The sequence below is a fragment of the Lagenorhynchus albirostris genome, chromosome 20 (assembly GCF_949774975.1).
Source record: "Lagenorhynchus albirostris chromosome 20, mLagAlb1.1, whole genome shotgun sequence".
Lineage (NCBI taxonomy): Eukaryota > Metazoa > Chordata > Mammalia > Artiodactyla > Delphinidae > Lagenorhynchus > Lagenorhynchus albirostris.
In genome coordinates this window covers 50,747,315-51,002,632 of record NC_083114.1, presented here as the reverse complement: position 1 = coordinate 51,002,632, position 255,318 = coordinate 50,747,315, and the positions used below count along the sequence as shown (strand labels likewise).

At 55.4% G+C, this 255,318-nt stretch overlaps 5 protein-coding genes and 1 long non-coding RNA gene across 19 annotated transcripts; 3 read left to right on the top strand and 3 right to left on the bottom strand.

Annotated features, from left to right (window-relative positions):
* Positions 1-1,615: 1,615 nt before the first annotated feature.
* LOC132511939 (uncharacterized) lies at positions 1,616-7,229 on the bottom strand. The gene is given in 9 exon segments (XM_060135753.1): positions 1,616-1,731; positions 1,734-1,901; positions 2,412-2,604; positions 2,834-2,971; positions 3,655-3,665; positions 3,894-4,068; positions 4,510-4,598; positions 5,201-5,284; positions 6,903-7,229. Coding segments are annotated over 9 exon segments (1,176 nt in total). The 5' UTR covers positions 7,105-7,229.
* A 2,700-nt stretch (positions 7,230-9,929) lies between these two features.
* On the top strand, positions 9,930-10,307 carry LOC132511625 (transcription initiation factor TFIID subunit 13-like). The gene has a single exon (XM_060134936.1). It carries the CDS (start codon positions 9,930-9,932, stop codon positions 10,305-10,307), a length of 378 nt encoding a protein of 125 aa, XP_059990919.1.
* A 36,815-nt stretch (positions 10,308-47,122) lies between these two features.
* Positions 47,123-98,068, top strand: LOC132510857 (uncharacterized). 3 transcript variants are annotated; one of them, XR_009537449.1, is made up of 6 exons: positions 56,521-56,676; positions 78,131-78,368; positions 95,626-95,708; positions 96,000-96,124; positions 96,561-96,746; positions 97,138-98,068. It is a non-coding gene; the product is annotated as an uncharacterized LOC132510857 (long non-coding RNA). The 3 variants fall into 3 exon arrangements; XR_009537448.1 differs by lacking the exons at positions 56,521-56,676; positions 95,626-95,708; positions 96,000-96,124; positions 96,561-96,746; positions 97,138-98,068 and adding an exon at positions 47,123-47,212 and having other exon boundaries at positions 78,131-82,715; XR_009537447.1 differs by lacking the exons at positions 95,626-95,708; positions 96,000-96,124; positions 96,561-96,746; positions 97,138-98,068 and having other exon boundaries at positions 78,131-82,715.
* On the bottom strand, positions 86,091-89,367 carry SOCS3 (suppressor of cytokine signaling 3). Of its 2 annotated transcripts, XM_060133304.1 has the most exons (2): positions 89,115-89,367; positions 86,091-88,560 (listed from the first exon to the last, which is right to left on the bottom strand). In XM_060133304.1, exon 2 carries the CDS (start codon positions 88,470-88,472, stop codon positions 87,759-87,761), a length of 714 nt encoding a protein of 237 aa, XP_059989287.1. In that variant the 5' UTR covers positions 88,473-88,560; positions 89,115-89,367; the 3' UTR covers positions 86,091-87,758. The 2 variants fall into 2 exon arrangements, with proteins under 2 accessions (XP_059989287.1, XP_059989286.1); XM_060133303.1 differs by lacking the exon at positions 89,115-89,367 and having other exon boundaries at positions 86,091-89,097.
* Positions 98,069-101,608: 3,540 nt separating the features above from the next.
* On the top strand, positions 101,609-210,096 carry PGS1 (phosphatidylglycerophosphate synthase 1). Of its 11 annotated transcripts, none has more exons than XM_060134749.1 (10): positions 101,609-101,778; positions 110,653-110,842; positions 113,819-113,896; positions 115,980-116,079; positions 116,880-117,069; positions 118,111-118,289; positions 120,298-120,819; positions 130,960-131,108; positions 135,541-135,669; positions 209,682-210,096. In XM_060134749.1, the coding sequence occupies exons 1-9, from the start codon at positions 101,627-101,629 to the stop codon at positions 135,658-135,660; spliced, it is 1,680 nt and encodes a 559-aa protein (XP_059990732.1). In that variant the 5' UTR covers positions 101,609-101,626; the 3' UTR covers positions 135,661-135,669; positions 209,682-210,096. The 11 variants fall into 11 exon arrangements, 7 of the variants coding, with proteins under 7 accessions (XP_059990732.1, XP_059990730.1, XP_059990731.1 ...); XM_060134747.1 differs by lacking the exon at positions 209,682-210,096 and adding an exon at positions 145,942-146,569; XM_060134748.1 differs by lacking the exon at positions 209,682-210,096 and adding an exon at positions 140,398-141,029.
* On the bottom strand, positions 139,481-250,463 carry DNAH17 (dynein axonemal heavy chain 17). Its single transcript, XM_060134746.1, has 80 exons — positions 250,119-250,463; positions 248,731-248,924; positions 247,786-247,978; positions 247,506-247,605; positions 247,145-247,230; positions 246,816-246,941; positions 245,909-246,061; positions 245,696-245,785; positions 243,910-244,077; positions 243,389-243,505; positions 236,749-237,014; positions 235,809-236,004; positions 233,412-233,558; positions 228,537-228,645; positions 228,095-228,198; positions 226,099-226,239; positions 223,004-223,147; positions 220,978-221,160; positions 218,140-218,394; positions 216,438-216,607; positions 215,687-215,909; positions 213,970-214,086; positions 213,788-213,874; positions 212,264-212,416; positions 208,925-209,173; positions 207,130-207,252; positions 205,875-206,222; positions 205,683-205,774; positions 205,160-205,286; positions 204,264-204,416; positions 202,792-202,917; positions 202,541-202,648; positions 201,697-201,828; positions 201,199-201,359; positions 200,442-200,598; positions 199,251-199,355; positions 197,276-197,433; positions 196,673-196,811; positions 196,288-196,515; positions 195,762-195,899; positions 194,770-194,902; positions 193,116-193,243; positions 192,253-192,401; positions 188,031-188,313; positions 187,757-187,930; positions 187,321-187,528; positions 186,720-186,885; positions 184,208-184,310; positions 183,357-183,504; positions 182,893-182,984; positions 181,800-181,961; positions 181,184-181,348; positions 180,892-181,083; positions 175,627-175,893; positions 174,744-174,905; positions 172,398-172,631; positions 171,028-171,192; positions 169,329-169,424; positions 168,968-169,185; positions 166,387-166,594; positions 166,051-166,166; positions 165,082-165,274; positions 164,558-164,793; positions 163,814-163,936; positions 162,128-162,332; positions 161,372-161,536; positions 160,603-160,743; positions 160,258-160,428; positions 158,565-158,687; positions 157,797-157,990; positions 154,689-154,837; positions 153,784-153,911; positions 151,728-151,955; positions 148,527-148,718; positions 144,666-144,845; positions 144,117-144,302; positions 142,834-143,016; positions 142,297-142,440; positions 141,563-141,788; positions 139,481-140,490 (listed from the first exon to the last, which is right to left on the bottom strand). The coding sequence occupies exons 1-80, from the start codon at positions 250,461-250,463 to the stop codon at positions 140,243-140,245; spliced, it is 13,395 nt and encodes a 4,464-aa protein (XP_059990729.1). The 3' UTR covers positions 139,481-140,242.
* Positions 250,464-255,318: the final 4,855 nt, after the last annotated feature.

Below are 255,318 nucleotides of genomic sequence, written 5' to 3'. Positions count from 1 at the left end.
CGGTGGCTTCTTTTGTTGTGGAGCACGGGCTCTAGGCGTGCGGGCTTCAGTAGTTGTGCCTCGCTGGCTCTAGAGCGCAGGCTCAGTAGTTGTGGCACATGGGCTTAGTTGCTCCGCGGCATGTGGGATCTTCCAGGATGAGGGCTCGAACCCGTGTTCCCTGCATTGGCAGGAAGGGTCTTGACTGCAGCTTCCTGAGTAGCTCCAAGAACTCCCACAACTGCTTAGCTAAGCCTCTCCCTAATTCCTGGACCACAGAAACTATGAGAAGTAATGAAGGATTCTTGCTGTTTGGGGGTAGTCTGTTACCAAGCAATGGATAACGACTACGGTACGTATTTTGCAGGGCAGGGCGGGAGACACTGCAGAGGTTTAGAGTTGCTGGCTTTCTTCTGTCTCTGTATTATTGTCACCCCTCAAGCACAGGAGAGTGGTTCTGGGGCCTTGGGGAACCCCAGGAGCTGCATCTCCCAGAGTATACATAGATCTAGATTCTTCTAAGGGAAGGAGGCAGGGACTTCCCTGGCAGTCCAGTGGTTAAGACTCTGCACTTCCACTGCAGGGGGCCTGGGTTCGATCCCTGGTCAGGGAACTAAGATCCCACGTGCCATGCAGTGTGGCAAAACGATATAAATAAATAAATAAATAATTTTTTTAAAATGAGGGAGGCAAAGAAGGAGAGTCCTCAGCTTCAGCCTCTTTGGCCCGCCAGATGCCTTCTCTCCTCGTGTCACTCACATTCACCATCATGCCTCCAGCCCAGGCCCTCTCCTGAGCACCGTGCCTACGCTTCCGACCACTTCTAACTACTTGTGCACCAGGGCTAAAACGACACTCTCAAACTGAAGTCATCCTCTACCCTCACAAAGCTAGTCCTCCTCCTGTGATTCCTACTAAGGGCTTTCTACAGCACTGATGTGATGGCCTGTCTCCCCTATTTAAAAAAATCCGTACACACATTCACAGATTCATATATATACATATGTATGTATATACCCAGAAAGAAATACGCAAAAATGTTAACAGTGGTTATTCTTAGGTGGTTTTTAAATATATATTTTGTCCAGGTTTTCTTGTTAACTTCAGCAGGAGGGTGGTCTTAACCACTGAGTCTGCCTAAATTAAATTACCCCAGGAGTTGCTAGAAAGGAGATCCTGTCCCAAATTATGTGCAGCAATGACATATTATTTTATAAGCACAAAAATTTTATTGTTTAAAAAGGTAAATACAGATGAGATGACTGTGAGGTAAAGCCCCAGCTCCCTACTAGGCCACCCAATACCAGTGTCCATTTCTGTGTCCTCTCACACTTCCTCCTGCAAGTCCCCAAGATGCTCTCATGAGCCATGTGGCTGCCTCCTGGGCTGTGCTGGGAGAGCCAGCATGGGGTCCCACCTGTCCCTGCATGTTTGGGCCCCTGTCCCGGACACAGGGGCACGCGAGGTTTGCTGGATGAACAGGTGGAAGGCCTCACCCCATGTGTCATGGAGGTGAAGGGGTCCAAGGAGACCAGTGGATGACAGGGGTGTTGTTTTACTGCCTCTCCTCCCACCCACTCCCTGGAGACACCTCCACTCCCCGCCTCCCTCCATCCCACCCAGGGCACAGGGTCTGTCACCCCATCCTCAGGGCCCTCAGCACGAACGCCCACTTTCCCAGCGCCAGCTTGGTGTCCTCTGCAGAGACATCGTCGTGCCACACGGCTCGCACTGACCGCTCAGTCCAGGGGACAGCAGCACACGCACCGCGTGGCCAGTCTGGGCCACCTCGTCAGCGCTCATGGTCTGCAGGCGCTGGCGCAGCTCCTCGGGCAGCAGCCCATCCACCCTCACCATCACCATGTTCGTCTCTACGGTGGTGAGATCCATGGAGCAGACAGGGGATGCCAGTTCCTGAGCCCAGGTCCTGTGGTAAGTGGAGCCCAACCCCAGTACCCCACCACTTCCCTACCACTCCAGCCGTGTCACCCCAGGAAAGGCAGAGGACAGCCCAACTGTAGTGGGAGGAAAAGAGGGAGTCTTATTCCTAACATGGGCAGGCTTGGCTCTGCTACTTTTCAGCTCCGTGACCTTGGACAAATCCGTTAACCTCTTGGGGTCTAGGTTTCCTCATCTGTAAAGTGGGGACATCTTGGGGTTGTTGTGAGGACTCAACCCAAGTTAAAGGCTACATTCTGCTGGATCCTGTAGAAAATTACTAACACGCACTGGGTGCCTACTGGTCTAGGACCTGCGTGGGTTGTGGCCTGGTAAAGCATAGACCACCTGGATCCCACCCCTGCTGGTTCAGCGGCTAACCTTCACCTTCTAGAGTTGGAAGGATGCACACCTGCTGGGGGTTTGGGCCCGGCTACAGGGGACCCCCAAGGAACACCCCTGGGGCCAAAGGGAAGTGGGGGGTGTCCAGGCACCTCTGGCAAACCTCTGGGCGTTCTGGTGGTCCTTCAGCAGCACCTCCTCAGCATCAGTCAGTCCCACCAGGGCAGCTACGGCCAGCACCCCCGCCTGGCGCATCCCCCCACCCAGGGCTTTCCGGAGGCGCCAGGCTTCTTCAGTGAAGCCCTTGGGTCCCCCAACCAGGGCCCCCACTGTTGCACCGAGGCCCTGGGGGAAGAGAGGAGAGTCCTGCCTGCCTGCCCATGGGTGTGCATCTCTGTCCTCGGGAGGGGGCAAAAGGGACAGGGATGGGCGACACTGTGGCCTCATCAGGGGAGGGGGTTAGAGGGGCCCAGCGTGAGCGGCTGTCAACATAGGAGCTCGGGGACCCAACTCGGCCTCTTGCTGTGGGCATCTCTACCCTCCTGTGTCGGGGGCGGCCCAGCGGCTTCCCTACCTTGGAGAAACAGAGAGACACAGAATCACAGCGCTCCACGATGCGGGCAGGGGGCATGCACAGAGCCACCGCGGCGTTCATCAACCGGGCCCCATCCAGGTGAACCTGGACCCCATAGCTCCGGGCCAGCAGGTGCACCTGGGGGTGAGAGGCAGGAGGGTCAGAGGGCCAGGCTGGGGGGAGGGGCAGAGGGAGGGTGGGTCTCCAGAAGATCACTGGAGGGTCACTGGGCTTGTGTCCTTGAGGAAGCAGGAGGGCTTTGAGTCAGGAGAGCTGGCTGGTGACAAGCTTGGCCATCTGGCACCCGAGCAGTCGCTCTGGGCCTGGGCCGGAGGCTGTCCTCTTGTGAAAGGGGGTCAAGGATAAGGGTGTTTTTTTTCTGTTTTTGGTGGTACGCGGGCCTCTCACTGCGTGGCCCCTCCCGTTGTGGAGCACAGGCTCCGGACGCGCAGGCCCAGCGGCCATGGCTCACGGGCGCAGCCGATCCGCGGCATGTGGGATCCTCCCGGACCGGGGCACGAACCCGTGTCCCCTGCACCGGCAGGTGGACTCTCAACCACTGCGCCACCAGGGAAGCCCGAGGATAAGGGTTTTATCTCCTGTTTATGGCGGGCTCACTGTGGGCCAAGCGATGAATGCCTCATCTCACTGAAGCCTCGCCGCAGCCCTATTGGAAGGATGCCCTCAGTCCCCTTTCCCAGGTGAGGAATAGGTCTGGAGGGTTAGTTAGCGCTCAAGTTCTCGCAGGGGAGAGCGGCAGAGCCCAGCCCTCGCACGCTGGCCCTAAGACCAGACCAAGGTGGTGCCGCTTGGGGACTCGCCTCCCTGAGGACTGGGTCTCTGCTCTTTGGAGAAAAGCTTGGGCAGTGGGGCAATAATTCCCTTTGCATCTGCGCCTAGAACCGCACCCATGTCTCCCACAGCAGTTCTGGCCACTGATGGGCACCCAGGCATGTATCAGAGGGGACTAAACCCCAGGAGAGGGGCCTGAGGGACAGAAAGCCGGCAGCTGGCTAGTGGTGGGGGCACAGTGGCGGGGCCAGGCCTGGCTGGCATAGGCACTCGATGGGGAGCACCCGGCCCCCTGAGCTGCTGTGGGCGTCCTCCAGGCAAATGAGCTCACAGACCGGGTGGGAGCGGCTCCCAAGGCTCCGTGCAACCAGCCCCTCCAGCTCAGCCAGGTCCAGGGTGCCATGGGGCAGGTCTGGGAGGGGGTGGGAGTGCGCCCCAGCGATCTGCAGGTGTGGGCGTGCAAATGATGAGGTCCAGGGGTCCAGCAGCACCTCCTACCCCTGTCCTGTCTGCTCCTCCCCAGCTCTGGGCCGTGAAGCCTTCCCCCTGTGCTGTGGACGTGGGCAGACATCCCAGCTAAGGGTGGGGGAGGACTGAAGGCACCATGTTTGCTTGAGAGGCTGCGGTCCCTCCTCCCTAAGCGCCCAGTGCTCTGGGTTCCCACTAGGGGGCAGCAGGGTTACAAGCACAGCCAGCAAACCGACTGGCCTGAGCCGAGCCCGCCCCTGTGTGGTCAATCTGGGAATGGCTCTCCTTACTGCCTTCCCTGGAGAGGCCACCATTTCTCCCTCTGCAGGTCCCAACTTGGTGCCTGGGAGGCAGGTTCTCACCCCACGTGCTGAGCATCCTGTGCTGGCCCCAGGCGAGCGGTGCTGGGCCCTTACCTGAGCCACCCCGCCCTGCTCCTGGACGTGGAGGTGGCACTCCTGCCCAAGGAGGAGCGGGGAGCCCCGGCGCTGGCAGTGATACATCACTAAGGTAGATGGGGTGGGGGACAGCGTTGGCACCGAGTCCCATGGGGCCCATCTATCCCCAACCAGCTCAGCCGGACTGACCCCCAAGGCCACAGCTAGCTCCTAAGTGCCTTATGCCAATTAGGAAAGAGTGCCCCTTCAAGACACCTTCCTGCCATGTGCTGGAAAACCATCTCACTAAGTCCACAAGTCTAAGACGGTGACCCTGTGGATCATTGGGCGCTGCACACCCTACACCCCTGTGCCCTGCAGCCCACCTGCAGGGTATCTCCTGCGTGGGGAAGCCAGCCATGATGCTGCTGTTTGGGGAATAAGCGGCCCAGGGCACGGGCACCAGTCAGGCCCTAGCAGGAAACAGAGGGCACACGCACCCTGGGAATCCAGAGTATTTGATAAAGGGGCAATTTACAAAGGTGTGGCAGCATGCTGGGAAGTCACGAAGTTCAGTGCAGGACCCCCAGGCAGGAAGGGGTGAGAGGAGGGTGTGGTTACAGGTTCCAGATGGCTCGGAGCCCCACTGACGTTGTCACAGCCCCCAGCACAAAAGGGAGAAGCATGGAGGGAGGGCCTGGAGGGCAAATGGAAGTCACCCCGCGCTCACCAGAGATGAGGTTGGCCATGGTGTTTGTGGGCACGAACAGGGTCTGCTCCACGCCGAGCAGCTCCGCAGCCGTGGCCTGAAGCTCTGAGGTGGGAAGGGATGGGGGCGCGGCAGGGGGAGCCCATCAACAATGGCACTTTTCAAATTCTTCTCTTTGCCGACCCCATGAGCCCTTTGTCCAGATGAGGGCATCTTGCCCAAGGCTGTGGTGAGTAGCCAAGCAGGACGCCAGCCCTGGTCTGCCAGCTGCAGCCTGTGGTCTTGGTGGCTGCACATCTGGGTCCAGGGGCCCCTCAGTCGACCCTCTGTGCCCCGCCTCCTCCTGGGCCATGTTCTCCCCACACACACTGAAACTCTGTGGTTTGAACCCTCCTGTCCCACCCAGACCTCACACCTGTCTCACTTCCTTTCCCATCAGTCCCTTGCAGGTGGGGCCCTGCGGTTTCTCTGCTGACTTCCTCTCCCAGAACAGAAGGACTGGAGGAGACTGGGGGATGGAGGGGGCGGGGCTTCCGGCTCCGGCTTTAAAGCTCACTGTGGCTCCCCTCTGCCTGTGGCATACAGTATGAAGCCTTTGCCGTGACATTCAGGACCGGTGGGATCTGCCTTCTGCCTCCCCTCCAGGGACAGGAATGCTCTCCTGCACACCCACTCCAGCCCCATTCCCCATCCATATCCCAGACACCTTTTGCACCACTCTGCTTCTGCTTCTGCAGTTCCCCTGCCCGGTGAGCCAGCACTCACTTCCCTGCCCAGGGTTGGGGGTGGAGCACTTCACTCATCTTTTAAGAGGTTCCTCCACAAAGTCCCCATTTCCTGTGAGTCCCATGTCCCCACCTGCGAGTCCCCAAGGCACTCTCTGTGGATGCACGTTAACCCCAGCACCTCCCTCACCTCAGTGGGGGTGACTGTCTATGCATCAGGTGGCCTGCTGAGCAGTGGGTCAGCATCTTTGAAGTTTCAGGCAAAAGTGGGTGTCTGCTGGATGCATGATCAGCCCCATCACCACCTGACCCCACATCCAGGCCCTCAGGGCTCAAGTGGTAACCCTCAGGCTTGCCCCTAGCACAGCTGACGGTCCTACACACTCCAGCAATAGCAATGGTTCACTAAGGCAGCAACTCAACCCAGGGTGGTGGCACCAGTCACCATCTTGAAAACACTCCCTAGGTTTTTAGAACCCACTCCTCGGGGCGGGGGGGGGGAATGCAGCCTGTGGAGAATCCCCTTTTCTAGGTGGGTTTTTTCTTTGTCTTCATGTGGGAAGGTGGTGGGTGCAGGACAATAGCTAACGGTGCTAGAGTGAGAAGGCCTGGGTTCAAGTCCTGTTTTGCCATTTATTCGGTATGGGAACTTGAGTGCCTGGCTCAGCTGCTCGGAGCCCTCCTCTGCAAGATGAGATAACACCCATCTCATCGGGCAGTGGGGCCACACTCCAATGAGCACACAAGTCACCCGGCGATCCTGTTTTAACTTGAAGATTCTGGCTCAGGAGGTCCGGTGTGGGGCCCGAGAATCTGCATTTCTAACAGGCTTTCGAGTGATGCGTCAGACTGAGCCGCAAGGACGCCAAGCGCAATGCCTAGCCTGCAGCTGAGCCGCCACCCCGGGTCCCAGGCCACCTCTCCCCCCGCCAGCACCATGGACAGCGCACTGGGGTCGCCGCGAGGACCCCCGGCCCCGGCCTGCACGCCGGGCTCACCGCGGACGGTGGGGTCCTCGCCGTAGTCGTCGTCCCCCACAACCGCCTCGGCCATGGAGCGCCTCAGGGCCGGCCCGGGCTTGGTAACCGTGTCGCTGCGCAGGTCCACCACGTGCGTCGGGATCCCCGCCTGGCTCCCAGATCCCCGCGCCCAGAGGGCCCTCTGCTGCTGGGTCGCAGCCCGGGCCAGTCTGCGGAGCATGGCGGGGGCAGCGCTCGGCTCCCCCGCCCCGACCTCCCCGGCGAGGGCGACCGGGAGCGGCGGGACCCGAGCAGCAGGATTTTCCGAACTTCGGCCGCGGCCGACAGTGGCTGGCGGGACGGCTCCGCGGCACGCTGGGAGTTGTAGTTCGGCCTTCGTCACAGCCGGCACCGCGCAAGTCTGGGAGAGGGCCCCCGCGGCATGCTGGGAGTTGTAGTACGACCTTCGTCGCGGTGTGCGACGCGCGAACCAGGGATGAGGGAGAGGAAGGGTTCTGCTTACCCAAAAGAAACCGAAACCAGGCAAGTTTTTATAGAGCAGACGCTCATGTGCTTCTTACCGTTTGCCCCGCACTGTCCCAGGCACTTTACAAGTGTGAACGCAGTAAAGTTTCTAAACAGCTCTTAGGAGACAAGTACTCTTTTCATCCCGTTTTACAGATGGGGAAACTGAGACACACAGAGCTAATGAACTTGGCGAGGAGCGTCCAGCTCTGAACCACTGTGTTACGTTGCCCCTAAAAACTAGCTTCCCATTATCTACTTTTTTCAGTACAGATTTACTGAGCACCCACTGGTGTCAGGCATCGCCTAGGTGCCAGGCAGAGGGACCCAAAGTGGTGCAACCCATCTGAGCGTCCGACTTCAGATGGAGGTGGAATTAGAGGGGTGCATGGAGAGCTCCCTCCTCCATACCCCCGACCCTTGACGGGTGGGCTGCCTCCACCCAGGGCCATGCGAGGTAGTGGTAAAAGGACCCGACTGACTCAAGTCCCAATTTACCAGGTGTGCGGCTTTGGACAACTCGGTTAATCTCTCCGTGCCTCAGTCTCCTTAAATGCAAAATGCGCTGTTGAGGATTTGATGACTTAAGGCTTCTCCTGCTGACCCTGGCGCCTGGCTGGTAGTGAGTACTGTGTATGCGTGCTTGCTCTCCTACTGCTGCTGCTCTATCATGGTTACTGGTCACAGTCCAGGGCCCTGGGCCTTCGTGCTGCTGTGGGGTGCAGCCTGACAGCCTGGACTGGGCCTCCTGCAGGGTGACCTTCCCTCACTCAGGGAGGACAGGCCTCCCTCTGAGTGCCCAGCCCCACTCAGCAGCTCCCCTTCCCAGAGTGTGGGCCACAGATGTCTCTTCCTCACGGGAGGAAGTCGGTCCTGAGGGGCTGAAGGTCACCAGAAGAGGCACCCACACCTCTGATCAGGGCACCCCTCAGCAAAGAGGACTCTCAGACACTGACCTTCATCGGACTTCTGCCATGTGTCTGCTCCGGGTTGGGTCTGGGGATAAAGGAGAGCAAAGCAGCCTGCCCTTGGAGGTCAGGTCCTCGGGATGGGGACAGGATGCTGCCTGTTGGCGCTGGAAGAAGCTGCATTGGACCTGGCTGAGGCATCAGGGCAGGCTTCCTGGAGGAAGCAGTGATTGGGCTGAGCTTTGAAGACATTAAGGTGTTAATCAGACAAAGGCAGAGGGGAGAGTGTTCTGGGCAGAGAGAACAGCATGCGCAAAGGATTGGGGTAGGAGGAGCATTGGGGTAGGAGGCAGCCGGAACGTTTGAGGCCCTGAAGGAGAAGGGAGCAGGGGTGGAGATGGGGCCCAACAACTGGAGCTCTCCACCTCTCCCCCTGTGCCTGCAGAGCCATCCCGAAAGGGTGGAAACTGCAAGTCCCCATAGGGTCTGGGGCCCCAAGGAAAGGCTCACTATGCCCTAACCCCGCCCCCCTTCCTCCCGCCAGCGCCAGTGCCCTCCGGCCCTGACCCTCAATCTCCACCGAATTCCGGGCCCTTAGAAAACAAGCCCCTTATCTCAGTGTCTGGCTCCAACCCTTCTGCTGGGAAGTGGGGGGAGGGGAGCAGAGGCCTCTGTGGGAAGGAAGGGAGGGACTGGGGCAGTGATGGTGGCTCCCAGGGGAGCAGGGAGAAGGGGGCAAACAGCTGGATCCCCAGGCACCTCCCAGCCATGGCAGAACCACAGAGTGACCTTGTGTTTGCAGTCACTTCACAGTTTGCCAAGCCTTCCCACCTACAGCCTCCCAGCTAATCCTCACAGCAACCTCGGGGGAGGGGGGCTGGGCAGGGGGCTACCTGCCATTTTTGGGGGCTACCCAAGAATGCCACCAAGGTGACACAGCTGGTCACCAAACTGGACCTTCCTCCTCCCATAGCAGAGCTGTTTCCCCGGAGAGTGGGCTGTTCCTGGGGAAGGCTGGGCCCAGCGGAGATTGCTTCTGCCAGGTGGCTGCTTATCGCCTCCTATCTTGTCCCAGGGCACCTGGCCACCCCCACCTCGCCTAGTGGTGGCTTCCAGTGCGGGGGTGGGGGGGACCAGAAAGCTCAGGCTATCAGGGGAGAAGTGGGGGGGCTCTCCCTGGGCCAGTGAGGTCTGTTTCTGAGGTCTTATCAAGGGGGGAGACCCTCTGAACAAGGCTTGGTCTCGGGGTTGTGTAGGCACATGCACGTGTGTGAATGTATCTGTGTATATATGTGTACATGTATACGTGTATAAGTTTGTGTGCACGTGCATGTTGATATGTCCACGCATGTATGCATGTACAGGTATGCATTTACATGTGCACACACATGGGGGTATATGTAACTGTGTGTATAAGTATTTGTTATGTAAGTGTAAGGCACACCTCAGAGATGTTGCAGGTTGGGTTGCAGACCATTGCTATAAAGTGAGTATCACAATAAAGTGGGTCACACAAATTTTTTGGTTTCTCAGGGCATATAAAAGTTATGCTTACACTACACTGTAGTCTTTTAAGTGTGCAATAGCAGCTCCGTGGGAGGCGGGTGCACACTGGAGGTGGCTGGCTGCTGGGATGGCAGATGAAGAAGACCCCACCTTTGAGGAGGAAAATGAAGAAATTGGAGGAGGTGCAGAAGGTGGACAGGGTAAAAGAAAGAGACTTTTTTCTAAAGAATTATGGTGTATGGTGTATGGGTTTGGGGATGGTCAGAATCCTTATACTGAGTCAGTAGATATTCTTGAAGACCTTGTCATAGAGTTCATCACTGAAATGACTCACAAGGCAATGTCAATTGGAAGACAAGGTCAGGTACAAGTTGAAGATATCATCTTCTTGATTCGAAAGGACCCAGGAAAGTTTGCTAGGGTTAAAGACTTGTTTACTATGAATGAAGAACTGAAACGAGCTAGAAAAGCATTTGATGAAGCAAACTACGACTATGGCTCTTGACACCTTTTGTACTTTCTGCAGCTTCATTATTTTCTGGGGAAATCATATTTAATAACTATATTTTCCACAGTAAGGTTCTGATATCTAGCCATGTGAATGAAAGCTAGAGAACCACAAAGTTTTCAGTCTTTATTTTCATGTCTTCAATTTCAGAGTGATATTTGAGCCTTTAATTGCCTGCGATTATATTACCATACTTTGAATTACTTACTGGATTTTAGTGACCACATGTAAGTCAAAGTACCTTGCAAACCATTCAGTTCCTTCTGACTTCTGACCGTCTAAATGATGAATTAATATTTATGTTTTAAGTGTACTTGTGCCATTGTAGGCTGTACTGTAGCTGTTTAATATGTGAAATCTAAATGGTACCTTTGATAGCTAAGACGTGTTTCATGTATTCTAAAGTTTTTAGATTACAGTAGTCTTAAGTTATTAAAAGATAGTGAACTGGTTTGTGTTTCTTTTAAGGAGAAAATGATAGAAAATACAACCTTTTTTTAGGAGTGTTTATTTGTCTTAACATAATTTGTTTTAATACTCTTTTCTTTAGATAACAAGAGTGATTTTTTAATTTTAATTTTTTATCTTTTGAGAAACTAAAAGTTCCCTATGAATGCTTCTGTGTAGGAAGACTTATTTGATTTAAAATCTTTGGGGCTTATAGTATTTGTCAGGTTTTAAGAGAACTCATTTTCCCAGGTCAAATTAAAGCTTCTAAAAATAAGTGCTTTCAAAATTACAGACCAGTATCACTGATGAATATAGACGCAAAAATCCTCAACAAAATACTAGCAAACAGAATCCAACGACACATTAAAAGGATCATACACCATGATCAAGTGGGATTTATCCCAGGGATGCAAGGATTCTTCAATATATGCAAATCAATCAATGTGATACACCATATTAACAAATTGAAGAAGAAAAACCATATGATCATCTCAAAAGATGCAGAAAAAGCTTTTGACAAAATTCAACACCCATTTATGATAAAAACTCTCCAGAAAGTGGGCATAGAGGGAACCTACCTCAACATAATAAAGGCCATATAAGACAAACCCACAGCAAACATCATTCTCAATGGTGAAAAACTGAAAGCATTACCTCTAAGATCAGGAACACGACAAGGATGTCGACTCTCACTGCTATTATTCAACATAGTTTTGGAAGTCCTAGCCTCGGCAGTCAGAGAAGAAAAAGAAATAAAAGGATTACAAATTGGAAAAGAAGAAGTAAAACTGTCACTGTCTGCAGATGACATGATACTATACATAGAGAATCCTAAAGATGCCACCAGAAAACTACTAGAGCTAATCAATGAATTTGGTAAAGTTGCAGGATACAAAATGAATGCACAGAAATCTCTTGCATTCCTATACACTAAAGATGAAAACACTCCCATTTACCATGGCAACAAAAAGGATAAAATACCTAGGAATAAACCTACCTAGGGAGACAAAAGATCTGTATGCAGAAAACTGTAAGACACTGATGAAAGAAATTAAGGATACAAACAGATGGAGAGATATACCATGTTCTTGGATTGGAAGAATCAATATTGTGAAAATGACTATACTACCCAAAGCAATCTACAGATTCAATGCAATCCCTATCAAATTGCCAATGGCATTTTTTACGGAACTAGAACAAAAAATCTTAAAATTTTTATGGAGACACAAAAGACCCCAAATAGCCAAAGCAGTCTTGAGGGAAAAAAACGGAACTGGAGGAATCAGACTCCCTGACTTCAGAGTATACTACAAAGCTACAGTAATCAAGACAGTATGGTACTGGCACAAAAACAGAAACATAGATCAATGGAACAAGATAGAAAGCCCAGAGGTAAACCCACGCACCTATGGTCAACTAATCTATGACAAAGGAGGCAAGGATACACAATGGATAAAAGACAGTCTCTTCAGTAAGTGGTGCTGGGAAAACTGGGCAGCTACATGTAAAAGAATGAAATTAGAACACTCCCTAACACCATACACAAAAAAAAACTCAAAATGGATTAGAGACCTAAATGTAAGACTGGACACTATAAAACTCTTAGAGAAAAACATAGGCAGAACACTCCTTGACATAAATCACAGCAAGATCTTTTTTGATCCACCTCCTAGAGTAATGGAAATAAAAACAAAAATAAACAAATGGGACCTAATGAAACTTCAAAGCTTTTGCACAGCAAAGGAAACCACAAACAAGACAAAAAGACAACCCTCAGAATGCGAGAAAATATTTGCAAATGAATCAATGGACAAAGGATTAATCTCCAAAATATATAAACAGCTCATGCAGCTCAATATTAAAAAAGCAAACAACCCAATCCAAAAATGGGCAGAAGACCTAAATAGACATTTCTCCAAAGAAGATATACGGATGGCCAAGAAGCACATGAAAAGCTGCTCAACATCACTAATTATTAGAGAAATGCAAATCAAAACTACAGTGAGGTATCGCCTCACACCAGTTAGAATGGGCATCATCAGAAAATCTACAAACAACAAATGCTGGAGAGGGTGTGGAGAAAAGGGAACCCTCTTGCACTGTTGGTGGGAATGTAAACTGATGAAGCCACTATGGAGAACAGTATGGAGATTCCTTAAAAAACTAAAAATAGAATTACCATATGATCCAGCAATTCCACTACTGGGCATATACCCAGAGGAAACCACAATTCAAAAAGACACATGCACCCCAATGTTCATTGAAGCACTGTTTACAATAGCCAGGTCATGGAAGCAACCTAAATGCCCATCGACAGACGAATGGATAAAGAAGATGTGGTACATATATGCAATGGAATATTACGCAGCCATAAAAAGGAACGAAATTGGGTCATTTGTTGAGACGTGGATGGATCTAGAGACTGTCATACAGAGTGAAGTAAGTCAGAAAGAGAAAAACAAATATCGTATATTAATGCATGTATGTGGAACCTAGAAAAATGGTACAGATGGACCGGTTTGCAGGGCAGAAATTGAGACACAGATGTAGAGAACAAACGTATGGACACCAACAGGGGAAAGCCGCGGGGGTGTGGGGTGATGGTGTGATGAATTGGGCGATTGGGATTGACATGTATACACTGATGTGTATAAAATTGATGACTAATAAGAACCTGCTGTATAAAAAAATAAATTAAGTAAAATTCAAAATTATAAAAAAAAAAAATAAGTGCTTTCAGTAGCAGGAATGGCACTGCGGAAAAAGCCGATGCCAGGATAAGCATTTGGGGTAGTGTTTTTTTGTTTTGTTTTGTTTTTTGCGGTATGCGGGCCTCTCACTGTTGTGGCCTCTCCCGTTGCGGAGCACAGGCTCTGGACGCACAGGCTCAGCGGCCATGGCTCATGGACCCAGCCGCTCCGCGGCATGTGGGATCTTCCCGCACCGGGGCACGAACCCGTGTCCCCTGCATCGGCAGGTGGACTCTCAACCACTGCGCCACCAGGGAAGCCCTGGGGTAGTGTTTTATTAACATATTTGTTAGTACTTGTTCATTGTGGAAATGTGAAGACCATGTGTGGCTATGGAAACCACTTTTGTAGTTCAGCATATACAGGTTTTGTGTGTATTTCGCTTATTGTATTATTCTTGCACTTAGCTTAAAGTAAGGATTAAAATTGCATTTAAGGGGATCATTGGATATTACTGTTTGTGAAACTGAATGTTTTGTGTGCCACTTATAAGCATTATCTGTGAATCAGTACTTAAGAAGATTTTACTTTCTTAACCGATCAATATAAGGAATAAAATATGAAAAAAGTAAAAAGATTTTAAAAAGTGTGCAATAGCATTATGTCTAAAAACAATGTATATACCTTAATTTAAAATATTTTATTGGGCTTCCCTGGTGGCGCAGTGGTTGAGAGTCGGCCTGCCGATGCAGGAGACACGAGTTCGTGCCCTGGTCCGGGAAGATCCCACGTGCCGCGGAGCGGCTGGGCCCGTGAGCCGTGGTCGCTGAGCCTGTGCGTCTGGACCCTGTGCTCCGCAACAGGAGAGGCCACAACAGTGAGAGACCCGTGTACCGCAAAAAAAAAATATATATATATATATATATATTATTGCTAAAATTGCTAACCATCATCTGAGCCTTCAGTGAGTCATAATCTTTTTGCTGGTGGAGGGTTTGAAATATTGGGAGAATTACCAAAATGTGACACAGAGACACAAAGTGAGCAAATGCTCTTGGAAAAATGGCGCCGATAGACGTGCTTGATACAGAGTTGCTACAAGCCTTCAATATGTTAAAAAAAAAAAAAGCAGTGTCTGTGAAATGCAATAAAATGAGGTGTGCGGGCTTCCCTGGTGGCGCAGTGGTTGAGAGTCCGCCTGCCGATGCAGGGGACGCGGGTTCGTGCCCCGGTCCGGGAAGATCCCACATGCCGCGGAGCGGCTGGACCCGTGAGCCATGGCCGCTGAGCCTGCGCGTCCGGAGCCTGTGCTCCGCAACGGGAGAGGCCACAACAGTGAGAGGCCCGTGTACCGCAAAAAAAAAAAAAAATGAGTTGTGCCTGTACACATGTGTGTGGGGGGTGGGTACGTGTGTGTGCCCATGTGTGTGTACCCATGTATACATATGTATGCCTGTGTGTATGTGTGTGTGTGTGTGTGTGTCCCTAGAGTGTGTGTCTGAGATCTGAGTCACCCTGTTGGTAAGCTGGGGACAGTTCACAGGTCCCAGATGAGAAGCCAGAAGCCAGAAGCCAGAAGCAGCCAGCCTTGCTTGCCCCCCACCCCAGGTCACTGAGCTGATCCCCTTCCCTCCCCCTCTTCTCAGAGGGCAAGTCCAGCCCACTCCCCAGCTGCCACCCTGGAGGTCATGGGGTCCTCTCCTGCCTCCATGCAGACCCCCACCCCCACCCCGTAGCCACTGCCCCGGGGTCAAGCCAACTTGGGCTCCTGCCCCCAGATGCAGCCCCTCCCTGGTCGCATCCTCCGCGTAGCTACCTCCCTCACACTGCTGCAGCCTTTCTGCTTCCCCAAATGTGCTGGCCTCCTTCTCACCCCGACATCTTTGCACCTGCTGCTCCTTCAGCCCGGAAACCCCCCCAGTCAGCGGCACGTGTCCCTGGTTAGCACCTTCTCTGTCTTCTTGTCTCAGCTGAGACGCTCCTTCCGGGAAGCTCCCTGACCCTGGTCCAGCAGGGGAGGGAGGTGGCTGTCCTTCTGGGGTGCAGGTAGGGTCTCTTCTTGTCACTGACCGCAGGTTATAGGCAGGGCCGGGACACTCTTGGCCTTCGAGGTGTCCTGTGTGCCCAGCCCAGACCAGCCCACAGCACTCAGTAATTCCAGTTGAGTGGAAGATGAGGGAGACACATGGCCCAACTTCCCCTGACCCCAGGGACCCCCAGGCAGTGCGGACACTGTGGTGTGAGGTGGGGAGCCCCGTCGGGAGCTCTGACCGTGGCGGGCTGTGGGGCCCTGTGCAGGAGGGGGCAGGAGTGGATGAGGAACAGATGCTGGGGAAAGCTGGGGGTCCCCGAGGTAGCCCCTTCCCTGGCCTACTCAGAGCAGTGGGAGGACGGGGCAGGCTCTCGGGGGAGCGAGATATGAGTCCTGGGGTGGCTGCCTCTTGGCGGCACCCCCAGGCTCCCTGGCACCCCTCCAGGGGCAGGCTCTGGGGTGTGGGCGCACACTCACACACACACACACACGTACACATGCACGAGCCAAGTTCAGTGTGCGTATTCCTGTAACGCTGGGCCGCTGGCAGGAAGTGAGTGGCGGCGAGGCCGCTGCTGGGAACCCGGGGCTGGCCCCGCTGAGATAAAGGAAGGCAGCAGATTGGAGCTGGAGATAGCGGCCTGGGTCCTGTAAACAGGTTGGGGAGATGTCCTTCCCATCCCATCCTCTTGGCCCTGAGCCTGCAGGATCTATAGGGCACTGGCCTGGGTCCAGGCCCAACAGCCTGGGAGTTGAGGGAAAGCTCTTTGTACCATCATCTCTGAAGACTGGGGGATGACAAGGGACAGAGCTCTGGGCCTGGGGCCTCTGGCCGGGCACAGTATGTCAAGGTCATATGTGCTGGTGGGAGGGAGGGTAGGGCATGGGAGGAGCCTGTTCAAGCCCCTGTGCCTCCCCCACTGGGGAGGGAAACGTGACAGTGCATCAGAGGGGTTCCCTCCGGAGCCATCTCTGGAATTCCAAGCAGGGTGGGGGACCAGGAGAGAACGGGAGCAGTGGGGGGCTGCGCCTCACTGCTCAGCAGGCAGGCTCTGCAGTGAGCTTGAGGTTATGGTAGCCAGGAGACCCCATGCTGTGCTGGCCAAGGGGAAACCACATCCTCATTCCACGAGCTCCTGGGCCATCAGTGCCAGGAGCAGGGCTGGGTGCAAGTTTGTGCAGATTCCCAGTGCCTGGTACAGTGGGTGCTCAGATGCACTTGTGTTTTTGAAAGAGTAATGAGCTATCACACAGCATAATACAGAAAATCACATGAAGCATATTTGTACAGTTTTACAAATAAATATAAAACGAACTCCCATGTCGTTGCCACTCAGATCAAGAAATAGAACACGGCCAGGATTCCAGTAAGTTTCCTTGCTATGCACAGCCCCTTCCCTCTGCCAGAAGTTGTGCTGCAGCCTGACTTTTATGCTTATTACCTGCCTTGCTCTATGGTTTTGCCGCCATGGATGGGTCCTTAGTCATTGCCGAGTACTGCTAGGTTTTGGATTTGCTATGAATTGGGTCATGTGTGCCCTTGTGTGCCTGGCTCCTTTTTTGACGCTCCGCCTGCCAGATTCATCCGTGTTGCAGCTGTAGCTGGTTCTTGCCGTGGCTGTGCGGTTTTCCACTGTGTGCCATGGTATATTTCTCCATTCTACCATTTGGGGACCTTTGGCTGTTTTCAGACTTGGTTTCCAAACAGCCCCGCTGTGAGCAGGCACATTCACACTCGTGTTTCCTGAGGCACAAGTGCACACATTTCTGCAGGGCAAACGCCTGGGAAGGAACTGCTGAGGCAGCAATCCTTATCTCCTCCTTACTAGACACTCCCAAACCTTCCCCAAAGTGGCTGAAATGATTTAAACGCCGCCGTGGTACCCACTGCTTGTCGTTCTCACCATCACTCCGCATCATCGTCAGACTTCAAAACTTCAGTCATTCTTGTGGACGCGTGGCTGTTTCTTGTGATTTTAATCTGCTCTTTCTGGTAACTGACCGACGTGAGCACCTTTGCTTAGGTCTTAGCCTTCAGATTCCACTCCTTTGAGGAGCCTGATTAAGTCTCTTTGAATTGTTTTGTCGGTTATTTCCATATGTTGGATACTAACCCTTGTTAGTTACGTGTATGGCAAAAAAATTTCCCCCTTTTTATGGATTGTCTTTTCACTTTTGTAGAATTCTTTTTTTTTTTTTTTTTTTTTTTTTGCGGTACGCGGGCCTCTCACAGTTGTGGCCTCTCCCGTGGCGGAGCACAGGCTCCGGATGCGCAGGCTCAGCGGCCATGGCTCACGGGCCCAGCCGCTCCGCGGCATGTGGGATCTTCCCGGACCGGGGCACGAACCCGCGTCCCCTGCATCGGCAGGCGGACTCTCAACCACTGCGCCACCAGGGAAGCCCCTGTAGAATTCTTCATAGATTACAAGCTCTTTGTTTTCTGTAATTAAATCCCCCCTCCACCTTATGATTAATGTCTTGTTTAAGAACACCTTCCTTGCCTCAAGGTCATGATGACATTCTCCTAATCGTCTTCTGAAGTTTGGAAGTTCAGTTTTCCCATTAAATTGAGCCACTTGCTTGTCCTGTGGTGTGGAAACTGCAGCTTGGAGAGAAGGTTCCCGTGTGACATGGGGGCTGCATTCCCTCCACCCCAGGCGTGGCCCAGGCGTGCACTGGGGGACTGCCTGGGTCAGAGTGGGAATCGGAGTGTCCTGACTGGGGGAGGGAGCACTTGAGATGGGGCTGGGGAAGGTCTTGGTCGGAAGTGAAAGGGAAGATGGGAGGCACATGCCACCAAGGCTTTGGGGACAAAGGTGGCCTTGGACAGGCCTTACAGCTCCGTGACCCCTGTGCGGGTGGGAGGCCTCTGCTGCCTCTCAGGGCCCCTCCCAGAGTGTGCAAGGCTGGGGGCTCAGCCTCTCGGGATTAGAGTACTGGGTCAGGGTCCAACCCCTTCCACAGAAGCACCCACACCTTGGGCTCCAGGGCTTGGGCCACAGGGAGCTCTGGGTCTTAAGGGCTCCTCAGGGGCCTGGGGGGCCTCGGGAGACAGAACAGCCCAGGGTGAAGCCTGGCAGGAGGGTGGGCCGAGCGCCGGAATCCTGGGAAATCCGCTGGGACAGTACCCCCAGGGCACCCTCCATTCTGCTGCGAAGCAGCCAGCCTTCCAGGAATCACTTTGGGGTGGGGGCAGGGAGGATTGTGGGGGGAGCCAAGCAAGCCCAGGGCTGGGTCCCCACCTCAAGGGCCTCCCTGAGGAGGGGCTGGGTGTGCACAGGCAGTAGGGCCAGGAGAGAGCGGGGTGTAGAGCTTTGGAGACTCCCTGAGTTGCAGGACCCGCCATCTGGGCCCAGGGGACCCTCTGGACTCCTCGCCTTCCCAGGCCCCCCCGGCTCTGGCTGCCACCAGAGCAGACCCTTGCACCTTCTGCCCCCGCCGACCCCCAGGCCCCGGCTGGGCCCCGTCAGCGGGAGGCCAGTGTTGAGGGCCTGGCGTTATTTACTGCGGCAGCTTCCTCCTCCTTCCAGTAACTTGTCCTCCAACTCCAGGCAGCTTCTGATCAGGCAGCAGACCGCTAATCTCTCGAATCTGCTCTCTTACCGGCATCGGCCTCTCGCTTCCTGTCACTTGGCCGGGCCGAGGCGCAGGGTCAGCTCCGTGCCGACCGGGCCCTCGCCTGTTCCCGGGGCCTCTGCTCTGGCCCCTCAGCCCACCCGGCGGGGAACACAGAGGGGTCAGATGCCGGGCATGGGCTTGGCGGCCTGTCTGGGGTGGGACCTGCTCCGCGTATGCTGACCCTGTGCTGGGGGTGGATGACCCGAGGGCGAAGGGGCCACAGGCTCGGAGGCTGGGGGTCCAGGTGCTGGGTGGTGGGCGGCCGGGCTCCTCCGCTTGCCCCTCGGCTGGGCAGAGTACCCACGGAGAGCACCTCCCATCTGACCTCCCCTGCTTCCCCATTCCCTGCTCCTGCAGCCACTGGGGCCAGAGCCTGTGTGAGAAGGAAGCGCAAACAAGGTTCTGGCGAGCAGACCTGGACGGGACTCACATGGACAGAAAGAGTCGGGGCTTTGGGGTCCGCTACCCGAGAGCTTTCCTGGGCCTTATCCGCAGGGACAAGGATGGGAAAGGGCTTCTGCTGCAGAATTCCAGGGCTTCCCTGCCATGTGCACCCGGGGTGGGCCTCCCCAACTGCCCCAGAGGAGTTGCAAGGTCACGGGAGTGTGGGCGAGAATGGCAGCCCAGCGTCCACCGGGCTCTGAATCCAGGAACAGACATCCGGCGCCCTGGGTGTAGATCCTACCTTGTTTATGAATGGTATTTCTAGTGATGGCACACCTGCCTCTCGCCCTAGAGACAGCCCCAGCATCAGTCATTTACCCAGAGGTACAATTGAAACCCGGTTGTCTAGTAGTGAAGAGCACCCTCCCTCTGTGCCCTAACTGCAGGAAGTTTGTCTTATAAGGAGCCCTAATCCTTCTGTTATCTTGTCTCCGGTGGGCCTGTTTCTGTCCCCTGTGCCACAGACTAGTCTAATTTCTCTTCCCATGGCAGCCCTGCAGAGGATGGGAGATGGCCCTTTTTGGGGGGCCCCCTGCACATCCTGGGCTTGACTCCCCAGCTTCCGACAGGATGACTTGTATCAGGGAAAGCAGGTCTTCATGGTGGCAGAGTTCAGAGGGGGAGTCTTTGGGAAGGAGGAAGGTTGGGACGTGAGGCTGGGGAATGGGCCAAAGCGGGGGAGCTGCCAAGGACCCCGTCTTAGCTGGGGAGTCCAAGAGGCCTCTCCCTGACTTTGGTGTCCAGAGTGGGACACACAGGATAATCTACTGGGGTGGGGAGGAGAACTTTATGCTTAGGATTTACATTTCGTCCTTTTAAAAGGTCTATCTTCTGTGAATATTTTATAATGCAGGTAATAGATTCATACAGTCATGGAAACTTGAAACCTATAAATAACTGTACATATATAGTTATGAGCTCATATGGAGTTGTGAGTTCAAACATTTCTTATGAGAGGGTGCATGGTCCAAACAGTGAGAGGGTTTGAAGGTCACTGTCTCTTAGGGCTTCTGATCTTTTATCCTGGGCCACTTCCTACTGAGCTTGAAGTCCAGGATGGCAGGATGAAGGAAGGTCCTCCATTCAGGGACCTGGAGAGCTGGCATCAGTGGAAAGGCTCAGGCTGGCTTGATGGGGGAGGTCTGAGGACCAGCAGGTGTCATGGGCATAGATGGGGCTCAGGCCTCTCTCTGGTGGGCACTTCCTCCCATCTGGAACAGAGACAAGACTGAGCTCGCCCTGGCACGGGCTGTGGGAGAGGCAGCCATGGCTGGGCCCTCTGATCAGGAACCCAAGAACCCCTTGCTCAGGATGGAGGGCAGCACGCAGGAGTGGCACCTTCTGAGCCCACCCACCTGTCTCTCCAGCCCTGGGCCCCTGGGAGGAGCTTTGCTACTAGAGTGCTTAACCCCATAAACAAATATTTGTCACGCTCCTGTGGGGCCCAGAGCAGGGGCAGGGCACAGCTTGTGCCATCACATGTTCCTGGTCAGGTGGGTGGGTGACAGTACAAGATGCCAGTGATCTGGAGTGTTATTGCGTTTCCCCAAGTTCCGGGTGAGCAGAGGCTAGTGCTCCCTGCCGGGATTTGTTGGTGCCGAGGAAGCAAGATCAGCAAGAAAATGCTGAGGTCCTCAATCCATCTACCAGTCAATATCTACTGGGCACCTGTTAGTTTTACCAGCGGTGCTGGGTGCTGGGGTAGGGTGCTTTGTCTCCTGCCGATGACAGAGGGCCAAGGATAGATCACAAGGAGCTCTGCATGGCCGGGACCATGATCCCCATTTTACAAATGAGGAAACTGAGGTCCCAGAGGGTAACTTGCTGGTAAGTAAGGACTGGAACCCATACCTTAAAGTTCTGGCTGCGAGCACCACAGGTGTGTGTAGAGCCAGTAGGGGGCAGTGCTGGAAGCGCCTGGAGGCACCCCCAGGACTTGCTCCCCTTCTGCACTTGGAGGAATCCTGTCTGTCTTCCAGACTCAGCTTAGCTTGTCTTCTCCTCCGGGAAGCTTTCCATGATAGCCCTCAACCCTCTGCCAAGACACACCTTTTTCTCCCTGTTTCCTCTGCACCTGGCTTACCTCAGAGCCTCGTTACCAGTCACTTGCCAGTGTCCCTCACTGGGCTGCAGGCTACTTGAGGGCGAGACCTGTGTCCTTCGTTCTCAGGATCCCAGCACGGGGCTTGGAGCATGGGTGTTAAGGAAATACCTGAATAGATGTGGATGAGAAAAGCAAGAGTAGAGGGCTGGGAGAGCCTTCCTTCCGAAGATGGGAAGTGGACCCCGAGAGAGACAGGATGTGCATGCATTGTGGAGAGAGGGCAGGCTACCGGGGGGACAGCTCCACACAGGCATTAGACATTGCTGTCAGGAGGGAGCCATGGCAGGTTCTTGAGCAGGGGCACGACAGGGCAAGCCTCCCTTTAGCCCTGCACCATCTTGTGCTGACCCTCCTGCGGGTGTGGGGGGGTGGGAGGGCAGCTCCACTCTCCTGGCCTGTGGCCTGACTCCCTCTGGAAGTACTTCCAGCCTTCTCACCTAAGGCCCACAAGCTGCACCTGGGAAACGTGTCTGCCAGCAGCTGGTTGGGGATGAGGGCTGCCTGCCCTCTGCCAGCGCTCAGGACAGACAGTCCCCTGAAACCTGGGGTCAGTTAGTTTGCTGGTTCATTCATTCGTTTATTCTGTAAATGTTTATTGAGCACCCATGGGTGCTTGGCCTTGGGGTGGCGGATCCTGCCAGGGGCTTGGCCTCCGAGGGTGTGTGAGGGCCACCCCCATGGTGGTGCTGGTCTCCCTCACCCCACCGGTGGGCTCAGAGCCTCTCTGCCACCCTCTCCCGGCCCACTCTGCCCACTCTGGGCCAAGCAGGGAGACAGTCCCCCTGGGTTGGGGGAGGGGCTCTCTGGGGAAGGAGCCCCGGCAGACCCTCCACAAGGAGCAAGGGGGGGTAAGCGGGGGCGGGCTTCAACTGGGGTAGGGGTGGGCCTCGGCAGTCTCGCCCGACCCCACGCAGGCAGCTGTTCCCGGAATGGGGGTTTTAAACTTTTTTTCTGTTGGCGAATATGCATGTGGTCTTAATTATTTATACGCAGCACTTATCTCCCCCAAACGTTTTATCGGGATTCGGCAGATCTGAGAGCGCGAGATGGAAGCCCAGGGCAGGAGCGGGGGCGGGGAGGGGACTGTGGAGGAGCAGTGGGGAGCCAGGGGAAGCTAGTTTAGGCGTCCCCTAAATCAGCCCGGGGGTGAGGGAAGGAAGGACCCCATTCACGGTCGCTTTGATTCTTTCAGGCCCTGATGGGCGTTGGGAAACCGCAACGGGTATCCGGCCTGCGGGAATTAACACCTGGGGCGGCTTAACCTCTCTGGGCTCTGACCTGCCCCGATCCCCATAACAGGGGGCGCCACTCCGGGGGGCCAGTTCTCCCCGGTGAGTCCCTGGTGGACGCGAAGGAGAGTGGAGAACCACATCTTTCAGCAGCAACCCAGGAAGCCTTAAGAAGGGTCCCTGCTCTTGCCTGGTGGAGGTGGCAGGAGAAGAGAATGGGCGTGACCTTGGGACCCCGCACCTGTTAACGAGCCGGGGCATTATGGTCTTCTTTAGTGCTCACCATCCCCTGGAGACATTTCCTGCCCATTTTATAGATGAGGAAACTGAGGTTCAGAGGAGTCACCAGCCTAAGGACCTCCAGCAGAGCAGGGATTGGTGCCCACGTGGACTCAGGCGGGTGGTCTTTCCTGGAGCAATGGGAGGGTAGTGGGCCGGGCCTGCCCCTTCACTTGGCCCCCCTCCCCAGCAGGTCCCTCGAGCTGCTTATGTCCTGTATATGCCCTCTATTCCTGGCCGTTTGGGCAGCGCCACTGGAGATTCCTGGAAGCGCCTCCCGTGCACACACCCCTCCTTGCACCCGCCCCCCCACGTGTGCAGGATTTGCAGGGGGGGGTCTTCGAGGCCAATCCTCCAGGCCCCCAGGAACCTGAGCATGGAGGGCCCGGGAGCCCCCCCGACTCCCCCCACCGGCAGTGCCCAGCGAACCCTGGCCTAACCCTCGTCCCAGCCGCACCCACGAGGCCCTCTGGGGCCGAGGGCTGAATCAGCGGCCTGGGAAGCCTCGGCAGAGGGTCCCGATGGGAGGTCTGGCTGGGGGTAGGGGGCGCCTGCGATGGGGAGGGGCGCTGGGTGGCGTCTACCCCAGCTGCCTGGAATTCCACGGGGGCAGAGGGCATGGAGATTTGGAAGTGCACCCAGGAGCCCCCTGTGCGTGGGGGCTGCCTTCCCCTCCCCATCTGGGGCTTCGAGGGGGGAGGGCGGGGCCCTTGTCCCTTGCAGAGAGGGTGTGCATGTTTATGCTGGGGGTGGGGAGGACTTCCTTGAACTTGCCGCGTTGGGAGGAATCTTCCCGGTCGGGGCTGGGTAGGGGCCGGGTTGGGGTGAGCTCTTGGGCCCCCTGGAATCTAGACTCCCTTGGTTGGGCAGGGCCAGGGAAGGGGAGGCTCATGCATGGCATTCCCTGAGTTTCACCCCAGGCCTCGGAGTCGAGGATGTCTCCGGAGGTAAAGCTCTTTCAGAGGGAGATTCCCGCGAGCTCCGGGCGGCCCTGGGTAATTGGTTCATCGATTAACAGCTCGGGTGTGGGGCGCGCTTCAGCGGGTGGGGGCGGGGCGGCTGAGTCTGGGGCCCAGCCCTGGGGGAGTGTTGCCGGAGGGAGGTGGGGAAGGCGGTAATTCCAGGTTGAGGAGGGTCTCTGTGCCGCCCCAAGAAGTGAGGATCCTCCGGGAGGCAGCCGAGGGCCCCCCTCCCGGGTGCCAAGCGCCAGCAGGGCCCCATTGGGCCCCTGGAAGAATTGGTTCCCACCAGCCAACCTGTTCCCATAGCCAGAAGTTGCCATGGTGACCCCCTCCCACCTACAGCTACAGCTTTTCCAGTAAAACCACTGCAGAAATCCATACTTCCCGACAGGCACGCCCCCGGGCCCCCCACCCCCTACTCGGCGCGGTCTGGGATTGGCTGGGAGTTAACCCTTCGCCTGCCGGCCAGCCGACGCTCTTTGGGGGAGTCAGGGGAGTGAGAGCTGGCAGTGGGGGACCTGGAGAGGAGAAGGTGGACAGGGGCAGGCCGGCTGCCTTCTCCCTCAGGGCCCCAGGATGGGACTTCAGCAACTCCAGGAAGTTGGAGTGGAGAAGGGAAGCTAGCTCCCCACCGTTGCCGCCTTGGAGGAGTCTTGCTGGGGCGCCAGGACTGCTCCCGGTGGAACCCCAGGGTCCCCGCTGGGCTGCAGCCGCCCAAGGGTGCCTTCCGCTGCAGTCGGTGTGGCAGCAGACCTACCTAGCCTGGCCTGCAGTTGCTGGCGGATTCGCTCTCCCCTCTCCCTCCTCTGCCCCTCCTCCCAGCACAGACCTCTCTCCTAGAGGCAGAGAGGGCTCAGCTCAAGTCCAGCAGCCCCACTGCCCACACCTGGCAGCCCCCCAAGGGAGGCTGCATGCCCGGAGCCTGGCTTTGTGTACGTAGGTCTGCTCTGATGGGCTGTTGGGCAAAAGAAGTCACTGACTGCTTGGGGTCTTGCCTTCCTCCCCTGAGAAGTGAGGGTAATGATCTGGGCTGCTTGCAAGTTTGAGGGAGAAGAGGGGTTCCATCCTGCTGCGCCCCAGGGATAAAGCCTGCCTTGTCTCTATGGGGGAGGGGCCCCTGGGGACCCCTGAGGCTGTGTGGGCCCAGGGGGCTCAGCTCTGTGGCCCAGCCTGCTTCTACTTTCAGAGCTGTGAGTGGGCGATGCTCTAATTATTCTGTCTGTAGCCCAGGATGAATAATTGAGAGGTCTTTGAAGAGAATTAATTAGCCCGTTTATTGACTGTAAATGCTTCGCTGAAGATGACGAAGGGAAGGCCCCCGACTGTGCCGGCGCCGGCCCACAGCTAGATGTGGAGTTTGCACTCTGGGTTCCCTCAGCACCACCAGGGTTCATACTTTGCCTTCGCCCAGAGAAGGGTACAGGCTGCGAGCCCCTACTCGCTGGCCCCTCGCTGCAAGGTTCTGCCCCTCCGCCCCAGCTCTGCTTCATTTATCTTCCAAGAGGCAAGCAGGGACCTCCCTTCCCCCAAGGAGTGGGGACAGGGCATGTCCCAACGTTGGGAGCACTTGCCCAGCACGCTGGACTCCTGTCCTGGGGCCAGGCTCTGCACACGGTCCCATGTCCCTCGGGGCAGAGGCACCCCACCGCAGGGGACCTGTGGGCTGGCTCTGGGCTCCATGGGTCTCTCTCCGCTGAGTCCAGCACGTCCACTGTGCCCCCAGCCCCTGTGTGGGCCTAGGGGGTGACAGGAAAATAGGCAGCGATCCAGCCCTCCAGGCTGTGGTGGTGGGATCAGACATGTAAACATCCGGGCATCTGTGGGACCAAGGAGGGCGGGACGCTGTCAGCCTGGAGACGGCTGGCTCGCTAGGTGGGTGCTAGCAATTCATAATAACAGCGACTATCTCTACAGCCTTTACTCCACGCCAGGCCCTGTTCTAAGCACATTATGAGGACTAACTCCCTTACCCTTCAGTGCAGAGCCCATGAAGGTAGGGGCGTGGACTTGTTCCCTGATGGGTCTACAGAGCTCAGGGCAGAACCTAGCACAGATGAGGGTTTGTTGAATGAATGAGTGAATGAATGAATGTGAGTAAACGGAGTGACAAAGCTGGGCTCACACCCCCTTTTGTCTGGCTCGAGGACCCGTGCTCTGCTGCATCTGTGATCCCCAGGGGAGGTGGGGGCCCTGAGCACTGCGCAGGGTAGGGGGGTGTCAGCCCCTGCCTCTGTGGCCGCTGGACCACAGTGAATGGGAGAGCAGGCACCTGCAGGCACGGGGAGACCTGCCTTAGAAACCCCAGCCATGCAGCCGTGGGGCACACGGGCTGGGGAGGGGAGATGCAGCTGGGGAGCTGTTTGGAGACCAGAGTGCTTGGTCCAGATGAGCCATGGCGGGGGCTGGGCCGAGACCACCGCAATGGGGATGGAGAAGCCATGACAGCTCTGATCTGTGGGGAGGAGGAAAGGGGGGATGGAACTGACTGACTCATAGACCTGGAGATGAGGGGACAGAGGGTTGGAGATGACCCCAGGGGACACCTCAAATGAGGATGTGTGTCTGCGAGTGGGGGGAGAGCTCAGGAAGCACAGTGAAGGGGCTCTCACTTGGGCAGCCCTCAGGGAACTGGATGTCCCCGGCCAGATATCCCCTGTCATCTTTCCGTACCCCACCACCCCCCGCCTGCTCTGTGACCGGAAGGCTGCCCTACGGTCCACGCCGGTGGGTTCCCTCTTCCTCTGCCTCCTGTTGTGTTTAACAAGCGGGAGATGTGGGCAGAGTTGGGGCGCATTGAGCACAGCTCAGTGGGGGTGTGCGCCCTCCCAGCCTACAGCTCCTGTCGTCGGCAGCCCTCCCCATGCACTCAGCTCTCCTTCCAGAGCTGCTGTCAGCATTGCTGTTTGTGTGCTTTTCTTGAGCATCTGCTATGTGCCAGGGGTTTCCGTACATCCTAGCAGTTCTACGAATGAGGTTGTCGAACAACTGACTTTCATATCACACCTGACTTGGACAATGACCCCAAGTCACAAGTGAGTGAATGTCGGAGCGGAGGCTTGAATCCACGTCTATGAGACACCCCCCCCCCCCACCGCAGTGACACCTATTGCTTCCCCTGCCTTCTCTTTCTCACCTCCGGGAACCTCCCTCCCTGCCCTCAGCAGGGTTATGGTGGGAGCTCATGGGCACCTCACCTAAGGGGTTCTTCAGCTGAGGAAGAGAAGCAGGTCTCCCTCAAGGTGGCTGAAGCCTGGGAAGCTGGTGCATGTGGATGCACAGGGCCCAGGAGGTGACGAGGAGCCTGTGTGACGAAGTCTGCGTCCCAGGAAGGAGCAGAGGCAGAGCTGAGAGCCCAAGCCTGCCTCCAGCCCCTCCTTGCACTCCTGCTGGTGGTGGACATTTGTCCTCTTGGTTGTTTGGTGTCCAGACAGCCTTCCCAGGGCCTATGGTAGGGTCAGACAGCATGCAGTGAGGGTCCAGCAGTGCTGTTCTATGCAGGCTGTTCAGTGCTAACCAATACACCCATAAGCTACTTTTCTGCTTGTCTTAGCCAGAGAGCACCTGTCTGTCAGATGCAGTACAGACTAGTGACTTCTCTTGTGTTCCATGAGAAACTCCATGTATCAGTCAGCTACTGCCATAATTAGGCCCTATAACAAACAGCCCCACATTCTCAGTGGCATTGCACAGTAAGCGTTGATTTTTTGCTGTCATGTCTGTGAGCTTGCTGGGTTTCAGCAGATCCAGGCTTGGCTCCGGGCTGTGGGTTGGGTCCAGATTTGCTCCGCATGTTTCTTGTCCTCCTTAGACCAGCAAGAGCCCCTAAGTGTGTTCTTTCTGGGGCTGTCTCAGCCATGCAAGAGAGCAGGTTCCTTGTGCAAGCGCATTTCAAGTCTGCTCAGTGCATATCACTGCCATCCCATTGGTCAACGCAAGTCACGTGGCTCTCTGGTCTGAAGGTTTGTGTCCCCCGAAAATTCAGATGTTGAAATCCTAACCCTCAAATATGATGGTATTAGGAGGTGGAGCCTTTGGTAGGTGGTGAGGGCTCCAGTCTCATGAATGGGATCAGTGTTTTTATAAAAGAGACCCCACAGACCTCCCCAGCCCCTTTCCCCACGTGAGCACACAGTGAGAAGGTGCCGACTGTGAACCAGGAAGAGGGTTCTCACCAGAGCCTGACCATGCTGGCCCCTTGATTTTGGATCTCCAGCCTCCCAAACTGAGAAATTTCTGTTGCTTATAAGCCACCCAGTCTATGGTACTTTATACAAACTAAGACAGATGGCTATGCCCAATGTCAAGGACGTGGATGCATACCTCTGCTAGAAGGGAATGAAGAGGCAGGATTGATAACTTAATTCCCTCGTTTTTATTTTTCACTTTATTATGAAAATAGTTTTGGGGACTTCCCTGGTGGCACAGTGGTTAAGAATCCGCCTGCCAATGCAGGGGACACGGGTTTGATCCCTGGTCTGGGAAGATCCCACATGCCGCGGAGCAACTAAGCCCGTGCACCACAACTACTGAGCCTACATCTAGAGCTGGCGAGCCCCAACTGCTGAGCCCACGTGCCGCAACTACTGAGCCCAAGTGCTGCAACTACTGAAGCCCGCGTGCCTAGAGCCCATGCTCTGCAACAAGAGAAGCCACCACAATAAGCATGCGCACCGCAACGAAGAGTAGCCCACACTCTGCACAACTAGAGAAGGCCCGCGCGCACCAACGGAGACCCAATACAGCCAAAAATAAATAAAATAAATAAATTATAGAAAACAAAAGTAGGCAGAGGGGTATAGCACATCCCCGTAGAACATCACCCAGATTCTGTAACTGTAAATATCTTCTTATATTTGTCTGATCTGCTTATTTTTTCTTGGTAAGATGTTTTTAAACTTTTAAAAAATTGAGGTAAAGTATGCATAACCTGAAATTTACCATTTTAACCATTTTTAAGTGTGCAGTTGAGTGGCATTAGGGATATTCACATTGCTGTGCAGTCATCACCACCATCCATCTCCAGAACGCTTTCATCATCCTAAACTGAAACTCCGTCCCCATTAGACACTAACCCCCCATTCTCTCCTCCCCCAGGCCCATGCAACCACTATTCTGCTTTCTATCTCTATGTATTTGACTATTCTAGGTACCTCATCTAGGAGAAATTACATAATATTTGTCCTTTTGTGACTGGTTTATTTTACATAGCATAATGTTTTCAAGGTCCATGCATGTCGTAGCGTGTGTCAGAATTTCCTTCCTTTTTAAGGCTGAATAATATTCCATTGTCTGGATGGACCATATTTTGTTTATCCATTATTCTATTGATGGACACTTGGGTTGCTTCTACCTTTTGACTATTTTGAATAATGCTGCTGTGAACATGGGTGTACAAGTATCTGTTTGAGATGCTGCTTTCAATTCTTTGGGGTGTATACACAGAAGTGGAATTGCGGGATCATATAATAATTCTATGTTTAACTTTTTGAGGAACTGCCATACCGTTTTCCACAGTGGCTGCACCATTTTACATTCCTTTTAGCAATGCACAAGGGTTCCAATTCTTTTTCCTTTCTTTTTTCCTTCCTTTTCTTTCTTTCTTTCTGTCTTTCTTTCCTTCTTTCTCTCCCTCTCTTTCCTTCTTTCTTTCCTCCTTCCTTCCTTTCTTTCATTCTTTCTTCATCATAGCCATCTAACTGTGTATGAAGTAGTGTCTAATAGTGGTTTTGGTTTGTGTTTCAATCTCCTTTTGACTTGAGCTCTCTTTTGAGGTGGGTTTCTGTTTCTTGTAACTGATACTAGTTAGGGTGGGTTTAGCAGCAAGTGCTGTGTGGTTCTGCCTAACGTGTGCTAAGAGCTTACAGCAAGCCAGGCTCTTCACTCCCGAGCACCGTCCCATTTCAACCCCCCAACAACCCAGTGTGGGGGGATGCTTTGACGCACAGTGTAGGGTGAGGCTAGGGTGGATAGATGACTTGCCCAGAGGCACATAGCTAGGGTTCAAAGGCAGGTCTACACCTGAGCCGTGACCTTAGGCCCTTGCCAGGGTAGGGTGGGTGTTGTCAGGTCACTGCCAGGGGAGGCCTGCCTGTTACCTTGGCCCAAGACTCCCTTGGCCCTTGAGAACTGGTGTCAGGGTTCTGGGCAGCACCGGGGTGCAGGAGAGACTGGGAGGAGAGAAGGCACTGAGACTCCTTCCTTCTCTCCCAAGATGAGGCATTTGGAGGCTGATAGCATCTTGGGAAGAGGAGCTCATTGCCCAAAAGGGCTGCTGTGGCATCTAACAATATGGACTTCCTTCCTTCTGGGAAGCGGGGTTGAGAAGGAAGCTGCCCACCCCCTACTCACCAATAAGCTGACTGTGTTCAGTTAAAATGCTAGATTTCAGTTAAAACCCTGCTCCTTGGCCTGGTCCCCAGGGCCTTGGCCTGTTATCGAGCTCCTTGTGGAACGGGTTTGCTGGGTGGATCTCGTGGGCAGAAGTGACGCGGAGAGCCTGCCTGCTGGGGGCTCAGAGGCAGGCGGGCCAGGCAGGACCTCCCACCTGCTCAGTGCCCACGGCCCCACCCACCCTTCAGCAGGGGTTTTCTGCTCCCCGCGTGGCCCAGAAGCCTGGGCCTCAGTGCCTGGTGTCCTGTAAACCAAGTGGTGGTGGTGGAGGAGGCCTCCTTCGAGAGGGGCAGAGCCAGCTGGCGTGGATGCCCACCCCGAGCCTCAGGCCCGCAGGGGATCGCCTGCAGCGGAACCAGGAGAGGGGCCAGGCTGGGGCAGCGGGCACAGCCAGGCCTGTGGGAGGGGCGGAGGGGCCTCTGAGGAAGGGACTTCCCAGCAGGCAGCTCTGCTGAGACCCCAGGAGGCCCTCCTCGATTCCGGTAATGACAGAACGCGGGGTAGGGCGCCAGCTTCTGCCCGCCCAGGGCCGCCCCCTCCCCTCGCCCGTCGCCCCCCTGCTCCCCTCACAGCCAAGCTCCTCTCCTCCCCCTCCTGTTGCGCTTGAATCCCAGGCTAACCCCTCCCTGGAAGATGACAGGTACAGCAGGACCATTCTCGTGACAGCTGGGAAGAGAAGCAGGGGCCAGTGAGGGATCCTGCCCAGCTTGGTACAGCCTGCTGAGGGGGCGGGGGGGCCCCTGCCCCCCTTTCGCAACCTCACCACCAGCCCAGATGCCGTCCCAGCCAGGCCTGAAGTGAGCGCCTGCCAGCCCGCAGCCCCACGCGGCCCAGCTCCACGAATGCTGCTCCCTGCCTGCCCTGAGGGGGCAGGTGGCCCTAGGGAGGCCTCCGTCCGAGGGTCTGCCGGGCATGGAAGGGAGAGGTCATCTCCCAGGCTGGTGGACAGGGCCCTTCACCAGAGCTCCCTGTCACCCTCCCCTGGGAGACCTGGCCTCTCACCGCCACTCTGCGGGGGCGTGGCAGCGGGGGCGTGGCAGAGGGGACGTGGCAGAGGGGGCGTGGCAGGGGACGTGGCGGAGGTTGCAGTGCTGCCCACTGTGCTGACACTCCCTCCCGTCCCCCCTCCCTCATCTGTGCTCCCTGGGATCTGGGGCTCACCCTCAGAGGTGGGTGCTGCTTGCCCCTGCCCACTCCATGTCCCCTCCCCGCCACTCAGGTGCAGGGAGCCGGGAGTGGCCTCGGGGGAGACTTTTGGGCAGGTTCCCAGGGCCTACAGGGCAGGGCGGCCTCTCCTTTCCCAGAAAGAGGAAGGAAGGCGCAGCATCTGGGGACAAAGCCTCCATCCCCACCCTCTCTGTGGCCAGAAGCTTCACCCTGTGACCTGGCCTCTGGGAGAGGGGCCAGCTCTGGGGGTGGAGTTGGTCCCCTAGGAACCCCCAGGGAGGACATCTGCCCTCTGTGCTTCAGGGGCCAGCCCTGTGGGGTGCCGGGGCCAGTCTCCTTTGTGCCCACCTTCCCAGGCCCAGCGTGAGCAGGGGTGGGCGTCTGGACTCTCCCAGTTCTCCAGGGCCCTGCATTGGTCCTCTGCCCTCTGGCTGGCATGGCAAGCCTTGCCCAGCCCCAGGGAGCAGGTTGCCCTGAGGCCCCTCACCTTGGCCCCCTGCCCCTTCCCACCTAGGGATGCACAAAAGGCCCTTTCTCTGACTGCACCAGACTTCAAGCTTCAGCAGTGGTGGAGAGAGATCTTTAAACTCCCACCAAGGGTAGTGTTTATGCAAAGCATATGCAAAGCACATGAGGAGGGGGCCCTGCCTCCACCAGGGACCCCACTCCGGGTGAGAAGAGCCACTCAAGCCGGTGCCTGCAGCTGCTGGCCTGTCCCCACCAGCAGCTGTGGCAGCAGAGATGCGGGGGCACCTACGGTGTGCAGGGTCTCCGGGCGGGCGGGGCCGGGGCCATGAGGAGGGAGGTGCAGTGGCGGCTTTCAGAGGATTTAATCCCAGTGGGGAGACAAGGAGCAGACAGAGGGACCAGCACCAGCAGGTGATGGGCCGGCAAGTGGTGGTTCCGCCTCCGTGATGAAGAATGATGCCCAGAGATGGCCAGTGTGAAGCAGGCTGTTCCCTCTGTCCTTCCTTCCTTCGTCTCTTCTGGAACCATCTGCTTGGTGCCTGTTATGTGCCAGGTGCTGTTCTAGGGGCTGGGACAGCACAGCAGACAGAAGCGCCCGCCTGGTGAGCTGGTGCTCTAGCTGGAGCCCTACTCACTGCCCGGAAGTAAGGATTCCAGTGTGTTTAAAGCCCACTGAGACCAAGAGCACCCGCTTGGCCACCTCTGAGCACTTGCAGCTGTGAATGTTCCCTGGCATCCCAGCATTTCTGCACATTAAGAATTCACTTACTGGGGAGCGGAGGTTCATCGTTGTTCTTTAGTCTCACCAAAAGTTGCCAAATTTAGTAAAATGAAACAACAGGAGACCAGGTGCCTAGTTAAATGTGAATTTCAGATAAACAACAGACATTTTGTAGGATAAGTGTATCCCACACAATATGTGGGATATACTAACAGTTATTCATTGTTTATCTGAAATTCACATTTAACTGAGCATCTTGTCTTTTTTTTTTTTTTTTTTTTGCGGTACGCGGGCCTCTCACTGCTGTGGCCTCTCCCGTTGCGGAGCACAGGCTCCGGACGCGCAGGCTCAGCGGCCATGGCTCACGGGCCCAGCCGCTCCGCGGCATGTGGGATCTTCCCGGACCGGGGCACGAACCCGTGTCCCCTTCATCGGCAGGCGGACTCTCAACCACTGCGCCACCAGGGAAGCCCCAAACATCTTGTCTTTTATCTGGCAACCATAGTCCCATCCACCCCATAAGATTTCTTGCATGGAAGCTGCATTTCTATCATTCCACCTTTCCTGGAGCTGAAATGACTTCTTTTTGCCTTTTATAGCTTCATGATAGCAGCAGTAAAAAAATTCTTGTCAGCAGGATGATTGAAAATTTGACTGCAAAGGGAATCATTTGTTGTATTTGTGTCAGAGGCATAAAATGGATTCCCAGTCACACCACTGCAGTTTTTAAATATTCCCTCAGTGTTGCTGCTTTATAGTTACCTACCCAGAACACTTTATGCTCACCAGTATGAGGTTCCTTTGCAGCCAGAATGGAATTATTGGTTAGTGTTTGAGGCCCAACAATAACATTTATTCCCCCAAATTTTGCTGCAGTGGGTTCTTGGTATTTTACAATTATTATTGCAGTAAAGTTTATATTCTACAGAATTATGACAATATTCAGCTACTAATGGGGTTACTGTTCATTTGTGTTTTAAAGCCATGGAAATGAAATTTACTCCCAACAATACAGCTGCCATTTTATGTCCCCAAAACTGGCCGTAAATAATAAACATAATAAAAGGATGCCTGTAAAACGCATAAAACATCCTTCTCAGAAAAAGTGGTCTCTCTGTGTCTCCCCTGATTCGACGGAGCCCGGCCTAGCAGTCAGGGACCCCTGGGCAGACTTCAAAAGGATGAAGCAACTTCTTTGCCGGCCTCCTGGAGAGCCTCCATGGCCTGTGAAATGGGACCAAACACACTGACTTAGAAGGGCTGGTCACCAGGGCATGCAGTGGCCTCCGTTTGGATGATCCCTGTGTTGGTTTCCTGGGGCTGCCAAAACAAACTACCACAAGTCGGGTGGCTTTTATCAATGGAAATCGATTCTGCATGGTTTTGGAGGCCAGAAGCCTGAAATCGAGGTGTCAGGAGGGCCTTGCTCCCTCCCAAGGCTCAAGGGGAGCATTCCTCCTCATCTCTTCCAGCTTCTGGTGCCGCCGGCGTTGCTTAGCTTGTGGCCACGTCCCTCTCATCTCTGCCTCTGTGGTCTCAGGTCTCTCTGTGTCTCTGCATCTGTCTCCTGTCTCTTATAAGGATACTTGTCATTGTGGTCTCTTCTTTATGGCTTTGGATGTAGAATATCTTCTTTGGTAGGTTCCAGTCTTTTATACTGTTGGTTGTTCAGCAGTTATTTGTGATTTTGGTGTGCTCGGGAGAGGAGGTGGGCTCAAGGTCCTTCCACTCGGCCATCTCGTCCCTCCTCTCAGGACGCTTGTCCTTGGATTTAGGGTGGACCCTAATCCAGATGACCTCATTCAGATCCTTAACTTAATTGCATCCTCAAAGACCCTTTTTCCAAATGAGATCACATTCATAGCTTCTTGGTGGCCATATTTTTTTGGGGGGGGTCCATTTAAGTAACATTATTATTATTATTATTATTATTGCCAGTTGGGAGGTAAGATGGAAAAGTTGAGAAGCAGCAGCCCCATGGATGGAATCAAGTAGGAGGTGACCCTGGGGACCATGTGGTCCATCCACACAGTGGAGTATTATTTGGCTTTGAAAGGATGGAAATTCTGACACAGTCTGCAACGTGGATGCACCTTGAGGCCACTGTGCTCAGGGAAATCAACCAGTCACAGAAGGACAAGTGCTGTATGACTCCACTTACATGAGGCATCTAAAGCAGTCACATTCATAGTGACAGAAAGTAAAATGGGTACCACGGGCTGAGGGAGGGGGGATGGAGAGTTAGCGTTAAATGGGGATAGAGATTTCATGTGGGAAATTGCAGAAGTTCTGGAAATGGATGGTGGTGATGGTTACACAACAATGCGAACGCACTTAATGCTACTGAGTTAAAACACTTAAAATGGTTAAAATGGCAACCTTTATGGTATGTGTGTTTTACCACAATTTTCTTTTTTTTTTTTTTTTTTTTTTTGCGGTACGCGGGCCTCTCACTGCTGTGGCCTCTCCCGTTGCGGAGCACAGGCTCCGGACGCGCAGGCTCAGCGGCCATGGCTCACGGGCCCAGCCGCTCCGCGGCATGTGGGATCCTCCCGGACCGGGGCACAAACCCGTGTCCCCTGCATCGGCAGGCAGACTCTCAACCACTGCGCCACCAGGGAAGCCCTTACCACAATTTCTTTAAAAGAAGAAAAAAGGAAGCTTCATGAGAGCACATGGGCTTTCACGGTCCCATCTGGCTGTGCAGAAGCCGGTCTCGGAGGCGAGGAAGGCTGTCTGGACACGTGGCTATTCCGTAGTAAAGGCAGGAGCTGCAGGTCCCCAGCCTGGTCTGTGTCCATCAGCACCTTTGGAGCAGGCTGGTGACAGGGTGCCTCCTCTCCCGAGTGGGACCAGAGGCCCAGAGAGTGTGGGAGTGGCTGAGGTCACCAGAGCCTGGGTTAGTTCCCTCCTAAACCATTAGCCCTGGGGTCCCTCCTGAGTCCTCAGAGTGCAGCCGCACCTCCTGCCCTAGAATCTGGGGTGTTTGTTACACAGGCAGCTTCCGGGGCTCACCCCAGAACCCCCAGCTCAGAATCACAGGCCTGGCAGGCAATTTGACGGTGCCACAGAGAACCCCGGTGATTTCCAGACTTGATCTCAGAATTACCTGCGCTGCTTGTCAACATATGGGTTCTCCGGCTTCTTTCCTGCTGAGTCCGAATCAGCAGGTTGGGGAAAGGTGCCTTGGAATCTTTTGTCAGGAATGGCCGAGGCACTCGTGTGATACAAGGATGGCAAAGGCCACCAGCCACTCGTTTTCTTTCATTGGTCCGTGTTATGCCCACTCTGCGTGGTGTCAACTCACCCCTCCCGCCCGCTCTCTTCCTGCACCCCCAGCCTCCTTACATTTCAACAAAGCCCAACTGCCTAGAGTGCCAAACATTCCTCAGCTTCTTGCCTCCAGGGGCTGCAGTGCTTTTCCCGCCCTTCTTCTCTCCTTTTGTGGGATGTCAGGGGCTGTGGGGCGCCTTCCCCGCTGTGCCCATCCCTCTGATGCTCTGGATCTGGTGTGAGCCTGGCGTGGCACTCAGCACCTGCCAGTGACCTGTTCTGCTCCCCACGGCCTGGGACTTTCTGGAGGTCTCCGACCTTGTCGTTCTGCTCTGAGATTTGAGCCCCCGGCTGGGGCTGCTCCTGGCAAGTGCTGGGTTCCCACTGCGCAGATGAACGAGTGCACCGAGGGCAGGTGTCCCTGCCGGACTGGGCGGTGGGAGGGAGCTGGGGCCCCTCGGGATTCCGCTTCAGCCTGGGGTCAAAGCACATTTCCTGCTGCCTACTGCTGCGGGTCTGGCGTCAGGCCCAAGCGAGCAGCTGCTGTTTCTGGGGCCGCTAGAGGGAGACCTTCTCGGCCCAGCTTTGTGCTCCACCAAAGCCACTGGGTGCAGCCGCCCGGCACAGCCGCGGTGAGAGTGGCGGGCTAAAGGGGGTGAGTGTGTGCAGGAGAAAGTGTGTGTGTGTGTGTGTGTGTGTGTGTGTGTTCCTACCTGGGCGATGGGCAGTGGTCTGGCTTCCTGCAGGTGGAAGTCTGTTTACTAGATGGTGGCTGAGACTTACTTAGAAGCTGGGGGGTATCGTGGGAGCTGGCACCGGGGAGGAAGCTCAGCAGATAAGAACCACAGTGGGTCCAGTGGAGGACACGTACTGGGGGCCTTTGCTGTGTCCACTGCTGTTGCTGCGCATTCTGTGTATATATGAGAAATAACCCTATGGAGGGTAGGGGCTATTGATACAAGATCCATTTTACAGATGAAGAAACTGAGGCCCAGAGAGCCTGAATAACTTGCCAGAGCTGTGGTAAGGCCAGCGCTGGGATTTGAACCCAGGGAGGGGGAGTCAGGGCTTGGGCCCCAAAATTCTGGGGAGGGGAGCACAGGCCTGAGACAACTCTTTGTTGCATGCCCCTGAGTCTCTTCCCCTCCAAGCCTCACTTCCTCCTCTGTAAGATGGAACTAATGACAGCTACCTGGGGTGGGAGGGGCATTCTTTAGAGGCTTAACTGAGACGTGAGATGGGAAGGGAGGCAGACTCCAGGGCTCTTGTTAGGACCCTTGGCGTGTGGCCTCAGGGCCTTGGTATGTATGCAGTGTGCCCCTAAGGTGCCCGTTGTAATGTCCTAGCTCCCCCACCATGGACTTTTCTCCTCTTCTTCCCTCTGGGTGTGCCCCAAGGACCCTGTGCCGGGCTTAATGCTCTGCTTTCACCATCTTGAAATTCTCAATACTTTCTGACCCCAGGGCCCTGCATTTTTGCTCTACACTGGACCCTGCACATGTGGCAGCTGGGCCAGCTCTCCTGTCTCTGTCACTGCCCCATCCCTGCGTCATCGGGTACAGCAGGCAAGGAGCCACCTCCGTATGAAAAGTGTGCAAAGAACGGCAGAGGTGGCCCTCCCCAGGCCGCAGGACCTCCCCTCCCCAGGGGGCAGCCCTTCTTTCTCGGCCTCACACTCACTCGGCCTCCGGGTCAGTTGCTCCCCCTAAACCGTGGCTGAAGGCGGAAGACCTCTGGGTCCCCCAGTTGCAGTGGTACCATCTCTTAGCCCACACCGGTTCACCCTGGGTTTTTAGCAGGGATCTCGGCCTCCACCATCTGTTAAGCTTTCTGGGCCTCCCCGGCAACCCCCTCTTCACTCTGGTGGGAGCCCCGAGGCCAACGTCTGGCGCCTTAGGCTAAGCACTGCACCATTTGGAAAGAGAAATTCTCATGCTTCCAAGCGGAAGCCTGTGTCCGGCTCCCCTCATACTGTCCACTCGCCTCCAGACCTGCATCTCTGAGCACCTACAGCATCCGCGTCCGGCAGCCCGAGTGGGCACGCGGGGCCTTGCAGCTGGCCGCTTTCATTCTTCACCCCTGGTTCTTGGGCTGGGCCCCTGCCCTTGGCCCAGCCTGACCAGCCAGGGTGAATGGCCTTTGGGACAGGCAGTATTCTGGGAACAGGCGGTGTCCTGGCCAGGAGAGCAGCCAGAGCTGGAGGCTCTCCAAGGTCTACCCGGAGCCCCCGAGGCCTCCCCAGGTGCCGTGGGTACTCGCCTGTTACAGACCAGCCGAGGAGGGCTTGAGGTCACTGGGTAGGAGGGAATGGGGACCAGTCCCTTCCACCTGGCCTCCCACCCACAGCAGCCTGGTCCAGCTGTGTCCCTCACACCTGCCCCACCCTTCTCTGATTCGAGAATTCATCTCCGGGTTTGCCAAGTTGGCCGAGACGGACTTCAAAGGAGTGTCGGGGCCACAGCTCCCAAGATCAGCCCTGGTCAGCCCACCTCATCTCAGGTGACTTCTGCCCTCTCCACTTAGGCCCCACACCATTGGTTGGTGGTCCGAGCAATCGCCTCCCGTGGGTCTCACCCTCCTGCTTCATTCTCCACCTTTGGCTTGGCTCCTCCCAGGGAAGAGCAGGCTTCAGCTGCTGTTCAGAAGGAACTCTCTCCTTGTCACTGGGACCCTCTACTCTTAATCTGCCTTCCTTCCTTCCTTCCCTTCCTCCCTCCTTTCCTCCCTTTGTTCCTTCCATCCTTCCTTTCTTTCATTTTATTCACTCAACAATCATCTATTAAACATCTATCATATGGACACCGTGTGCTGCTACATGTGTCCTCTGGGCGTTTATAATCATAGAAGTTTTAGGATCCACCCAACCCCCTCTTAGAGTGGACATTTGTTGCTTTCCTCCCCACCATCCACTTTCCCCACTGACCCAGCTCCACCCACAGGGGTGAGCCTTGATTGGTTTAAGCCAGTTTAATGATATCTCAGTCCCTTGGTCACGGTAATTCAGGACATAGGTCCCACCTCAGGGCAGATGTGGCCCCATAAGATGTGAATCCCTGCTTTAGCTGGCAGTAGCTAAGCGTGTTCATCTTCTGTTGGATTTGGACCCAGAGGCGCAGGCCCTGCGGCTGCTTAAAGGCATCTTTCCACCATGCAGGAGAGCCTGGGAGGACAGAGCGGCTTCCCAGGAAGCACGGACCCTTTCACAGCTGCCCCTCTGATGGAGGCCCCTTCCCGGGACCCCGGATGACTCAGGTACGTGAGCCAATCACTGCCCCTCGAGGTCTAGGCTGGGTGGAACTTGTTTTTTGTGTCCTTGCGATCCACGGCATCCTAGCAGGCAGTTCCCTGTATTCCCAGGAGGAGTCAGTCCCTCCTGGAGTGCCCCCCCCCCCCCACGGGGAGCCTGCTGCTGGGCGAGGCAGCCAGCCCACTTGATTTCTGGAACATTCTGACTCAAGAGAATACTAATACTGACCCTAGATCTGCCATTTTGCTTTCCTGACCTTTCTACCCTTAGTCTTGGATCAGCTATTCCCCAACTCAATGTGCACCTAGTCCTGAGCCCCGGAATTCTCTGCCATCTCTGCCCAGGAGCACACACTGGAAACCCTTGCTTCAGCCCACGCCCTTTGGGGTCTCTCCAGAATCCCTCTGCCAGAGGGTCTTCAAGTCCACACCGGCTTTCCCTGCTTGACCTCAGGGCAATCTCATAGGGGCAAGACGGACACAGGTCATGATGTGTCGAGGGAGGGCACGAGAGGTCCTCCAAGGGAGGCTTCAAGGGCTGGAGGCTTTCAAGGGGCCAGTGAGGGACCATAATGAGTGCAGGAGGCAGATGGGGCATAAACTACCCAGAGGACTCCCCTCGAGGGCGAGGCACAGCTGGGGACATGGGAACGCTGGACACTGGCCTCTGCGAAGCCCCGGGACACGTGGGCACCAGGTGGCGAAGTGTGCGCCAGTCTCGGCTATCAGCCTGTGCCCAGCTGGCGCCCCTGCGTGTGGCCACAGGACGAGGCCCCACTCCTCAAATGGGGAGAGCATCTCAGAAATAAGGCCAGTCGTGGGTTTGGCCAGGTTGCCAGGCCAACGCCCCAAACACACAATCTTAGGGGTCAGCTGCCTGGATGGTGACGCTGGCCCTGGGCTGAGTTTGTGAGAACCCCCGGGGAGCACTGCAGTGGGGACACTACCCATACATTGTACTTTGTACCGTTTAAAAGAGAATGCTGCTTCCTGCGTCTGTCTTCCCTTTTGTGGTGTTTGAAATGGTGAGGGGATGGGACTTCCCTGGTGGTCCAGTGGTTAAGACTCGTTGCTTTCACTGCCGGGGGCCTGGGTTCGATCCCTGGTTGGGGAACTAAGATTCTGCAAGCTGTGCGGTGTGGCCAAAAAAAAGAAAAGAAAAGGTGAGGGGATTCTGTGTGAGTAGAAATATATGTGTATTTACTATCGTGACTATATATTATATTATATATGTGGGTCTCCGACCCCAGTTCTTGGCGCAATGCACCTAAAGCCCTGGTAATTTCCTAAGTGCTAAGGGCACGCGGATTATCTTTCGTGCTAATATTTGGTCCTCGACCCCGGTTCCTGACGCAGAGCTCCTAAATCTCTTGGAATTTCCGGGGCGATAGTCACCCAGGCGACTCTGGGTGGGGACTGGTCACCAGAAAGACCAGGCCACGTTAGAAGCTGGGAACGTGCAGCCCATCCCCCATCCTCCTGGAAGGGAAGAGGGCCTGGGAATGGGGTTATTGATCCATCACGGCTTCGTGAGGAAGCCTCCAGAAAAAGCCCCAAAGGGCAGGGCTTGGGGAGCTTCTGGGTTGTGACCACCCCAATGGGGACGGAAGCGCCTGTGCTTGGGACCCTTGCAGACCTCACCCTGTGTATCTCTCTGTTGGCTGCTGATCTGTGTCCTTTCATGTCCTTTATTATATAATAGACTGGTAAGTGTTAGTGTTTCCCTGAGTTCTGTGAGCTGTTCTAATGAGTAATCGAGGAGGAGGTCGTGGGAAGTTACACAGAAGCTGTGGGTAACCCAGGGACCTACCACTTGTGATTGGTATCTGAACTGGGGGGCAGTCTCGTGGGACTGAGCCCTCAACCTGTGGGATCTCCAGGTAAACAGTGTCAGAATTGAGTTAAATTCAGTAGGATGGCCAGCTGGTGTCACCGAGAATTGCTCGGCGTGGGAGGAAAAAACCCTGGGAGGGTGTGTGGGTCTGAGGGGAGGGTGGGACCAGCAGGGTCAGATGCTGCTGCAGACGCTAGGGGACCAGGATGGGGTGAGGGGTGGCTCTTTGGTGACCTTGACAAGTGCGGTGAGGACACAAGCAAGCCTGAGTGGGCTGAGGAGAGGCTGTGTGTGGATGGGGGAGGGACACAGATGCCAATTTCGGGGAGTTTCTCTGTCGAGGGGGTAGGGAGAAGAGCGCTGCGTGGGGTCCTGGGAGGGATTATGAGACGGGAGATGGCCCAGTATGTCTGGTCTGGGGTGGGCGGTGGGAGGTAGAGGGAAGACTGCTGGGGAGGTGACAGTGAGAGGGGAGGAGGGATGGTCCCCGGCAGGAGAGAGAGGACCTGCACTGGGGGGGGGTCCTGCTCACGTGCAAGGTGGCCCAGCTGGCGAGGCTGGGTGGCCTGGGGATGGATGCAGTTATGTTCATCTGTGAACGAAGAGGGCAGGGAGGTGTAAGAAGATGGGACAGGTCCCTGCCGGTGTGAAATAGGAACTGCCTTGGGAAAGGGCATGGGATTCCTGGGGGTCTACAGCCCCCAGATCTCTGCCCATATATGTACAGAAAGCCCCACTCAGGTGCTTGCAGCGGAGGAACTGGGGACATGCTCGGGTCTAAGCCTGGACCCCTACCTCTTCTCCTGGATACAGTCCAGGTGGACACACGCTTGCTTAGCTATGGACGATGATGGTCCCTGAGTTTCTATGAAGATTCTACAAAGGGGGTTAGAGGACTGCCCTCCAGGGAGAGCTGGGGCTCGGGGACCTTGGACCTGCTTGTCTGGCAAATGCACTGTTCCACTCAGATGGAATATTCTTTGGGGAGGCCTGGTGGACATTTGGGAGAGGTGCTGAAGTTCCCTGAGCCATCCCTAGCCTCCGCCTGGCTAGTAAGAGAGCAAAAGACCAGTCGCAATTGGAAGACCACCGCACTGCATACAGTTGTCAAAGGACCCAGATTATATATATAAAGAATATATAGGGGCTTCCCTGGTGGCGCAGTGGTTGAGAGTCCACCTGCCGATGTAGGGGACACGGGTTCGAGCCCCGGTCCGGGAAGATCCCACGTGCCGCAGAGCGGCTGGGCCCGTGAGCCATGGCTGCTGAGCCTGCGCGAGCAAAAAAAAAAAAAAAGAATATATAAAGCACATCGGTTAGACAGAGCGTACAAGGGTACAAAAGGAAAATGGGCAAAAGATTCGAAGAGGCACTTGGCAAAGAGGATGCCCATGTGGCAAATGGCTAGTAAACCAAAAGAAGTCTCACAAATTAAATCCACAGTGGCCTACCATTGCCCACCCTGCAGAATGGCTACAGCGAAAAGGACAGGAGGCCCCTCGCACTGGTGAAGACCTAGAGCACATGGAACTCTCATTCTTTCTGATGGGAGCTACACTGACGTAACCACTTTGGAAACTGCTCCTAGAGCTGAACCTATTCATAGCCCATGACCCAGCGATTCCATTCCCAGGTGTGCGCTCAGATATGGACCAGAATGTTCATTGCGACACTACCTGTAATACCTCAAAGTGGAAATGACCCAAACGTCCACAGGAGAAGGATGGATAAATAAATGTTGACTCAGCCACCCAGCAATGGGAACAAACAAGGGCCTGCGTTATCAGTATGGGCGGATCTGTCCAACATGATGGTAGCGCAGGAAGCCAGGAAGAAAAGAGCTCACACTGTGTGATTCCATCAACGTAAAAAGTCCAGAAAAAGGAAAAAAGGATACAGCGTTAGAAGTCCAGGGAGTGGTTATGAATATCTTGGGAAGGTTACTAGGGGGCTTCTGGGGTGCTGGTGATACTCGGTTGACCCGGGTGCTGGTTATAGGCGTGTTAAGTTGAAAAACTGACCCACCTGCACCCTTGGGATTTCTGCATTTTCTGTATATATGTGGTATTTCAGTTAAAAAAAAAAAAAGATTAAAAAAGAAAAAGCAGCCTGCTTCACTCTGCTGGGTGTGGAGCTTGGGTTGCTGGTCCAGTGTTGACATAGAACTAGCCCAACACAGTCCTGGCATCCGTCAGCATCCAGCCACTGGTGCCACTGCTCTAACCACACTCTCCTCACCCCCGTCCCATAGTCTTCCAGGCAACTCCACGCTGCCAGTTATCCGGCCCCGACAGTGCCTTTGTCGCTGACCCCTGTCTTCCTCTTACATCCCACATTCAATCCAGGAGTGAGGCCAGCTCTGCCTTCAGGGTAGATCCAGAAGCCAGACCCTCCTCACGCTCTCTGGTCCTGGTCCCTCTGCTTCTCAGCTGCAGAGACACCTGGTCCTCCTTCCTCACTCCCCTTGGGGTTTCCTCCCGACAGCAGGAGAGGTGATCTTTCTAAAACACAAATCTGGACTTCCCTGGGGGTCCAGTGGTTAAGACTGCGCTTCCACTGCAGGGGGCGCCGGTTGGATCCCTGGTCGGGGAGCTAAGATCCCGCATGCTGCACAGTGCGGCCAAAGAAAAATTTAAAACTAAACCACAAATCTGATCATACACTTGGTTCTTCTGTTATTTGTCTCCAAAGTTGGCAGGTTACATGGGGGAAATAACCCAAGCTCCTTCCCAGGGCTCCCCAGGCCCTGCGGGATTCGGCCTCTTCTCTCCCCTTCCTCCTTGGACTCCAGCCTCACGAGTGCGTTCCCAGCTCAAGATGCTCCATTTCTTCTGCTTGCGCGCTCCTCTTCCAGACCCCGCAAGGCTCCACTCCACCATCCAGCCCCTCTGTGAGTGTGAGCCCCACTCTCTCAGCCCCAGTGAAACCCTGCACCTTCCCTTGCTGCTGCTTTGCCTGGGGGTCCACCAGGGGCCCAGCCTGTGTCTCTCACACCCCCGCTCCCCTGCCCCTCCTCTGGGCACTTCTTGAGTCCACGGTGGCCAGAGCACTCCAACTTCTCCCTCCTCCAGCTCAGCCCAAGAAGGTGAATCCCTGGCCCCCTGGTTGGCCAGGTTGGGGGCCTCCATCAAGACTGGGGTGAGGCACAAGTCACTTCTTTCCCCAAATGGGCCTGCATTTAAAAATGATTTACTTTTTCCAAAAATAAAAAGTCAGGGACTTCCCTGGTGGCGCAGTGGTTAAGAATCCGCCTGCCAATGCAGGGGACACGGGTTTGATCCCTGGTCCAGGAAGATCCCATATGCCGTGGAGCAACTAAGCCCTTGAGCCATAACTACTGAGCCCGTGTGCCACAACAACTGAAGCCCACACGCCTAGAGCCCGTGCTCCACAGCAAGAGAAGCCACCGCAATGAGAAGCCTGCACACCGCAACGAAGAGTAGCCCCCGCTCGCCGCAGCTAGAGAAAGCCTGTGCGCAGCGACGAAGACCCAACGCAGCCAAAATATAAATAAATTAATTTTTTAAAAAAGTCAACCAGGTGGTTTTATTTATTTTATTTATTTTTGTCTGGGTTGGTTCTTCATTGCTGCACACGGGCTTTCTCTAGCTGCGGCGAGCGGGGGGTTCTCTTCGTTGTGGTGCACGGGCTTCTCATTGCGGTGGCTTCTCTTGCTGCGGAGCACAGGCTCTAGGCATGTGGGCTTCAGTAGTTGTGGCTCGCGGGCTCAGTAGTTGTGGCACGCAGGCTCTAGAGCACAGGCTCAGTAGTTGTGGTGCACGGGCTTAGTTGCTCTGCGGCATGTGGGATCTTCTCAGACCAGGGCTCGAACCCGTGTCCCCTGCATTGGCAGATGGATTCTGAACTACTGCACCACCAGGGAAGCCCAACCAGATGGTTTTAATATTAGTTTTTCTGCTTCTCTGTGTGTTCTAATTTTCTACAAGGATCATCAGTTACATACATAATTTAAAATAAAGCATCATTTCAAAGTCCATTCTCTTTGATTCAATATTTGCACTTCTGGGAAAACAGCTCAAAGAAATAATCGTACATAAACAAAAAGACTTGTACAGGAAGAACAAGATTCAGATTCAAGGCTCCCCTTGAAGACCCTTCCTCACCCACCCTCCCACACACCCTCCTCCAGAGGGGAGACTGAGGCCCCAGAGCAGGGGGTCTGCGCTGCAGCATCCGCCATCTTGGGAACTGAACTGAAAGCGGTGGGCATGGCTGGTCTACACTGACACCAGCTGCCGTCCTTTTATATGTTTGCCAGACACTGCGCTCAACGCCCTTCATGATTTAATGAGCGCTTCCCACGGTTCTGCAAGGACAGCCACTCTTAGTGTCCCCCTATTTCAGGTGAGGAGTGGGAAACGCAGCACTCACAGGTAACCTGCCGTGAAGGGCCAGACCTGGCACTCGGAGCAGGCTGAGTCCCCCAGTGTGGCTTGTCCAACCAGTCCTCACGCCGCTGGGTACCACCAAGCAGCCCTACCCCCTTCCTCCGCATTAACAGAGTCCTGGCGCCAGGGATGAACAGTGATGGGGCCTAGCCAGTCATACCAGCCCCCTCTTCTTTTGCCAGTGATGGGTCCAGGGTGACCCTGAGACCCAGGCCTGCCAAAGAAATGTAAGGGGAGTGTCTCTGTAGGCTTCTGAGAAGTTCAAGGAGAAATACGTTTTGCTTGCACCACATTTCCTCTTACTCAGTGCACTGTCATTGCATGAGGGTGTGATGCTCGGAGCTGTGGCAACCATGTTGTGCCCCTGAGAAGCAGCATCTTCAGCACTAGAGTAACTAAAAGTCTGGATTTGATTTCTCAGGTTGCAAGACTTTCAGCACTAAAACTGGCAAAGTCTTAGGCAACAGGATGATTGGTCACCCTAAACTGGTGACATGGAAGGATAGAAAGAACTTGGGCCCTTACCAATATCCTTGAGCTGTTAACCAACCCTGGAACCTTAACCTCTGGATTTTCTTGTTATATAAACAATGACTGTTGTAAAAGAGGCTACAAGGATGTATTGTGTAACATGGGGAATATAGCCAATATTTTATAATAAATGTAAATGGAGTATAACCTTTAAAATTGTATTAAAAAAAGATAAAAATATTTTTAAAGAAAACAAACAAAACCCCCACAGTGATTGTCTTTATGACTTAAATCTGTTTTGTTACTTGTGGCTGAAATCACAGGCCTGAGCGTTGCACACCTCCCATCCTTTTATGCTGTCCCATGCACTGTGCCCCCTGACCCCATGTCTGCCATCCATCGCTCTGCATTCACCCTGTCAGGCCTCCTTCTAGTGCCACCTCCTTCCTGAAGGCTTCCTGAGCTTCTCCTCAACCAGCTGCAAACTCCCTCACCTTTGCTTGGAGGCATTTTGCTTTACTCCTTTTTTCTGACATTTCTTGCTCTCTGCCTGCATCGCAGCTAACTGGGCGCTCGCTGTTTCTCTTTTTACTTTTGCTCCCTCTGCCTTCCCTTCCCACACAAACTACAAGCCCCTGGGAGAGGGACACAGACAGAATGACTTTCTCAATCTTCCCTCCATTGCAGTCTCAGCACACCACACGAGAGTGGACCAAACATGGTCTTGGTTTAACGATCCAGGGATCCAGGCTGGAGTGTCTTCTCTGGGCCTGCAAGTGAGGCCAGGCCTGACCTGCCTGGTTTCATTCCTGGGCCAGGGGCTCACTGCACCCTCAGCCCATTTCCAGGCCCCAGGGCCGCCCTGCAGCTCGAGAATGGGCCAGTCCTCTCCGCCCTGTGGCTGACTCAGCTCCTTATCACCTGTCCAGCCCCAGGCCCTCTTCCTGCAGGGTACTGTTTCTTCCCTCTAGAGACTCCAGCGTTTCTCCTCTGGCTGCTCCCAGCAGCCCCGTGGCCCTGGCAAACGTGTCCCTCCCTGTCCTTTGTTTTCCAGACTCTGACTTTCTCAAAGCCGCACCCCGACTTTGCCCAGCCCTGCATCAGGAGGTGTGCAGGTAGGAGCCCCTCCCCAGGTCACTTCATGGACAGCTGTTCAGGTTGTGATTCAGACCCTGCTGCCAGGAAGACAGAGTGGCGCTGTTGGGAGCAACCCCGGGCCTTGTCCTGCCCCTGTTTGTAGTGACCGCAGGCCACTCCCATCCCCTCTCACCTGAATGCTATTTAAGGTCCTCTAATTAGATGGTGGTGGGGGTGCGTGTTTGGGCCAACGCCCCCCGTGCAGTGCAGCAGCTTCACGATGGGCCGAGAGAAGGACTGGGGTCAGCAGACTCAGGTCAGGCTGGGCACGGGGTCCTGAGCCGGGTGGGGGATGAGACAGCCAAGCAGACCTTTCTGGGGTACTTGCTCCTCCTCTAGGGAATTGGTGCTGGAAGGGGAGGTGGCCTGGGCTTGGAGGCGATGCTGCTGGGCCATGGTGGGACGGGAGCCAGTGGGCTTCCAGGAAGGAAAGCTAAAGATACCCCCTTCCCGGCATGGCTGGAACGCTGAGAGGACAGGGATCCAGTTCCTGTCCTGTTGTCACCGGGGGACAGGGGGTGGTGACCAGGAGGGCGCTGCAGCAGCTGTGCTGGGCCGGGCGCAGCTGGGAGCTGGCGCCCAGGACCGGGCATCCATTGGCTGAGCCTCTGGGCTGGTGGGCGAGGTCAGGGCAGGGCCAGCGTGTTACTGGAAGCCCGGCAGCTCTGTCTGTCTTTCTGCCAAGCTGCCCACTGCATTCTTTGGCCTCCTGTTTCTAGGCGGTCTCTGTACAGGTCTTGGCCCTGGCCTGCCTTGAGCCTGGTACCATGGCGCCCATGTTTGGGGTCACTCGATCTCTTATTTGGGGCAGTAGTTGAGATGGGCAGGATGGTATGGGGGAAGCTGGGCTCCTGTGGGGCAAGGATCCCCTTTCCCCTGTGCTGTTCTGAAAGCTCAAGGGACCTGGGGGAGGGTACCTCTGTGTGTGCGCTGCATTGAAACCAGGGATCAGAGGCCTACGTCCGTCTGAGTATCCCAGGGTGTGTAGGTGAGTGTGAAGGGCGTGGGCGTGGCCTGTCTCCTCTGTGGGGATGCCCCGAGGGGTGCAATGTGCACCGTCTTCCCAGAGGTCAGCCTTCGTATATTAGACTCAGGATCTGCGTCCGTCGAGGGGAGGGGCGGTTGACGTCTGGCTGCCTAGTCCGCTACCAGTCGGCCCCGAGGGACAGCTGCCCTCGGAGTTTGTTCCAGAACATCTTCAGGACTCCCGGATTGTGGGATCCTGTGTCCCAGGGTGTTGGCGTCCTCCTCCCGCTGCCCTGGGACCGTGAAGTCAGGGAGGAGCAAAGGTTTGGACGCGGCAGCCAGTTTCGTGCGGTCTGGTTGTTGCGGCATGGACACCGAGATCGATGCCTGGGGTTTATTTGTTTTCGTTTAATATTTTTTATTGTGGTAAAATATACATAACGTAAGATTTGCCATTTTAACCACTTTTACGTGTCCAGGAGCATAAAGCACATTCATGTTGTTGTGCCGCCATCACCACCATCCATCTCCAGAGCCCTTTCTCTTGCGCAGCTGAAACTCTACCCATCGACACTACGTCCCCGTCCTCCCTCCCCACGGGCCCCCGGCAACCTCCAGTCTACCTTCTGTCTCTGTGGAGTTGATTATTCTAAATACCCCGTATTAAGTAGAATCCTACAGTAGTTGTCCTTTTGTTGGCTTACTTCACTGATCATAATGTCTTCAAGGTCATCCATGTCGTCGCATGAATCAGAATTTCCTTCCTCTTTTAAGATTCCACTGGACTAAGGGTGCCCCGTGTGGATGGGGTACGTTTTGTTTATCTATTCGTGCGTCTGTGGGTGCTCGGGTTGCTCCCACCTTTTGGCTCCTGTGGGACGCCTGGATGTTAATCCTGGCACCAAGTGGCAGTGGGGACCTGGGCACATGACAGGACGCCTCTGGACGTTCCATCCATGACATGGGATCTGTACCAGTTCCAGCCTCTTAGTTCTCATGGTGGATGAGGTCATACACGGGAAGCAGTGAGCAAAGTCCTCCAGAGGTCAGCCTTCATACTAGATTCGGAACCTGCAACTCTGTGGGGAGGGAGTGAAGTGGCAACTTTACCTCTCACGGCCGGTCCACAGGGAGTGGGAATAACCCTGCCCATGGGGCTGTGGTGAGGATGCATGGGTGGCACTCGGTGGGGCTCGGTGGGACTCAGCCCGGGCAGTGAGCCCAGAGGGTGTGGCAGAAGTGGCCCTCCCGGGTTCTGTAGGGGACACCTCAGCTTTTCCTCACTTCTGCGCCCTCTCCTATATCATTCCTCAGGGCTCCCCAGCCAGCCTTCAGGAATCCTCTTGTGGGGCACCTTAGGTCTACCTGACCTACGTGACCAGGAGATTATCCTGTTCTCTGCCCTGGGATTCCAGGCCCACAAGCTTTCTTCCCTGCTCAAATCTGGCCTCAGTGCTCCTGCTGGGCCCTCTCCTTGAAGTAGGCAGATCTTTTCCAGGACCTTGAGCCCAGGGCCTTCTAGTGGGCAGAGGAGATCTGAACATCCAGCTGGCTGTAAGTGTGCTGGCCGCCCTCCTCCTTCCACCAGGGGCCTCCCTGCTGCAGCCAGGTTGGGCTGGCCCCAAAGAAGACAGCAGGATGGCTCCAGGAAGACTGTGCAGCCAGAGATGTGAGCCTGAACTCCCCAGATCAATGCGGGGAAGGCTGGCCAGCAGTGTCAGAGCCTGGGTCTCGGATTGCCTTGGGCAGGGCTTCCAACCCTCTCCCAGCCTCAGCCCCACACCCCCTTCCAGGCACTGACCTCCCCAGACCATTTCCTTCCCTCTTTCCTCCCTTGAGTCCCAGCTCCATCCAGGGAGGGGGCCCTGGGTGCAGGAGCCTTGATCCGACCACCTGAGGACATCAGGGCGGAATCTTCCCCAGTCTCCACCCCACTCACCTAGGGACCTCTGAGCCTCAGTTTCCTCACTGGATCATGCGGCTGGAGGGCACCCAGCATGGGAGTCATTCAGGGTTAAATGGGAGAGCGCTGTAGAGGGCCACCCACGGCAGCACGCAATAGATGTTAACCCCCCTCTCCCCTCCCCAGTTCCCCTGTCTCTACACGGAGGGAGAGATAAGCTGACCTGCACGGAGAGTGGTGAGACAGAAGCTCAGAGAAGGGTGTTACCAGCCAGGACCACGCAGCAAAGAGGGGTGGCCCGGATGGGGTACCCCCCCTTGCCCCTCCCCTGGCAGGGCTCCAGTTCCCTGGCGGGGTCCACGTCCCTATTCGGAGAAGCAAGACTGGGAGCTGTGATTTTCTTCCCTGAATCAGCTCATTCCCTGAACTGCTTCAGGAAGGAGCCGGGGGTGGCCTCACACTTCAGGGCATTGGGATGTGCTCTAGCTTTTCAAGTGCCTGGGTCTTCCTTCCATAGCCCTCTCCAAGCCCCCACCAGCCCCTGTCCCTACTGCCATCCCTCGTATGGTGGCCAGTCTCCAAGATGGCCCCAGTGATACCGTTTCCTGGTATTCACACCCCCAGTAGCCACTCCCACACTGAGTCAGGCCAATCTATGTGACCGATAGAATACAACAAAGTGGAAGCGTGTGATTTCCAGAGCAAGGTTGTAAAGCGTAGCCTCTTCCATCGTGGTCTTTTGGCTCACTTGCTCTTGGGGAAGCCAGTCACCATTCCATGAGGATGCTCAAACTACCCCATGGAGAAGCTCCCGGGAAGAAGAACCGAGGCTCTAGCTCCAGGCTGTAAGATGGTGTCTTAAATAATATACGGTAATCGCAGGAGCGAGATCCTATCCCCTTTACCGTATTCTGTTGGTGGGAAACTAGTCCTGGGTTTTGCGCACACTCACAAAGAGGAGACTATACACAAATGTGATGCTCTGGGGTCACCTTAGCGTGTGTCCACAGATGCTGTTGGGGGTTTTCTCCTGCCAGAGTCTTGCTGGCTCTGGAGAGGGAGAGGGTGTCCGCCTCCCAACACAGGTGTTCTGATTTCAGGCCAGTATGGCTGGTTTCTTAATAATGAGGCTTTTCTCCCTGGTGAGATGGCACGGTCTCATTTGTGTCATGCTTATTCTTTTGATTAACGCAGCTCTAACCCAACTCCTACAAAGTAATAACTCTCGTATCATATAACAACCGAGCTTACTATGTGCCTAATTAGGTAACTTAATTCATTATCTTATATAAGTATCACAACAACCATACGAGCATGTATTATTTTGTCATTGACTGTATGTCCTGAGGCACAGAATATACGCGAAACGCCCAGGGTCATTTAACTAACAGCTTAGGACTGTGTGAAGCCAACTTACACTGGCTTAAGCGGTTAGAAGGGGGTTGTGTTATTGGTTCCCTCGAGAAACATGCACAGGATGAGAGCTGGGCTTCAGGCACCACTGGATCCAGATTCGCCAGTGGTGTCACCTAAACCCTGTCTCTCTCCATCTCTCCATTCTGCTGGCTTCACTCACGGGCAGGCTCTCACTAGCGGTGACAAAAATGGCTGCAGCAGCTCTGGGTAAAGTCCAGACTGGCCGTGGGGCTGCTTGGGTCTTGTCCCCATGCTGGGACCAGCAAGGGTGTGCATGTTCTGACGGGGCCATCCTGGGTCACTCCCCACTCCAGGGGATGGGGGAGGTCAGCCCCATCAATGAGCCGCAAAGACCAAGAATGGTGGAGAAATGCCTACTGGGGGCCTTTTACCGAAAGAAGGGGAAGGGGCACTGGGCAGACAAAGGCAGTGGATGGCCAGTCTGGGGACAGAACTGGGTTCCAAGCCAGTTCCGCCTGACTCCAGGGTCATATGCTGTCAGTTCCTGAGCCTCCCATGCCACCTCCATGACTGGGAGTAGGGATGAGGTGCCAGGTGTGGCTGGGATGCTGCCCCAGGGAGCCGGGTCTCAGTAGGGGGAGGGGACTGCCAGGTGCCACAGGGGGAGGGGGCCATGAGGAGCCTTTGCAGAAGCGTGGGACATGGGCGGGGCACTGCTTTCTCTCTGCTGGGGGGAATACGGCAGGTCACTCCGAACACAAAGCCGGCAGGTGGCTGTTACTAGCTTTCCCATGACCACCGGTTACCATTTTGGGGTGCATTTGGGATGATTTGTACTCAGTGTTTTAATCCTCACAACAGCCCTAGGAGGAAAGGAAATGTCACCATCCCCACTGAACAGGAAGAAGGCTGAGGCTCTGGGAGGTGGAATCAGCCCTCACGGTCCCACTGGTCCCAGATTCATGCTGCCTCATCCCCTCACTCAGAGGAGAGACCGAGGCCCAGGAAGGGGTCGATCGCAGAGCTTTCTCCCCGCGTCCTGGGCACCTCGCCTCACCTTGGGTCTCCTTTGTTTGTTTAGTTGACATTGTATTTTGAATAGGTCATCTATTCGTATGGTTCACAATTCGGATGTGAAAAGGGTTGGCTGAATAATGTCCACACCGAGTCCCAGACACCTGTGACTATGTTACCTTAGTGAGCAAAAGGGACTTCGCAGGTGTGATTAAGTTTAAGGACCTTGGGGGCTTCCCTGGTGGCGCAGTGGTTAAGCATCCGCCTGCCAACGCAAGGGACACGGGTTCGAGCCCTGGGCTGGGAAGATCCCACATGCCGCGGAGCACCTAAGCCCGTGCGCCACAACTACTGAGCCTGCGGTCTAGAGCCCATGAGCCACAGCCACTGAAGCCCACGTGCCTACAGCCCGTGCTCCGCAACAAGAGAAGCCACCGCAATGAGAAGCCTGCGCACTGCAACAAAGAGTAGCCCCCGCTCACTGCAACTAGAGAAAGCCCGAGCGCAGCAACAAAGACCCAGCGCAGCCAAAAATAAATAAGTAGATTTTTTTTCCTCTTTTTTTGTGGTACGCGGGCCTCTCACTGTTGCGGCCTCTCCCGTTGCGGAGCACAGGCTCCGGACACGCAGGCTCAGCGGCCATGGCTCACGGGCCCAGACGCTCCGCGGCATGTGGGATCTTCCCGGACCGGGGCACGAACCCGTGTCCCCTGCATCGGCAGGCGGACTCTCAACCACTGTGCCACCAGGGAAGCCCAATAGATTTATTTTTTTAAAAAAAGTTTAAGGACCTTGGGATGGAAGGTGATCCTGGATCATCTGGGTGGATGTAAATGTAATCACAAGGGTCCTTATAAGTGGGAGGCACGAGGTCAGGGAGAGATGAGAAGACGCCGTCTAATGGCTTTGAAGATGGTGAAGGAGTGTCTTAGCTCGGGCTGCCATCATAAAGACTGCCCACCCTCATGACTTCATGTAACCCTGATCACTTCCCAAAGACCCCACCTCCAGATACCATCACATTGGAGGTTAGGGCTTCAACATATGAATTTTTGGGGGGACACAAACATTCAGTCTATAACAAAGGGGCCGTGAGCCAAGAAATATAGGCAGCCTCTGAAAGCCGGAAAATGCAAGGAAACAGGTTCTCCCCTAGGGCCTCTAGGAGGAGCACAGCCCTATGGACTCAGCTTAGACTTCTGGCCTCCAGAACTGTAAGATAATAAATTTATATTGTTTGAAGCCGCTAATTTGTTACAGCAGACAAAAGAAATGAATACATCCCCCCCCATTCCCCCGCCACCTACTGCCCCTCCCAGAAGCAAACAGTTGGTTTTGAATGTTTCATGCATATACAAACACACACACACACACACACACACACACACACACACACCACACACACACACACACACACACACTTCCTTCCCCCACAAACCGTAGAATACTATACACCCTCCTCAGGGCAAGCCTGTCCTCCGGGTCACTGATTTGGATACAGCCCCCTCCTCCCACAAATACTTAGTGCAGGCCAGGTACTGTGCCAGGCCAGGGATGGGAGACACCCGACACACTGCCCTCGAGGGGAGGTTGAGGCACCAAACACAGCCGGCAAGGGCTGGGGGAGGGGAGGGTGAGAGTAACGCCTCCTACTTGCTGCTCAGAATCCACATCTGGCCAGGGACTTGGGGCTGGGGGATGCCGAGTCGTGCACAGGGTCATGCATGGGGTCCTTGCGGTGGTGACACGGTGGTGACACTACTCAGCATCTCGACTGGTGGCAGACACAGGTGATAGGATTATATCAACCAGACCCACACCCAAGATGGACAAATTGCATGAAGGCCAGTGTGCTGGGTGTGATATTATACGGAGCTTTGAAAAGTGTTACCATTGGGGGAACTGAGCAAAGAGATCTTTCTGTTACTGCTTACAACTGCCTGCGAGTCTACATTGATCTCAATACAAATTTCCATTCAAAGAATTTATTTTTGGTGCCAAACTTGGGCTTAGGGGCTTCTCCCCTGTGCTCCTGGCCGCCCAGGCTCGAAAGGGGAGCTCCCCCCGCCAGTCGGAGCTCCTTCATGGAATCTCCAGGTTTAGCCTGTGTCTCACCCACCAGGGGCACTCAGCAAAGGTGGGGTGAGGGACTGAATGACTGCATGAATGGATGGGTGAATGAATGTGTGAAGTGAATCTGTGAATGAATGCATGCATGCAGGCATGAATGGATGAATGAATGAATGCATGCGTGAATCTGAATGAATGCATGAATGGATGCACTCCAGGCAGGATGAAGAAGACAGGAAGGCTTAGGGCAGGAGGGTAACCCTGCTTGGACCTTGGAGCAGGACAGCGCCTCGAAAAGCCTGCCCACATGCCTGGCCTGAGACCAGGGTCCCCTTCAAAGGAACCCTGCCTGCAACTAACATCAAGGGACTCAAGTCCTCAGTCTGCCACTTCCAGACACCCTGAGGTGAATTCACAGCAACACTTCTTACTATGCCATCGCAAACACCCCCAAACCTCCCCAGCCCCAGGCTCCTGATCCTGCTGAGGATACCGGGGGGTCTCCCCTCCACACTGCCATCCCTGTGAAGCAGGACCCTGAGCCTGGTGGGGGCTAAGACGGTTGGGGGCTCAGATCCAGGTTTCCTCCCAGATCTAGGCCTCTTTCCCCATCCAGGTGAGCAGAGAGCCACCTGGGGGGGGGGGGAAGGGGGAGGGGGGACCCTGTGCAGGGCTGAGCAGCCTTAGGGATCTTACTCAGACTTTGCTGCCTGGCCCCATGAGAACCCCACTTTCTGTCTTGTGGGAAACCAGGGGCTGACACAGGTGGCCTGGTAAGAGCAGGAGCCCCGCCCCCTGCCCCTTGCTCCTTCGTGCTTGAAGTCCCAAAGTTAGCCCGGGGGGGCGGGTCGGGGGGAAAGGCCCTGCAGCCCCCTCCTCTGTTCCCCTGTCAGACCTCCCCAGCAGCGTGGGTGCCATCCCTGCGCCTTCGCAAAGGTCTTCCACCCCACCTTCCTCCTCTCCCTCCTTCTCTCCCGCTCCCCACCAGCCTCTCAAATCAGGAGTGGGGGCCGGTGAGCTGAGCTGAAGCCCGTCTCGGGCACTTCCCGCAGCCCGAGCTGAGCTGATCCGAGGGCACCTGGGCCTCCTTGCCCCGCACCCCGTCATTCCTAGCCTTCCAGAACCGCGAGCCTCCGCGTTAGGAAGGCAACTCGGAGGCCCCCAACCCTTGACTAGAGCAATCCCTGCTCGCCTTCTTTTAAGGAGTTTTTTTCCAAGGGAATAATTTGCTGATCACTCGAACCCCTTAAAAAAAGCGAGGGGGGGGGAGAGAATAGTTCTAGTGCAGGGGGAGGAGCCGGCTGGTTCAACTGCAGGTCAGCGGACCTGGCCCGCGAGGCCTGCGCTCGGATTTGTTCTGTAGCAATAAAAGCGGCGATTTCTGAGGGCTCCGCCGGCACGGTCCTGGGCCCTTGCACCGCTGATGCTCACACGGCTCTGGGGTGGGGCTGACTGACACTCTCATTTTAAAGACAGGCAAGGAGGCGAGAAGACCTGCCCACCAAGAAAGGAGTATGGGAGGCACCCTTGCAGCTGCGCGCGGCGGGAGGCGAGCCGGGCGCGCATTGATCGCTGGTGTAGACGTAGTCTCTCTGCGCACCCGCGCCCGGCCGGCTGTCGGGAACTCGAGCCGGCTCCGCGTGTGCTTCCTGGAAACGTGCTCGCTGGCGAGGAGCTGCTCGGTGACTGCAGCCCTGGGCCGCCTCGCCCGAGGGCCGGGCTGGGCACCGCGGCGCCCGCGGGCTGCCGCCCCCGCAGGGCCGCCCGGGGCGTGGGTCAGCCCCGGTGGATCCGGCGCGCCGCCGGGCGGGCGGGAGGGAGGCGGAGGGGGACCCGCCGGGGAAGCCGTGGGGCGGTATCTCAGCTGCTGAGAGGCGAGCCCGCCTCCTTTCCGGGTAAACTTGCGGCCGCGCCGAGGGGGGTGGTGCCGCGCCGGCAGGGGGCGGGGCCGGCCGTAGCCGCGTCCCGCGATGTTGCAGGTGGGCCCGGGCCCCGTGATGGCCCGGCTGGGCCGGTCTCCCGACGCAGTAAGAACCCCCTACCCGCTGCCTCCCAACCAGAACCGCTTGGCACACCTTCAGGCACAGAATGTTTATTGGCCACCTACTATGCGTGAGTCCCCGGGTGCAGCCGACGGGGGTGGGGGGCTGTTTCTCCCCTTCGGGAAAATGTTCCAGTTTGTGGATTTATCTGTAAAGCATAGGCACCCTATTACTGGGTTTATATATCATGTACCCACAAAAGTTGAACGTTTCAAAGGATGAGATAAAGAGTAGAAATAGAGAGGTTGTGTTTCTTTCCATATGCCAATGGCTTGTCTTGCACATGCCCCGCCTTCCGAGACCTGGGCTTATTCTAGTGGCTGCATCTGGGCTGGACCTGGAGTTGGAGAAAACACCCCCACTCTCACCCTGATCCTCCCATTGGGATCTATATCATCCTGCCCCACCAGGCCCAAGGCTGAGGTGTCTTTGGGGCTCTGGATCCCACTTCAGTGGAGGGTAGCAGATGACAGGCTGGTATACTGGGAGATGCTCTGAGGTCTGGGTTCAAATCTTGCATCTGCTGCTTCCTGGCTTAGTGACCTCGGGCCTCCCTAAGCCTCAGTGCCCTCTTCTGTAAACCTGAGGGGGCAGCATCTCCCCCCTGCCTAGCAGAATGCCTGGGTTGCAGGCTGCCCCCTGACTTGGCTCTGCTGCCAGATGGACACCCCTGAGCCACCCTAAATGGCAAGGCAGCTAGAAGCACATCCCAAGGGCCCAGACAAGGATATGTAGATTCAGACTGAAGGAATTTATTGTGTGTCTAGCTTAGGGTATGGTTCTGGTGAAGGGTAACTCTTAGTAAAAACCTGTGTCACCAAACTGAAGGGCTTCAGGGGAGAGGAAGGGTTCAAGGAGGAGTTGATGAGAGAGAAGAACGAGGAACCAAAGAGTCAGTCAGTTAGTCAACAAACATAAACTGAGCGTCGGCTCTGTGCTGGGCACTGTTCTGGGCAGTGGACAGTCAGGGTGCTCACTCAGCAGCCTGGGATCCCTAGAAACCCAGGGTGTCCCCACCAGGGAGCATCGGAGCCACCTTCAGGCCAGGGCTGAGGGGCCCCTAGGAGCTGGGGGGAAGCCAGGCCCAGAGCTGAGGTGTGGTCCCCCTGGGCGGAGAGTGACTCAGGCCCCGCCCAGCCTCCCCACCGCCTGGGTTTGGTTTGTTTAAGAACAAATTAGTCACGGAGCAGGCAGCTTTCCCGAAAATAAAATGAGAATCCCCAGGAAACAGGGAAAATTGAAGGCAGGCGGGTGAGTCAGCACGTGCTGCCCCCAGGGCTCCACTTTCCAAAAGGCTGCGCCCTCTTCCTCTGCCCCCTCCGCCCCTCCCTGTCCCCCCTCCGGGGACACTGACTTTAACCTCCCGTCTCAGCACGTTCTCTGCCACCACGAGGCTCCCCCTTGTTTTTCTCCTCCCTTACTTTCCTCTTGTCCTCTCCCGACTCTCCCCTCCAGTTCTGCTGCCTCGCCTCCCTCGCCGAGGCTGTGGCCCCACGCATGCGCACTCACGCATTGATCGCCTTCCATCCTTCGGCCCCCGTTTGCATCGTTCGTACGTTCATAAGTTCCATTCGTGTTTACAGAGCACCTGCCAGGTCCGGGTGTCGTGGGCGGGAGGGAAGATGAGCAGAGAAAGAGAGAAAGCCTCCCCCGCCCCCAAGCTTGTGGGGAAAGGAGACTCCTGCTCGCAGACCTGAGAGGATGTTACGGGACACTCCATCCTCCCCCCCCCACCCCCGCTCCTCCAGTCACTCCCTCCGCTGGGACTGACAGAGCTGGGCCCCCAACCAATTGCTTGAGGACTTCATTCCGAGCTCTCTGTCCCTGCCTCCCTCCCCATCAGAGTACAGGGCCACAGGCTGAGTGGGTGTCTGGGGAGGCCCAACCAAGCCGGGCAGGAGACCGTGGTGGGGGGGCCTTTCTCGCCCACTCTTCCTCCTTGTGCCCAGAGCCCGGATGATGACGAGCTGGGCTGTGTTTTGAATCTGAGGGATGGGATCTCATGGCCACCTGTTCCCTGTCCCCCCATCCTGAGCCTCCTGTGGGAGGAGGAGGCCAGGCCTCAGCTTTGGGCAGGACTCTGTGGCATGCCCCCTCCAACCCAAACCTCTGGGGGCAGCAGGGAAGGTTCCAGGCTGAGGAAGGGGATGGCATAGGGGAGCCAGGCCCCTGTGCACTTGGCCTCTCAGGACAGTGCCAGCCTGCTGTGGCCTGGGGTCCGTCTGGTCAGAGCAGGTGAGACCCCTCCGTTAAGACAAGTCCCTGAGGGGCCAGGGGCCCTGTGGCTCCCCACATGGCCAGGGCCCTTCGATTCAGTCTCCTCCCACCCCCCTCCCCACCTCCCAGATGGAATTGGTGCGGGACCCCTGGGGCCACCGTCTTCCCAGACCCCTCTCACTAGCCCCTCAGGAGCAGGGAGTCGGCTGGGCACGGGCTTGGGTCACGGGGCTGGGCCAGGGTCTCCTGGCTCTCTGGTCACTGTCCAATCTCTGTCAGCCGCTCTCGATGAATAATTTAGTTGTTCGAATTACAGTAAAGAGCTATTCAGCTTCCCTTCCCAAATCGTTAAGAGCTGATACAAGATGCCTCTGCTCCTTCTAAGGAAAGTCCCTTTGCCAGTGAAGCTGAGCCTTGTGGGCAGGGATCTCCCCCTCCCCCCAGTCATTCACCAGTATTGGACAGGGACAGGGGATTGGCTTTTGTTTTTTGTCATCTCAGCTTGTTCTCTGTTCTACAAAATGGATTGTAGCCTAAGATGCCAGTTCCTGGGAGCAGGAGAGTGCCACTGTCCTGAGGGGTGAGGCGGGTGCTGTTTTGGAAAGAGCCTTGGGGAGCTAACGTTGACCCCAAGTCACAAGTGCAGGCCCCTGGAGGGGATTCGAGATGCAAGGAGCATTGCAGGAGCCTGGGAGGAAGGAGCATGGGGCGTGAAACCAACTGGATGGTGCAAGAGTGCGCGTGTGTGTGCACGTGCGCGCGCGCATGTGCAGGCACACGTGAACGTGCGCACGTGTCTATGTGTGTATGTTGCACCCATGACCGTGCATTGCATGTGCACAGGTGGGCGCGTGTGCACTCCTGTGCACACCGTGCGTGCGTTATGCACACGTGTGTGCGTGCACCTGTGTGGGTGTATGCACGTTCTTGGAGGGCGAGCGTGCAGCTGGAACTGGATGGGGGCTCGCAGCACTGGGGCGGCTCTCGGGCGTTTCCAGAGCTGGGAGAGTTGGGTGGGGAATCTGGGTGGGGCTGGGCTCCAGCGACCCAGTCAGGTGACTTGCAGGCAGGCAGGGGAGGGGCTTTAGGAAGTTCGGAGAGAGGGAGGGAGGAGTGGGAAAGGGCCAGGGCGGGGACCTTGGCTGGGAGGTGCTGTGAAGAGTGAGGCAACATCTAGGGACTTGAGTGTTCCGGTTCCCCGGCCAAGGATGGCGGGAGGTGGGGCTCCCCCGGGTGATGGAGCCCACTGGGTACGGCGCAGAGGAGAGGGCGGGAGACCTGGCCTGGAGCCTCGGCCCTGCCGATGGAGGCCTCCCAGCGCCTGGGGAGGGCTTGCTGCCCGGGACGGGGCGGGGTGGGGGTGGGGCGAGGCCAGGAGGGCTGAGGTCGCAGGTTCCGCTCCTTGCAGCTGTGCTGCTGAGGAGGCCGGAGGAGAAGGGAGCCTCTGAAGTCAGGCCCGGAGGCAGGCTCAGCCCGAGCAGCAGGAATCCCTGCCTCCAGCCAGCTCTCCCCGTCTAACCAGAGGACTCTGCTCTCCTGCAGCCCTGTCGCAGGAATGGACCTGCATTTCCCACGACTCACCCCCACCCCAGTCCCTTTGCCTGCAGCAAAGACGACTGAGACTACTGAGGGTCAGGGCTTGATAGAGTCACTCTAACTGGTCCCAGATACTCAGGGGAGGAGGTGGCCTGGGGTCTAGTCCTCAGGCAGCTACCCAGGGGCCCCACCTCTGGAAGGGAGCTCAGAGACAAATGTACAAAGGTGGCTTCTTGAGGAGGCCTGACCCCTGCCACCCCTGGTTTGCAGGTCTGTGTGGGGTGAGGGGAGACCCCAGGAGGAATCCATCTCTCCCGCGCACTCCAATGAAAGGCCAGCTCCCAACGCCACGCAAAGGAGAAGCACCTCCACCCAACCTCGTGGGCTTGTACCACTCTTCCCGCCTAAGCCCAATCTTGCAGCCCCCAAGTGCATTGGGGTGGCAGAAGGCAGCACTCTCCCCCAGCTAGATGGTTTGCCCCATAGATACCCAGGGTACCCTGAGAGTCCCCCATGGTCCCAGCCTCCTAAGGGGATCCTTGAACATTCATGCCTTTCTGCCCTCATCCGAAGGCCATGTGACCTTGGCATCCCCTGGCCAGATGTGGGCCCACACCAGGCCCCTGGGACAGCCCTCCATCTGCTGTGTCAGGATCCCTCCAGCTCTGGCTGAGCAGGAGTGGAGAGAGGTAGAGGGAATACCCCCCCGGGCCTTACTGGGCCCCCCTGGAATAAGAACAGCAGCTTCTGATACCCTCCCCATCCCTCCCTCCCTGAGCCCTGAGCCCTGAGCCCAGTCTTGGCCTCCTGAGAGAGGAAGGCATAGTCGAGCTCCACAGAAGGAGAGAGTTCTCCCAGTTTCCTTGGGAAGGATAGGGAATGTTCTGATTTCCAAGCCTTCCCATGGCCCCATGGGCAGCTCCTTGCTTCCTGGCGATAGGACTAGGGAGCTCTCTCCCCCTCCCTCTTCCCCCCCCCACCCCTCCCCAGCAGGCTGGTGCAGGTTGGCACCTGGCTGGTGGCAGCTGAGCAGAGCCTACCCACCCTCAGCTCTTGTCCTCTCCTGGGTGGGATACGGTGGGTGGGTCATCTCTGTGGCCTCCCTCCTCCTACTGCCAACCTGCAATCTCTCCATCGCTCCACTCCATCCCCAGTGGGCTTCTCCCGGGGCCCAGAAAGTTCTTCTCTCTCTCACCCCCTGGCCTTTGAACATGTTTTCCCCGAGGCCAGGGGTCAGCAAACTTTTTCTGAAAAGGGCCAGGTGGTCCTTATTTGCGTCTCTGCCATTGTAGCGTGAAAAGCAGACACAGAGAATTAACAAACCAATGCGTGTGGCTGTGTTCTAATGAAACTGTACTGGACATTGAAATTTGAATTTCATATAATTTTCACATGTCATGAAATAGTATTCTTTTGGTTTGTTTTTCAACTGTTTAAAAATGTAGAAACATTCTTTGTTCATGGGCTGAACCAAAACAGGTGGCAAGTTGGATTTGGCCTGTGGGCTAGAGTTTGCTGCCCCCCTGTTCTAGGCTGCCCCCTTGGCTAAATCCTCCTCAGGCCACAGCTCACACATCCCTTCCCTGACCAGGTGGGAACATCCGGTTGGACATACCCACAATGCCCTGCGCTACTTCTTTCCTAATAGACAGCCCAGCACTGAGCCTGGCACACAGTAGGTGCTCAACGAGTGTTTGACAATTAAGCGTGCTTCCTACATATTGTCTCTTTTGATCTTCACAACATCTGAGTGAGGCATAGCTATTATCTCCATTTTTTTTTTATTATCTCCATTTTATAGACAAGGTAACTGAAGCCCAGAGAGGTTAAGTAACCTGTCAAGGGTCACCCAGCTAGCTGGGACAGAGGAGGAATTGAGCCTGCAGACTGCTTCCTGGGTGACCGGGCAGCAGGGGCCTAGTCCTGGGCCTCTTGTCCTGAAGCTAGGCTTCTAGAAGGTGTGGTCAGGCTTCTCGAGACATCAGGGAGCCCAGCCTGCCTTTCACCTTTGGCACCAGGCTTGCTCGGCAGCTGGGGGAGGCTCCGAACAGCCTCTGTCCTCCCAGAGGCCCCTGTCCTTCCGTATGGTGGCATTCTCTGTGACTCGATTCTGGGCTTCCTTCTCAGGGCTAGACCCAGGAACAACGGATCCCATTCCGTAGTCACCCGTCGCCCCTCCTCAGCCTCCCATCTGAGCCACCTGTGCGTAACACAGCCTGCAACAGCTGTCCTCCCCTCCCCACCAGCTGTGGACACGTCCCCACTGGCCAAGGCCTCTACTCGGCCTCCAGCCCAGTCCTTATTGCCAAGTGTTAATCTCCCCATGTATCAAAGGGGGATGATTACCATGACACCTTCCAGTCCCATCGTCAGCCTGGGAATTGGGGCGCATTCCTGGGCGGGCCAGGCTGGATAAACATGTGGTCCAGCTGTGGCCTGCCTTCCCATCATGGGACATCAAGGGAGGTTTCTGAGGTTGAGGGCAGGAAGGTACGGGCCCCTCCTTTGGACTGGCAGGCCCTGACCCCAGGACCACTGCAGCTCAGCTCTCCCTTCTAGCTCTTTCCCACAGAACCTTCTGGCCTCAGGGATTCCCGTCACCTCGGCCAGAGTTCATCAGACATTCCCCCATCCGCCCCCTCCCCTCTCCCCTGGAGAGAGGCAAGGAGGAGAGGGGCTGGAGGAGGAGAAGGCTGGGATTCCGGTGATGGGGGTGTAGTGAGGCAGCAGGGTCTTGGGAGAGGTCAGCTTGCTGGTAGCCACAGTGTAGATCCCGCAGTGGACATCACGGCTTTGGGGGCAGTGAGATGACAAGGGGAGTGAGTGCAGAAGAAGGGGCTGGGGAGCCAGGCAGAGGAATTCTGAGGAACCAGATCCCTTAGGAGAAGCCCGAAGCTCTCTTCCCATTCTCCCCCCTCCTTCCCCGTAACTACAGCCTGAAATGCCCAGGGTCTCCAGCCAGAGAGAGAGAGGACATGGCTATGCTGGGCCCCCCGGGGGCCTCACTCTACTGCCAAAGCAGTCCTCTGCTCTCAGCTGTGCTGGAAACCATCTGCCAACGGCCACCAGGAAGATGGGGATGTGGTTCCTAGGCCGGGGCAGGAGCAAGGTTGAAGACCTAGGGAGGAAGGAAGGAGGTGGGGGAAGAGAGAGAGAGAGAGAGGGAAGGAGGGAGGGAGGGAGAGAAAGATGGAGAGAGAGGGGATGGAAGAAAATAAAGAGGGATGAAAGGAGCGAGGAAGGAAGGAGAGAAGGAGGGGGGCCGTGAGTAGCCTCCCCACTTTGTGGTGGTCCCTGGGAGGCCGCTGGGCTGAGAGGCCCCTGGGCGTGTGCGTGCTTATTTATTTGCTCTTCCGCGGTATTTATCCCACGTGCGCTTATTTATCTTCTGGCTGGGGCCCTAGGTCCAGCTGGGATTGGCAGCCTCCAGGCCGCAGGCCTGGTTGCCATGGCAACGCCTCTTTGTTAGGCACCAGCATCTGAAAATGTCAGACTGTTTCCAGCGGGTCAGATCTGGTTCCCTCCCTTCTTTCGCCTTCTCCTTTTTCAATTCCAGTTGCCTCTGCCCAAGTTGCAAACTTCCTCTGTCTCCATGGGGATGGAGGAGGGCTGTCTCTCTTTTTCCGTCCCAAACATCTGTCTCTATAAACAGTTGTGCAGGGCACCTCCTCCTTCTGGGCCCAGGCTTTGGGGAGGAAGTGTTTTGTTTATCTGGAGGGGGTCGGTTTCCTTGCTCCTTCAGGCTGGCCGCTGTGGGATGGCTGCAGCCCTGGACTCTGGGAGCCTCGGGCGGGCGGCCAGTGCCCGCTGCTCCTCTGGGCCAGCACTTGGTGGGAAGGGTGGCTACTCTGCACAGTTGTCTGGTAGACCTTGGTTCTGCTTTGCTAGCTGGGGTGCCTTAGACAGGTTACTTAACCTCTCTGAGCCTCTGTTTCCTACTCTGTAAAGTGGGGAAGCTAATAGCGCCTCCCTAACAGATCTGTGCAGTGGGTAATGGTGTCACAAAGTGTCAGGTGCAATCACTGGAGCTCTCTCTAGAAGGCCCTTGTATTTCATGGTCCAGGGGATTCTTCCTGTAAGTTACTACTATTATCAGCCCCAGTCAGGAGAATGTTGAGAGGTTCATTGGTGCAGGGTTGGAATTCCACCCAGATGCAAGCGTCTGAAACCCAGGTCCTCCGTTTGCAGACTGAAGAGCTTGGATCAAGTGACCTCCTCCCCAGCTTGAAATTTTGATTTCTTTCAGGGAAGAGGGTGGGAAGAACTAAGAAATTAGTGGGGTTTTGCCGAGATCCAGGGACCGGAATGCACGATGTATGGGTGAGGAGTCAGGGACAGGGACTCCGATGACTCAGACCCGCTTTCTGCAGCTGGTAGAGATGCGAGCTGGGCCTCAGGAAAGAACGCAGCACTGGCCCAGGCCCAGCCCCGGCTCGGCCACCTCAGAGAGCCTGTCCTGGCCCCACGTGGCCTAAAGTGCCGGCATCGCTCCCGTGAGTCTCAGCAGCCTGACTCCCAGCTCCAAGCCCCGTGCTTTTTCTTGCATCTACAGTCCCAGCGTGGTGCACAGAATGAGATCAATTACACTCCTTCTAGATGATCAGAGGAGAGACCTCATAAACAACCAGTCAATGGCTGAGTGACAGCCCGGGCTTCAAAGCAGGAAGAGCTGGGTTTGAATCCAGATTCCTTAATTGCTGGTGGACCTTGGGCAAGTTAAGCTTGCTGAGACTCTGTCATCTCATGTGTAAAATGGGTAGCAGAACAGTACCCACTGAGGGGGATGCTGACGAAGGGCTCGGGCAGCAGTAAGGCTGGGATGCTGGTGGCAGGGGTCGCCGGTGGGGGGTGGGGTGGGAGAGCCGTGACCAAGAACCCATCCCTGGAAGGCGGGAGGCAGGAGCACTTGAGAGCCGAGCTGCAACCCCCCGTGCAAGCTCCACCGTCCCATCTGTAGAAAACACAGATTGAAAGATAAAATTATGAAGAATTTCAAGGTGACTGCAGAGCACTAAACCCCAAGCATGGGGCTCTCTTCCGAGTGCAAGGTCCTGTGTGACAGCCTGCCCCTGAGAACGTAATGTGACTGATTGCTGTCTCCTGGGATGTCTTCCAAGAGACTGAATAAAATGGACCGGAGCACAGACGCCGGGAGGAAGGGGGAATTTATACACGGCTTCATCCTCCAGCCAGTTGACGTCCCAGACTTCACGGATGCCGAGTGGTCCTTCAGCACTCCAGGCGGGGCAGGAGGGAAGAGCTCGGGGTGCTGGCCCCCCGCCAGGTGTGGCTAGGTGGAGACCCCCACCAGGGCTGACCCTGTAGGCCAGGAGCATCTGAGAAGGCACATAAAAAGCATCTGATGCAAAGTCCCTTTCCTGACATTGATGTTGATCCTGTAAGACATGCCCTTGTTTTTAGGACACACACGCCGAAGTGTTTCAGGGGAAAGAGGCATCATGTCTGCAGCTTACTCTCAAATGGCCTAGGGGAGAAATGGGGAGAGAGGGGGAAAGAAAATGGTAACACAAACGTGGTATAATGTTAACATTTGGGATATTTGGGTGAAGCGTATACGGTAATTTTTTGTAGTATTTTTGAAACTTTTCTGTAAGCCTGAAGTTATTTCAAAACAAAAAGTTGGGCTTTTCTGTTTTGTTTTGTTTTGAAGGGCATGATACAATTATTACTGCCGGGGGTTGCGGGGTGTGGAAATACCAGCAGGGAGCTAGTCCTGCCGGCTGCGGGTCGGTGCTACTTGGAGGACCCCAGGTTCTGCAGGAGGCACCTCGGCTGTGGGACAGGGCAGCAGTGTCACCACAGTGCCAGCCCCCCTGCCCGCACCGCTCCTGCTACCATCGGGCTCCAGCTTTCCGGCCTTGTGGCCAGTCTTCCCCTTTGGGGGGCCAGTGACTCAGCCATGGCTTCCATGTGGCAGGAAGTGGGCACAGTGACTCATGGATGGCTCTGACCCCTCCCACCTGGAGGCTGGGATAGCAGCTGATGTCCCAGGTCAGACATGGCCCCCAATGAGGGGGGTCTGCACCCCACAGTGATGTGCCCAGGAAGTACCACTCTAGAGGCCGGGCCTGGAGCACCCCGCCAGCCAGGCCCCCTGGGGGCTGGCTGAACTTGCCCTCTGCCAGCTCTGCCCACAGCCTATGACGTTTCATGGCCATCTGTGGGCGTATGGGCAATGCTGGACACTCCTTAAGGATTCCCCACTGTCTGCAAAGCTGGCAGCCGCTGCCGCAGTCAGTCCCCGACCCTGCCAGATGCCCCAGCCAGGTGCCTTCACCAGGGACCTTGTTAGCACCCAGAAGTCATACAGACACCCAGGTGCCCAGGTCTCCGGGGCCCAGGCCCTTCCAGCCTGTGAAGGCTCAAGCTCTATGGCATTTCCCGCTTGCCTTGGAGACCGGTGCTGGGAAACTGTCTACTCTCTGATCAGTGGGTTCAAAACCAGCACCTGGACTAGTTAGTGAACAGAGGTTGCTCAGGGCCCAGGCTGTGTCTTCCCTCCAAGACACCCTGACCATTCCAGCTTTTCTTCTCACTTAGGGCTGGGATTACTCACTTCAAAATTAAGGCGTGACCACGTTTATGAGGGTGGTCATAAAAGTGACCCAGTGCTTGCACATCTGCTGTCTCATGTATCCTCATAACACAGAGGGAGACTGAGGCTCAGAGACGTTAAGGAACTTCTGGAGGCCACACAGCAGCACCAAGTCTGGGTTTGAACTGGCGTCTTCCTGACTCCAGAGTCCACCCTGCCTTTATCACTCCTTGAGGTGGGCTGTGCATTCTCCTTGACTCTTCGTGGGCTTTCCTGTGTCCACACTTTGTCTGCCAGCTCCAGGGTGGATCAAGAAGGGTGGCTGGGAGGAGGGCTTCCTTATTTTCTGAAGCCTCCCAGCACTCCGCACTCCCTGACACATCGAGTGCTCAGGCATGGCTTCAGGCAGACTGAGTGTCTGATGGAGGGTGACAGGCCCAGCACCAGTCCTTGGCCCCAAACCCCACCCACAGCGACCCTGCACCTGTTCCTCTTACCCCGCTTGGTGGGTGAAAGATCCCTTCCGGGGCTGCCTGGTGCCGGTGCCCACCTCCAGGCCAGTCTCTCTCTGGCTTCTCTGCAGCCTCCTAGCCGCTCACTTCCCGGATCTGTTCCCCTGTTCCCGACTGTCCCTCTCCTGTGTGTTCACCTTTGCTTCTCTTTCTCTCCTTTGATTTCCCACTCTGTTCCATCTTTCCTTCCTTCCCTTTTTTTTTCTGTTTTTTTTTTGTTGTTGGTTTCTTCTTTTTTTTTTTTTTTTTTGCGGTACGCGGGCCTCTCACTGTTGTGGCCTGTCCCGCTGCGGAACACAGGCTCCGGACGCGCAGGCTGAGCGGCCATGGCTCACGGGCCCAGCCGCTCCGCGGCATGTGGGATCTTCCCAGACCGGGGCACGAACCCGCGTCCCCTGCATCGGCAGGCAGACTCTCAACCACTGGCCCACCAGGGAAGTCCTATGCTTTTTGTTTTGTTTTTAGTAATTCTGTCTACCTGCTACAACCTAACTATGCTATCTTCAAGGCTAACTTTTTCAATGTCTTCCATAAGGCGATCACAGAAAGCCGAATGTTCTAATGGAATCAAGGTATTCTATATCCATAGCAATTTTCTTTTTGGCCGAGCTGCACGGCTTGCGGAATCTTAGTTCCCCGACCAGGGATCGAACACGGGCCCCCTGCAGTGGAAGCGTGGAGTCCTAACCACTGAATTGCCAGGGAACAGGGAATTCCCTATCCATAGTATTTCTATGATCTGAGAGTCCTGTCAAAGAAGAAAGGACTTATTTGGCCTGAGTTGCTAATAGTAAGTTACAATTTTTTTTTTATCCTTGAAAAAAGGGTAGTCAGTATTCATTTTATTATCATTTCCAGATAGATGAAAAAGAATTGTAAAGCATTCCAAATCTCTCAAACATTTCGGTATATATTTCTACAAGTTTCTAAAAACGTCTAGACGTATGTATGCCAAAAAATTCATAAAAATGCCATCATACCTAAATACTCTTTTATCTGCTTCTTTAACTTACTAATGTTTTGTGAATATCTTCACATATGAATAAGCGTACAGCTAAACTATTTTGATTGGCTGTGTAGTATTCCATTATCAGGACACCTATTCAACAGACCCTACATTACTGGATTCCAATTTTTTTGCCTTTATAAACCTTGCTACATAAACCTGTTATGAACATGTCTTGTTCCTTCCCTGAAACAAGTTCAGGTCTTATACTCTGCCTTTTCTAAGTATCCTCTGAATCCCCACAGTGTTTATCTATACTTCTCATGTGAACCTATTTCCATTACAAAAATTATACACCGTCTTCTCCCTGCTTGTAGCCGCTAAGATCCTTTAGGGAACAGTCCACCCCAATTTAATGCCTAACACAGTAGCTTGTACTTAGACACACTCCGTAAATATTTGTTGACTAAGGGCATGAATAAACGAATTTATTTAATGATTCATTCTAGAGTTTTGCTGGTGATTAACATCATACTCGCTGGTTTCTAGTTCCCGAAGTCTGGTTTCTGCCCCAGTGGGGCCTGGTTTGCCCATCTTCTGGTCCCTCGCCCAATCTCAGGGATGAGAGAAAGTGCAGCCAGGGTTGTGAGCTCCCCCCTCCCATCCCCACGGTCCCAGGATGGCGATGGCCTTGCCCTGGGCTGACACGAGTTGATTCAGAGCCTCCCTGCCCACTCTCACGGTCGGTCTCCTCTCCTCTCTCGGACTTCAGGTCCCTATTAGCCTCCCCCGGCCCTCCTTTCTTTCTGAATTTGATTGAGAAGCAGGTAAGCTTGGAGCAGGTCCGCATGGCCTTGGGAGGCCATCTGGGGAAGGGGTGAGGTTGTGGCTGCCTTGCGTGGCTCCCTCGTGAGAAAGATACCCAAGCCTCTGCTCTTTAGGGCTTGGGTGAGACTGACAGAGTTTGGGGGTGGGCCAGTACACGGTAGGTGCTCAATCAAGGCAGTTTTCTCTCTCCTCTTCCTCTAATGGACACAGTTCAGTCTTCTCCCCTAAGGACTGGGTCTGCCCCTGAGGGATCACTGTTGGTGAAGAGCCCTCCCTCCTTCCCTTCCTCCCTTCTCTCCTCATCTTTTTGAAATATGACCTCAATTCCCTAGAAGTGTGTTTTTTTTTGGCCTCGCCATGCGGCTAGTTCCCCGACCAGGGATTGAACCCCGGGCCCCAGCGGTGAAAAGCTCCAAGTCCCTAATCACTGGACCTCCAGGCAAGTCCCTAGAAGTGTTTTCTTTCGTACCTCAGCCACCAGCACTCTTTTCTCATAGAGCTCACTTGCGATTAGATCGTCTGATCTGTGGATTTTTTTTCCTACTTCATGATTTTCCTTGACCCATTTTCACTCCTAGGGCCTATAGCTTTTTTTGGGCCAGAGTTTCCCTGAACTTTTTGGAAAAACGTCCCCTAACGTCTAGGGAACCCATCTGACAAATCCCAGTGTCTCTCCCCTTAGCTGTCATTAACCCATAGGAAATCACCTGCAAGTGACCCCCCCCACAATGAAATTCCTTTCCTGGGGACTTCCCTGGTGGTCCAGAGGTTGAGACTCCACTCTCCCAATGCAGGGGGCCCGAGTTTGATCCCTGGTCAGGGAACTAGATCCCGCCTGCATGGCGTAACTAAGGATCCTTCATGCTGCAATGAAGATCCTGCGTGCCGCAGCTGAGACCCGGCGCAGTCAAATAAATATTAAAAAAAAAAAAAAGAAAGAAGGAAAATTCATTTCCTGGAGCTCAAACGTCAGCCTCTTGACTGGAATAAGGACCATCATCATCCCCACCGCCACTGTGATCCGTCAACTCAGCCCAAGATTAACTGTTGATGCTATGTCTGGCTCTATAACGGGTTGCCTTTCTAAATAATGGCTAAGAAAGGCAACGTGATCCAATATAACAAAATCTACCGGGCACCGACTATGTGACTATGAACCGGGGACTGGGGAGAGAAGAGATAGATGAGAATTGGCCTTGCCCTCAAAGAGCTTAGAATCTAATGACTAAGAACTTAGGTTTGGAATTGGAGAGCTTACAACCTAAAATGAAGGAGCAAAAAGATGAATTGGGTAAAATCAGGATAGTTTTGTGTTTTTCTTAAAGAATTTTAAAGCGGTGTTGCTTTCCCGTTTCTTCATCAGGGGTAAGTAATTTCCAGTCATCCCATCCATTAAACAAATATGTATTAAGAAAGCAAAACACAGGCCAAGAGCCTGCCGTGTGCATGGCTGGATGCACAACGAGGCCGTCCTCAGGAGACTTGAGCTCTGCTCCGTGAGAAAAGCATAAAACGGAGGGGACACCAAGGTCAGAGGGCAAGTGCCCAACCCTTGCCAGTGAGAGTCATCTTGAGTTCCACTTGAGGGGCTCAGAGTTGGGTCATCGAGGGTGGAAAGTTCTGGAAAAACCCTAATACCCCTGTTGCAACATTCTAGGAAAAATGGTCCGTCTACTGAATAAGGGTGAATCAGCCGGGGAAGGTTTGGGGCTATCAGCGCTGTCCCACGGCCACTTGTCCCCAGTCTTTGGTTCCCCAGTGAAGTTCCAGCTACCCTCTGGGGGCCGAGGGGAGGAGACGGTGAGCTCTGATCGGGAATTTCAATGAGACATATGCAAATGACCAGTGGGCTCTTCAGAGGAAGTTCTGAGAGGAGAGGGCTATGGGCAGCTCGGCGCCCATAACCCGCAAAGCAGAAGTGAGAGCCGTGCGATTTCCCAGTCCTCTCTCCCCGTCTCACCCAGCCCTGCCCCCGTGGTGTGGGCCTCCTTCCCTCTCAGAAATGAGACCTGTGACTTCTCCCCAGTTACCCAAGTCTGAGGAAATGTTTGTCTTGAAAGGAAACTAGACTTGTAAGCCTCTTCTCAGCCCCAGAATTGAGGAATAGATTTGGGGCACCCAGTGGGGCTGAGCAGGTGAAAGGAGGGGCAAAGGAGTAACCCCCTCCCCCTCCCCCACCTTGAGCACCTACCAAGTATCAGGCCAGGGATCCAGGGCCCTCTGCAGGATGTCCGCACCCTCACTGGCAGTGAGTGGCTGGTGGGACCAGGACCTGACCTTGCCAGCCAAGTTCCCACACACTCTGGCCCCAGGGCCACTGCCCCCCCGGACAGTAAGCCCCCTCAAGACTGGGCAAATGCTATTCTTTCAGGAAACTAGGACACCACTGGGAGTATTTCCGCTGCAGCTCTGGCCTTTGACACAGATGCACATCTGGAAAACGCGGCCTTCCTTCCCCACGGAGTTTTGAACGAGCAGTTCTGGATTCCCAGTAACTTCCACTTGTAATTAATTGTCAATTGATTACCCGTTCACTTACACGTGTCAGTGTGAGGGCGCTAGCCTCTCTGTCAGGAAGTCAACTGTCTATTGACGAGTGAGTCAAAGCATCTGGTGGGTTACTTATTCATGAGCCAGGGTGCCCATGTAGCTGGGTTTCCCTCACCTGTTCCAGCTTGCCCTGAAAGATGGAAGTAAAGGGCCCTGGGGAGAAAGTGCTTTCCTGACTCTTCCTGGGCCCATATTTGAACCACACTTTCTTCCCTCACTCTCTCTCTCTCTCTCTCTCTCTCTCTCTCTCTCTGTCTCACACACGATTTCCATCCTAGGTCTGGTGGCTTTTGGCCTGACCTTTTACCCATATCCCACAGTGTTAACCCCGGCCAACCCAAGGTGTAAACACGAGATGGCAGCATAAAGCACTGGCAGTAAACTGTAGACCATATTCCTTTTCTTTTTTTTCAAGATGACTTTTATTTTACTTTATTTTCTGGCCACGCCACGCAGCATGTGGGATCTTAGTTCCCCGACCAGAGACTGAACCCGTGCCCCCTGCGTTGCAAGCGCGGAGTCTTAACCACTGGACCTCCAGGGAAGTCCTGTAGACCGTATTTCTTCTTCTGGGGAGTGAGGTGAGAGGAATTGGGACGTGGCGATGTTTTATTTTTTATTAACATACAATTGATTTTTTATTTATTTTCATTGAGTTTAAGTATACATTTGGTACACGTGTTTTACTCACAGGTATTAGTGTGATAATTTGAAGGAAAAGCTGCGGGGCGTAAACTGCAGGGGGAAAAAGTCTGGGGCTCAAAGTGGGTCATCTGAGGACCCAGAAGCTAAGGCTCGAGGGGCAGAGGACATTCTGTGGGCCAGCTGGGCCTGGGCGCTGGCCTCATTACTGAAGCAAGCCACTTAATCTCTTTAAACCTCCAATGCTTCATCTGAACACCAGGAGGACCGCTGTGTGGACCGCTGTGTGGATTCCCCCTCCCTTCTTCTAACGTGGTGCACACGGTGCTGGTGGGATGAAGACCACCTGGGGCTGGTTAGAAATGCAGCATCTCAGGGCCTCCGCATTTTGACAAGATCCAAGTGGCTTCTGCTGACAAAGTTTGATTAGTGCTTTGCTAAACATGACATATTTAAAACACCTAAAAAATTAAAAAAATAATAAATAAAGCACCTAGCAGAGAATTTGGCAATGTTAGTTTCCCTCCTCTTCCCTTCCCTGAGTGTGCTCAGATGGGATTTAGGTTAGGTTAGATAATGAATGTGACTTGCAGTCTGATGGTGTCGCATATATTTTGTCTCCTTATAACCATGGTGTGGGATAGGCCACAAGTATTCTTATCTTGGTTCACAGATGGAAGAGCGTGGCCCTGATGAGTCCAGCAATGGGTCCTAAGGTTACAGAGTAGACCCAAGGGGACCAGGGCCACATGTGCAGATGCTCAAAGCTTCACCCACCAAGCCCAGGCTACCCATGGAAGTGGCCACTCCCTCTGGTGGGGGAAGGGATCCAGGGGCCAGCTGGAGCATATGCTCATCAGACGGGTTAGCTGGATAGGATGTAAAAAGATCCCAAGGGGCTGGAGTTTGGTGTCCTCAATGTGACAGTTTAACAACTTTCATTTAATGACCATTTGGGGGGCACCCATCCTTGTGCTGGGCACTGGGAATGCAACACTGAACCATATGGTCACGTGGGGTGATGGGCGGAAGTCAGGAAGGGAAGGCAAATGGGACACAGGGGGACACTGGCTGTGCCCAGGCAAGCACAGGGTGCTGGGAAGACCACCCCAGACCGAGAGATGGGAGCGGAGGGACGGAGAGGCTCAGGCGCCAGCACCTGCGTGGTGGGCACTGGATGAGGGAGCACCGTGGCCACAAGGCTCTGGACATTCTCTCAGTGACCTGGCACCAGAGAATGTTCCCGGCCTAGGGAAGGACCTGGGTCTGGCCAAAATAGAGGAGGGAACTGGGCGCGGCCTGGGAGGAAGGTGGGGCGGTGGGGAGGGAGGGGAGCCCTGCCCCAGCGTGCCCTCTGTCCCGGGCGCGCACCCTGCCGGGAAGCCCTGGGGCCGCAGCTGCTCGGGCTGCCCGGCCCAGAATAGCCTCCCTTCCGGGCAGGGCTGCCCCGGCCCGCGGCGCCAGCGCCCGAAATAGGGCTCGGCCTGGAGGCCCGGGGGCGGCAGGCGGTGGGCGCGAGGGACCGCCCCAGCTCGGGGACGCGCCGGGGAACGGGCACCAGGGTGCGCGGCAGGGATCGGGGACCGGGGGCCGGGATGCCGGGCGCGGGCCAGCCGCTGGGTGGCGGGGCGGGGCGCTGACCTCACAGTCCGCGAGGAAGCCCGTCGTCGGGGGCCGGCCGCGCTGATGGAAGGGCTGAGGAATCCGCAGCTGGCGGCGCGATGGGGCATGTGCGTGTGTGTACACTTCCCCTTTAAACGTGGCCCGGAGAGTAGCCGTTGCCATGGGCACGCACCGGGAAGGGGGGTGGGGTGGGTGAAACCGAGGCGCGCCCGGACCGAGGTCCCGGTCCGGTCCTGGTCCGGGTCCTGGCGCGGGGCCCTGCCCGGGCAGGGGAGTCGGGAGATCCCGCCGGCGGGGGAAGGGTGGCAAGGACCCGCCTCCAGGGACACCCCAATCCGAGCCCGCCCCCCGCCCCCGCGGTGTCCCAGTCAGATGCAGTCTTGGACCAGGGTGACCTGAGGAGGCTCTGTGCCTGCCCTGCCCACCAAGAGGTGCGCCTCGCGGGGCGAGGTGGGGGACTAGCACAGGCTGCCCGCTGTTACCCTCCTTGGGCCCTGAGTCTGAGAGTTTAAAAGGTGCCTGACCTCACTCTTTGCCCATGCAGCCACCACCCCTCACCGACCTCCACCCGCCCGCTAACCTCCTCAACCTCTCCCAGCCTCAGTTTCCTTATCTATTAACCAGCGATTAGTCATATCTACCATACAGGGTGGTGGTGATTAAAATAGAATAATTATGTAATGTGCCCTGTGCACTGTAGATGGGGTCCTCTTTCCCTTCTCCCGCCCTCCCTCCTCAATCAGGCCTGGGATCAGTTAGGTCCTCCTTGTCAACATCCCGTCCCCCAGGCCTGGAGCTTCGTGGGGATCAACACCCTTGCCAGGGCTCTCCCCACCTCCTTTCCCCTCAGGGTTACCTTGGAACCCTCCTTATACAAAAGGATGGTTCGACTTGCTGTCGGAACCTGCAGGAATCCCAGGCTGAGGTCCAGGAATATTAACAGAGGGCCCAGCCTGGCTGAAGTGAGTCAGCCTCTCCCGAACATTACTTGCTGCTTCAGCTGCCCTTTGCAGATTGGACCGGTTGGTTGCCAGGACTAAGTGGCCCCTGGAAATCGCTGGAAAACCCAGCATGTCCTGGGGGGGGGGGGCGTTAAGAGCCAACCCCAGCATACCAGGCCGGTAAGGGGCTCCTGATACCCCTTTGTCTCCTCTCTGGGAACCGAGGCTCGGGGCCGGGGAGCAGTGGTACCCCCTGTAAGGAAGGGCGGGCCTGGCTTACTGTAACTGCCTGGCTAAAAGCCTGATTGTCCTGTGGTTGGGCAGGCCAGCCAGAGAGGGGCCCTGGTGTAGGGAGAGCTCATGCAGTGTGTGAAGTGGAGATAGGCATGACTGCTTTCCCAAGGAGAGTTACTAAACCAGGTGGGGCTGCCAAGAGGGCGCCATTTCTCCCCCCAAGCAGGTCAGGCCACTAGTTAAATGCCAGATTATTTGCAAGAAATAGTTGGTCCACGGCTCAGCCCCTTCCCAGGGGCATCAGAGCAGCCAGTGTTGATCCAGCACTCACTATGTCCTGGGCAACGTGGGTGTTCGCTCACTGATCTATGACAACAACCCTAGGAAGTGGGGACCGTTATTATCCCCATTGTAACAAATGGGGAGCAGATTCAGAGACCTGCCCTGGTCTCCTAACTTTGAGGAGGCGAACTGAACCGGGATGAAAACCCAGGCTCTTAATCCCCAGTCCGTCTGGCCTCCTGGGTGTGGGAACCAGTGTGGCCCGGAAGAGTAGTGGATGGCCCAGCGGACTGCCCAGGTGTCTGAACCCCTCCCCCCAGGCACGCTGTCTGCTGGGTACTCAGCTGACTTCCTGTCCCTGGAAGAGCAGCTGCGGGTATGCTGGGGTAGGGCGGTCCCCTTCCTGTAGTTCAGGTACAAGCATAACCCCATGCCTTCTTGGCATCCTCCCTCCCTCCTTTCCCAGGCTCTAGATGTCAGACAGAACTGGACGCCCCAGAAAGCCTCTCAGGGCCAGAGATTTGTCCGGAGTCTCCAGTTGTAGGTGAGGGGCCGAGGGGGCGGAGAGAAGGGGCTGCAGGCCCCAGTTGAGGGGAGGACCTGAGAACTCTCCTTTCAGCTCTAACAGACCGCCTGGAGCTTCCTTCATCATGCTTCCTCTCTGATGATGATGACGATGCAGGGATGAAAGATGCAGATGAAAGTCCCTTAACTTCATATCCCCAGCTCTCTGTAACCTGGTCGTCTGGAACATCTGAGGGGTGGAGGCTGCCGCGCTCCTGTGTCCACTTCACCATCAGATAACCCAGGGCTTTGCAAAGAGCTGGCCGTTGGGCATCCCCTGGACTCTTCCCTAGGTGACATTGCCAAGGAACGGTGGCACTGGCAGATTTCCCATGCCCGGCCCCGAGGCTTCACCTTCCCCTGTCTTTTGCACATGGAAGCTCAGAATAAGCTTTCTAGAGGATGCTCTTTCTTGTGTATAGCGTCACCTGAGGTTGCTAATACTGAAGCTCTTCACCAGAGAAACGTAGGAAGCATCCCTGCAGCTAAAAGAGGCGATGTCTGTAGAGGACCAGGCCATGCCAAGCAGGCTACAGGCGTATGCTCCCTCCTCCCCAGGAGGCACTGCCCTCGGCTGTGCAGACTGCCTCTCAGGCCTGCCCTCGGCCAGGCCATCTGCTGGGCCCATCCCTGGGCACCTCTGAAGCCTGTCCTTTGCTCAAGGTGTCTTGGATGGAGTATAAAGTGGCCTTCCTCCTGTTCCTCTGCCCAAGAGCAAAGAAAGACACATTTGTTAGGCTCTTCCTGGAAAATGCAAGGAAAGAAAAAAAAATGTTCTTCATTTTAGATCCTGCAGGACCAACCAGCAGTACAGGGTTGAATAGTATACCCCAAATTCATGTCCATGTGGAGTCTGTGCATGTGCCCTTATTTGGAAATAGGGTCTTTGCAGATGTAGTTAAAGATGAAGTCATACTAGATTTGTTTGGGCCCTAATCCAATGACTGGATACAAGAAGAGGGAGAGTTAGACATAGGCACACGGGGAAGACAGCCATGTGAAGACGGAGGCGAAAACTGGAGTGATGTGTCTGTAAGCCAAGGAACGCTAAGGATTGCTGGTGATCACCAAATGCTGGGGAGAGGCAGGGAAGGATCCTCCCCTAGAGACTTCAGGGGGCACATGGCCCTTGCTCATATCTTGATTTGGGACTTCCGTCCTCCAGGACGGTGAGAAAATCTGTTTCTGTTGTTTTAAACCCCCTAGTTTGTGGACCTTTGTTATAGCAGCGCCAGGAAACTCATACGAGCACCAAATGTCAAACGGAGGGCAGTTGTGGAAAACAAGAAGGAAATGCGGCAGGCACAGAAAGGGAAGGCTTGGATGAAGCCAAGGAGGAGACAGGAAGGAACACTTCCTAAGCATCCTCCTCCCACCCGGGACAGGAAATGGTGGCCAAGCCTTGCCGGGCTCCACTTTCCTCATAGCGGGGGTGTGGGGGGTTGGATGGGGGTGAATGTGGGAGGTCATTTTGAATCTTGCTGGTCCCAGGGAGACCCTGCTAATAATACTAAACCTGTGACATGGTCTTGTCCCTACCTCATGACAATCCATGAAGTGGGTTTTGTTGAGATCCCTGCGTATAGATTAAGAACCACGGCTAGACTGTTAAGTACCCGCCTAAGGTCATTTGCCAGGAAGCAGTGATCTGGGACACACACCCAGCTTTCCTGCCACACAGTGGCGCTCTGCCCTCTGCCGGTCCGGGGCTCCTGTGCCCATGTCCGGTGTCTCGGAAGGGTTGGCACATGCTGGCCACGGGCAGGGATGCTGCAGCCCAACTGCCTGGGTTTGGACCCAGCTCTGCTCCTGGTTAGCTGTGTGACCTTAGGCACATCACGTTACATCCCTGTTCTGTAGTTCCCTCCACGATAAAAACGGGGACAATAATAGGAACTAACTCATGGAGTTGCTGGAGAATTAAATGCGTTCCTACTGTCCACGTGCTTAGAATAGTGCTTGATGCGTCAGAAGCAGGCCACGAAAGTATGTGAAATAAATAAAATATGTGGGTGAAGGTTCTTTCCCTGCAGGGTCGGGGCCAACAAGAGGGCCTATGGGACGGTGAATCTTTCTTTATTCTTACTCCACAGGCCAGGGGGAGACCAAGGCCAACAGCATTCTCATGCAGTCCTTGTCTGTTTCCCACTGAACCCTCCAGAGACCAGCAGGGAGGGCTGCTGAGACCAGAGAGCAGAGTCCTGGGCAGGCTGACTCAGTTGCTCGAATCCTCCCTCCAAGGCCAAGAACACCTGTGATCCTGGATCAGGACAGCTTTCTCCTCCCAGAGGAAAGCTCGGACCCCTGCCATCACCTCGCCGCTGAATCCTGGTCAGTGTTCTGCCAGTTAACTGTGTTGCTCACAGTGGGAAGCTAGACCGGGGTGATTCATCATCACGCATCACCCCATGGAAAGCTCATCTACAGCGCACGTCGGAGGGACGGTACTGGGCGTTGCGTTTACAGACGGAGCTCAAAATGTGCTGAGCGGCCTGTGCACGCAGCAACGTGCCCAGCCCGGGCACATCCAGGAAGTCCTCCAGGCATCTCTGACCATTTCTCCATCTTTCTCCCAGGGGCCTGCAGCCTCTACCGGTTTTCTGGCCCTTTTAATTGCTTCCTCTCCAGATGTCTCTCCTACCAGTGACGGAGTCTGGCCTGATGGTCCCAGGGCCTTATATATTCTGCCAGGGTTGAGGCCCCTCCCCTCCCCCACTCAGGATGGACCAGCTCAGTCCTTACCCTGGTGTGGGCACAAGGTCTCTTGTTGCAGCTGGGCCCCTTGGCTGACCTTCTCAGCTCCTTCTCTAAGGCTGGAGAGGCCTGGCAGGATGCCTGCAGGCTCCTCCCCTCCACTCCAGGGCTCTGGCCAGAGCCTGGTCAGGGTCCTTGCTGAGTTTCCAGCCAACCCCTGGAGTGATGGCCTGAGGAGTCCAGTGGGGAAACCCCAGTGTGTAGGGCAGTATTCCATTGACTGTCCCCACCCCCTGATTGGGCAATGCCGGCTGGTCTCTGAATAGCTTCTGGGTGGCCTTCCCGCCAGACCCCCTTGCCTACTTTCACCAGGTGCCAAGGAACACTGAAAAGGGCAGCGAATGGCTAGGGGACCACGCTCAAAAGCCAGCCTGCCTCCCTCCCAAGCTGGCTCCTTTCCCTCCAGCCTCCTTTTCATAGAATTGTATTACAGAAGGGGATATAGAGGTCATCTCATCCCTCCCCTGGCTTCCAGAAGGAATAGTTTAGAGTGATATTGGGGTTCTCTGAGGCTTTACGCAAAACTCCGCACATTGGGTTGGCCAGAGGTCTCACTGGAGTTTCCTTGGCAATTCTGTGTCCATTGGGACACCAGCCCTGAACGTCTGAGGCTCCCAGACGCTGGGAGATGGGATGACCCTGGTGTTCCCTGCAACCACTCAAAGTCTCTATGGATGGAATGGCAGCCCCAGGACTGTCCCCCAGGGCTGACTGGTCTCTGATAAGAGCCAGGTGTGGATCCAGCTGCCATTTGGGTCCCTTGGGGAGCTTTCACAGTAGCTGCTAAATGGAGGTCCTGGATGGTGGGGACTCACGCACACAGGTGCAGGTAGTGGTAGAAAGGGCAGGCGATCAGTGTTCTAAGTCTACTCCTTCCACTAACCGTCTGTGTGACTTGAGGCACGCCTAAATCTCTTGACACCTTAGTTTGCTCATCTGGAAAACGCAACATATTTCATTTGAGCTGCCTCACTTACCTCTGAGTTATATAAGGAGGGAAGAGCGAGATAATATATTAGGATGTGTTCTGAAAAAAACAAAAGTGCTATTCATGCCAACACAATGTATTAAAAATAAAAGATGCCGGGGCTTCCCTGGTGGCGCAGTGGTTGAGAGCCCACCTGCCGATGCAGGGGACGCGGGTTCGTGCCCCGGTCCGGGAAGATCCCACATGCCGCGGAGTGGCTGGGCCCGTGAGCCATGGCCGCTGGGGCTGCGCGTCTGGAGCCTGTGCTCCGCAACGGGAGAGGCCACAACAGTGAGAGGCCCGCGTACCGCAAAAAAAAAAAAAAAGAAAAGATGCCTATTTGCTTCCCGAAGTAAAAGTTGTAAACGATTTAAATCATATTTTAACGACTCCAGAAACCCCTTTATTTAAAGACATTTCTTTCTTTTGTACAGTCAGGGGTCAAGCATTTGGTGGGCTTCCACTGGGCGCCACCGACTCTGCCGGATTTTGTGATGAATGTAAAAAACTGGAAGATCCAGTGCCTGGTGCAGAGTAGGCATTCAATAAGTTATCATCGAAGGAATGAATAAGAGAGTTCTTCCTTCAGAGAGTTCATAGTCCAGCCTGGAGGAAACTGGCAACCACCAACAAGAGGCAGAATTGGAAGAGGGAGAAGGGCTGTCTGGGCTGGTGGGATAACCCCAATGTGAAACGGGCTCACAGGTGAGCACAGGTGTGAAGCCTATGGTGGGCAGGTAAGGAGACCACCTTGATGGGAGGAAGTAAGTCTCCCAGTGTGGGGTGGAGTGGGTGGGCGAGTTGAAGACAATGAGCTTTCCTCTAGGGTGAGAGTCTGAATGTATTGGAAGCGGCTTAGAGGAAAGTGCCGCGGGAACCAGTGTGCATCCTACGGGGAAGGGCTGTGTGCGTGACGTGAGGATGAAACCAGTATGTTTAGAAGATGAGCCTGGCATGGAAGTGCCTGATGGGGACACACCAAACTTCTTGAAGTTCCCCAAAGCCTTCTTTTCCCTTTTTTGGCCATCTCCCTGTTTCTGATCATTAGAATGCCCCGCTGTCCCACGCCTGCCAAGGGAACACCTGCTGTTTCCCATCACCAGAGTCACCTCTTCTGGGAAACCACTGTAGGTCATTTCCTCCTGGGGGCCTCCAGATGTACCCTGTATACCATTTTATTTTTATACTCATTCCTTTTTAGGATACTTATTGGTTTTCACGTCTGGTTCCCCTTTCAGACTGTAAGTCTCTTGAAGTCTGAATGTTTCCTGGTTGGCAATGATCTCTCCAGCATTGGTCACAGTGCCCAGAACAGGGCTCCCACCTGCATTGATATCACCTGGGGCACTGGGCAGGTAAGCATCAGGTACTAATAATGCACCCTAAAGCTCAGAAACGCTGCAGCCCCCATCACACAACTTCGTGGGACCCCCACCCACAAAGCTCATACTGTGAATAGCGCCCCCTGTGGTTGTGTACACATCACATCAGCCTCCTGTTTTTTGTTTGTTTGTTTGTTTGTTCTGCGGTATGCAAGCCTCTCACTGTTGTGGGTGGGCTCTCCCATTGCGGAGCACAGGCTCCGGACGCGCAGGCTCAGCGGCCATGGCTCACGGGCCCAGCCGCTCCGCGGCATGTGGGATCTTCCCACACCAGGGCACGAACCCGTGTTCCCTGCATCCTCAGTCGGACTCTCAACCACTGCGCCACCAGGGAAGCCCCCCTCGTGGGTTTTATGTTTCATGTCTATACCTTCATCATCCTATACATTATGGATACCAAATAGCATTTTCTGTATGAAAAGAAGATTTGGGGGAGGCGAGGTGAAAGAGAGGAAACATTTTATTGTGTAATGTAAATAACGAACTTGCATCGTTTGTTTCTTCTTTTAAGTCTAGGTTTTCCACCTTTCTCTAAGGCTGGGCCTGATTATTACAACGAATAGCAGCTGTGATCGTATTTACGAGGAGAGCGCGCAGTTTTAGTATTCAGAGCCCTGGCTTCAGATGAGAGCCGGGGGCCTCTGATTCTCTCTGCAATGCAGCCTTCCAGGCCACTGCTGTTGCTTAAGGCTGTGCTGCAATCCGGAGCACTCAGGAGTGGGAAGTCCAGAGTTCTCCCCACTTCTGGGAACAGCCCTCCATCCCCCTCCCTGCGCCAGCTTCCACAGGCAGTCCTCATGACAGTGGGTCAGGCTAACCCAGGGTTTCACAAATGCCTGGCCTGTTCCCAGCACAGCACAGCTGGGAGGGCTCAGCACTGGGAGAAGGAGCACCGTCCTCCTCCCCCTGCCATCCTCAGGCTGGGGCCCAGGGGCTGGAGCCCAGCAGAGGGAAGGGCTGCACTTGTCTGCACTTGCCCCAGTGCGGGCAGTGATCCTGGGCCTTCCCTCCCTGCTAATTTCCCAGCTCTGGCTTAGTCAAGTTTCAAGGAGGATATTCCCTTTCCCGGGAAGTGAGGAGGATCCAGGCTTGTCTTCCCCAAAGGAAGCGAGTGGTCTCAGAGTCACCTGAGGAGGTGTTGCGTATTGAGATTCCCCACTCTCCTTGGGGCTTCTGATTCAGAAAAGCTGAGCTTGGAGTCCGGGAATCTGCAATTTCATCCACTCGCTGGGGACTAGCCGCAGGTGGTTCTTTGGCTTTCATGAGCCTTGGGAGGGAGGCAGCTCTGGGAGGTGAGAAGGGTTGAGCCAAAAAAAACCCTGTTTTCTCAGGTAGGACCTCCGGCTCTCTCTAATGAGCTCCATGACCCTGGAATAACTGCCCTTGTAATCCAAGTCTCACTTTCACTATCACTGAAATGGATGTGTGACCCGAGGGAAGGGTGATCAAATGTCCTGGACATTCAGGGCTGCTAACCCAGGACAAGCTGGTCACCGTACCTGAGGATGAGACAGGACTGTGGATGTTCGAGGTACTGGAAATGTGACTTAAAGATGAGTCTTTGCGGCACAAATATCAGACTGTTTATTTTATTTACATTTTAACTAGTGTCTGTCACTTCCACTAAATATCTGGAGAGCAGGAGTAGCAGGGCCTTGTCTTGTTCACACTCAATCCCCTGACACACAGGATGTGTTAATGGGTACTCGCTGAGTGAATGAATGAATGAGTGAATGAATGACTGACAGGCAGGGGCTGGGGGACTCCAAGGACAATGGTCTGGGGGGGAGGGGCTGCCGGCCTGGAGGGGGGATCTCGGCTCCCCTGGGAAAACTTGATCCACTCATGGCCGACAAAGAATCAGGGGTTTCTGAGCAGCCTCCCCTCGGAGGGGTCAGTGACCCCCAGGGACGAAGGACTGCCTCCCTCCCTCCCTCCCTCTCTCCTTCCAGGAGCCCCGGGCGCGCCGGTCCATCCTCTAACCTCCCTCTCCCGCCCCCCACCCCAGGGAGGTGCGCCTGGCAGCCTCCCGGCCGAATTTCCTGGCACTGGTCTGAGAATAAACAGCACTCTGCGCCTGTAATTCCGTTGCCACGGCGACCGCTCCGCGGGCGGCGGGGGCGTGTCGGGGGCGTGTCGGGGGCGTGGGCTGTCCTCCGCGCTCACTCTCGGCTGGGCAGCTGCGGTGGCGGCGGCGGCGGCGGCGGCGGCGCGGGCCCGGGAGATGCCACCCGCCAGGCTCCGCGCGTACATTCTTCGCATAGCTCCGTCAGGGCTCCCGCGGTGTCCGGGAAGTGACTCTTCCTGGCAGAGGCAGGCCTCCAGAACGACGCGCCCGCCTGCCCGCTCGCCCGGTGGCCGCCGGATCCGGAGGGGGCGGGACGCGGCGCGGGAAGGTGCGCCCGGGACCGGGTTCTTCCCACCTCGGCCTCGGTCTTCCCGGTCCGCCCCTGTGCACATTGTCCCCCACCCCGCAGGCTTCTGTCTCTGCTTAGACTCCCTCTGTGGCTATCTGACTCTGCCCTCTCTCTCTCTCTCTCTCTCTGCCTGGTACTCCGGCGGTGCCCCCTCCCAAACATCCTTAGACTAGGACACACGTGCCCGCTTACTTTCCATCTCCAGCTCCCCTGTCTGTGGCCTCCTTCCTTCCCTCCCCCAGAGCAAGCCTCAGAGTTCCCGTTCCTGGCTCTAACTCATCAGGAGGCCTGCCCAAAGACAGCACCACCGGGGAGAGGATAAGGACCTCTTGGGGGTGGATTCCTACAGCGCTTGAAGCACGGTAATAGGGCCCACGGTCTGGGGAGCTCCATCTCCTCCCTTTCTGTTGGCCAGGGACCCCCAGCTGGGCTTAACCCCCTGTGCTTAACCCCCTTTGAGGCTCAAGCCGCAAAGAATTTTCCCTATGCCCTGCAGGACGCTTCTTAGCAAGTCTGGGAACCAGGTGCACCCCTCCGCTGGCGGCCAGGACAGAGGGTCGCCCACAAAGTCCTCTGGAGGAGCGGTGTCTGCCTCTGAAAGGACTGAGAAGTACAGAAAGACTTCTGCAACACGGGTTGCTATGAGGAGGGAAAACAGGGAGAAGTGCTGGTGAGCAGACCAGTCTGAGAGATTCTTGTCCTGATGTTGCCGTTAGCTGGCTGTGTGAAGTCCAGTAAGTTGCTTTCTTTCTCTGGGAGTCACTTTGACTTGTCTGCAAACCAGAAGGTTGGTCCGGTCTGTGGCCTGAAAATGGAGAGACCTATGGGAAGGAAGAAGGGTGGGGTGGGCAGCGAGGGAAAGGAGTCAGGGGTCTTCTGCCTCTGAGTTCCACCTCCAAGGGGTAGGGAGAGCCACTTCCCCCCTGCAGCCCCTTCCGTTAGCACCCTCTAAACTCTGGACATCCTGGCTAAACAGCTGCCTTCTGGGCCTAGGACGGGGCCTTCGTGTGCTCTGGGTTCCAAGGTTCCATCGAGGCTGTCAGGCCAGCAGATGGTGGGGTGGGGAAGAGCCTACCAAACGTCTCCCGGGCTCTCGTCCTCCTGCGAGGCGCTGGGGAGCCAGGCCCTACTGGGTCCCCTCACCTGACCTTGTGCTCTGGGAAGGTGACCTTGCCTGGGTCTACATTCCCAGTTCCAGAGGTGGTAGTCTCTCTGGTGTGCTTCCTAACGTGCTCTGTCTACTCAGTGGTCCCATGCCTGGCCTCGCCCTTTCTCGTCACTTTAGGTTATTTTCCCCAAAAGTCCAGGAAATGGGAAAGAAAAACGACTTTGTTTATTTACTCTCAGTTGCCTTTTGGACACTGATTCCTGAGCAGCTTATCGGGGGCCAGGAAGAGGGCTGTGGCATTTGCTTCAGGCATCCGAGGCAGAGGAGGGGATGGGGCCCCTGACTTGGGGAGAACACTGATCCAGCTGTCAGGCTTGGGGCCTTGGGGGAGAAGAAGCATGGAAGGAAAATGTCACAGAGCAGCACTTTTAGTTTGCCTTTTTAGCAGAACCCTAGTGCTGAGTGTGGGGGTGGGGGTGGGGGGGCAGTTACCAACCTCTTGACTTTGCAGGGGGGACCCACCTAGGGGCAACCCCGGGCATATTCTTTGTGCTTACTTAAGGGAGGCAGAGAGAGTTCCTGGGCTTTGGAAAAATCAAAGGCTCCCGGATTCCTAACCTGTGTCTTTCCCACATTCCCAAGAGGTGTGTCCTCGGGCAGGTTGCCTAACCTCCGTGAACCTGAGATGCTGCCCCCAGTCAGCCAACAAATATTTACCGAGCACCGTTCTAGGCATCAGAAGTGACCCGTCCAAGTCCCCGCTCCCATGGAGCACACAGCTGGGCCTGAGAATATGCGGTGATAACACCAGCCTCCTGGGGGTGGCTGGGAAGGTGACCACCGACCCAGGTGGTCTCTGAGTGCCCAGAGGGTGCGAGTGGCTGAAAATAGGTGAATAGATGGCTGCTCTTATTGGGAGGTATGTGGCCCCATCCACTTCTCAGGCTGGGGCTCCTACCCCTGGGGAGGGCCCCACTTAGTGCAGGGTTTGCATCGGGACTCCCCCTCCCCCCACCTCCCATGGACCCGGCTGTGCTGAGGTCACGGGTCGCCTCCAGGACCCCATAGTCTGGGCTCTCTCGGAACACCTCCCTGACGAGGAGCCCAGCGCCTCTAATAGCTTGAAGCCTCTAAAAGCTTTGACCACAGCTCAGTTCATACTCCCTGCAAGCCCTTTGAAGCGCTTCCTTCGAACTTGCTTTGCATATTCTGGTCAGATCTGAATCAGACTAGCAGGAATTACCCCTCTCGGTACAGTCTAGGTGGCTGCCTTAGCTTGTCAGTGACGTGAAGCCGAGTTTGATTCCATCACAGGGAGCGCCAGGGCAGCAAGGCGGTAGAGCCGCCGCCCTCTGATGTAGGGTGTAGGTGTGGGTGAAAGAGCAAGTAAGGCAGAAGGGGCAGGGGAGAAAGGCTCAAGTCAGGTTCTTCATTAAAAAATAGTGCTCTTTATTATAAATTACTGAAATGTTTCTGTTTTGAATATAAATATAAATATGTGCAAAGTCTGACTTGGGTTGTTGGTATTTTGGTAAGTTCTTCAAGCATCTCCTGTCAGCCTCGAAGGCCTGGGTGGGGGAGGGGAGGACTGGAGGTGGAATCTTTATAAAAGACAGAGTGATTGAGGCAGATTGTAAACATTATTAAAAAACAAAAACGAAACCCAAACAAAATAACAGGAAAAAAAAACAAAAAAAAAAACACCCCAACACACAGCTGCCCCACCCAGCCCAATACCTGACACAGAAAACTTTGTGTTTAGTTTTCCCCAAAAAAGAACAGTTCCAGGTAATTCCATCCCCGCTACATTACTGTAAGTTTTCACTGATCAGTGCTATTGCAGAGCGGGAGCAGCTGGGTGGCAGGGCCTCTCGATGACTTCCTGCCTGTACCAGTCCCCCAGGGTGAGGAGGGAGGGCTGTGCAGGGTCTGGGGGGCTGTGGAGCCTGGTGGCTCTGCTCTGGCCAGAGCCCAGGCACCACTGGCCAGCCAGTACCCACTGGGCTGGCATTCTTCCTGCGCTCAGGTGGAAGGCATGGATCTCTGCCCCCCCCATGCATCTCTGACCGCCCCCGCCGAATGGTGTGTGGCCGGTGTACGCCCCGCTGAGAATCTCTCGGCCTCTGCCTGGATTGGCTGAGTGTGTGGCTTCTTGTGGGCCAGTCCCTATCCATGGGACAGGGAGCATTTAAGGCAAGTCTAGCCAGATACAGTCAGGAGGCGCAAAGTAGAATCCCCCATCTTCTCTGTCCAGGATCTGGGCTCAAAGGTGGCTCATCTCCTCCATCTCCTCCAGCCCCATCCCCCAGGTGCCGAAAGGTATAGCATGGGTGGGGAAAGAAGAATTGACCAGCCGTCCATCCTCTTCCAAATGCCACTCCCCCCTTAAAACAGGGGAAGGGCCCTGGGCTCTCCGGCATTAGATGCACTCTAGGACCTGTGTTTCTGGTGGCTGTCCGAAAGGGGAGGAAGAGGGGGAGCGGAAAGGTCCCCTTCAGGCCACCCCTTGCCCTTCTCCCCTGTGTCAGAGGTGGAGCAGGCAGCCACCCTCCTCACCTGGGCTGGGCGATGGGGGTGACCATTTCCTTGGCCAGCCGGTAGCCCTGGGCCCCTGAGGCGCCCTCTCTCTCATCCACCCTTTTCCAGGCCCGCGACCTGCTCAGATTTAAAGCTCTGTTTAAAACCAAATCAAAGAGCAAACAAGTTCCGTTGGAAAGTTCGAAGATTCCCCGGCAGTTCTCACCAGTTCAACACGCCCGCAGTGTCCCCCGTTTGGAAGCGCAGGGGGGTCGAGAAAGCGGGACAGGAGAGAGAATCCACTGAGGTCGTTGCTGTGGTCCCCCTGGGCCCGCCGGCTCCTCCGGAGAAACTGGCGTGGGGGAGGGGCGCTCAGGTGGCTCTCCCCCTCTCCTCAAACACATTCCAGGTACCGCCCGCCCAGTTCTGCCGGGGGAGGACCGGAGGGAGGGGCCTGTCCGCCCCCTAGCTCACCCAGAGCTGCAGGACTCTCACGGCTGGATTCTTGTGCTTATGCCATGTGCCATGGAGAAGAGGGGACCCGGGCCCCTAGCCCCTACCCCTGCCCTTTGCTCTCTAAAGGGGGGCATCGTACTGGTCCAGGAACTCCCGAATGGGCCCAGGCAGCTGGGTGACTTTCTCATAGGAGTCCAGGTGGCCGTTAACGGTCTTCCGACAGAGATGTTGGAGAGTGGCCACGTTGGAGGAGAGGGGCCGGCTCAACACCAGGGGGATCTTCTCGCCCCCCGAGTAGATGTAATAGGCTCTCCTGGGGGGGCTCCCCGGGAGCGGCTGGGCCGACGGCTGCTCGGGCACCTCGGAGGAGGGCGAGGAGGAGGGTTCAGTTGGGGGCGAGGAGGAGGGTTCAGCTGGGGGCGAGGAGAAGGAGGGGGCGCCGGAGGGCGGCATGTAGTGATGCACCAGCTTGAGCACGCAGTCAAAGCGGGGCACTGGCTGCGTGCTCCGAGGATCGCTCTGCAGCGAGAAGCTGCCCCCCTCGCACTGGATGCGCAGGTTCTTGGTACCCGACTGCGTCTTGACGCTGAGCGTGAAGAAGTGGCGCTGATCCGAGCTGTCGCGTATGAGGAAGGTGCCCGCGGGCTCGGCGCTGAGCAGTAGGTTCGCCTCGCCGCCCGTCACGGCGCTCCAGTAGAAGCCGCTCTCCTGCAGCTTGCGCACTGCGTTCACCACCAGCTGGTACTCGCTCTTGGAGCTGAAGGTCTTGAGGCGCAGGCTGGTGTCCAGGGGGCGGCTCATCCCGGCGGCGGGAAACTTGCTGTGGGTGACCATGGCGCACGGAGCCAGCGTGGATCTGCGCGGCGGCGGCTGCAGCTGCTCGGCGGCCTCCGCACAGCGGCCGCTACCGCATCCCGGGGAGCTGCGGGGAGGAAGGCGCGCGCCGCGTGAGTACCCGGAACCCTCCAGCGCGCCCGGCCCACCCCGGCTCCCCTCCCTCCGCCGAGCGGCCGGGACACCAGCTGCCCCGGAGGCGCTCGCCTGGGCCCTCGTTCCGACCCAGACACCCCACGGAGCCCGCCCAGCCCCGGCCTCCAGGCAGCCCTTTCCCCAGCGCGCACTGGGAAGGCGCCGAGTGGGAAACTCGGGCGCGGAAGTTGGGTCTCCAGGAGCGTGGCCGGGGTGGGGAGCGGGAGAAGGGCCCCCGGGACGCTCTGGACGCCGCTCAGTCCGGTGGCCCCGGGCGGCAGGGACGGAGAAAGAAATCCGAGGCATGGGGGTAGGGAGGGGACACGAGAAGCCCGAGGGCCCCAGCCTGGGTATTCCGGGAACCTGGGATCTCCGGCTTCCATCCGCTCTGCCCCCTATCTCGTCCCCTCCCTGCCGGGAATGACCCGGGAAGGGGAGGGGAAACCGGGAAAAGCTCCCGGGACTAGTGAACCGACCCCCCCTCCACGCCGCGCCCCTCCTTCCTACCTGGTCCCAAACCGAAGTCTCTGGCCTTGGGGCTGCCCCTCCTACGGTCCCCAAGGCGCGGCGGCAGCGCGGTGGCCAGCGGTGGCCCGCGCTGCGCCCAGATGTTGGCGGTCGTGAAGTCCACAAAGGGCCCTCGCGCGCGCGTCCCTCGGGCTTCGCCGGGACGCCCGCCCTGCCCCCTGCGCGCCCCCGGGCTGGTCGGGCGGGGGCGAGGCGAGGGATCGCGGCGGGAGCTGGGCCGGGCGGGCGGCGTGCGGGGCCGGAGTCGCGGCGGCGGCGGCGGCGGCGACGGCGGCGCGGGGAGTCCGAGTCGGAGCCGGCGCTGAGGCCGCGCTCGCGGGTATATACGCGGCCGCGGCGCCCCGCCCCCCGATTCCTGGAACTGCGCGGCCGGCCTTCTTGTAATGTTTAGTCACTACTCGCAGCAATGAAAGGCTGTGCGCGGATGGGAGGGAGGGGCCGCGGGCGACCGAGGGCGGGCCGCGAGCAGGGCCAGAGACCCGCAGAGACGCGCGCAGAGACAAAGCGCAACGCGAGGCAGCCGGGGCGGCCGGCGGGCTAGGCGCCAGCCCCGGCGGCGCGTTCCTGGCAGCGGCCCCTCCCCCGCGCGCGCTCCGCCCCCAACTTCTCATTCACACTTTCCCCCTCCCTTCTAAGAAGGCCAGTTTCTGGCAGAGGCGGGGGCGCCGCTCCCAGAGCGCGGGCAGTTCCAGGAGGCCGAGCGGGAGAGGCTCCCGGCTCCCCTTCCCTTTTCTCGGACCTCGTGGGGAGACCCCCTCGCCCTCCCGCGCCCGCCCGAGATCCCGATCGCGGCCCCAGGAGGCCCATGCCTGCCTCAGGGGAACGGGGGACACCCCAAGGCCGGGCCGCGAAACTGGGACCGGACCTGGGAGCCCTGGGGGGTGGGGACGCCCGACAGTCACCTGTGGGCATGTCCCCGAGGTGAAGCCGGGAGTCCTAAGGGTGGAGGGGACGCAGCCTGAGTGGCTGCTGTCCGGCCTCAGCCCATCGGCCCACCGATAGGTTCTTTGCCGATGCAACACGGGTGCCGCCTCCCACCACCAAAAAAACACAAACGCAAACAACAACCGCTTTCGCACTTCTGGGTCTCCAAACCTGCGAGGTGAGGTGTGGGTCCGGCCAGGTGCTCTTAACGCGGCGGGACTGGCCCGAGGGCGAGCGATGGCCCCACCCCGCGCCCCGCGTCCGCTAGAGGGCGCCCTGGGGTTTGCTAGTTGGAGCGGAGTTTGGTGCTGCTCTCCCCCCCACCCCCAAGCCCTGGAACGGGAACCCGAAGGGGCGGTGGGGAGGCTGGCTCAGGAGCTGGGGCGGGAGGGACCTTCTCGGGGGACCGAGGAGAATTCACATCACAGTCTGGAGTTAGACCTGGGAATAAAAGGCTAGCAGTGGAGGATTTCCGGAAAGCAGTTTTCACTTCAGCCCGCTTCCAGATAGCCCGGGACAGCCTAGAATGTGCGCCCCCTCTGAGTGTCGGGGCCCGATCTCTCCCCGGGGGTGAGGAGAGGAGGTGATTGAGGTGAACAGCGGATCTGTTCTTGGTCACGTCGGCGTGGATGTGGGTGGTCTGAGCTAACCAGGGCCAGCTTTACAAAGGATGGAAAATTTTGCCATCTGTCCCCAAACAGGCAGTGCGGTGCTGGAGTCGCCTGAGAACTAGCTTAAGTGGCACTTAGATTGTCATCTCTCAGGACGCAGGGGCTGAGAGCTTTGGACGCTGCCCTTTTCCCAGATGCCATGCCACAGAATATAAGGACTCAGAAAGGAAGGGAGAGACCCTCGGGAGTTTAGAACTCGGAGACACGGCTCCTTTGCTTCTCTAGGAGCTGATAGGCACCTCACTGCGCCTCCAACTTGCCGCTGTGTCTTCGCTCTGTGTCATCACTTCTCTCCCCCACAGATGTCAGGGGACTAAGTGAGATGTGGTCAGGACACCCAGTCTCTCTGGAATTCAGCTTTGCCATCCGTAAAGTAGGAATAATAATCTTTTCCCATCAGAGATCTGAGATTAAAAAGACAAGAAAAGATTCTGCACATCAAAATATGCTAGACATGGAAGTAATTCAGTGCAGTTCCCCCTTTGGATTCTGTTAGGAGAGCAGTAGTCAGGAGGAAGTCTTGTTACTCCTGCAGAGGGGGAAATTGATTTATTCAACACACTTCACAAATATTGGACTCTATGTACCAGACATGGTGCTGGGCATTGACATATAATGACGAATAAGACCTAGTCTTTGCCCTCCAGATACTTGCGGGCTAATGAAATGGATTCTCCTTCTTTGTAGAATCAGGAGTTCATTCTTTTTCTCATCCATTGCTTAGGAGGCTGCCACCATGACCATCCACTGCTGTGCTGAGCCCCGTGGAGGACAAGGAAGGCTCACAAGGAATAGCCCTTGAGTTAATGGATGAGAAACTGCTTTGTAAATTACAAGGCTCTGGGGCTTCCCTGGTGGCGCAGTGGTTGAGAGTCCGCCTGCCGATGCAGGGGACGCGGGTTCGTGCCCCGGTCCGGGAAGATCCCACATGCCGCGGAGCTGCTGGGCCTGTGAGCCGTGGCCGCTGAGCCTGTGCGTCCGGAGCCTGTGCTCCGCAACGGGAGAGGCCACAGCAGTGAGAGGCCCGCGTACCGAAAAAAAAAAATTATAAGGCTCTGACACAAGTTAGATTCATTCAACCATTCCAAAAACCCTCACTGAGTGCCTACCTTTGCCAGGCATGGGGCAAAGCGCTGGGAACACAGAAGTGCTGGGTGAATCCTGCAGGGATACAGGGGAGGTGAGGGGACATGGGACCCCCAAGTGTTGAGCGTCATGAGAAAGAGGTGGTTGTAATTATGATCCTATGAGACTGTGATCATTCATTCTTGGGGGGAGAGGGGGTCAGAAGTGAGGGCGGGAGAGATAAGGAGGAAGAAACAGCCCCTGAGCTTGGGATTCCCCGGTCTGGTTGGAGGGACTCATACCTCTGAAATCGGTAAGTCCTAATATCAACAGCACAGTACCCAAGTGAGCCTGGGCTCTGCCAAGGGCCAGCAGCAAAGGCTGCATGACTGGCGGGGAGCATAGCGTGGGCCCAAGAGTGCCTGGATGATTTAAGGAGCAGAGAGGAGGGGCAGGGTCATCACGCATGCCCAGCGGCCTGAAAGAAGCTGTCCTGCTGGAGAGGGGCAGGGCTCCCTGCATACTGACTCAGGAGACTGAACTGCTGTCCGGGCTCCACAACCCAGTAGCTGTATGACTTTGGGCCACTGACTTTCCCAGCTGTGCCTCAGTTTCCTTATTTGTAAAACGGGCTGATAATAGTACCTACTTCATCAGGTGGTTGTGAGGACTGAGCCAATGCATGCAAAATGCTTAGGATGGTGCCTTGCACATATTAAATGCTCAGTTTATGTTAGCTATAATGATTTTGAAAGGTCTTCGGGGAGAGGGAGGAGAGGAGGGCTGAGCTGCTGCAGCTTGGGCCACTAGGGGATACATATGGCTATAAATGGCTTTATGTTTTGGAGAGCTATATATCTCCTATATAAGAGATATTCCAAAAAGCTGCTTGTCTTCAAACGATTCAGCCAGTCACCAAGTTTCCCTTTGGCTTTCTAATATCTCCAGGGGGTTCCCATTGCCTTTGTGGTGAGTATTCGTCTGAGGCTCTCTGCTCCCTCTCAGCTTCATCAGCTGCCTCTGCCCCACTGACACCTCAAGCTCCAGCTACGTGGAGCTCCAGGCTGTGTCCAGAACGTTCCCCAGGCCTGGGTCTCTGCATGGCTGCTTCCCTCTGGGTGGAACTACCTTCCACACCTTGGCTGATTTCTACTTTTCCTCCAAGATTTGGCGGAGATCAGTGTAAACTTCCAGGGTAGCTCCTTCTATGCTGAAACACGTGCCCTACTCATCCCCTGTTAACCTAGAGGAAAAGGACGATAGTTGATTATTTTTTTCCTATGGAAGCCTAGAAACTGGTACGTAGAAAGTGCCCAATGGCTCTTTAAATAAGGGATTGTGTCGCCTTCTGTTTTCCATCATTTTTAGATACTACTGACTGCTTTCTTCTAGAGTAGCTTTTGGTCTTTTCCTGAAGGGCTCAGGAGCGGCTGTTCAGCTGGGAAGGAGGGTATAGAAGCCCCTGTGTGGTTGGTGGAGACTATTAGGCCTGCTAATCAGAAGACAAAGGGAGTGAAGACTCAAACTTTGCTGGAAAAGTCAGGGAGGAGAGATCGGGACAATACAGGGCACACTCCCAGACTCCTTCTTCCAGGCAAGAGAGATGCCCAGACCAGGGCAGATTTGACCGAAGGCACTTTCCCTGTCTGCTGGGGATGGGTAGTGGTGAGAAACCATTATCCAGGTCTGGCCTCTCTGCCCCTCCATGCTGTTTCCCTGGTTAAGGGATTTCGGAGCCTCCTGCCTTTTCAGAATCTCTCCCTTTGCAGCATTTCTTATGAAGTCAGAATCCCATTTCCAGGCAAAGGTGCTTGGTCATAAAGATAATAAAGATATTCATTCATGATGGAGGGGAAGTACACAGCGGTTTCAGCTGCCCATGGGGCTTCACTTACTCATGGTGTGTGACAGAGGATGAACTCTTGCCCAAGCCTCTTAGATGGGAATGCTGGTGCCTGTGGGGTGGTCACAGGAAGCTCTGGCGCGTCTCGGTGAACACGAGGTCCCATCCTTGCACACATGATCTCCGTATCCTCCGGGGGCCAGCCTGGGCGTGGGCACTAACGTTGCCATTGTTCTGTTTGGTGGCTGCCTTTGCAGCCAGATGGGTTAGGAGACTGGCCTCAGACCACAGGAGTTGCTCAATACCAAGCCCCAGGCCTCCCTGTGTCTCAAGACTAGTGGGCTTTCTACAGCGCAAGGAGGCACCCTGGGTTCAACTGCCCGGTGGCCTGATATTCCTTATCCCACGTTGATTCTGCTTCTACTACATGCCAGTTAGTTGGGGAAGCCTGGGGATACAATGGTGGGGGAAAGACTGGTTCCTTCCCTCTGGAGCTTCTAGGCTAATGTTGATGGTTACAGGAAATAGGCAGGAGGCAATGAGGTCTCTCCTCTCCTGCCCCCCTTTCTCTTGGACAATTTGGAGAAGATGGGGGGAGTGTCTCACCTGACCTCTTGGAGGCCCTGCCCCTCGCCCCCCAGTGAGTCTCTCCCAGGGCTGGGCTTCCTTGGGCAACTTAGCCCCTCTTAGTTGAAGCCCCTGCCCACCGGGACTGATGGCGGGAGCCGGCCCTGCTGGCCGCAGGGCAATGGCAGGGATGACCTTTCCTGTGCAGGAGGAAAGGTCCGAGGGTCGCATACCAGGCTGACCCCGACCTCTCTCTTTCCTGCTTTAGACAATCCTGAGGGGCGGGCGCGGGAGGCCTGGACAATGGCCCGCAGCCGGAAGTGCCATTCCAGTTTGCAGGCCTTTGTTTCTGCCGGGAGGGGCGGCAGAGCTAATGAAAAGGTTTATGGCTCAGATGTCTGTGAGCAGTGGAGTTCCTTCTGACATTCCAGGCCCAGCTGGCCTCTGGCATTTCCCAGAAAAAGTGCCGAGGGAGGGAAAGAAAACACTTTACCAGTCCACCCACTTACCCACCCTGCCTTCTCAGATTCCTCTCCCTTCTGGTACTCGGGCTGGGTCTCAGCTCAGACCCCTGCCCGGGGGCCCCAGTCCTGCACCCACAGAGGGGGTAGGGGGTGGGAGGGTGACTCTAGGAGGGCCTGGAGACTACGAAGTGTGTGGGGGGTATCTGGGAGGGGAAAGAAGGTTCTTCCACCGGCTCGAAGAAGAATCCACATCTGTTCCAAGTTCGGAGTCGGGGGTAGAAAAGGAGGGGCGCTAGCATCTCGCCAGTTATCTCCCCAGACCCCAAACCAACCAGCCCTGCTCTGTCCCGAGCTGGGATGGGAATAGTCTCTGTTTGCTCTGAAGCGGCTACTGTGCACGCACCCGTGCGTGCCCTTTCCTGCGCCCGGGAACAGACACCGGGGTAGCGGGCAGTTCTGGGAAGCGAGGCTGTGGTGAACCATCTGGGCTGTAATGCAAATGAAGCCTGGACCGGCGCCTGGAGCTGAAGTGGCAGTGCCCCGAGAGGGAGAGCCGGCAGGGGGGTGAGGATGGAGGCAGGCTCCTGGGCTCCAGATGCCCTTGGAGAGCCAGGATGCGTGGGAGACCAGGTGGATGCAGGAGTCCGGCTTGCCCTACAGTAGCCAGCTGGGCTGGCTGCTGGAGCACAGCGGTGGGCAGCCCTCGACCTACCAGGCTTTTGGGTCAGGTGCTGCTTACCCTCTCTCCCTGGGCGTGCACGCAGCATCTGAACTGACCTCCTGGGCCTGCACTCAGGCTCCCTGCAGTGGCAGGGTTGCCACGAAAACCTCCTGAGTCCCCCATCGAGGGGTGTGACACCCCTAGGAAGGTCCCTGGCTCCTCTGAATTTGAAGCACACATTGGCACGCACTGATTCTTGGACAAATTCAAAGGGATGTGATGTATCCTCTCTCAGGCTCCCAAGGTCCGGAACCAGCCGGGATGGCAGAGAAGTGGCTCAGAAGGAGTGGGAGGTGGGAGTCTCCAGCAGGGACAGAGGTGAGATTCTAAGGTATGACATTGGGGGCTGGCTCTCCGAGTCCCTTGCTTTCCACCTTGCTGCACTCACCTGGCCTCACATGAGTGGAGTTCAGAGTGTCTTCACCTGGGTACGTGAACTGCCCCCCGCCCAGGATTTCATAAGACCCCGATAATTATAAACAAAATGCTGCTGGAAGTCCAGGTTTCGGGGGTAAGTGGACCTACTCAGAGTCGCTTCTTGCTCCTGCAAGACTTACTTTACAAAACCATTCATTCGCTCATTCCTTTTTTTTTTTTTTTTTTTGACAGTGCCCCACGACATGGGGGATCTTAGTTGCCTGACCAGGGATCGAACCCGTGTCCCAGCATTGAAAACGTGGAGTCTTAAATACTGGACTGCCAGGAAAGTCCCCATTCATTCATTTCTTTAAGAGGTAACTTTTGAGCACCTGCTATGTGTCAGAGATTGGTCTGCGTGCTTGGAGTTTATCGCTCTGGGCCCTCATGGAGCTCAGGCTCTCTCCAGAAGTACAAGGTTCTCCCACAATTGATGTCATGATTAATCAATTTCGACTGTGCTAAGTACTGTGCAGGAGAAGTCACAGGGGCTGTGAGCATATTATGGGGACACCCAGTCTATAGGGGGGCACATCTGAAGGGAACCCCTGAGGAAGGGACACGTGCAGAGTGATGGGAAGCCGAGGTCTGGAGAGGTCACCTCCCCACGTCTCCCAGCTTGTAGGTGCTAGGAGCAAGCAGAGTCCGCGACAGGTGCACCACCAGCATCAGGGCGCCTGGGCTCTGCCACCAAGCATCTTTCCCACTGTCCACTTCTGTCTCATTTGTCACTCTCCCTCCCACCCACTAAAGGCCTTAGTCCCCAGCTTCCGAGCTCAACCTGAGGCAGCTACGCGCAGAGAAGATGGAATATTCGACTCCATTCTACTGTGGGAGGTGGGTCAGGCACAACCTCTAACTTCTGGAACTTTGGAAAGCGAAAAGATGTTTCACGAACAGGCAGGACAGCCTCATGGTTCAACATTCAAAAGGCAAAAGGTACAGATGAACTGTGACCTTCTACAGTTATCCTTCCTCCTGTGGTATCTGGGGCATTTTTTTTTTTTTTTTTTTACAGATCAAAAGATGCCTGTGAAGTAGTGAGCTACAGGCTGAAGGAAACCCACAGATGCAGTGGTTGACCTGTACAGAATTTAACATTTTTGAGGCAACATTTAAAAATCTGGCAATTTCACATCCATATTTGAATTGGGGGCTTTTGGGGAACAATCTGGCAGGTCTGGTGGGCCCTCTAGATGGGACCTGGGCTCTCCAGCTCAGCATAGCCCACCACCCAGGATGACTGCCCTCCCCCCACTCCCCTTCCTGCCAGGAGCTGCAGGCATAGATGTGGCAACTCTACCTGGCTTCTGTCTTCCCACCTCTCTAGGCTAAGGCGTAAGGAGGATGATTGACTTTGGGGGATTTCCTTTGAGTCTCTTTCCTAACTTCCAGGAGACTGGAAATAAATCAAGCCTGAGCCTGGGAGTCCGGAGCCTCTTCTCCCACCTGCTGGGGCCTGGTCTGATTTGGCCTCATCTCAACAAGGAGACTTGTCCTGCTGGAGACTCTGGTACCAGTCCTGGGGCACACCTAGCCTCTTGCTTCAAAGCACCATGAGGGCTGGGCAGGGAGAAGCAGAGGAAGGTGGGGCAGGGTGGGGTTTTGCCAGGAAGCCCCCCCAGCAGCTCACCTCCACCACCCATGTGGCTCCTGGGGAGCCTGGGATTCCCTGGGACATAACTGGCCACGGGCCGCAGTGTCTCCCCAAGGGCTGGGCTGCTGGCTCACGAGGAGGCCTGCAGCTCCCGGTTGGGGTGGTGCTGGCTGCCTGCCACACCACAAGAGGCTGAGATTCCCCTGAAGCTGAGAGCTGCATTTATTTCTCACCGGGACAGAGAAGCGAACTGGCTTGCTCTGCCCAGGAGGCATTTCCAGAAATCTGGGCTCTGACTTCTTGCTGATGAAATGCCAGATTATCCTGGGCCTCTTTGTGGCAAGAGAGCCATTGAGCAATAGGTATTTTGTTTTGCAGATGACAAGATTTTTGACACTGAAAAGTTTAAATGACAAATGCAAGAACCTTGACCGCTTCTCCACCCCTACCAGCAAGGTTGCTGGTTTGAACTCAGTGTTTGGACAAGTTGTTCTTCACAACCCGCAACTCCAACTTCCTCAGGTCCCTGGTGCCAGAAGACCTCATCTCTCCCTGTTTTAGGGCCATACAAGCCCGGTGGGGCCCATGCCAGGTCCACTGCTGCAGCCCAGGGAAAAGCCATTTTCTGAAACAGACGTTGGCAAACTATGGTGCAGGGCTGGCAGGATGCTTTTGTAAATAAAGTTTTATTGAAAATACAACCACACTCATTTCTACTGCTTGTGGCTTTTGCACCAGACTTGAGACTGAGACTGGCCCCCAACGTGTGAAATATTTACCACTGATCCCTTTAAGAAAATATTTGGCAATCTCTGCTCTGGGGGAACAGACGCCTGTCTCATGCCAGGGAGGACTGGGGTCAGGTCTTAGTTTTGGGGGGGAAGAGTATCAAGGGCTGGAAAAGATCAGGGTAACAGCTCAGTGGGGAGAACATATCCCAGGGAGAATGAAGGCAGGAAAAGGGCTGGTGGCCTGAGGGGAGACCGAGGGCTCTGTGAGCTGCCACATTTGCAAAGTGATCTGTGGCAGCAGGTCAGTAAAATCCCAGGAGGCCAAGCCACCATCGCCCCACCCTTGGCGGAAAAGCACAAGCTGGCTGGTTCCCTCCTGCAGCCGGGAGGCTTCAGAGCTCACACCTCCCGCCATGCATGCATTTATCAAACCAGCATGAATGAGTCGGCTTCTGGTGCCAGGTCCTCTTCTGGGTGCTCGTGCCTCAGTGCTCTAAGGCCTCAGATTTGGGGGCGGGGGGGGGGTGGCGCAGGAAGACAAAAGACACGGCAATCAACCAATGAATAAGATTAGATCACAGTTCTTAATAGAGAGAAAATACAATCCTGTTATGGGGCCAGGCGGGCCTTTCTAGGGGAGGGAGAGCTTTAGACAGAGCTCCGAAGGATGGGGGGTGGGGGGCAGCGGTGGAGGACATTGTAAGCAGACAGAACAACTAACACAGAGATCCTAGGGCAGCAATGTGTGGGGGGAGTTTGAAGGGTGGTAAAAAGGCCAGGCTGGTGAGGCGGGGCGGTGACGGAGTAGGAGAATGGAGGGGGAGGCAGGCTGTGGCCCCAAGGCTGGTTTCATGCCATCCTTAGTACCTAGGCTGCATTCCCTACAAAACAAGAGTGCGCTCCTCAGAGGCAGCCCATCAGCCCCCAGGTCAAACTAACCTAGGAGAGTTTCTCATCACCGAGGCAGGAGGTGGGCTGGCCAGCCCCTTCCTCCCTCCTTCCTGGATTTGCAATAGCCCTGTGTTTGGGAGAGACCCTTGCTCACAAAGCAAGTTCTGGAAGGAAGGGCTTTCCTCTCACACTGGCATGATTTTCGGTCCAGGGAGTGAATCACAGACAGTGAGGCACGGGCCCTTAGCTCAGGACTTCCTGGTGTTTCCTGCCTGGGAGAGCAGCCCTGCTATCAGGGGCAGCAGCCCACCACTCCCTGACGTCAACTCTCCTTTTCATGAATGGGTTTCCTTTTCCGTTTGGGAAGACATGATCTCGGTCATCAGTCCATCGACCCTGTCATTCTCACCCTAGCACCTCCTGTTTGGGAAGAAGCAAGCAGGCTAACGAGAAGGCAGTGGGTGCAAACAGGAGGATGAGGGAGACTCAGCGGATGGGCTTCCGAGCCACCGAGGGGTTTCAGAGGACAGATGCTTTCTCGTCTGGGGTCATCAAGGTGTGACTTGAGAACTCCCAGCAGCTGTCGTCGTGTCTGCCCAGACTGCCTGTCCTCCAAGCAGCTTGGGGGTGCTCCCAGGCAGACTTTCTGGGCCACCTGTGTTAGCATGACTTACCTCCTCTACTTATTCTCCCTAACTAGTCCAGATGAGACTTCTTGGAGGAAACAGTGCTTGTGTGCTGTCATCATGTAAAAATGTAACCGTCTAAAATATTGCTCAATCCCTGAAAACCATTATTTAAAATTTTTGCAACTCTAAATGTGTGTGTTGTAGGGCAAAGTCATAGTTGCCTCACTCTGGTTGTAGCTCGGACTGTTTCAAAGTAGCCAGGAAGGCCAGAGGCCCTCGGTGTGTGGCTTCAGAAAGGACTGGGGTCATTGTCTGCTGTTTATACTTAATGTAAATACTCCTTAGTTTAACTTACAGTACTGTCAATATCTCTGTGTGCTACTATAGTTTACTTTAGATCAGAAATTCCCAGTGGGATGGTACTATGGCTGTTTGTCTCAATACCTCTCCCAGCAAAGCATCACATTGCGCAAAGAAGCTGCCAGCTGTTTTCAGGACGGTTAGGATGCTCCTGTGGTCCACATGGTACTCATTGCCCAGCATCATGGTGCAGCCATTCAGCACCTTGACCCTGCAACTACCCTGTGCCAGGCATGGTGCAAAAGTGGAACCAAGCAAGGGATAGTTTCATTCTAGTTCCTGGAAATTAGGCAATTTGATGATTCACCACTTCTCACTTGGAAGAGTTGAATCAAATTTCGCCCTGTATTTGTAAAGCTATCTGAACTTAAAGGAAAAATTAAAATCTGAAGTCCTCTCTGATTGTAAACAATTTGGAAACTCTTAAATAGCACCAAATAAGCAATGTTAACATTTTGGTGTATTTAGTTTCAGTCTGTCTGTACCCACACTCTCAAATTTTTAACAAAATGGGATAAGCTCTATACTGCTCTTTGAAATCTAGATTTTACTCTTAATTTCATTAACCATTCTTTTTTTGTGTGTGTGTTACGCGGGCCTCTCACTGTTGCGGCCTCTCCCGTTAAAGAGCACAGGCTCCGGACGCGCAGGCTCAGCGGCCATGGCTCACGGGCCTAGCCGCTCCGCGGCATGTGGGATCTTCCCGGACCAGGGCACGAACGCATGTCCCCTGCATCGGCAGGAGGACTCTCAACGACTGCTCCACCAGGGAAGCCCGAGATGAACATCCTTGTAGGGAATGTATAATTCATTTCCCCGGGTAATTTGTTGAAAGCAGAATTCGGAATGTTTTGTATCCTGTGTGTCCATATCCTTTTAACCACACAACACCTCCCCTCACCACCATAAGTAGGATATGATTATCTCCTACAGCTTTTCCAGTTTCCAAGTCCCAGCCTCTGTGGATCCTGCCAAGGAACCACATGATACAGATGAGAGTCATCCGTTACCTTTTTAAAATCAGCTACAAAAAAGTGCTCTTGGCTGTAGGGATGAGCTCCTTCAGCCTCTTTGGCCATGGAGCCGTAGTTCCCAGGGGCGGGTTACAGCGTGTGTATGCATTTGGGCGCATGGGGAGGATGGAGGGGTCTTCACGGCATCTAGACTGGGTGAGCTGCTCTGTGCCCTGGAGCTGCAGGCCCAGGGCTGACAAGGTGAAAGATGGTTCCGCCTGGGTCTGGTGGGGATTTTCCGTTCTCAGTGCGCCCGGGTGAGTCAACGGTCACCCACTTCTGTACATCTTAGCTAACACCTTGGAGCAGGGGCTCGGCCTGTCAGGTCCAGCCTGAACTTGGTCGTGGGGTCTGACAGGTGATGCCCCTCACTCTCCACCCCCATCCGGTATCAAGACCGAGTCAGGGGATGCTGGTGCCCGCGCCCTACTCCTCCACGGCCTGGTCCCTGCGTGCAGCACACCTGCGTCCCCCTGGCGGGAAACTGAGGCTGCGGGGTGGGTCCGCCTCCCCTCCAGGCTCCCGCGCGCCGCCCGTGTCCGCGCGCGCGGTTGTCAATAAAGTTCTCGCGCGCCGGAAGCGGAAGCGGCGAGTCTCCATGGCGGCGGCGGCTACGGCGGCGGCGGCGGCGGCGGGGCCGGTGTTCTGGAGGCGGCTGCTGGGCCTCCTGCCTGGCCGCCCTGGGCTGGCCGCTCTCCTGGGGCGCCTGTCCGACCGACTCGGCAGGAACCGGGACCGCCGGCGCAGGAGGTGAGAGAGCGGTGGGGCTGAGGGCGTGCCCGGCCCCGACCCTCATTCCGCGCTCCCGGCGTCGCGGTGAGCTCTCCGTATCCCCGCGCGCGGGCCCGCCCGGCCCCCGCAGTCTCGCCTCGCCGCCGGCCTTCCCGGGGTGGGGGACCCCTCCCGAAGTCGGTCGGGCCGGCCCGGGGCTGAGGGGGGCGAGCCCGGCCTCCGGCCTCCGGCCTCGTACGGTGAAGCGAAGGGGCTGTGTGTGCACACCCGGGGCGGGGGGATGAGTTCGTGCGTTGCTTTGGGCCCCGGGGTGTGTGTGTTGGAGAGTCTTCGCGAGAGACACTGTTTGGGTCCGGAGGGGTCTTTTCCTTAAGTAATCCTAGCTGCGAGGTGACTTGACGGGAGTGAATCAGCCCTGCTGGGATTCTGTGCCTGCAGCATTTCTCACATCCTGCCAGAGAGGGCTGTGAAGCAATCCTGAGTCAGGAACACTCAGGCCAGGGAAGAGGAACCACTTGAAACCCCTTTTACACTTTGCAAAGGGCCTGTGTTCTGGAAAAGTACTGAAGTGAGTTATGGAAATAGTGAAGTAGGCTTTGAAGCAGTTCGCTCAGGCAGTGGTCTATCGAAGTAAACATTTGCCAAGTACATGCTGACCTAAGAGGCCTGCTGCTGTTGCTAATATTAAAAAAAAAAAAAAAAAAGACTTATGTGCAAGTAGTTTTCTTGTTGGAGAGACTCGAGCCTTACGCTTGTTTCTTAAGAAAAAAAAATCTTGGAACTGCGTCTTTTTGCAGAGTTTGCGCCTTAGATTTTTATCTGCTACTAGGGTGAGATGTGACCTTCTGGCCTTTGGTAGAGAGATCTGTGGTCCAGTCATGTGTGCTGATTCTAGGTATGGAAAGGAACTTGCTTCTTATTGGGTTACTTTGGAAGATTTTCAGCAAAAATTCAGGTTTCACTTAGGGGAACTTTTTGTGATAGAATCAGCCCAGGATGGAACTCTTGGAAGCTTACTGATCAGAACGGCTTTAAGTTTCACATCAGTGAACCCGGTGGGAGTGGGGTGTAGAAGAGGTGGCCTCTGTTCTCTGTAATTGGTGCTTAGCAAAGACCTGTTTATTCCAGTGGGTAGTGAAGTCAGATGACTTCTACGTCCTGGTATCAAACCACTGAGAAATTTGGTTTAAAGTTTCAAAAAATGTTCTCAAGGACGAGATGTTTAGGCCATTTTGTCATTTCCCTTGTATGTATTTAAACTATACAGAAAAGTACTTCATGATTAATCACTGTTTAACATTGGAGTTGATTACTAAAGGCTGTTGGGGCAATCGCCACAAATTCTTTTAAGAAAGACATTTCTCTTGAGTGTTTTTCTGCAGGGGGGGGAGGGCAGTGTGGCCGTGGGGATAGTCTACATTGACTTCTTAAAAGTCTTTTTTGTAAATAGCATTAGTGGATGCAGGACTTGTGGCTCCATATTTCTTCTTGATTAAGTTGGTTAAGGCTGTGGGTCAAAAATTAAACCAGGAACTCAGTTAAATCACAGACATAGAAACACAAATGTCAGAAATTTGCGTCTTTTACTCCTTGGAGGTGATGCCTATGCTAGGACGGAGGATAAATGTTTTGAGCAGTATTACTACAGTACTGTGGGGTTCTGACCCTTTCTTTGCCTTATTTGGTTTGCAGATGTTTTCTGCTTCTCTGTGGCCTGGCTGTTTGGGGTTACTCATGTCTGTATGGCCGCTCACCTCCAGTGGCTGCTGACTTTCGTTTCTTCTCTATTGTTCAGTTGCACCAACCAATTCCTCATTCCCCGAATGATGTGGTTTCTTGTAACTCTGATCATTGATTCATTGATAATAGTTCTGTGTAGCCATGAACTTATTTTAGATTTTAGCTTGCCAGTCTGACTCAACTGTTGGAGTGCCTGGTGAATCCTCGTGACTAGCAAGGGGAGTGGTGAGAGGGAACAGTTCTTTACTGCAGTGGTTTCCTTTCAGTTATAGAGACAGCCATAGTGACAGAGAACTCTATTTAAAATTACTTCTAGGGGCTTCCCTGGTGGAGCAGTGGTTAAGTATCTGCCTGCCAATTCAGGGGACACGGGTTCGAGCCCTGGTCTGGGAAGATCCCACATGCCGCGGGGCACCTAAACCCGTGTGCCACAGCTACTGAGCCTGCGCTCTAGAGCCCGTGAGCCACAACTGCTGAGCCCGTGCACCACGACTACTGAAGCCCGCGCACCTAGAGCCCATGCTGCAACAAGAGAAGCCACGGCAATGAGACTCCCGTGCACTGCAACAAAGAGTAGTCCCTCGCTCACTGCAACTAGAGAGAGCCCGCGTGCAGCAATAAAGGCCCAAAGCAGCCATAAATTAATCAATTAAAAAAAATTACTTCTAGGGCTTCCCTGGTGGCACAGTGGTTGAGAGTCCGCCTGCCGATGCAGGGGACACGGGTTCGCGACCCGGTCCGGGAAGATCCCACGTGCCGCGGAGCGGCTGGGCTCGTGAGCCATGGCCGCTGAGCCTGCGCGTCTGTGAGCCTGTGCTCCGTAACGGGAGAGGCCACAGCAGTGAGAGGCCCGCGTACCACAAAAAAAAAAAAAAAAAATTACTTCTAATTAGTGATTTGGAAATACTGCTGTTTTTTCTTAAGCAGGCATCTGACTCATTACCGTGGACAGCTGGATTCATTCACTCATTCAGCATGCGTGTATAGAGCACAGCTGTGCTGTGCTGGGTACCAAGGGAACATACATAGTCCCACCTTCATGGTGCTCAGACCCATAAACAGACAATAGTAAAGTAAGGTAGGAAAGGTCATGGCAGCACTAAGGCACACCTGGAAGTCACAGAAGGCTCCCTGGCGGTGATGATCTTGGAGCTGTGTTTTGGAGGTGTGTAGGAGTAGGCTAGGTGAGGAAGTGGGGAGCCAGTGTTCAAGGAAGGATAGTGAGTGATGTAGGTTGATGGTGGCAGCGGCGGTCTAGGCCTGAGGGGGTGGGGCTTGTATGAAGTCATGGACAGTGGGAAGAGAAGAGAGGGCTGGACTGGAATCAGCTCTGGTGGGGGTGTGTAGGGGGGTGCTGAGGAGGTAGCTCATGTTTCTGACTTGGGTGACTACATGGATGGTGGCATGCTTCACTAAAACAGGGAGCGAGAAAGAGGACCAAGTTTGGGGGATGACGATAAGGTGAGTTCAGGGCATGTCCATTCGTATCCAGGTTCGTATCCAGGTGGGTCCAAGTGGAGGCGCTCACTGTTCAGGTGAAGGGCGGGTCCGGCGCTCAGGCGAGGAAGACAGAAACTTCAGGTAGTTTCTTGGAGTCATCAGACTACACAGAATTGACTTGTTATTTGGGGTATGAGACCTGGTGGAAAATGTGTCAAGAGGGCGTTAGTCCCTAACTGAGTTTGCTGACATACAAGGAAATATTTTCTCTGTGGTCTCCTTTTTCTTTTTTTAAAAACTATTTTCAATTTGAGCTATGTGTGCAGAAAAGTCTTTATTTTTGAAACCCAAGTTCTATTTTCTTTATTTTAGGTGTGTGTATGTATGTGTGTGTGTGTATGTGTGTGTATGTGTGTGTGTGGGGTGGTGGTGGGGTGTCCTAACTTTCCCGAGTGTAAGAGGGAAACATAACCAGCAAACTGTTCTTATTAGGTTTCCTTACCTTGTAATGCCAGCTCAACATACTCTTATTCTACTTCTTAGTGGTTTCTACTCTGAGGGACCACCAGGTTTCCAGAAATTACTTTTTCTCTGAGTTTTCTGATGCTGGGACCCAGTCCTCCTTATTCATTAGAGTTCAGTAGCGCCACCTCTTGTATTATAGCAGTAGAATGGGTGGGAGGGGGGATATTTAGAATCAAAGCATGATTTCCCCAAATAATTCAAATTTGATCTTGCAGAGAATTAAAATAAGATTTGCAGCTGACTGACTTGTAAATTGTAGCTTTATTAGGTTCATATTAACCTGAGTACCCTCTGAGCACATTGCTGCTGCTGCTGAAGTAGGCTGGTCAGTCAGCTGTGTGCTCATAGATAGAAACTAGCCTGGGATTGAAGCGGTCTGATAGATAATTCCCTTGTAAACACGTGATCCGAGTAATGTAAATGAGTCGTTTTCACTGCCGGGAAGTCAGGCTGGTTGCAGCAGTTTGGATTAGTAGAACGTGTGAGTGGTTCTCGGCAGGCACTTGGCTATGCCTGGTGCCTTTGGCTACGGAGGTGTGTTGTGGGTTATAAGTATATGTTAGGTTTCTAGCCCCTCGATGTAATCGACTTTCTTTTGGACAAGCCAAGAGGAGAGTCAGCGTGTTGCCACATGCTGGCAGCCCCGGCCTCGTGCCGGCCTTGAGGGAGCAGCCATTGGTCTTCTGTGACCTACGGGAATTCACACTCATTTCCCTTACTTGGGTTTAGGTCTTGCGTTAGTCAGGAAGGGCTGCCTGCTGCTGGGGCTGCAGGAAGTTTCGTCCTTTCGTGTAGTTTTTCGAGCCTTTTTCAGGAAGTGTTATGACTTGGTCTTTTCTCATCACTTCACCTCTTTACGTTTAAATGTGTGTGACGGGGGGAGGGTGGGTTTTTCTTAAAAAGTAGTTTCTGAAAATATTGCAATCCGGAGAGCTCAGTTTCTTTTAAAACATTCTTTCTTTTTTCGTCGTTTTGTACAGATTTGGGTGGGATACAAACCACAGAGTATGTACCACGAACCTTATAGTCTCTGGAGAGCTCGTGGACCTTTAGACCATGACCCTGAGTGCAGGACACTTAATTAGTGCCCTGGCGTGGTACAGGGGACAGAACTCTTGTGCTGTCCACGGTGGATTTGTGGTTAGTGTAGGAGATAGTCCTCCGGCATCACCGTTTTCTTCCTTCAAAGCCCTGCAGACCCTGTTTTGAAAAGACGCTAGGAGGTGGGCCTGCTTCCTTGTGTCCCAAAGGGTGGGTGACACCACTGTGGCCCCAGGGGAAGCACCTGTGTCCTCTGAAGCCGTGAGAGCTGTGCGGGGCCTGGTGGAGGTGAAGTGCAGACCCAGGTGGAATTCTCTGGCGTTGCCTTTCCTTAGTAGCGCCTCCACTGCCCCCGTGAGAGCTCGGTTGGACCTCCAGGCGCACTGTTGTGCATCCTGACGAACGGAGAACGCAAGGTGTGGCAGTATTTTTCCATGGATTACTTGCAGCTTCAGAATGTTTGGTGGAATGGAAGACTCCTGTCTCTGCACACAAAGGAGAAATGCCTTCTCCCGTTTTCTGAAGCTTCTCTTGCACATAGCTGTGTTCGCGGCCTCTCAGCAGCCGTTCTGCTCTCGCTCTTTCGGTTTGACTGGCTACTCTGAACTCAAGTCCCGCTGCGGTCCTGTGCCTCTCATGAGTCGGGTGGGTGCATTGTCCTGTCTAGGGCAGGCTTCTGCTGTCCCTGCTTTAATGGTGGCCCCCGGACCACGGACAAGAGTGTTACTGCATGCTGTTCTTGGTCAAGGCAGTCCAGATATGGATTCCTTTTAGAGATGCTGAGAAGAAACTTCCCTCTCTTCCCCACTGCCCTCCCACTCCATACTCACTGTGTTCTCCTAGCGTCACCCCCCCCATCCTCTCACCCCATTCCCCCAGGCCCCTCTCCAGGTGGAGGGAGTGGCCCCAGGTCAGGGGTCCTCAGCACTTAGGCCCAGCCCACTCTCCAGCTCAGGGAATTTGTTTGCAAATTTCATAGGAAGCCCTAAATCACCTGGCTGAACCTTTCCCCAGAGTCAGGTGTCTGTGTGGGTGGTGGCTGGAGCCCACCCTTTGGAGAGGATGCTGTCAGTTTCACCTTCAGAATTGTGGGCCGAGGATTGTTTTGCACTGTTGTTGCCGCCTCTGCCACCGGCTGAGGGCTGTAGCAAAGTAGTTAGGCTTGCCTGAGTTCAAGTACTAGGGCGCGCCCCTGATCTGGCCTTAGCTCTGTCCTCCAAACTTCCCTGATGATCCGGAGTAAAGGAGTGAGAGGGCGGCAGAACCTTATTATCTGGCCCCCCAGCCCCTGCCACTTCCTCCTCCCTATAACTAGAAATGGGAGCTCCATGTTATCTAGAAAGAGATGATTCAGGGGAGTGCAGGCCTAGATGTGGAAAATGTGTGTGTGTTTGTTTAGTTCTCTAAATGGTGAGTGTGACAGCCCTGCTTTTTTTGTAGAGTAACCACAGCTCCCTGCCTCCTCCTGTCTCTTGGGGGTTAGGGTTTTGACCCGGGACAGCTGCCTGGAGGGGGAAGTTGCTTGTGCAGGTGGTCGGCCCCTGGAGGCTGGGATTACTGTGCAGCAGGGGCTGTGGCTGGCACGGGGAGAAGTGTTTTCTGAGAAGATTCCCAGGCGTCTGTCATGGAAAGCGGGAACTCACCCCCATGGGGATCTGGCTGAGATGCATGGAGAACGTGAGCCCCTGCACTGTCTCCCACGGAGACTGGCTGCTTCTGCCCCGGCCCAGGTGCTGCAGTTAGATTTTGAGTGTCTGGGCTCTGGATGTGGTCTCCCCACCTTTGCCGGCCTTGTGGGGCCTTTATAAAACTCTGTGCTCTTTTTCCAAGCACCTTCCTCTTTGGAATGTGAAGTTACCACCTGAGGGTTGGGTCTCCTCCACGATGAATCCCTGAAACCTAATAGGTTTTCAGTTCTTCTCCTGTCTAACAAAAATAAACCTGTCAGTACACAGGTTAAACAGGAAGTAACATAAAAAAGCCCTCAGCAGATCTTGGACTGAGGCCCTGATCTGGACTTGGACTGAAGCTTCCCAGGAGAGCTGCCCGACAGGCCCGCAGCCTGCCCGCGGTGGCCCAAGGCCAAGCCTGTCCTGCCGAGCCCCTCTCCTGGGTGGCGGGGCCTGACCCCCGTACAGTCACTGTGTGTCTTCTCTGGACTGCCTGTTGAGCCCCTCCTGGGTTTTTCTGGCGCTGGTGGGTTTTGGCAGTTCCTGCCTCTTCCCTTTGCTCGCACCTCTCCTCGCCTGGAGCCCCCGCACTTCCTGTCTGAATCCCACCGGGCGATCAAAGCCCATTTGGAGGGACGGTGTTGTGAGGCGTCCCCAGCAGCTCAGGCATCAGCAGCTCCCCTTTTTGGTCATTTGAAGCACATCCACCATATGTATATTTTGACCTTTCCTTCATTAGCCTTAGCATTTTCTTTTGTGTTCTTAGATGATTTCAGGTGTGTACGCTTGTGAGGCCACCAGGTTTGTGGGCAGTGGTGCCCAGGCCGGCCGTGCCTCCCCCGTACACCATCAGTGCTCACATGACCACTTGGATTGAGGCCCAGATTGGCACTTGCCCTCTCCTGGGTTGCTGTGTGCCAAAGAGGTGTTTCCTCATCTTCCTTTTTGGGAGCGGCTCTGAGTCTGTTGGCTCATCTGAAGAACGCGTGGGGACTGACTGCATGGCCTGGGTTGCCGGCGACACCCTGGATACTTTTTATATGGTCTGAGCGATAAGTGCTGTGAGATTGGGAGATCAGTTGATCTTACAGCGCTGTGGGGTTTTCCTCCTCAAACAGACTATGTTTAATTAATGAACATTAGACTTTAGCCCCACTTTGCGGCTTCTCGTTGATAGATTGTTGTGCACCTTTCCCGTTCTCATGCTTTTCCGTTGGACTGAAGGCGCTCCCTCTCCCCTCTGGAAGGTAGCCTTGAGCACAGCAGGAGCATGGCCTCCACTTTGGGGAAATCGAGGTCGCAATCCCTTGTTTACACGTCTAGGCCTTTCATTTGCTGCTTGTTACCCGGGAGCCAGAGGAGACGTGTAGCAAGCTGATGCCCAGGAGTGTGGTCCCCACCTCTGCTCGGAGGCCCATGGTGAACCCTGGCTTCCCAGGGTCCAGACCCGGTGTCTTCCACCCGCTGACTAAACTTTTCTTGGCAATGAGTCGCCGTGACAGCCCAGTGGGCTTTCTGGGAAGCACAGCTGCAGGCCATCTGGCGTGTGTGTAGGGACATTCAGGAACCCTGGGAAGATTCAGCGTTTTATCAGGAGGCAAGTGAATGAAATCATCTTCCTGGAATTTGTGGCCCTTCAGGCCTTGGGGTGTTTAAGCGTCCTTTCCCTAGAGCCCCTCTTGAGGCCGTGGTGAAGGTCACGCGCTGAAAAGGATTTTCCTGCCGCTCTTTGCTGGAAGTCAGATGAGGGGCTGGTTGGTGTGGGGCTCTGGGTGTGCACTGCCCTCCCCCGGCCCCTGCAGGTGTCTCGTCATCCGGACAAAGATGAGGCTCAGTGGGCAGGGGACTGTTTACTGCGGTCTTGGCCTCAGTGGACGGGAACCAGCCAGAGACTGGGTGTGACCTCTGAGGAGAATGTGTCCAGGGGTGAAGGGGCAGTTGTCGTCACTGCCGGCCCCTCTTGAGGTGACCTCTTCCAGTGCCAGCTTTTCTCTCTGTATCCTAGTATTAAAGAGAAAACTTAATTTTTTCTGGGTCCTTCCTTGAATAAAAGCCCATTTATCTCATCAGTGAGACAACCGGGGGTCTGGGTTGTACTCACCAGCCTGAGACCAGACCTGCCCTTGCAAGCAGCCTTTGGCGGCTTTCTGCGGGTGGGTTCGTTGGGACCATTAACCAGGCGATGGCTTTTCTGAGTTTACTTGTGGCTGCTCTAAATTTTGAGTTGTTTGGAATCAGCGTAAAGTTTGGGGTTTATCCATAGGCTTTGGCAATTCTTAAGTTGCTCAACTTGTAGGGGCTGAAAAATTCTTTTACAGAGTTTGACTGGGGCTTTCTTAAGATGGTCTAGGAAATCTGAAGTTCGCCCACCCCCCACCCCCCCATCCCGAAAAATTCTTATTTGCCCACAGGAGCTGAGAGAGACTTGTGAGGAAGTATTTGAGAAGTGTGACCCTTTGTATGTCTCTTTTCCCAGGCCACCATGGCTGTTGTTGGCGCCTCTGCTGTCTCCAGCTGTCCCCCATGTCACCTCGCCTCCTTGCTGCCTGTGTCCGGAGGGTGTGCATCGCTTCCAGTGGATCAGAAACCTGGTTCCAGAGTTCGGAGTCTCCAGCTCTCACGTCAGGGTGCTTTCTTCACCTGCAGAGTTTTTTGAGCTCATGAAGGTAAGTTGTGTCTAAGAGAGAGGGTCAGACATGGAATTAGAGGTTTGGGGGCATAAGGTTGGCCGAGTCCTGGGCTGAAGCACCTTGTTTTCTAGACACTTTTGATGGCTGCTCAGCTTATTCCTGCGGGTTCCACCTGTTAGGTTTCCGCTTCACAGATGGCTGAGTTGAGCCGTGATCAGAAGCTCCCCTGGGTGGCTGATGTCTCAGGTGGAGCAGCTCAGAGCTTGCGGGCACTGAGGGTCAGGTCCTAGGTTTTGTTTCTTGTGACAGATTGATTCCCGTCGTTCCGTGTTGGAGATGTAGGCTAGGCGGGAGGTTAGTGAGAGCTTGGGGACCTCAGCAGGCACGTCCCCGCTGAGGACGTCTGGGAGGGAACGAACCTCATTCTGGTTAGGGCATGGCAGACTCCTGCCCCGGCAACGGCTCCAACACACAGTAGCTCCATAAAGTAGATGACAGGAAATGGAGACATAATGACCTATGGATGGGATTTGATATGTAGGAAGTGGCCGGGAGCCTCTCAATTCAGTGGAGAGTACTTACAGGTAACTGGAAAGTCTGGATGTCTGGTTTTAGGTCTCGTGATCCTGGTTCTTTTCCGTAATTCTGTCTAAAGTTTGTACCTTCTCTCTCTTGGTGGAGATGCTAAACTTCGCATTTGGCGGGGTTCGGCTTTCAATACATTAGTCAGGTGTTCATGCCACGTCTAGTTATTTGGGGTTAAACTGCTCATTGGAATGAAGTAATTAAACGCTAATTAATTTTTGGTTACATGAATTCTGAGTTTGTATTAATTCAGTGATGTTAGAATTAAGGTATGATGCGGTCAGGAGAAGTGCTGGGACATAACAGGAAATATATGTAGATGTTCCTTTTTCTGCACAACAAACTCTAGTTCATTTGAATGCTTGCACATTTTCTCTCCTTTGCCCTGTTGTTCTGTAGATCCACTCTTAGCTTAATTTCCGGCTGGCTCATTCTGGTATGCTGTGTGTGTGTGTGTGTGTGTGTGTGTGTGTGTGTGTGTGTGTGTGTGCGCGTGCACGCACGCACATACATGCATGCATGCTCTCCCCCACTTCCCTACACTGCTTGACTCTCCTGTGTGTCCTTGTTTGTGTAGAACTGATGCTGAGGCTGTTTGCTCTTTACTCCTACTTGGTTCTCTGCTTGGCTTGAAGAAACAGGTTTTTCAAAGGAGGTGGTTCTTAGTGTCCCAATCAACTCCGGGTGAAGGATGGACTGAGTCTCCACATGGGGGTCCCCTGGCCTGGAGGTGAGGCCACGCGGCGCCTGGAGGGACGCGTGAGGGGCTCAGCCCAGCAGGCCAGGAAGAAGCCGAGGCCACCGTTCCCTGCCTTCTGCACTGAGTCATGGGCGGGTTCTCCGGCAAGTTCTATGTGGAGCGGGATGTGTTTCTTCCTGGGACAGAGTGGCCCGTGTTCCCTGAGAAGAGAGTGCAGCGTGGTTTCTGCCTGGGCCCAGGCCTTCGTGACAGCTGAGCTTGTACCAGAGGACCTGGCGCCATGGCAAACAATTGCATAGACTTTTGCTGCCCGAACTTGATTGCCTCACACTTTACTTGTTTTCCTCTCTTTCCTGTCTTCATACTCACTTTCCCCACAAGCAACCATCTGAATAAATAACAAAACGAAGGAAACAGCAAACATAGGAAATTCTTTTGTTTGTTCCTTGCATATAAGCCTTTCCCAGTGGTGTGTTTATCTAGTCAAGATGCCCCTCTTCCTCCGTCGACAGTGCCGACAGTGCAGGCTGTTTGGGCTATGTGGGAAAGCCAGCACGTGTGTGTGTCCTGCCTCCCCGGTGCCCTCGCCAGCTTGCCCTGAGGGTGGTGCTGCCCTTCTTCCTGCTCTTGACCTCCTCTGGGGCCTGGCCGTGCTGGTGAGGGGTCCGGTGTACTCCCATGGCTGGATCAGGTCTAGGGAGAGGATGCTGGCTATTGGAACTGATGCATCATCTTTGAATGTTGGTGTGTTCCGTTTGTGTGTCTAGCTAGGTACCTGTCTGTCTGCATCTCAAAACTGTTGCATGCTTGGGACTTCCCTGCTGGCGCAGTGGTTAAGAATCCGCCTGCCAATGCAGGTGACACGGGTTCGAGCTCTGGTCCGGGAAGATCCCACATGCCGTGGAGCAGCTAAGCCTGTGCTCCACAACTACTGAGCCTGTGCTCTAGAGCTACTGAGCCTGCGTGCCACAACTACTGAAGCCCGCATGCCTAGAGCCCGTGGTCTGTAACAAGAGAAGCCACCACAATGAGAAGCTCGTGCACCGCAATGAAGAGTAGCCCCCGCTCACCACAACTAGAGAAAGCCCGCGTGCAGCGACGAAGACCCGACACAGCCAAAAATAAACATAAATAAATGTATTTTAAAAAAAATTACATGCTCATTATAAAACCCCAGGTGTGCAGACGGGGCTGGAGTGCAAGTTTGCCCCCGCACTCCCTCGTCTGGCTCTGCTCCTCGGACGGACACACACACACACACACACACACACACACACACACACACACACACACACACACACACACACACACACACACACACACACACACACACACACACACACACACACACACACACACACACACACCCATACAGGTGTGCATGGGGTGGTGACGGGGGAGCATGGTTTGCTTCTGTTCCTGCAGTGCACTGTGGCCATCCCCTCAGGTCAGTGTGCAAAGACCTTCATTCTTTTCGTGGCTGTGCTGTATCTTATAGCATGGCTAGATCATGCCTTATTTTCAGGCTGAGTATTTTAAATTAGGGTTGTGGGTCCTTACCTGGTAGGTTACCACACACATTTGGGGCTTGCTTTAAATATTAATTGGTGAAGATACAGGATAGTGCAGCTTGCAGTGTTATTTGCCTCCAATATCAAAGGACTGTATCTTTCTCACTGAACTGTGAAAATGGTGATTATGAATTTTGAATTGTTTCTTCTCTTCAGGGGCAGATAAAAGTAGCCAAGAGGCGGGTCGTGATGGCGTCCCTCTACCTGGGGACAGGTCCTTTGGAACAGGAACTGGTAAGGTTTAAGCAGGGGTGGTCCTACTGGCAGTAGTGAGTCACCCTAAAACCTCGGGCTGTGTAGAGCCGTGGAGTTGGGGTAGAGCCGCCCTCCTTGGCCTGCGTCTCAGGCCAGCTTTTGTTCTTGTTGCCCCAGATTCTGGGGCACGTCAGGAGGATCAGGTAGGGGTGCAGGGAGATGTGATCCTGGGCCTCCTGACCTTGCTGGCCCGTGTCCTCCTCACCCTGCGCAGGGGCCGTAGGCCGTCTGTCTGCCAAGCCGGGGCTCCGAGAATTGTGACCCGCAGGCCAAACCTGGCCACTGCCTATTTATGTGTGGAATATGGGCTAAGGATGGTGTTCACATTTTCTTTTTTTAAAATTTATTTATTTATTTATTTATTTTTGGCTGCGTTGAGTTTTTGTTGCTGCGTGCGGGCTTTCTCTAGTTGCAGTGAGTGGGGGCTACTCTTCCTTGCGGTGCGTGGGCTTCTTATTGCAGTGGCTTCTCTCTTTTTTTAAAAATAAATTTATTTGTTTATTTTATTTTTGGCTGCGTTGGGTCTTTGTTGCTGTGCTCAGGCTTTCTCTAGTTGTGGCGAGCAGGGGCTACTCTTTGTTGCGGTGCGCGGGCTTCTCATTGCAGTGGCTTCTCGTTGCGGAGCACTGGCTCTAGGCACGCGGGCTTCAGTAGTCGTGGCGTGCGGGCTCTAGAGTGCAGGCTCAGTAGTTGTGGCGCATGGGCTTAGTTGCTCTGCCCATGCGCCACAACTACTGAGCCTGTGCTCTAGAGCCCGTGAGCCATGACTACTGAAGCCCGTGAACCTAGATCTTCTGCCATGTGGGATCTTCCTGGACCAGGGCTCAAACCCGTGTCCTCTGCTTTACATTTTCAATGTTTGGCAAAAGATCAAAAGAGGAGTAGTAATTGTGTCACATGAAAAGCATGTGAAATTCAGATCTCTGTGTCCATAAATGAAGCTTTATTGGAGCATAGTGACTCTCATTAATTTTTGTTCTGTCTATGGCTGCTTTCTTGCTACAGTGGCTGAACTGAGTAACTGTGACAGGGATCATCTGACCTGCAAAGCCCAAGATATTTACTGTCTGGTCCTTTATAGAGAAGGCTTTCTGAGTCTGTGTTAGACAGAGGAGCCAGCATGGCAGGTCGAGCTGGCCGTTGCTTTCGCCCAGGGCTGGTGTCGGGTGCGGGTCTGCAGCCAGCCTGGCTCCACCTAGACTTGCTGTCATGCCGTGCTTGTCCCTTCCAACGAGACACGCGGGGCTGGGAAGGAGCAGATGTCAGCTGTTGTGCAGCGGGTGCTTCCTGTAGGACGAGCCCAGCGCAGAATCTGTAGGTTGAGCTGAAGTGGGTGTGAATGAGGTCGTTGTGTTGTCGGAGTCCCTGGATGGCTTTCTACTCTGAGGGAGTGAGATGGACCCTTGCCCACAGCAAGTGTTTCTTGGTTTGCCTTGTTCAGCAACCCCCAGGGCATAGCTGGAAGAGAACAGGGGCTGTGGTAGGGGGCAGGAGAGAGCCCACCCCTTCCCTTCCTGTGTGAGGAAAGGCTGCCCCGCTTTCAGGACGTGCTCTTAGCTGCCACCTTGGGAAGCGTGTTTGTTCTCCTGGGAGAAGAATGCCACGTCCAGCCTGTGGAGAGTGGCAGTGGGCAGGTTGTGTCTTGGATTTATTCATTCAGCAAATATTTACCGAGTGATGTCTGTGTGTGGGGCGCTGTTTGTTGTGTGCCTGTAAGGATGATCCATTGGAACGTGTGTGGGAGCTGGTGTCTTAGTGTTTTCAAGAGCGGCGAGGTCCAGACCCTTGGGCACCGCGTCCCTGACTCCCAGAGCCTTCATCCTGCCAGGCCCGGGCCGCAGACGCCATGTCTTCGGATTACGGTTACCGCGGTGGCCTCAGGTGAAGAGATTCTGCAGCGTTGGCTTCTGGGCAAGCGTGGCTGGTGTGTGCGTGTACATGCTTGTGTGTGTGTTCAAAGAGGACCGTGGGGGCATTAGCTGACAGGTTGGTTCATTTCTTTAATACATAACCATCTTTTCAGATCTTTCATTTCTGTTCTTTTGGGGTCTTTTCTTGGCAGGTGGATTGCCTGGAAAGCACTCTAGAAAAGTCACTCCAGACGAAGTTTCCTTCCGACCTCAGGGTGTCCATTCTCTTAGACTTCACGCGGGGCTCAAGAGGTAGGTCTGACGCCCTCCCTGGCCCCCTGATTCTTCCCTGTTCAGGAAGAACGAGGAATTACACCCTCACCGCCCTGTCCTTAGCCAGCAGCAAGGCTATTTGAAGCCCTTCTGGGATGGCCCAGGACGGCCTGTCCGTCAGGATTCTGTCTGTGGCAAGTGACCGACAGTCCAAGTAAAAATGACTTTGGGAAAAAGAGAATTGTTTTGACTTCCACGTCTGACCTGATTCGGGTGGGTCGTGATTTGGGGCTTGGACCTTTAGGCTGGCTTCATTCTCTGGCTCCTTGCGGCAGCCTCTGGCAGTCCCAGGCCCATCTTGCCACATCTTGTCCACTGGAAGAGCATCTGCTTCCCTCGTGGTCAGCCTGGAGCTCCTGCATGGCCTGTCTCGGGCTCTGTGCCGGGCCTCCTGAGCGTGCTGACCGGCCCAGCCTGGGCCTGCGTGCCTTCCCAGAGCTGGGGTGGACAGAGTCATCTTCACCCAGAGCAGAAATATGAGAGCGGGGCTGGGTGGTGCCCCCGGGAGGAGATTGGGTGCAGTTACCATGAGGCGGGTAGAGGGTGCTGTGGGGCTGGAAGAGCGGATGTCCACTACACGGGCCGCTCAGTCCTGCCCCGAGATGTGGTGGGTGTCCAGGTAGAAGCTGTCCCGGAGCCCCTCTGGCTGAAAACAGCCCCCGGCGGTCTGACTTGGACGGCTGCGCAGGCCCTTGGTAGGTGGCGCTGCACTGGCGGGCTGCATGTTTTTCCTGGTGTGACTCTGCCGTCCTTGCTCTCCTGCTTGCCCACGTCTTCAGGAAGGAAAAACTCTCGCACGATGCTGCTCCCACTCCTGCAGAGGTTTCCAGAACAGGTCCGAGTGTCTCTCTTCCACACGCCTAACCTCCGTGGGCTCCTCCGGCTCCTCATCCCCGAGCGCTTCAACGAGACCATCGGCCTGCAGCACATCAAGGTGTACCTCTTCGACAACAGCGTCATCCTGAGCGGGTGAGTTGGCTTCCTTCTGTCGGGGTCTCCAGGGCAGAGACCAGCAGCACGCAGAGAAGGGAAGGTCCGTCCCCGCGAGCCTTCGAGGGCCTGCTGCTACGTGTTTAGTCTGGTTGCCTGGCCCTCCTGGCGTCTTCCCGGTGTCCTGTCTGCCACGGAGGCTGGAAGCCACGAAGGGCGACTGAAAGCTGGCCGTGGTTTACTGAGCCCTTACTCTGTGTTTGCTCCTGGGTGAGCCACTCGTGTACTGTCTCAGCTAATGCTCACTGTCACCCCACGTGGTCTTTCCCTCACTTTGTACACAAGAAGCCCGAGAGGACAAATAACTTTGTCAGGCAGGGCTGGGTGGGAATCCAGGCCCTTTGGGGGACACTGGGGCCAAGCCCGAGTGGTCCTTGGCTCTGTAAGTGTCTGCATCTCCTCTCGGTGGTCAGCTCGGTGAGGGGACGGCCTTGCGGTCACTCCTCTGTGTCACCTTAGTGTCACTCTCGCCCACCTCTCGTGAGCGGCCAGGCTCAGTAGCTGTTTGTTTTATTTTATTTTATTTTATCTATTTATTTATTTATTTTTGGCTGTGTAGGGTCTTCGTTGCTGTGCGCGGGCTTTCTCTAGTTGCGGCGAGCAGGGGCTACTCTTTGTCGCGGTGCACGGGCTTCTCATTACAGTGGCTTCTCTCTTTGCGGAGCACGGGCTCTAGGTGCACGGGCTTCAGTAGTTGTGGCACGTGGGCTCAGTAGTTGTGGCTCGTGGGCTCTAGAGCGCAGGTTCAGTAGTTGTGGTGCGCGGGCTTAGCTGCTCTGCGGCATATGGGATCCTCCCAGGCCAGGGCTGGAACCTGTGTCCCCTGCATTGGTGGCCGGATTCCTAACCACTGCGCCCCCAGGGAAGCCCGTCAGTAGCTGTTTGTTAATTGGCTGCTGGTGCACCTGATCCAAGTTGGTTGCTCCCCTGCTCCTGCTGGTGACCCTGAGACCGGGGTCACCAGCACTTGCTGTCGCACCCTATCGCCTGAGTCCTCACCTGCTGCTTTCCTCCCTGTAGCGCAAACCTGAGTGACTCCTACTTCACCAACCGGCAGGACCGCTACGTGTTCTTGCAGGACTGTCCTGAGATTGCGGACTTCTTCACGGAGCTGGTGGACGCGGTGGGGGACGTGTCTCTGCAGTTGCAGGGGGACAACACAGTGCAGGTGGTGGAGGGGATGGTGCATCCTTACAAAGGTAGGGTCCCGGGCTCCTCGCCCTCCTGAGCCTGGGGGTGGTGAGGGTGAGGAGGGCGCGCCTCTGGGGGCCTTGCCACGGGTTTAGGAGACTTGGGTGGCAGAGCCTTGTTCTGCTTTTGTCTTTGGAGCCAGACAGACGTGACTCACTGGCTATCGGTCATGCTCTGCGGGTGAGGGAGCCGCCGGGGAAGGTGGGATTGTGGGCTTCGGGTCTGGGTGCCCGCGGGAGTGAGCCGGGAGCCTGCCCTGCACTTACAGGAAGCGGCCTGCTGGATGGCCACCCCCCTCAGGGCCACCTCCCGTGACTCTGGAGCACAGAGGGTCTGTGGCTCTCGGCTCCATTGAGGTCTGCGGCCTCCTGCCTGGAACGTGAAATGGGAGAGTCCTCGGTCCTGCTCACTGGAAACAGGCAAACCCTGGCATCTAGCATTCCCGGGCTATTTGCATTCCTGTGATTCTTGTGGCCGTGGCTTCCTGGTGGCCTTTAAGGAGGCCTGCTGCTGAATTTGCAACCGTGTCAGCAATGTGGGGAACGGGTTAAACCTAGCCCATGTGAGGAGAAGAGCCAGAAAGGAAGCATCTGAGTGGGGATGTCTGGTGGGAACCCTGTCCCGGGGGCCTGGGGATCTGTGCACTGTGGAGCCAGCCCGTGATCTGAGTGCCTGCCTTGCCTGCTGCCACTACGCCTGTGTGCTGTAGAGTAGTATGATAATTACTGTTATGATTTAAATTTCCACAATACAAATGCATGGAAGTCTGTGTTCTCTTGCATTATATGAGCACCTACATAGTGTTCTCAATTTTACTCTCTGGCTCACAGAGCCTGAAATATTTACTGTCTGGCCCGTACAGGAAACACTGGCTGACCCCTGATCTAACTTAACAGGCCTGGCGTGAATATGCAGAAAAAAGGGCCCCCATTCGGGGCAGAATTGAGAGTCAGCACGCTCAGAGGGCGTGGGGGGCTGGGCACAGCCGTGTTCGGGACCAGGGCAGCTCAAGAGAAGCAGTGAGTGAGCGGCCCCCGTGGTGGCCGCCGTCAGTAAGGAGGGATCCCCGCAAGCAACATTCCTTCTCTGGGCTGTTGCCCAGCCCTGGAAGGCACTCGGGCGTGTGCGCCTGTTCCCAGCCCAGAGCGCGAGAGCGGTGACCAGGACAGTCGTGCTGCCCGTCTCTCTCTTGTTGATCAGCCCTGCCCAAGGCTTGCTATTCTGTCAGTTTTTTCAGAGAATCAACTTTTGACAATGTTGAAGTTACCTATTTTTATATTGTTGTTTTCTTTCTGTTAATTTTTGCTTTATATAATGTGCTTCCTTGTACTGTATTTTTTGGCTTTTCCTGTTGTTTTTCCTCCTAACTTCTTGAGTTGGATGCTTTAGCTCATTAACTCTCTTATCATCTACTGATAGAATTTAGACTCACTTCTTTTCCCTTCATTGTGTCCATGCAGCCACTCGTCACTGGTGTCCGTGTGAAAACAAGGCCCAGAGCCTGCCTGTTCACCTCTGACCCTTTGTGGCTCGCTCTCCTGCTCTCTGGTCATACTTAAACGTGTCTCTGTCGGACACATGTTCTTTCTGACGTGTAACATGCACACTAGTCACGGGTGTGCAGCTTATGTACGTGTTCTTAGTGGGTTGGCTCCCAGAAGCCCCCTCGGGTCCCTAGCCAGGCGCGACCCCCGTGTGCCCACTATCCTGACCACTGCCGCCCTCAACTAGTCTTGCCTGTTTTTGAACTTTTCGTAAGTGGATTGGTAGAGGCCTTTTCATTTCCCCCTGAGTGCAGGCTTCTTGTGGCAAGATCCTTTTCCGGGCATTTCTGTCCACAGAGGAGCCTCACATGGGCCCAGTGTCTTGTGCTCAATCGAGACGTGTTTGGTGAAGGATCAGTTGTGGCATCTGTGCTTGCCTGTCACATGCCATGTGGTGTGTCTCCCGTGCTGAATGGGAGTCCAGAGCCTCCCTTCTCTGCTCCTGACTCCCCTTTGCCATGTCTCCCTCTAGGTGACCGGGCTGCGTATTGCAAGGCAGCCAATAAGAGGGTTATGGATGTGATCAACTCAGCCAGGACCCGCCAGCAGATGCTGCATGCCCAGACCTTCCACAGCAACTCCCTCTTAACCCAGGAAGATGCAGCCGCCGCTGGAGACCAGAGGCCAGCCCCAGACACCTGGATTTACCCATTGATCCAGATGAAGCCCTTTGAGATTCAGATCGATGAGATTGTCACTGAGACCCTGCTGACAGAGGCCGAGCGAGGCGCTAAGGTCTACCTTACCACTGGCTACTTCAACCTGACCCAGGCCTACATGGACCTGGTCTTGGGCACGCGAGCCGAGTACCAGATCCTGCTGGCCTCGCCGGAGGTGAACGGCTTCTTCGGGGCCAAGGGGGTGGCAGGTGCCATCCCGGCTGCCTACGTGCATATTGAGCGGCAGTTCTACAGTGAGGTGTGCAGCCTGGGGCAGCAGGAGCGGGTCCAGCTGCAGGAGTACTGGCGGAGGGGCTGGACGTTTCATGCCAAAGGTACGTGGCAGCCGGCTGGCCAGAGGACGGCCCCCATGCCGGACAGCCGGGGGGGTGGACCAGTTGGCCCACTTGTTAGCGCCCGTGGTGCCGGTGCCTGCCTGGTAGAGCCCTGCCCCTTCCCCTGTCTGTCTCCATGACAGCCCTGCGGGCACATCACAGTCATCGCATTTATGTGCGTTTCAGTTATGCAAGATCTCTCCCAAAACTTATAAACTCAGATCATTTGGGGGGCTGTTTTAAAAAACATACACATAACCTCTCCCCTCAAATAGATGAAAAGGCACGTGCTTTAGTCTTTCTGTGATCATCCGAGTTCTCCCGCATTGGCCCTGCCCTTCTTGGGGACAGAGAGGGTTCCTTAGGGATCATTTGTTTGGCGTCAAACAGCCCACTTTTTCAGTCCCTTCCTCAGCAGTCCTGTTTTTTCCCCTATGTGCCAAACCTTCGTGTTTTTTTTTTTTTTTATAGCTGAGAAAACTGAGGCTATCTACTTAGAATGTTTATTACATGTACCGGACTGCCTCAGGGTGGGTCAGAGTGTGAATTGCATATTGTAATGGTCTCTCTTGCACAGTTATGTGCATCTGTGGGGCAGCCCACATGTGGCACAATCCCAGGGGATAGCCACGATGTGAACAAACGGGTTTAGAACCCTGTGCCTTCTCCATGCCGAGGGCATCTGCCTCTCGAGTGTGACTGCTCCTTTCTGTCCTCCGGGAGACCCCATGGCCAGCTCGGTTAGTCCTGTGTGTAAAGGAATAGTGGACAGCATGGGGACCCCAAGCCCCGACTGAAGTGCCTGGCTTTCCTGAATTCTTGCTGGTGGTTCAGAGACCCATTTTGCTCCTGCGCTAGTCCTGGGGGCTTGCGGAGAGCCTGAGCGAGGCGGGAGGGGGATGGTGTTGTCACAGCCACTCATCTATGTTGTTTAGACTTGAGGTCACTTTGAACCCTCAGGTTGGACTCTTGTTTCCTTAAACCATTGGTTTCCATCTGGAGATATACTAGGAAATCCCCCCAGGCCACCCTAGGCCTCCTGGGTCCAGCCCTCTGGGATTGGGTGGTTTCCACTTGCTGCTGTGAGGCCTGCGTGCCTGCTCAGGCAGGTGGCACTGTCTGGTGTGGGAAGTGAGCTCTGCCATTGTACCGATCCTGGATGTGTCATGGGCTAAGCCCGGCCGGTGATTAGGTGTCTCCGGGCAGGCAGGCCAGCCCACGGGGGTGTGGAAGGTATTTTAGGATTGGCTCTGTTACTTCTGAGAATAACAGTGGTGCCTGGGGTGGGGTAGTGGAGACAGAGAGCTGGATAGTGGGAGGAGCTTTGAGCTCTGAGGGGACCTGTGTGCCTGGCGAGCCGCGCAGAGGCACGTTGAGAGCGCTCGCTCCTCGTCTGCCCTGTGGCTGGGTCGGTGCGGGGGGTCCCTTGTCACTTTGGGGCCCCCAGCGTAGCCTGGCCCATCAGTTCTGAGAGTGCTATGGGTTATTTCCGTGAAGCTGCGCTGATAAACGTGCAGTGACTCCCCAGTTACCGTTGAAACAGAAACACCCAACCGGCTTTTCCAGTGTGTCTCGCCTTTTCCCGGACTGGCGTGCTCCAGCCGCTCCCTCCTGCCGCACGCCCTGTTGCGGGTGGAGCCCTGCCACCTGGCAGCTGGCTTAGTGGGGAAGGCCAGGAATCCCAGGGTGTGTGCAGTAGACGGGGAGGGGGAGAGCACGACGGGGCACGTGGAGAGGGGCTTCCGCGCAGAAGACACCTCACCCTAACAGCAGGAGCCAAAGGTCAGATCACTCAGCGCTGAAATGAGAGGCCAGGCCCTTCCCTGCCTAGTGGCTGTGCTCGATAGTGGGGGCTCTTACGTCAGCCCCCCTTTCTGAGTCATCTCTTGATGGTCATTTCCCCCAAAGCAACCTAGGACAAGGAGCTGGCAGCGCAGGTGGCGCTGGATTTGGACTGTGGAGTGGTGGACCATCTACTGATTGCCTGCCCTGTGCAGAGGCCATGCTGGGTGCAAGCGGTGTGTCTGCGTTTGGGCCCCGGAAAATTCTTCCCCATGGCTGAGTGGCCTATACTACAGTTCCCTTCCCCGGGCTCCTGCTCCCAGAAGCCCTTGGGCGATGAGGGGGAACGGGGACACCGTGTTCCCGCTTCCAGACCCTTGCCCTCCGAGAGCGCTGTCAACGCTGCATGCCTCTGGGAGTCAGGCACCCCGAGGCTCTGGGCCCTGACTGTGTTGAACCTGCTGGTGGCCACGTACGAGGCGATGCAGGAAAGCTCCGCTCGGTCCAGGCCTGTGGACGCTGGCAGGCGAGGTGGGGAGAAACAGCCTTCTTGTGGGCAACGGCCACGCCAGTCCACGGGTGCTAGTGGATAGCAGTGCAGTCTGGTGACGGGAGGCCCCGAGGGCTGGGGTGTACTCTGTTGTTTTCTGCTCACCGAATGTCGCCAGGAACGTGGAGCAGGGGTGCGTGCTCGGCTGGAGCAGCGCTGGCTCTGCCCAGTGGCCTGAGCGGAGGCCGCCTCACTGGCTACTCTGTCGATTTCCTAGCAGACTTGAATATATATCCCATTTTAGTAAGTTGAGCTGCTTCAAAGAACCAGAGGGACCTTCCACTCTTTAAAGGCATGTACTAGAGACCCCTTTGGCAATGTGGTCCCATCTGGTTAGTTTTTATTGGGAGTTTTTATCTGGTTAGTTTTATTACCCTGGGTAAGCATGTCCATGTGGTGGACAGGTTACCAGGATGGGAGTCTCGAAGCCTGGTTCTCGGCCCAAATTTGCCTTTGGCACAAGTGGAGGGACCAGGTTCAACCTCCGTGTCAGCTGGGGCGATGGCTTTGGGTTGTACTCAGAGGGAATGGTGACATGCATGCGTTCGAGTTTCTATGAAGTGACCGTGCGGTTCATGGGCGAGGAATAGAGTCCCAGGGGTTGTGGCAGGGACGCCGTGTGTGGCGTCAGAGGGCTGGGACCCCTGGCGAGGAGAAGCATCCTCCTCACCTATAGTTTTTTTTTTTTTTTTTTTTTTGCGGTACGCGGGCCTCTCACTGTTGTGGCCTCTCCCGTTGCGGAGCACAGGCTCCGGACGCGCGGGCCCAGCGGCCATGGCTCATGGACCCAGCCGCTCCGCGGCATGTGGGATCTTCCCGGACTGGGGCACGAACCCATGTCCCCTGCGTCGGCAGGCGGACTCTCAACCACTGCGCCACCAGGGAAGCCCTCCTCACCTATAGTTTTGTTGCTGATCTCCCCATGGCTCAGTGAAGGGCGACACTGAACCCGGAAGTCTTATTACCAGCATCTGCTTGGCCTCAGGAGGGTTTTGGGGGTGTGGGAGGGTAGGGGTCCACCTTCGACATCCGTCAGTTGGCAGCGCTTCTGATTGGTGGTTTGTCAGCTTCCTGTTGCCCGGCCTTCGTTCCTCACCTGGTGGGTGAGGTGGAACAGGGTTCTGGGAGCGGGGGAGCATTCCGACCTAATGGGGAGCACCACCAGCTCAGCTGGAGTTTAAAGACTTAGTTTTTTTAGATCAGTGTTAGGTGCACAGCAAAACTGAGAGGAAGGTACAGAGAGTTCCCGTGTTCTCCCTGCCCCCCAACACATGCACAGCCCCCCCACTACATTTATTATAATTGATGAACCCACAGAGACGCGTGATTGTCACCCTGAGTCCCCGGTTTACATCAGCGTTCATCTTGGTGGTATACGTTCTGTGGGTTTGGACAAATGTATAGAGTAGTTTCGCTACCCTAAAATCCGTCTGTGCTCTTTTTTTTTTTTTAAATAAATTTATTTTACTTGTTTATTTTTGGCTGTGTTGTGTCTTTGTTGCTGCGCACGAGCTTTCTCTAGTTGCGGCAAGTGGGGGCTACTCTTCGTTGCTGCGTGCGGGCTTCTCGTTGCAGTGGCTTCTCATTGTGGAGCACGGGCTCTAGGTGCGCGGGCTTCAGTAGTTGTGGCCCGTGGGCTCAGTAGTTGTGGCACGCAGGCTCTAGAGCGCAGGCTCAGTAGTTGTGGCGCACGGGCTTAGTTGCTCTGCGGCATGTGGGATCTTCCCGGACCAGGGCTCGAACCTGTGTCCCCTGCATTGACGGGCGGGTTCTTAACCCCTGCACCACCAGGGGACCCCCCCGCTCTGTGTTCTTGTGCTCTGCCTATCTCCCCCCAACACCCCTGGCCTCCGCCCTGGGCAATCGTAGATTTTTTTTATTGTCTCCATAGTTTTGCCGTTTCCAGAATATTATATAGTTGGAATCATACAGCCTGAAGCCTTTCAAACAGGCCTCTTTCACTTACCATGCATTGAAGTTTCCTCCACGTCTGTTCATGGCTTGATAGGTCATTTCTTTTTAGGGCTGAATGTATATCATTTTTTGGATGGACCACGGTTTATCCTCACGCCTACTGAACAACATCTCAGTTGCTTCCAGGGGTTCCCCTTTTAAACTTGGTCCTGGTTGAGAGTAGGGTACAGGGTACCAGGAACAGGATGGCATTGTCAGCGGTTGTGCGTGCTCTGTCTACCTTGTGCCAATGAACTAACCTCTTTAGGTCTTGGAGAGGCAGCAACTTCAGGGGAGTCTGAGTGAGTATGAAGTGTGTCAAACCTAGTTCTCGCATCTTCTTAGCTTTCTGCTCCATGGAGAGGAGGGGGCTGAGAGGTGGTGTATGCACCATCATGGGATTTCTTGCTGTGAGAGCAAGGGACACATCCATGCTGGGGGACGTGGGCTCTGCCTGCTGTTAAGATGTTGACTTTGATTTCGTGTGGATGCAATATTCCAGCATTAACAGCACGCTGTGTGTGGCGAGGGCGGGGCAGGGCCACTGGATTAAGAGATTTCTGGCTTCTGCTGACAGAGGAATCTGTTAATGATTGTGAGAATTGTCACTATTTTTACTGCCTTCCCGATAGGCCACTTGGCATGGCGCCCAAAGGTGAACTTGTAGTGAGAACCAGGGCAGCTCCACCCTGTTTGTGGGGCACACGTGAGGCAGTTCTCACCTGGGGATGGGGTTGTGCCTGGGGCAGTGCCGCTCACCTTGGACCGAGCAGGCACCAGCCTCCGGGCCTCTTGGAGTGTTTTGGTTCTGTTCTGGCTTCAGAATAGGTGATGCTTATTCATTCATCTGAGGTTAGGACTGTGATGTCTTCTGTCCCCTCTTGTTTTTACAGGGATCTGAGAACCCTCTGAAATTTATTGCAGAATATTGTGTGGGGAGGAGAGGGAGGGGTGCATAATTTTGAATTTTTCCTGGAGAGATCCTCAAAGAAGGTCTCTAACCTGAAATGTTCATGTGCTCCTGCTGTAGAACCTCAAGGCCTTTTTATATACTTAAACATTTGTTGGAAGAGGTGGTTTTTTATGTTTTTTTTTTTTTTGCGGTACGCGGGCCTCTCACTGCTGTGGCCTCTCCCGTTGCAGAGCACAGGCTCCGGACGCGCGGGCTCAGCGGCCATGGCTCACGGGCCCAGCCGCTCCGCGGCATGTGGGATCTTCCCGGACCGAGGCACGAACCCGTGTCCCCTGCATCGGCAGGCAGACCCTCAACCACTGCGCCACCAGGGAAGCCCTGGAAGAGGTGTTTTTATCCGCATTTTACTTATTTTGTTCAAACAAGTATTTATTGAGGGCCTGCTGTGTGCCAGGCAGCATTCAGGGCATTGGGGATACATCACTGGGGACTAGACCAACTCCCTGCCCTCGTGAGGTGTGGGTTACTGGGAAGCAGATAAGAAGTGGATGAATCCATCCAAATACAATGTCAGGTCGTGGAAAGGGCTTTGAAGAAGATCAGAGCAGGAGGGGGCTCCAGGTTGATGGCGGTCTGTTAGATGGGGGTCAGGGAGGGCCTCTCTGAGGAGGTGACACTGAGCAGAGACCCCCCGGGCAGGAGAGGTCCGGGCAGAGGGAACAGAAGCGTGGAGCCCCGAGACTACACTAGGCTTGAAGGACACCCCCTGGGCCAGGGTGGTCAGAGCGGAGGATGGGCACTGAGGTTGGAAGCGGCTTGGAGGCCAGGGTGAGCCGGGGCTGCGGGCAGCCTGGGGCTCTCTGGTTTACCCTTCAGCATGATGCTGGGACTGTGAAGGACCGTCGGCGCGAGCAGAGCGGAAGCAGGTGTCTCTCTCCCTACAGAGGAGGCCAGGGCGTGGGGCAGGATGTCTCATTGCAGAGCTGAGAGGCAGTGGAAGTTGTTGGCCTCCAAGTCCAGTCATCTCTGTACCCATGGCACGCTCCCTCTGTGGTGAGACCTGCTGTCCCCGGTGCTGAAGTTCAGTGTTTCCCCCCCCACCCCCAAAGGCACTTTCTCCCCTCCTGTGCCGTCCTTGCTGCCGCAGAGTCTCTCCCTGATCCACTGGTTCCGGGAATGCTGGAGGTGTTGGGCCCAAAGGTCGGGCCCTGGGATGAGGACTTGGGGCTTGATAACAGGTTTATGGCTGGGCTGGGAAGTGCTGTGTTTCCCGACAGTGAGTCCCTGCCCGGCAGTCTCACCCTTTGTGTGTATTCACCCTGACATCCTGAGTGGCATTGTGTGTCTGGCGGGAGGGGAGCTCCAAAGGGCCTCTTGGGAGGCCGAGTGAGAATTTCCCAGTTGTCTTCAGGGCACAGACCAATAGCTAAAAACTCCTGACTTGGTGGTCTTCAATCTAGAAGGACTGTTGTTCGTAGTGGGCCCCTGTCCCGGGCTCTCCGAGGCTGTGGGCATCATGTGGAGCTGCTGGTGGCACCGTGTGGCATCCCCCTCTGGCTTCCCGCGCTGCGCTAACCCCCGCCGCATCACGGCACGCCAAAGGGTGGCCGTCTCGCCATTTATGGTCTTTATTTTCTTCTCGATGGAGAAAGACCGTGCAAATGAGTCTGCAGGGAAAGTTGGTTGAGTGATTGCAGGCCTCACCAAAGTGGTCAGTAGGTAAAAAAGCGCTGCCTCTTTAATCCAAGCACTCGCCTGAAGTCCACCCTGGGCCAGAGAGGAAAGAAGCTGAGGGAGGCCGAGGTGGCAGGGAAGAGAGAAAAGAGAAGAAATAGGTGTATGTCATACACAACCAACAGGGTTGATGCTGCCTCACGGAGCAGAGACTGGTTCTTGGGGAGGGTGCTGGAAAAGTCTTCAGCAGGGCTAAAAAGCTCCTTCAGGGATCAGGAATGAAAACAGGTTGAGAAGCAGTGGTCCATACTGGGGAGCTGTGGGCCGGGCTGAGATGGGCTGCCTGCCTCTGATGGCTGACCCATAGGCTGCCTTGAGAGGGAGCGGTCTGCGGTTAGGCAGATTTTTTTTTTTTTTTTTTACTGTACGCGGGCCTCTCACTGCTGTGGCCTCTCCCAGCACAGGCTCCGGACGCACAGGCTCAGCGGCCATGGCTCACGGGGCCCAGCCGCTCCGCGGCATGTGGGATCTTCCCGGACCGGGGCACGAACCCGCGTCCCCTGCATCGGCAGGCGGACTCTCAACCACTGCGCCACCAGGGAAGCCCTTAGGCAGATTTTACAAATAAGTACGTGTAAGACCAGGCCCTTCCCACCTTCTCTGCCAGACGCTGTGGTCTGGGAGCCTTGGAGGGACACAGGGTCATGGTGGCAAGTGATTTACACCAGCCTAATCCCACATCACCCATGTGGGTGTTGGGCCTCCTTAGTCCTGGCTCTCACCTGTCCCCTCTCTAAGTAGGCTTGGGCAAGCCAGCTGGACAGGTAGCACCAAGCAGACCCAATGTCTTTACGGGGCCAATCTTGGCATCAGAAGAGTTGGAACAGGGAATTCCCCAGTAGTCCAGGGGTTAGGACTCTGAGCTTCCACTGCAGGGGGCACGGGTTTGATCCCTGGTTGGGGAGCTAAGATCCTGCAAGCCATGTGGTGCAGCCAAAAAAAAAATATATGAAATAATAAAATACATTGAATAAAAGAAGAGTTGGAACAGCGACGACAGGTGGAGATCTCACCCAGCCCTGGGCTTATGGAGGGCTGGGGCGGGGCGGCTGAGCCTAGTGCAGATGGAGGGCCTTTACTGCAGAGGAGGACACTCGGACCTCCCTGGGCATCTGGAGCAGAGTGCCAGGGCCAGCCTGCCCACCCGTGTGGTCTGGCCGCGTGCTAAGATGAGCCACACGGTTGCTTACATGCAGCGGCCCAGCGGAGCGGGCTACAGTCGATCGAGCGATACACACAGGCAAGCCAGTGGCTTTGATGTGGCCCCTGCGTGTGTGTGTGTTGGGGGGGTGGCAGGCATATTACAGGAACAGGCAGCAGAGAGTCGTCATCTCTTACCCAAGACGTTCTTGGAAATGCTCCTGTTCTGAGTGAGAATTAGGAAATGGCCTTCTATTTTAGGAGTGTGGTGTGTGTTACATGTTGTTGATTTGCTTGTGTTGCTCCTGCGTGCCTGTGTGCCCTTTGAAAGTCTCACGTTGGCAGGGGAGAGACCCGTGGTGGTGGAAGGGTGCGAGGAGGCCAGCCCTCTGCAGGGTGGCCTGCAGAGGAGCCTGGGACTGACGTGGCCACACTGGGTGTCCTGGCCTGGGTGCTCTTGGTGCAGCGTGGAGGGAAAGATAGAAGAGGCCAGATGCAAGCCTGGGCTTGCCGTAGGAGGAAGGAAGTCTGGGCAGCAGATGTCCTTGAGAGGTTAGGTTTGGGGAATAGTCTTTTTAGGAGAAGTAGTCCTGATGGGGCCTGGAACTCGGGATGGAATGGGGTGCAAAGCAGAGGACCTGCCTGCCGTGTTTCAGGTGACATTTAGGATTCTGAGAGAATCCACCACCTTCATTACAGAGATGTCGCTGTGGTGTTGTCAGAGATGGCGAGTTCCCAGGGCTGGGGGAGGGTGGCGGGCAAGGCAGGAGCCACTACCACATGGCTGCTCACACCGAGCCCTGCTTTTTCCTCTGTCTGTGGTATTAACTGGCTCATTTTCTAGCAAAAAAGGGGGAAGCAGTGTTCTCTGGGTTGGGACTGAAACGGACCGGGCCTCCCAGGTTCTCTCGTGCGCTGGCCTCTCGTGACCTCTCGTCTGTCTGGCCTAAAGCCCCGAGCCCCCAGCAGGCTCATTTCTGGTGCCCCGATGGGCTTCACAGTCAGCAGTCTGAGCGAGGGAGAGTCGAGTGGCCCTGGGGAGGCAGGGCCCAGCTCGCGTCTTCAGGTAGATGCAGCAGGTGGATGCAGCGTGGAGTAACCTGAGCTCTGTTTTCAGGCTGGAGCTCTATCAGCTGTCCCCCGCCCCAAAACCCTCTTAAAGGGCCCGTGCTGGGCTGCTCCTCCCCTTGCAGGGACCCTTAATAGCTCGGTCAGACCCAGGCTCCACCTTAAGAGATTTGGGACAAAATCCCATAGGAGCCCAGACATCCGAGAGCTCTGACTTGGGCCCACGGAGCGCTCCTCTGGGAGGAGTTGGGGGCTGGACCAGTCCCCTCGCTTCTCTGCCCTCTGCTCTTGCAAGGGTTTTGGTGGGGCCGTCCTCACGCCAGTTCTAGGAGGAAGGACAGATGCCCTCCACCCCACAGGCTGCTTACGGCCTGCTTTGCCAAGTAACCCGCTCTTAAACCCAGTCCTTCGTCATGCCCGTAACCGCCCCACGTCTGCTGGCTTGGGTGAAAGCATCTCTGTTCCTGAGCCCACGGGTCAGTTGGCTTCTTTCCTGAGAAGCAGGTGTGACCTGAGCTCTGCTGGGCCGCTTTCCCTCCGGGCCTGCGGAAGGACAGGGGAGGCTGGATGGTGGCCAGGACGTGGCTGAGGCAGTTCGGAGAGTGGGGATTAGAGGTCTTGCGCTCTCTGGGATGGGCTCTGGTAGCATCGCGGGGTGGGTGGGGGTGAGAACAGAGCCTGAGCACTGGCATCATCATGGTCCTTTTAAGAACCCACTTCTCGCCTTGTCGGGAAAAGAGGCCACAGCGTGCCATGCGGCAGAAAGGGGAGCTGTCCCAGTGAGTGTCCCTAGTGCCGGGCTGCCCTGCAGACGCTGCGGTCCCTGCGCCTCCTGGCAGCACCCTGGGCTGGGCAGACGTGGCCCCTGCTTAGCCCGTCCCCTCGGTGTCCTGTCGCACACAGCCCGTGGGGGCTGCTCCTCTTCGGTTGGAGCGCGGCTGGAGGGGCTGTGGCGGCTGCTGTGCTCACTTCCTGTCTGCACGTTTCCTTTTCCCTGCAGGCCTCTGGCTGTACCTGGCAGGGAGCAGCCTGCCCTGCCTCACGTTGATTGGCTCTCCTAATTTTGGGTACAGGTCAGTTCACCGGGACCTGGAGGCCCAGATCGCCATCGTGACGGAGAGCCGGGCCCTGCAGCAGCAGCTTCACCAGGTCGGTTGGGGTGGGTGGGACCTCCCCGGGGGTGGGGGGGGGCATAGCTGGGAGCCAGGTCCCCGAGGGCTGCCTCTGCCGTCGTCTCCTGCCGGGGGCTGAGCAGAGTAGGAAAGAACCGGCGTCCTCTCGCGTGTCCTGGTGGCCGGTCCTGAGGGACACCTGCCGCGGGGCTGTCCTGCGAAGCCTGGGCCCTTCTGCCTCCAGCCCGGGGCCCGCTTTTGCCCTGCAGGGGCTCCCCCACAACTCCTTACATCCTGGAGGACATTTTCTTTCCCTGCACGGGAAGAGAACACTGTTCTCACTGGCATGTGAATATAGCGCTGGTTCCCAGCCTCTTCTGAGACTGCGGATCAACTATGAGAGGGGGTTAGGAGCCAGGGTTACACGGGACCTGGGTCCATTAGGGAAGAGCTTCAGGCGGCCTCGGTCATTTCTGATGAAGACCCTCCCCAGGAGGTGCTTCAGAGTCGGGGGAGGGAGAGGCAGGAGGCAGGGTTGCCACCCAGGCAGAAGGGGCACGCAGGGAGCCAGAGTCTCTGCACGTGGAGACAGAGAACCCGGAAAAAAGAGCCAAACCATAGAATGAACTTAGACGCCCGTGCAGACAGAGCTGGTTCGTGGGGAGCTAAGCCGCTGCGAGCGCTCTGACAGTCCCGGTCACAGATTTCTGTCTGTGCCCTTGAGTCAGCATGCACGATCCTACTGCGCTGAGAACTTGAATTCTGTTTGTTTTAGTTCAGATTGTTTCACTTGGTAATGATCTGGTTGGGGATTGACCTACAGAGGAGATGGTGGAGGGACTGCTCAGAGGTGTGCCTGGCCAGGCGCAGGGGCCCCTTGTAGCATGTTTGTGGGGGCCGGTGGTGGGCGGGACGCAGTGGAAGGTCGTGGCTGCCTCGCCTCCTGCCCGTGTCAGGGGATGGCGGTTGGGCAAGGCAGGCCCCTGTTTCCAAGGTGTCTTGGAATTTCTGTGTTGTTTTTGTCGCGTTCCTAGTTGTAATAGGATTTCTTTCCTTACAGTTGTGAGAGGGGAAGGCAGGCATTTTTCTCGAGAGCGCGGACCTAGAGCCTGAGAGAGAACCGAACTTGCTTTGTCTGGCTCGGTGGGCGTGTTATGTGGCCCACCGAGGACCTCCCGCTCCCCTGGGAAGAGACTTCCCGGCACGGCTCACGGGAGAGCAGCCCTTTCTTCTGAGGTGGGGCTGGAGAGTCACAGGGGACGGCACCTTGAACCCCTGCTGCTGGCTGCTGGAGACCCACGGTCAGGTCGGAGAGCCGGGGCAGGGGAGAGTGCCCTTTGCTCCCTGGGATAGGAACGTGGCAGTGACTCCCAAAGGGGCAGCGGTCTCAGCCTCCTTTCGTGATGGTCTTTCTGTTTGAAGTCGAGAATAACTGAAAGTTAGTGCTTCTGTGTGAATCTTCGCGTTTGAGCACCTGCAGCAGTGCTGATGAACTTCGGAGAATGCGAGCACAGCACCTGTGTATGTGAAACCTAGAGGATCCTTTGGGCTCACAAATTTGTGACCTTGACAACAAAGCCTTTCCAGGGAAGGTGGCAGCTTCCCTCCTGAGCCTGGGAATGTAGATAACACTGCTGTAGGCCAGCCCTCAGAGGCGTGTAGACTGAGTTACGCTTTTATTCTTGTGTTTGGGAACTACTGTTGCGAAATTGTTGGAGCCTTTGTTGATGGACGAGGAAATGGTAACTGCCTTGTTCCCCGGGATCTGCCTCCTGCAATCTGGGAATCTTGTCAGTGACTGAGTGGGGCCTTGGTGCTGGGAAGGGCTTCACGACCAGGGCCGAGAGGAAGTGGCAGCGGTCGGGCTCTGGGTGGCCAGCGGGAGAATCTGATCTGCTCAGCAGATCACAGATGCTATGGTGAGGCTTCCAGCAAATGACCGAGGAGGTTCCAGTAGGGGCCGGCCGGCCTCAGAGCGGGCTGGGTTGAGAGGAACAGTGGGGTCTCCTGGACTTTTGCCTCGGTTGCTGAGAGCTGGGTTTCCTCAGACGGTAGCGAGTGGTCAGTGTGAACGTGGCCTCTGGCGAGGACCAGGTCTCTGTGGGTCTGGGCTGATTTGGGGGAGCAAGTCTCTGCCCAGGGTCCCGGTGCTGGCCGCTCTCCCCCACTTCCTGAGTAAGGGGCCTGAACCCACATCCTGGATCTGAGAAAAGCTGGGCTGCTTGTGGTCAGGAGCTGCGTTCCCAAATGACATATTTGGGATATTTTGTTTTTCTTCCCAAACCTGAATCCCAGCGGCTTTTGATGGTGGGAGGGTGACAGTTCATGCCACTGCAGTCCTTCCGTTCTTTAGAGGCACGTTGATTTCTGTGCCTTTGAAATGCAAAAATGCATTTCTGGATAACTCCACCTATTATATGCTGGGACTGCAGCCACCCTCTGGAGAGGCCCACACGATGCCCGATGCTGGGACTGCAGAGCCACACAACCTTCCCCGAGCCCAGAAAGTCCCTGAAACCCCGGCTGCCTGGGTCCCTGCTCTCAGAAGCTGCCTCTGGAGTCCTCCTGGGGACCCAGGGAAGGGCCCTGTTCATGTCACACTGGGCACCAGAGTGGGGAGATATTTTTATCCGAATCCGAAGTCCCTCCCTTCACTTAGTACGTACAATAAAAACTGAAAGCTTCCTGGTTTTGTTCAGAGGACACGGTTTACCACTTGTGACCTAAGAAAGACTCCCTTGAACAGCATTGTAACCTCGACCAGCTGACTTCCTTCTCCATCCCCGTGTGGAGTCTGTGAGGAGACTTAAGTGTTTCTGGTAATTTAATCGAAATCTTGGCTGTGTATTCATTGGAAAACATAAAGCTGGAGCCGGGTCTGTGGAAACTTCTGCAAAGCAGCCCCCCGAGACCGGCTGGCTCCTCCATGAGGCCCATCCAGCCATGGTCAGCGGGCGGCCGGCCGGCAAAGTCTGCTCGGACCTGAAGCGCCAGGGACCCCGGCCCTGGGAGCACCCACTCACAAGGGAGTGAGCGCAAAAAATGTGCAGGAAGATGTGAAGTCGGGCACGAGATCGCCCCAGCCCGTGCCGGGGAGAGCTGTGGGCAAATTCTGTAGTGTCCTGGAGGGCGCGGTGTCCTTCATCCCCTGTCCTCACTGGGTCAGAGGAGTTTGCCAGGGACGTGGCTTCCGTTCCTGCCCCCAGAGAAGAGAGCGTCCAGCTCCCAGCGGGATGGTGCGGCGGCATCCACTGTCCCCTTGGGGCTCCTGGTCCCGCGGTGGACAGGGTGTTTGCAAAGCCAGCGTGGGTGGATCCTCACCGTAGTGTGGGTTAAGTCAGTATTTTATAGATTAAAGGGACAGAAGGTTCAGAGAGGGATGTCACCACTCCTGGTGGTGGAAACAGAATCACATCCCCTGACTGCTGCCTTTTGCCCTTTGAAAGCTTCGATACCTTATTAAGGAAGCACAGCACTTGTAGGGTGTAATGCTTTAAAAAGAGGCAGTTTTTCCTCTCAAAGATTCTAAACACAATTTAAGATGAGGCTTCTATCAGTGTTTTTTAACTTGTTTTTTAAATATGTAAGAATCGTTCATTGTAAGAATCGAGAAAAGTTACAAGACGCTAAACCTTTCATCCAGTGAGAGTCACTGAAATCGTTTTGATTGCTCCTTGTCTGTCTTGTTTTGTGTGCGTATGGAGACGGGTAACTTGTTTTTTTCTTCTTCACGAAAGTAGGATTATATTGTGTATGTTAACTCATGTCCAGTGTCTTTCACTTAATATATTTGTGCACATTCCCGTATTGCTAAGTAAATGTTTTTCTAGAGTATGATTATCTTATGGTGAATGCTGATTTGTCATATGGGTTTATTATATTTAATTAGCTGGTTGGTGGACATTTAGGGGGTTTCCAGGTTTTCTCTGTCATAAATGTTGCTGTGATAAATATCAGTACACAAGGATCTTAGTGCACAGTTGTTTTCTCGGGATAAACTCTTGCAAGTGGAGCTTTATAAGGCTTTTGGTACTTGTTGCCAAATTGCTCTACAGACAGATGATCCGAGCCCCCTTTCCATTCATTCCACCAGCGCGTCCGGGAGTGCCTGTTCCCTCGGCCTTCGTCAGCAGAGGGCGATGATGCAAAACAACTTTTTGCTAGTTTGAGAGAAGAAAAAACTGTGTCTCATTTAAAGAAAATCTCATTATTTTAATTGGCACTACCTCATTTAGTGAGGGCGAACTTTTAAATATTTTTTCCACCAGCTGTATTTCTTCAACTCTAAATTGCCTGTCCCACACACGTCTTGCTTGGTCTTAAAAATTGAAGCACACTGGCCTCTTGGCTTTTCTAAGGAATGTGTACCGGGGCGACCTGCGCTGGGGCCCCCACGGAGCCCCTGGGCCGGCGGGCCGCGTCACCGGTGCTGGAGCTGACCCCAACCCCTGTCCGCCCCTCTTCCCCAGGAGCAGGCGCAGCTCTACCTGAGGTCTGGTGCGGTGTCCTCTGCCACCTTTGAGCAGCCGAGCCGGCAGGTGAAGCTGTGGGTGAAGATGGTGACTCCGCTGATTAAGAACTTCTTCTGAGGACAGCAGGTACTGACTACCGGGCCGGCCTAGTGCGGTTTCCCAGGGGGTCACTAGAGGGACAGGGGGCTCCCCCCAGCGGGGGTCCCCAGGGCTTCTCGCAGGGACTCCAGGGCCCTTCCGTCCTTTCTTGGTTACATGTCCAGGGGTGTATGTCTGGGCTCGTGGGTGGTTGTGGAGGTTTTGGAAGCCTGGTGCTAAGTGAGGCAGCCCTCTTACCTTCTGCCACGTCCTGGGGCTGTGGTGCGGTCAGCATTGTGGGGCCCACCAATGCTCTCCCTTCCCCGGGGGCCGGAGGCGGCCCTGGGGTGAGGGCCTGGTGGCCACCGGGTACAGAGGTAGATTCTGCGCCCCCTCCTCACCGCTGAGCACGCCGTTCCGAAGGCAGTGGGAGCGGAGGGGCAGCGCTCTTGGTCGGGAGCGTCCTGGCTTGCTGCCCTGGGCCGCTGCAGCTGCCAGCATGAGAGGCCCCGGGGCTGCTGCCTCGTCTCCCTGACGTTTCTGTGACGTGCGCTTGCGGAGATGAGATGCTGCCGTGGTGGCAGCTGGTAGCAGGACGTGCCCCGCCCGCCCAGGAGCCTTCCCCTGGCGGCCGGGCCTCTGGCCGTGTCCCACGGGAGGACGAGACGAGGCCTCACCTGAGCTGCCCCTTGGCTGTTCGGACGCCGGGAGGCCGGCCAGGGTGCAGCTGCCGTCGGAGGTGGGGTCTCTCCTGAGTCCCCCGTGTGTTTCAGATCCCTTTAGACCCTGACCTCCCCGCCGTGTGGCCCCAGATGGGATCAGTCTCCTGGGTGGGATGGTCTGGGCCGGACTTTGCTGGTCCAGCCCACGCTAGGGGTTTGGGGGGATGGGAATGGTTGGGCCTTTGGCCTGTGGGGAAGGGAGAGAGGAGGCGGGAGGACAAGGATGAAGGGTTGAGCGGCCGAGCGTCGTCCGCGTTGGCACTGTGTGCGGCCCGCGTCCCCTGCGGCCTGGTACCATGGTTCTCTTTTCAGCCTCACTTTAAAAAATTTTATTTGTTTCATTTTTTTCTCAGCATTTGAATTACTTTAAATTTCATTCAAATAACATGCGAATTTAGAGAGTAAAATAATACCGAAAGGCCAACAAGATGCAGCTGCCCTTCCTTCCCCCTAGCAGCCACTTTTGACTCTTTTACCTGTGTTTCTTCTGATATCTACCCGTGTGCTCCTGCGCCGCCCCCAGTGTCTCCAGGAGCAGATTTCAGAACCTCCCTGCCCAGTCCCCAGACCTTCAGGTGCTTGAACCTTGCCCAGAGAGAAGGCCTCGCAGCCCCAGGGCATGGCAGCTCATCCTTGGGGCTGGGGGCAGCAGACGGGATTCCATCCCTGCCCACCTGCCCTGGAGGCAGCTTCACGTGTCTCCCTCCAAAGGGCTGGCGGCTCCGATGGTCGCGTTCGTCCGTGGGTCTTGGGAGGCCGTGGTTGGCCTAGCTCGCGCCACCTTGCTGTGTGCGTGGGGCGCCGGTGCGGGGATCACCTCGTCAGCCCCTCCCCTGGGCCTGGGCAGATCTGCAGGCTTTTGTGGTGGGGAGTTGGGTGGAGCAGTGGCCACACCACGCTGCCTGGGGGCAGTGGCACATCAGTTAACACTGTTTGCCTCCAAACCAGTTATTAAATTGTCCTGTGGGACAGTGAGAGGAGGGAAGCCAAAAGAATGTGCCTGTTCCGGGGCGCTGGGTTTCTGTTTGGAGAGAGGCTTTCGGTAAACAGCGTTTGCATTCCTGCAGATGCTGTGGGGCCAGAGCGAGCATTGTGCCACTGCCGGGCTTGAGCAATCTGTGGCTGCCCGCTTTGCGAGCTGCTCGCTTTGTCTCTGCTGGTTGCCTTTGGGACGGTCCTGGGCGGCCCCCCCACCCCACCCCCCCGGGCGCTCGCTCCAGCCAGGGCCCCTACCCTTCCACCCACCAGGACTGCTGCGGGCGTCACGGCACCTTCAGACGCAGCATAGCTTTTGTCCCAGGCTCTGTCTCCCCAAGGCTGGATTGCAACTCCAAGCAAGGTGAATCATCTCTCGCAAAGTTCGAAGAAAATTTTGTCATCTACCCACAATGTGTAGAGTGTGGAATAAATGTTTTATTTCAGGCTCTAAAGGCAAAACTGGAAAATCTCCCCATTTTTTGGTTATTACCAGGGATTAAAATGAGTTGCCTGGTGGCCACTGGCAGTTTTATGTCCTCCAGTCAGGGTGGTGGCTCTCCTGGCCCTCCAGCCTGGACACGAAGGGCTATAGTGACCCCTCCTGGCCGGCAGAGGTGGTTGCCCGGTGGCCAGGTTCTGGGGGCAGGACTCCTGCCTTCCAAAGGGGTGGATTCTCTAGGCCCCAGGGAGGGAGGATTTGAGGGGCATTTTTCCTTCTCCCTCTTAGCCCCACCAGGCCCCAGGATTGTTGTAAATTATTGGCCTCGGAGTTAGGGCTTCTGGGACCTCTTCTTCACCCAAGGATTGGGTGAATACTTGGAAAAAAGTTTTCACAGAACTACTTCAGCATCAAGTTGAACTTAGGAGGAGGCCAGGTGTGTGCGTGGGACGGCGGCGTGGTGCTTGCTTTACTCTGCTTTGAAGCTAGAAAACACCGAGGTGCCAGCCTGTGGGCCCCCGCTGGAGGCTGTGGGCCCTGCTAGCTGCCTTCCTGTACCCCTGGTTTCCCAGTTCGTCGTCGTCTCATTTTGTCTGCACCCATTACCTGGGTCCGTCAGATGGGGGCCTGGCCCAGGGGCCTGGCCCAGGGCAGCCCTGGCCCAGACCAGCACCGCGGTAGCCACCTGCTCCCCTTGGAGCAGGAGCTCACAGAATGAGGCCGGATGAGGCGGGCCACCTCTGGTCCCTTCCCTGCTGGCGCGCGCGCGTGCGTGTGTGCGCGCGCGCGCCTGTCGCCTGTGCCCGCTGCGGTGCTGCAGCGTGCGGCCCTGGGGCGCAGTGCCTGCGGACACGCTCACCTTTTTGGAAGTCGGGGTGTCTTGGCTGCTGAGCAGTTGTCCCTCTTCTGCTGACTTGGGCTTTGTTTGTTCTTCATTTTCTAATTCTAATTAATTCCTAGATGGTGGGTTAGGTTGTTTTGAGATTTTTCTTGTTTTGAGGTAGGCCTGTATTGCTATGAACTTCCCTCTTAGAACTGGTTTTGCTGCATCCCATAGATGTTGGAAAGTTGTATTTTTATTTTTGTTTGTCTCGAAGTATTTTCTGATTTTGGTAGCATGTTGTTTAGTCTCCGTGTGTTTGTATTTTTCCCATTTTTCTTCCTAGAATTGCTTTCTAGTTTTATACTGTTGTGGTTGGGAAAAATGCTTGATATAATTTCTGTACTCTTAAATCTGTCAAGTCTTGTTTTGTGGCCTAGCACATGATCCATCCTGAACGTTGAAAAGAATGTGTATTCTTCTGCTTTTGGATGGAATGTGCTCTAGTTATCTATTAAGTCCAACTGACCTCACGTGTCACTTGAGACTGCTGTTTCCTCATTGATTTTCTGGATGATCTGTCCATTGATCTAAAGGGGTGTTAAAGTCCCCTGCCATTAGTTGTGTTATTGTCAGTTTCTCCCTTTACATCTGTTAATATTTGCCTTATACGTTTAGGTGCTTCTATATTAGGTGCATATACGTTTAATGAGCGTTATACTGTCTTCTTGTATTGATCCCTTTATCATTATATAATGCCCTTCTTTGTCTACTATTGTAGACATTGTTTTAAAGTCTACTTTGTCTGGTGGCAGGAAGTGAGAACTGACGGTGGGGAGAGGGGAGGGAGACAAAAGACAACGAAGATGCTGCCCAGAACTAAGAGGGGACGACCATTTATTGTGACCTCCCAGGACACAGACATGTGTTTAAAGTGGTCCCTCCCGTTCCCAGCAATTTCAGAAAGTGGGAAGTTGACAGGGAAGCACTTGAGCTGTATGGAAATGGCCCCTCCGTGGAATAGTTTGCTTTTCGGAATTCTGGGGCAGGGAGGCGGCATTACCCATAATCGAGGGAGGTTTTCTTGCTTGAGAGAAGGAATAGTGCTTTAGGGGACAGTGCCTGTGGCAGTGGCCGCTCCTGTCTGTACGGGAATGGAACACCCTGGCCCTTAGTGGTGGGTGTTTGCAGGTAGCATCAGGCAAGGGTGTGGCTGCCTCCAGCTCTAACCCTACATGCCACCGGTGGGAAAAGATAAACCCAGCTGACCCTGTGGGAAGTCAGGATTTGGGGGTTTGGTTCCTGGGATGCTCCCCTGGCTGCCGGGAATTGGGGCCTCACCCCTAAGCCTGTGCCAGGCCCCTGGTGGCCATCAGGCTGAAGGCTGGCTCAAGTGAATCAATCAGACAAACCTGGCTAAGTGGTTTCATTGTTTTAATCCCATCCACACCCCCTCTCCCAGGCTGCCCTCCACCCTCTGGCTAGTCTCGATGTGCATGGTTATAAAGTGCCTCGATTATTTAGGAGAACAAAAAAGCAATCATCAGTTCCTGTGAAAGTAAGTGATAGTTGCAAGGCTGAGTTCCTAACTGTAAATTTGCAGTTGCGGTCAGGACCTGGCGCCGGGCAGCATGGGCCTCACGGCGGGACCCGGGGCTCCTGCTAGGCCTGTAGGAGCAGCGCCACGGCTGCCAGGATCCACTTTGCTGCCTTCTCTTTGGTCTTCAGGTTAAAGGTCCAGACGTAGGTGGGGCCGCGGATGCGTGTTTTGTACACGGGACACTCATAGATGTTCTTGGTCTCCATGCGGTCCACAGGGATGGCCTTGATGAAGATGACGGGCATGGCCGGCGTCAGCTCTTTCAGCCGCGCGTCGGCGATGACTCCCAGCTGGGTGTCCCAGCGAGCTCCTGCAGGGACAGCACAGCCAAGGGTCAGGGTGGCCCCGGGTGAGGTGGCTGGTTCCCGGTTCCCGTCTGTCGTGCTGGCAGTGGGGGAGGGGAGGGGCCTGGCTTGCACCTATCTGTAGAGATAGGCCAGGTGCCAGGGCCTGGACTGCACAGGAATTGCTGCAGGGGGGGCTGTAGGCAGAGGACGGGGTGGGGGTCGTGTGCACGGCGTGACTGCCTGTGTGTCTCGCTGTGCACCTCTGAGGGACAGATCGGCCCTAAAGCGCTGGGCTCCATTGTCTACGTGCGGTGGTTTCAGAGCCTCATGTGTCAGCCTTCTTCGTTTCAATGGCAGGAAATCATAACTCCAGCTGAAAATGACAGACTAAACTCCCTGCTTCCCTCCCTCTGTAGCGACTGTCCTATGTGCACCTGCACAGTACAAATATGTATATGCACATACAACTGTCCTGCCTTGAACCAGACTTATTTCTACTCACCCTATTTAACGATGCTTAGATTTCCTGTCTGTAATTCCAAAATAAACACGGAGAATGGTTGCTGCTCTGCTTGTCTTTGGTGATGTGGGCACGGGGGGTAAAGGGGTGACATCAGTCGCTAAGGAGGGTGGGGGAGTCGCTGGCACTCAACTCAGAGTGGGTCTGCCGGCTGGTCCTGTCTGACCTTGCCTGGTGCGGGACAGGGGTGACGTGGGCGGAACTGAATGAGTGCCAGCCTTGCCTCCCCCCCCCCCCCCCGCCACTGCTGGGACCTGGCCATGTGATGGCCTCGCACTGGGCTCGGCTCAGGGGAGGGGGCCGGCCGGGCCTCCCTGCCCTTGAACCTGTGCCTTGTGGGGGTGCGGTGGTTGGACAGTAGCCCTGACAGAGGTGGGCTCCTGGACCCTCACCCCCAGAACGTATGCCTGTCCTGGGCTCCAGGGCTGAGCTCCTCATGGCCTCAAAATGGGGGCTCAGGTCTGCGGACGAGCCTGCACCGCAGCAGAGCCAAGCGGATGCCGGTGTGTGGTTGGGCTCCTCAGGCCACTGTGAGCCCACGTGCCCCTGGTGCTTCCCCTGCCAGTGCCTGTTACCTTCCATGAAGAGCCCGTACACGTAGGAGCCCTCCCGGGGGGGCGCGGTCATGTCCTCCCGGTTCTTCTTGGTCACCTCCACAGACAGACACATCTTGTCCAGTGGCCACTCGTTCTTCCTGGCCATGGACTGCATGATGGCCGTGAGGAAGGACTGCGGGTTGAAGAAGCCGGCCAGCCACACGGTGGTAGGCAGCGTGAAGTCCATCGTCCAGGCCTCGAGCTCCTGGAGGAGATGGGCGTGGGGCCGTGCTAGAGCCTCCCCGCCTCTGCGCAGAGGACGGCCGCCTGCCCGAGACGCCCGTTCATGGTCTGGACGGGGAGAGCAGGGTCCAGGAGGGGGGCTCACGATTGAGAGGCTTTGGGTCTGAAAGAGGCTGCTGCTCTCTTTCTCCCCCAGGAGGTGGCTCCCGTGACGGGTGTCCCTGGAGCCTCTGGGCTCTGCTGGGAGGCCCTCTGCATCTGTGGCCGCAGAAGCTGCTCTTGCTTCGCGCTGGCCCTTTGCTTCCTTCGGGGAGGAAGTTCCTGCGTTGTCGGGCCTGCGTGCTCGTGGTGTGGCCCAGGCCCTTCCGGCTGTGCTCTGACCAAGGCCAGGCCAGCAGGGGCCTCCAGGCCTCTGACGGGGATGCATGTCCCCCGCCCCCCCCCCCCCCCCCCCCCCGCCTCACTCCTCAGGCCCTGGGGGCAGGTTTGCTGAGAGTCAGGCCAGCGGCTCCCCAGAAGCCTGTCCTTACCCTGATGCGGAGCAGCAGGTCGGCGTACCAGGCCGCCAGGCCCAACCTCGAGGGGTAGGCCCGGGCCACCCACGTGTCGGGCACAGTGTCATAGAACAGAGCCGTGGACAGGTCTTCCATGTCAGTCGTGATGGTCAGTTCTCCCTGAGGGACACGCAGACAGGGGTGCTGGGGCGCTCGGCACAGATGCAGACCCGGTCAGTCCTATGCCTTGTTTCACCTGCTCTCAGGTGGGCGAGCCCCCCCCCCCGCCCCCACCCTGTGTCGTGAGTTGACGTGGGTCTGTGCAGTGCCCCTGCAGATGCCCTGTGGTGGCCACACCAGGGTTTCCTGCCAGGGAACAGTCCAGATGGCGTCCATGGCCACCTGGATGCATCTGCAGATGCCCTGAGGTGCCCACTCCTCCAGACCGGGGAACTCGAGGTGCCGAGGCCCAGTGGCCTGGGGCTTGTTGGTCTTGTGGCCAAGGGAAGTCAGCCTGCGGTGGCCAGCCCGCATCCCAAGTCACACCCCAGGTCCTGCCACCCACGTTTTTACCTTCAGCCCCAGGTTCAGCTCCTTCAGCGAGCGGCGCATTTCGTTGGTCAGGATGTTCATTCTCTCACATTCTTGGAAGGCGACAACCACGTAGGGGGTCTTCTCGGCGGCCTTGGCCATGATCTCGGCCATGTTGAAGGTCTCCGGGATCTTCTCCAGGATCTCATCCAGCACGGCCTTCACCTGGAAGCCAGCCCCCAGCCAGCCCGTGTCACTGCGCCTGCACCCCCAGCCCTCCCCCAGCGCCAGGGCCCGGGTGCTGCCCCGACGTTCAACTCCGAGCCCAGGAGCAAGGCAGGTGGAGTTGCCAGAAAAACGGGATCACGGAGGTGCAGCCCCGCGTCTGATCAGGGGAAGGTAATCTTGGCCATCCGGCTTTAGTGTTCTGGCTTCGTTGTCACGGCCGTATGGCTCTGGCCACGGGAGCATTAGGCTGCCCTAGCCTGGTGCCTTCAGACATCCCTGGATGCACTGCTTCCCTCCCCCATCAGATCACCTTGCCCTTGGTGTGGGCTGTCTGTCTGCAGGGACCGTGCGGGGCACACCCTCTCAAGGGGTGGCCCACATGGTGGTCACGAGCACCACGGCCACCAGAGCATCTACTGATCTCTGGTTTCAGTCATTACACAAAGAAAATGTCAAGGGGCCTCAGAGCACTGAGAGTCTTCCAATCAAGAATCTGGTCTACTTACCTGGGAAGCCCAGTACTTAGCTAATTTTTAGCAGAGCTTGTCGGGAATATTTTAAGAAGTGCCAAGGTGCCGACGCCTCTTAGACGCAGAGGTAACCCTGGCAGCTGGGGGTTTATTACATGCTCTTACGTTGTCTGCGCCGTGCTGTTGCGGTGAGTGTTCATAGGATCTGTCCCCCGTGCTCACCTAAGCACATCTGGAGGGACTGGTTTAAGCGTCTAGACTGCCCTGCCTGAGCCACGTGCACTGCCCTCCCAGGACTTCAGCTGCTGCCCTTGTGTTCGCGGGGCACGGTTGAAGGGCAGGCCCTCTCGGGAGCCCAGCCAGGGAAGTGAGGAGCCGCAGGGAGGGAGGCTGCTCGGGCGAGTACGCGGAGACGCCCCGCCTCTCTCTACCTCAGCACTTGGTGCTCCGTCTGGGCTGCAGCAGCCCGCTTGCAGGCTCCCCTACCCCTGAGTTCCTGATCCCGGGGTCTGGAGTGGGGTCCGATGAAGTTGCTAACAAGTTCCCAGGGGCTGCTGCCGGTCGTTGTGCCCCCATGTCCCAGGCCCTGCCCGTCCTCTGTTGCTGGATGGGTAGTCAGGCTCCTACCTTCTCCTCGCGAGATACCCCGGCGCCACCGGCTCCCGACCCGGTTTCTTTGGGCTGCATTTCCAGGACAGTGCGGAACAGCATCTCCGAGGTGGCCGTCAGGAAGCCAGTCTCTGCATTGGGGTGCAGGCCATACAGGCAGGGGCTTTCGGGGGGCAGGTTCTTGTCGATGTATTCGTGGTAACCCTGCAAAAGGCGGGGGGCGGGTAAGCAGGGAGAGCTGTGTGAGCTGGAACCCGTGTCCTCCGTTTATTAAGCATCGCTTCCCAGAACGTTCTGTCCACGTCTTGCCCTCTGTACCAAACCTCATTTCCCTGACCCCCTTTTGGGGCTGCTCCCCAGGCACACAGAGGAAGTTTCCACTCTCCTCCATGGAGGCTGCCTTTCAGGCCCTCTTGCTTGGGTTGCCTGTCCGCTTGCTCATTGGTGGTCCATCTGCGACAGAGGCTCTCGCCAGGGAGGCTGCGGGACGGCACTGACCTCTGTTGCTTTGCGTCACAGAGGGAGCTCATGTTTAATGTATTACCCGTCCCTGGAAGGAGCCCTCACCTTGTAGTCCAGGTTCGGGGGGATCTGAAAGCCCGGGGCCAGCAGGATCTCTCCCTCCAGCATCTCCGCCTGGATGTACTCCTCCAGGTACGTCCTGCAGAGCCGGCGGTCCCAGTCGTCGGTGATGTGGCCGCCGTACATGATTTCCCCAAAGAGGTAGCGGAGATCGTCCCAGGGCACCTTCGGAAGGGCGGCAGCCGTCAGGGGACCCTGTGCCCCACCCCTTCCTGGGTCTGCCAGCCCCTCCTGTCACCCCTGCCTCCACCAGGTCTGCAGGGTCACCTGCTACCCTGGGTCACCAGGCCCAAGCCTGGCCCTTCCTGCCCCCTGACTCGGCCACCAGCTCCTCCTTGACCCTCTTCCTGCCGGGCTCCTCGCGCGAGGGGCCTGCCGGCTTCCCCTGCCTCCACCCCACCCCCAGCCAGGACGGCCCGGCCCTGTGCCCGCCCCTCTTCTCTGCGCTCTCCCTTGACGTGACCTCGCCGACCCCAGCACCGGCACTGCCCACCCCGCAGGCCCTCCCCCCAGCTCCCACACGCTCCCTCTGCCCGTGCCCCCTTTGTTCCCCACGCTTGGAAATGGAAGTGTGGAGCCACCTGTGACCTTTCCCTTCACCGCCGTCTCCAGCAAGAGCGGTAACTCTTTGTGGATGGGCTCTTGGGCACCGTAGATCTTTCTGGCCATGAGTCACGTCCAGTTCGTTGTGCCTTCAGGATCTATCGAGTGGGTCTACTTTCTGATCCCCCAAAGGGCCCTGGTTCCGATTATACTCCAGTAGCCTTGCCCACGCGTGCCCCTGAGGTCTCGGTGGCACAGCCAGCTCCAGCAAGTAGCCTCCCCGCCAGAACCTTGGCTCACGGCCCGAGGGAACTGGACCAAACCGGGCAGTGCACACAAGTGCGCCCCCTGGCGGCCGGGTCTCTCCGTGCATCCCACCCTTGGCCACTCGCACTGCTCTCTGTTCTGCCTCTGCTTCCACGCTGTGCCCTCAGCCTAGGATGCCGCTCCTTTGGCCACCACATGGCCATGACCGTGCTCCTCCTCCAGAGCGGCTCGAGTGCGGCCCCTCCACAGAGCCAGGAACCCATTCTCCCGCCCCGGTCCCAGCACGTAGCTGCACCTCCTGCACGGCGCTGTCCGGCAGCAGGAGCTGCACGGGGCAGCCACGCACTTAACTTCAGATTTGCCAGCAGCCACTGAAGTAGAAAGATTGTTCCAGCAGGCACTCAGCATAAAAACTATGAATAAGGTATTTTACGTTCTTTTTTTGTTTTAGACCAAGCTCCTGAAATCCAGAGTGTCTTTCGTTCCCCTCCGCTGGGACTTGCTGCACGTCACGTGTGGTGGCAGCTGACGCGCTGGGCAGCATAGCACACACACCAGTTTCTCCGAGGATTGTGGCTGTTTAAGGGCAAGGTGGGCATTTACGTAACTCCCACAGTGCCCTGCCTGGATGGCCGCTGTTTACCAAATGTGGGCAAGTTGAAGTTAATTGGATAAGAACTTGCTGATTTATCAAGTGTCCGATGTGCTCTCATGAACTTTGACTTAAAACATTAATATCGGGGCTTCCCAGGGGGGCGCAGTGGTTAAGAATCGCCTGCCAATGCAGGGGACACGGCTTCCAGCCCTGGTCCGGGAAGATCCCACATGCCGCGGAGCAGCTAAGCCCGCGAGCCACAACTACTGAGCCCACGTGCTGCAACTACTGAAGTCCGCACGCCTAGAGCCTGTGCTCTGCAACAAGAGGAGCCACTGCAATGAGAAGCCCGTGCACCGCAACAAAGAGTAGTCCCCGCTCACCGCATCTAGAGAAAGCCTGAGCGCAGCAACGAAGACACAACGCGGCCAAAAATAATAAATAAATAAAAAAACAAAACAAAACAAACCATTAATATCCTCTCGATCGTCATCTTGTGTCTTGCATTTTTTCTCTCTGTTTAGTTATCTTGGGTATGTGCCGAGCTGCCTTTTCTGCATTTTGCGTATTTGCTTCGGGGACAGCTTCTGTTTCTCCTGCAAAGTAGGGCTGGGTACACCCCAGTTTGCCTCTCCGGCCCCATGACCTGCCTCCTGGGATGCGGGCCAGTGGGACTAACCCCTGGGGGGTGGGTGCCGTCTGTGTGCCCACACTTGCTGGATGGAGTTCCCAGAGCGCTTGTCAGAGACACGTTGCCAGGCCTCGCCCTCAGAGTCTGAGTCGACTTCCTCAGAGTTGGGAGGATGGACTGGCTCATTGCGGGCCGAGGGCGACATCCTCACAGGAGGTTATTCGACGTTGCCTCCCCGCCGCGAGCTGGGACAAAGGGAAGGTCAGGCTGTGGAGGCCTGGGGCCCCGGCCTGATCACACACTGCTGAGCGGGACACGGGGTGTCACTCACACCTCAGCCCGCTGGTCACTGGAGCACACGGTGTGCGTTCTCGAGCAGTTTCTTACCCAGCTAGGGTTCTGTGGGTGTGTAACGAGGGAAGCGTCTGCGTAAATGTCGTTAGAAACTTCTAGCAAGACTGCTCCTCCCACTGGAATCTCCCCGGAGAGAACTGCTCTGACGAAGCTGCTGTGATGAGGAAAATCTTTCTTCACATCTTCTTGCGTTTATTTACTTGTGCGCGTGTTGTAAGATGTGCCACTGGCATTCAGCTCAGACCCTGTCATAGGCGAAGTGACCCCCGGCACCTGCCCACGGAGACCACTGTCCCCCTCCCCTGAGGAGGACCGACTTCCTGTGTTTGGCCAGGAACTAAGCCAACAACATTCCAGGCTCAGGCTGGGGTGGTGGCCGTCCTGGGGGGTCGTCTTCCTCTGGGGTCTGGGGGCAGCTGGCCCAGGTCTCTCCACCCAGTGCATCTGAGCTCTGTTACGATGGGTGGGACACCCTCCGCCCCTGGTCGCTCAGTCCCCAAAGCTTGGAGGGGGTGTGTGAGCCTCAGGCCTCTAGCCAGGCCCCTGGGGCGCCCACCGAGCCCCAAAGCGGCGAGTGCCTTGGCCCTGGGGCGCTGGGACAGGGAGCGGGTGACACAGGGGTGTGTCCGGTCACCCTGGGCAGGTTCTCGGGAGCCTCCTGGGTAAGCGGAACGTCGCGCTCTGTCAGTGTAGGAAGGTGCCGGCCGCAGGAGCACGGAGGAGCCCTGGGCTTATGGGGTTCCCTTCTGCCTCCCCCGGGGGTCACGGAGATGGGTCCTGCGCCAGCGCCACGCTCCGCGTAGGATCCCAAGAGGAGCCATGCCAGGTGGGGAGAACGGCCGGCTCTAAGTTCCCGAGGGGGTGGCCACATCTGGAGGGGGGCTTGCAGCGGGCTTCACCCCACCTGGGGCGCGAGTCTCCCCTCTGGGCCCGCAGACAGGCCCTCCCGGCCACGGGGCCGCCTCGCAGCAGCCCTCGCAACAGCCTGCACGGCACCGGACACACTGGTTTTAATTTTCAACACAAATGAAAGGGAGCGTTCCGTGTCTCCAGGGAGATTTTTTTTTGGCCTTCCCTCCGAACCTGCGTTCTGTCGGCAAGGCCTGCAGCCCAGGCAGCCCTTTGGTATCTTCTCTCGGCTCACGCTGTCTGGGGGGCTGGCCTTTCTTGGGGAGTCGCTGTTCGGGTGCAGGACTGGCAGGTCCCCAAAGATATTGACTCCCGTGGAGTTAGAAAAATTGCCAGACGGCTGAGAACTGCTGGAGGTGGTGGCCAGGGCCTGGGTGGTAACCATTATATCAGATGGCTGGGGTCACAGAGGAGTGGCACGTTTTCAGATTTTCTAGGTTTCATAGGCCTATGAAACCTATTCAGTGTCTCTTAAACGTGAGACAGAATAATTGAAAGGAAGGCAGGGCGGGAGGACCACCCAGCTGGGCTCCAGGTGGGCCCTTACCTTGGGGTTGGCCTCCAGGTAGTTGTAGAGCACGTTGATGGAGATGGTGAGGTCCCCGTTGTTGAAGGGGTACGACCTGTTCCAGCCCTGGGCCCCAAACTTGCGCCTCTCGGCCACCACGGCGTGGAAGTAGCACAGGGCGAAGAGGATGCACTTGAACTCCATCTCCTTGGTGCACATCTCCAGTGTGTCCTGCGGGAGGGCAGGCACGCGGGTCAGGCAGGGTCCGCACAGACGGCCGGGGCAGGACCAGGGCCGTCTTTGCCAGCTGCTTCGCTAGGGGTGCAGGTGGGGATGAGGGGTGGGGCCTAAGGCCATCGACTGCTCTGAGCCGGTTTCCCAAGTCTCTCCCGACCTGTAGGGTCGGGTAGAGGACGCTTTCTTGTCCTTGCTTCCTCCAGAAATGCAGCTGTATCACTCTAAGTATTGGTTACAAGTCAAATTATTGATACATCTTCCTAATAAAATATTCCCCAATATAATTCCCCCGCAGTTATCAACGTTCCTCATCATCTACACGCAAGCAGTACCCCAAACTCGCCAAAAACGATCTGTAAAGGAGGAGGGGATGCTGAGGAAAGCCTTTCTGAAAGCAGGTGGCCCCAGGGAAAGGCCAACCCAGCCCAAATTCTGAAGCCCAGTTCTCTCTGGGTTTGTGCGACTCTAACGGATTAGTCTTTGCTAAGTGGGTGCCTCTGAACACAGAGGCTTCTGGAAGTTAAGCTGGGCTCCTCTTCACCCGCTCAGCCCTATGAGTGCCTCCCAGTGGCCGGGGGCCACAGGCACAGCAGCCAGAAAGCTGGACCAGGGGACAGACGCCTATCAAATGGTCATCGTCGGGAAAAGTGCCAGGGAAAGATACACAAGGTGTAACAAGGGAGGGGCCCTGTGCTGATTCCATGGAAGCCCTGACACAGATGCCCGGCTGGGGTCCCCTCCAGCAAACGTGGAAAGGGAGGGGCACAGATGGGGGCTCCATCACCCCAACATTCCCCCCAGATCCTTCCTCAATGCCTGTCCTAGAGACGGCGCCATCACCTGTCAGCTGTGGGCCCAGGAGACAGGCCTGGCTGGACCCTTCCAGACATCGGCCGTGAAAGGGTGCAGACTGAGACCGCCAACCAGAGGGAGGAACCCGCCAGGCCCGAGGATGAGGGAAGGCCTGGCGGGTTCCGTCTGCCTCCGGAGACTTCCCTCTGGTTGGACCGCTCATCACTGGCCTCCCGGGCCTCTGGGCTCTGTGATGTGCCCGGGGATGGTCTGGGCGCATCCCAGCCACTACTGCCTCTTCCTGTGAAACTCTGTGAAGGCAGTGGGCCCCCGAACTTGGGATGGTCCCCTCAGGAAGCAACAGCTTTCCGCATGGCTTCCCTTCCGATCTTTGCAGATGCCTTAGGTGATGCACAAAGTTAGGGAGCCCTCGAGCACCTCAGCAAGCCCCGGCCACGTGCCCGATCGCCTGTCCTCAGCCGGGCAGCCCCACCTCGCTTCTGCCCGACCGCGACCGCGCTTCCTGCTGACTCCAAGCAGCCAGAGCATCTCCCCAAAGCCCAGCAGCCCGTCCACGTCCTCCCGGCCCCCATGTCCCCCGCCAGAGGCCCCAGCGGGCTCCATGCGCCGTGGGGAGCTGCTCCCGGGGCTCAGAGGCTCTTGCATTTTCTGTTGCTTGCCCCTCGGGCGTCAGCTGTCTCTACCTCGACACCCACCCCCCGGCCAAGCCTGGCTCGGGAGCCACTCTGCGGCCTGGAGCAGGCCCCAGACTCCTGCAAGTGGGGGACCAGCTTCCTGCCGACCTCGCCACCCTCCGCCACTCCATCACTGACTGATATTCTAGCAAAATATGATAGAAATGAAAAACGGATCACGTGCTCGGATTGACGGTGATGTTGAAATGCTACAGAATTCACCGCATGCCTCCTCTCCACCTCCGTACTGACTCAGCACAGACAGAAGCAAACAGCTCTGGGACCCCGCACTGGCCCGCAGCCCCCAGTGTGAGCTGCATCGCCCTGGGGTTTCCGTGCATGTCCCCACATGTTCATCACACCCTGTTCTCACTCCTGTGAACGCGTCCACGCCCCTCACCAGACTAGGCCAGTCACCCGCGTAACGGGTCTTGTTCACTGTTCCCTGAGCCTACCACGTCCTGGGCACACGGACGTACTGTTTGGAGGAAGGACCCGGTCTGCACATCTGTTTTCATGCTTTCCATTCTCTGTGACTTTACACTCTGACCTTGGTGGGTCCTTTAAGCCCATAGGGAGAGGTTAGTGGATGACTCAGATATTGTCACATAAATTAAAGAAATCAGATACAGACGTTACGCAACATCGGCACAATGTGCTCCATACATAATCTTTGTTGGGTATTATCAGAGAATATCGGCTCTCTTCTTCAAAACGGTTTTAGACTCACTTGGGAGACCAAATGCGTGCACCCAGAAAGTTCTAGTATAGAACAGGTGAAGATCAGGTACCAAAAGAATGGACGTAGATGCTGGGGATTTGCGGAGGGGAGCAGGGGTGCCAGGGAAGGCTACACACTTGGCAGGTTGGGGACTGGGAGGTTTGGATGGGGGAGGAGTCACGTGAACAAAGGTCCAGGCGGACACAGCGTGGACAGGCAAGCCGAGGCCCCCCTACCCACCCTGCAGGGCCAGGGCACCCGGCGTCCCTCCACAAGGCAGTGGGGCCTGCTTGTCGAGGGAGGAAGACTGGGCCCGGGACCAGAGCACGGAGACCTGTGCGGCGGGCACTACCGCCCTCCCGTCTGTCACCACCGCCCTCCAGCCGGGCGCTGCGGCCCCGTCCCCTTCGCACCCGGCCTTCCCACAGCATCGCGTCTCACGGGGAGTGAGAGCAGGGGTCTGGGCAGCACTGTGGCCCCAGCAAGGCTGAATGACCCTCAGGGAACCACCTCGGGAGCCTGGCCCCTTCCTAAGGTGCTCGGACAAGCAGAGAACCCGGCCCACACTTACCGGGCCTGACGTGCAGGTCATGAAACTCATGGATGATACGCATTTCTGCTCTTTGAAGCTGTGCGCCAGGCACTTTAGATCATTTGCATTTTGCACAGTCCTTCGGGGATCTGTTCATTTTGTGGCTCAAGGAGTGTGTGCGCGTTGGGGATGGTGTGGGTGGGAGAGAACCGGCAGGCGCTGACGCTGAGCCAGGCACGGGACACGGGGGGAGGCCACGCTACCTGGGTGAAGAGGTCCAGGGCCTTGTGCAGGTTGGCGTACATGCCCGTGGGCGGCTCGTTGGTGATTTTGATGGCGTTCTCCAGGATGCCCTGGGGGATGATGTGGGACTCGGGGCTGGGGGCCGGCTCGGCGCTGATGAACACGCGGTAGTCATCGTGGCTGCCGACGCTGTACCGCTCCAGCTTCTTGTCCAGGGTGCTCAGCCACTGGGCCACCAGGTGGATGTTCTGCAGCCAAGACCAGGGCTTAGTGCCCGCACACTCCTCTCCACCCCGGGCCCATAGGGCAGGCCCCTCCCCAACGGCACCCGCACTCCCCACCCCGCTGTCCGCCCTTCCCGGGGCGCTGGCCACGCTTGATAATTTCACTGAGCAACTGAGTCCCCAGAGTTGAAGCTTGTTCTCAGTTCGTTCAGGACCTCCAGCCTTGCGGCGAGTCCTTCCTGCCCTCCACCAGCATAAGGGCTGAGAATTATATGGTCCCCACCCCTCCTCTGAGAGGCTTGAGTAAAAAGAAATGACTTGGAGGGACTTCCCTGGTGGCGCAGTGGTTAAGAATCCGCCTGCCAATGCAGGGGACACGGGTTCAAGCCCTGGTCCGGGAAGATCCCACATGCTGTGGAGCAACTAAGCCCGTGCGCCTCAACTACTGAGCCTGCACTCTAGAGCCCGTGAGCCACAACTACTGAGCCCGCAAGCCACACTACCGAGCCTGTGCTCTAGAGCCCGCGAGCCACAACTACTGAGCCTGCGCTCTAGAGCCCGCGTGCCACAACTGCTGAAGCCCGCGCACCCTAGAGCCCCTGCTCCACAACAAGAGAAGCCACTGCAATGAGAAGCCCGCACACCACAACGAAGAGTAGCCCCCGCTCGCCACAACTAGAGAAAGCCTGCACGCAGCAATGAAGACCCAATGCAGCCAAAAATAATACATTTATAAAGAAAAAAAAAAGAAATGACTTGGAGAAAAGAGAACCCTCATGCACTGTTGGTGGCACAGCCACTACGGAAAACAGTTTGGAGGCTCCTCACGAAATGAAAAATAGAACTACCCTGTCATCCAGTAATTCCAATCCTGGGTATTTATCCAAAGAAAATGAAAACACTGATTCCAAAAGATACGTGCACCCCTATGTTCACAGCAGCATTATTCACAATTGCCAACATGTGGAAGCAACTTAAGTGCCCATCAACAGGTGAGTGGGTAAAGAAGATGCGGTGTATATACACGATGGAATACTAGCCATAAAAAAGAATGAAATTTTGCCACCTGCGGCAACATGGCCCGACCTAGAGAATATGATGCTGAGTGAAATAAGTCAGACAGAGAAAGACAAATACTGTATGATTTCACTTATACGTGGAATCTAAAAAGCAAACCACATGAACAAACACAGCAAAACAGAAAGAGAGTCACAGATACAGAGCACAAACAGGTGGTTGCCAGAGGGGTGGGGGGAGGAGAGAAATAGGTGAGGGCAATGAAGAGGTACAAACTCCCAGGTACAAAGTAGGAGAGTCACAGGTATGAAATGCACAGTGTGGGGAACATGAGGTGACAGGTGACAGATGGTAACTGGACTCGTCATGGCGATCATTTTGTAAAAGAAAATGAACAGAAAGAAATGACTCGAACCTGAGGTCCCCGCATGGGACCAGGCTAGGCCCTGTGGACTGAGGTCAGCCACGCCGGAAGCTGAGGCGGGCCTGCAGTGGGACCAGCCGGGGCCTGGCGGTGGTCGGGGGGCGGGGTGCTTGGAGGGGCTGCTGGACCGAGGAGGGGCAGTCGAGCCAACGAGGGGGAGGCGGGGAGGAGGGTATGTCTTTCTCACTGCTGAAGAATCCACACTTTCAGTGGTGATGCCTCACACCACCTGCCAACCCAGGCAGAGCTGTGCTTGGTGTGGGCGCCTCCTGTGGGGCTGTAGGATCCCCAGCCACGCTTGTGCATGTGAATCCCATAACCTGCTTTCTTTCAGGCCTTCAGGCCAAGCCCCACGGGCGCTGAGGCTGGGATCCCTCACCCAAGAGGCACAGGTGCCGCCCACCCCCATACCTGCAGAATGACCCAGTGTCCCTTCTCCACAGCCACGTCCAGGGCATTCTCCGCCACCACCTCTTGTCCCTGCCCCAGGGACACGTTATGGAGTTTCCCGTTGTCTATGGTAAATCCCAATTTTTTCCCTAAAGGAAAGGAAAACAGGAAAAGCATGGGGATGGCTGAATGACAGAAATGGAGCTTCTGTGATCCACAGCTGGGAATTCCACACCCTACCCCTTTTAAAATTGTGGTAAAATACACATAACATCAAATGTACCCCTTTAAAAGCCATCTTAAAGCGTACGATTCAGGGACATTTAATAATTCAGTGTCGTGCGACTGTTTATCTGGTTCCAGGACATTTTTATCGCCCCAGAAGGAAACCCTGTACCCATTAAACAGTCATTCTGCATCCTGTTCCCGCCCCAGCCCCTGGCAACCACTAATCTGCCTTCTGCCTCTACGGATTCCCCAGTTCTGGACGTTTCAGATACAAGGAATCGTATACCGTGGAGCCTTCGGCACAGTGTTTTCTCGTTCCGTCTACGGCGTAGCCTGTGTCAGTGCTTCGTTCCCTTTTATGATTTACCACTTTGCCATCAGCCGTTCATCAGCTGATGGACGTGTGGGTTGGATCTACCTTTTGGCCGTCGTGAGGGGACCTGTTTGTTTGGACACCTGTTCCCGGCTCCGTTGGGAACGTCCCCAGGAGTGGAATTGCCGGGACATGTGGTGACTCGATGTGTGACCTAGGGAGGGACCACCTGCTCACACTGCCACCAGCAATGCAAAGGGCCCCGTCTCTCGTCCCCTCCCGACACCTGTACCTCCGTGTGTCTGATACCTGCCCTGCTAGTGGGTGTGAAGGGCCGTCTCACTGTGGTTTGGATGCGCTTCTCCCCAGACCCGGCCGCACTTACCCAGGGCCTCCACGTCCTTCAGGGGGTCAGCGCCCGGGGAGAGGATGAAGAAGATCGGGCTTGAGGGGCTGCTCTCCTTGTAGGACTTGGAGAACTCAACGCTCCGGCCCTCTGTGAACTTGCTGCCCATCTTCTCCTCCACAAAGTTCCTGAGGGGGACACGCCTGGTCAGACCCGAGGTGAGGGACCGCTTTTCTGGGGGACTTTCTCAGGCAGAGAAGGGCCTCTAGCTGGAGAGTCGGTCTCTACAGGGCCCTCCTGCAGGCAGGGGGGGTGTGGAGGGGAGCGTGCGCGGTATTTGGCGGTGTTCGCGCTGGGCACCCTTTGCGCCCGTCCTCCTGGGCACAGACAGGTGAGAGGCTCTCAGCCAGCTGATGCCACCCCCACTTTCAAAGGCGTGCAAGGTCAGCCGGGAGGGAACCCGGGCCGCAAGTGTTCCAGGTGACCACACCTCAGCGCTCCCAAGGAAGGGATCAGTTTCTAGTGGCTTTCTGTTTCCCCCCCACACTTCCTATCTGCTCTCCAGACCAGGGCAGCAGCAACACGGAACAGAACCTAGATCGGCCTCTGCGTCCTGAGAATCTCCCCCGACGGGGGCTCTGAGGAGGAAGGACGCGTGCATTAGAGTTGCTTTGGTGAGCTCCATGGACCGCAAAACACGGATCATCAGGAAAGTCACAGAAAAAACCCAAACGTCTCTTTACATAAGCACCCCTCTGTTCCAAGCCCCAAACTCTATCTTGACCCTGATAAGGCTGGGGTCAGTCGAGGCCCCTCTTAGGGTGACCTTGGGATCTCAGCTCTCTGCCCCTCTCCCTTGACCACAGGTGGCTGAGCTCACTGTATCTGAATGAAACACAGGAGCTAAACTTATGTCCAGTGCGGTCTTTGAAAGAAGGACGACGGCAGTCTCCCCGGGAGAGAACACACTTATTCCCGAGGAGTCGGCGATCTGAGCGCTCTGAGCGTCGTGAAGCCCCGTGGGTGGACCTGTTCACATAGAGGCGTCCCTCTGAGTCAACGGGGAGTCTGCGGGCGGGTGCCAGGTGGGCCTTCCCACTCCCGTGGGAGTGATAGCTGTCATTCGCTCCCCGGTCTGGCCTTTGCTGGCCTCTATACAGACCCTGAGCAGCGCTGACCACAGGCCGGTGGGAGGGCTCCTGCTCCAGGCCCCTGGTTGTGCTTGAGTCTGGCCTTTGGAATTGACCCGGAATGTCAGTGCTAGAGTCCTTGCCCGGGAAGGAATTCTAGAAGGTACAGGTCCTGCCTGGGGCAGGAATGTCACAAGCTCCCTGCTGCTCCTGACGTGGCCGGGCCCCGTGGTCGTTCTCTGCGGCTGCAGTGATGACGCAGAATGGAGGGCTCCGCTGCTCCTAGCGCTGTGTCCTGGGCACGGGGGTGCTGGAGCCGCCCCCAGCGGCTTGCATGCTGGCAGGTGCTACAGACCCGGGTGCTGTTCTGGGGAGCCCGTTACCAGCACCCCGCCCCGCCATGGGCGAGTTCCCTTCCCTGGGCCTGTGGACCCGGAGGAGGGGAGGTGCCCGGCTCGAGGGGTTGGCGGAGGGCGGAGTGAACCCACGCTCTTGACGACTGTGTGTTGTTGCTATTTGCCGTGGACTTGGACTTGAACTTCCTGCTCTTGAGCTCCACCGCCCTGTTTGATTCGGGAGGTGAATCTGCTTTCCTTGCGACCGCCGCAGAGCATGACTTGGGTTCGCCTGGCGTTTGCGGTCGCCCACGCGGTTCCGATGCGTTTTCTGCCGTGGTGACTCGGGTGGCTCTCAAGGGTGCTCTGGGGGCCGTGGGGCTGGACACCCACCCGTGCTCAGCTCGCCCGCAGGCGGTGTCCCCCTGGATGCTCAGTGCCCTTCACCTGGGCCTTCCCCACGCTGTGTCCGTGTCCGACCTTCCCGGGATGCCTTCCTGCTTTCTCCCTGGACCAGCTCGACTCTCCCTCGTGACGTGATTTCTTGCTTCACTCTGCCCGCTCCCCTCCCGCACCCAGAACCCCTCGCGGTCCCTTTCCTCTTCAGTCCCGAGAAAACAAAGCAAAACAGAAACACGTGTCTGTGAACAACCAGTGGGTGTGAGTCAGGCCTCTGCTTTGTCAGACGTGGGCGCCTTTTGGGAAATCTGGTGGCTTTCAGGCCACTAGGACAAACGGAAAACCAAGACGCCCCTCTGAGAACGGGGCCTGTCTCATTCCCTCCCCCCCCCACGACGCCATGGCCTGCCCGGGCTGGCCGTGCAGATGTTACAGCTGTTGATATTCCTGAAGTCTTTCTGTGCTTTGGGGAGTGAAAGGAACGGGCGCTGAAACCCGATGGTTAAGTTTCCAGTCCTGGAGGCGTTTCAGGTCCAGAGAGATTGTTCACGAAAGCAGAATGGTTCTCTTTGCAAACGAGCCGTAAAAATAAAAGATTTCCTCTAAATCCAGCCACTGAGGCCATGAAAGTCCTCGGGTGCTGATGGCTCTGCCACTGCTTTCTCCCCACAGCATCCTTAAAGGACCCCGCGTGGTCGTGGCCTTGGAGGTCATTAGCACCCAGGCTTTTTTAAAAAAATTAATTAATTAATTTTTGGCTGCGTTGGGTCTTTGTTGCTGCGCGCGGGCTTTCTCTAGTTGCGGCGAGCAGGGGCTACTCTTTGTTGCGGTGCGCGGGCTTCTCATTGCGGTGGCTTCTCTTGTTGTGGAGCACGGGCTCTAGGCACGCGGGCTTCAGTAGTTGCAGCACGCGGGCTCAGTAGTTGTGGCTTGCGGGCTCTAGAGCGCAGGCTCAGGGGTTGTGGCGCGTGGGCTTAGTCGCTCTGCGGCATGTGGGATCTTCCTGGACCAGGGCTCGAACCCGTGTCCCCTGCACTGGCAGCGCGCCCAGGCTTTTTTAAAATCTTGGTGGCCAACCCGGGGAGTTTTATCTTCCCGTCGCTTATCTCGGGGCGCCTCTCCTCACCCAGGGTCAGGGGAGCCGGGGGTTCCTGTTGGCCACCTTCAGAGACCCCAGAGCTACGAGAACTCAGAACGGGAATTGGTGGCTGGGATGGGAGGCGCCCACTCCCCAGCCCTGAGGCCAGGCTGGGGCGGGGCGGGGTGGGGCTGGGGGCACTCACTTGATGGCGTAGGTCATGCGGTCGGGCCGCACGCACCTCAGCATGCACAGCTTCTGCAGCGCCGTCTTGTTCTTCCACTCCTTGGGGAAGACCTCCTTTTCGGGGGCTTCCGACTCCACGAGCTTCTTCCACCGCTTGGCGGATCCCTCGATGTCGCTGTCCAGGTTCTTGAACTCATCCATCTCCGAGAGGGCCTGGCGGCAGACGGCCTTTCAGCTCTCCCCCATCCCAGTGGGCGCCTTCCCCGCGGGCTCCGGGAAAAGCATGACCATGGGGCCTGTCGCTCAAACGATGAGCTGCTGGGGATGAATGGCTGGGACGAGGGAGGAATCCGATCGGGGATGTGACTCCTGGCTGCTTCTCCGGGGGCTCTGGAACAGGGGCCCTGCTCATCCCAGGGGGCCACCTTCCTCTGGTCTTTCTGAACTGACACAGTGAGGGCCCCAGGATTCTGAGGAATAGCCTTGACACTTTGCATTTTCCTGGAAGTGAGGGGAAGCGGCGGAGGGGCGACCCCTGGGCACACCCTGGGGCCCATCGCGGCTCAGCTTGCCGCCTGCAGGGACGTGATGATGAAGTTGCTGCGCTCCAGTAGGACAGCACAGTCCCCGTGAGCTGGCAGGCAGCCCATCAGTGCCTGGTCCCACCTCTGAGGCCTCCTCGTTCTACTGAATGTTACGGCCGGGAGCACCTTGTAAACATGTCTGGGGCGAGCAGGAAAGGCCGCGAGGTGGGGAGAGAACACAGTGTTCAAGTCTGAAGGCCAACCTTGATGCCGCCCCATCCCTGATGCTGCAGGAAGTCCACGGGTGACACGACCCCGGCTTTGAACGGGAACCGCAGAAGGAAATCCAGCTCCACCGGGTTCAGCTCCTTCTTCATGGACAAGACCTGAGGGGCCGTGGGGCTCGCTTAGATGTTGCCCTACGACAGGGGCTCATACCCCTTGCCTGCAGGGGAAGCACTGTCCTGCCCCTTTGGGGTCAGCCCAAAGCTTGGTCAGCACCTTGTTTTTCAACTGCGGTACAATACACACAGCATAAATGTACCACTTTAACCCTATTATAGTCTAAAATCCAGTGGCATTTAGTGCATTCACACTGTTGTACAACCAGCACCACTGTCCAGGTGCACAGCCTTTTCGTCACCCCAGAGGCAAAGCCCCTACCCTTCAGCAGTCCCACCCTCAGGCAACCATCAGTCTACTCTCCGTCTCTACAGATTTGCCTTTTCTGGACATTTCCAGTAAATGGAATCATACAACACGAGGCCTTTTGCATCTGAGCGTGTTTTCAAGGTTCATCCGTGTTGTAGCGTGTGTCACTGCTTCATTTTTTTATGGACGAATAATGGGCCAGTGTATGGCGAGACCACATCTCGTTTACCCAACAGTCCGTCGTTGGACGTTTGGGTTGTTTCTGCCGTTTGGCTGTCGAGAAAATGCTGCCGTGAATGTTTACATGCACGTATTTGTTTGAATACGTGTTTGCAATTCTTTGGGGTATATACGTTTTCTGGTCACATTTGAAGTCACCTTGCCACTGGTGCGCACAAGCTCTCTGGGCTTCTAGCAGGCCCTGTCTTGGTCACTGAAGTGGCTCTTTGGGCAACTGGCCCAGCCCCTCCATCTCAGATGGACGGCAGGGGAGCCGGGGCCGCGGTCACTGTAACCTCCCCAGTCAGGAGCTCACACAGCTGCTTTCTCAGATTCCACAGAGAGTTTCCCCTGAGTCAGGGTCTCTTTTTTTTTTTTTTTTTTTAATCTTAGTAAAATAAAAAGTTCTTTGGGCCTGAAAAGAATACATTCTACTCTGGAAAATTAGGGGGAGCATCAAGGAAACTTATCTTGATGTGCTCTTAGCAGGGGAGAAACAGGGAACCCGTTACTCAGAGATTCACATGGAAAAGAAACCTCCTTAACCTGGACCCCTAATTCCAAGTTGGAGTTTGGATGGAAAGCTGGGTTGACATTGATGCCCAAGCTAGCTATGAAATCCGTGTTCCCAATAACACTTATAACACGGTGCAAACAAAGTGGCGGAGAGGTTGTTTAATCAATTTAGTGGAACCAAAATCTTTAAATATTTCAGCAGGTCTGTAAAAACAGGGGGCATGTTTACTCATTAGTACCTTTCTTTCCCATCCACAGCAGACTAACCGCTAAGGCGGGACTGTCAGCTCGGCATGACTTGAAGGGACTAGAACGACGTCTCCCTTTAACTGACCTCCCCTCCCCTTCAATGGTTCCCATTGGGACACCTTTCCTGGTACCAACTCAAGAGCCCAGGTGTGTTCCGTATATTGTTAAAAATGCAGGTTTGGATCCACTGGGTCTGAGCCGGAGCCTGAGAATCTGCATTTCCAACCCCCCCCACTCTCCCCCAGCACCCCACCTCACCCCACGGGGCTCCGGTGCTGCCCGTCCAAGGACCACACATGGGGCATCGAGGCCAGATGTTACCTGAAATGTCACCTGTGCGAGGAAGATGAGTTTGTCTCGCTCAAAGAGCCCGCGGGCCGTGTACATGTACACAGAGTAGGTGATCTCGTCCGTCAGGTTGATCACACGCTGTTTGACCTCGTCGGCGGGGGCGGTCTTCTGGATGGCCTTCTCGAACACCACGTTGAAGGCCTGGTCGGGGAGGGGGGGTCACCGAATGCAGGGGGCTCCACGCTGCCCACGCGGGCTCTGGGGCACTGCTCGGACCCGGTGCTGGTGCTGGTCAGACCTGGTGTCCTGGGTCCCACCCCCCAAGCCCACCTGCAGCCTGGGCCCCAGTGGCCCCGGACCCGGATGCAGCCGCACCTTGAGCGAGAACTGGTAGATGGGGTTGATCTTGCTGAGGTCGTTCAGGATGAAGTACAGCAGGGACGCCCTCCCCGCGGCTGGCACGTAGTTCTCTCTCGCCTCGTTGATTTTAACTTCTGTGATTTTTGCCTCTTGCACCTCAAAACAAACAATCAAAAAATGGGCAGAAGACCTGTGTAGACACTTCTCCAAAGAAGACACACAGATGGCCAACAGGCACATGAAAAGCCGCTCAACATCACTAATAATTAGAGAAATGCAAATCAAAACCACAGGGAGATATCACCTCACACCAGTCACAACGGCCAGCATTAAAAAGTCTACAAATAACAAATGCTGGAGAGGGCGTGGAGAGAAGGGAACCCTCCTACACTGTTGGTGGGAACGCAAATTGGTGCAGCCACTATGGACAACAGTATGGAGGTTCCTCAAAAAACTAAAAATAGAACTACCGTCTAATTCAGCAATCCCACTCCTGGGCATATATCCAGACAAAACTATAATTCAAAAAGCTACACGCACCCCTATGTGTATGGCAGCACTCTTCACAATAGCCAAGACAGGGAAACACCCTAAATGTCCATCTACAGATGAACGGATGAAGATGTGCCTGGCCGGCATCCACGCGCCTTGACCCTGCCCCGGGCCCCCAGGGGCCCCCATGTGGCTACGGCTTCTCTTCTCAGTGACCATCCGCCCAGCTCCCATGCCCCCTGTGTGCTCCGGCTGGGGGTGCAAGCGGGTAGCCCCCAAGATGGTCTTTTACCTTTTCCTCAATCTCGCTGGCCATGTGTTTGGTGGTCTCCAGGTTCTCAACTAAGGCTGTGTCTCCCAGAAAGTTCCCCGACGCGGCCGACAGACGGGCCAGCAGAGAATCTTCCAGCTCTTTCAGAACAATCTTAAATTCATTCTGAGACTTGGTGAGGTTCGCCTGCAGGAGGGGCAGAGACCGGGAAGGGAAATCAGTCGCTGGCACGGCCTGGTCCCCCAGCTGGGGGGCTCGGGGGGGCTCAGGGCCAAGGCCCTGGGACTCGGAACGGGAGGAACACGGCAAGCCTGGAAGAAAGGGGCCGGAGTGGAGGCCCCCAAGCAGTGCGGGGTAGGGGGCCCTGCATCTGGGTCTTGCAGCTGCTTGTCATGGGCAGCTGTGCAGCAAGAACGTGGGGACCATGGGACATGAGTGGGGCCTGGGACCCCTGTGAGCCCACGTGTATGGCTCAGCCAGTCAAGGAAGGGCCTGGTACACAGGGGCTGGCAGCAAAGACATTCTCGTGGGGCAGGAGTGCGGTGCTCTAGGGCAGCCCGGGCACTGCTGTGACTCCTGTTCTTTCAGCGAAGCCATCACTTGATTTAGAATTAGATTCGGGAGGCGGCCGGGGAGGAGGAGTGACTCATTCTGTCGTACCAGCTACACTCAGTGTGACAAGCAGGGCACCTTCACAGCCGCCGGACGCCTGGGTCACAGTGACCTGCCCCCTGCTGTCTCTGAGCTGCCTGCCCCGCTCCTCCTGTGTCCACGTACCTTCAGCTGCTCCAGATCTGGGCGCTCTTTGGCCACCACGGTGGCCAAGAGCTGGTCCTCGAGCCCGTCCCTGGTGACCAGGAAGTTGATCAGGGTGCACTGGGCCTGCATCTCGGGCTTGTAGTGGGGGTTGAAGTGCTTCGTGTGCAGCAGCAGGCGGAAGTTGGGGTGGTATTCCACCTCTTTGTCGCCGATCTTAATGAACCTGGCGGTCGGCGGACGGAGGGGTTAGGAGGGTCCCCGGCGACCAAGGGATGGCAGCACAGACAGACCGCCTTTCCCGCCAGCCTGGGAGGAAGGTCCAGACTTCTCAACCACATGTTTCACTATAAAGCTGCTTAGAATAAAGGTCTTCCAGAAGCCGTCGGCACAATTTTCCACTTAACCGGGAAGTATTTCCCCTCTAAATGCACGAAATCATGTTGGCATATTGTGCGGGGGTTTACCCTGATTAATAAATAATCTGAAACTTGGAAAAAAACAAAAAACTCACAACCATCCCTCTCTGGTCTGTGACCGGCCCTTCTAGAAAATGCACCTGCTCGCTCTCCGGCCGGCTTGTTCTGATTTTTTAGGAGCATTTACTTGACTCTGCCTGCACATCTTACTCATCTGGAAACCTCTGCAGAAACACTCTGGCCTGGGCTCCACCCCAGAGCCATTAACATCGAAAGATGTTGACACCCCAATTCAGAACACCGGGACATCCCTGGAGCTCCCCAGGTGAATCTGATGAGAGGCCAGGGTGGGAACCTGGGTCGGCTCACCCACTGGGGGGGGGTCGCTTCTCTCCGGCTCCCCACTCTGCTCTCCTCTTTCTGGCCGAGTTCACATTCTGGGGGGCCTCTCACTTCAGCCCTGGGTATCACTACTCACACCAGGCCCTTCTCAGAGTCTAGGACATCAGCACATTTATGTCACCTCTGTTCTGGGCTTCTGCCTGCACCCCTGAGTTTATAGGTGGCTCAGATCAACTCCGACCTTTACATTTTTAAAGTTGATTTAATTTTTTATATTAGAAAAGCAATACAGGGAGTTCCCTGGTGGTCCAGTGGTTAGGACTCTGTACTGTCACTGCCAAGGGCCCGGGTTGTTCGTTCCCTGGTCGGGGAACTAAAATCCCATGAGCCACATAGGGCAACCAAAGAAAAAACAGTCATACAAGCTCAACGCATCAACAAATGAGCGGGTAAACCAAACGTGGCAGGTCCGCACGATGCAGTATTACTCAGCCATAAGAAAGAATGAAAGATACTCGCTACAGCTCAGATGAACCTGGAAAAGATACTCAGTGAAAGGAGCCAGGCACCAGTGTCCTACAGGCCACGGAACTGGTCACTTTTGGTTAATTTTATGTTATGTGAATCTCACCTGAATAGAAAGAAAGAGACTCAGGATTTGCAAAATGCATATGGAAATAGAAAAAAAAGATGACCATCAAGGATCGTGATCTGCAGGCAGTCGCTAATAAACTGTTGGTGTAGGTCTTCCTTCCTAATTGGAACGTGGTCCCACAGTTGTCAGTCTCTCCCCTGGGAGCTGGGTGTCCCTTCACGCATTTTGCTGAAGCCCCTGCTGCCTCCCAGGAAAGGAAATGTCCCGCCCTTTCTCTCAGTCCAGAGGCCAGACCTCACCACTGAGGACGATCTCGTGGGTGAACCCGCGGAGGTGGACGCTGCCACTCACTTTCCCTTTTTGATTGTGTTCCTGCCCAGCAGAGGGTCCAGAACCGGGTCCACGGTCTCGCCAATGTTCTCGATGAGCAAGGTGTCCCCTTCTGAGATGGCCTGCTCGATGATATCCAGGTAGCTGTGGGCACAGCACAGGGGCCGTGAACGCCCTGGGGCCCGGTGGCGGCGCAACTGCCTGCCCCAGAGGGACCGAGGGGCCAAGAGCTCATTCCTCTCCCAAACGCCTCCTTCCCAAGAGGAGCTCAGGGCTTCTGCGTAAATCGCCCCCAGGCTGACAGGAGGGCTGGTGCACGTGGAGCGCTTCCGGGCTATTGAGCCAGACGTTCCACAGCTGCGAGTCTCCTCTCACTGCCCAGCACACTGGGAAGGCTCCCAGTGCAGCCGTGTCACGGCCACTGCTTCTCATCTATGACGATGAGAGACGGGAAGATGACCGCCCGCAGCCCCCCGGCTGGCAAGTGACCAGGCAGGACCAACGCAGGCAGGAGCCGAGGCCAGTGCCGTCCCCCAGCAGGAGCGGCAGGTAACGGGGGAGAGAGGAGCCCCGAGTTTAATTCTTTCCTGCCAGTGCCCAGGGCCAAGTACTAAAGAAATCCACATGTGGGTCAGTGTTTGTTTTCAAAGACCCATCCATCCATTTAGCGAGTATGAAGGGCCCCAGGTGGACTTCCCAGCACCGTGGCCCGGCCGGCCGGCCGCCACCTCTGGAGCCCCTACCCCACCCGCCACGGCCGAGCACCTCTTCTGTCCCAGGCGGATGGCCTTCAGCTTGCTGCCGTATTTGTTTTTGATCCACTTGATGCCCTGCAGCTGGGCGTCCACGAAGAGGGGCCAGCGCTCCGTGTTGCACAGGATGGTGGCATTCTCTGTGGACATGCGGTCGCTGGGGAGCCCCTGGTTGTTCCAAGTGGCCACGTCTGCATCGTCGGTCAGCAGGCTCAAGGGATCCAGACCTTCTGTGAGCGGGATGGGGACCTGCCGAGGGGGCGATGTGGCCTTACTCACCTCTCAGCGGAAAGCGGCTCTCCGAGCAACACGTGGGCCGCCGGGCTGCGTGGGGGAGGACAGCCACGCATTCGCATCACGCTGAGGAGCAGCTTGGAGCCCGGCCAGAAAGGATGTCGGCGTCGGCCTCACAGGGCCACCGTCTACATCCTGAGTGGCTGGAGTCTCCATTGCAGGAGCAAAGGTGCCTTCTGGCTGGGGCTGCCCTGCCGGGGGCCCCCAAAGGTGCTGAGTGATGGGCGCGACAGGACCTCCTACCTTTAGCTCATTTATGTAAGGGATCCAAAACCCCTCCATTAGCTCATTTCGATATTTCTTGGTGAAGTAGCCCACGTAGGAGACGAAGGCGGAAATCAGCAGGACGTCCCCACACAGTGTGGCCCCCTGGCTTCTGAAGTTCTCCACCGATTCGGCCCAGCGGACGTTTTCTGATGCTAATCCTCCTACCAGCCTGAGATGGGGACAGGGGTCAGTGGGCAGAAGAGAAGCACGTGTGTCGGGGGGGAGAGAGGACGGACTGGAGGACCAGGAAAGGCGCGCCTCCACCTTTAACACGCCAGGGACCTTCCAGTTTCAAATCCTGACTCTGCTCAGCGGTTCAGGACAAAACATGCTTTGGGGAAAGTTTTGGGCAATAAACGCTTGAGGGAAGCAAAACTAATGCTTTCTGGAGGCGGTTGGGAACGCCGAGTTTCCCTTCCCCAAGGGGCCGACGTCACGTGGATGCTGACGCTACCTGACCACGTCACCCACGTGCCGAGGCTGCTGCCCGGACACCACTGAGCACGCGCTTTGGGCAGCGGGAAGTCCAGAGGAGGCCCCCTGGCCCTGTGTGGAGTGGGGACTCCAGGGTGTGCCTCGTGCTTCTCAGGCCCCCGGCTCGAGGGCTGGTCCCCAACCCTAAATGACACCAGGAGTCTGAGAGTGTGGACAGGTTTGTGCTTGACTAGCCTGCGGTCTGGCTTTAGCATCCTCCGAGCAGCCCTCCTTGCCAGGGACCAAAAGGCCACTTGACCTGGTGGAGGTGAGTCCACATCCCACGGGAGGCCAGGCACACAGCCTGGGGGTCTCCCGGGGTTTATCACTTTGTGCTCAGAAAGCGGGGGCTGGGGGCCTTGCTGCCTCCACCTGGGGCGTAGCCCCCCCCGAAAGGCCATTCTGTGGGCTCATCCCTTTCGGGGGGTGGTGTCTGAGGACAGGAGGGGCCCCTCGGAGGGAGTAAGGCACCTGTTAGCCAGCGAGATCACACTACTGGTGGCGTCAGCCTCCTGCTGACACTTGATTTTCTCGGCTGTCGCTTTTTCAAATGCCGACGTCAGGTTGCTCAGGTTGGCGTTGAGTTCCTGAAGGAACAAGACAGGCCCTGAAATCGGGCAATGCTGGGGGTCCCCAGCTCTCCTCCCGGGAGGGCCGGGAACACGGCCGACGCCGGCAGCCTCCGGGGTGATCAGGTCCCCACAGCGGCCTGCGGGCTCTTGCTCTGCTCCGTAATTCATGGCAGCGGCTGTGCCGACCCCTCTCAAACGGAGACACGGACCAGCCGCGCCTGCCGACGGCACTCACAGCGATCTTGCTTTTGATGCGGGAGAGCTTCTCCTGCGCCTCGGCCAGCTCCGCGTTGGCCTCCTCCAGGGCCCGCCTCTTGGGGGCCACGTCGCAGTAGACCTCGTAGAAGCGGACGATGTTGATACACCAGGAGCACAGGCCCGCGGCGGCCGTGGACTTGGAGCGGATGAACTCGGGGTCGAACGTCGGGTTGCCTTGGTAGGGCCTGGAGCAGGACAGCGGGCGCTGAGGACGCAGACCTCCCGCCACCCCCGTCCCGCCTCCAGCTCCGCATCCGTCCGCCGCTCCGGTCCCCGTTACCAGCAACAGGACGGGGAGCACATTTAACTTTGTTTTTTTGTATCTTAGTGATTAGTGATTAGAAAGAAGATTAGAAAGAAGAAGAAAGAAAAGAATGAAACTCAGAATTCTGGCCTCTGGAGTAGAATTTGGAGGGTGAAGGGCAACGGAAGTAGTGATTTCAAGTCCTATATTCTAGATGATGGAAGAAAACCTGTGTTTTTTTTTTTTTTTAATCCTCTCTGCTCCTGCTGCTTTATATGGCTGGTCTCATTTTCATTCTGCAACGACTCCAGTCCTAGGCAAGAAGACTGGGGTTCAGGGGGGGTCAGCAACTTGCCCAGAGCAACGCCGACAGGAAGTGTTGGAACCAGGGTTTCTTCACCAAGTTCTCACATCAGGGGCTGCGTGTCAGGTGCTGCCCTGAGCGCTGCCCATATGTCAGGTCCTGGAGCCACCCCTGCCCTGGCACGTGTCCTCACACCATCTGACTCTGGGCAACAGGCCCAGAGAGGCTGAGTGTGTCTCCCAAGGTGACACAGCTTGGACTGGGCAGTGCAGGAATTCACACGGAGCCAGGCTGCCCCAGAGGCCACCCCCGCTCCCCCGCATCCCACACACACAACGGGCCACTTCTGCGTCCCCTCAGCTCAGTGCCCAGTTTTCAGGGATCCCCAGTGAGGCTAAGGCTCTAAGGATGAGACTTACAAGAGGTGACGTTAAAGAAAAAAAGGGGTGATGTGGTAGGTGTTATTGTACAAGAGGGATGAGGAAAAATGCCCATAGATGCAGTTAAGATGCTCTAGAAACTAGAGCACCTTAACTAGTGTTTTTAAAATAATGGCAATGTCATTGAGCACAACAGACTGACCTGTCTGCAGGAAGAATTCTAAAGGGACAATTTAAAATAATAATTGAAGTGTGATTTGAATGTAGGTGGGGAACACGGCCCATCACCTCCTCACTCTGGCATATTTTACGCTTCGTTTGGGCAAATAGTACAAAGCGTCTGCGTCTTTTAAGCACACTCCAGACAGCATGGGGAGGTGGCAGTTGAGAAGTTTGCTGGGTGACAAGGAGGAGACATTTATCATGGCGTTATTTATGACGGCAGACACGGAGACAGCCTAAACCCTCAGCAACGCAGGTGTAGTAAGTAAATTACGGTTCATCTGCGGCAAAAAAGTCAAGCTGATCGAGTGTTTTGACAACACAGGGAAAAGCCTTTTTCCCCCACGATGTTAAGTAAAAGATAGAAAGCAGAGCAGGTAATTGCATATACACAGCATTCTTTCAACTACAGGGAGAAGCACGAGAAAAAAGACTGAAAGGAAACAGGCCACATGTTGACACAGGCCGCTCCCTGGAGGTGGGTCTGCGTTTTTCTTGTCTTTTCTCTTAAACTTTAAACTACTCCTTAGTTGTCAAATGGTTTTCGATCGTCCAGCCCTCTTCCTCAACAGATGGAGCTGAGAGAGGTTGGAGTCTCACCTGGGGTCATGCGAGGGGCTCCCTTTCTCAGTTGGGGTCAGGTCAGGTCGGCCCTGAAATCGGGTTGCCAGGGGATGGCCAGGCAAAGAGTGTTCACAAGTGCAGTGCTCACCAATGCTAGCGCATCGGATTTATGGGGCAAGACGTGGAGGTCCCCCCTGCACACCCTTCCCAAGTCCCACTAGGACCCTCTGCTGGAGTGCTTGTAGCTGGACAAATACCTCCTCAAGCAGCAAAATGCAAAGAAACTATAAGGGACTAAAAGTACTACGTGCATGCACATTGGGGCAAATTATGAACAGAAAGATGCAGAAAGGCTGAAACCCAACTGCCTCTTCTGAGGTGTCAGAGCAAAAGCAGGGTCCTGCGCGTGACCCCTGCACACGGCACCACCAAGGGGGTGGGCAGGCCACCTAAGCCCCCCTCCGACCCCACCCACCAATACACCCCTGCCCTCCCCCCATTTAAGGGAGCAGCTCACCCCCCACCCGCTGAGCAAGGCTGGGGAGACAGAGGGTGATGAGGCTCCCCGCAAGCTTGGCATCGTGCTTCACCTCGACGCCTGGGCAGCTCAGGGGCAGGCAGATTCGCCCAGACTGCTGCCTGCTGTCTCTGGGGGTCCCACCTCGCTCTGTGCCGCCCAAGACCCTGCCCACTCCAGCAAGCATAGACTTCCCTTGGGACCATGCGGTATGGGGCCAGGGGCAGGTGGGAGAAGACTCGGGACCACACGGTGCCTGGACGTGACGTGCTCCCAACAGGATGAGGACTGAGCTGACCCCACGGCGGCAGCCGAGCCCCAACTCACTTAAATGCTTTCAGGCAGGCCTCGGGGATGTGCTCCTTGTCAAACTTCTTCAAGGAGTCCAGGAAGGTGTCCACTTTGCCCATCATGATTTTCGCAGCTTTCCAGCTCTGGTCCTTGGGGATCTTGCCCCCGGGTGCCGTCAGAATCATCACAGCGGCCGTGACGTTGACCACGGCGTCTGGGGGGGACCCGAAGGACTTCAGCTCTGTCAGGTTGTTCTGCAAAGACAGACGGACAGACTAGAATGGGGATTTAGCCCCGAGCAGGACCAGGAGGCCCCCGGTGATGACCCCACGGCGTCTCCTCTCTTCCTCTCTTCTCAGGCGTCGTGATCCCCGTTTCTTCCCCCTCCTGCCCTCACCTTATTCAGAGTGTCGAGGGCCTCCTGCGCGGCCAGTAGGGCCGGCTCTGCCTTGGCCAGGTCTGTTTCACAAGCTTTTTGTTTCTCAGTAACATTCTGGAAGGAAGGCAGATGGGAAAGATGGATGCAGGGGTCCGTCTGGGTGGCGTGTGTGAAGGGGGGACCCTGGGCGGTGTGAGGGCAAGGAGGGGTGAGGAGGGGTGACGAGGGGAGTTGCCCTTCGCTCTCGCTTGCTGGGTCACCGTGTGAAGCCCGCCTTTCCCCGCCCTGCCTCCTTTGCCCCGAAACACTCAGGTTAGAAGGAGCTGGGTGTCAGCTGACCTGGGATTCAGGGAGGGGAACTGGTCCTTCTCTTGGCTCCAGCTTCCAGGACCAGAGGGGAAACCTGGGGCCACACAGGCCACTCCCTGGCTTTGAGGCCTTATTTCTTGGTGCCACTGTCATCCCTCCAGGATGGACCATTTCAGAGGTACAGCCCATCCTCCCCTTAAAGTGAGAACATCTTCATTCACGCATGCACGCCTTCATTCATTCATGCATGCATTCACTCTTTGGCTCGGGAAGAACCCCTCTGAGCCTTCAGGCACCAGGCAGAGACCAGGAGAAGCTTGGTACCCATCAGTCAGGAGTAGCATCTGCGTGACAACAGAGATGAAGAAGCCAGTCGGGGCTGGGAGCTTTTGCTGGGCAAGGAGGAAGGACGACAGAAATAAGAGGGTCTCTTTGCAGAACACCTCCTGGAGAATCCCATTCCATACCTTACTTTAGGGACATGCGGGACACAACTCAGGGAACAGGGCATGGAAGGCACTGACTTGGCCGGTGGTGCTGGGAAGCTCCAGGCTTCCCTGGAGCATGTTGGGCCATTTCTGGATCAGGGGTTGGAGTGGGGTGGGCACCCAGATGTTAACAGCTGCATGTATCAGACGGCAGGTCCCTGAGTTCAGGGTGCAGGTGTGGGTCCTGGCTTGGATCCTGACTATGTCACTTGCTAATTTTGAGACCTCAGGCACATTGCCAACCATCCTAACAGGGCTGTGGTCATGCAGGTTACAATGAGGGATGGAGCAGAGCTCCTGGCTACCCCACCCGGCCCGGGACCCTCCGCGCTCCCGCACTGGTGGGAAGGGCAGGGCTCAGGTCCCCCTCCTGTTGGCCTTGGAAGGAGGCTGTCTCAGGCAAAGAAATGACTTGCTGCTGTCCTCCCTCTCAAGAGACAGCAGACAATTACTGGGACTCTTAATTTAGACACTCACGCAGGTGCATGACTAATGACAAAAAAAGGCATGCAGGAGAAGGCGATGAGAAATCAACCCAAGCCATGAACCTTCGGCGTGGAGCCCACCAGGGCCAGTGGCACTGGAACATCTCGGGGCTCCAGGTGCAGCAAGTCTGAGGACCAGGGCTCCGAGGAAGGCTTCTCAAGCCTTAACGTGCTCACAGGCCACTGGCATCTCACTGAGATGCAGACCCGATTCAGCAGAGCTGGGGCCTGGGACCCCACATGTCTTACCAGCTCAGGAGATGCCACTGCTGGGGCTTGGGAGGGCAGCCCTCTGCTGAGCTGGGGGCCCTGCGCTTGGGAGAGAAGCCCTCCCTGCGGGGTTCCTGCTGGTTTGCCCGGGCCCATAGGAGATACTGGCCACCAGGGGAAGGGGCCCAGCAGGGCAGAGCCGCGTGCCGCTGCCCGTCTGCCCACCTTGTTGATGACTTCCACCTTGACTTCTTCCTCATCAGCAATGGCTTTCTCTTTGCTGACCTTCTCTGTTTCCACACCCACCACGTGGATCAGCTTGTCCGCTTTCTCGTTTTTCTGCTTGAGCTCAGCCTCCTGAACCGCCAGCTTGGCTTTTAAATCGTCCACCTAGAGGAGGAGGGAAGGGAGGCGGGCAGGCTGGGGCCCCGGCCACCGCACACTGCCTCCTACTCGGCCGGGCTGTCCCGGCCCGGGACGGTACGGGCTGGTGGCCATGGGAGCCGCGGGGCCCGAGCAGAACAGCAGGCCTGCCGGTTGCTTACCACTCCCTGTGACGCATTTCTAAGTGCTTTTTCAGCTTCTCCAAGGTAAGTATTTACTGAGCACCGACTGTGTACACAGGGTCGCAAGTATAAGACCCATTCCTGTCGTTCAAGGAGGTGGCAGTCAAGGTGGCCGGATAAAAACAATGTCGGCAGAGGCAGGGTGCCGAGGAGTTCTGGGGAGGCTGGTGGGGCTCTGAGTCTGGAGCCGGGGATGAAGAGCTCCCTTGGGCCCTCGGGCGAGGCCCTAGGCAGCCAGGCGGAGGGAGTTCTGGGAAGTGGTAAGTGACGGGATGAGACACCCTTCCCCATCTGGATGACTTCTAGCACGAGGAGGCCACCACTCCATCGCTGTAACCGCCCTCTCCTGGGTGCATTTCCTGTGTCCCAGGACCACTCCCAGAAGGTACATTTGGGGAAAAATGCCTGCTGAGCCGGGCTTCTCCCTTGTTCCTATCCAGGGAGGGAGCAGGCTGCTTCGTGGCTCCGGCAAGCTCTGTCCAAGGAATGGACAGCCCCAGCACCGGGTTCCCCTCTCCGCCCCCACGGGGTGGCCTTGGCTCCGTGCAGCAGCCTGTGTCAGGGGCCACCCTCCACCTGTGCTTCTGCAGCTCCAAGGCCTGCGGCAGCCGTTTACCAGGCTCCCGCGGAGACGCCAACAGTGGGCAGTAAAGAGGGAGCCGGGGCTACACCACGGAGGATATTTAAAACCAGGCAGAAAACTTAAAAATTAACACGGTGTGAAAGTACGGCAGATGCGCTTCCATCTGGGCACCACAGTGTGAACGGGGCTCCGGGATGGACCCGCCTCCACGGGCTGCACTTGCCTGCATGAGCAAATCCCCCCAGACGCGGGACCCCCGGGAAGCACCCGACGTAACATCAGCACCCGGAAGGCGTTTGGGATCCACCGTCTAGGTTAAAACCCGTATACTTGCTGTGTTTTGCCAGTGGAAGTTTCTCCGAGGCAGGGGTCCCGGTCCCCTTACTTTGTGCCACATGCCTGGGGGAAGGTTCTGGAAGCACATCCCGAGGCCCCAGCTCTCCTACCTGAGAGGCTGTGCTCTGCAGCTTCATCAGCCCGTTCTCCAGCCTCTCGATTTTGGCGACCAGCTCCATCCTCTTCTTGGCCAGTAGGTTCTGGTACAGTTTGATCTGCTCCAGGAAGGTTTTGGGCGTGGTGTAGTTGTAGCGCCTCTCGGTGGCGAGGTACACCTTGGACATCTCTTTGACGGTCGTGTGCACGTAGGACATGAAGAGGCTGATGGAGGCCTTAACTTCCGGCTACAAAGACAAGACAGAACCATTCATTCCCCGGTGCCCTGATGGAAGAGGAGGCTGCTGGCCACAGTGGACCACAAGGTGGGTTCCCTTCCTCGCCGAGGACCCTGGATGAGTGGTACCCCCTCTGTCAACCTTGGTGGTTCAGCTGTCAAATGAGGCTCAAGACAGCAAGGTCTGCAGGGCTCTCACGGGCGACGGTGGTATTGCACCGCCAAGGGGCCCGGTCAGAGCCAAGGTTATCACTATTCTCTCTCTGACTCACACACTTGCATATACAACATGCTTGATTAACCAGGTAATTTCTGCAAGCATTTATCGGACACTTCCTGTTCCAGGCCCTGGGGTTTTAGTAACTCCTTTCCCAGCCCTTTCTGGCCCGCGTCCACGCCAGGGTCACGGCCCCACCACCTGGGCCTGCCCCACCTGCCCGAAGACAGGCACTAGGAGCTTTGCCTCAGGAATTGTTCAAGGGACATTCACTGTAATTCAGGTTAATTTGGGAACGTGTTCATCCAACACACGCTTCTTCGGCATCTACTCTGCAGCCCTCGCTGGGGCCAGCAGTGGGGCCATTCGCCGGTCCCCGGAGGCCCCCGCCCCTACAGGCACTCGGGGTGTGGAGGACACATGACGGCGGCATTTCTGGGAAAGGCTCAGCCTGCAACTGAACGCTCTGACAGTGATAAGCGGGGGGCTTTGCCCATCTTTAAAAACTAGGGAAGAGGTTAATTTCAGGCTTATTTTATTCCACTTAATAACTGAATATGCGATCAAAATAAATCAGACACGATAACCACGTGGGATTTATTCTGGGCCTGCGTATCACTTGCATCAGCTGGGTCACAGGCTAATGCCCATTTCTAGGCCGGCAATGAGCACAAACGGTGAATGCGGGCACCGTCTTTCAATAAAAGAAAGACACTGTAGGGACTTCCTTGGTGGTCCAGTGGTAAAGAATCCGCCTTCCAATGCAGGGGACGTGGGTTCGATCCCCGGTCAGGAAACTAGGATCCCACATGCCACGGGGCAACTAAGCCCGCAGGCAACGACTGAGCTCGTGCGCCTCAACTAGCGAAACTGCATGCCGCAAACTACAGAGCCCATGCGCTCTGGAACCCGTGGGCCACAACTAGAGAGAGAAAACCCGCATGCCACAACTAGAGAGAAGCCCGTGCACCACACTGAAGAGAAGCCTGTGCGCCACAAAGAAGATCCTGCGTGCCGCGACTAACACATGGCCCAGACAAAAAATAAATAAATAAAATGTTAAAAAAAAAAAGAGCCTTTAAAAAGAAATGAAAGACACTGTAAAGGAAAAGGAAAAAAAAAAAAAGAAAAAAAAAAAGAAGGCTTATATCACCCCGTCTTACTTGTCATGCCCTATAAAAGGCAGGTCAGGGCTTCCCTGGTGGCGCAGTGGTTGAGAGTCCGCCTGCCGATGCAGGGGACACGGGTTCGTGCCCCGGTCCGGGAGGATCCCACATGCCGCGGAGCGGCTGGGCCCGTGAGCCATGGCCGCTGAGCCTGCGCGTCTGGAGCCTATGCTCCGCAATGGGAGAGGCCACAGCAGTGAGAGGCCCGCATACTGCCCCCCCCCCAAAAAAAAGGTAGGTCAAAGGTGAGGCAGCAGCCCTGGGCAGAGCCCTGGAGGCAGAGCCATGTTGGAGCCCAAGGCAAGAGGAAAAAGTGTGCGCCCGCATACACTTATCAAAGTAAATACGGGCTCTGCAGTCGGTTCCAATCAGGGACTATGTTCAAAGCCCGAGCTGCTCAATCTGTTCGCACGTAGGATCCCCCGGAACCAGCCCTGTGGGCCCGTGGCCGCGTGAGGCCCGGAACCCCCAGCTGATTGAAACGACCATTTCCCTGGCACAGTAAGTCGGGGCCAGAAAACCAACAAATGGCAGCCTGTCTTTGTTTACAGTTTTGACACTTTTGAGCATTTCAGCATTAATGTTGGTTTTTTAAAATACTGCATTAAAACATCACTGATCTTGATTAAGTTTTTGGTGCCCCCTTAAGTTTTGCACCCAAGGTGAGTGCCTCAGCTGCCTCACCCTACTCCCGGCCCGACGGGAACCCTCCCTCCTGGCTCTGTGCCCCGTGACTCACCTGAATCCCCTCGGTGTCCTCAAGGAAGTGAGTGCTGACGGACACCAGGGCGTCCTCTGGCCACTCATGGAACCAGTCGATGGCTGTGCAGTTGACCACGGCAGGGAATTTTCTTGCTCGTACACGCAGGACGGAGCCCACGGGGGAGAAACACAGGATTACCTAGAAGTGGACACAGTTGCTGCTGGTTGGGGGACGGCGGTGCTGGGGCCAAATCGCGCTGCTTTTGCAGAAAGCCCCTTTAGAAGGAAAAGCTCTCTGCGTGGTGTCCATCTCCAAGTGCGGGGGTGGGGAGAACACGCCCAGGTCTGGGCTGGCAGTGTGGCCATCGCATCACGATGTGAGGGTGCAGGGGAGCCCCGAGCCCTCCTGGGGTGGCCCCACAAAGGGGGAAGGAGGGCTGGGTGCAAGGAGGGAGTAGGGCGTGGGCAACCACACTGGGTAGGTGAGGTCCCAGAACAGGGAGGGCTATGGTCCTTTAGCAGGTCTGGTCCTTGGGGGCAGGGAGGAACGAAAGCAGGGCCACCTGGCCAGGGGCAGCTGTCCTACTGGTCACGGACGAGGAGGGAGAGAAGGACCCAAAGTGCTCTCGGTCTAACTTGGGTAGCTCAGCCAGCTTCCCCGAGGGGGAATGTTGAAGGTCAAGGTGAACTAATCTATTTAAACGTGCTCTATTGGGGGGGGGGGGTGGATGCGCATATAGAAATCACTTCTTTCGGCCACAAGGCACTTCTAACAGCCCACCTCCATCAGGCAGCCCACCATACTCTCCTAACAGTTTTCCATTTCCTGTGCGGGAACAGCCCCTAACTCCTCCCCGAGTGAAGAACCAGCCCTTAGAAGGTCCCCGGGACCCCCCGCCCCCAAGCCCGGGACCCCCTACCTTCAGGTGCCTGCGCACTTTCTCAATGAAGAATTTCCAGCACGCCTCCCGGGTGTCCGTCAGGCCCAGGGACTTCACTTGCGGCCGCATGGAGGAGATGATGTTCTCCACCTCGTCGTCCATAAACAGCCCCGGGATCTCCCCCGAGGCCAGCAGGTCATTGATCAGCACCAGAAACTGCTCCTCGGCCACCTGGGAGTCCGTCATCAGGAACACCGAGGGAACGTTCTTCACGGCCGACTTGATGTACTGGGCGCTGAGGTCGAGCTGGACCCGAGGAGGACACCCTCAGAGGTCTTGCCAAGAAGATGCTCGTGTAGAAGCATCTTCCACCACCACCCAGACGGGGGCACCCGGAGATCAGCTCCGTAAGAAATGGGCAGGGTCTGTAGATGGAGACCCAGGGCCTTCCGTGGAGGACACCCAGGCTTGTGGCGGCTCTACTCGCCACAGCTCCAAAGTGGAAGCAACCCGGACGTCCCTCGACAGATGGATGGATAAACACGATGGGGTCCATTCACACAGTGGGATATTATTCTGCCTTAAGAAGGAAGGAAATTCTGACCATGCTACAACACAGAGGAACCTAGAAGACACTATGCTGAGTGACGTCGGCCAGTCACAAAAGGACCAATAGGATTTGTCCTCACATGAGTAGGATTCCACTCATACGAGGTCCCCGGCAGAGTCGGATTCATGGAGACGGAAAGTAGGACGCTGGGTGCCAGGGGCTGTGGGGAGCGGGCAGGGGGAGTTAGTGTTTCATGGGGACAGAGTTTCTGTTGGGGAAGATGAGAAAGTTCTGGAGATGGACGGTGGGGTGGTGGCACCACTATGTGAACGTATTAATGCCACTGAATGGTGTGGTTAAAATGGTAAATTCTGTGTTGTGTATGCTTTACCGTAAAAAAAGGAATAAAAAGCTTAAATGAAGACCCTGGAAGAGGCCCCGAATAAATACACCACAGGCGGGGAGGGGGAGGCTGGAAAGTATCGCCTCTGCTCATCATAACTCCTATCACATTACTGGCAGGTTTTAAAGAAATAATTGACAAAACAATTGCATGGTAATTCTGGATGAATAAATGAAGGAGAATAGTAAAAAAAAAAAAAAAAAGCATGTTACAGAGCAGTATGAATAGCTTGCTATGTTTGAAAAGTGCCAACTTACACGTATAACTTGTAAATATATATTAAAACGTCAGTGTCATCCAAGTATGAATGTGAATTTTCAGGGGTTTGGTGATTTGCTTTTCTTTACCGTCTAATTTTTAAATAAGACCTGAGAGCCTCTGTAATTATTTTAAAGGCTTTAAAATGTCCATTGTAGGCATCCCGAGTAGCTCTCTTCTGCCCTTTGGAAGCAGCACACCTCCCTGACATCTGTTCAGAGAGAAACATCACCAGGGTCCCTCAGCTGGAGCTGACAGGGGTATAACTGGGGTCACAAGGCAAGCTCCAAATTCCAGGGTTTTTGGACAAGCTTAAAAAACAAATCAAAGGGAAGCCCTGAGCCTGGGAGAGCAGAGGCCTCAGGTGGGATATGAGCCCCGGTCACGCCCTCGGGTGTGGCCTCCAAGGCAGGTCCTACTTGGAGAGGCGGCGGGGGGCCTTGGTGTTGAGACACATCACTCTTCCCACTTCACAGTCCATCATGGATGTGGGCTGGGAGCCGACAACGCCGGAATCAGCCGTAGGTACCTAAGCGCGGGAGCTTCACTGCGCGCGTGAGCCCGGCGGTCGTCCTGGGGGAGGCGAGTGTGGCGACTGCGCGACAGAGGGCAGCTCCTGGCTGGTGCGGGCTCAGCCTGCACCGCTGTCATGCTGGCCCCTGAGTGTTCCTCCCTCCTGTGGTTTGGGAATGAACGAATTTGGGAGGGGCCTCGAAGTTCCACCAAGTTCAGCTTTTGAATCAGGTTCGACTGGCTGAGGCAAGGGATCTGCTTGGAGCGAGGGAAGCTAGTTGCTGCAGGGACCCAGGTCAGAGCGGAATGTTCTGGAAAGACCGATGGTCCCTAAAGGCCGAGGGCCGGCGTGGTGGCCCCAGGCCTACAGCACCTCTCTTCCCCCATCCCGCTTGCTCGTCTCCGGGAGAATCGGGGTTTGCCGCGCCCTCTGGCCGCTGCCCTTTCTCTGGCTCCCGCTTCCAGGCTCTCTCCTGGGGCCCCCAGGGGAACCTGCTCCGGCCGAGACCTCAGGGCCTCTCCTCGGCCCCAGCCCACTGTCCTGCCTGGAGCCTCTGAGGCCTCGACTGTCGTGAAGCTCGGCCCTCTCTGGCCTTCCTGCCGTGGCGCTTGCTCTGTCCCTGCTGACCGCTGCTCTGGCCTGTGGTCCTCGTCCTGCCTGCCCCGGGATCCCGTCCCCCTCAGCCTCTGCACCTCTCTGGCATGGACTCCACCACCCCCACGCGCTCAGGCTGAGGGGCCGAGATCTCCACCTGCCGCCCTCTCCTGCACGTCCCAGCCCCACAGGTCCCAGTGCGCCTTGGCCATCTCCTGCCGAGTGTCCCCTCAGTTCCCCCGACGCCCACGCACACGAGGCTGCACACTATCTTGGTTTCTTCTGGCACTGGAGTCTTGGCCGTCCTCGCCACCCCTCCCAGTCCCCCTCTGTCCTCAGTTCCTGTCTGCTTGAGGGAGACTTCGTGTCAGTAATTGCTCCAGCTGCCAATGTCATGGTCAGCCCCACAAGCTCAGCTCCAAGGGTCCCCTCCTCACTCACCATCGAGGAGGAGGGAGCGGGTCCGGACAGCGGCATCTGAGGATGTTAAAGACCACCTGCGTCTGGGTGCATCTCGGGACTGGCGGTAACTGAGCAGGGCACACACTCCCCTCTCTGGCCGGGGCACACTTCCGGGGCCCCTCGCGGCCGTCGTCATTGCCGGCAGAGACGAAGGAACACGGAGCCCAGGTTGGGGGTGAGTCTCAGGGAAGAGGGTCGAAGAGGTGTGGCCAGGGGTGCTCTCCTCCTTCTGCCTTGCCGGCTGCAGGAAGGCAAGCGCTCGCCCCACCTGCCCCTCTCCGGTCAACATTTGCTGAAGGTCGAGGGGGCCGCCCGAGCTGCTGGGACATGGACCTGGCCCCTCACTCAGCTTAAAGCATTTCTCCAGAGGGTCTGGTCCAGCTCTCTGGGCTACTACTCGGGCCTCGGGGAGAGGGCTCACAGAAGTCAAAAGCACGCCACTGCCTGGCCTGGGGACTGCACGGGGGGTGGGGCCTGGGGACCCAGCAGGTGGGAGTCCAGCTAAGGTCCCACTCCTCCCGTCAGTGCAGGGCACTCGCCCACGACGAGGGTCTCGCTCCATCTTTCCCTCCTCCCTTCTTGTTGCACTGTCTGGTTCCATCCTTCGTGGGGTCACCGGGGCTCCTGTGGTACCCCTCTACCCGTCACCCCTGAGCGATCTCTGCTGTCTTCAAGCCATCCTCCACTCTGTCCCAGAACACCACCAGATCTTGCCCCTCCTCTGCACAAATGACCTTGACAGTATCTTGTTTTCTTGGGACCAAGTCCAGGGTTTTCCATGAGGCACACGATGGCCCTTGGGTTTGGATCCTGACCCTTTTCCCGCCGCGCCTCCAAACTCCAGTGGGTGCCCGTGGCTTATGGTACGACTTTATAATAATGTTACATCATCATGAACGCATCTGTTACGCTAATAACATACACATTGTTAACTTCTTACTGTGACGCTCTCATTAGAACAATAATAATGCATCTTATAACTGTTCAGGAGTCTGCTTCCCCTAATATGACGCAAGGTCCAATGCAAGGTCCTATAGCCCTGTTTATGGCTGCCCTTACTTCCGAATCCACAGAAGCTACTTAATAAATAACAAATATAATAATAAACACTTAATAAATGATAACCAATGAGGAGTACAGACCCAGTTCGTCGCGGGCGCAGGAGCAATGAATTGTGACGAAACAGATCACAGAGCTGCTGTAGCTAATGCCAGGGGATAAAACAACATCTGCCACAGGTGGCCCCAAGGTGAGGCCAACAAAATCCTCACAAGCACAGGGCAAAGAGTATGATGCAATCAGGAAAATAAAGCAATACAATTAAGCTAACAGACTAGAGACTTTTCCAGTGGAGACAACTCAGTACAACCACACAGCTCCAGAGGCGAGGATTCTAACCACCACGAGCGCACTCAGGGAGTCGGTGCAAACCCACTCGCGCGGCTTAGCTGAGCACCGCTAAGACCCACGACACGCCGGCTCAGTTCAGGAGGTGGTGTCTGGCAGAACCTACATTAGGGAGACCTCTCCCTTAAGGCTGGGATTTTAAAAACACAGCCAGCTGGCTGGTCCTTTGATAGGAAGCGTAGAACGCACCGGGGGCAATGACACCAGCGGGCTAGTCCTCTGATAGGAAGTGTAGAACGCACCGGGGGCAATGCCAAGCTGGAGGCCGCTGGCCCTAGCACAGCCTGCTCAGCATCGTCGCGAGAGCAGGGCTGAGAACTAGCTCACCGTCCCCATCGTCCTTCCTGGGGCCTCTGCCCGCAGACCACCCCCCTCCTGCTGAGGTCCCAGGGTGCCAGGCTCCGGCAGGGGTCCAGGCCACCCCCCTAAGGCCACCTGGCCAGCAACTGCCTCGGAGCCGTGAGCGGAGGGGAGGGTCCCCTGGGTCTGGCACTGTCCTGGCCCACAGAGGCAGCCTCGACACCAAGGCAAAGAGGGACGAGCCGTGTGGCACGGTCCAGTCAATTTCAGCTCTAATCCGAGACACAACGATGGTAAGCTCTAGACTGATCGTGTTTGACTAGCACACAGGTCCCCGAGAGAGCAAATTTTCGGGAAAAAGGAATCAATAAAAAGCCTCGGCGGCACGTCTTGGGGATGGGAGACCTGAATCAAGTTTATATTTATTTGATTAATTAAAAAAAGCAGGCCCCCAGAACCCTGAGGATGTAGTTAGACAGCTAGTGAGGACCGGTTCTCAATTATTTAATCTGGAAAACTGGGAAAGATGCGGCACGGTTGGATGACCAGAGACGAGAACCAAATCTCTTTGCCGCTATTATCTGGGGTGACTCTCTACTGGCTCTAATCTACCGGAAACCCACACTTCCTTTTACCTTCGTCACATGGCCGTGGGCACCGGCCGAATGTGTCCCTGGCCTTTACCGTCTAAGATAATCACCCTGCTGGTGACCTTCCCACTCTCTGCGCTGGATGCTTCGTCTGGGGAACGGGAGTGGGGAGACTCTTCTCCGCTCCCCCTCCCGAAGGGCGGCTTACTGAGAGGCGACATCTCACCTTGAGGTCTGGGATCCCGTAGCCCTTCTTGAGGGTGATCTGGAACACGTCCAGCGCGCTGATGTACGCGGCCAGGCGGGAGAGGCTCTGCTTGCCGCTGCCGCCCACCCCGACCAGCAGGGCGTTGCCCCGTGGGGACTCCAGGATACGGCTGATCCTGCAGATGTGGGCCACCGCGTCCTCAAACAGCACCTGAAGAGACCGGGCCAGAGAGACCCCGGGCGTCTCACCGCGCAGACACGCCTCCCTCGTCCCTCCCCAGCCCGCTGCTGCCTGCTCGAGCCCCGCTCACCAGGTTCATGACCGCGTTGATCTCGTTGTAACTGTCCAGAGCTTCCACCAGGAGCTTGCTCAGGGGAGCCACGTCAGTCACCGGCAGGTACTTGGGATCGCCGATCCCGTGAGCAAAGTGGCAGTAGATATTGGGTTTGGCGAATAAGAGCTCGTCAGCAAGATCCTAGACGTCAGAGACAAGATGCTTCTGTTGTCGCTGCCTCGGGCACCCAGATCACGAACAGCAGCCCGAGCACCTTGCCCGGCGGCCTCAGAATATCAGGCCACGTCTGCAGGGGCCCCCGCAAACCACTGGGCAAAATCCCCTGGCCCCTGCCACATCGGGAATGAACGGAGAGTCCAGAAAAATGACTCTACCACGAAAACCCCGGACACATCAGCGGAGCACATCGACCCCAGCAGAGCTGTCTGTGCCCAGCGGCTAGAGGGAGGTCTTCACTCCTCCTCGCTCGGGCCACACCCACGTGGCAGAGTCACCTCGTGGGACCCAACGTGGTCCTTCCCATCCCCAGCCCAGGGCCCTTGCAGGGGGGCGGGGATTGTCACAGGGTCCCGACACCCTGCCCCTCGGAGCCTTCCTGGGCTTGGCAGGGGGACGTGGCGGCCTGACGTACGTCGAAGAACTTCTTGGTGGAAGCGATGGTGACTCTGCGCAGCGCCTCCTGGTCCTTCTCATCCACCATCTTGTCGCCGTACACACGTTCGGCTTCGTGCAGCCAGAGGCGGACGAGGTCCAGTGGGATTTTCAGGGTCTCTGTGGTGGAGAACAGGAGCCCCTGCCCCAGACGCGGGGTGGTCGGCATCCTTAGCCGTGTCCGGGAGGCAAGCCGAGCACCGCGTGTGGATCAAACGAGAAAGTGGCCACTTCCCCAGGGGATGACCTTCCCCAGGGGATGGCTGTGGTACAGCGGCCACCAGAGGTCCAGGAAGCCACGGACTGCCAAGGCCGCGCAAGTCCTGGAGGCTGGAGGGTGTGTCTGTGGCCTGAGAGACGTGGGGGGATTCTCCTCACGAGACAGGGTTAAGGGCTGCCCCCTCTAAGGGCTCTGGGAACACAGTGATGATGGGACTGACCCTGCCTTCATGGAGTTTGCCTTCTAGTGGGAAGATGTAACCAGACAAAATCACAAGGTAATTACACATTGTGACGTGTGCTATGAATGACATAAACAGGGACAGTGAGACAGCGTGTGGGGATGAGGAGGGGCCTCTCTTGAGGGCACGACATTTGAGCTGACACTCGAAGTGGAGGGAGCCTTAGACTTCCCACCTGTAAAATGGGGATATACGAGCATTACATGTTGTTTGGAGGAGAAAATGGGGATATAAGTGGCCAAACCCATTGGCTAGCTCATCAATACGTAAGAGGAAACATCATCACCACCATCAAGACTACAACCATCACCACCACCATCACCATCGTCATCACCATCATCACCATCACTACCATTATCGTCATCACCATCATTATTGCCATCATCACTATCACCATTATCACCATGGTCACCATAATCACCATCATTATCACCATGGTCACCATCATCACATCATTATCACTATCACCACGGTCACCATCATCATCAACATCATCACTGTAATCAGTCCATAGATCACTTTGCTTTCTCTCCTGAGAGCAGCAGAGGAGGAGAGCATCTGTGGGTCAGGCCTTGGCCATAACGTGACATGACACAGCGCTAAAAGCAGTACCTGGAAAATATTGGAGAGGTCCCTGAGGTTGAAGACATAATGAAACTTAACGGCGGTGGGAAGAAACGTTGATGTCACTTTCTGGTGCAGGGCTGTTACAGGAAAAAGACATATCGATTCTTGCACACTCTTAATGGCCTCAGGAAGTGCAAAGCTTAAGCTATCGTTTCTGAAGCAAATGGACTATGCGATGGTGACAATTTAAGTAAGAAATCTACAGAGCTGAGGAGGGAGGAAGTTCGCTACTCTACTGATGTGTAAATTGTTTCTGTGTACTGAATTTCCTATCCTCTGCCTCCCCCTCAAGAAACTGGATTTCACAATACCTCAACAGCATCGTTAAAAAAAATATTGACTTGGAAGTATAAACAAAATATTTACCAGGGGCAAGTATGAAGCCTCCGTCAGCCCCAGAAAGCAGCGGGTCTCGCTGACGGGAGAGGGGGCGAGGCAGGTCAGCTTACCCAGGGCGGAGGCCACCAGGTGGTTGCTCATCTTCTGGACTACCATGGGGACCGACTGATAGGCCAGGTGCTGGGCCAGGATGGTGCTGTAGATGCTCATGAGGGCCTCCTGGCCCGGGAAGCTCACGGCAAACACACAGAAGTGGCGCTGCCCGGAACAACCAGAGACCCTCGTCAGGCTACGCGTAGGGACCAGCTTGGGGCGGGGCCCCCTTCCTGGGGAGCAGACTCTGTCCTCATCGCCTAATGTCTCGTGGGCATGGTCAGAATGGACAGGTTCTCTCCTCATGCCATGTGTGTGGTAAAGCCCGCTTAAATACTGATTACATCTCAAACAGCCAAATTCGTGTCATGCTCTCCAGAAAAAACTTGGAGGAGGCCAAAGAGTGCCTCAGAGCGCAGCCTGGATTTAAATTCCAGGTCTCCATCTGCTTAGGTCATTCAGAGGTGAGCTCCTGCCTGGGTGGCATTGCAGATAGAGTACAGGATTTCCTGTTAAATCTGAATTTCACATAGGAAAATTTTTTCTTTTTTAGTACAAATATGTCTCAAACATCGTATGGGGCATGCTTTTCTGTTTATCTGAAATTCAGATTTGAGCAGGCATCTGTATTTTTATTTGCTAAGTCTGGCAGCCCTATGGGCTCACAGGGAGAGCTGACCAGCCTCTCAACACCCCCCTCCTTCCCCCACCCACTGGGAATGTCCTGACATCTTCTGAAAGGCTGGGGCGTTCTCCAGGGAATGCCAGCCCACAGCCCCACGATCCCAAATCAATGCTTTCCTTCTCATTTGCCAAAGCGAGCCTTGGGCTCCTGCAGCTGACCGAGATGAGTCCAGGCTCTGCCTACCTGAAGCCTGGGGTCGATGGTGAAGGATCCAGCAGTGGGGTTCATGCACGCCACGTACTGACAGTTATGGACGTCCTTCAGTGTCAGCTTCTGTCGGTCATACCTGCGCGGGCAAGGCCAGCATAATGTCCTGCTGCCGGAGCCACCCCCCGGCTCCCCACCCACCCCAGTACTGCCCTGCATATGGTTAAAAAAAAAACACCTCAAAATAACAATTACATGTGAAATGGCCAATTGTACTTCATGCTCTTAAGAGAAATTTTGAAACAGGAGGCAACAGAGTGGCTCCGTGTTCAGGTCTGGGTTTATGTTCCAGCTCCTCCATTCAGTGGCCTCGTGACTCTGGGGAGGCTGGCTAACCCCGCCGTGCCTCAGTGTTCTTGTCTGTGCAATGGGTCATGATGAGGACGAATGGAGCTAATGCATGAAAATAAACTCAGAAGGGCCCCTGAAATAGAGGGGGTGTTTACCACCCCCCCATTATCACTCTAATTATCCAGGATGATGATGGTGACGACGATCAAGTAAGCTGAGGAGCTTCCTCGGTGCCAGGGCACTGCTAACACTCCCAGGGGCTCAGACGAGGTCAAAGGCTATAAAGAGCTTGTGCGTCTTTCACGTGCCTTTTACCTTTTGGCTTTTCCCCCCATTGTTTTTTGTTTTCTGTTGGGAGTTGGCGCCGGCCCTTGTTCATTTGTGGGGATTCCTTGTATGCCCCACGTGTTAATCCACTGCCAGTGTCAGGCACTGCAAGTAATTTCTCCCGTTAATCCCATACTGTGCTGGGCCATGGTGTCTCTGGGTGAACAGCCTTACTCAGTTTTCAGGGAGGTCAAAGTCACCATTCTTCGGCCTCCTGGCCTATGCTTTTGAAACCTAGGTCTGAGAAGTCCTTCGCACTCCCCACCTTTCCCCGGGTCACACTTTCTTCCACCAACGTGGCAGCTTCTCCTTTGGCTTGTGGGTCTGCCCTCCACGCGGGGCCCGCCTGATCCGTGTGGGAGGGGGTGGTCTGTGTTGCCGTCTCTTCTGCCGTTGCTGACAGAGCCTCTGAACGGTCCAGCCTTCCCTGTTGCTTGTGGGGCCCCTTTATCTGAAATTCTAGAGGGATCTTCCAAATCTGACGATGCCTCCCCCTCCTAGAGAGATGCTTCAGGACAAACTCAAGGGCAGCTGTGGACCCAGGGCTGAAGTTTCACAGCCCTTAGGGCCCTCTTAAAGAAGAGCGCAACACATCTTAGTTCTGTCAATTTTGCAAGGATGCACGACCTGGTGAGCCCATTTCGAGAGCATGCAACCAGGGCCCGGGAGAGTGAGGGGCCACCCCTGGGTCCCCCAGCAGATCCTCCCGAGGGGGCGCGGGCAGCCCTCACGTATCCCTCCTGCTTTGTCCTCGGCGTCCTGCCCTGTCCCTCCCCAGACCTGTCCTGGGCCCTGGCCGTCCCACACCACTTTCATGTCCTCACAGATGTCGAGCTCTCGCAGGGCTGCACTTCAAGTGTGCCCCGCCCCGGCCCAGCTCTGTCACCTCCCCAGGGAGCCATCCCTAACACCCTGTTCCCACATCACAGCCCACAGCCCCCATGGCTTCACTGCTGTCCTTGCTGGGTTCCTACAGCCCGTGAGCCCTGGAGTCGGTGTCATGTCACGGGGAAAGGCCAGCCATGGAGTCAGACACGTGGGCTTGACCTCCAGCTGCGCCTTTCATCAGGGCTGTGACCGCCAGCAGGCCACTTATCCGCTCTATGCCCTATTTCTCGGCAGTAAGGGGCAGACTCCACGCATCCCCTCACTGACCCCTGATGAGATTTCTCGGGTTCCTCTGGTCTCAAAACCCCCAGGTTTGGCTTGGGCCACTTGCCAGGTCATCGTGGCACACTTCTTTCAAGTGATACTTGTTTTAACCACACTGAATGTTCTGACCTTTCCAGACTGCAAATGTAAACATGCCACCCTCGGCTTTCCGTTGCCCTTGGGAGAAAGTGTTCTCTGTCCAGTGGTCCATGAGTCCTGGGGTCTGGCCGCCCCTGCCCCGGGCAACCTCTCCCTCTGGCTCTCATGCTCCAGCCACGCTGGGCTCCTATGGCCCCCTCCAGGGGCCACACTCCCTCTGCCCATGGCATCTACTGTGCCCGAGATGCTCTCCCTCCAAAGTACTGACACTAAGGCCAGTAATGGAGCTCCCAGCTGCCTCCTCCCGCCCTGGGTCTCTGACCCAGCCGCTGGGGCCCTCTGTGACTGCTCCCTTCACCCTGGAACTGCACCCCTCTGTCTTCTCTGCCATATGGACACTTCAATTAGAGGGGCCCCTGTCTGTCCCTGCTCCATGGAACTGCAGGCCCCAGCCGCCAGCCCGGGGCCTGGCAGATGCCCAGGACGTATTTGTGGAATGTATCAGAGGAGGAGACCTTGATCCCCCACCTCTCCCCAGAAATGTGACCCCATCAGCGTGGTCCTGTGTCCCAGCCCTGCATCCTCCCTGTGGCAACCCCCCCGCCCCGCCCCCACTCACCAGTGCCTGTGGTCCATGTGCTGCCGGAGCAGGGTGTGCGGGGCCACCGTCCCGTACTTGTCCACCTCGGGCATGTTCATGTCGTCGATGAAGTAGATCAGCTTCTTGGTGCCTGGTGGCCCGTAATTCCGCCCTGATTTCTTCTCCAGCGGCTTTTCGAGAACACCTAGAGAAGGGAATGGGGTGACTACCACGGTGCCTGGTAGATCTCAGAGGCGGTGGCCCGAGGGGTAGCCCCGGGGCACCAGAGACAGGATGGGTTGGACTCCAGCCACCTCAGGAGTAAAGGAGAGGGTGGTGGGCACCACTGGCTCCAGGCAGGGGGACAGGAACCTTGTGCTCATCGACCTGGGGGCCACCTGAGACTGGTTACGAGGGGAGCTCCCTGTGGGATCTGCCACCCTCGTCCCCCTGCTCTGGGCATAGAGGGCAGTGGGTGGGGGCATGGGAAGTGGAGAGGCAGCTGGCAAGCTCCCGGGTCTGCAGTAAGAAGGCACTGTGAGGAACGTCAGGGTGGGACTGGGGGGCAGTCGCGTCGGATGAGAGTGATGGGGTGTGTCGAGGCCAGGCTGTGAGGATGCGCGCTTGTCCTCAGCCTCACCCTGCAGCATAGCTGAGGTCGTGTAGAAGTTGAAGGGCACGGCCTGCACCAACCAGTCGTCTGTACTCAGGCTGCCCAGCTTGTCCCCCATCAGCACCGACTTGCCCGTCCCTGCATTCCCCACCAGCATCACCGGCCACGACTTCTCCACGAGCAGGTCCAAGAAGTAGCGGATGCGGATGGTTTCCGTGGTGTGCACCAGTGAGGCCTGCGGGAGAGAGGGAGGAGCTGTAACCCCAGACACACCTGAGCCTCCAATTCCCACCCTCCGTACAAACCTGCAGACCTGGACAGTTTGTCAAATCCCCAGTCTTACTTGGAAGGTCCTATTGTTGAAAACCGTTTGCGACCGGACATCCCATTGAGAAGCGAGTGGGATGGGGCTCTGAGTCCTGCCCCTAAATCGTCATAAATCGTCACCGCTCTGGGCAGTTACCTGCAGGGGGACATCAGGGTCCAGCTCGAAGCGGGGCACCTTGTCCGTCCACGGCAGGAACTTTTTGGTGTCGGGATCTATGTAGTAGTCAAAGATCGTTCCCTGCGAGGGGAACTTGATTGTCTTGAATTCGTTGATCCACCATCGGCTGAACTCGACCCGATAATCTACAAGCTGTTGGGAAACAAAATAGAGCGCAGAAACGGCCCAGCTGAGGGGGATGCCGGGAGACCGGGTCTGGGTGGCCAGGCACCCGCCGCGGCCGGCTGCTCACCTGGTCCTGGAACATGGCCCCTCCGAAGGCCCAGAAGCAGGCGAACACGAAGTAGAGCTCGTACAGCTCCTTGGCAGAGTCGGGGGGTGCGTTCTGCTCGGTGAGGAGGCACTCGAGCAGGTACAGGATCATCTGGATGACCGTGATCTCGGGCACCGGGGTGATCGTCTTAAACCCGACGCGAAGCTTGTCCAGGCAGGTGGGCAGGTACTTGTCAAAGAGGACCAGCAGGGTGGCCTTTTCCGACTGCACCTTGCGCCTCTCGATCCAGCTGCTCACCACCCTGGGGAAGACGGGAGGCGCTGGAGGACTGGGCCACCACGCTGGGTCCCCCGGCAACCCTCCGCTTGGGGAACGCTTCCATGGGATTCTGGCACTCCTGCCTGGTGATGGGGGCCAGTCCCAGACCTTAAGAGGATCTGATGAGGGTGTGCTCTTTCCCTGGGATTCTAGCTGTGGGGTGCTGTCCTCCTAGAACAACTGGGAGCCATCCTTTCCACCCCCAAATGCAGATAATACTGAGGACAGTAGAGCTGGACATAGGAGAAGAAGAGAGAGAAGTTTCATAACATCACCTGGGGGAGAGAGAGGGAGGAGTTGGGAAGGGAAGAAAAGGGAAAGGAAAGGAGAGGAGCAGGGACACATCACTGCATTATCTGGACTCCTGGATCCAGCCATGCCTGAAGCATACATGGTGAATTGAGCCACTTGACGCATTTAATGGAAGAGTCCAAACCAATACAACAGGCATTCCTGAGGAGCCATGCTGGGTTGTCCGGCACACATACATCTCGGGAGTGGGTTGCATGGAGGCGGCCCACCACGGCTGTGAGGGGTGCGGATTCTGGAGCCCGACTGCCTGCTTGAATGGGCTCTAGCGTGGCCAGCCGTGGCCTCGGGCAAGTTACTCAACATGTCTGGGTCTCAGGTTCCTCATCCGTAAATGGGAGCGATGATAATTGCTCCCATATTCGAAGGACTACCTGGGCTGATACTTTTAAAGCTCATAGAGGGGAGCCTGGCCCACGGTAAGTGCTGAACAAGTGCCTGCTGAAAGCGGAAGGAGCGTCCGGCTCCCTTGCGGGCTGATGAGCTCAGTGAGCTGTCCTTTCTAGGATGCCCAAAACGTAAGCAGGAAGCTCGCGTTACCCGAGGCAGCTCGCCTGCCCTCCGCAGCCCCAGCAGACATGCCTTTCTGCAAGTGAGCGCACGTTCTGGAAGCTCTGCCTCTTACTGCACCCCTAGCAGAACAGAGAACCAAGAGCTCAAAAACTCTGCCCCGTTGCCCCTGGGCTCACTAGGTAACAGAGGAAACCATTAAACACTCTACGTCCACAAGCGAACACAGTGCAGCTGAGAACTGGATTCCAAATGCAGTGGGTCTTCAGAACGGAGACCAATTTGCAAATCTATACATAGACTGCTGCATTTGCCTTCTCTCTTGAAGGCGGATATATCAAATTTTAAATTTTGCCTTGTTAGAGACATTGAGTGCGTGCAGATGTGCGCGCTGGCTTTGATCTGAAAAGCCGACCCAGACCCAGACCCCGGGAGGACGAGTGGCTTCCCTGCAGGCTCCTGCCCTGTCCCCAGAGGCCACGGGGCCCCTCCGGCCCTGGAGCTTTGCTTCACCTCCCGCTCCTGGATACGCTCAGCCACCCCTGCCTCGAGTCGTGGCTGCCCCTGCTGGAGGGCTGCTCTTTCTCTGGGTTGGGGGGGCATGAGCAGGCCCTCAGCCTCTCCACTTCTCTCCAGCAAAACCCGGGTCTCCTCCTGGTCCCCAGGATGCCACTCACTCTCTCGGTTACCCCTCTGGAGCCCTAAGAACCACTCCGGCTGAAGGGTGAGCCTTCGGGTCCCGCCCCCGCCCACCCCTGCTGACCTTCCGCTCTCCCTCCCGCCCCCGCTGAGCCTCCACCGGGGGCCCCTCGGCCCCACCGTCTCCTTCCCGTACTCTTGCGTCTTAGCGGCTCCCGCTCAGACTTTGTTCCAGTTCTCCTGCCTTGTCTGCTGCCCACCCTGGAAACGCCCAGACATGTGTAGTGGGCGGAATGGGGGCCCCTCAAAAGACATGTCCACCCACAGTCTATGAATGTGGCCGTATTTGGAAAAAGGGTGTTTGCAGATGCAATCAAATTAAGGATCTCGGGCTTCCCTGGTGGCGCAGTGGTTGCGAGTCCTCCTGCCGATGCAGGGGACACGGGTTCATGTCCCGGTCCGGGAAGATCCCACATGCCGCGGAGCAGCTGGGCCCGTGAGCCATGGCCGCTGAGCCTGCGCGTCCGGAGCCTGTGCTCCGCAACGGGAGAGGCCGCAACAGTGAGAGGCCCGCGTACCGCAAAAAAATAAAATAAAATAAGGATCTTGAGAGGGTGCATCCTGGATGAGGGTGGGCCCTGATCCAACGACTGGTCCTTATGAGAAGAGGGAAGTTAGGACACAGAGGCATGTGCAGAGGGGAGACCACGTGAGGCTCAGAAAGGTGGCTGTGTGATGGGTGATGTGTCTACAAGCCAAGGATTGCCAGCAACAGCAGAAGCTGGGGGAGAAGCCCTAGGAGAGATCCCCCCTCAGAGTTTCCAGAAGGAACCAACCCTTCCAACACCTGATTTCATACTTCTGGCCTCCAGAACCGGAAGAGAAAAAACTTCCACTGTTTGAAGCTGCCCGGTTTGTGGCCCTTTGTCATGGCGGCCACAGGACACTAAGAAAGCAGGATGACATGTGTGGCTGGAGAAGGCGGCATAGTGGTGCTGGGTCTCAGCGGCCCCCAGGCCCCTGTGGGTCAGGCCAGCTCTGGTTCTGTCCCTGCAGGGTCACTGCACTCGTGTAGCCCCCTAGCCCCGGCCTCGCTGCATCGGGAGACAGCGGTCTCACTTCCCACTCGATGCACAGACACATCGAGCATGAACTCTCCCCCTCCCCCCTCCCCACCGGCACACTTGCCTGTGCCTGGAAACACCCATGCCTGCTCATCTCGCCCCGGCCGCCATGAGACATTTCCAGAAGGACCCTCATTACCAGGGCCTCCTCTCAATTCCTCCTCCGTGAATTGCCATCTGGCTTCTGCCCCTGTCGCGCCAGGAAGCTGTTCTTCCTGAGTTAATGGTGAGCTCCCAGCTGCCAAAGCCAGTGGCAATTTCCTGTCCTTGGCTCCTTGACCCTCCGGACGCGACCCTGCTTCCCTCCTGAAGCTCCTTCCTCCCTGGCTATGTGGGGCGTCACCTCCCCGGTTTCCCTTCTACCTGTTCCTTCTCGAATGCTTCAAGGATTCTTCTTCCTCCCAACCTCTCCTACCACTCTCCACATCTCTCCGGGAGACCCAGTTTCCCCAGCACGGAGCAGCCGTGGGTCAGACACACAGCAGATGCAGAAAGCACTGGTTGAGTGAGTGAATGAATGAATGAAGTGGACGACTGAACGAGTGCAGCCGGGGTGTTTCTCCTGAGGCTGTCCGTCCCAGAATGTTGCACTGGGGTTTCTACTCAAGACCACGCAGGACGTCCTGGCGTATAAATTACTAGCCTTGTGTCCAAGTACAAAAACATGCCTCCAGGATCAATGGCAAGCCTTCCATTTCTTAAGGTTTCAAACATTTCTCACATCCATCCCTCCTTCGCTGTCCCCAGTGGCCACCCGTCATCTGCTGCCATGAACTCTCCTCGTCACGTCAGAAACGGCCCCTGTGCCGGCCCTGGAGGCTGGTCCAGGGTCAGTCCCTTCCTGCCAAGAGCATCCTCGCTTCACGCTCCATCCACGAACACCTGACCACCGCCCGTTCCTGGGAAGCTCACACTCTCGCCCTGATGCCCCTTAAATGTTGGTTCTCACTTGGAATGCTTTCCCTACCTGTCTACCCGGAAAGCTCCTTTTCCTGTCGGGGCTCAGCCCAAACTCCAGCTCCTCCAGGAAGACTTCCTGTCTCCACAACAGGCCCAGACCCTCCCTCCTCCTCAGAGTTCCCTGCATGTGGTACCAACTTCTGTTTTGTTAGCTGCCGTGATGCAGAGTCTCCACGCATTACATCACTTGTTCACACATCTGTCCCGCATCCTTTCATCGCCCCCACGCTGCTGCCTGGGGAGGGCCCAGCACAAGGTATTTATCGTATGAATGAACGAGTGAGTGAACGAATGAACGCATTCACAGGAACATACATCAACGTCAACGCCCTCCTCTTTCTCTGCATAGTTTGGAGCCGGAGAACAAAAGCCCAACTCACGGGTTCCACCCGAGGTCGGCCGGGTTGATGTACAGGATGCCGGCTCTGGACACGGTGGCCGGCGTGGCCGTCCTCAGGTGGCTGATCTCGAACACCAGCCGCATGGTGCGGTTCAGGGGGATCCGCTCATTGCTGGCCAGCGTGAGGACCTAGTGAGGGACACGGGCCTGTGGGTTTCAGCCCCAAAGCACCCTCGTCCTGAGGGTTTCACAGGTCACATCTCAGAAGAGGAGGAGGTCAGGGACACTCCCCGTACCCCCGCCAGCCACCAACCAGCCTCCCTAGTCCAGCGTCTCCCTGCCGTCCTCGATGCGAGCCCCCCCGGCCCTTCCCAGCCTGGGGCCATGGAGAGCGTCCAGATGTGCGTGGATGACGTAGGACTTCACTCTGAGACTAAAGTTGCCTTTCAAACCATGACCCCGCCCCCGCCCCCCAGGAACTCTGGGGGTCCCTCCTCCACCCAATTGAGAATCACTTTCTTAAGCTGCTTCTAGATAATTCTCAACACTGTCCGCGCCTTCCAAGATATTAGCTACCCCTCCGACATCGTGCCACGCGTCAGTCAGACAGGAACGCTCTCTACACCTGCATCCTTCGCCCACACTGCGGCCAAAAAGCAGGTGAGCCGGGTGCACGGGCCTGCATCCTGTGAGGAACGCGTCTTGTGATGGGGGGGGGGCTTTCCCTCGTCCATAATGCTTTGTGCAGAACGCCAGGCAGGCCCCCTCCTGAGTCCCCATGCACAGCGGGTCCTGTCTGCTGAGTGCGGCAGGTGAGACAGGTGGCATGTCCCATATGCTCCCCTCCCCCACGTTACTGCCATTCTGGGGGGGTCAGCTCTGGGATCCAGGGGTCCCTTGTACCTTGTTGTCATCCATGACGGTGTTGAGGGACTCGATCCACATGGGGTCTATGTCCCCGTCCAGGATGATCCACTTGGGGCCGTCGTGAGGGATGTTGGCCAGGTCCCGCATGATGGTGGAGAAGAGGCCTGTGGGCGGTGGGGCTCTGTCAGGTCCAGCTCTGGGCGGCTCTCCCTGGGGCCACAGGGGCTGAGACCAAGCTCGCCCCCTCCGGGCCAACACTGGCCTCTCTCTCAGAGGTGGCCAGTGCCCTACTTCAGAGGGACAGCAGAGGCCCTCAGACAGGAGGGGACCTGGCTCATTTCCTGCCCTTCTCCTGACCCCGAGGACCCACCTTTGTGACTCCACCCCTGCCCCTGCCCCCCGACATCCCCCCCAAGTCTGGTCCAGTTCTCAGATTCAACAGCCCTACATGGAAGGCCACTGCCCCGCCCTGCACCCCTTCACTCATCCCTTCCCTCTTTCATTCATTCACTCAATAAAGGTTTGCTGAGTGGTCTTAAAGAGTCAGGCTCAGGGACTTCCCTGGTGGCGCAGTGGATAAGAATCTGCCTGCCAATTCAGGGGACAGGGGTTCGATCCTTGGCCCGAGAGGATCCCACATGCCGCGGAGCAGCTAAGCCCGTGCACCACAAATACTGAGCCTGCGCTCTAGAGCCCGTGCTCCACAACAGAAGCCACCGCAATGAGAAGCCCGCACACCGCAACGGAGAGTAGCCCCCGCTCGCCGCAACTAGAGAAAGCCCGCATGCAGCAATGAAGACTCAACGCAGCCAAAAATAAAATAAATAAAATTAATTAAAAAAAAACAGGAAAAAAAAAAAGTCAGGCTCAGAGCAGGGGGCGTGGGGACAACTGAAGCCCCTGCCCACCCCATAGAGCTTGCATCCCAGTGGAGGGGGTGACGACGCAAGATACACGTGCAGAGATAGATGCCAAGTCACAAAAAGAAAGCGGGGCGGGGGGCAGAGGGTGATGCGGCGGCAGAGGCCTCTCACAGGGGAGACTGGAGCAGAGCCTCCCTGGCTTCCTGGCCCGGGAGGGGGACGCATGGAAGCTTGGGTGGGGCAGGGGTGGGGATGGTCCCCTGGCAAGCAGTACACACCCACCTCTTCCAACCCCTCCAGTTGCCCCTTCCTCCGCCTGGACCACCCTTGGGGCCCCCCATCTCCCCTAGCCCCTCACCTGTCCTTTCTCCAATGTCCCGAGTTTTTTTTTTTTATATAAAGCACAGATCTCACCAAGGCCCTTCCCCGGAGAAACACCATTCCCAGCACCTGAGGCTCCAGCCTGCACTTCAGGGCTCTCCTCCTGTAGCCCATGGGGTGGGGGCCCTGTCTCCCCTCAGCCCTGCTTGAGCCCTGATGCTCCGGTGTCCATGGCCTCCCTGGTTCCTCCCGCCTGGGAGCGTGAACCAGCCCCCCTCTGTGACCTTCCTGCTCTCCGCAAGCACCATCATTACGCACGCGTACGTGTGGGCCCCCTCACCGCCGCTGGGCCTGCTGCGGGCCTCCCTCGGGGGCTCGGCCACGTGCTCACCGCACAGAGGCCGGCTGAGCGGCCACGACAAAGCGGGCCCGCCGTGGACCCAGGCCTGGGACGCCTGCTCCGAGCCCTCGCCCTCTCGGCCCTGCTGGGGATGCTGCCCCATTACCATCTTTCCACTCCCTGGTCACCGGGTTGATGATGCCGAAGAGCTCGTCGCAGGTGACGGCCTTGGGGTCCAGGTCCACGGCGACCGGCTTCCTCTGCAGGTTCTGATAGGTCTTGTTCAGAGACTTGAGGACCTGCACCGAGGCGGGGGCTGCTCACTCAGGGCCACATCGTGCACCCAGACCCTGCGCTAGGGCCCTTGTGTGAGCTCCAAGGGCCCTTGAAGACCCACGGGCAGAATCCCTGCTCTGGGCCTGGTTTGCTTTGGCGACACGCGGGTGAGTTTGCGACCCGCAAACAACGTCCAGGAAGACGCGCTGCGATGGTTCCTGCCTGTGCACAGAGGAGGGCTACTTGTGCCCAGACTGGGTAACATTCATACTAGTTCCCTGATAATAAAAGTAAGGTGCTCGCTGAAAGAAAAATTAAAGGAAGGAAACTACCTGTCATTCTTCCCCCGCAGAGAAAAGGGTTTCTGAGGACATCTGAGGATGTTTCCCATGGGTATATGTGTAGACAGAAATACACACATTCCTTTTTAGAGAACTGGTTCCTACAGTTTCTGCCTTCTAAAAATAACTTGCAGTGAGCGTCCCTCATGTTACATAGTCTTTGGAAATGATCTTTAATAATAGCATAATAGTCCATCCTGTGGGTGGCTAGCTGAATACTCGGCTGGTTTAGAATTTTCCGATGTTATAGGTATCAGTCATGTTGGCCGCCGCCCTCTGCTTTCCACTGTGCCCAGGCAGTGGTAGGGGGCAGGGGACAGGAGGGTGGGGGGTCGGCTGCAGAGAGGCGGGGTGACTGATATCAAGGGGGGAGGAGGGAGAGAGGAGGACCTAGGAGAAGGGCCTCATCGGTGGGACCAGGGTCCGCTGGCCACTCCTCGCCTCCCCTGCCGTCCCCGGCCCCCCGTCACAGCTTCCTTCCCGGTCCGTGACACCCTTCCGCCCGGGACGCACTGGGCTGGGTCCCCGGGTGGGCATGTACCTGGGACTTGCCACTGCCCGCGTTCCCGATGACGAACACTGAGTGCCTGACTTGCAGCAGCTCCTCCAGCTGCACCACCTTCAGCACGAAGCTGTCCTCCGCCTGCAGCTTGAGCTCAACGATGCTCTGCTTGATCACCTGGAGAAGGCGTGTGGGAACGGGGCGCTGAGCCCCCTGCCCAGCGGAGAGCTCAGAAGGGAACAGCGGCCCTGCCCATGGGGATGTTTACGTGCTCTGCCGTGGGTGCTACTGAGAACCCTGTGCGGGGAATGGGTTTGCCCAAAGCATCCTCCCCTTCCTCTCCCGACCCCCCAGCGTTGCAAGAGGGGCTGGAGAGGCAACCCGTAGCCTCAGGACGTTCCTCGGGGCAGAGGGAGCCGTGCATGTGTGGCCATTGCCCGCTGGCAGACGTGACCACCACCCCAGTGTGGGTACCTGCCACAGTGTGTGGCGGAAAGAGGCATCCTCGGCGGGAAGGAGGCTGGGGTGTGGCTTCCCGGACCACCGTGACCCTGGCTGTTCCCACCTTCTCAAAATTCAGGTCCCGTTTCCGAGGCACGTCCAGCGCAGGGAAGAGGTCCCCGATGAGCCCCATGAACACGGGCAGGTCGTCGGCGACGATCTTGGGGATGTTGAAGTCCCTGAGCGCCCTCATCAGCACCTGGTCCTCTGCTCGGCCGGGGTCGGCCCTCTTCAGGGAGCCGGCCACCACCAGCACAGACTTGATGGCCCGCAAGCCCCAGTCATAATGATCCTGTGAGTGGAGGGCAGGGCCGGGCGGGCGTGAGCGCGCCGGCGGGGTGCTGGGACTGAGGCCAGCCTGCCGCCGGGACGTGTGGAGGCATGCCGGCCACCTGCGTTTGTAACCCCTCCCGATCCCAGCTCTGTGGGCCCAGGACGCTGTCACACACCTGCTTTGACAGCAGCTCTTTGCACAAGGTGTAGAGCGTGATGAACTTCCTGGCCAGAAGGCGGGCCTCCAGAAAGCCCTCAGACACCAGCATGATCTCGCATATCAGTTCAAAGTCGGGGACCACCATGGCGCAGGGCCTGAGGGGGTCAGCGGGGTCTGCCTTGGCTTCTCCCCCTCTTCCAACCATGCCCCCACCTGCCCCTTGTCACCTAGGGGCACACCTCACCTGCCAGGAGGAGCACAGCACCACTGGCTGAGAGTCTAGGCGCGGAGCCGGGTTCCCAGGCCCCCACCCGCCGCTTGGCTGCGCTCCCGCTTCACTTGTTCCTCCTACACCCTGCGCAGGGGCGTCTCCAGGCCCTGCATCCCTTGACTCAACTCCTCTGAGAGTCACCTGAGCCCTGTCCTCCCTCACTGGCCGGATGTGCCGGAAACGGGACCTCCATCCCAGGTGTCAGAGGCCCCGGCGGGCTGGTCCTTCTTACTCAGGCCTTGTCTCCAGACTCCTCCTCTCCCACAGCCCCCTCTGGTCGGCCTCGCCCTCTGCCCTCCACAGCGCCCTCCTGGGCACTTCCTCATGCCATCCGCGCCCACCACACACCTGAACAAGGCCTTTAAGTTCTCGGGCAGCTCCGTGCGTCCGGCGTACCCGGGGTTCATGGTGATGAAGAGGCCAACACTGGGGATAAGCCTTATCATCTCTCCCAGGAAATTAAACGTTTCTTTCTTGGCCCGAATTGCATCTTGGATACATTTTACCTAAACAGTGGGTATACAGACGCGTTCACGTGGGAATGACCACCTTTGACGGGCTGGACGGATCGTCGTTCGTGCTAAAGCGTGTGGCTGTGAATTTGCAGAGGACCTTCCTGATTTTTCTTTTTTTAAATTAAACTTTAAACTTTGATACAACTGTAGATTCACATGCAGTTGTAAGAACGAACGTGGAGGGGATCCCATGGGCCCCTCCCAGGCGCCCCCCAAGGGTGACCGTAGTGCAGCATCACCACCAGGACAGCCACGTGATGATGGGACGTTTCTGTGACCTCAGGTGTTGTCACCCTCTATAGCCACCCCCACCGTTCTCCCACCCTGCCCTCCCCGACCCCCTGCAACCACTCATCTGCTCCCGTTTCTGTGATTCTGTCTTTCGTGAACGTTAGTAAGCAGGATGGTACAGTGTGTCATCTGAGACGGGCTTTGGTCACTCAGTGAGACGCCCTGGGGGTTCCTCCAGGTTGGGGTTGTTCCTTGATATTACTGAGTGGCGTCCCACCCCCTGGCTGTTCTGTGTGTCCCGTTCCTGCTCGGGCAGTGTGACCCGTGGGAGGGCTGACTGGTAGCCATCCCCACATCAGAAAGTCAGCCCCGGGCTTCCCTGGTGGCGCAGTGGTTAAGAGTCCGTCTGCAAATGCAGCGTACATGGGTTCGTGCCCCCATCCGGGAAGATCCCGCATGCCATGGAGCGGCTAGGCCCGTGAGCCATGGCCGCTGAGCCTGTGCGTCCGGAGCCTGTGCTCCGCAACAGGAGAGGCCACAACAGTGAGAGGCCCACTTACCGCAAAAAGAAAAAAAAAAAAAAAGAAACTCAGCCCCGGGTGAAATCTGAATTCAGGGACCATTAGCTGCCTTTGACCCTCAGTGGTGCTGAGCAGCTGCAAACCTCCAAGCCACCACTGGAGGGCGCCCTGCAGCCACAGTTTAAGCCCTGACCTACGAGCCTGGGGCTTTGGAGCAAAGCGCATGCCTAGTTGTCCAGGACTTTCCTCCCAGACTGGTCTGCAGCGTGCGGCTCACAACCCAGCAGGGCAGGGGCTGGCGGTGGGACCCCTCCCCTCCACGTGGAGCCTCTCCTAATGTTCCGTCCCAGTTCCTGCTCCTCCATCCGAGTCAACAGAGCTCTACGTGATTATCCTGGGGTCTGTGCACTGACTTTGGGGGCAGGGGTCCCCAAGGCAGCCGTCAGCATTGCCCATGGGTCCAGGGGGCGCTGGCTGCCCTCGTCCTCTCTTTGCAGTACTGGCCTCCAGCCCCAGGGCTTGGGGATAGTTCCATGTCTATGCCAAGGTGGGGAAACAACAGTGGAGGAGGCCAGCTACCTGCACTCACCCCTAATCCTGCCAGCAAACCCATTCTACAGATTAGAAGATGAAGGCACAGACAGTTCAAATAAAGCCCAGAACTAGGCAGTCCTGCACTCTGTCATGGGTGTTCCCAAAATACTCGGGCTCATTTCCTCCTTCTCTCCCTCCCAGCACCCTTGTCTAACTGATAAACTCCTAGACATCCTTCAATGCCCAGCTCCATTGGTAATTGAGACCAAGCCCTCTGTCCTGGTCCCCTAGGCAAAACTGATTATCCCCTCGTCTGTATTCGGTTACATATGTGCCACTGGGTCTGATCCTTACTGTTTTCCTTCTGTGGGCCCCTGAAGGACAGGGCTGGGGTCCCACTCACCTTTGTGCCACACCCCCCAACTCAGTGAGGCTGACCTGACCCTACAGGAAAGCTGACGAGCGCCAAGCCGGCAGGGCAGTGAGTTCCCGTACGTGACCCAGAGACCACGCGGGCCCTACCTGTACGGCGATCACAGACAAGACCTCCACGGAGATTCGATTGAACTCATCGAAGCAGCCCCAGGCTCCAGTCTGGGCCAGGCCCTTGTAGATATTGCCACAGGACTAGAAAGGGTGAGATGGGAGAAGCACGCGTGGAGAGCCCTGCCGGGAGCCCCTACCTGCCCCATCAGCCCCCTGGCCGAGGGTCAGGCTTGGGAACTTTGGGGCCCTCAGAAGGCTAGAGGCAGGACGTTCACTCCCTGGGAGGGATAATCCTGCCCGGGGCCGGGTGCCAGGAAGAGTCCAGACCCTCCCTGGCATGGGGGCTTTGCCCGGGCTCAGATTAGCGAGTTTGTGTAAAGTTCAGCCCTTGCATTTTCCGCTAGCACACAGGAGAGGGGGCTTCCCACTAAGGAAGGGGGACGGACGGCAGGCCCCAGCTGGATAATCAGGATGGTTCTTCAACGTTTACATACAGGATTCCTTCTGGGAGGATCCAGCTTCAGATTTCACTTTTCTAAAACCCAGAAGGCCGGTGCAGGCTGCGGCCTTGAGAGTCAGAAGGGGCAGCTGTCCCCACCCTCAGCCTCAAGATGGGGTCCCCTGGACTGTGGGGCTCCGATGGGGGTGGGGCAGGGAGGCCCCCTGCAGGCCCGAGCTCCTGATCTCAGTGTCCCCCCCGGCCCCCAGGGGCTGCTTTGACCTGACCTCCATGGTCACCCCTCTTCCGGGCCCTTTGAGAGCTGTGGCTGTCCTGCAAAGTCTCCAGTGACCGCTAGGACCCAGCCCCTACCGTATACCCACCCCTCATGCTACCCTGCCCCCCAAGCTCTCAAAGATGCTCACTCTGTCTGGTGCCCCCAGTTGCCGGGGACAAGCTTGGAATGTAGGTTGGGAGGGGTTACCTCCCCAGGGGAGGCAGGACTGGTTGTGCCCACCCTGAGAGCCTCTACCAGACACGCTGGTCATGCTGCAGAGGCCCAGCCTCCCAGGAGGGCCAAGGCCGCCAGTCGGGGCACCACTACTCAGCCTCTCTGTCTGGTGGACGCCGTCAGCAAGCTGGGGAGCTGGTGCCTCCTGCCTGGGTCCGGCCTGCAGTGTCCACACATCTAGAGCTCACTTGGGGCGTGGAGGCTGTGCCTTCTGAGGGAGGGGCCGTGGGTGGTCCTCCCTGGGGACTTCAGGCCCCCCTGGGCCTGGGATGCGTACCTTGTAGTCCATCTGCTCGGAGCAGTTGAAGACGTAGACCATGGTGCCCAGGGCTCTGCCCAGGTCCTTGGTCGTCTCTGTCTTGCCAGTCCCGGCGGGGCCAGCGGGGGCTCCGCCCATGATCAGGTGGAGGGACTGGGTCAAGGTTATATAGCATCTGCAAAGGACCTCCGATCACCTCGCAGGCGGCAACCCCACAGCCGCCCACGTTCTTTCACTGTGGTTCAGTGACACCCCCCCCAAGCCCCAAGGAGGCACCAAAGGGAGCCGGTGGGAAGCACTTGTGATGTCGCCAAAGAGCAGACATCGTCTTGCCGGGGCAGATGCCACATGGGGGCTGTGCCCACCAGGGCGTTAGAGGAGGCCACTGCCTAACGTCACAGTCACTGACGGTTCGCTCTGAGCAGCTGCTGGTCTGAGTGCTTTTTGCTGTTAACTGACTCGCTTGACCCTCAACGAGCTGCTGAGGATTTATAAAATAACGTCCCCACTTCGCAGGTCTTCAGAGAGGCTGAGGAACACCCCCAAGGCCATACAGCCAGGGTCGGAGGGAGGGAATAGGATCGTGGCCCCCGAGTCTGGGTGCCTGGCCGGTAGCAGGACTGAATCTGACCCAAATGCCCGGACCCGTCAGCCTCAGCAGGGCACGTTCGGGTCTGACAGCGCAAGGACTCACGGGGAAGGGCCCAGAGAACAGTGAGAGTCCCCCCGCTGCATTGCTCAGGGCCAGGCAGGAAGGCGGCTGGTGCGTCCTCACCTGTCGGTGAGCGGGGTGATGACCAGTCGTGGAGTGTTGCCCAGGTACTCGTACGAGTACTGGATCTGGGCGTCGCAGATGTTGGCAAAGCAGTGCTTCTTCTCCTCATCCCAGCGGTGCCGCAGCTGGGACTGCCAGGTGAAGGCCTGGGCGCTCTCCACCTGCAGGAGAGGCAGGCCGGTTTGCCTCCCGCTGGCCCCTGCCCCGGGGTGGGGGGGGGGCTCCCTGGCCTCCGGCTCCTCCCACGGTGCCCACGTCAAGCCTAACTCCGTGCACCACTGAGTCTCGCTGAACCGTGGGCACCCCTGATCAGGCCGCTTGTCCAGTCGCTTACCAGGGCCGAGACAAGGGATGAAGGAGGCGGTAGTCACTGCCCGGAGTAGTGTCGCCCGCCTCCCTCAACCCAGGAGGAAGCAGCAATAACTGGGATGGGGGCGTGCACAGGAGTCCCAGGCACCAGCCCCCCACGGGGTTCCCGGCCCTTCCCGGCGCCCGTGCCTTGGCGGTGATCATCTTGGCGACCACATCCCGGGCGTGGACGTCGATGGTACAGATGGTCATGATCTTCGTCCTGTCCCCGGCGTTGAGGTTTCCGATGAGCAGGGTGATGAGCGCGTTCAGCTGACTGATCTGCAGGAGCGAAGGCGCCTCGGCTGGGACACCCATCGCGGGGCGGACTCCGGGCTGGGGGGGGGGTCCCCCACGGTTGGGTAGGGAAGACCCCCATGCTCTTGTTCACAACAACGAGACACAGAAAGAAGCTCTTGCTATCCCCCAACTGGGGGTGGGGAACGCTGGGGAACAGGCCCCCCCCATGGAATATCAAGGAGCCACTAAAAATGGTGTAGAAGAAGATCGGATGCCGTGAAAGACGGCGGACGTTGCGTAAAACCAGGATTTTAAAGCTGTGTGGACAGTTTATATATTTTTGCCTAGGAATCGATTACATGCACACAAAAAGATTAGAATGCTAGATAAGAATTTGTTGACGGGGTTATATATGGGTGGTGGGGTTTTTATTTTAAAAATTATCTTTAGTTTCTAAATTTCTAACCAAGAATCTTTTAAAAAGTTAAATCAAAAGTGGCCCCCACTTGCCACAACTAGAGAAAGCCCTCGCACAGAAACGAAGACCCAACACAGCCAAAAATAAATAAATAAATATTTTTTTTTTAAAAGAGAGAGAATTAAAGTCATGTACTTCTGAAGCGGTTACTCTTGGGCAGAAGGGTGTTGGGGGGGCGCCAGTATTTGGTTGCTTTTGACCCACAGAAATGGCAGTGGCACAAGTGGGCACCTCAGAGCAAGAAGCTTTGGATGGACAGGGGATGGGAGCACACACCTGCTTCTTGTTGTAATCTCTGATGGCGTTTTCGTAGCCTTCCTCCAGCCTGGCAAATGCCAGGCCCACCTCGGTTGTCCACCAGATCTGGGTGCACGCGAGCGCAATCTGAAAACAGAGCGGCCCCCGGCCCCCCGCCAACGTGAGCGTCGTTCTCAGCGTGACAGAAGAGTTCACATCAGTAAGGTGGCTGTTCTCCGCCCACTGTGGCTAACCCAGGACAGGGGAGCTCCGTCCACCCAGCCTCAGACCTGGGCGGGGTAGTCGAAGATCCACTGCTCCCTTGGCTTCTCCTCGTAAGTCACCACGGCTTCCGGGATCTCGTGGCGGAGCGTGGCGCACATCCTGTCCAACACCCGGTTCAGCCAGACCTCCACCTGGGGACGGAGCCACAGGGACCAGAGAGGGGTGAGCACAGCTCATTCCGATGGCTTGCTTTGTCATTTACAAATTAAATGACCATTTGTCATCCTCCTCCTTATCATCCCAGGGGTAGAAATACCCAGGTTTTCAGAGCAGTAAGAATGACCAGCTTGAAAAATGTGGTCAGCAAGCCCAGCTGTACCCGCACAACTAGCTGCATTGGGCATTCGTGTGCATTAACTGTTTCTACGCAGAGAAGGGAGGGGAAACCAGAGAAAAATCAAGAGGAGAAGATAGTCTATGTCTGACCCTATGAAGTGGTGCTGATGTGCAGAGACGCGGGGCCTGTCCCCCCAGCCCCGCTGCCCCGTGTCCCTTACTAGTGGAGCCCCCACTAGCTCTCCAGGTGCATCATCTCAGGGTCTTAGACTGTCATGTGGACAAACTTGCTGACGAGCCTTGTGTGTATCTTAAAATACAAAACTTCAACTGACTGCAACTGGGGGGAACATACCAAAATGAGATAATTGGGTTGGTTTTTCTTTTAAACTACGACGACAGTGCAGGCAGAGCTCACTGTAGTTCGTGGTTATGTCTGTAAGCAGTTACGTGTGGGAAGCATCTGAACGAACTGAGGACTGGATCCTGCCACCGGCCTGCCAACCCCATCTGGCCAGGTTCTCCGAATTCAAGTTGTGGGAGCTTGGGTTTTCTTGTGTGAGATTTTTACCCCCCAAGCTGACTTACCTCTGAATTACATTTCGCTTAGGCTAATGTCAAGATCGATTCGAAGGCTTGATCAATACTTGGGCAAAGAGATTGGGGGAGGGGGGGCGTGGAGGGCAGCCGGGAAGCTTGCTGTCAGCAGAAGGGAGCAGCCTCCTGGGGTGGGGGGAAGCTGGAAAGGGGGCCGGGCTGCCCAAGGTAAAGGGACCCCCCTCTGCTAAATCAAAGCAGTAAAGCCCCTTACGCTGGGCAGGAATGAGAACTGGCTGCTTCAGGTGTGTGTGACCCCCTTCAAAGAGGGGGGCGGGTGCCGCTAACACTAACCCCTTGGCATTAATAATAATAAATAAAATAATAAAGACTCAATGGCATTAATAAACCTTTTCTCCCCCTCCGTCCCCTCCTTTCTCTTCTTTTTTTTTCTCACAATGCACCTCATACTGTGTAGGTAAGGCTGTGCTGGAAATTCTATAGAGAAGCCCCTTAAGCATTTGTTCTGAGAGGCAGAGGGAAGGAGAGAGGGGTGGTCCCAGGCTGGGGGTGACAGCCTGTCTGAGGCCGTGTGGCCCTGTACACGCTGCACTGTCGTCCCGGGTTGGGGCGGGGGCGTCCCTCCGCACACGCACGCACGCACCTGCCCCGAGAGGTCACATTCCCGGTCAAAGTCCACGTACTCGTCCTCCTTGCTGTACATGCCCAGGCCACACTTGAGCGGCTTCCCGTCGGCGTCGAGGCGGAACTTCAGTTTACACAGGCTGTCGAAGAGCTTGGACAGGTGGCGGCTCACCTGGATTGGGCGGGGGGATCACTGGATTTTGCAGCCAAGGGGTTCAAAGGCAGGAGACACGCAGCCTGGGTCTTCCTCGGGAAGTTTTAAGCATCTTTTTTTTTTTTGGCTTATACCCGCCCCCCCCCCCCCCACCGCCTCTGGGATGTTGACTGAACGCACTTAGCCAACAAATGGCAAAAACTGCTCTCAGGTGGAACCTTCCGAATGTCTGTTCCTGAAGATTTCTTTTCCTTGAGAAGGTTCTGTCCCCGGCATGGGACCCGCGTCCCTAGGTCAGACGCTCAGAACCTAAATTGTGGGCCACCCTGTGGCTGCCTTCTTGTGCGTCTGGAACTTCATGATTAAAATAAGACAGTCGCTTCCCTTCGCCGGGGTAGCTAACCCTCCTCTCTTTTAGAAGAGGAACCTCAAGGGACCTTTTCTTCCTGGCGCCTGGGATTTATTAGGAGGAGCAGGCGTGTCTCTCAGAAACGGGCATCTCACCCATTTTCCAGAGGACGCGGATGAGGCTTGGGGAGGGAAGGGCAGGGTCTGAGACCAGTCCCAGGTCTTTCTGTCATGGCCCAGCCCCTGGGTGGTTTCAGGTGTGGATGACCTCGTGGAGATGCCACAGGGACACCTGTGGACACTCCTCCAACATCCCAGGGCCACCTGGACATGGAGCCAAGCCGGGACCTGCCTGGAGCCTGGAGGCCGCACCTGAGGTCGGCCTCTCTTCACAATGCCAGGGGCCCACCTACCTCCACGGGGTCGTTTCCGTTGGAGAGAATGTCCAGGAGGTCGGCTGAGGAGACGAAGTAGAACCTTGGGAAAGCAAGTCTTTTTGTCTCTAAATATTCGGCCAGGGCCTTTTCACACATGGCCAACCTTGGGGGAGGAAACAAGGCTGCTGAGTCCTGCTCGACAGAGGGTCTTTTCCAGCCCATCCTTCCACGCGCTAGACGGACAGCCCCGGAGACGCCCAGGCTGTTCACAGCCCCAGTTTGATTCAAATCTTCCACACTTGTTCTCTGCCAGCCCCTGACCTGGTGGGTGTCCCCAGGTATGATAGGGTATAGTTTAATCTCTGCAGTCAGTGCTTCTTCTGAGGCTGAAGGCCCGCTCTGTGGCCGGCGTGGCAGGATGTGGCCCGAGAGCTCGCACTCTGAGGAAGGGGATGTGTTAACCCACAACCTGGGGCTTTCCCCGTCCTGGCCAGCAAGGGGCGCATGACTCGGGTTTCTGCCACAGCGAAGCCCCTGCCCTGGACAGTGTGGGACCCACCTCTTCTTCAGGTTCTCAAGTTTGTTATAGAGACCAGGTTTGTTGGTGGCTTCGACCACGTTGGGTGTTTTCACTGCCTCCTCCATCAAGGCCTGGGAAGAGAAAGGGGCCGCCACGGCATCAGGAGCCCTGTTTTCTCCAACGGAGCCATTTCCGAAAGTGCCCAGGCAGGGGCGAGAGAGCTGTGCTCACCTTGAACTCCTGGTCGATGTCATCAAAGCGTTGGGAGTCCTCCGGCAGCTGGGCGCGGATGTCTTTGGAACCAATGAAGATGCTCTCCAGGTGGCTCCAGGTTCTCTGGACCTCGAACCAGATGGAGATGACCGAGTCCGCAGCGGACAGTTTCTGCTGCCAGCTCGTCACCTCCTTCAGGAAGTGGGACAGGTACTTGGACATCATCAGGTTCTGCAGCTGCACCTGGCTGTCCTCCAGCGTCTCCACCAGCACCTCATCGGTCTTGAGCAACATGGTGCCTGTCCGCGGGTGCCGCCTGTGCTCAAACTCCATGGTGGACCAGGTACTATCCAGGGTTTTCAGCACCTTTTGGGGGAACAGAAATCGGCTCAGCAAGTGTCTGGCATGAGGGGCTGAAAAGGACCCAGAGTTTCCTAGAACATGGAAGGAACCCCTTCAGAAAGGAGGCGCTTTTCAGAAAGCCAAAATGTTCATGCCAATGTTATTTACAATGGCCAACAGATGGAAACAGCCCAGATGTCCCTCAGTGGATGAACAGATCAACAAAATGTGGTGTATTCATATAATGAAACATTATTTGGCCATAAGAAAGAATGAAGCCCAGGCACATGCTACAACATGAAGGAAACCTGAAAACATGCTCAGTGACAGGAGCCAGACACTGAAGCCCACATATTGTATGTTTCCCTTTATATGAAATGTCCAGAAAAGGCAAACCTGTAGAAACGGAAAGTGGGCTCATGGTTGCTTAGAGCTGGGGTGGGGGGTATGAGAAGATGGGGGGTCACAGCTAAAGCGTCTGGGTTTCATTGCTTTTTGAGGAGATGAAAATGTTCTAAAATTGACTAATTCTAATATGTGATGGTTGCACGTATCTGTAAATATGCTAAAAGCCATTGAATTGTACACTTTAAATGGGTGAATGGTATGGTATGTGATTTAGAGCTCAATAAGTTTGTTAAAAAAAAGAAAGCCAAAATGTGACAATTCAAACTCAAAAAACAGGTGAGGAGAGAGGTTTGGATCGCAAAGGAGTCAGCCAGACTTTCCGTGTGTCCTGGAACTGCCCCGGGTACTGGCTGATGGCCGGCCCTCCTGCCCCCGCCCCCCGTTCAGCTTCTCAGAAGGCCGAGGCAGGATGGACTGCAAGTGAGGGTGCTTCGTAGGGGAGGAGAGTTCAGTAGGGTTAGGCAGGTGGGTCGGGTTCAGCATCACCCCCTACAAAACGCACTTTGCTGTCAACAAAGGCTACCTTTTCCATGCCAGACTCTTTCACAGCCTTGTCTACGATGTTCTGGACCTCGTCTTCGTATTTATGTAGGTTCAGCTGGAGTAAATCCGCCAGGGTGGTCTCATCTGACATTTCAAACTTCACCTACGGGAAAAAAAAGAGGCACATTCCACGTAAGGTCACATGTTCTCCCGTTGAGGGACAGCTTTGTCCTTCATGGAGAGGCAGGCGAGGGAGGAACCCAGGCCATGGCGGGGGCAGTTGGAAGCTCCGTGACTTGGGCAGTCACTTCTCCAGGCCTCGCCTCTCCTCCCTGTCAAACTGGTAACAGCAGAGTCCACTGATAGGGGATTGAATAGTGTCCCCCCCAGATTCATGTCCACCTGGACCTCAGAATGTGACCTTATTTGGAAATAGAGTCTTTGCAGCTGTTAAGGATCTTGAGATGAAATCGTCCTGGATCAACTGCACGGAACCTAAATCCGATGACAGGTGTTGTCAACAGAGAAAGGGGAGGGAGATTTGAAATGCAGAAGAGCCCACGTGACCACTGAGGCAGGGATTGGAGGGATGCGGCCACAAGCCAAGGATCGCCTGGGGCCACCGGAAGCTGGAAGAGGCAGGGAAGGGCCCTCGCCTAGACTGCCAGAGGGATCACGGTCCTGCCGACACCTTGATTTCAGGTTTTTGGCCTCCAGAGCCAGGGAAGACTACACTTCTGTGGTTTTAAGCCCCCCATGGTGTGGGGCTCTGTTACAGCAGTCGCAGGACCTGATCCACCACCTCAGGAAGCTGCCATGTTAGTAACAGTAGTGGCCAAGTCACAGGTACTATTACTCCAGTAACAATACCAGGTGTTTTCATGGTGTCACCCAGTCCTCAAATCCTTCTCGCTGTCACATAGACAGACGTTTCCAGGCCCCGATTCCAAGCCTGCCATGGAAACTGGCTTAACCAAGTGATGGAATCGAGTGTCTCTCAATCATGGCTGGAAAAATACCTGCCCGGGTCTCAACAGTCCTCGGTGATGCCCAGTTCCTGGGACGTTTTAGTTGCTTGTTGATCACCGCCCGGGGGTCTCTCCCAGGCCCTGGATGGGGTACACGAGCCTGCTGGCCAGTGGTCTCAGCACTCAGGATAACCCTTCTGCTCGTCTGTTTCTCCCCGCCAGGGCCCAGGCCACATCCCGTGTGCTCCTGAAGCCGTTCCTGCCCTTTCCTCGCCATGGAGGTGACTGCCTACTCTATGCTCCTAGAACCACCCCTGAGCATCCCATTCGGCGTCCCAAACACCGTGACCCACGCTGTTCTTTCTTCCTTTGCTTCCCTGAGAGCAGGGCCCGTGTTCTGTCTCTGCATCCTTGGCACCTACGCGGGGCCTCTGCAGAGTAGCCGTTCCACAGAGTTTTGTTCAATGTTTGCTGACGGTGGGGATGTTCCTATTTGCCTTCTGTGAGTGTCAAGGCCAGTGACCCCCCACTGGGGGATACCCCTGGGAAAATTTGGGTGCTAGGACTCTGTGTTCCGGTGGCGCGTGGGGGACCCGGGGAGCTATTCCTCCGCCCCAAACGTCCTGAGCCCCGGGGACATTCACCTTTCAACCAGAACTGGCTGCATAATTTGAGGAGCCTGGTGCAAATCAAAATGATGGGGTCCCTTGTTAAAAAATCATTAAGGACTTCAACATGGTGACAGCAGAGCATCCAACCCAGAGCGCAGAGCCCAAGCACCTCAAAGCCGGCTTTATCAGCGCCAGCCCCGCCCATCCTGTAGCGAGTCCCCAAGGAGCAGCGCCCTCCTCCCCCGAGGCGTGGTACCTGGGTGGCCTGCATGAGCTGCTGCCAGTGGCGGTTCCGGATGGCGGGGTTCTGCAGCTCACTCACGGCGCGCAGGGACGCGATCGTGTTCTTCACGGTGTTGTCCAGCCCCACGAAGGCATCCCAGCCCTTCACCTCCTTGTCCAGGGACCTCACAGCCTTGGCGAACTTCTGGCAGTCTATGTCCATCTGCTCGACGTTGATGTGCTTCCACTTGGTGGTCTTCCAGTCACCGATGCTGGTGTTGACCTGAGATGGAAACTCTCACTGTCTCCTCTACTGGGGACACTTCAGGAAGGCACCTGTGCCACCTTCCTGCCATTGCTCTCAGGAAGCAAAATCCAATGAGTCTTGAGAACTAATGACAGAGCTTGGTAAAGTGGGTGGATACGAGGGGGGAAAAAACCAACAACCCAGTTCTATCATGAAAGATTCAACTTAAAAGTCAGCAGTTCAGAGGTATTTTGGCAAAACGTGGGCTCCGTCACTGCTCACCAGGATCTAGTTCTGTCCCACTTCCTGGTGCAGCCACGTCAGTTGCCTCGACCAATGGAATGTGGGTGATGCCCGACACCTGGGGGCAGAAGCACTGGATTGCCAACGCCTGGCCCCCAGTTCCCTCCGTCTGCCTTGGCAATGGTGGATGCGTGCACTGAGCTGCCCAAGGGTTGCTTGGAACTGGAGTGTGGACTTTGCGTGAATGAGAAATACATGTCTGTGGTTAACTACACACGGTTTTTTTTTTGTTTTGTTTTAGGGCTGTCTGTCACTGCAGAGTAACCTAGCTTATACTGACTGATTAAAAACACCAGAAGATATTTCACTCACGAAAGGATGAAACAAGACACAGGCACTACTGGGAGACAACGCTACCAAGAGTGGAGACAGAACCCTGTGAGGCCACAGTCTTTAATTCAGGGTAGGCTGAGAACAGCCGTGAAGCTGGATGGGCCGGTCCTGGAGCGGGTCAGAGGTTGCTGAGACAGGCTTGGGGTGGAAAGACACGGTCTTGACAGACATCCGTGTCAGATAAAGATAAACAATTGGGGTGTTTACAAGAGATTTACCTTGCAGATCCCAAGACTCGAAACCTTAATCCCCACAGGAATTGATGGCCCTTTCTGGTGCGTTTAAGCTGCTCTGTATCCGTGATCATAAAATTGTCCTGGCTAGTTTGTTTTGGAGAATTTTTCTTGCAACACCCTGACCAGAAACGCTTATCGTCATCTCCTGGGAAAAGTAACCGTATTCTTGGGTCTGCGCTAAGGGTTGTTTATTGAGGGAAAGTGCAGCATCCTCATCTGACTTCACCGACTGTTCAGTAATGTCGTTCATGCACAAGAGACTTGAATTCAGTGAACTGCGAAAACAACAAAGCATCGAGAGGCATCGATGGGTTCGCTCTCTTTGGGGGTGGTTGTGAGGTAGCCTGGGGCTCCAGAGATGTTTTTCCCCCTCTCTGTGAGGAATAGGTAGATTCAGCATGGTCAAGATGAAGACGTTTAGAGCATTTCACTATGATGTAATTAAAAAAAAAATAAGATAACTGACAAGACAGAGCCTGCTCCTGGGTGGGGACAGTGAATACGGCTGTCAAGAGGGGAATTCTCCCCAGATTTGCTCATGGAGTAGATTTAACTCTAGCTACAGTCGTAAGAGTTTTCTTTTGGAGGGAGGAGGATTTTTCAGAGACTCTGAAGTTCGTTCAAGAGCACAAGAGAGAAGAGCTAACACAGGCTTAGAGAACGAACTCATGGTCACCAGGGGGAAAGAGCGGGGAGGGATAGATTGGGAGTTTGGGATTGACAGGTACACACTGCTGTATTTAAAATGGATACGTGTAGGGACTTCCCTGGTGGTGCAGTGGTTAAGAATCTGCCTGCCAATGCAGGGAACATGGGTTTCAGCCCTGGTCGGAGAAGATCCCAAATGCTGCGGAGCAACTAAGCCCGTGAGCCACAACTACTGATCCTGCGTTCTAGAGCCCGAGAGGCACAACTACTGAGCCCAAGTGCCGCGAATACTGAAGCCTGCGCACCTAGAGCCCGTGCTCCGCAACAAGAGAAGCCACCGCAATGAGAAGCCCGCGCACCGTAACGAAGAGTAGCCCCCGCTCGCCGCAACTAGAGAAAGCCCGCGCACAGCAACGAAGATCCAACGCAGCCAAAAATAAATATATTAACAAAACAAATAAAATGGATAGTTGTATATGTATGGCTGAGTCGCTTTGCTGTGTATCTGAAACTATCACAACATTGTTAATCGGCTATACTCCAATATAAAATAAAAAGTTTAAAAAAAACCTAAATTGTATATGGAATAAATACTTTAATTTCTCTAAAAAAAAAAAGATAACCAGGGACTTCCCTAGCGGTCCAGTGGTTGGGACTCTGTGCTTCCACTACAGGGGGCACGGGTTCGATCCCTGGTTGGGGAACTAAGATCCTGCATGCCTCGCGGCATGGCCAAAAAAAAATTTTTTTAATAAAATTAAGCCATTATCTATTAAAAAAAAAAAAGATAACCAACAAGGAGCTACTGTCTAGCACAGGGAACTCCTCTCCATACTCTGTGATAAATGGGAAAAGAATATGAAAAAGAATAGATACATGGTCCTACTGGCTCTGCACCTTTGTAAAAGAATGTCACCTATAGCTTGAAATATTCCCGGGCTTGACCTTTAAAGGTATAACACTTTTCCATTCATATAGAGATTAAAAAGTTGCAGAACAGAAAATAACACTTGTCTTGTTGAAGGTCGACATTGTGACCAGAACTATGTGGACAGCTGCAAGAACAAAGGATTCAGCACCAAGAAGTTTGCAACAACCAGCCACACTCCCTCCCCTTTTAGTATACAAGAAGCCTGAATTCTACTCAGGTAAGAAGGTTCTTTGGGACACTAGTGGGCCATCTTCTCGGTCTGCTGGCTTTCCAAATAAAGTCGCTATTCCTTGCCCCCCCCCAAAAAAAAGAATAGGTACATGTATGTGTATAACTGAACCACTTTGCTGTACACCTGAAACTAACACAACACTTGACTGACTATACTCCAACATAAAATAAAATGAAATAAAAAATAAAAAGAGAGAAGAGCTAAAATATCCCTGGAAATACAGGAGCCAAGAGGTGCGACTGGGGAGCGAACACGCGCACATCTGCTGTGGACACACAGCCTTGATACCAGGAGCAGTGAGGCTTCCTACTCGTCTTTTTGCCTCCATCAACCATCAGAGGCGGCTGTTACGGAAGGATAACGGGAGCGCCCCCTCTTGGTGCTGGGATGCTGCCCGTGGAGCCCCTCCAATCCCGCCCCCTGAGGCTTGGCGCCCCCCTCACCATGATGATCATGTCCCAGAGCTCCTTCAGCTGGCGGACCTCTTTGTGACAAGCCTTGAGCTGCTTGTAGTCCGGCACTGTGACCTCGAACAGGCTCCCGGATTTGCACAGAGCCTCCATGACGCCCTCCATGGACGCGATGCTCTTTTGTTGCTGGGGGCGTGCAGAAGCCGGTGAACAGGGTGCCGGCACTCGGCGGAGCCTTCCCCGTCTCCCCCGCCACGTCCCCGTGAAGCCCAGAGCCAACACCACGCACACAGGGTGGCGGCAAACTTTCCAGCTGGGAGGGCAGCGGCCCCCCCGCCCGCCCCCAGCTTCTCCTCTGATGGGAGGGTGGGTCATCTCGGCGAGCTCAGGTGTGAGGACTGACTCTTAATGGATGTTGCATGAATGCCAGACTTCCTCCTAACATTTTCTGACTTTCCAGAACCTCCCCCATTCTCTCACTGTATATATTTGTATTGTATTAAAATGTATATAAGTAATGCTTGATTGCTTTGAAAACTAGAAAAATCTAGATAAGCAATGAGGAGGAAAAAAAGATTCGTCCTGAGCCACACGACTAAGTGCGAGCAGCTGCGAAAGCTTTGGTGTGGAGTGTGTACCACTCTCGACTGGGTACACAGGGGGTCCTGAGTGTTTGCACCCTGCCTTGCGGGCCTCTCTCACCATGGACATGGTTCCTAAACAGACTTGACAGGGGAGTTCTTCAAAGAGCCTAGCCTGCGTCCACGGCTAAGTGCTCGGGGGGCTCGAAGGAGAGAATGGTGGCATCTATGCTGTGGGCTGGGGGCGTGACTGAGAAAATGCCAATGTAGAGAGGGCAGGATCTTGGCCTCTGGGAAGGGTGGGCTTCGAGGCTGAGCAGGGGAAAGAGCAGAGGCTCGGGGGAGGGAAACTGTGGGGTGGCCCTAAAGGACATCTTGGGGTGCCCTTGCGCTCACTCACGCCTGTGGTACTGCAGAGTGTGGTCGAGGTGTGGGCTGGGGCCCGGGCACAGTGGGGGCTGAGCACTGTGCCGGGAGCATTGCGGTGCCCCCCTGTGCTCCTGGGGGCCCCCCAGGCCCCATGTACCCCAAACGCCCCTGCCAGGTGGAAGTCCATCGGGCCTGAGCCTGAATGGGCTGCCCGGTCCGGGGCCATGGAGCCGGCACGTTGGACACTGACCATGAACTTGGGCAGTGGGAACCAGGGGACACAGGTGAGGCTTGGCCACCAGCTGCACGTGGCGAGTCAGGGAGAAGAAGGCGCCAGGGAGCAGGGTGAGTGCAAAGCCCGAGGGGACAGCAAACTGCTGAACGTGGGGACCTAGGAGAGGGAGGGGCTGAGCCGCAGGGTGGGTTTGTGAGGCTCGTAGGATATTCAGATGTGCACACACACGCACACACACACACGTGCACGGCCCCGAGCCCAGTCCCATCAAGGCCACGTTTCTGGGCTCATGAGAATGACAGCTTGAGGAAGGATGAGAAAGCATCAGGGTCCCCAGAGTTACCACCCCATCTCCTCCTTGAGCAGAAGTACCTTACTGAGGGACTTGTAGGGGTTGGGGTCGCTGAAGCTGAACGGGGCTTCTTGCCTGAACTTCTCTCTGAACTCGTGCTGCTTGAGCTGCAGGAGGACCACGTGGAAGCCATCAGGCTCCCGCCCCAGGGCCCAGCTACGGTGCACGCTGCGCCCCGCCCCGCCCCCTGAGGCCGTGGTACCTCGAACTGCTGGCATTTCCGTCGCAGGATGCTGACCTCGTTGGCCTGCAAGGGTGCCACGTTCTGCTTCACCTGGATGGCCAGCTTCTTGGTGTTGGTCCACTGCTCCGGCAGTTCCTACACAGGCAAAGGCCAAGGACCACTCCTTTTCCTGCTCTTTTTAAAATTTTCTACTGTGAAGTAATTACAGACTCAGGGGGAGTTGCAAAAATAGCACAGAGAGTCCTGTGTGCCCGCCCCCAGCCTCCCCTGGTGGTGGCATCTCACAAAGCAGAGGCTCGACACCCAAACCGGCATCTGACACTGGGGCGTTTCTGTTAGCAGGTGATGGAACTTGGCGGTTTTCACCCTGTGTTTTAAGCTGAATCCATGTGTGCGTGTGTCGTGTGCATGCATGCACGTGTGTGTGTGTGTGTGAGTGCATGCGTCGTGGGCGTGTGCAGTCCTAGGCAATTCTACCTCATGTATAGATTCCCATAACCCCCGCCGTGATCCACATACCTTGCTGTCCATCACGGTGAGGGAACTGTCTTGTGTTACCTCCTTGTACCTGCACCCAGCACCGCCCCCCGCCCCAACCTGGGCAGCCACTAACCTGTCCTCCGTTTCTACGATTTTGTCATGGCAAGAATGGCTTTAGCAATCAGACGAATTTTTGTATTTTCCAGTTCTCCACACTTGGGCAAATATTGTACTTATTATAAAATATTTTAAAGAAAAAAATCCCAGCCCCCAAATTCTTTACCCACAAATAGACATTGTTTCACATTCTTCTACGATTAACTAACAGTCTGTTGGCAGCGACACACCTCAAATGTTTGTCAGAATTTTTATCTCACCGCTCGCCCTGTTCATAGCCCTGGAGCCCCTGGGGCCCGGCCACAAACGGTTCGAATCCTGGTCCTTAGCTGAGCCCCGGGTGGGGCAGCTGGGGCAAAACACAACGTGCTCTAAAGCAGGGCCTGGGCAGCATGAGATCACCGCGGAGATCACGGCGGCCACCGACCCACAATCGACACACAATCCTGTCACCCCTGTGCTGTGGGGTCTCGGGCACTGGCTGGAGTTAGTGCCTCCCGGCAGGGGGAGTCACACCTGTTTGACCAGTCCCAGAGCCAGGGCAGAGAAGTGGGGGGCAGGCAGCCAGGTCTGGGAGGAGACAAACTCCAGGGGGGTGGCTGGGCTGTGGCTTCAGCACCCAGCTTCTGCACTACCACCGCCCCAGCCCAGCTGCACATACAGCTGCTCTGACACCGACAGCAGACGCTCTGCGAATTAGCTGTAAAGCACTGGGCTTTTGGAAGTCCCCTTCAGCCTCCCTGCTGTGGCCCACCTGTCCCACGCGGGGCCGGGGCCGGCTGCGGGCCTTCTGGGCGCCCTCACCCAATCAGGTCTCTGCTGACCCCATTCTTGGTCTCCCAGCCCTCGTGCCCAGGCTCCTGCTGCGCTCAGGAGCAGGTGTGGGACTTGAAGGTACTTTTTATCCACTGAAACGCCAATCAAATGGAAGAGCTACTGCCGCCCCCTTCTGGAGGCCGCCTCACTGTCCCCTTGTCTCCAGAGAGCCCTGTCCTCCCACCCTGCCATTCCACGGGGACCCCATGTCTAGCAGAGGAGGTCTAGCCTGCAGGCTCCGGCACAAGAGCCCGCCCTCCTCTGGCTCCGGCCCTGCCCGCAGCTCCAGCTCCCCCAGCGGGGGCCCCCCAGGCCTGTTTACCTGAAGCTTCACGTGCGTCTCCTCGGGCATCTCCTCCCCATAGGACTTGAGCAGCTCGATGGTCTGCTTCAGGGGCTCAAACATGTTGTCGGTGGCCGTCTGCCTCTCCTTGACCTTCATCAGATGCCCCATCACTTCCACGAGGCCGTCATAATCCCCCTCCTTGAGAGGCTTCATCAAGCCCGCCCTGGAGACTTTCATGAAGGCTTCTAGGTCTGCGAGGCTGGTGGGCGAGAGGCCGCCTGTGATGGGTGCCTGCCCAGCACCCCTGTGCCTCACCGGCTCGCCTGGTCGGCGAGTCCCGCATGGAGCCACGTCTCAGGGCAGCCTTTGCTGGGCGTCCCGGACAGAGGAGCTGGATTACACGCTCTCCTGGCTCCACGCCCCTCCCGGCCCCGACCCCACCTGTAACTGCACGGGTACCACCGGCACGTTTCACGCCAGGCTTCCCTGCCCGACTCAGGGCTCCTGAACGGTTCCTTGGCATCTGTAGCCCAGACACGGTAAGTGCTCAGTAAAGAAGCAATGACCGAGGGACCAGGACCTCCACGCCCTGCCAGGTGACACCTTCCTGCTGGGACCCACCCTCTGTGGGGCTGCCGGCCTCTGAGCCTGACCTTCACTCCAACAGCCACCCGGTTTGGGGGAGGAGGTGTCCAACCGACACTTCATGGAAGGCTGCCTGCAGGTGCCCCTCGCACATGGCCCTCTGGGGCATGATCAGTGGCAGGCCAGCGGCCCTGGGGCCCACCTGCTGACCACGTTGTTGCTCAGGTGCCGCTTGAACATGAGGCTCCAGCGCCTGATGGTGTTGAGGAGGGCCTGCTTGAAGGGCCGGCAGTCACACTGCAGCCAGCCGTTGAACACCTTGGTGTTCTCGCACTTGGACACCTCCTCATACAGCTTCTCATAGGAGTCGATCTGGAAGACACAACCCCGTTCACCTGTCGGGCTGCCGGGGCCAGGGGCTGGGGCCAGCACAGCACGTGTGTGGGGGGGAGGCCCTCACGAGGCACTAGTTTCCTTCTCCCAGCACCCCCGGGGTGCCCTGCGGCCCAGCAGTCTATCCCTGACACGGGACAGCCTGTCAAAAACGGACGTCATCAAGCAAGGCCAGCAGGGGCCAAAAGTTTCAAGGGGTGAATGGGGTCCCGGGCACCCATGGGGCATCCCTTAACTCTATGCTGCTGCACGTCCTTGGGCTCTCAAGCTCCACCAGCCAGCTGTCCCCCCACCCCATGTGCATCTCCCTGTGGCTGGGTCACCCTCACTGAGCTTCAGGAAAAGAGGTGAAGTTTTGTAAGTTCGTTATGTTTTCTCATGTCCTATATCCTGGTTTTTTTGCCACATTGCACGTCTTGCGGGATTGTAGTTCCCTGACCAGAGATCGAACCCAGGCTATGGCAGTGAAAGCTCTGAGTCCTAACCACCAGACTGCCAGGGAATTCCCATCATGCTCTATATTACTGACGCTCTGGTACTGGGGGCCTCGCTGACCCTGGAGGGACTGCCCCTGCCCCCTGGCTGGCCAAGTCCTAGAGACGGCAGACAACCCCCCAGGACCACACCTTTCACATGCAAACAACCAACCAGAGCTCACAACCCAACCGCCGCCTCTATGGGGCTCTCACACTCCAGGCCACTGTCCCCCTGCCCTAATCACCCCAGGGCCAGGCCCCTGACAACCCGGGACAGCCAGTGCACCCCTGAATCACTGATCCAAACTAGCCCATCCTAAGCCTGCTCGCCCCGCCTTGCCCATTCTTCCCCATGAAGACCACAGTTCAGGCTCTCAGCCACGCTTTCCCCTCATTCCCTCGGCCTCCTGCCCGACGCTGGTGCCTCCCCGCGTGGCCCTACGTGGCCCTGCATGGCATGGAGTGTCCCCCTCCTCTTGGGAGCCGTGAGTCGCAACCTCTCTTTTCACAGCAGGCGTCTGCTGATCTGTTGGTCTCTCCATACTTGAATTATAATAAAACTTACATTTAAAAAATGTTCACCCTGGACTTCCGTGGTGGCGCAGTGGTTAAGAATCCGCGTGCCAATTCAGAGGACATAGGTTCGATCTCTGGTCCGGGAAGATCCCACATGCCGCGGAGCAACTAAGCCCGTGCGCCACAGCTACTGAGCCTGCGCTCTAGAGCCCACGAGCCACAACTACTGAGCCTGTGTGCTGCAACTACTGAAGCCCACGAGCCTAGAGCCCGTGCTCCACAACAAAGAGAAGCCACGGCAATAAGCCCACACACCACAACGAAGAGCAGCCCCCGCTCGCCGCAATCAGAGAAAGCCCGCGTGCAGCAACGAAGACCCAACACAGCCAAAAATAAATAAATAAATAAATAAATAAAAATGTAAAAACAATGTTCACCCAAGTTTTAAATCAAGTCCAGTGCCCCTCCACGGCAGGGATTCTGGAGTTGAGGAAGCCGGTGGGTGAGGTTCACACACACCTGCTGCTGGAACTGGGCGAGGGTAGGCGGCATCTTGGGGAGGGTCTCCTCGGCCTGGGGGTCCCAGTCATTTGGGCTGATCGCGTGCCCATAGATGAGGAAGCTCTTCATGACCTCCTGGGGGTCGTCCATCCACAGGTAGGCGTAGCGCTCGAAGGAGTCCTGGTACTCCTCAGCCTCCTTTATGGCGCTGATGACCAGGTTGGACAGCTCCTCCCCCATCTCTATGAGGTCGGTCATGTCTTCCAGGTCGGTCTGCGAGGGGCAGGAGGGGCGCAGATGGGTGAGCGCTTCGCCCGTGGTCTCCCCGCCCTGGAGAGTGGCTCCCTGTTGGTGCAAGTTGGCTAACCTCTCTAGATGGGACGCAGGGACATCTGCAAACAATGTTTGCAATGTTCTCCCGTGAGAAGATACACTGGACGTGACTTTTGCCAGGCAAACCCCAGGACGACTCACGTGGCTTCATTCATTAAGTAGTTACTCAGAATCTGCTGTGTGCATGCAGGGGGAGGGGGCCCTAGGGGTGTCGACAGGGCTCATGTGATGTGGACAGCCCAGGAGTGGGGTCAGATTTTCACCAAAAAAATCACAGAAATGAGACATCATGACTCTGACCCTTGCATTCAGGTGTAACAGGGAGGAGGTGGGGGAACGCTCCCTGGGGAAGTGACCATTGGTCTGAGAACTGATGGACTGTAGGTAAAGAGCAAGAGTAGCAACACAGCACGTGCAAAGGCCCTGTGCTGGGAGGGAAGCAGATGTGTGAGGACCTGCGTGGAGACCACATGATGGCCGGAGTAGGAGCACGGGAGGCCCGGACTGGACAGGATGCTCTGAGTTTCAAGTGACAGAAAACCCAACCCAAATTGGTGTTAGCGAAAAGGCAGTGATTGCCTTATGTAACTGGAGAATCTCAAGGTGGAGGGTGTGTATTAACCATGTTTTTAAAATTTCCTGTATCTTAAGAAGCTTTGGCATCTTAAAAAATCTTGCTGGCTGGGGAGAGACTGCCCCTCTTAGGGCCAGCCAATACTAAGAGAGCAAAGGGTTGGGGTGGGAGCACACCTTTCACGTGAAAACCAGCCAATCCCCCAACCGCCTACTTTATCTAACTAACCCTCACACTCCAAGCCCATGTTCCCCCTGCCCCATCACCCAGGGCCAGGTACCAGATAACTGGAGACGACCCCCATAGCCCTGAGCCGCCGATGTGCAGACTGGCTGGCCCCGAGTGTTTTCCCTGGTCCTGTCTCACCTTCCCGCAGAAACCCCAGCAAAGCCTCTGGCCTGGGCTCCGCCCTCCGTCCTGCTTCTGCTTTCTGACCAACCTGCTGCCTCCCCCGAGACCCTGAGTAGCCAGCCGTGCTTCTCCTTTCCAGGGGAACTGTGAGTGACACTAACATTTTCTGTCAATGGCACTGACCTCTCCATGTAGTCACTCGGTCACTTCTGTGAATTAAAATCTCATGGATACAAATGAGACCAGAGCGGGGCGTGCACAGCCTGGGGTACGGCCTGATCACCGGGACCCTTATTCTGCTTTGTTCTGTCCTGTTCATCATGCCAAGCCCCTCGGGACCCCGGGTGGGTGCAGGAGCCCCGGATGCGCATCCTGTCAGATTCTGGAGCACACGTGGGAGTCCAGCTCTGTGTTGGGTGTACTCTTGAGCTGACCACTGGTGGCACAGTTCACTTTATTCTGAGCTGTGCAACAGCCTGCTGTGTGCACTTGGGCCAGAAATACCACCTTTTTGCGGCTCAGGAATCCTCAAGCCATTCTCTCTGCCTGGAAATCCCCTTCCACCCTTCAAGACTCAGAACGCGCGTCAGCTCCTCTGGGAAGCTGTCCTTGACCTTGCCAGGTATTTCCTCATGTCCTCACATCACTACATTCACTCACACATGCACACGTATGCACACATACCTCTGTCCCTAATAGCACAGAGCATCTCGCTGTAAATATTTATTACAAATAATACGCGCCCACTATCAAAAAGTTCAAATGAGGCAGAAGCACGTAAAATAAAAAGCTCCCTTGGCGTCCCCTGTCCTCCTACCATCCTCACCCCGATCCTGTTTCCCAGAAGCAAGCACTCTTAACAGTTTGGAGTGTATCCATAGGAGGGCAGGCTTTTGTTTTGTTTGAATGAATGAAATCACATTCTAAACATTGTTCCACAACTTAAACACTTAATAACAAACGTGTCGCGAGCAGCTTTCCATCCCGGGCTCCCTTTTGGGATTCATCCGGATGCCTTTGTCTGGATGGGCCGGAATCTACTGAAGGACACCTGTGTTTGATGGTCATTTAGGTCTTTTCCAATTTTTGTTTAACTGCCCCACAAACCATGCTCCGACAAACACACCTTCTCAGATCTCCCTTTGGCGGGGGGTGGGGCTGAATTTCCCACACCTTTGCATCCCCGGGATCTGATCTGACTGCATTTTACGTGTCAGATGCACATTAGGTGTTTAATGCATTCAGAGCAAATGGGTGCGGGAGCCCATGCAAGGCGCATCTGTCAAAGAGCCTGCATGCTCAGAGGATCACGGGGTTTAAATTACGGGAGGGAGTGAAGTACCAGTGAGGGTGGAGATGCACACTTGGCGTCTTATTGGGGGTGGGGAGCCGTCAGGGGAATGAAAACCAGGTCGACCGAGGAGAAGCCACTCTGGGGAGAAAGATGGGATCTCAGGAGTGGAGAGAGAAATCTGGGCCACCGTCCTGGGGAACCCGATGGAATGGAAGCCTCTGGGCTCCTCTTCACCTTCAGGACCCATTAGGGGTAGCAGTTGGTGGCAGGGAAAGGGGTGGGGCCATACCAAGCCCAGACTGACCTTGTAGTTCATCCTGCCCTTGGCCAGCCTGGGGATGAGCTTGGCTGCATTGTAGATGTCAGTGACCAGGCTCCCGATCAGCGCCAGGAAGCCCTGCTCCCTGCCCACCTCCAGGGACGGATTGAAGACCAGCCCATCCTCGTCCAGCTCCATGCGGACCTCAAACAGCGGTGCGATGCTCTCCTGAAACAGGCCGTCATGGGGTCAAAGACTTGCCCTGGGCTGAACCATTTTCAGTGCCCGGATGTTCACCCCAGCCCCAGACAAGGTATACGGCTGACTCCTGCTGGCTGGGGCCGCTGCAGAGAACACACTTCCTCAGGGCCCTTGAGCGAGAGCTACACAACCAAATGCAACGCCATCGGGCCAAATGCAGGCTGGGTGTCCAGGGCGGGATACAGCAGTGATCGTGAGTGCCGAGGAGACCCGTTACCTCCGTTCAAAGCCCATATCTGCTACTGTCTAGCTGCGTGGCCTTGGGCGATACCTCGGCTTCCCAGTTTCCCCAAATATACAACATGAGCACAGCTGCTCTATAGAACAGAGGCGATCACTGTCCCCGTCTCTTTGGGTTACCGTGAGGACTAGAGGGACGCCTAGCACATAGAGCGCGTGGGGTGGTGGCTGCCTCAGGTGCTCCAGCAGTTGTGGCCACGGTGCTCAGTGGGGCAGGGAGTGCCACAGACAGGCGGGATGGTCTCCGCTGGGCTCCAGGAGGACAAGCCCTCACGTCCCTTGGAGGTTCTGTTTCTAAAGCACACACGCCATAACCCTGTCTATTCCCTCTTGGGAGGCTCCCTCTTGGGAGGCTGCGAGGCTGAGCTGCAGCCTCATGTGTAAGGGGACAGGGTAGAGGCTCGCCCAACGTACCGGCGAGCCTCAAAGTGCGGGCCAAAGCCCACGGGTGGCCTCGGGACCTGCTCTGCGGCCACTGATCTTCCTCCAAACGTAGTCCCATGCTGGCCCTGTGGGTGGCTGGCTTGAGAGACCCCTGTTCTATGACTGAGTAGGGCGGGGTCTGCACTCGTGCCTGAGTGAGCTGCTAAGTGGGAGAGGTCTGTTGTCACAAACTCAGGGGACCAGACTTTTCTAAAGCCTTTGGCTCAGGGGTCCGCTCCCGCTGCTTGGCCACTCACGAACACGGGGGCTCCCTGGGATTTTCTGAGGATGCTTTGTTATCGGGGTCTCATCATGCTTTTGATCGTGACTCTCCTCTCTTTGTAGTGATAATTTAGTTTGTAAGTTTACTATAAATTAGCTACCTTCATTGCTGATACCGTGTCACTGTGCCTTGCTTGGTGAGACTTAACAGTTGGTAATGCCGGCTACTTTCATCAACAGAATCTGGGGTCTGTGATTTTCTGGGGACAAGCGCCCTCTGCAGCTTGTGTAAGGGCATCTCACTGCAGTGCTCACCATCCTTTCCTGCGGGTAGGCTTTGGGGGGGAGAGTGTCTCTCATCTTGCCCTCCTGGCAGTATTCAAAATCACTTGGGAACCACTGTAGTGAAAAGGACATGGGCAGGGAATAGCTCTTGGAGAACAGGCTGGGATGCAATTAACCAGCAAAGCCACAGTGCTGACCTGGTTTAAGCTTCTACTCAATTCAGCAGAGGGTTGAGCGGGCTGGGGGCTGATGTTGCCGATAGGAGGGCACCTCCCACCCCCAATCAGCATAAGGAGGGGGCAGTGGTACCCGCTTTTCCTCACCTGGCAGCAGCATAGGACAACTCAGATCCCTGTAGGTGTTCTATAGCCCACTTACGCTGCAGCATATTTAAGGACCAGATGTCCTGAGCACCTGGGACTGAGCAGGGTCCCGGGACGCAGGACTTTCAGGTTTAAAATCGGGACGAATTGGTCACCCTGGGAAGACTTTAATAAGTCTGTTCATTTGTAACATGACAGTCTGTTCTTTCATCAGGAAACCACAGATTATAGATTCCAGCGTCAACCTTTCTCATATTTATAATATCATAATACACATATATGTATATGCATATATGTATCTCACATTTGTAACTTACATCTACAACCATGTTGTCCATTAGGTGATTTAGAGACTTGCGAATGAAATGCTCAAATTCATCCAAGACCATGCTGTCAACGTAGTTGACATAATCCTTCCAGGGCTGGCTCGTCGTATTCGCTCTGAAGAGTTCCGCATTTTCCTGCAAACAGAACCACGTGGCTGGCTGTCGTCTCACTGGTCCACCTGTTCCCTCTTTAGGCAATTTATTCAACAATTCCCTGGGCTACCCTCATCCTCGTTCACACCCTCCACACACAGTGGTCTGCTTTCGGCTTCTTGAACCCTCCAGGCTCTTCCTGCAGGCTGCTCCCTCCCATTCATGCCAGGTGTGGCTTCTTCTCATCTTTTAGGTTTCAGGTCAAATGTCAGCTCCTCACAAAGGCCCTTCTTGACCACCCCCCATTCATCTCAGGTTTGGTTCCTGTCCCTGCCCGCCGACCTGTGTTCCCTCTAGCAATTTGTTATTTGTGCCTGTGATGGCACAGATGACAATTCTGAATTATTTTGTCTTTGGTCTGTACCTCCCCTTGATGCCAGGCATCACGAGGACAGGGATTGACTGTCTTTTCCACCATTATACCTCCAGCACTAAGTAGTATGCCTGGAACAGAGCAGGAGCTGGTGGGTGGGTGGGTGGGTGGATGGATGGATGGATGGATGGATGGATGGATGGATGGATGGATGGATGGATGGATGGATGGATGGATGGGTGGATGGATGGGTGGGTGGGTGGATGGATGGATGGGTGGATGGATGGGTGGGTGGGTGGGTGGATGGATGGATGGATGGATGGATGGATGGATGGATGGATGGGTGGATGGGTGGATGGGTGGGTGGATGGGTGGATGGGTGGGTGGGTGGGTGGATGGGTGGGTGGATGGGTGGGTGGGTGGGTGGGTGGGTGGATGGGTGGGTGGGTGGGTGGGTGGGTGGGTGGATGGGTGGATGGATGGGTGGGTGGGTGGGTGGGTGGGGGCTGGGTGGGTGGATGGATGGATGGATGGATGGATGGGTGGATGGATGGGTGGATGGATGGATGGGTGGATGGATGGATGGGTGGATGGATGGATGGGTGGATGGATGGGTGGATGGATGGATGGATGGGTGGATGGGTGGATGGATGGGTGGATGGGTGGGTGGATGGATGGGTGGGTGGATGGATGGATGGATGGATGGATGGATGGATGGATGGATGGATGGATGGGTGGGTGGGTGGATGGATGGATGGGTGGGTGGGTGGATGGGTGGGTGGGTGGATGGATGGGTGGGTGGGTGGGTGGGTGGGTGGGTGGGTGGGTGGGTGGGTGGGTGGGTGGGTGGGTGGGTGGATGGGTGGGTGGGTGGGTGGATGGGTGGGTGGGTGGGTGGATGGATGGGTGGATGTTTGGGTGGGTGGATGTTTGGGTGGGTGGGTGGATGGATGGGTGGGTGGGTGGGTGGGTGGGTGGATGGGTGGATGGGTGGATGGGTGGATGGATGGGTGGATGGGTGGATGGATGGGTGGATGGGTGGATGGATGGATGGATGGGTGGATGGATGGATGGATGGGTGGATGGATGGATGTTTGGGTGGGTGGATGGATGGGTGGGTGGGTGGATGGATGGGTGGGTGGGTGGGTGGATGGATGGATGGATGGATGGATGGGTGGATGGGTGGGTGGGTGGATGGGTGGGTGGATGGGTGGGTGGGTGGATGGGTGGGTGGGTTGGTGGGTGGATAGATGAAACTGTAAGACACTGAGTGCTACAGGAAAACACAAAGATGAATGTGACCCAGTCTGTACCCTCAGGCAGTTATATTCTAATAGGGGAGAGAAGACACAGGCTTAAATAACTTCAGTGTAACAATGGTTCAAATGACCATTATGGGAGTAGAGGACTCTGACAAATGCTGTGATAACAAAGCCTTGTCAATTGCTCGCTGGCCTCTGCCTCACTGGGGTTCCTGTTCCCTCCTGGCTCCCCCTCCAGCTGGGCTAGTGTGCTGTGAACCTCTTCCCAATGCTAAGCTAGATTTATCTCTCCCATGTTGTTTCCAACACATCTGGTAATGTTAATAGGTTAATCGGTTAACTCTTCCAAATAACCTTTTTGCAGTCTAACATGTTAATTTCGTTGGCCCTTCTGGCACCAGGGCAAAGGGGAAAGGAAGAGGATCTGGAAACAAGACAAAATATTTCTTGGTCCAGTCAAGTCACTCCACAGGGGCAATGACCTTCCAATCAATGACTTGACCATGAGAACAGCCCAGCACAGACCCTCCTCCTGGGGGGCCTGCTGGTCTGTCTGGATGTGGCGACCCATCATTTAAGGCCATAGCAATGATTTGCACCATGCACTGGGAAACCCCGAAAACCTGTCCTGAAAATATCTTGAGCTCGGTGGGGTGGGGGGGCGGGCAGTTTTCTCCTTTCCAGGCCAACGCAGAGCTGCACCTTTCACATTTGCCTCAGAAATAGGCGAAAATGCAAGCTGGCTAAAGTGGCCACGGACGGAGGAAGACAGAGGAAGGCGTGAGAACCCCATGCTGCCGGGAATCAGGCAGAGCTACCAGGGGCATGAGGCTCCCATTCTGCATCCCCCTCCGACCGTGCCCGTGCCTGTGGGGCCCCGGGCCCAAGGACCCTTGAGACGGCTGGCAGAAAGGAATAACCCTCAGGCCGGGCAGCCCAGCAAGCACGTGCCCGCACATTATCCCAGTTTCAACGTGTTGGCACCCAAACACCACAGGGCACCCACATCCTGTGCTCCTCTCTCTTTCCGTGCTGCTGGGCCTTCCTCACACTCAGGGGTGGCAAGCCGTGATACAGCTTCTCCCAGGGACTTGGTACGAAGGTGTCACTTGTCCACACCGATTCATGTGGGGTGGGGGGAGGGGGCTCTGACACCCTTAGGGGAGGAGGGCAGACACGTGACAAGAGGAATCAGACTTCCGGGGGAGCAGTTAGCAGGGTCTGCTACTGTAAGATCGGACTCCTGGATTAAAGGTCTTAGACTCCTGACGTTTTCTGAAGCCTCGAGCTCTCCCTCCTCCCTCCCCGGCTGCGGAGAGCCCATGGCCTCTCCAAGGCCCTCCCGGGCAGCTCCTTACCATGACCATGGACTGGATCTTCAGGCCGGCGTCCTTGACCGCGGTGTAGCGCTTGTTGAGGTTGGCCACCCTCCCGTCCAAGTCTAACAGGGCCTCTTTCTTGTTGTCCTTCCTTTCAAACATTGGGCTGGCCGACCAGTCCTGGAGGGAAAAGGTGAGCGGGAGAGAAGTGTCTGAAGAAAAGCTTCTGGCCCTACTCCCTCCTACACAGCCTTTAGAGTGAGTGTCCCCATCCTAGGCTGGCCTCGCAGAGGCCAAGGGGCCGCTGAGGACTGTTGGCCAGAGAGCCTCCAATGATGTGACTCAAAACCAACCAGGGCCTTGGAGGACCACGGAGAGACCTCTGTGCATGTTCCCCAGTCAGGCCCCAAAGGAGCCCCTCTAGGGGAAGGAGTGTCTGACCCTCTTGTCGGGGAACCTCAGGAGCTGGGGGTGACGGGACATGGCAGCCAGATCTGGAGACACGTGTGGAGATGCTCAGAGTACAGGCCAGAAAGGGACACACAGGAGAGAATGAGTGACTGGAGAAGGTGCCTGGGGGCTGAGGCAAGGTTGCCATTTTCGGATTGAAAGTACTTTGTGGATCCAGGGAACATTAACAAAAGGAGACACACGTCTGGATACACTCTGGTGACACGTCTGAACACTGAAGATGACCAAGGACTCTACCTACCTCTGGACGGAGAGAACAGGAAAGTCAAAAAATATCTTTCAGAGGAAATATCAAATATATCAGCAAAGGGAAGTCATACCTTTGTCAGCTTTTTCAACATTGAGGCTATAAGCAGGGGTGGCTGTGGCCTGAACTGTGCCTCCTCCCACAAATTTATATGTTGAAGCTCTAACCTCTAACATCTCAGATGTTACTGCATTTGGAGAGAAGGTCTTTAAAGAGGTGATTAAAGTGAGGTCATTAGGGTGGGCCTAAATCTGATATGGCTGGTGTTCTTATAAGAAGAGGAGATTAGGACATAGACACAGAGGGACGACTGTGCGAGCACACAGGGAGAAGACGGCCGTCTACACACCCAGGAGAGAGGCCTCAGAAGAAACCAACCCTGCTGGCACCTTGATCTCAAACTTCTAGCCTCCAGGACTATGAGACAATACATTTCTGCTGTTTAAGCTGCCCAGTCTCTGGTCCTTTGTTATGGCAGCCAGAGCAGACGAGTACAGGGATGCTTCTAGGCTACTGAAAGAAAAGGACCATATCAGAAAATCCTTTACTTGGACAAGACAGCTATAGGTAACATCCAAAGAAAGATAGTTTTGGAAAGCAAGGATTCATAAAGTAGGTCATCAACGCACCCTTTCTGAGGCAATTACTTGGGGAAATAATCTGATTGAAAGAAAACTGAATCAGAAAACAAATCAGAAAAAGATGGGGTGAGCAATGGCTTTTGCTTACAATGTATTGAGTTAAATCTAAGTGGATGGTGATGAAATGAACGTCAATTGTAACGAAGGAAAGAGTTTCACACCGTGATAAGCCAAAGGGGTCTCAAAACAGAAGAGGTGTTTTCTAATGAACAAACTAGCGCTGGCCCAGGGCAGGTGTCTGCAAGTGCAGCCACTGATGACAAACCATGGTGGGGGAGGGAAGTGCTAGCGAAGGCTTTCCCCCAGTTTTCTGGATGAGGCTTGAAAGCAAGGACCTGTGCTGCTCTGCATCGAGGGAGGAGTGTGTTCCCGGTGGGGCCGAGTCTGAGCGCATCTCCACCCCCACCCTCGTTCCTGGCACCCACCTGGCGGAGGGACCTGCCCACACACTTGCTGAGCTCAACAGACCCAGATGGAATGGAGCTCTGCAGAGTGACCAGGGGCCCTTCTGCCTTGGGGCCACCCTGACGTCACCATGGTACAGCCCAGAGCCTCACACAGCAGGCCCCCACTGCCTTGGGCACTTTCCGTGATCGTCTCCGAGGGGGCCCGTTTCCCCAGGACCCTCTCCGGGGTCCCCATTTAAGCCCCGCTCTGTGCTTTGCAGGTTACTCACCTTCATGGCCTGGGAAATCCCCTCTATGTTTTGCTTTGCTTTTTGTATCCTGTTCTGCAAGTTGTATAGCATTTCTCGCATCTCTTGAATATATTCAAACACACCTAAAACAGAAGCATAAAGGGATCTTACAAAATGAACGATTTAGCAAGGGCTGGCTTAACACTCGTTATTACAACACAATGCTCGGCGAGTCTGTCCGCTTCTCCGGACAGACTCTCTGCTTCTTTTCCTCTGAAGCAGAGGAAATCGCGGAGAGCTTCCCAAAAGGCAACGCTGAGGAATAAAGCACATCGTGTCTCTTGGGAAACAAGGTCTCCCTATCCCCACGTAGGCGGATCACTAATTCCACAGGAACTCCAGGTGGCCGACAGGTTGGACCCGGCCCTCCATCCCCCTCACCCAAGTTCAACCTAAGGGGGAATGAATGTCGCCTTTGTACCTTGGCCGTTCCAGAATAAGGTCGTCTCAGCGGCCAACAATTTGACATCGATTGTTTCCAATTCTGACTTTATCAGTGGAAATTCTACGTCCTTCACAGTGGTCATTATCTGCAAAACAAGGGCTACAGTTTCAGGGCCTTTGTTCCAAATCCAAGCAGATTTAAAATCGTCTCCTGGTAAGGGTGTTTATTACTCAATCCCAACCAAACCAATTACAGTTAGTGTTATTTAATTGGGAATTATGTGTACATCAAAGTTCAGGAGATTCCAACTTTTAAAATTATTTTTTATCACCAAGGATTTACGTATATACTTAACTCCTAATCACCCATGTTATGGGGTAGAAAGAGAAGGGAATTCACTAATGCAAAAACAGTGCGTACGTAATCCAAAGCTTAAAATATCCGGCTTAGAATCATAAAAAGAAAATCAGAGGAATACACACTGGTAACTGGGACACTTCTGGGGCGTTTCTCAGAACATCGCCTTGCCTATGATCTAAGGCTCGGAATGTGATCATACAAAGGAGGTCCAGGATTTGTGGAGAAGCTGTTTCACTTGTTAAAGCATCAGAGTGAACAGTAGGGTAGGTTCCATACAGGCTCGATACGGGTCTACCCTGAGCTAAGAAATTCATGTAACACTCGAAAACCTCGATTCACAGAACAGAAAAAAAAAAAGACAGAGTGTGTATACAGTTTTCATTAATTATTCCTTTAAATAACAAGCACCAGTTGTGCTTTGGAATATTGTCCTATCTGGCAACATTTTGATTTACATGTAAGTTTTCAAGGACAGGTCTACTCTCTAAAGTGAGGGATGTACATAGAATTCAAATTGTACATTAGATGCTATTTGCCTTTCACAATAATTCTTTTTTTTTAACATCTTTATTGGAGTATAACTGTTTTACAGTGGTGTGTTAGTTTCTGCTGTATAACAAAGTGAATCAGCTGTACATATACATACATCCCCACATCTCTTCCCTCTTGCGTCTCCCACCCACCCTCCTAACCCACCCCTCTAGGTGGTCACAAAGCACAGAGCTGATCTCCCCGTGCTATACGGTTGCTTCCCACTAGCTATCTATTTTATGTTTGGTAGTGTGTCCATGCCACTCTCTCACTTTGTCCCAGCTTACCCTTCCCCCTCCCCGTGTCCTCAAGTCCATTCTCTACATCTGCGTCTTTATTCCTGTCCTGCCCCTAGGTTCTTCAGAACCATTTATTTTTTTAGATTCTACATATTAGCATATGGTATTTGTTTTGCTCTTTCTGACTTACTTCACTCTGTATGACAGTCTCTAGGTCCATCCACCTCACTACAAATAACTCAGCTTCATTCCTTTTTACGGCTGAGTAATATTCCATTGTATATATGTGCCACATCTTCTTTATCCATTCATCTGTCGATGGACACTTAGGTTGCTTCCATGTCCTGGCTATTGTAAACAGAGCTTCAATGAACATTGCGGTACATGACTCTTTTTGAATTATGGTTTTCTCAGGGTATATGCCCAGTAGTGGGACTGCTGGGTCATATGGTAGTTCTATTTTCAGTTTTTTAAGGTACCTCCATACTGTTCTCCATAGTGGCTGTATCAATTTACATTCCCACCAACAGTGCAAGAGGGTTCCCTTTTCTCCACACCCTCTCCAGCATTTACTGTTTGTAGATCTCTTGATGATGGCCATTCTGACCGGTGTGAGGTGATACCTCACTGTAGTTTTGATTTGCATTTCTCTAATGATTAGTGATGTTGAGCATCCTTTCATGTGTTTGTTGGCAATCTGTATGTCTTCTTTGGAGAAATGTCTATTTAGGTCTTCTGCCCATTTTTGGATTGGGTCGTTTGCTTTTTTAATATTGAGCTGTATGAGCTGTTTATATATTTTGGAGATTAATCCTTTGTCAGTTGCTTTGTTTGCAAATATTTTCTCCCATTCTGAGGGTTGTCTTTTCATCTTGTTTATGGTCTCCTTTGCTGTGCAAAAGCTTTTAACTTTCATTAGGTCCCATTTGTTTATTTTTGTTTTTATTTCCATTTCTCTAGGAGGTGGGTCAAAAAGGATCTTGCTGTGATTTAAGTCATGGACTGTTCTGCCTATGTTTTCCTCTAAGAGTTTTATAGTGTCTGGCCTTACATTTAGGTCTCTTAATCCATTTTGAGTTTATTTCTGTGTATGGTATTAGGGAGTGTTCTAATTTCATTCTTTTACACGTAGCCGTCCAGTTTTCCCAGCTCCACTCACAATAATCCTTGACATATATTTGGTACTTTAAATGGTGCCCCCTCCCCACCCATGTCCCCCTTTTCAGACAATTAACTCTTAGAAAAGGTACGGTATGGCAGAGAAATAAAGGTTAACAGCTATTACCAGTGGAAACCAGACAGGAGCAGAAGAAAGCACTGACGGAATGAAAAGTGAGTCAATGTGAAATCTTGATTCCATTTATCAGAGTTTGGATATTAAACAATTACACGAATAGCCCAGACAAGAGCTAAATGTTATTATGCCTTTGTGATTGCCCAGAGTAAACACAGCTCACAGCGCTGAGATCCATTTGATACGCCCTGTTTATTATTTTTCAGCAGCCTATATAATAAATCCACACCTTTAGGGCATTTTTCCCAGACCCCCCAGCAGATCCCTTAAAGCCCCACTCCAACACTCACCTAGCTCAAACATTAATAGATATTAGCAGTCTGGGGGCCTGGGGTCTCTCTCGGCAACAGAAAGTACGTTAAGAATAAGAAGCGCGGGGCTTCCCTGGTGGCACAGTGGTTGAGTGTCCACCTATCGATGCAGGGGACACAGGTTCGTGCCCAGGTCCGGGAAGATCCCACATGCCGCGGAGCGGCTGGGCCTGTGAGGCATGGCCGCTGAGCCTGTGCGCCGCAACGGGAGAGGCCACAACGGTGAGAGGCCCGCGTACCGCAAAAAAAAAAAAAAAAAAAAGAAGCGCATCTAAGGGGCCAGGAGCACCCCAGAGAGGGGAGCCGGCATCAGTAATGATGGTCACCACAGGCGCTGAGCTCTGGGTCTCACTGCCTGGCTCCCCATCCTTGTCCGATGTTTCTATTAGCAGAACAATGTCGTTCACAGCGGAAGCTAACATGCTTCCCCGCATGGGACTGGCTGGGTTTTGTTTGGAAATTCAGAAGTGGAAGATCAATTTTTTTGTTTCATTCTAAATAACGTTTGTTGGATTTTGTCTGTTTCTGATTGCGTCGTTGTAAAAAAAAAAAAAAAAAAAAAGCTCTTGTACTGAAAGTAACCCACAAACATTTTTCCACGTGACTGTATCTCTAAGGCTTCCATTCTTCCTAAACACCGCGTCCGGGACGCGTTCCAGGGAACGGATGAACACGGCGTTCTTTGAACCTGAACAGAGCTGCTTCTGGAGAAAGCTAATTCAAGGAAACGCACTTCAGGCGGGCCCTGGGCTGTCACAGTTCGCAGCACCAATAAGTGAGTCAATTAAGATTTTATCTTCAAAAATGAAATTAGTGAAAAGCAGCTTACTCCAGTTTATCCTGAACACATTTCAGGTGACGTCACCCCCATGCTCTAATTTGTGGAATAGAGTAAGGAACGGGTCTATGGTTGGTTCTGTGGTGGGCGTGTTGGGGTGAGCAGTGGGGGAGTGATACTTTTTGGCAAATCCACGTGATGGCATGACCTGGCGTGCTTCAGTTCACATTCAGGTAGGAGGCGGTCACTTCTAGCAAGGTCGGGAGGCTTCCTCAGTGTCCCAAAGGCCTTGCTCTGAATCTTTTGATGTTCCAACATTCTCTTTTTTGGCAGGGAATTCCTGGGCTTGGTCAAATCTGGCCACCGTAGGGAGGAGGTGCACGGCAGAGCTGTGCTGCAGTTACTACCGACTCAGAGGGCACTTAACAAGCCGGCAGGGGAGGGGCAGAACAGGAAGCTCCCTCTCCACGTTCTGGTTGGAACCGAGCATTAAGTTCAAGGCCCCTACGAGACAGGCCAGGGAAGGCGACCGAGGCACGGTCTTCGGGGCTCTAGGAAAGGGGCTGTCACATCAGGGATTTGGGAGCGTGTAAGCATCTCTCCAACAGATCGAGATGCAAAACCCAGAAACAGAAATATTCCAGGTTCCACCCAGTGGCTCCAGTCGGGGGCAAGCTGGCTGCAAGAAATATAAGCCCACTAAAGCTGGCTCAGGTCACGTGGAGGTGCGCTGGTGGAGCCCCGGGGACTGGGCCCACAAAGCCCACGCCCGGGCTCCCCTCTGTCTCGTGGGGCCTCTCCGCCTGTCTGCTCCACCCGCCTGCTCCCTTCCCTCTGCGGCCCGTGTTTCGCTCATTCTGGTTTCTCTGCTCCCCCTGAGACTCCGGTGTGAATGATGCTGGGACCCAATTCCAAGTTCCCAGGGTTCAAGGAGAGGGAATTTCATTGGCCCCTTTTGGATGAGGTGTCTGCGGTAGGCTGAATAATGGCCCCCAAAGACGTCACGTCGTAATCTACAGGACCTGTGACTATGTCACCTTGCACTTGGCAAAAGAGAATTTGCAGACGCGATTCAGTTAAGGACCCCGACATCGGGCGGGCCCAATGCGATTGCGAGGTCCTTATAAGAGGGAGTCAAGAAGAACTAAGGAAGGGAACATGACAACAAAAGCAAAGGTGCTGTGATCCGAAGGTGGCGTGACGTGGCCTCGAGCCAAGGAACGCGGGCAACTCTGGAAGGTGGAAAAGGTGAGAACGTGGATTCTCCCCAGAGGGTGGCTCCAACCACCTTCAAATAGGAAAACATTCTCAGTTCTACTCTGGGTGGGGATCGTACACCTGTGTTTGTTCTAAACAAAACCCCATCGTGGCAAACAAAACAAAGCAACACCAGCTCACCTCATTGTACCAGCGGGCAATGAGTTCCAAGTTGCCCACAAACTTCCAGAAGGTTTCGTACTGTGAGAACAGGTTCTCGGCGCTGCTGGGAATCTCTTTTTGTTGCTGGAAGTTCAGGTACTTGACCTCTCTCAGCACTGCCACCAGCTAAGGTGAATGAAGAGAATACAAGAGGTGAGGGGGTGGCCTCAGTGGCATGGTACGTAGCAGCACAAGTGGGGGTCTGTCCCTGGGATGCTTCTATAGCCCCCAAAGCTGGGGGGAGGTCTGATTGGGGATGGGCTCCACCGGTAGGATCACGATGCCTTCACCCTATTGACTGTTCCTGATGTCTAGAAGTGCTGGCATCACCAGCATGGTGGACACCATCATTGTAACTAACCTGCCAGGTGTCTAAAGAAAGGCTCCTCCCTAGGGTCTGACCTTCCCTTGTCCCTCTCCACCCCCTGGTTACAGCCCAGGAGACCAACAGCAGGGCATCCCTTCCGACAGAGCTTCTGCCCTCACTGCTCGGCCAACACCGTTCTTGGAGAGGCCCCAGTAACCTTCACATTGCTGAATGCATGGGTCATTTCACAGGCCCCGTCTCACGTGGCCTCTCAGCAGCTGGTCCCTCCCCCTCCTGGGCACATGGTCCCCTTTGTGTCCAGGACACCAGGCTCTCCTGGTCCCCATTACCAGTCTCTCTGATGCTTCTGAGATTTAAGTGTTGGAGAACCGCGGATGGGGTCCCTCTCGATCTGCTCTCACGTTGGTGACCTCACCCAGTGTCACAGCGTTAAGAACCATCTACGTGTGAGTGATTCCTGTGCTCACGTCCCCAGCTCGGGACTCTCTCCTGACTTGAGACTCCTGCATCTACCTGCCTATTCAGCGTCTCCACGTGGATGTCCAGTTGACATGTCAAACTCAACGTGACTGAAACAGAGCAGTCTTGCCCACCGGCCGCCTCCACCCGCTGTCTCATCTGATGGCCATTCCCCCCTTCCAGTTGCCCAGCCCCAGAAGGCTGGGGCTGACCCCTCTCTTCCCGCACACGTGATTTCCAACCTGTCTAGGATCTCATCGGCCCTGTGATCTAATCTAACCTCTGCGCACCTTCACTGCTGCTGCTCTGGTCCAGGCCACCACCCTCTCATCATCCCTCACCTGGATTCCAGCAAAACACTCCTAAGTGGTCTCTGTGCTTCTGGCCTTGCCCTCCCCCCAAGCCCACTCACACACAGCATCTCAGATTGGGGCCCTCCTCTGCTCGAAACCCTGCAACGGCTGCCACCTTGCCCGGAACAAAGACCCAGGTCCCTTTCAGGGCCCGAGAGGCTCTCTGTGCCCCATTGTCTCCTCACCCCCTTTCCCTGCACCTCCCCCGATCACTCCACCCCGGCCCCCCCGTCTCCTCGCTGCTCCCACAACACACCAGGCACACGCATACCTCCTGGCCTTTGCTTTAGCTGTTTGCTCTCCTCGAAGGCTTTCCTCCCATCTTTGCTGGCCAACGCCCTCACCTCCTGCAAGTCTCTGCTCGAGTCCAAAGCCGCAACCTGCCCCCTTCCTCCGGCTCTGTCCATTCCCCGCTTACCTGCCTTTCCCATTCTTTGAGGTACCGACCATCACGTTCTCATGTGTTATACGTTATGCTGGTTCATCGTCCCCACCCCCTCTTCTCCTGGCCCTTCCACCGGGGCCCCACCACTCTCTCCCCCTCTCCCTGTAGGAGGCAGCTCCAGAAGGACAGAGATCTTTGTTGGTTCACTAATTCATCCCAAACACATACACAAAGTAGGTGTTCAGTAACTATTTGTTGAATGAAAGAATGAATTTGGGTGAAAGAAGGTTTCAGAGGAAAAGTCCCATCTGGGTTCCCTGCCTTCCTGGTATCACCGCTGACCTCAGAGCAGGGCAGATGCGTTCTTGAAAGGCAGGTGCTTGTAGAGATTCAGGCTGCCCCAGCTTCTGCCCGCGTACATGGTTAACTACCTGGGGTTTAGCCCTGGACGGTGTGGATTCCCTCCAGCCTTCCCGACTTGACCAGGGGGTCCACTTATTCAGATCCTGAAAAGACCTTTTTTTTTCTCTTTTAAATTCTCAAATTGATAGTTCCTCTTGGGATCCCATGAAAGGCGGCCCAGCTTTAAAATAGTGTACTCATTCCAGCTATTTTCAAGGAGGCTACGACTGTCTCATATCTTAAATATATCCTGGGCATACTTTAAGCAACACTTGAATAATAAAGCTTTAGCTGGATATGACATAAACATCAACCCCACAAGTCCATGCTGTTGGTAGGAGGGGGGTCAGCCTCAGCCTCACGTGGGCTTGCCCCGTGGGGAACCCTAGGTCCCTGGGACAGCCTCTGGCCCAGCTGCCCTCCCGATGCTGCAGCCAGACGACACCCACCGCTTTGCTGAAGTTGACGCGGATGAGGCTGGTGACGAGGTCCCGCTGGATCAGGGGCTGCCCCAGGTTGAAGTGGCAGTCCTGGTCTACCCCCGCCGCCCACTGCTGGTAGATCCTCTCACGGTAGCGTCTCAGCAGTTCCACCATCTCATCGTATTTCTGGTAGATCAGCTTGGCCTCCACACTGGACATGACCCTGGAATCAGAGTTAGGAGGAGGGTCAGGTGCCGTCTCCCTCAGGGCCTCGCTAACACCCCAACCGTGCCTGCCAGACCTTGGGGTGATGCAGCAGGCAGCCAGCTCTCTGTTTCTTCCAGGCTGAGACGCTGAACACACACGTGGATGACGCCCTTCACAGGCGGCAACCAGCCCAGAAAGTCAAATGATAATCCTTGTAATATTGGCCCTGAATGGCCAGGACTTGATTCATAACTGCCACCTTCCTTAATTTCTGTCCTCCCTTCCAACTTAGGACCAACCAGAGAGCCAGACATGCCTCCTGACCAAACACACAGGACGCCCTCCTCCAGTCCCCATGCTGATGGCCTCCAGTCCGGGAGACCTGGGGCCTTCTCTGTTCTGCTGTGGGTTCTTCCACTCCTCCCCCTGCTTTCCAGCCTCTGCCAAAAACGAGTGACAGTGGCCGGCTCCCTGCTCTGGCCAGCACCGAGGAAGCAGCCTTTGCTTGTTCTCATTTGGGTGTCTTTGTTCATTTCCACGAGGGTGACCACCAAGGTCACCTTCCCGACATGCCCGCTGGGAAGGCACCCAGAGGAGGGGGAGGCGCAGTCAGGGTCTCTCCTGGGACCGTGCCCTGGGAAGGAAAGCCTTGGCTGACGGTAAGCATGGGCCTGCCTCAGAGCTGGGACAGACGTCCCCACAACCCACCGCAAACTCCACAGCTGTGGAGGAGCGCGGGCCGCCCGGGGCCATCACTCACGGGTGCTCGATGTGCTTGAGGTCTCTCATGGGTGCCTCCAGCCTCTCCTGCAGCTCCAGGCTCCACTTGAGCTGCCCGGCCACCGGGGGCATGTTTTTATGGATAGGGGGGATGTTCCCGTCTGCCGAGGCCGCAATCTGGGCGTCATACAGGGTCTTGGTGTTGTCCAGCTCAGCGTCAAACAGCTCCAGCATGACCGAGTACCTGGGCACCACCTCGGGGAGAATCAGAGGCCGTTCCAAGAGGCTGCCACACATGTGTAGGAGCTGGGGAGAAACGAGAGATGCGCCTTCGCCGGGGCCCGCCACCTGCCCCATCCCCGCGTCACCCCCAGCTGCGTGTCTGGGACGCCGTGTGCAGCCATGCTTCAGGATCAGGAAGATACACGCCTTCCAGACAAAGAAGCTTTTCTCTGTGTGGCAACTGGCTAACCAGGCGCCTCAATGATTTCTATGTTGATGTACGCTGGGTCCCTACATACTTAGCTTATAAACCAACAGTACAAACTAGGTCCAAGGTCTGGAAAAATTTATTCTGGGCCCAGGAGAAATCAGGGTTTGGGCAAAGAAGATTTAAACATGTAAGAAATACCATTTCAAAAATTGAAAAAAAAAAGAAAAAGTAACCACAATACTGCACTTATATAACCAGGGCTTACGCTATAACTGGATGGAGAAATGTCTTTTTTTTTTTCCTGTATTTTTTTAACATCCTTATTGGAGTAGAATTGCTTTACAATGTGTTAGTTTCTGCTTTATAACAAAGTGCATCAGCTATACATATACATATATCCCCGTATCCCCTCCCTCTTGAGCTTCCCTCCCACCCTCCCTATCCCACCCCTCCAGGCGGTCACAAAGCACCGAGCTGATCTCCCTGTGCTATGCGTCTGCTTCCCACTAGCTATCTATTTTACACTTGGTAGCATATATATGTCAATGCTACTCTCTCACTTCGGAGAAATGTCTTAGTCATGAGAATTATTCCTTTTAGGAAGAGCTCTGATTCTCAAGGACCCACCCAGGAAAGAAAAGCCACCATGGGGAAGTTTGTTTTGCTCTGAAAAATGCTCTGGGGAAAACAGGAACAAACTAGGTGAGAGGGAGGCCAATCTTAACCACGTGGGGTCCCCAAACCACTAAAGTCGCCAAGTGCTGGGTGTGGGGAAGGGTCTGTAGGAGCGTCCTGGGGCTGCCATGACAGCACCGTGAACTGGGCAGCTTCAACAACAGAATTTATTCTCTCACAGCCTGGAGGCAACAAGTCCACAATCAAGGTGGACAGGGCTGCGCTACTCTGAAGGCTCCAGAGGAGAGTCTGTCCCAGCCCCTGGGTCCCTGGGGGTGGGCGGCGACCCTCGGCTTGTAGACCCGTCACTCCATCCTCTACCTCCTTGGTCATGGGGCCATCTTCCCTGCGTGTGTCTCTTCCCTTCTTCTGCCACAGACCCCAGACACACTGGATTAAGGTGCACACCGCTGTGGTAGGACCTCAATTTACGTCTCAGTTACATCTGCACAGACCCTATTTCCAATAATGCACAGGTCCCGGGGGTCCAGACTTTACCCTCTCTGGAGGACACAGTTCCACCCACCAACAAAGGGGCCTGTGTTTAGCCTTGGGCTGACCAGGTGGAGATGGCAGTGGGGACAGGGCCCAGACATCGTGCCTAGGTGTTGAGAGCAGGAAGCACTGACCGGGAGAGCTCAGCTCCTGGGCGTTTGAGGAAATTACAGGGAGAGCTTGGCACCTTCCCAGGCCGTGACACCAGGGGTTCAGGCGTGGGCTGCCTGATTCCCCCAGGAGCTGGGACAGCCCGGGTCCCCTTCAATGTGTCATTTCCATGGCCTGTCAGCCCGAGAGCCCTGACCTGATTACTCCAGTGGGGGACATCACCTCACATATCTGAGGGTGATAACCATAAACATACCCTAGCACCTTGCAAGTAACGAGCTCATCACCCTGTGGTCTGCGGATGCTACACACTGGCAATTGTAAAAAAAAAAACTAAAACAAAAGAAAAGCTTAGTAGAAGAGAATAAGGTAGAATTACCTGGGTGTTTCAGATAGAGTCTTGCCTGGAATAGGAGGATGGCTCAAATTGGGCCATAGAGGAGAGTTTCTTAAAAGATCCTCTCACAGCGGTGGGTGTCCAGGGAGGCCTCAGGCCGGGGCTGAGCCTGAGCCGTGAGGGAAGGGCCCTTACTGCAGCCTGGAGAGAGAGGCCGTGGGGTCGGACAGTGACACGTGACATGTTAGGGCAGCTCCGAGCCAGCCTGAGGTCACCAGGGGAGGGGTGCCTGAGCCTGGGGGTGCCCGCGGCAGAGCACTCCTGGAGACAGACGGGGATTCATCAGGGCTCAGACCACACGGCCCCGTTTTCTCTGGGATATGGGCTGCAGCCCTTGGTGCCTGGAAGGGCTGGACCCAAGTCTCAGATTTGTCCTACTTTTTGGTATGAAAACTAAGACCACTGTCCCTAAAAATGGCCTTTTGGGGAAACAGTGGAATAATAGCTGCAGAGAAAGGAGGAAAGATTTTCAGGTACCCGAAAGCCAGACGGGACAGCCAGGGACTCCCGGGAAGACCCCGCAACTCCGAGTTGCTAAGCACCGATACCTGCGGAGAGGCTCCGGACATATTAGGTCACCAGCGTCATTTCTCTGGAAACTGACATGTAACAGTTGGGAAGAACCTGTTCCTCTTGTTGGTTGCTGACCCTCTTGGCTTTTTTCCTCCCACTCCTATTCCTTTTATTTCATGCTTACATGTTTTTTGGCCTCTGGCTTCTAGGAAGGAGGTTAATTTCATTTTCTGCCAGGAGGAGTTCATGTGGAAAATTGCTCTAGAACTTTCCCGGCTGCGTGTGAATTACTGACAGTGCGCAAGAGCATCCAGACAGCTTGGGAACACGCAGGGGATCCAGGGGACGGCAGGGAGGGGACCCCAAGGGCCTGTCCTGATTAGAGCACAGGGCTGTCAAGGGGGGAGGAAATGTTCTTCGGTGCAGAGAGGAAGGTGAGCAGACAGAGACGGGGATGGTTCACAAGAGTTTTCTGCCTTATTTTCTTTCTAGTTCAGCACAGACATAAAGTTACATGTTAGAAGCGGACTTCACCTTGTGGAGTGCAGAAGCCGATTTAGGCCACAACAGGAGTGGGGAACACCCGGGGGTAGAACAAGGGCGTTTGCCAGTTTGAGCACCTGGGGGTGGACTTCAGTCCCTCAGGTGCCAAACGGAGTTCCTCCGGGACCAGCTCCTCCCCTCCGAGGGGCGTCCTACGGTCTCTCGATCGCGAAGGAAACAGGCGTCTCGGTTTGGATACAACAACCCACCTCCTTCCCCATCACTGGAAGACAGTGCAATGTGGCACCCAGCCAGCAGAAGGTCTGGGGGTGCTTCTTCTCCTGGTTCCATCCGCACAGGAGGCGAGAGGGACTAACCGCCTGGCACCCCGGTCCGTCAGCTCCAGCATCGTCTTAATTCTCGGAGACCCCACCACAGGGGAGGACCTGGTGTTTCCACGTTAAAGCACTGGCTGCAAACCCTACCTGGGACTCTTTGCACTTGGGTAGCCCTGGGGGTAAGAGCCTCTCGGTTCCGCCTAAGGTCTTCCCCGGGAGTGAGCAGTGGTAACAGCTCCAATCCCTCGGCTGGGGCCAGTTCCCTCCACCGGGAAAGCTCCAAAGCACCTGCTGTGTGCTAGGCTCGGTTCTGAGTCAACCCAAACCGAGCGCCTGCTCTCAGGGAGTTTATATTCTAGTTCGGAAGACGACAAACTCATAGAGATCCACACACCACAGATGCCGGGGCGGCGCGGGGCGGGCAAGCACGAAGAAGAAAAACCGAGCAGGTCAGTGCTGGCGATGGCAGCGAGGGGAGCACGGAGGGGAGGGCTCCTGCCTGGAGGACGAAGTGAGGGAGGCCTCTCCAAGGAGGCGCCTGAGGCAGCTCCAGGGGAAGGGTGCTCCACGGAAGGGAACAGCATGGGGGCACTGTCCTAATTCGCATTCACTGATAGTTTGCCTGGAGCACCAACTCCATCCTAGACTTAATCGATCATTACATTTGCAGAGCTTCAAATCCCCAAGCATTTGCATTTTTTGAAAGAACCTAAAAGGCAAAGGACAGCCTGGCATTGGCATGAGAGAGATCTTTGTGCTCAGGGGTGGCGGGCTTCCTGGGTCCCCAACTCAACCCCAGCCCCGGCATCCTCCGGAAGATCGGCCACTGCCCTACGCCACCCAGGCCAACCCGACTGCCATCCCGGCCACGGGAGCCCATCCAGATGAGCTGTCTAGAACAGGGATCCTGCCAGCAGTGGCCCTTGGAGCTGGCTTGGAGCCCTGGTTTCCCTACTTGCTGGCTAGCCCTGTGACCTTGGGCAGCTTTCTTGACCTGTCGGAGCTGGTAAAATGGGATAGACAATGTGGGCAACGAATTTAGCAAAGAGCTGGGGTTTTGTGAGAACTAAACGAGGTAATGTGCTAATTATCGGTCATCTCCCCCAGGCGTTGCATTACTGGCAGCAACCCAGAGGCTTGCAAAGTGAGGGGAAGAGATAGTTCTGACCTGTACAGAGTCATGGATGATAAACATGCATAACACTAGACAGAGAAATAAAAAAGGTGCCCAAGCATATACATATATTGCCCCCTTAAATACTCAACGTCTGTTGTCCAGATGAGTTGTAGCTACACACACTACATCCTGCAGAGATCCCCCCTCTCTGTCATAGAGGCAAGGCAGGTCACATAAAGGCAGCATGCGTGACACATGCTGGGCTAGGACAGTAAGGAGTGGTGAGGAGTGGGGCAAACTCCAGGCAAACTGCTGTCTATCGTGAGGAACAGCTCCTCCCCTGCAGCCGCTTGTTACCATGAGGGACTGTGTGTCCCGTGTGGCCAGATCTGTTTTTCCGAGAGGGAGTGAAAACCTGGATTTTTACGTGCACTCTCTCAATTTTTAAATATCGGTGACTAATTCAAGGTTTTAGAGAAGTGTCACGTGGGAATAGGCAAGTCTAGAGAGACAGAGTAGATTAGTGATTGTCTAAGATCGGGGAGGTCAGGGAGAAATGGGGAATGACTGGGGGTGATGAAAATGTTCTAAAAGTGATTGTGGATGGCCGTACAACTCTAAATGCACTAAAAGCCATTTGACTGTACACCTTAAACAGGTGGATTGTATGCTACGTGAACGACATCTCAAAAGTCCCACGTGAGCCGGGAGAAACCCGCCAGTGGTCCCTGCAGCCCAAGGCATCTGTTCGTGACTCTGACGAATGGGTGTAAATGCCCGAGTTCGGAATTATTTGGTGAGACGGTGATGTATGCAAAACACTGGAAAGTCCGATAATCACCATGTCTGCTTAACTTCTGAGTAAGGGGTCTGCAAATTTACTCTTCATTCTATTCTTCTGAGTTTACTATTTAAGTTAGCTGGCTTCCCTCGCGGTAATCTGTTACGGCAGCAGTGGAAAGGTAACACAGGCTGATGCTGCGAAACATTTGATTACCACACAGACTCTGCTCTCACCCACGCTTACTGAGCCCCTCCTGACTGCTTGGTGAGGGTACTGGTTTGCCTGGGACAGAAGTGGGGGGTCTCTGAAATGCTGGACTTTGTTTCAAAACCATCCTGGGAATAGCAGGGTGAGCGTGCCCTAGGGAAAGAGGTCTGTGGGCAGAGACAGGATGTGCTTGGTGTTAAGTGTTCTGCCTGCAAGCTGGTGAACTGGCGCTGGTGTGTTGGTACTGAATGTTGGCTGCCTTGTAAGCTTGGGCCGAGCAGGTCCAGGGGCCCATCTCCATGCCCCCTAACATGCCTGCTGTTGAGGGATCCTCGGGGAGGGGCACGCCAACCAGCAGTGGGGACGAGTGTCTAGCTCCTCACAACTCCCTGCCTCGTCAGTTCATCTTCCTAACTACGCCAGCTTGACCCATAACAAAGGCACCTTGCTGTTTTAGCTTGCACTTTCCTGATTATTTGAGAGGCTAACCCAACAACCTATGTCTGTATTGGACATTTGCGTTTCTCTTTCAAGTTGACATTCTCTAGGGGTTTTAGTGCTTTTCTGCAATCTATTTTTAAAATGTTTTTATAACATCATTGCTTTTTTCTAACTGTAAAAGTACTACACACTTCATGAACACAACTCGGAAACTGTAGAAAAGTACACAGAAGACAGCCATCACCCCACCACCTAGAGACGGCCCCCTGTAAGGACACTGTGCTTATTTCTGGAGTCTCAAATGTTGAAGAAAGTGGCAGTGTGGCTCAGTGGCTCAAAATGTGGATGTGTTTTATTTTTATAGCAACTTTGCCTCTCTCTAACTTCTGTTCCTTTTAAGTAGTGGGGGAACTGAATCATATAAGGATCAATGGAGCACAACAGGACTCAGTAAATAACCGCCTCGTGTTCACTTCCCTCTCTTACTCTAAGATGCGGCAGTGCTACTCAAGGTGATGACTGCTGACTTGCTCTAAGGCCCCGAGGAAGGTCCCTGGCCTTTTCTGGGCCTAGCTCTTCACCTGTGAATGAGGCTGCATGATTAGACCATCTCTACCACCGTTCTCGGCATCGCGGTGCTGCTGTGACGAACTCTCAGTCAATGCAGAGTCCCCGCCCACCCGTACCTTTGCACAGGACTCAATAGAACAGCAGTCGTCAAACCCCTGGCAAAAGATCGTGGCCAGCCTCCTATCCAGATCCTGAATTTTGGTCTCAAAATCAGCGTAATCGTCATCAAAGCTCTGAAAGCGAATTAAAACACCAACCTTGTAACCGTAACCAGCATGCAAAGCAGGGGGGTGGGCTCACTCTAATGCCCATGGACACCCCCCACCCCCGGCAGGATTCAGGTTACATCTGGGCTGAGCAAGCTCGCCGTCTTGGAGGCTGCTCCACAGGCAGAGTTTTTTTGGTGTTTGTTTTATCTTTCGGCCTTGCCGTGTGGCATGTGGGATCTTAGTTCTCCGACCAGGGATCGAACCCTCGCCCCCTGTGTTGGCAGCACAGAGTCCTAGCCACTGGACCACCAGGGAAGTCCCGGGGCAGATCTTTTGCACCATTTTTTTCTCTGCCACACGTTCTCCCTCCGTGTGCCTTCCCACTCTCGGGGCATTTGCCATCGATCCTGCCAAGGCCCCCGACTTACCGAATCTCCGGGATCCAAGGGGTCGTATTTGCAGTCGGCAAAAACCTTCACCAGCTCAAAGACCTCATCAGAGATCTGAGTCACCTGGCTTCCGCGTATGCTGCCCCTCACGCCCCCGAGCTCCATCTTCTCCAGCTTCAGAAACTCGATGGCTGTTTTATAAAGATCCTGGTGGAGAAAACCCCAGCACCCTCGTCAGTTCATCTTCCTAACTACGCCAATGGTTCAGTCACTCATCCAGCTCTGACCCCGGCAGGGAGGAGCCCCGGGGCCACACAGCAGTCTGGAGGGGCCCTCTGTGTATTGGTGTTAATGTTCTCTAAAGCCGTTGCTGTAGCAGAGAGGAGATGGACGGAAGGGTCTCATGAGCCATCTCCAAGCTGTGATTATGGAGGAGGAAGAGGTGAAGGTCGGGCTCTTGTCCTGACCCAACACTGGGCGAAATGTGCCTCTAAATAAACCACACTTCACCGGGGCCCCACTTCCTCAGCTGTGGGGTGAAGCAGTTGGAAGGGCACGCGGTGGTTCCTGATGGCCTCACGTACAGGGTGCCTGATGGATGTTTGCGTGTAAATCCCACTCCCTCACTCCCTCCGAGGTGTGGGTCTCACCTTGCCTTCTCCTGGAAGCCGTCCCACCTATTTTAGCCCATGGTGGTGCCTTCTTTTCCAGAATCCCCAATTGCTATCTGTGCTCTTCCTTTTGGCATTTAACTCCATTCAGTCCTATCACGTTACCTAACGCTTCTGTGTGTAGCTCTTATTCCCCGATCGAGACCCCAAAGGCTTCTTGAGGATGACAAGCAGTCCCCAGGTGCCTGACCCAGTGCCTGTTGCTGCTTAGACGGAAGATGCTTGTAGGGTACTCGTGTCCCTCCCCTAAGCCAGTGCCGATGTTCATGCCACTTCCCCCCCGCAGATGTCCAAGATGTATCGAGCTATAATCCAAGCAAACCTAACGCAAAGTAACAGCATCCTCATGCCCTGAGCTCTGGGGCCCTTACACCCAAGGAGGGCGGCATGGGTGGCACAGAACTCAGGCAGGGGGTGGCTGGCATGGCCATTTCCCCCACCCCCAGAAGCCCCCCTTTTCCTAGAAGCATCACCCTGACTCACAATCTATAATGTAGGAACCAGTGGCTACTTGGCCAGAAACTTGGCTGGGACCTTCCAGTTCTTGGGCTCGAGCCTTCAGGCATGAAGAAACACTCCAGGATGGGAATCTGGGAGTCTTAAGGGGGGCTTCCTGCTCTGCCTCCCAGAGGGTGTGGATGAGAACTAGACACGCCTTCCTGGAGCCACTGTTGACGGCATCCATCATAAAATCACTGCCCAATGAATGAATGGTTCCCCGCTTTTTTTTTTTTTTAAAGGATGTAATGTGCACAAAGTTAAAAAAAAAAAAAAAAGACCGTAAAGATTACAAAACAAAAAGGAAAACTTTCTCGCCCTACCCATGCCTGCGTCCCTCACCTCTTCTCCCCAGAGGAAACCATTTTGAAACTTTTAAAAAATTTTAATTTGCCATGTGTCATCCCAAGTATCCAAATAGGGTCCTTCTTAAGTCTTCCCTTGGGCTAACTTAGTCCCACTAACTCTCTCCCTTGGCCTGCAGGCTTCCTGACCAGGGTCACTGACCTTGTCATTAACCTGCTCATAGACAGAAAGCAAGAGAAAGGGGAAAAGCAAGCACAATGGGTCGCTTTGCTCTAGGCTAATAGCTCCGGGCCTGGCCGAGGTGGCCCAGGGACTCCGTTTCCCCATGACGCGGAAAATTCCACCTTTACCTCGATGGTCTGGACGCGCTGGAAAAAGGAATTTATCCTGGAAAAGGCAAGAGAAGAAGGGAATTCCCAAGGCACTGGCTTTTTGTCTTTCTAGGGGAGAGAGAGAGAGAAAAAAGGCTGCGTTTGCCTCCGACACATCCATGGGGTCCGACGCCGGGGCCAACATCACCCCGACCCCTTTCCCCCGGTTCGCTCTCTACAACCAGGCCGTACCTTGAAGAAAAGCTTCATGTTCGTGCAGCAGAACTCGTAGGCTCGGTACAGCTCCTTCAGGACGCTCAGGGACAGAGAGACGCTGCTCAGCACGTCCTCAGTTTCACCCTGCAGGCTTTTCAGCACGTCGTCAGGACGCAGGTAGGTCCGAGTCTGGGCAGAAGGGAAGGTGTCCCCAAGCTCGGACCAGCCGGAGGGGTGACGCAGCTGTTTCACTGGTTAGAATGACCCACCCCGGGCCCCTGGGCCACTTCTTCTGACACATCCGCTGTCCCAGCCCGTCTGCTGACTGCAGGGCATTTACAGGCGCGGCGCCCGAACCGTTTCTCTCACCGGGACCCTCACCCCGGGCTAAGGCCACAGCACAACCAGATTTTGATGGTAGATGACTAGGAGCCCTCTAGGGGTCCAGAAACACAGTCCTGCTACGGCTGCGGGATCCTGGGCCACTAGGTCCCTCTGGGCCTGCAGACAGGGCTGCGAGCATGATTCTAACACACGCAGGCAGCCCAGGGGCGCAAGGCTGCAACTCACACCTTGGAGGTTGTGTAATCTGTGCTCGTGAAATGGAAGAAGGAAAGGGAATCGGTGTTGAGGGAGACGGGAGGAGGCTTGGTGTCGGAGCACATAAACCCCACAAGGCCCCCGGCCGAGTCTTGGGGTGCCGGGACTCAGTGGGCCGCCCCACTTTCTTTCCTCCCCACTCCCGGTGTGGGGCAGATTGGGCCGGCACTGCCCAGGCCTTGGGAGAACACTGGGTGGCCACCCAGAGGGCCCAGCCTTAGCCCAGAGCCTGTAAATCCCTGCACCAGCATCTCTGCCTGTTTTTAAACTGCTGAGGAACACGGGGAGGGATGGGGGGGCGCCAATCAGGAGGCAGGGAAGGTGGCCAGGGCTGGGGGGCTACCATCTCGATGAGCTGGTTGCAGAACTCCTGCAGGATGACGATGACCCTGGAGGGCGTGTTGTAGTGCTCGGACGTGGCCCAGATGAAGCAGATGGTATACAGCACCTTGGTGATGAAGGTTGGGAGCTGGGGAGAGACGGGCCGGGCAGGCGCTTTGTCGCAGCACCTCAGCACGCCCCTCCCCACGGCTCCAGGAGGGGACCCCCAAGGGGAAGAAAGAGGCACTCGCCAGGTCCTCGAGCCCGACCACAGCCAGGAAGCCCGCAGCCCCTGCCCCCCCAAGACACAAGCCCAGCCCCTGCCAGATGACCTTTGTCTTGCTAACATACCATCGTGAAGTCAGCCTGTTCCATCTCCTCCAACAAGATCCGCAGAGGCTTCAGATACAGAACTATATCGTTGGCTTCCTTCAGGCCTGCCCAAAACAGGAACAGGGGCTCATCCACTGGGGAGCGGAAGCCGGACCCCACTCCCGACGGTCAGAAATGGTGACGGGCAGCTCTGTGTGTTTATGGACACCCACTGCCTCAAGAACGGGTCTTCCTCAAAAGGCGGGGCCCAAGGAAGCTGATGGGGGAGGCGGAAGGTGCCTCCACCCCAGGGTCAGCAAGGGGCCTGCCCAGCCCCTCCCAGGAGGGGCTGACACCTTCTTCTTGGAGGGGGAAGGGTTCTCATAGGGCCACCGCTCACCCTCAGTGACATTCGTATACACATTTTGCAGGGCTGGCCAGTAGCAGCTTTTGGCTTTTTCCAGGATCTCGACGATTTTGTTCACTTTGGGCCTGTTGAGCTGAGAAGGAAAGAAGAAAATTAGCCTTTCAACAGATTCTAGACGAAGGCTGCCTGACCCCATTGCCGGTGCTGAGGGATCTACGCGGGTTACCCGGGTCCCCTCAGGGGTCCCCCTGGGGAGGCTGGGTGCTCAGGACTCCAGTGGGTGCCTGGTCGCCAGGGACAGAACAGGCGTCACCTGCTCGTGGATGCACTTGAGGTTCATCAGCCGGGTGTCCCAGAACTCAAACTCGACTCGGGGCAGGGGGTGCAGCCCGTCCAGCAGGGCCTGGGCCGAGTCTTTGCTTAGCACATCCCGGATCTGGCGGGACCAGTCGATGATGATGGTCTCGATGGCGTGCAGCAGCGAGTTGTCCAGGGAGGAGGGGATCCTGCCGGGCAGAGTCGGGGGGAGAGGCTGTCAGCCAGGAGAGACCCTGCACCAACACTGGGTGTTGCCAGGGATGCCAGTGCCCCCAAGAAAGAGGGTGAGGAGGGCCAGCTCTGGAGTAAAATCCACGTTCACGAGGGCTCCTCCAGCAGTTCTGACTGGGGTCACCATGGGGCGTGTGCTGGGGGCCTAGAGGACCTGCCATGTGATAAGCCCTGCAGGAGCGGTCGCCCTCTGATGGGAGTAAGGGAACACACTGTCACTGCAACTTGCTTCAAGCGTCGCACACACCAGGCGGTTGCAAATGGCGCTCAGGTGGGTGCAAGGTGACACCTCGGAGTCCTCGTGCGTCTGTGGGCCACTGGGATGCCACAGCCTCAAGTTAGAAGCCCAGCCTCCACCTGCTGAAAATCCCTTCCATGCCCCTCACTGTCCCTCAGTACCCACGTCCTAAAGCTGGGTATCCCCTTTCCCATGTGACAATGTGACATCCTTGGCCTAGTCCTTGTGTCTGACGGAGGAGGGGCTGAAGCACAGGTGTCCAGCAGTTGCCAGAGCTGGAGTCTCGGGGGCTCCAGTGTCTTGTCCTGTTCTGTCCTTGTGCCTTCGATCTCAGACTCAGCACCTAAAGGCACCATCCTGCCCTCCTCGGTTTCATCAGCTCCGAAACCAGTTTTCGGTGAGACAGTTTATCCTTAGTGGTCGGGGACCAGATGCCCCTCCTTCCAGACAGCTCCCCGGCCGGGTCCCTACCTCTCCATGGACTCAAGGGTACCATCCAGACTGCCCAGGTGCTCCGGGATGGGCAGCAGCGGCTTCCCCTTGATCTTGCCGCCCATCACACACATCTCGTTCTTCAGCTTGTGGACTTGCTTCACAATGTCCTCTGAGACCACGCGGGGCCATCCGCTCACGTTTTCGCTTTGGTTTAACAGGGAATAGAGGACCTGAAAGGAGAAGCAGGGTCCTCAGTGCCCGGGTCCCGGGGGGATCTGAGCCCTTCTCCCGTTGCAGAAGCCCTTCTCCCGTTGCAGAAGGTGGGGCCAGTCGAGGTGCTGAAGCCAGTGACGACAGCCCAGCCCCTGTGCCATCTCCATGAAGGGAGACCCCAAGAGCACACACTCCTGGCCGAAAGCAAACATTTCGCGCTGCCTCAGAGTGCTGCTATAGGCTGAATTGTGCCCCCGCCCCCAGTTCACACACGGGAGCCCCAGCACCTCCAGATGTGACTGTATTTGGAGAGAGGGCCTTTCAAGGGGTGATTAAGGGGGGCCCTAACCCAATAAGACCATTGTCCTCAGCAGAGATGAGGACACAGACACGCACAGAGGGAAGGCCACGTGAAGACCCAAGGCCGTGTCAAGTCGGCCATCCACACGCCAAGGAGAGAGGCCTCATAAGGAACCGGCCCAGCTCCCCTCTTGATCTGGGACTTGCAGCCTCCAGATTGTGGCGCTTTGTCAGGGCAGCCCGAGCAGAGAACGACAAACACCCGTGTGCTCCAGCTTTGGGCCAGGTCAGCTGCCTCGGTGGATGTGAGAGGAGGCTGGCCTGGGTCCCGGCTGAGCGGCCCCTGTGGCCTGAGCCTGCGCAAGGCAGGGACGCACGGCCCCATCTCATAGATGAGGAGAATGATGACTAGGAAAGCTAAGTCACTGGAAGTCTGGCTGGTCTGACTCTCCAGAGGGAGCTGCACCTGCCATGCCTGCCAACAGTGGAGAGATACGTAGGGCAGCACCTGCTTGGTCCCTTCCTTTGCTTGAAGTCTCAGAACTAGGAAACCCATCTACTGGATCTCAACTGGCCCATGCCTTCTGAGGCTACAGGCAGGGATGTCCCCGGTGCAGTATGGAGGTTCTAATGATTTCGAGAGAGGACAGGCGGTGGCCAGGGCCACTCAGCCCTCACATGCACAGCATCGGCTGGAGGCCACGTTAGAGAGCCGGTCTGTCTCAGCGGTCAGGGCAGCCGGGCCTGAGCTCTCGAATACCTGACCGGCTTCTAGGCAATGCAGATGCTGCTGGCCCCTGGGCCTGCTCCCTGAGCGGCCGCGCTCAAGGCCACTCACTCACACTATGAGAAACACGTGTTGCTTCTCCTGAGCCCTGTGCCCCGCCCCAGCAAGGCCTAGATGCACCCACCTCCTCCACGATGGCGATCAGCTGGTCCACGGGAGTGGGGCTTATGTCCCCATAGACCAGGCGGTCCTTGTAGTTGTCATTGCTGATGTTCCCAGGTTTCTTCTTGATGAAGTACATCCCTTTGGACTTGAGGGAGGCCGGGAAGCCCAGGCAGGGTATGATCATGCCGGCGGGGCTGAGTGTCAGCACCAGAACTAGGACGTCCGGTTTCTCAAAGAACTCGGTGAACAAACCCATGTTCTCTTCTGCTCCGACCATTTTAGTCCACTTGTCCGGCTTGAACTTTAGGAAGATGGAAGCGACACTCTCCAAATACTCTAACCTGACGTCTGGTGTAATCGTCATCCTGACGTTCACTTACACCTGTTAAATGAACAGAGACACGGATACAGCACAGTCTCCTGGGGAATCTCCATTTCCCGCCTGTCACTGGAACCATCTGAAATCCCTGTTCTAACCAATCGAGAAAGGAAAGGGTCATCATTGTTTTCAGCTGTGGGTGGGCTGCGGGTGAGGGAGGACCAGGGGGCTGTGTCTGTCTGCTCTGGCTGGACGGCTGCCCTCTGCCTCGCTGTGGGTATCACTGTGGAGCAGGGCCACACGGCAGTGGTGTGTGCTTGTGTTAACTGTGACCAGGAAGTTAATAGGCTGGGAAAGGTTGAGATGGGCTCTGGGGAAAAGGAGAAAAGGAAAGGATCATAGCAAGACAGTCTGAAGGTGAGGGGGTGGGGAAAGGTGAAATGAGGCAACAAAAGGGTCAGGTTGAAAGATCCCAGGAAGGTGACATCACACCCCCAGGATATAGGCTAAACTCAGACGGGAGGGGGTGGACCCAATGTGCAGGTGTGGGGTTCATCACACTCCCCCTGTCCTAACCCCAGCCACAGTATACCCCAACTTTTGTCCAGCCCTTCAGCCTCTCCCACACCCCAGTCCCCATCATGTGCCCATGGACCCCACAGAAGCTGCTCACATCCCTCTGGGACAATCCCTTGTGGCTCTCCCATAGGGGCAGGGTTAACTGGAGAGTTGCGGGGACACCCTTGAAGCTCCAAAGGGCCAGGACAAATGAAGCATTCCCTGTGGGCATAATATTTAAAGGGGTGCCCAAAACCCTGACCGGCCCCGAGCAGAGAACAGAGCACCTTCCGGGGTGGGTAGTGGGTCTACTCTGTCCACCAGGGCCTGGGTTCTCCCTCTGTCCTCTGGAGCCTCCTCAGCTTTGCCTCCAAGCACCCCTCACACAATTCATGGCCACTCACAGCTGACAGCAAATGGCTTCTCAGGTAGCGAGCAGAGCCAAACAATGGGCAGCTCTTTCCCAGACCAGTAAAGGAAATGGCTCCCTTCCCTTGACGGGCACCAACTGCCATGGAACTTCTGCAAGTCTCCTGGGAACTGGGACTTCTAGAACCTTCTCAGGACCTGAGTGACGGGTGGTGGTGCAGCAAATGAACAACCGTCAATTACCCACCACAGTGGAAAGGCTCTTGGATTAAACAAACTTTGCCTTTGAACATTTAGGTCATTTTCATTTCACGAAATTACTAACATACTGGGGTTTAAAACTATTGTCTTATTAAGTGCTTATTTATCTGTGTTGCCTTTTCTAGATTCCCTTTCTTTTCCTTTCTTGCCTTCTTCTAGATTTGTTTCATCCCCTCCCCATTATCTTGGTTACTATACATCTTTTGTTTTTTAGAGGTACATGGACATTATAACATGCATCATGCATAGCATGACTTACCTTAGTATAATACTCATTGCAACCTGATAATGAAATTCAGAAAACAATTTCCATTTACAGTAACATCAAAAAGAATAAAATATTTAGGAATAAAATTTTAAAAGAAGGGCAAGATTTATACACTGAAAACTACAAAACATCATTAAAAGAAATTAAAGACAAATAAATGGAAAGACATCCCATGTTCATGGAATGGAAGACTTAATATTGTTAAGATGGCAATTCTCCTCAAATTGATCTACAGATTCAACACAATACTTGTCAAAATTCCAGCTGTGTTTCTGCAGAAATGGAAAAGCTGATCCTCAATTTCTTAGGGAAATCTGAGGGACCAAAAAAAGCCAAGACAATCTTGAAAAAACAGCAAACTTTCCCAATTTCAAAACTTCTCAATTTCAAAACTTACTACAGTTCATAGCAGCACTACTTACAACAGCCAAGACATGGAAGCAACCTAAATGTCCATTGACAGGTGAATATGGTATATATACAAGGAAATATTACTCAGCCATAAAAAAAGAATGAAGTAATGCCATTTACAGCAACATGGATGGACCTAGAGATGATCATACTAAATGAAGTAACTCAGACAAAGACAAATATCATTATGATATCACGTATATGTAGAATCTAAAAAAATGATGCAAATGAACTTATTTACAAAAAGAAATAGACTCACAGACATAGAAAACAAACTTATGGTTACCAAAGGGGGGAGGGATAAGTTTGGAATTTGGGATTAACAGATACAGATTACTATATATAAAACAGATAACAAGGACCTACTTATAGCACAGGGAACTATAATATATTGTAATAACCTATAATGGAAAAGAATTTGAAAAAGAATAGATATAGTAATATCTATAATATATAATAGTAATATATAATAGTAATATCTATAACTGAATCACTTTGCTGTACACCTGAAACATTTTAAATAAACTATACTTCAGTAAAAAATTATTTTAAAAACTTACTAGAAAGCTATGGTAATTAAGACTGAGTGTGGCTGCTCTAAGGATAGATCAATGGAATAGAACTGATGAGTCCAAAAATAAACACATACATTTATGGGCAACTGATTTTAGACAAGGGTACAAAGACAATTCGATTGGGAAAAGAAGAGTCTTTTCAATAAATAGTATTGGAACACATGCAAAGGAATGAAGTTGGACCCTCATCTCACACCACCTAAAAAATTAACTAAAAAATGGATCAAAGACCTAAATGTAAGAGCTAAAATTATAAAACTCTTAGCATAAAGCATAGGAGTAGATCTTTATAACCTTGAATGAAGCAATGGTTTCTTATATATGACACCAAAAGCATAAGTGACCAAAGAAAAAGATAAATTAGGCCTCATCAAAATTAAAAACTTTTAACAAAACTTAAAGTCAGCAGAAGGAAGGAAATAATAAATATCAGAGAGGAAACAAAATAGAGATTAAAAAATAGAAAAAAAAAGCAATAAAACCAAGAGCTGGTTCTTTGAAAGGATACACAAAATTGACAAACCTGTGGCTAGGCTTACCAAGAAGAAAAGAGAGAGAACCCAAATAAACAAAATAAGAAATGCAAGAGGAGAAACATCAACCGATATTGGGGGGGAAAAAAACATAAGAGAATATGATGAACAATTATTGGCCAACAAATTGGACAACCTAGAGGAAATGGACAACTTTCTGGAAACATATAGCCCACCAAAACTGAATCAAGAAAAATAGATAATTTGAACAGACAAATCACTAGAAATGAAATAGAATATGTAACCAAAAATACTCCCTACAAACAAAAGTCCAGGACCAGATGGCTTCATATGCGAATTCTACCAAACATTTAAAGAGGAACTTTTACTAATCCTTTTCAAACTCTTCCAAAAGACTGAAGAGGAGGGAACACTCCCAAAGGCATTCTATGAAGCCACCATCACCCTGATACCAGACAAAGATACCACCAAAAAAGAAAATTATAGGCCAATATCTTTGATGAGTATAGATGCAAAAAATCTCAGCAAAATATTACCAAACCAAATACAACAATACATAAAAAAGATCATACACCATGACCAAGTACGATTCATCCCAAGTTCACAAGGATGGCTCAACATACGCAAAAATCAATGTAATACACCACATCAACAAAAGAAAAGACAAAAACCACACGATCATCTCAATAGATGCAGAAGAAGCATTTGACAAAATTCAACATCCATTCATGATAAAAACTTTTACCAAAATGGGTACAGAGGGACCATATCTCAACATAATAAAAGCTTTTTATGACAAACCCACAACCAATATAATACTCGATGGTGAAAACCTGAAAGCCTTCCTGCTAAAATCTGGAACAAGGATGCCCATTCTCACCACTCCTCTTTGAAACAGTATTAGAAGTTTGAGACATAGCAATCAGATAAGAAAAAGAAATAAAAGGTATTCAAATTGGAAGGGAAGAGGTAAAGCTGTCCTTATATGCAGATGGCATGATACTATACATAGAAAACCCTAAAGACTCCACACAAAAACTACTAGAACTGACAACTGAATTCAGCAAGGTAGCAGGACACAAGATTAACATACAGAAATTGGTTGCATTTCTTTAACAATGAAATATCAGAAAGGGAATGTTAAAAAAAAAAAAACTTTTAAAATCACACCCCTCAAAATAAAATACTTAGGGCTAAACCTGACCAAGGGAGTTAAAGACTTATATGCTGAGAACTGTGAAACATTAATAAAAGAAATTAAAGATGATTCAGAGAAATGGAAAGATATCCCGTGGATTGGAAGAATTAATATTGTTAAAATGGCCATACTACCCAAAGCAATATACAGATTTAACACAATCCCTATCAAATTACCCATGACATTTTTCACAGAACTAGAACAAATAATCCTAAAATTTATACAGAACCATAAGAGACCCAGAATTGCCAAAGCAATCCTGAGGAAAAGGAACAAAGCAAGAAGCATAACCCTCCCAGACTTCAGACAATACTACAAAGCTACAGTAATGAAAACAGTGTGGTATTAGCACAAAAACAGACATACAGATCAATGGAACAGAATAGAGAGCCCAGAAATAAACCCACACACCTATGGTCAATTAATCTTTGACAAAGGAGGCAAGGATATAAAATGGGAAAAGACAGTCTCTTCAGCAAATGCTGCTGGGAAAGTTGGACAGCTGCATGTAAATCAATGAAGTTAGAACACACCCTCACACCATACACAAAAATAAACTCAAAATGGCTTAAAGACTTAAATATAAGTCATGACACCATAAAACTCCTAGAAGAGATCATAGGCAAAATATTCTCCGGCATAAATCATACCAATGTTTTCTTAGGTCAGTCTCCCAAGGTGATAGAAATAAAAGCAAAAATAGACAAATGGGACCTAATCAAACTTATAAGTGTTTGCACAGCAAAGGAAAACATAAACAAAACAA

What these genes read in the sequence shown, in the direction of transcription:
- LOC132511625 (XM_060134936.1), top strand. Translation starts at nt 9,930, where the DNA reads ATGGCAGATGAAGAAGACCCCACCTTTGAGGAGGAAAATGAAGAAATT.
- SOCS3 (XM_060133303.1), bottom strand. Translation starts at nt 88,913, where the DNA reads ATGCCTCGGATTTCTTTCTCCGTCCCTGCCGCCCGGGGCCACCGGACT.
- PGS1 (XM_060134749.1), top strand. Translation starts at nt 101,627, where the DNA reads ATGGCGGCGGCGGCTACGGCGGCGGCGGCGGCGGCGGGGCCGGTGTTC. An exon ending in AGTTTTTTGAGCTCATGAAG is followed by an intron (nt 110,843 to 113,818) that starts GTAAGTTGTGTC and finishes TCTTCTCTTCAG; the next exon opens with GGGCAGATAAAAGTAGCCAA. An exon ending in TGCAGCAGCAGCTTCACCAG is followed by an intron (nt 131,109 to 135,540) that starts GTCGGTTGGGGT and finishes CCTCTTCCCCAG; the next exon opens with GAGCAGGCGCAGCTCTACCT.
- DNAH17 (XM_060134746.1), bottom strand. Translation starts at nt 250,463, where the DNA reads ATGACGATTACACCAGACGTCAGGTTAGAGTATTTGGAGAGTGTCGCT. An exon ending in AGGGCAGGATGAACTACAAG is followed by an intron (nt 218,395 to 220,977) that starts GTCAGTCTGGGC and finishes TGCCCCTCGCAG; the next exon opens with ACCGACCTGGAAGACATGAC. An exon ending in AATGTGACCTCTCGGGGCAG is followed by an intron (nt 202,918 to 204,263) that starts GTGCGTGCGTGC and finishes CTCCGTCCCCAG; the next exon opens with GTGGAGGTCTGGCTGAACCG.